This window comes from Fundulus heteroclitus, chromosome 5 (genome assembly GCF_011125445.2).
Source record: "Fundulus heteroclitus isolate FHET01 chromosome 5, MU-UCD_Fhet_4.1, whole genome shotgun sequence".
Classification (NCBI taxonomy): domain Eukaryota; kingdom Metazoa; phylum Chordata; class Actinopteri; order Cyprinodontiformes; family Fundulidae; genus Fundulus; species Fundulus heteroclitus.
In genome coordinates this window covers 39,388,115-39,676,472 of record NC_046365.1, presented here as the reverse complement: position 1 = coordinate 39,676,472, position 288,358 = coordinate 39,388,115, and the positions used below count along the sequence as shown (strand labels likewise).

Sequence of the window (288,358 nt, the reverse complement as noted above, 5' to 3'; positions counted from 1 at the left end):
TCTGGCCTCTCACTGATTTATTTGACGTAACAGGACGGGGTCTGCAGAGAAGACCGTCGAGCTGTCCTCCATCCAGGACCTCCTTACCTTCAGCTCGCTGCTACACTGCAAAAACTGAACTAGAAATAAGTAAAATGTTCTTAAAATGAGTGTATCTGTCCTTGATTTGACCAGGTAGATGAGATGATTTGCCAATGGAATATGATTTTTGCACTTAAAATAGGAACAATTCATTTCCATCAACTTATTTCAAGTGCAGGATGTCTAATTATCTTATTGTAGGGGTCGAAAAACTCATTCCATTGGCAGATAATCTCATTTACCTGCCCAAATCAAGGATATATACACTAACTCTAAGAACATTTTACTTATTTTTAGATCCTTTTTTGCAGTGAGCAAAATTCTGCTCGGTAGACCAAGAGCTGCACTCTTTCTGTAGGCTTTAAAAAAGCTTCTTGGCATAAATCTGCACTGCAAAAGGCGAACTAAAAGAGCATTTTCTTGAAAAGAACATATTTGCCCTTGATTTGAGCAGGTAAATAAGACTATTTGCCAATGGAATGAGTATTTCTACCCCTAAAATAAGATAATTAGATATACTGCACTTGAAATAAGATGATGGAGATGAATTGTTCCAATTTTAAGTGCAAAAATCTTATTCCATTGGCAAATAGTCCTATTTACCTGCTAAAATCAAGGAAAAAAATACTTGAATTTCAAGAAATATTTTCTCATTTTTAGCTCTATTTTTGCAGTGTGGTTGGATATACAAAATAGGGGACTTTATAGAAATCATCTGAGCTTCATGTAGGCTTTACTCTCCAGTAGCTGGATGGAAGGCCGACAAACACCGGTTTTGAATGGTATCCCGAATGTGTCCGTGTTTCATCCATCTGACCCAAACTCCCCTTTGGGAAATGGGCCGCCCACAGCGAGGCGTATTTTACATCACCGTGGCCTGAGAAGTCCTTATATAGGACATTTTTGACCAATCTGTATAATCTGACCCAATCTGTATAATATGATTGAACTTGATTTTGTAAAGTGCCTTGAGATGACATGTTTCATGATTTGGCGCTATATAAATAAAATTGAATTGAATTGAATTGAATAGAAGGTGCTCCAGAACTGCCACCCTCAGGCACACACAGTCAAACCTGGAGGGAAGTTTTCAAAGACACAAGAGGTGAGGGTTAGAAACCTGAGAAGAATTATCTGTCTGGCATGGTGGTGGCGGCATCATGCTGTGGGCTGCTTCCTCCTAATGCTTCAACTTTACCTCCAATCAAAAATAACTGCCTTTTCCCTCAGCCCCGCCTCAGCTTGGTTTAAAATAAGATGCCTTTGCCTAAAAAACCGGGTCTCTCCCAGGAAATCAGAAATGTGGATGTAATATTTGGTCAAATATCCGGAGAGAAAGTCAGGACGATGACACGGAGTGTGTGGTGGAGGCGCCGCCCGCCGAGAGGCATGTGTGCAAATACAAGCTGTACTTATAATTTTGACCCATCTGCTGAATGCAAAACTAAATTCCAGAAGAAATCCAAATGTGTGCTACATAACCGTCATTATGTAATGTTTCGTGTTTTCTTTAATGGTTTCAAACAAGCGTCAGAGCTCCAAGCTGCCATTAAACATGTAATAAAACACAACGGGGATGATTGGAGGACGTAATTGGTATGTTTTTTTTTTTTTTGTTGTTTTCCTGACAGGACTTAGAAACGCGGCACCCTCCGGTTCGCCGTGCCTGATAACTGTAAATGCTCTTGAAGGAAGACGCATGTGGCGCTGGATCTGGATGAAATGCCATCTGGTTCTCTTCTCTAACAAACATACATACAGATAGTGCAGCAGAAGACACATCTGATCCCTCTGGCCTGCCTTTCTTTCCACTCCCTCCCTCCCTCCCTCCCTCCCTCCTCGCCTCCCTCTTGAGGGGGCGCTGGGGAACATTCCTGGGCTCCAGCTTCTCCACTCTGGGCATTAATCCCCTACAGCTGTGCCCCTTACTCCCTGATTCCCTCCCACCTGGCCTCCCCCCCCCCCACCCCCCACCACCTCTTCTCTCTCTCTCACTCTCGTCCTCTGCTCCTTTCTTGTCCCAGCTGGTACTTCCAGAGTCTTAATACATTTTTCACCAGTGACACATGCAGAGCAAGCCAGCTGAGTTCCTCTAAATTCATCCCCCCCCCCCCCAATATGGTGACAAGCTCACATACATTCACAAACTCATAAAACCATTCGCTGTATGCATCAAATTATGCGGCGCTTAGCTCCGCGGGAGACAGAAACAGCGTGTCACACACCCACATAGCTGTAAATGTATACAGAAAATCCCTCCTGGCTCTGCCCCGAAGCGTCTTCTGTGAGACCGGGGCGAGGGCCCGAGGCAGCGGCATCACACACAACGACCTCAGGACTCGTCTCCCTTCGAGAGAGACAGGATCCCCTTCATATTTAATACTGAGATATAAGGAAAGCCCAGAGAACAATGTGCAGGTAGGGGGACTCATAAATACTGCAGGACACGGAGAGATAGAGATATACGGATGTCTGGATGGAAGCAGGTCCCTGCGAGGCTTTGTCGACTTAACCAAAATAAAAAGAGAAAAACTAAACAGCTTAATAGGGGGTCAAAAAGATATTTTTATAGGAAAGAGCAGTTGAAATATATAAAAAAATAAGCGCTTTTTTTTAAAACAATACTTTTAATCACACGTCCGTGAGGTTAATTAGTTGGTATTTGAGGCGTCCGACGTGTACATCGTGGCTTTTGGAAATATTTTCTTACTTTTTACAGTAGGATTTGTGTCAAATAGCTTAGACTAACAAAGATTTGTTTTTTGTTTAACAAAAGCAGCCCCTTAAATGCAGTTAATCAAGAATAAGAGGAGTAAACCTTTAATTTCCTACGTTTCATGAATGCAACAAGAGCGCTGCTGGCCAAGTTTCCACAATCCCAAAACATCGGAAGCCCCGCCCACATGCCAGATCAGAGCCTGAAGGCGTGAATCCGCATTAAAAAAAAAAAAAAACTCCTTGAAGGCATGAAAACAGAACTGGTCCTGCGAAAAAATAAATAAATAAATAAAATATCTTAACAAAAATAGATCTACATCTGGAAACATAAAATCTGAAACTAATGGATGAAAACAGACGAGAACTTGAAAACAGTGAAAGGATTAATTAAAAAGTGCAACTGAAAAGAAAAAAGCTACTTTACACATAAACTTTGTTTTAATACATTAAATGTTTTTTTCTTTTATTTTTGTCTTGTTTTTACTTTATGGCGCCTCTTTAGCTCCATCCTTTCAAGGTAAAGGCCGTCTTTAGGGCCAAGTTGTTTGCATGTAATACAAGACAAAAGTCTTGGCTCACCTCTCTTTATTTTTCCCTTTAGAGAGTCAGACTTTCTTTGAAATCTTTGAACGTGATCTAGATAAATAATCCTCCAGGCACCTTTTAAAGTTCTTCCTTGGCCTTTAGCTGCTTTTCCACCCATTTTAAGAACAACGCAAGACCATTTTGTGAGTGTTTCTCTTTTTCCTTTAGGTCCCTTTATTCTGAATTGTGCAACAGTCAGACATGGACGGGCTCCTAAACTAAATAGATGAACGAAAGTTGTGATGAAACATGACAGAAAACTTAACAATGAGGCTTTTTTTTATTTGAGCTTTGCTTAAAGCAGCCTGACAAAAAGAAAAAATGTGATCTTAATTTTGTTCTTTTGTTCTTGAAAGTGTGATTAAATCTGTGAAAATTAACAGACTGACAGGCAGAAAATACCATTTTAGCCCCAAAAAAAGGTTTACATACATCGAAGGACTGTGAAGGTTTGTGTGATCAGATTCAAACTTTTACAATCATTGTTATGTTTTAAGTCGTTTTTTTCTTTATCCAACCATGTTTTCCATGTTTTCCATGTTTTCTTAGTTTTTCTTTTTTTTTTTCAAGCGGTCAGACTTTCTTGGTCTTTCTGGTCTTGATCCAACTTCTCCAAGCTGGAGCATTTCTTTGGACGTTGGATGCTCTTCTCTAAAACTCAACGCATGAACCAGTGCTGTGCCTAACACCCTGTCAGAAAGACTTTTCTTTGTTACAGCTGATGGGAAACAACCGGGATAAGATATTTAGCCTTTAAAAAGCTAATTCTTTAAGAGCTATTAGCTGAAAACCTGGCAGCTGAAGGAGGATCCATCTCTCAGGTCCATTTCTTAAAGATATTACTGTTAGATGGCTGGAAACAGGTTTTAGACACGGCACTTTGTCTTCTGTCCCCCATTCATCCAGTTTCCTTACATTCTAGGCCAAACTGTCAACATTTAACAAGGTCTGGACTGAAAATGGCTGAAAAAGCGACCAAAGTTCAAAGAAGGCTTTGAAAGACTTAAAAAAAAACTCTTAATTTTTTTATCAAGACAGCAAGGAAGCAAAATCCTAATGGAAATAAGGAGTGGTGTAAAACTTAATATATAAAGGGAACGTACTTCCCACCAACAGACCTGGGCAGAGGAGCTAAACTGTGAATAGATGAAAGTAAGTGACATGATCTAAAAGGTGTCCAAACTTTTCATCACCAGGGCCAAAATCGTCACGCCAACATTACTTGAGGGCCAAAAAACTAGAAATAAAAATCAAATTAAATTGACCCAATATATATATATATATATATATATATATATATATATATATATATATATATATATATATATATATATATATATATATATATATATATAATTATTTTTACTTTTACCAACCTCCAACAAATTATGATCATGCACAATTTTAATTAAATAAATCAGTGAGATTTTATGTTCGAATCATTGCAGATCCAAAATTTAAAATGGTTTTGTATCTTTTGTCATATTAAAACATGGTTGTCCATTTTGCTAATTCTTTGACCCGGTTGAAATCTTTTGTCTATTCTCTGCAAGTCCAATTTTAAAAAATGAATTAAAAGCCGATTTTGGTGCACTAAAGTCGGCATTTGAGTAAAAGTCATTGAACAAATGTGGTCCTATTTATACTATGAAATTAAAGTTACTTTGTGTTGTACCTAACATCTTCAACTGTAAGAAAATGTTAACTTCTATGTAACGGTGTTTCTTTAATTAAGAATAAGTAGCCACCTAATAATTATTGAATTGCAGTTGAGCTTGTTACAGATGTTTAACACAGGCACATGGATCATTATTAAAAAAAAGATATTAGGATTGGTTTACCACTATTCCACAGTACTACATTATATATAAGTCCTGGTATTTAACCACTTATCACCTTGTTAATGGTTAGGTAACCAGGTGCAGCCCAGCTGCTGGGGCTCTGACCGCACAGCTCTGTGTGTCTCTGGCTTATGGATACCTGTAAATAATAAAATCAACCTTCGACGTCATGAAAAAGAGATCATAGAGAATAAAAAAACAGCTTAAATGATGTGTTTTTACAGGTCTAGCTGCTGCCATGCCGCCCCGACACTGTGACAGACAGCAGCGGAGTTAATAAGCCACGTCTCTGGAGAGGCTGCCTGAGTGTGTGTGCATCAGGATGCCGGGACCCGCAGGAGCTTACGAGTAAATTAAAACACGCTTTAATAAAGTGACCAGAGGCAAGGCCTGTGGGCCACCTCCTTCAGCACAGACACACACACACACACACACACAAAGAGAGGCGGACGCCCTGATCACGGACAGGATGGAGAGGTATCCTGGAGGGTGGAATGTGGACAGACGGGACGGAGGGGGGGGGACAAGGAGCAAAACAGTCCACTGAAGAGAGGTTGTGCAGAGGGAGAGGGGCAGGAGGAGGGGCAGGGAGGTCAGAAGCAGCAGGCTTATAGTATTTCAAGCTTCTCCTCTCTGGCCAGGTGTCTCTTGAGCAAATAAACCGTTCCAGCGCAGAGCTGTACCTCCCACCGGCTTCTGAAAGTTTGCTGTACGAGGAGCCAAACAAGCTTCTGCCTCCGTCTCTCTCCGTTACGGCCGCCCAAAGGGAGAGTGGCGTACCCCGAAGGATACGTTTCACTCTGTAAAAACGACCCGCCGGGCTTAAAGTGCAGGTTTAAAACCGACAAACTGTGCAGGGGAAACCTGGCCACCGGTATGAAACGTAAAGAAAAGGCGGCGAACGGATTGAATGTGACACCGAGATAAAACATGCAAAGATAACACGTGTAGCTACACAGGAGACAGTGTATGTGGACGTAAGCGTGTGATCACAAAATATACCTAAAAATAAGAATTTTGTTCTTCAAATGAAACAATTTTTCCTTGATTTGAGCAGGTAAATAGGACTATTTGCCAATGGAATAAGATTTTTTGCACTTAAAATAGGAATAATTCATCTCTGTCATCTTATTTCAAATGCAGTATATCTAATTATCTTATTTTAGGGGTAAAAATACTCATCCCATTGGCAAAAAATCTTATTTACCTGCTCAAATCAAGGGCAAATACATTAATTTCAAGAATATTTTACTTATTTTTAGTTCTCTTTTTGCAGTGCACTGGGAATTTAAACTGCACAAGCACAACAGAACAACTGGAAACATGCAGCTGTGACGCTGAACAATCATGCACTGCAAAAACGGAACTAAATTTAAGTGAAACTTTTCTGAAATGAGTGCATTTCTTCTTGATTTGAGCAGATAAGTTTAAATGACCTGCCAATGGAATGATATTTATGCACTTAAAAGAGGAACCACTCATCTACATCTTCATATTTCAAGTGCAGTTTATCTAAATATAATATTTTAGGGGTCAAAATACTCGTTCTTAATCTTATTTACCTGCTCAAATCAAGGACAAATGTACGCATTTCAAGAAGGTTTTACCTACTTTTAATTCTGTTTTTGCGGAATGGGTTCTATTTACAGCATTCACACACACGGCGTAACCAAAAACTTCCCTGGGTTTTGTTCACGTGATCGACAAATAAAGTGGAGCATTATTGTAAAGGAGAATGAAAACCATGCACCTTTCCATCTTTATGGCATGCATCGGTATCTAACCTCCCAGAGTTTCCCTGCAGTCACCACTGCAGAGGTTCTGGACTACCTACAAGCTTTTCACCTCCAAAGGCTGACAGTTTGCTCATTCCTCTTTTTTCAGCTCCCTCTAACTCAGCCAGACCGCATGAAGAAAACCTGCTAACGTCACTTTTCAATTCTGCCAAAGATTCTGAGCTGGATCGCTGCTGAAGTAAAAGCGTCGCCACAGCATGATGCTGCCAACGCGGGTACAGTGTGTTCAGTTTTAGCTTTCTGCATTTTCTATCCAGACCAGAAAGGTATAATTTATGTGTCGCCTGATCAAATCTGTTTCACATTTATCTTTTATCTTCTGACGGAAACTTTGAACGTCCAGCAACACGACGGGCTTCTTAGCTGCTTTCCTGACTAATGCTCAGTCTGGGCGGACGTCCGTGTCTTGGTGGGTCTGCAGGTGGTCCATCCTCCATGCTCAGATGATTGATTGAACAGAGCTGTGGGAGATGTCCAAAGCTTTGGGACATTGTTTAATGGACCCGACCCTGCTTTTAAACTGAACCAGAGCTTTCTCCCTGACCCGTCTGCTGGGTCCCTTGTGCTTCATGACGCTGTTCACCAACTTTCTCCTGCAAACGTCTGCACTGCAAAAACGGGTCTAAAAATAAGTAAAATGTTCTTAAAATTAGTGTATTTGTCCCTGATTTGAGCAGGTAAATAAGATGATTTGCCAATGGAATAAGATTTTTGTCCTTAAAATAGGAACAACTTATCTCCATCATCTTATTTTAAGTGCAGGATGTCTAATTAACTTATTTTAGGGGTTGAAATACTCATTCCATTGGTAGATAATCTTATTTACCTACTCAAATCAAGGGCAAATACACTAACTTTAAGAATATTTTACTTATTCTTAGATCCATTTTTGCAGTGTGAAGCCAGAAACAGAACAGTTGTATTCATGCTGAGAAGAAACTACGATCAGGTGAAGGATTACCTGGTTTACCAGCCAGTCAGTGGGTTATAGGGGAGCTGAATGTGAAAGCTCAACACACTGTTTCACCTTTTATGTAAAAACAAAAATGAAAACTCCATAATTTTCCTTTCCTCCTGAGAACGATTCTCTGCTTTGTGTTGGTCTGTAGCAAAAAAAAATTGAGAAATCCTCAATAACAGCCGGTTAGGGTTTGTTGTTGTAGCGTGACAAAATGTGAGGAGCTGAAGGTTCCTTGGCTGATGTCTCCGCTCATTAAAGCACGTTGGGATCTATATAAACAGACGTGTCAGCTAAGGTGAACCGGGGTGTTACGCCGTAAGCATCGTTGACTTTCAAAAGCATTTTAGTAAATGAGGGAGTAACGATCGGAACGACGAAAGACTTATAATTCTTATGTGAACCCTTTCTAAAAGGATCCAAATGATGTGTGAAGCTGATGTGAGACTGGAACAGACCCGGGTGAGTCGGGTCAAACATCGTCTGCTCCCTAATCATCTCCTTCTTGGTATATGAACAAAAATGCCTCCCACACACGGATCCCATCCCCTCCAGTACGTTTAAATGGGCCGTTTCCTATGTGAACGGACACACTCGTAAACACAAACATGCACACACTTGGCCCCGGCCCCCGGCTCTGCGGCCAAGTGCTGGGGACTTCCAGTGTCGCCGCTGCCAAGTTTTCCTTCCCGAGCAGGACTCCAGATAGGAGCGTCTCCGCCGCACGCATCCACATTTCTGCAGCGTTTAAAGGAGAAGCCAGGAAACACGCTGCACTGCCACCTCGACGAAAAGCCCCTCCGGCCATCAAATTACAATCTGCTGATCTAATGGAAATAAATGTCGCCCTGGCAGGGTACGAGGCGACTTATCTCTCCGCCGTAGTTTTTTCTTTTTCATCTGCTCAGATGAAGAGAGTTTTAATTTAAGCTGCTTTGCATTTGACTGTGGGGCGTCACAGCAGGTAGCTGCTGCAGCCTTTGATAAAAGCATCTGCCCTTGGTCATGCCGAGGGATGCAGAAACCATCTATCTATCTATCTATCTATCTATCTATCTATCTATCTATCTATCTATCTATCTATCTATCTATCTATCTATCTATCTATCTACCTATCTATCTACCTATCTAGATAGATAGATAGATAGATATCATTTACTTGTTTCTATTTCACAATCTAGCAATCCATCTTTTATCCATGCATCCACCCATACCTCAATCCCTTCATCCACCCGTCCATCCATCCATTCATCCGTCCATCCATCCATTCATCCCTCCCTCCATCCATCCATCCATCTGTCTATCCATCCATCCATCCACCCATCCGTCCATCCATCCGTCTGTCTGCCTATCCATCCATCCATCCATCCCTCCATCCATCCATCCCTCCCTCCGTCTGTTCATCCATCTATCTGTCTATCCATCCATCCATCCATCCACCCATCCGTCCATCCATCCGTCTGTCTGCCTATCCATCCATCCATCCATCCATCCCTCCATCCATCCATCCATCCATCCATCCCTCCCTCCGTCTGTTCATCCATCCATCCGTCCATCCATCCATTCATCCCTCCCTCCATCTATCCATCCATCCATCCATCCGTCCGTCCGTCCATCCACCATCCCTCTGTCTGTCCGTCCATCCTTTCATCCATCCATCCTTTCATCTATCCATCTGTCCGTTCATCCATCCATCCATCCGTCCATCCATCCCTCAGTCTGTCCATCCATCCATCCATCCGTCCATCCATCCATCCATCCGTCCATCCATCCATCAGTCTGTCCATCCATCCATCCATCCGTCCGTCCGTCCATCTATTCATCCGTCCATCCATCCATCCATCCATCCATCCATCCGTCCATTTATCCCTCCCTCCATCTATCCATCCATCCATCCATCCATCCATCCATCCATCCATCCATCCATCCATCCATCCATCCATCCCTCCTTCAGTCCATCCACCCATTGTTAGCAAGTAAACACAGTAGTAATGAAACTGTTTCTATTACCATTTTTATCATTACAGTAAAAGCAGCACTTTAATGGAAGTCTAGAAATCTCCTGACTTTCACCTTCATGTAAAATCAGTTCTGCGTAAACGTAGGTGATCTAGCTCCGGGTCAAAGCTCAAAAACACAAAAACCTTTATCGTTCAGCCAGAGCTTTGGTTGTCGGCGGTTTATGTCCTCAGATCCCGCCAGAGAAGAAAGGTGTTCACGCTCTTCTTAATCCGCTACAGATGGTCGGCCCAACAAGCTGCAAACCTTTACACTCACACAACTCAGACCGGGTCATAGCACCCGCTACTTTACAGCGAGTTCAACACTTAAAACTTTACTGCAGCAAAAGTTGTACGCTGTACTATTGCTTTAAAATCACCCCATGAAGTCTGTTGTTGGTCTGATATGGAGAAAGGTAAAGAAAGAGTCGGGCCTGTTCCTCTCTGCAGGGAACGGACCCCGCCGTGGGTCACGCGGTAGAGAAGCTCGGTCGCTGGAGCCGTGGAGGTTGACACAGAGTCCCACCCTGAGCCCAGTGGGTGTTTGTGAACAGTGGGCCTGTTTTGGAAGAGTGTGTCCACACCACAGCTGTTGCACAGTTCAAGGCGGAGAGTCCTTCTGGGCAGGGGACTGGGCGGTAATGAAAATTCTCCAGGAGAGAGGCAAGGGGAATTCTCCACTGTGTGTGTGTTTTTTTTTTTTTTTTTTTTGTTATGGGAAAAAGGAGAAGACAGGGACAGGAGGGGAGAGAAGCAGCAATGTCAGAGGAGGGGAAGGACTCAGAAGAGACGATTCACTGTCGGCGTGTCTGCTCAGGTGCTCGTGAGGCCCCGCCCAAAATAAGTCAAAGACCGCAAGAAGGGAGTGAGTCGGAAAAGGAGAACGGCGCTGAAAGACAAAGCCAAGCATGGGTATCGACAGCTGATTCATCTCACGGAGAGCATTTGAAACTTCAAGAGGAGTCACAGTTAGAACAATCCTCCCGACGCACACATTCCAAGTGTAGCTGTGTTTTCCTTAGATACGGGATATGCACAAGTCATGTTCTTGTTCCAGCGTTTTATCCCAGAGCTCCGCTGCTTTAGCTCCGTGTGGGCAGTTATAAGCTGGACACATGCACACTCAGGGGTACGGGCTTCTGCTTATAATGAGCGGGCTCCTTACTGTGGAGATATATATTCAGATGGGACTTGGCAATGCACTTCATGGTCAAATCTTTAGAGTCCAAAACACCCTCGCTAACAGCTCGCTCTAAACATAAAAACCACAGTTAAACCTTCAGATACACATGCCCGCACACGGACACGCTCAGGGACGTTGCCCCAGACTGACTGTAAAACCAAAGAACTGAGGTAAAGCGAGACAGAGAAACAACAGCAAGCTCAAAACGGCTAAATTATCAGCTAAACGTGTTTCTGCTTTTCTAATCGGCATCATACGCCATAAGGAAAACCTTAACAGGGAAGGTAGCCACTGTCAATATTATGTCTTGGGGCAGTGACCGTTCCTGGACACGGATGTATGCATGCTCACATACGTGCACAACAGCAGACTAATACTTGAACATTGAGATCTGTCCAGCGACTTACTACTAAATTATTGTCTTATTATTGGCTGTTATGTAAAAAGAGCCAGAATGTAGTAATTTTCACTTACCAAATGTAATTATGCAAGGCTGAAATGATTCATGTGCCACATTATTTTAGGAATAACAACGACCTGAAGAATTCAATGAGATGTTAGTAACAGTTCAGGAGGGTAAAATGTGAAAGCTGACAAAGTACCGTATTTTACGGACTATAAGTCACACTTTTTCTTTATAGTTTGGTTGATCCTGCGACTTATATTCAAGTGCGACTTATATATCAAATTTAAATGGCAATTCACATTAACAAGAAGTAAATATTACCATCTATAGCCACAAGAGGGAGCTCTAGGCTTGTAAAAACTACATTCTGCACTTAAAAATTTATTGAAAAATTAACTTATAGACAACAAAGACTGTTTGTGTGTTGTTTTGTTGTTTCAGTCTGCATTCATGCAGCGAAGCGTTGACCCAGACCGCGACAGAAAACTGTTGTTGGGCTGTGAAGCTAATAGCAGCTAGCGTTAGCTTACAGCTCCGTTGTCCGGGCGTTTTACAGCTTCGCTGATGAACGTGAGCTTTATGTTGCTCTGAAACATCCGTGTCGGTTTATTAGCTTAGCACGTAGCACCGTTACGCTCACGGTCTAATTTAGACATAATTTTGTCAACTTTCAGCGTAACGTTACGCTGAAATTCGCTGGATAAAACCCGCTCGTTGGAGTTGCTAATTTACCCCATTCATTCTCCCAGGTATGTAATACTTTATTTAGCCGCTTGTTATTCAGCTGGGTGATTTAATAAAGTGACATAGCAGATTAAATGTCCATTTTTATTCTTGGGTTGTGTGAAATAAATGTTTAAATAAATGTATATGGTCCAGTGCGACTTATATATGCTTTTTTCCTCTTTATGACGCACTTTTTTAATGACGCGACTTATATTCCAGAGCGACTTAAAGTCCGAAAAATATGGTAAACCATGCATACTATAAACAGAACTGTGCTAACGTTTAAACTGCTTTAAAATAATCAAACATGGTTCTTCAATCTTTCTCAAGTGTTTTTCTTTGGTATTTTTATTTGCTGATCATTTACTCTATATCAATACATCAGTAGGAATCCAAAGCAAAAGTTAATCTAACACTGAACATCTTTGACGGGTTAGAAAGTAGTTTAATTTTCTAGAAGCTGGTACATTTATGGCACGAGACAACATAGCCATCAGCATAAGTTACTGTAGGTTTTGACAGTCAGTCAAAGCGTGTATGGACAAAACGCTCCAAAGCTTGAGATGTGACATGTTTACATACGTAACAGTGTCCAGATGTTGGAACCAACGGGTCTGAAACGGCTCCCACACAAGATGTGCTTCACCATTCGATGTTGGAAAGACTGCGTCTCAAAGACTGGGCAACTGCATGATACCAATCATCTAGCCACAAATCATGACTCCTATCAAATTCCCTCTGGGACTAGAAACGTTGTGTGCCACCACTCATGGTCTCTCATTCCAGATCCTTTGAAATCAATCATTTACAGTAGCTATGTTTACGTGCACAGAATTTCACGATCAGATTGAAATGTGTTTGGATTAAAAACCAAAATAAAATTATTGGATTGTACCGTTTATATGGGCACACAATCAATTAATCCAGGTATTAGAGCTCCTGACTAAACTCCCCAAAACTCCCAAAGCCTGTTGTTGCCTCACTGTGAGTTTTTATCCAAGTCTAGTGTGCAAAACGCAAACCGGCTTGTTTCACACAAACGATTCACACAGAGAATTTGTAAAGCTGACAAAACTGTTTGTTAGTCCATGCCCATAGTTTTGTTGATCTAATGAGTTTGGGATTCTCCTCACAACCAAAGGTAGTAGTGAGTAAATGAATGTCAAATTTCTGAAGGAACAGAACAGGAAATGCTTTTATTTTTATAAACTAAAAGTGTTTCGGCTTTGGCGCACAGGTCTAAATTGATTTTGAAGTCTTTGTTTTCTGACTTAAATGAAATTCAAGTAGAAGTCTAAAACCTGAGTCACCATCTCTGCCATCTCGGTGCTGGACTGGTCCGTGAATAGGGATGTTCCACGAGATTATGAGAGTAATAGCAAACAGAAAAGCTTGTAAACACTGCAGGAACACCTCGACTAGCTAACCATTAGCAGCTAATGATGCTGAAGTTGGTTTCTGATTCACAGTTTCCTGTTGGTGTTAAACTGAGAGACTATTTCACTGATTCTTACAGCATCTGAATTTCATTTAACTATCTCTTGCTTAATATCCAAAGTACTCACACTAATCAAGCCTTAGCTGGTTATTTCTCAATTGAAGAGGGTTTCTTGAAAAGACATGTTTGGATTTCTGAATCCTTTATTCATGTCTTCTGGCTTTAGAACCATGTTAGAATAGGACGAGCATGAATGAACCAGTCCTGGCTGAATTGGATTATTCAATTTCATTGGATATTCTTTGAGAAACTGTTTCTGTTTTTTATTAAAGTACTTTATTTGCAAAGAAAAAAAGCAGATTCTCCAAACCTGATATGGTGTTATCTAGTGAGCTGGCCGTATCGTTACATGGTTCGTCCGTAACTGCATCATCTCCGTCAAAATGTATCATTTCTATTTTTTTTCATTGACTCAGCTAGAGGAACAAATGATGTCTTTGTGACAAGCCGCTGCCTGAAGACTCATTCAGAATTGGGTGTCTGCTAAGTTGCAAGCATGTGTAGACACAAAACTGATTCATCCCCTGAGTTTATGAGACTTTTTATGCCTGAAGGGATGTAAAGAAAAATTGTAAAAGACGGCCAAAGCTGGAGAACTATCGATCGGATGTCTTTAAAAGATTAGTGGAATGTTTGGTTACGCCACAGCAAGCGTCAGCGACATACACGATGACTTTAAACTTTGCATCTGTGCTGTATACAAATATAACAGATAACCTGAAAACAAGAGCACAGAATAAAAGAGAAGTTCCTTGCAGCCTGCGTACAGTATCAGACGGGCTGTTTAAGGCATCTGAGGTCTCTGAAGGATTAATGGTGGCAGGCCAGGCAGGGTAATCAGAACAGCGGATAAGTCCTGGTCATCCAGGCGTTGAGCTGAATAAACATGAGGGTCTGCTGATATCTTCTACACACATTTACACACACACACACACACACACGCGCTCAGAGAAATAATCACACACATGCAAAACACGTCAAGCGGATCTGAAAGAAGCCGGACTTGTTCCAGCCGATGATGACAATAAGGAGGCCGTGTCCCGCACACCTAAATGAAAACGTACGCCTTCCGCAGCGCCGTCGTGCACAGAGCACGCTCCCCTGGGTCATTGGCTGTGGCATGTTCCTGCGTGTAGTTAAGCCTCTGATAAGTCCGCACCACATGTAGACGGTAGAATATAAAACACGGCTGGACTGGGGGAAAGTCATTATATGTCCCTCTGTAAGCTAATGTCACATGTGTTTCATATTATACAATCTGCTCCGTTTGGAACTGGATCCTTGTTCGGGGGAAGAGAAAAAAAAAAAAAAACTTTCAACATATGTTGCACTTAGCCTGAAATCCTGCTCCCTGTTCTTTGTGAACAATACTACCTTGTGTTTTTTTTTTTTTGTGTGTGTGTTGCGACATTAAAAGTCATCATATTTTTAACACGGTTTCTTATCTGAGAAGTGAAATGGCTTCTTTTTTTTTTTAGATAAAACAACGTTTTTGCCCCCTTTCTACAGAAAAAGCCCCGCTGCACAGGGACTATCTGAGAGTGGCTGTGCTTGTTGTGGCCACACGCCAAGGGTAGGTATGCAGCCCAATGGACACCATCTGCATGAACACGTTTTTTTTTCTTCTTCTTCTTCTTCTTAAAAAGCTAGCGTTTCAAATGTGTGCCTGCCTGTGTGTGTGTGTGTGTGTGTGGGCGGGCGGCTGAGTGCGTGCATGCGTGCGTGTGTGCAGTCGGAAACCAGGAGCAAATGCTTCACGGCAAATCGGGGGGACGAGGTGGGAGAGCGGGACATTCCTGCGAGATGACAAGCCGTCACAGTCACACACCAGCAGAGGAATGTTGGGAAAACAGAGCGGGTGGGCGGGAAGGTGCTGCGCGGGGCGGAGAGGACGTCTTTGAAAGACGCAGAATCAAGAAAAGGTGACACTTCATTAGACCAGTAGTCATGGGTTTTCCGAAGAGGAGCCGAGGAGGGGAGCAGCTGTAATTAGTTTGCAGAGATACAGGCTGAGGGAGAAGGAAGCGGAGTGAGCGGGGAGTGGATGAGAGAAGTTTGACTTTTGCCCCGTCTGCATGGCTAACCCGCCCCACCACAAGTCCCACCAGCCCACCCCTGCCGTTCGTTAACTCCAACTTCTGTCATGCAACTGAAAAACCACTGGAGGGGTGAATGAAAAAGGGGGAAACGGACAAAAACAGATCTGTGCGTGTGCAGGAGTCGCTGCGCGCTGCGGGTTTGAGCCGGATCGCTCCGACGTCGACGTAGGGACCCTGGAAACGAGCTGCGCAGAAAGCCTCTGGTGGCAGCTCCAGGATATATAGGGCCGGCCACGACCGAGGTGGAAAAGGAGTGTGAACACCAGCCAATATGTGCTCCAGATGTGTCGGCCTGTCACGCTGCGAGTAAACACCCCGGCTGATGGACAGCTCGGGACTGGATGGCCTCACCGTCTTCCCCCTGGGGAGACCGCTGGAAAGGGAAAGAGGGGAGTTCGGGGAGCAGAGGGGAAGGGGAGGAAGGAGCTGGAGGGGAAGAGTTGAGAGAAGTGGTGGGTGAAGGAGAGGGCTCTGTGCTGAGGGACCCCAGCCAAAAGCAAGTCACCCTGAGGACCCGTGTAGCCTGGCAGGCTGGATGTGGAGAAGACAGAGGAAAGAAAACAACGGTAGAGAGGGAGAGAGGGGGGGGGGGAGAGGGAGGAAAAGTGCATGGGGGCAAAGACGACGGAGGGATAGCAGGAGAGGACTGGGCTTGATTGTTTCCCCCCTGTCCCACCTCTATGTGGCCTCCAAGGGGGCTCCTGCAGCCTCAGCAAATTTCCGTCTGGCACAGACCTGCGAGCTCCTGGGAGCAAACTGAAATATGAACTGCAAGACAGGAAAAGGGACAGCAAAGGGGGAAAAAAGAGAGGGAACAGGGAACAGATAGGTGGGACAGACAAAGGTCTCAGCTCAAACGGATCCTGATCCCTCGATTTGATTGGTTCTTGTGTTCGCGACCGTTTAAAAAGAGGTGCTGAGCAAAAATGAATGAGAGGAAAACAGGATCCCTGCAAGACGTGGCCACATTTTCAGAAATATCGCTCCGACACTTTAAAGTCCTTTTAATGAAATGCTTGAAAAAGCGGAAGAGCGGTGAATGAGTACCGCTTCGGCTGTATGGAGCGTCTCTGCCCCTGCCCCACCTGTTGCTGCACATGGCATATTCGCTGGCTACAAGAAAGCTACCATCTTTCACCACTTCAAAGAATGGTAGAACTAATAATGTGGACACTAAAAAAGCACCCCCCATGACTGACCATGACTAAATGGTTTAACTATATTAACAGGTAATAAGGCACTTCTCTGTTAAGCAGCTGATTGTAGGCACTAAAGCAACAGACAGCCCCACTAATTAATCAGCTAATATCATCTTATAAAACTTCTGATACTCTATATGTAGAAGAACAGAGTAGACGTTTAATAATCTGCTCAATAAGTGCTTGCAAAATGCTACAAAATGTGTTTTGTTTCTTCTGTATGTTGCTCAAATTTATACAGAAAACCCAGATTATGATAATCCTGCTGTCCTGGATCAATGATGAGCAACAAAAGCTTTTTAATTCAGAACATTTCAGGAGCAACTTTGGTTTCTTTCAACTTTGGAAAAGGTCAACTGAAACCATCCTCTGGCGGCGACACAACACAAGTGAGCGGACAGCGGCTCTATAATAGGCGCCACATTTTATTTTACAAATACGGGCTCTGAAAGACACGAAGGAAGCCCGGACCTGGTTCAGTTTTAGTAAACTCAGCTGATGCTGTGGTTTTGCGCCATTTGTGTACACGAGTCCTTCATTCATCCTTTAACAGCTTCAGGCTTTTGGGGAAAATCACGTCATCCGTGCACGGTTATGATCTAATTATTTAATTCCAGGCAGCATACATGGTATAAAACAGAGAAGTGTAAAAATATATCTTCTTTTTTTACATAGATAATAGAAAATATGTAATATTACAGGTTATGCAAAAAGACAAGGGTTGCTTAGTACTTTAAATGCTTTTTTGATTAAATTAGCTACTTAAAGAATCTTGCAAAAGTATTAACACCCATTTAACTTTTTAAAATTTTCTCACCTTACAGAATAAAACTTTGGTGCATTTTCTTGTATAATGCATATATTGTTAAACACCAGTGCATTACTTAGAAAAGTATGAAGAAGTACACATCGGGTCTAATGGAACCAAGTCACCTAATTGGTGAATAAAGTCCACATCGTGCAATTTAGTCTCAGAGTGAGGCTTGTTGGGGAACATTCGCTACATGAAGACCAAGGAACGCGTCAGACATGTCAGGGAGAAAGTTCTGGTCCAGTTTAAAACACAGTTTGGTTCCAGAGCTCAGCTCAATCCACAACCTGAACATGGAGAGAGGAGCATCGATCAGAGAAGCAGCCAAAAGGCTAGTGGGTAACTCTGGAGGAGCTGTGCAGAGCCACAGCTCAGGTGGAGCTGTTGACAAGACGACTTTTAAGAAAGAATGGCACGAAGAAGGTATAAGAAGTCCTATTTTCAGTTTCCCCTGAGCGATATAGAGACAAAGTAAATGTGTGGAAGAAGTTGCTCTGGTCAGGTGGCACCCAGTCGGTGAAACATGGTGAAGGTGATTGGGGTTAATTGTAGGACGGTTTGTTTGGAAATTGTCACAAAACTTGAAGCAAAGGGTGAAATACCAAAAAGGCCATAACTTCCAGTAAAAAAAGTTGATCTAAACCTTTAAATTATGTTCTTTTGCTTTCAATATCTTAAATTATTTCTGTTTTAATCCGAGTTAAAAATGTACGTCTCTGCCTAATTAAGAATATATTAACATCCCTGAAAGCTGCACCTCCAAACTTGACAGCGCCCTGAGCCGTGAAAAATGATAAGAACCTTGTCCGTAATCATATACAGCAAATGTGATCTGGCACACATCTAATACACCTTCGCCGAGGTGTTCCAAAAGCACATTAGTCGATCTGTGCGGGGGAGCAGATGCATTTGAGTCGCGTCAAGTGCAATGGAGCCGCTATCAGAAAGCAGCGCTGATGACACTGCTGCATTAAGCAGCTGTCCACTCCCATGATCATTAGTGCGATATGGATGCAGCGAAGCAGCGAGCAGGATGCCGGATTGCTACAAAGACAGCTCTCCTGGGGGGAGCGGGGAGGGAGAGGAGTCTAAACAACATCAAGTCGCCACAACCCTCAGAGACGCGGCCAGAACTTTTACAAGCACAAAACAAATATACAGATTGAATTCTCCCATCATCCTCCAGCAACAATCGAACATTTCTTCACCCGGCTGCATCGAATTCAGGGTCACGGCGGATGTTGTGGTGGAGGTGTTGCTTTTCGGTTCCTGCATTAAAAAGGCAAACTCATGTGCGAGCTTTCGTGTTGCTGCAGGAAAAAAAACAAATAAAGAAAAGATGGTCTGCACTACTTTTGGTTAGTTTTTGTCTTTTTTAGAATTTGACAGGTCCATCCATCCATCCATCCATCCATCCATCCATTCATCCATCCATCCCCCTCTGGGCCATGGGAATAAGAGGTCAGGACTGAAACCCAGACATTCCTCTACCCAGTGATAATCTCTGCTCCACACTCGGGATCCAAAGGCATAAACAGTCCCTGCAGGTTTTCCAAGAAGCTTTCCCCAAATTTGACAAATCTGCAGCCTCCAAAGGGAGGGGTGGGGTTAGCTTGAACCACCTGAGATGACTTGTTTTAATGCAGAGGACCAACTCCATCAGAGGAGCTCCCCATCCTGCCCCTCAGGTGGAAATTGATCACCTCACGCTCATTTCAGACGCGTTTATTTAGAATCTCATTGTTTCTGTAATTCATGGCTGTAGAGGAGAAAACAAGGAGGGGAATGCTACTTTGGGTGTGAAATATCGCTTATATTTTCTTTTTTACTCTGTACTCCAGTTACCAAATAATTTTTCACTGGCCTTCATTAGATAAAGTGATTGTTTTTTTTGCCTACACTTTAAATTGTTATTTAGCGTTATTATTCTGTTCATTCGTAAAAACCTACCGACAGTCTGTTTGCCAGTAAAACCGTGGTTCACCCTTAAAATCTCTAGAAAACCCATCATAATACCAATGGGCCACCATGCACCGTCTCATGCACAGTTCTGTATGTTAAGCTTTAAGAATGTTGCACATTAACTATCAGGAATGTTTATTGCACATTGTTTCAAATTTAAATAGGACTGACTTTCAGAACTCTGTGCAACTCCAAGCAGACCCTTAAAAACTGTTTTGTTTTGCATGCTTGAAAAAAAAAATTGCACAGTTGTTTATTACTTGTTTTTTGTTGTGTGTACCCTAAATCCCAGAAAAAAAATTCACCACACGCAGTGGTAATAAAAGACTGAATAAAACACCCTCACAAGAGCTGCATATTTGGAGAAGTCGTGTAACCATCACAATTTGGCACTTGTCAAACTTACCAAAAATCATAAGGCTGAAAATATCTCTGTCTTTTAATACACAAACTTTGAACCTGAAGCAATGACTTGCTGTCCAACATATCTGCTAAAAGTTACCATGATTAGGAGATAATGGGTCTTCTGTACTCCACTGGTCATAATGTTGTGACTAGTTGGTGTAAAACATGCTGGGAAAGTGAGATGTAGGTTTAAAGTTCCTCTCTTTCCTACACATCTGCAATTTGTTTCACCTTTAAATGTGAACAAATGATTAAAACAACCACACATATCTGCTAACTGTGCGTTGCTCTGATAATGTATGCTAATGTTACCTTGCTGCTTTGCAAGGTTAGCTAAAACGACCTTGTGCACGACATGTTCTGAAACCTCAAATGTAAAATGTGAATTTCAGGAAACCTTTAAGAACACACCCTCCTTTTCTTTAAATACCTGATATGAGATTGGAAGATTAAGAAAAAAAAAATCCATTCCCTGGAAATATTTAAAGTTTGAATGACTGCGTTAGCCTTTAGCATTCGGCAAACTGTAACTAGAAGATGTAACCTTGCTTCACGATTATTCTTGGCTTTAAAGATGTTCAGTCATATATTATGAAAGAGTGTCTAATTAGTGTTGAAATAAGTTTTGTACGGGGGGGGGGGGTAAATCAAAGTTTAGTGAAGATGAGACTCAGGAGAAAAAGCTTTCCTTTAAATGGTTACCATTAGCAATGAGCTACCCAGGCGAGGACCTGAGATGAAAAAGTCTGGAATCCAAATGTTTCCTACAACGAGTTCATGTTTAATCTGTGTTCGGTTGGATTGTTGTATGCGCCACTAACGACGATGAGGCTCTCCTGTGTTTTCCTGCTGTGCAAAGCGAAGCCACACTGGGGGTCATTATTTGTGACGTGAGGAAGGACAGACACGTCTTCCTGCCACACAGATATTCCTGCACACATCCCAACTTTTTGTGCACGGTCATTCTGTCCCTGCTGCACACATATATGTCTTCCACAATGTCTGCGCATGTGTGTGTGTCTCCGTGTTCGTGTTTACTGAGCTATGGAAAGAGGTTCACCTCTGAGCCATAGGGTAAGTGAAGAATCCTGGCGCAATGGGACAGCCCACAACCCAGTCCATCCCTGTAGACCCCTGCCATGACTGCCTGTACCCTCTGATTTGGACTGAGGGCAATCAAGCAGACCCAGTAAACAATACACAGCCAGGGCATTGAAAACCACAATAGCTCTTCAATGTATTCCTCTTAGATCACAAGGGACACCAGTGTTTGTCCGACTACTGTGGAAGCTGAGAGAGGAAGTATGGAGAGACTATTAAAACAATCAAAGATGCTATTTAATGCTAATGGAAGATGGGAAGACATGGTATACAGTTATCTCACAGAGCTTCTTAAGGAACATCCATTAGAGGCTTGGTTTACGGGAAAAGTTGTCCTTCCCTCCCTCTCTCTCTTTTGCTCTCTCATATATATATATATATATATATATATATATATATATATATATATATATATATATATATATATATATATATATATATATATATATATATATATATATATATATATATATATATATTCTGTGCAATAACCAACATGCAACACAAGCGTATCTATTATTTTCTGATCTGGCTGTAGTAAATAAACTGCACAGGGTCTAAAGTGCCACCTTTACCTGACAGAATTAAGACTTTTCTTTTCACATTTCCTGCATATTGTGTCTCCACACTCACAAGTCACCTGCTATCAGGCGTATAGGCGCAATCTGGAGGTATGTTCACTTTACAGCATTACTATCCCTATATGCTGAGAGCCTTAGCATGTTTTTTTTTCTGTTTGTGGAAAGCTTGGGTTGTTGGGTTAAGCTACTTTCAGCACCCGATGCAGAGCCTAGCCCAGGTAGACCTTCAGATTTTCTGGTGGCCAAGCCATGGCAGTGTGGGCCTCATGTTACTGATAATAAACCATTGCTCTAACCAGGCTCTAGTAGTCATCAACCAGGATGCAGATATGCCACCACTCAACCACACCGCTCTAATACTCTGCTACACTTAATGTAGATCCCAGGGTGTTCTTTTCTGTAGATTTCTCCAAGACGCTGCAGAGATCATTTATGTTCCAGCTAATTTCTGATGCTGTGCTGTGCTCTTAGTCCAGTGTTGGGGTTCATTAGCAGATTCTTCATGGAATGGGGAGAACACATTTTGGCGCTGGAGAGAACTTTTACCAACATTTGCTTCCAAACCACTCTACATGCCAACTTCCCTGTTTGGACGCTTTGACTTCAGGTACAAACTATCTTTACACTAATCATTTTCTTTCATCTTTCTGCCAAACCCAAGAGACCGAGATTTTTCATTAGTTTAGAAGTTGTTGCCTTGGGTGGGTGGTTGTGGGGGGGACGATGAGATATTTGACCAAACACAGAAAGCCAATAAGGGGCCATCGATTAGGATGGGATGAGCTCCATATTGGACACACAGGTGGCAAGAAGAAATTAAAAAGCTGCAACAAAGAAACGGAAGGAAACTAAACTGGACTGTGTTAAATCTCGTTGCATCTGCAGTGAAGTCCCAATAATAAACTTGCACGAGCAATGAATGAACAAAGTGTGCTTTAAGGTGACATTAGTCACTAACTGATGAGCTGATGTCATACAGGACGCTGATGCATCTTCTGCAATCAGATCGCTTTATGTTTGCAGTAAAACCGAGTGTGCAACCAGTCAGAATCTGAGTTTGCTTTCTTTCATTGATCTGATCAGAATTAACTTTTGCTTATTTATCATGTTTACAAATCACTGAGTTTAAGCTTCCTTCCTAAAGTTGTTGCTGCATGTGACGTCTCGTATGCATTAAGACTAACAGTTGCTCCAGATGTTTAACGTAAATGTCTGCTAGTTTTTTTGGGTTTTGTTTTTACACACACATTGCACAGAGAGTAAGAACATAACTGGAACTTCAGTGAGTGCGCCAACATCCGAATTCAACAGGAAACACACCAGAACATTTATGAGCAAAGAGTTTCCCCATTAATGACAGCAGCAGCATCACATATTTACATTTTTCTAACTGACTTGATGGTTTTCCCTCAACATTCTGCAGGGAACGTTCAAAATGTAACTGCATAACAAAATTGAGGACCTTCATCTGCCATTCACTCTGTACTAGAGCAAAAACAAAAAAAAAAAACGAAACAATTTCCTTTCATACCTTTTGCATCATGTCATGCATCTTCTGTGCACGACGCGCTTGTGTGAACAACTTTGGGCAAAGTCTGGACAGTATTGTCCACACATTCTCCAGGATGTCTCCAGGGTTTAACAAACTCAGCTGCACTGGCTGGGTTAATACATTTCATCTGGGTGGGTGTGAGAGAAGTCAATCGACACCTTGACTCAATGAGGTTCCAGCATTTCAGAACATTAAACATTCTTGTTTTGTTTTTTTCATTTCAATTCTATTTTTAAACCGTCTATTTGTGCTTGTCTTTTGGCTGTAGTTGGACTGTCATGTTCAAAATGAAAGCAGCGAGTCCTGGTTGCTCCTTTATTCAGGGCTCGCCACACCAACTTCTACACAGACTTGGCAGAGTTTTTATGCCAGATGCCCTTCCTGACCCAATCGGGATTTGAACCCAGGTAATCGCAATTGGCCCACAGTATGTTTAAAAAATGTGAGCAAAATTCTAAATTCTTTTAAAAGCTTTTATTTCCATACATTGAAAAATGTACAGGGGACACTACTCAATCTATTCCAAGGTAAAACATAAAAAAAAACCAATTATCTTTATTTTGTTATTTTATCTAGAGAAATTGAGGGAAAAGAATATTTCATAAAAATAGCAGCGTCAGCATTTTTCTTAAAGGAATCCACCATTAGTTGAACATGTTGGCCTAAATATGTTAGAATTTCCCTTTTAACTTAATAATAGCTGTTTGTAATACATAAAAACTCATTTATTTCAGAAATTGTATTTACTTTGTTGAATTGTTCACCCATGGAGAAAACATTTTTTTTCACCTGCACAATGCATGTTGGTTTAATGATGCGGTAAGGTCCGACAGGATTGGAAACTACTGAGTGTAAATTTAGACAATGCCGCACTGTGACGCTGTTAGCTGTAATTTAAAAACAAAAAATAACAGAAAACGTGAGGTCATCATACTGCTGTCTGAACGGTGATCCCCATGCAAAGATAACAGAAGGAGACGTCACAGAGCAGTGCACTGTTCCCGGAAGTAATGGTGAATGTGATTGTTTCAAAAAGTGTTCAATAAAGTTTAAATTAATTTTTTTTAAATTGGAAGAAAAATACGCAGGTACCAGCCGGTGCCCCTCCTTGTTATTATTGGAAAGCTGTTGAACAATGGGAGCCGACAATATTAAGACCACATGGTAGCGTGACGGCAGCACAGCTGTTAATGATCTTTTATGGAGCGCTAGCTGCTGCTACTGTGTGGATGAGTAATGAGAGCCAGGACAGTGACGTAAAAGACGGATAAAATGCAACATGACCGTTCAGACTCTGGACGCTTTATATGCCAAATATGAAAGTTGAACAAACGGGATTTGTTATTTATTTATTTATAAATTGATCTGAATAGAGCTGTTCCCCCTGCATGAAAAAGCCAGATGTGGGTCGCATACGATCAGATTTGTGTTGCATTTCCCTGCAATGTAAACGTAGTCATGGATACTGTTCCTTCATGAAGGGATGGTACATCCCTACGCTCTACCCAAACTCTTCATACTTCGGCAACACAATAATAAACAATCAAATGCTTGCAATGGGACTTTTGTGCGCGATTCAACGCTCCATGACCGATCACGTGTAATTGGGACCCAGGAGACGGCACACGTCACAGTCAGGTCTTCATAAATGGGGCCAAACTGGAATCCTTCAGATCATCAACCGACCTTTTGTTCCCTTAATCCCAACATGTTCACTCCTCCGTAAAACAACACGGTGATCAATTGTATCTAATGCAGCCCTGTGTGCAGACACAGATCCATTATCTCAGACCATAAGAATATTGTTAGTAACTTTCACCGGCGCGGTTTCCGCGCTATAACGAGCCTTTTTTTAATAACTGTTGATAGATGAGACATGCAGGGACAAACTGCAGTTGCTCCTCAAAGAGAAAATGTTGCTTTCTGACTATCGACTTTATTTAATGTTGACAAGAGGGAATGAGTATGTTTGTGTTGTAAATAGTAAGTATGCAGGGGCTATAATATGAATTGGCTGCAACTGGATACATCTGACTAGGGGGCAAATGGACGTAATGGTAGTCTTAATGCTGGCCTTGAATAATGAGGGCTTTGTCTAATAAAACTGGAAAGCCTCCAAATACCTATAGGGACCTCAGCTAGTTAGTGCAATAACAGTCTATCAAATGAGAAAGCAAAGTGATTACTTAGAGGGTAATAAATACAAGGTCCGTGCTGGGGAAGGACCAAAGCCTGGAGTGAGAGAAAGAAACAGAGGAACAAAAAGAAGATAGATGAAAAGAGAGAGCGATACCTCAGTAGGTTGATATAAATTAACACATCACAAAAGCTGTGAAGCTGCTGCAGGTAACTGCTTAACCTTGCAAATATTTCAGTGGCTACATTAAAATTGCCTCAGCTGTGAATAAAGAAGGGTGGAAATATTCTGTAAAAATGACTTCAGGCACAAGGACCTTGATTGCAACACGAGGGACAAATACAATTATTTAAAAGGGATAAAGAAAGTTGTTTTTTTTTGACAAAGAAATGTTTTTATTCTCACAGAACATATCAAAACTTCTCCATACTTTGCTTCAAGCTGTTTAACATTTCGGGTAAATCTTGCGAAAGAAAGAGGCAGCTCACGATGAATACAATCAAAGCCACCAAGGGCAAGAAAATTCCCTTGAAAAGTGAAATTCCAATAAAACTTTGTCGCTTATTTTAAATGACAAAGCAAATACCAGAATTTTTTTTTTTTTTTGAGTAACGACTAAAATCCAAGCCGGTACATTTTTCAAAGCTGAAGTTAACGGAAATAATTGTGGGTTTTGAGCTCTACAAAATCCTGCCATTTACAAACATGCACACACATAGCTCATAAAAATGCTTTGCACTGGGATTCCCAGAAGGTTTTACATGGACCTGCACACCTAACCCGAAGAAAGAGCTTCAGGGCTGGAGAACAGGGCACAATAACACCAACATCAATTACAGCCTTCAGAGAGACAGAGAGAGTCCAATCAGAGAGCCGGGGCTGGGGAGCAGACATGAGGATGGACAGCCTGGAGGGAGAAATGCAAGATTGGATGACAGTGGGATTCGTTCTCCACCAGGCTGGTTCCAGTGAAAGTTCAGAGCGTGGGCTTGTGTTGCTCCAGTTTGTTTTAAGGTTTTTATCTGTTTCATCGATCAAACCACCAGAACTGATACCAAAATAACCCCTTGCAGGGGACAGAGTGAAAATTAGGCCTTTGTAAGAGTCTGAGAGCAGTCGGCGACTAGATGAGGGGTTTGTGTCGTGTGGAGTTTGGGAGAGAGCGTGGTTTTCAGTTTGTTTAATAGAAGAAAGGAAAATAAAAACACAGGCCGTGATTATTATAAAGTCACTTCATCATTTTACATACATTCATTCAGTTCTCTTTAAAAATCAGTTGGTTGCAAGTTGTATTCCTGATAAACCTTTCATTCTAAGATATATTTTATAGTACAAGTTTTACCAAAGCATCAGAAGAAGAACAGAAAATAGGTTTTAATAATGTTGTATAATGTGAAGAAACAGGCTCATTTTAGTGTGGCCAAATATCTGGAATATCGTTTTCAAATAAAAACCAGAGCTACAAGTCACAGTGTTTTCTGTCTCTATGGAGCTTTGGAAAAGTTAAAGGTTCAGCTGTTTTGTTGTTTTGGGACAGGAGGAACATTCAGAGCCTCCATATCTGGACAGAAATGGTGAAAAGTTCCCCCGGACATCCGTCTGGGACAGGTTTAGATGAAATTTATCTGCTGCTTTAAAAGCAAATCATCAGGCCACGGCAGACAGAACACCTGATGTGTTGAAAATAAAAATTAGACAGTTGAGCATATGGATTTATGAAATTAAGGATTTTAACTACTTTTTAATTATTGTCACAATATTCAGGTGTTTGGGTTTCGATTTCTTTTGTGTTTATTTTCGACCAGTTCCTTGCTTTTTATTATATCTTAAGAGGTCTTGCCATACTCGTTAATTTTGCCATATAGGTTTCGCCATTAAGGTGTCCTCATTATTATTTCATCATGGTGCTTTCCATATAAAGCCATTGTTTTGTGTTTAACTTCCTAGTTTATTGTAGTGTTTTTTGTACATTTACAGTTTTTTGTGTTCTGTTAATACTTCTCTGGGTGTATTTGTGTCTCTGTTCTAGTTAATTTTATGAGACGCCAACTGTAAGGTCACTCCGGCCACGTGGACGTGTACCCAGGCTGCTTTAACCCGCGACAAACACAGACGTTGTAATGAAGGTGATAGTGCAACTCACAGTGTTAAAGAGGCACTTTTTACCTTATCTACTAACATTAAGGAAAAATGTCCAAACGAATGGCGAATCATGTCAGTAAAGTTATATCAGCGTAAGCACGGATAAATCGATGTTAAAGCCCAAGTTAAAATAGGAAACTCATACCCAACTTAAAACATAGAACTTAAAATACAGACAGCAGTACATGCTTTCATGCTTACATCGACCTATCCATAGCAAAACATTTACAGTGTGTTCTGATTTAGGAATGTGAATTTTACTTTACAGTAGTAACTGGTAACTGATCATAGCTGGCAACAAAAAAACAGAACTAGAGTAAGGCACTACACTTTAATTTAACCATTAGCCAGACAATGTTTATGAACAAACATTAACTTACTGTCATAGCGACGAACATGCGCTAGTTCCCTGTCCATCAGTGTTCAGCTGTTCATATCCATCTTTTAGGTTTCGGGAAGGGAATAAAAACCCCTAAACATTCGGAACAACACGCGTCTGAATTGTACTTTCCCTACTATCAAAGTTTAATCATATTTACCGATGTTTTTTAAACTAAATCACTCTGACCCAATGCATTCGTAATGTAACATCCTGGGATCTTGTTGGAGGCATAGAGGGAGCAGCTTCTGCAGGTAAGGCGCGTTTCACTTTGGGACTAATTGCATTCGCTGATTGGTTAGCTGCTGACGAGCCTCCAAGATATATTGACAGGCGACGTCACATCAAATAGTCTCCCTCCCTCAGCTGTGCTGCTGTCGCTCTGCCTCAGCTGCTCCTCATTTCATCTGATTAGCTCATTTGGTTTGCTGGCCAGATTTCCACCCCTGCTTCTGTATTTAAATCACACTGGTTCTCATTGTCCTCTGCTGGTTTCTTTTGCTCTGGATTTTTACCACCTGTTCATTATGCCAGTCGTTCCATGCCCTGTTACACCCGTGACTACTTTAGTAAGTTACTTTTTACTCATTAAAACATCATTCTTGCCGCACCACGTCCTGCACTATGGTTCTCGTTCCACCAGACCAGGAAAGTATATCGTCACACAGTAGCACTATCTTTGCTCTATTGTAGTTGTGCTAACTGCAGAAGATCAGTTCCTTGGCACAAAACAGGAGATCGGCAGCATGCACTACATTAAGCACAAATAACCTGGTAAAGAGGGAGATGCCACTACCAAACATTTAGAGAAGGATTATTTAATCTGGAACTATTTACTTAAGAATATTTGAATTGGGTAAAAAGCTCTCCATCCGTTGTCTAGACCTGCTTTTCCTGGACTGTCCACCCTGGACAGGTGACCAGTCCATCCCAGGGCAACACAGAGACACACAGGACAGACAAACAAGTATGCACTTACTGTCAGAACAATGCTGAAATGTGTCTTGCATTGCAGCACTATTGTTTACAGACATGGACACAGGCCCAGAGTCAAAAGGTACACATGGTAAGATGAGCAGACGACGGCACCCCATGCTGGTTAATGTTCCATGTTTAGTTTGAGGCTGACCGATGTACAAAAGCTTTTCTCAGTTTAACCTTAATTAACCATGGAACCCACATCTTCAACCGTCTGTATTCATTATTCAGACCATGGTCAGGGTTAGAGGTGCTGTCATTATCTAATCTCATCTTAATATCATGGTGGGAAGATTTATAAAGTTTTGTTTCTTTCGACTGGCTGTTCTACAATCTTAGAGTAAAAATTTGATTTCACGAAGCAGTCAAGATTTGTCGGCAGTGGACAGAGATTTTTGTCATGTGCAATTACAGTCCTGCTAAACACGTCGTTGTGACTGAGGTATAAAACTAAAGAACGTCCTTCCTTGCTCCAAAGGACCTCAAAGGAAATGCTTCCTTTGTTTGGTCTTGTTAGAGACCGGTTCAATGGGTTTTTCTTTCCATGTTAGGGCAATCCAGAGTAACCAATTAACCAAACAGTCAGATTTTAGATGGAGTACCCAGAGAGAACCATTGCATGCACATGGAGAACATGCAGAAAGACCTCTGGCTGGGATGTGAACCCAGGACCTTCTTGCTGCTAGGCAAGAGTGCTACTAACTGCTTCACCATGGAGCAATAAAGGTGTTACATTCACATTTCTGTTACCCTAATAATACGAAGAGGTTATATTGGGGAATATATTAAGGATAACAACAGAGAAAGAAAAGGTTAATCAAGTGTTTTATCTTCTCTAATTATTTAAAACAGTTTTTCAGTTGAAGATTTATTTATATAGAAAAGGTTCAGAATTATGGAAATTGACCCTGACAGAAAAACTAAGCAGAGACTCACATTCTATTCACACTAAACATGTCAACATGAACTGAGAGTTAAAGTCATTCAACCTTTTGGCTGTTTGGGGATCAAAAGGATCCAATCTATAAATAATAATGGGCCCAATATGGAGTAAAAGATATTCATGGGCTTTTTGAAAACTATTATTATTGTATTTTAGTCTTCCTGTGGGCTTTCCTTGGCCTGTTAACAAAGAAAATACTGTCCAACAACCATTCAGATGCTAAACCCAGCTGTTAAAAGCATCAATTCATAGCTATTACAGATGGAAACACAACACTGAAGTTAGCATCTGATCCATAGCTTCCAAGTCCTCTATCTATTATCTATACCTGCTTATCCTTGCACGGTTGCAGGGGGCTAGTAGCTATCTAAAGCATTCATTCGACACCCTGGACAGCTCGTTAGTCCATCACAGGGCAGCACAGAGACACACACACTCACAGCTAAGAGCAACATAGAGAGACCAATTTAACTGACATGCAGGTTCTCAGACTGTGGGAAGAAGCCGGAGGACCCAGAGAACCCATGTATGCACAAAGAGAACATGTCACCATGCAGAAGAGCTGGGATTGGAACCTGGGACCTTCTTGCTGCAAGGCAACAGTACCAGCCAGTGCTCCACCATGCAGCCCACCTACTAATACAACAGTTAATAAGTGAAATCACTCTTTCAGAAGCTACAAAAGATAAAACCTTATCTACTGACAACAACAGAAGCCGTCTGCTAAAGTCATTTAGCTAAACTGTAACTTGGGGAACGTGTTAGAAGGGTTTGCAAGCACTCTTAAATACTATTTAAAATATAAAAGTAAACTCATTTAAAAATTCATATTCTCAGTTTTATTCTATAGGAGGCTCTGTTTGTAACACATTTGATAGACAGCGATGGGAGAACTTTTATTTTCGCTAAAGAGCAAAAGCAAAAAGTGTCGTGCAGGACCCCATCACACATGTTTTTTTTATGTGTAACGTCGGTTCACACCGACCGCGAACAAGACCAATGGCGTGAGTGTTATTCATATGTAAAGGTGCATTCAGGAGCAAATTAACCGCATCCGTGACGCAAACCACACAATTTGGGCGAATAATGCGAAGCAACACTGCAAATAGAGCAAAGCGGAATTTTGCTTGAGTTCAAAAATGAGTTCAAAAATTTCTATCAATTTGCATCACATTAAAGGGGCTCCACATCCATTTATTTAAACAAGAAAAAATTATTTTATGTGTTACATATTTAGACAGTACATCCATCCATCCATCTTCTAACACGTTTATCCCTCATGGGATCGTGAGGGGTGCTGGTGTCTATCTCCAGCTGTCAGTGGGTGAGAGGCGGGGTCCATCCTGGACAGGTCGCCAGTCTGTCGCAGTAGACAGCACAATTAGGCTATATTTCTATTGAGCAATAATTAATTTGCTAACCGAAGACACCTGTAGTTCGTGTTCCGAAGGGAGAATCGGCCCTCGATGCGGGGCAGCAGCTCCTCATACTGGAAGGAATTACCGCTGGAAGCGATCATCATCCAGACGCAGCTACAGGTGGTGGTACTCGCTGAACTTGGTGCTTCCCTAGAGATCTGGTGGGACCCAGCGGCACCAATGCTGCTGTTCGGCTTTCTACATTAAATGCAGCGCCGTGACTCGCTCGGTGAAATCCATGTCCGCCACGGTGAGTTGAACGGACAAGAGGAACCAGCAAGCAAATAGATGCTCCTCCTGTTTGATGACGCGATGAAACGAGCTGGGGGGGGAAAGTCTGCGTTTTCAGTGCAGATTGTTTGCAAGAGAGAGGCTAAATGTCAAGTGACCAAAGGCAGGCCATTAACACGAAAAATTTGCCTCGTTGGCATTCGGTGTGAACGTACTTTAGGAGGGAACATTTCAGGCAATGTGAATATAGTCTCTCCAGGAACTGCATAGATATCTTTACATTCTTTTTCTTTTCAAACCATTCAGTTTTATCTGTTTTCTATTACATTTTTTAACTATTACGTCACAGTATTTGCTGCGAAGATGCTAAGCAAGGTCATGGACTTCCAGCTTGCCAGTCCTCCATGTTTATTTCTCAGAGCAAACATGTATTCCAAGCTGAAGTGGATAAATCATCGGTTGCTCTTCACACCGTCCCCAAGCTTTGAAGTGCCACCTTTAGATTTAAAGACACAGCACCAAAACGAGTTCTCCCAGACGCACCTCAGAACGGGGGTAAAAAGGGAGAATGGAGGTGGGGAATTAATGAGAAATTCAAACCTAAGCATTCTTGTTCCAATTTATATAGACCACAACTTAATTATTTAAATGTTCAAAGAAAGAACTGAAAATCATGATATATCCCCTTTAATTTATTGTGGCTGTCTTATTTTGCCTATGTCTCATTGTGAGATTCAGGGAAAATCTTTGTCAGCATAAAAGACGGATATATCTTACCTATTAACTTAACCCACAAACTGATATATCAAAGCTCAAAGACCCCACTTTTTCCCCAACCTACTTATACCGGAAGAGTTTTTCTAATTTTCCTGAGAGCTATATGCAAAACTTTAAATCAAATCAGTTTATTTAAATAGCGCCCAGCTCACAACACACGTTATCTCAAGGCATGTGTTGTCAATAAAATCTTACAGGTTTCTATCTCACTGACGCCTGCATTGTGTAGTTGACTTTACAGCAATCCCTCATATCAAGCATGCATGTTGCCACAGTGAAGAGGAAACCATTTAGCCATCTTTTGTTTGAATTACCTATATGATTTTTTTATACAGATTTTTAAAGTGTAATATAAAAACCCTCCTATTTTCTCCTTTTAAAACAATTTCACTACATTATTTATTTTATGTGTATGTAGCATTTTATTTGGTTTGATTTGACTGTGCAGTGGAATGGTATAATAATATGGGATTGTATTATTTGTTATGGTGTGGGACAATATGGCGTTGTGTGGTGTTATAAGGTATTATAAGATATGGTATGCTACGACATTGTTTGGTGTGCTTTGTAAAGCTTTATTGCATCGTGATGCCACTAGAGGGAAGACTTAAAGACATTGCTGCTCTGTACTCAATACAGCCATAAAAAGTCTCACAGAGCGAGTAGTAACAGAACTGAGGCGTGAGATTCTTCAGAACTACTGCATAATAGCTGCTAATGGCGCTCTTTCTACAGGCCGGGCTAAATCTCTCTCTTCGTATGTGTGTGTGTTTGTTTTTCTGCCCCTACTGGCTCAATTTCCAATGACAGGTGAGCAATTCCCATCAACCCCCACCGGAATGACCATTGCCTTTCCACCTCAGGCTCTGATCCATTTTAGCTGATTAATTACTGGAAGAAGATCACCGTTGACTGCTGACTGGGCTGGACTGGCCTGAACACCTTTCCTTTACGGGGCTGCACTGGCCTTTCCAAGAGAAGGAAAATGCCACGTGTAAGCAACAATAAACAGCTAAATAAAACTGGCTGGGGTTCCAGCTTCATGACGTTCAAAAATGGACTTTGATGGTTCTGTGGGTGATCCAACAGCAAGCTTCAGAAAAAAAAAAAACACAGCCCTGGTTCAGCCAGTCATTGTTAAGAAAAAAAACTGACCATAAACAGACCTAACGTTGAGTCTAATGTTTTAACAAGCTGTCCATCAACCAGGATTTCCTCCTTCAACAGACCTTAATAACAACTTCACTACAACAACATCCCCTCCTCTGCTCTGCTCATCATAATTATTATATTCAGATATATATTTACGTTTAGCTGCCCCAGAAGTGGCGACAGTGGCAGAGTTTAAACACCTGGGGCCAACCATTGAAAACAGTAGACAGGGTGAAATAGAGGAAGAGAAGAGAGCGCAGGCAGGGTAGAGTGGATGGAGACGACTGTCAGGAGTGATGTTTGACAGAGGTATAGCACCAAGACTGAAAGGGAAAGTGTATAAGACAGTACTGAGGCCGGGGTTGATATATGGGATGCAGAACTGGAGACCAGGATGGACATGATTAGAAATGAGCAGATCAGAGGCGGTTTGGAGATAAGGCTAGAAAGGCAAGGTAGAGCTGGTTTGGACATATTCTGAGAGGAGATGGTGGACACATTGGAAAGAGGACGTTGTAGATGGAGCTGCCGGGCAGGAAGATAAGAGGAAGACCCCCCAGAAAAGATTCACAGTTGAAGGAGGACACAGATGGTTGGTGTAAGAGTTCATGGTTAGGGCGAGACGGAGGTAGGAGATCTGCCTTAAAGAGCCCTGTGGGGGCCAACAAAAAAAAAGAAAAAGATCTGGCAAATCCTACATCACCTGTCGCTATGATGCATTAGGAGGAAATGAAATGCATACAGGGACTAGATCCCGTCAGGCCTGGGAACACCTTGAGTTCCTCCAGGATGAGGCCCTGTTTACAAGACAACAATCCACTGAGAACGATGCTTTTGTTACGTTTCTGTTAACATGTTCACACAACAAGGTTCTAATTACAATATCCGATTACACGGCAGCAGTAGAAACGGTGTAATTCCCACGCCGCGCCACTAGAGGTGCTATGCTCTTTGAAAGTAGTAAGATCAGAAGAGTGAGATGGTTTCCGTGGGGGGTATTTGGGTGGGTGGAGTGGTTGATCGGCGCATGTTTGCAGCGGCGGTGGGGGGGGGGGGGGGGGGGGGGGTAAATCGGCTTTATTCTGCTGACGACAACAGCAGTAGGAGAAGACATGCTTTGCACGGACGACCGGCGGAGCGGCGCACCTGTTATTTCACTATATGCACACGCGAAAGCAACAACAAAAAAACGGCTGTTACCGTCAAATAAACATGCAAGCATATCGACTTAGGGGTTTTTTTGGGGTTTTTTTTTGGAATGTTGGTGAGGCGGTAGCGTGAGTTTGACAGAGCGGCCGCCTCGGCAAGATAGCGCTGCGGGAAATACTGGTACAATTATTCAGCCTGTTGTTGCCTCCGTTTTATTTTTATTTAAAATTGCCTTTCGAGATGACATGTCTGTTCTTGATGTTGTATATTATCAAATAAATTTCCCCCCAAAATACGACTTATACTCCAGTGCGACTTAAATGTGTTTTTTCCTTCTTTATTATGCATTTAATGGCTGGTGCAACTTGTACTCCGGAGCGACTTATAGTCCGGAAAATACGGTAATAACTATAATATTAACTAAGAGGGCTAGAATGCAAAAGGAAGAAAAAACGCTATTCTATTGAACTTTTTATTGACCCTTTTTTTCTATAATCGATATAAGTCTGTCAATCGATATATATTGTTATTGGATTATTGTCCAGCCTTACGTTGTCATGCAAATGAACACTAAAAATGTGAGTAAACTGTTCCATTTGCACCAGAAGTTTGTCGTGTAAACAGGATCTGAGCTGGACTGACTATTATTTTAACTTTTAGTGACACTTTTTAAAAAAGCCCATCCAGGGACAAGTGCTACGAATTAGCATTAGCTATTGCACTATGACGGCAACATGGGACTGATGTCATGTTCAGTTTGTCTATGTCGATGTGTGTCTGTCCCTACCAAATAAACTTTGAAATTAAATTAAATTAAATTAAATGGAAGATGTTGCTGGGGAGAGCAATGTCTGGGGTTTCCTCCTAGACGTGTTGGCCCCAAAACCCAAAGAGGACGGATGGACGGACGGACGAACGATATTGTCTCAAGACTCTTTACAAGACAACCAGATCCAATTATGCTGAATTCCTTTTTTGTCCCAATTCGTTCCAATCCAGTTGGAAGGTTGATTTGGATCAAATTAGAAACAGTTCTGTTTAATCCAAATTGAACCTTATTGAAGCTAAATCCTTATTTCCATTTCTCAAACTGTTATCTAAAGAAAAAAAAAAAAAGCACATATTGCGTTTTTGTGACAGGCTCTGGCGACTGCCTACCTAAAGATCCCAAATGAAAGACTTTATTTTTTAAGTTTTCTGCCATTTGCTGATACAAAACTGATTCATCGCTTGATTTTAGGAGCCTTCTTTATGTCTGAATGATTTATAGGTCAGACATAATTGGCTGAACAAAGAGAAAAACATCTTCCTTTGAAAGTGGTAATGCACTGGATAGTAGATTCATGAGAAAAAAGCAGCCTAAACATGTATTGAAACTTCTTTAAAAGACTTTCGGAAAGTCATGAGAACTCTTAATCAAGATCGCCTTAAAAGTTTACAAAAAAAAAAGTCTGTCTGCTTGGAGTAAAACTAAACAAACTAATGAAGGCTTATCTTGTAAATTTGAGAAAAGTGAGGAGGTGGAACAAATGAAAGATTGATGGTGAACTCATTTTATTGAGACCGTTTTGTCATCCCATCTGCTCGTAAAAACTCAAAGTTTCACAGACACAGTTTTTTTTTCCTCCTCCTTTTTTTTTAAGCCAGAAATTGGTTGAGATACCGTTTGTGACTTTCAAAGCAAAGACGGAGGAACTGGTCTCTCCCCTCCTTCCTTGGACGCTCTGCCCCTCCTCGCGTGCCCATTAGAGCCTGAATTCCTCCACAGACTGTTTTCAGCTCAACTCCTCCAGGGTGCTGCTCGCCGCGGCACAAGATAACCCGGCACTCCTCTCGGTGCCTGTCTCCGGCCTCTCCGCTGTCGCTAACGTCCCCCTCCTCGTCCTGTTGGGAATCTGTCCACCATCAACATGTGGCACATGTCCTTGACAAGTAAAGAGGACCTCTCACCGCGGGAGTTGGGCTGCAGTGTCAACCAGGCAACCCCCCCACCTTCTCTTCTCCCGCTTTTTCCTCCACGCTTTCACTCTCCCTCTCTTAATATTGAGTTGCTGGGGTAAAAGGGGGCTGAAGGAATCTAATAACTGTGACAGTGGGGCTTTTTTTGGCTTTGTTCCTGACGCTGCGCAGACACACACAGGGCAGTCTGCTGGCTCTAATGAAAGGTTAAATGAATAGGACAATGTGACAGGAGGTACAATAAAGAAAGAAGAGGGGAGGGGAGAAAATGTGTGCGAGCATGTGTCCATGTCTGAGCGCCGTAGCGAGGAGGGCTGCAATATTTAAAACAGATTAGTTTGCGACTCTCTCTCTGTGTGTGTGTGTGTGTGTGTGTGTGTGTGTGTGTGTGTGTGTGTGTGTGTGTGTGTGTGTGTGTGTGTGTCCGATTGTCCCCCTAGGCCACAGATGATGAGGAGGAATTCCAGCGTGGGGTTCCTTGATAAACGTTAAGGTCAGCGGTGTGAGAGAGGGCGGGGGAACGGGTGCAAGGAGCAGGGGGAGTGACGGAGGGGAGTGTGGGTGTTAGGGGTGGGGGTGGTGGGGGGGGACGCATGTCTCGTCTTGTGCCTCTCTCTGCCTGTGCCTTGGTGGAATGCAAAGTCACATGAAAGAGGCCCTCTTTCTCTCTGAGACTCGTCTCTTGTGTCTGTCTCAAAAGCACCACTGTCCCCCTCCCTGACACATTACCTGTTAGCAGATTTCTCCCCAACTCCGAAAACAGCCTCGCCAAAGCATGCACACCCGCGATCGCACGCTCGCACGCACGCAGGCGTCTGCAAACATTACGCACAGATATTCCCTTAAAAAAACGCAGCCTATGGGTTTTGAGTTTCCCTCCAAAGGGGAAAGTTAACTGAGACAGAGGCAAACACACAAAGTCCTGTCATCATAAGGCTGCTTATTTACTGTGATTATCCCCACAACTGGCACTTTTTTAAACCAAAATCATACGCTTGGGTTTCAAAAACACATCATCTAAATTTTTGGTCGGAGCACTCAATTAAAACTGAAGGTGGTTTAGGAGAACCGGCGATTAATATAAAGGTAAGGCTTACGAGTTAATCAGCATGTCCGCCTTGAATCCAGCGATCAGGAACAATATGATCCACCCAAAAAAACTTTTGATAGGAGGTTCGGAAAGATTTGTTTCCTTGTTACGTCTGTCCAACCTGTGGATAATAATCACTACTCCTTAACCCTTTTAAGAATTCATCACATTACAACTGCAAACATATTATATTAAGACTTTATGAGTTAGACCAACACACATTTTGTGCATAATTGTGAATTAAAAGAAAAATTATGCATGGTTTTCTTTTTTCTTTTTTACCAATAGGATTCTGAGAAGTGTGGCACCCAGCTGTATCCTGCCCCCCTTTATTCTGAGAACCCCAAATAAAATCAAACACCTTCTTGAGTCATCTAATTGTCAAACTGAGCTGTTTCTAAAGGCCTCTGAGGTTTATTAGAGAACAATGGAGAACAAACAGCATCATAGGACAAAGGAACCCAGCAGACATGTCAGAGAGGAGGTTCTGGTCCAGTTTAAAGCAGGGTTAGGTCCTACAACAACATCTGATCAATCCATCATCTGGACCTGGAGAGAGGATGGACCACCTGCAGACCTACCAGGACATGGACGTCCACCTGGACTGACAGGCTGGACAAAGAAGTCCATGAAAACTTTTGGAGAGTTAAAGAGAGCTTCAGCTCCAATTGGTCAGTCACTTCACAAATCTGGCCTTTATGGAAGACCAGCAAGATGAGAACCATAAAAAGTCCCGTTTACACATCATCACAGGCCATGTAGGCTGCACATTAACAGGTGGTAGAAGGTATTTCACTCAGATTGGATCAAAACTGAACTTTCATCTAACAGGCAAAACACTACGACACAAAACTGTTGGCTCAGGTAGGCGTCTAAAAGTTGAAGGATATTGGCCCCTGAGAACCGGACGCCTGAATTAGACCATTTCACGTGTTAGAATGGCCTAGTCAAAGTCCAGACCTGATTTCAATTAAGAATCTGAGACTTCTACTTTGTGTTTGTCGACCACATAAATGGCAATAAAATATACTGAAGCTAATGAAGAAATTAAAATCATCATAACTAAAGATTTATAGTTCAGTTCTTTTTTTATTCTGTCTTATTTTTTTTAACAAACAGACAATAAATATATTGCATTTTGTTTGTCTCAGACGCCTGAGGTCACAGCCAACTTGTGTTTGTGTTCCAGTTACAACTTGGAAAACCAGGATTCTCTGCTGCTGACCTCAGTGATCTGGCTAACTAGTGTTAGCATTAAATAGCCAATTATGATATATTCATATAATGCATTTTATACATTCAGTGTCTCATGGTACTATGTGGGTCACTAATTTAATGGTGTACAAACTGTAATAAGCACGAAAATAATTACTGCATCTTTCACTTTGTTTCATGTTCTGATTTCAAGAGGCACTTAATTTTGTTTTGCCAACCTGGAAATCGGAAACTTAATCAGCTGAATATAAATCAAGTTCGTTACATGATTTTTCAAAATGAAGACACCAGAAGCTCACTCTGGTTGCATACAACGTTTTTCAGAGAAATTACGTCATCCTGTTGGTATATTTTTTGTTATTTCTGTCATGTACGCTAGTGCACTTTGTGTTTAGTTTAATCTTTTGTTTTGACTGTAGGGGTGAGTGAGGCTAAAAACCTTTTATGCAGTTGTTAATATTATACAGTTAATAAAATGTGGCTATATTAAACATTATAGCTGTTAGAAACCGTTGTTATAAAAAGAAAAACGTAACTGTACTATAAAATGGCTTCAGTGCATTAAGAGAAAAAACTAAAGTTACAATTCTGACACATTTTGTTGGGATGTGGGGGTGAAATTTCTCCATTCTTTAAAGGGCGGTGCAACATTTGAGAACCACCGGACCACTATGGATTATTTCTGGAAGAAAGCTTGAAAACTACACTCCTTTTTCACTTCATTTTCACTTCATTTTAAATAAATACTTAAAGTTTCTGTCGGGAGGAAGCATTTATGTGTTTTTAATGTTCTTAGACCTAGAATTCAGATGAACTGTGGATAAGTCAAACTCTTAACAGAATAAGTTCATATAGTAGGTATTTAATGGACCTGATAAGACGGGTTCTTGTCACCTAGATTTTGGTGGTTGAGGTGTATTTTATTTTGTAGGAGTGAGAACAAACGGCTCTTTAAGACCTTCAACTTAAACCGATCAAACCTCAATCTGGAGATTCTTTATAACACAGTTTGACAGCTTATGAAACCATTATTGTATTTCCTAAAGCACAAACAAGAATTTTCAATTCCTAAATTGAGTTAAGGTTATGTTTCAATTAGAAGAAATGTGATATATGAACTAGTCAAACTTGGAGTGAAATATTCTACACTGATTACAGGTGCTTTTAAACCGCTTACAACTCACACATCCTTCAAAAAAAAGGGGGTATTAAACATTTTATAGGACAAACAGCTAATTACAAATGTGAATTAGTAATTAATATGTTAAGCTAACAAAGTCAAGCAGGTCAACCCGAAAAAAAATTGTCTCCTGGAGATGAATAATCATCAATAACTGAAAGAATCTGCAAAGATTTAAGACAGTTTAACTCCTGGCAGTGATAGTTTCTCTGAAAGCTCACTGCAAAGAGACGACAGATAAACTTTATTTGTCATTTTAGGGAATATATCCTTGAACAAAATGTTCCACTGACCCCCTTTTGGGATTAATTTAACATTTCTGAATTGAATTGAATGATCTGTAGCATTAAAACGTTTTTTTTTTTTTTACAGTGAAAGAAGAAGAATACTTGAAAAATACTTGACAACTTTTGGAAATCCCTTCAATCCCGTCTGGCTTTTATTGTAGATGAAGAGAAAACTGTGCAGTGGAAAGAGAGGAATCAATTCAAAGAGTCTTCAGGTAGAACAACACTGTCAGGCACGGTTACGAACAAAGACCGAGACACATGGGCCAATAACGGCAAAGTCAACATGCTGCGTCTCAGTCCTCAGGAATTTTTCATGAGCCACCACTTATCTTGTCATATCAAATTTCTTCAGCCAGCCTTTTTAGGGAAAAGGGAAAAGACACCTTTAGGGCAAATTATTCTCTTTTAATCAAATCACTCTGTATGCCCCGAGGATATCTCTCCATACCTTTTGAGTCACCGGGGCAGGGCCATCGACGCACACGCCCCAAAAGAGAAAAAAGAAAGAAGAAAAAAACAAATATATCCTCATGTTCTCTGTCTATAGAAGTCATTTTGTGTGGAAGCCTGGAAAAGAAAACTATTAACCCAAAGAGGAAATGTATTAAAAATACAAGTTCAACCTGGAGTTTCAATCACGAGCAGAAATTCCTGATTTTGTCCCTGCCTGTTCGTGGAAATCAAGCGAACAACTTTATTCTGCACTGCAGTTCATGCAGGCAGCGGCCATAAAATATAAATTATATCACATAACCTTATACCTCCCAGCTGAGCCATTTGGTTACAACTCTCCTCCTGTTCGTTACAGCTCCAGCTTCTCTGGTATTTCTATACCGTCGACATGAGTTATATCCCACCGCCGCTCAACAACGTATGGATTACGGGGGAAATGGAACCTCCCCGCCGATTGGGCCGCTGCCAGGCCGTGACGCTCCAGTGTTTATTTTACGCCATTGCTGGTAATTAGTTTTGGACAGAATCAATTAAGGCCACCCTAAACTGGAGCTGAAAACACTGACAGATGCATTCATGTCCCAGAAGACAGGACAAAAAAAAAAAAAACAAATAAAACGTACTTAATGTGCTTTTTTTACGGACAGAGTTGTGCAAAACGTGACCTTAGGTAAAGACAATGAGACTCCTGCAGATGCTTGCCCATGTTTTCTTTTTTTTCTTTTTTTTCCTGGTTTCCTGAGTCCTACAGAGAGCATTTTGATGAACACGCAAAATGAAGCTTGAAGTGAAAAAAGAAGTGCATGTAGGGGCAAGTATCAGCTTTGCAGCTTTAGCACACCTTTTACCACAGAGACTGATTCTAATCTGATTAATTTGCCTTTTGCAAATGCGATCTCTCTTCTCGCCGCAGACAATACTACCATTTAGCAGATTAAAGCTTTTGTATAATATCAGCCTGTGTCATGGAACGATCAAACCCAAGGTACTAAGCTCATGTAACTACAACTACTGAGCGTGTTGTTTTACTTTGTAGCACTAAAACATTAAACAGGTTGGCACAAAACTATTTTATTTAGTCAGAAATTCAGCGTTCAGACTTTTCCTGGCCGACACAGATTTGCGGTTTTCTTTGAGGTGTGAGCCGTCGATTTTGATTTTGACCAATTCCATTTTTATGAAGACACATTAAAAAAAAAAAAAAAGAAAAGTGCTGCAGGCTGAAATTCTTTGAATCCAACAGATAATGAAGGATTTCGACACATTTTTATGTCACACTCACAGACTGGTTTCTATTCCTTGTATTCAATTTAAAATGTGAAAAACTAGAGTTCACAAAAAGTTATGATGCATATGTGTGTAAAACAGAAAGTATTAAAATAGAAAGTAGTCTAGGAAGGAAAAAAGAAAGAAAGAAAAAAAGAATAATAATTTCAGTTTTATTTTATATTCAGATTCTTTTTTGAGTCTGAATTAGGTTTTCTTTTGGAAAGAAATGGCCGGATTCTCTCCGTTACATCCGTCTATGACTAAACGTTTGACTCACGTCTCGGTCAGGTCAACAAACGCACTGATGGCGTCGTTCTTGGAGGTTAACCGTGTCACTAAGGCTAAGGAGACATTTAGTGTTGGTGAAAAATTGATGCTGCCCACCATTAAAGACATTTTGACGTGAACTTCTAGGACATGCTCTTTAATGGCGGTGGCCTTTCAAGTGCATGAGGATTGTCACAATGAGAAAAAGTTGAATTACAGAGTCCACTGGACATAAGCGACACAGTTTGGGTGTCACTGATTCAGCGTTTATATTATTATTATTATATTTAGAAAATACCACAGTTTTTATACCAGTCATATTCTGGCGATGGTTGTTTTTTTGTTTTGTTTTTTCTGCTGTTTCAAAATGGTAGGGAAATATACTGCATAATATCGGTAAACATCGATTATCGGCCATAAGAGCGATGTTTATATCAGATATCGATATTCGCCCAAAGCTTTCACAGCAGTGCGTCCCTAATTATAGCGTAGTTTTAAGACTTATATTTTTTTTAAGATACTTTATTCATTCTTTCATTCTTATTCATACTTTCTATTGACTGATTGGTTTAGTAGACTCATAAAATCTGACAGATTCCGACCTCTGATCAAACAAAATAACTCTATCTGTGGTTTTTGAGCAGATCATAGGGCTGGGCGATAAATCGATTTAATCGATTAATTCGAATTTACAATTCTTTAAGATTTCATTTTTGGAAAATCTGGATTTTATTTTGCCAATACACTCATTGGGTTTCCATGAAGAGAACAGCATGTGATGCTGAATATATGTTTAGGCAAATGTATTGTCAAAATATTGTTAAGTGGAAACTTTTTTTTACCATAATACGAGGTACTTCATTTACTTATTTACTTTCTTTTAACTTAGTTTGAAGTTCACAAGTGCAGTGAAGCCTGTTCTTAGCTCAATGTTTAATACCACTAGCAGCAAATGTTTTGTTATATTTTCATTGTTTATAATGGCACGGCTACCATCTTGTTTTATAAGCATGTTTCACAGCTTGTTTTTAGTTGCACTTTGAATTCAGGTCAACTCCCTGATGAAATGCTTGACATAAAAGCAAGGTTTTAAAATAATTTCTTTTTATGAAACAAAAAGGAGGGGAAAAATCGATTAATCGGATTTGGTATGATAAAATCGGAGATTTATTTTTTAATCCATATCGCCCAGCCCAAGCAGATCATAGATGACTTTAGATCTGGAGCTGTCAGCGCAGGTGGGAAACATCCAACCTGGAAGGTAAAACTTCAGGTATGAAACTGCAAAACATCTGAATTGATCAGCGGGCCCAATGAGCAGCACCCTTTCTGCATCCTTCGTTGGGACTTCCTCCAACTCCCTGCTGGCGGTTAACAGCCAACACCTTTTGCCACAGCCCAGGTTGATTTACCTTCTTAAGGGAGTTTTGGAAGCCTTTCCATTGCTTGTTGGAGATCTGTGTCCTTCAGCCAGCTGTAACAACTCATTTAGGCCAGCAGGCTCTGTCTTTGAACTGCAGACCCATTTGAAAAATTACAGTTGGGCAGGTGTTTGTTTAGAAATGCACATTACAGCATGTCTCCACCGCAGCAGAAATCCTCCAGAATCCTCCGCTGTTCAATATATTTTCTCAGGTCTGACTCGCTCAGGGTCTGAATTCATCACATTTTATCACATATCTCTAAGAATCACAAGAACACAGAGCAGATTTCCCAATGTTTTCATGAGAATAAGTCAGTTAAGATTAAGTTTCTTACTTTTTGGACCGAGGCAAAAAAGAAAAGTAATTATGCCTCTCACATGTATATTATTCGAAGCTAAGTCTTTTATTAAATTAGAAGTCCCGCAATCCAATTTGTTTTAACATTTCATCGTGTCTGTTTTGGTCACTAAAGTTCACGGTTTAGGTTACGCTGCTGTGCTCAAAGGTTTTTACACCGAGCCACCGCTGCATTTAGACGGCCCCCACTCCCACTTTCAAAATATTACCTTTTCTGTCACTGCCAAGACACACTATCAGTCGCACATGAGAGTACTGATAAAGCACAGCTGGGACGTATCGCTACAGCCAGGATCCACCCCTGGTTGAATTAAAATCGCTGCAAAAATGCTGCCCAGACATCATCAGGTGAGAGGGAAACAAATCTCGCCTAAAACCTGCACATATAAGTACAATGATAAAACAACGTTTAGTTTAAGATTAAATCAGTGGTTGTCTCTGTCCATGCAGAGGGTCTGCTCCCAGGTTTGGTGGGAGTCGCCCCAACCACCTCCATGGCTCTGTCCACAATACTCTTATATATATATATATATATATATATATATATATATATATATATATATATACACATACCATGCAGAAGCATTAGGCAGCTAATAAATTATGTATTATATGAGCTGCAGGTTGACTCTACATACAATATTTACTACTTTGTGTCCCCATGATACCATTGATACTAAAAATACTGCTAAAAATAAAATGGGCACTAAATCATTATCATTGTTACTATTAATTGTATTCTACTGTGTTTGTCTTTGATGGGGTAATTTCTTTGCCCCCCCCCCCTCCATTTGTTTGTCTTCTATACCTTTGCCAGCTTCATAATTGTCATCATCTGTGATATATTTTGCTGTACCAATACTTTAATCATGGGGAGTATGTCTCGCCCCCCCGCCCCTAATTTTACTATCAAATCTGCGCCTGACATTGCATGGCAGCCAGTCCCACCTCTCTAATCTAATGCTGCTAGGACAGGAGATACAGACAGAAAGTAAAAAATTCAATTACAGTTTTAGATGTTCCTCTTATTTTGAACCTTCTTTTAGCCTAGCGTCTATGAAAATTCAGTCACCACAAAGGAAACTAAGGGGTTATTTAATGAAAATGACTGCCAATCTGAAAGATATACGCAAATACATGAATATCAGTGAGAAAACGGATGTTTCTATTAAGTCACCAAATGTTTTATAGTAAAAAAAAAAACATATATGGAGGCGTCCTTTGGAGGCGGAGAGTGAGAGTTTAGGAGGAAGCAGAGTGGAGGGAAGAGTGTGTCGGTGAGCGGGAGAGTGGTGGTGTGGAGGGAAGGGGTGGGGGTGGGGGTGTGGGGGGGGTCACTATGTGAGCAGTAATCAGAGGAAGACAGCGGGGGGGACAGTGAGGGTTGGTGGGGTCAGAGCGGAGCACCACTAAGCAGCCCTTCTCTTCATTAGGAGCCTCTCTAAGTGCCTCTCTACCTGTCCACCAGATTATTGAACCAACTAACCAGCGGCTCACACCCCCCTCACCCTCACCCACACACATCTCTGATTCTCCCAGGCCCAGAGGAATCACGACCCAGCCGCCGCCTTGCTGACAACTTTAACTTTTCCTTTAACCCCACGGAGCAGCACCGTCGGCCATCTCTGGCTGCCGGTGACATTAATCGCCGCACAACCTTCTGTTGCTTTCACTTTAAATCGCCTTCAGATGTAGAAAACATCCAACTGTGTGGGGTGCATCTGATTCCTGAACTCACAAGCGCTTTATACAACGTGAATAGATGGAACAAGGGTTTAAGGGACATGGCCAAGTGAAACAGCCTTTCAGCGTGTGACTCCAGAAACGGCAGCATGAGGGAGACTGAAGCAGAAAGGAGGAGGGTGAGACTCCTCAGATAGACGCTGACAGACATGTTGCAGAGGTTTGAAGCGGCAACATTAATCTAAATTTCCTTGTCTCATCTTCAAAGCAAACGCAGAGGTGTCTAAAATACCTGAAAGTTCTCCTCTGCATGTCAGAATTTGGACAAAAACTTTCTGTGTGGAGGTAAACTCTCGACGAAGACTCTGCGGTGCAGAGGCACTTAAGATTTTGTGCCATGGAGCCGGATTTTTAAAAAAAAAGAAATTGCCTCGCATCGACATCTCAAATCAACCGTTCTTGTCTGTTTCTGTCTGTATCACAAAGAGAGCAAACATCCAAGCAGGAATATGTGAAATCGATGGGTCTAGTGAAAACAAGGCGCCGCAGCAGCAGCAGGAGCCGAGGGGCTTCAGGCCTGACACAAAACTTTGTTCCCAAATGAAATCACATCCCCCCCAAACATGGCACATGTGCATCAATCTCCTGTTTGCTGGCTGAGTCTGCACGGCACACAGTGGCACAATCAGTGATGTGTTCAGAGAAAATCCTCTCACGGTTTGTAAACTCCGCATCAGACGTTTTTATTTTAATTTTTCATATATAAATAATTTGAGTTGAGAAAAGAACCGTTGCTGCTGGATGAGGCTCCTCCTGTCAGCTCTGGTTGTTTTAAAGCAAAAAGAAAGAACAAATGAGCAGGAAGAGCAGAAGATGGAGGTAAGAGTTTCTCTTAAATTTAGTGATATTAACAACAAACGCTGAAGTAAAGAAATTATTTCAGTGAGATTTGGACAGTTTTTTTTTTTTTTTGTTTGTTTGTTTGTTTTTTGGTGAGTTTGTGTCGGATCAGTGTAATTTTATTCCAAATAAAGTTACAATTTACTCATTTTGTACTGCAGAGTTCAGTTCGATTAAATTCAGAAACCAGAGACATTAAAAAAATCATATTTACCATTGCTGCATGTTGTGTCAGACAGACCTCGGGGCTCCTGGCACTTTTGGAGACTTTGCGTCCTGAAAAAAGTCTGATTTCGCCCTCAAGTGGGGGAACTTTGTCCCTCTTTCGCCGCTGCTCCCTCTGATATCAGCACCCACGCTCGGTTGTTCTGGTTCACCAACAGCGCCTCGACGTTTCTGGCAGGTTTCATAAACCAGAAGCAGACGGCCAGTGTTCGGGGGGTCTTCTTCTGTCTGTGTTTGTTTGCCCAGGAGGGTCGCAGAGAGTCGCGGCCGCTTCGCGCGTCGACTGGATACGCGTCGGTGTCCCGGAGAGGAGCGCTGCGCCTGTGTCGCCTGAAAGCGGCAAAGTGAAGAAATCAGGAGAGAGTCACAGACAAGACAAGCCGGAGCTGGGCTGTTGCTGCTTGTCCTACCTTGATGAAAAACGGGAAAGAGGGAAGAGAGGGAAAAAACGCCTTCTTTACACTTCCCTGGTGATTTCCTTGTGCCGAGTCAGCAGAGTGTGCGCCGGGGAGCTGCGGACGGTCCGGGGCTGCAGGGGAAACTTGGCTGAATTCAGACCTTGTTTCTCTGGAGCCTCGGTGGCAGCGCATGGGGGTCCCGGTGAGCTGATTTACGACGCCGCGTCAGCTCCCAGATTCCCCCTCTTTTCACGGCAGATGTGCGTCAAAAAGCCGTAGCCCCGAGATAAGAGCGGCTTGCGCAACATTTGAAAAGTTTTCAGGGCAGTTTTTAGATGGTTAAACGTGGAAGGGAGAAAAGTCGCCTGAAAGCTTTAATTCGGTTCAAAATCCATTAAATTTAAACAGAGGGATTTTTTTAATTAGGTCTTCTCAGCTCAAAGTAACCTGAAGTGCAACACATTTCAGCTCCTCAAGGTGCCCGTTAACGTTACCGGAAAAATAAAGTTTGCATCATGTTTCATTTTAATCCCAATTGACACAAAACAGATCACAGGTGACTTGTTTGGTGATTTTTTTACACGTTTTCTTATCAATCCAGGTGTGCTGCTACACATAAACATGGGCTACCACAAAGTCCAGAATCCCACTCAGATTTTTATTTATTCATCTGTTTTATTAATAAAACCAATAGTTTGTCTTTATCATCGATGGGCACCAAACACATAGAAACTAATTTGCACAGAGAAGAGAGAATTAAGACAACTTTACTATCTTCTTTTCTGCTCAGCTCATGGTCTAAATCACAGTCATACTTTAAATTATATATATATATATATATATATATATATATATATATATATATATATGCTTAGACGTTTTGGCTCCATAACAGCTTCCAATTTGGGCATTTACTGGTGCTTCTCAATAAATTACATCATGAATAAGGTAATTTATTTCACTGATTCAGTTCAGGAACTGAAACTCATACATTCTTTATATTCTAAACACAAAGGCTGAAAATCAAATGTTTGTCAATGGTGATGAATTGGGCTTTCAGCTGCTAAATGCACTAAAACCAGTTTCTGGAAGAATACTACATTGCTGCAATAAAACAAAAACAAAAAGCACTTTTAATTCAGAAATGAGGGCCCACTTAACAGTATGTCCCCACTCAGTACTTGGTCTGGGCTCCTTACAGTCCCAGAGGAACCAGGAGAAACCAGCAACTCAGAGATGAAAACAGGCTGTTTTAAATACAGAGGAGGAGGGGAGAGAAGGCATGGAGAAGGTGATCAGGTGATTATTGAAAACAGGAATTAGGGGCCTGAAGTGATCCAGAGCAGATGATTGTTGTTGAGGACGGTGAGGGAAGGCAGCGTTGGCGGTGTTCCTTCGTTGTCTTTAGCAGGTTTAGCTCCGGGTGGTTCTGATGGCACCAATGGACCAGCCGACCCTCCTCCTGTCTCTCTTCAGACGTCCTGGACCAGACCAATGACAGTGGTGTCGTCTGCAAACGACAACATGATGCAGTGAGACAGAAAGAACTGGAGATTGTGGCAGCAAAGCACCAAGGGGCTGGTTAGGAGCTGAGGCAAAGAAGGGCAGAAAAGTCTCAAAAGTAGGCAATGAAGCAGAGCACACACATGCACGGGGGGGGGGGGGGGGGGGGCAAACGGGCACAAAGCTAAAGACTAAAAGCTAAAGACTAAAACTAAAATAAGGATCCAAACCAAGAGACAAAGACCTGAAAGCAAGAAAGAAGATAAGAGTCTGCAAAAATAGTTAACTGAGGAGGAACCTAACTAGATACAAAACAAAAAATTAACGCTTTTTATGTCCTGTCAGGCCATGTGGCATTAAGAATTGTTTTCATAATGCCAAAAACAGGTTTTACTTTCACAAGTGGAGCCTTACTGCTTTCACCATAGTGCTCTGCTTGATTTATATATGCAAAAAAAACTTTATTAGATTTTATTCTGGGACTATTTAATCCACAATGGACACTGAAACGGGAAGGTAGAAGAGGAAAAATGGAGAGAAACAGATGAGACAAAAATGCTAAAAGGAAGAAAAGGTGAAAGAGAAAGAGGAGAGGAAAGGGAGAGAGCAAGATAACAAGTCTTACTAAAAATGAAGACTAACCAAAATGATCCAAAACGAATGTAATAAAACAGACCATGGATCAGGAAACTAGTCCTTTTCCTTCTTAGACACCCCTGGTGTTGTTTTTTAGAGCTTATCACCCAATGAGACAGATGTAGCTTATGTCCACCTGATGTGCACACCACACTTTTTCCTGCTACTCACCTTTTCCTTATTATGTTCAGCGCTCTGTGAACAGAAGTTTCTTTAACAATTACTCTTATTGTGGAGGCAGTAAAAAAAAAAATTATTTAACTGTTCGTTTGCAGCTTTTTTTTAGGAACCCACAGCCGTCTGAGACTTCCCTTGAAAAGCTCTGATATTGTGGTAGATCTGTTTCACAACATGCGCTGCTGCTTTGAAGAAAGTTATCAGCCCTAGATTGTTCTCTAGTTCTCAGACTGCTAATTTAGTATTTTCTCTTGGAGCTAGTTCACTTTAATTCCCCTGTTATGTTATGTAGATTATGTAAAAATGTCCAGCTGAACACGATCACATTCGGCTCATGTGCGCTCACATGATGAGTGCCTTCTGATGGAAATAAAAACGTTCTTTTCAACAGTTGCATGAGTGACCCGCTCAAGAGAAAAGTTTCTGACCTGAAACGCCTCTCGCATGTGATGCTGCGTGTTTGCTCGACGCAGACCTGTAAACATATAAAGGATGATGAAAGGACATGACAGCAGGCAACGTACAGGTCATTCATTTAAAGTTATACAGGCCTATTTTAGATCCCGATAATCTGCTGCGACCGTAATCTGGGATCTGTTGCCTTTTTATACCTTTTATTTTAATGCGGTCATGGCAAAAAGAGTCTAAATCTCTGTGCAGGTCAAGGTTTTAAGGGGGCCTTAAGCAGAATTTGATTTGATTTTCCTTTTCAAAACTTCAACACCACTAATAGAGATTAAATACAAGAGGGGGCAATGTTTAATTGGCTGGGTTTAAAAAAAATCAGAGTTGTTTGATTAAAATCATAGCATCAGCTTGCAGCTATAGTAAAACATCCATTGAGCTGTAAAGATAACTCTTTGTCCTTTACAAAGTCAACTTCTAAGTTCTTTTGAATCTGAAACAACTGAAAATATTCTAATTTATCTGAGCTGAACGTATCAAAACAAATATAAAAATATTTGTCTTCCCAATAAACAAATAAATAAAATAAAAAGAGTTAGGTTGAAATTTCAGCATTTAAGGGAGGCGTCCCTGATGGTTTGTGGGCCCAAAGCAGCGGTTTAGTTTGCTTATCCCTTGGGCCGGCTTTTTGTTCCTGACACCTTGTTAAGTTTGTTCCAGGAATATTTAAGGCAGCGCTGAGGACTAGTAAGTGTTACCTAATAAAGAACCAATGAATGGGGATTTTTAGGCAGCGGTGACGCGCTTATTTGCCCCAGATTACCTGATGTCCCAACATACCTGAATTTAGTCTGCACAAAAAATAAATTTGCCTTCATTTAAACAAGGTTTGTTTTTTTTTGCTTTTATTTTTCCTGTCGAGCACGCACGTCACGTTGAAGCTGTTGGAAACAGTTTCCAGCTTCAGCGGGGATGTGTGACACTGATTTGCCAGATCCCACAGAACCGAGGCCTTCATTAAACTTTCATAGTGTGCTTGTTTTTACGAGGATTTGCTCAACATTTGACTGAGACATCTCCAGAGTGATGAGTTGAAGGGCTGTGCGGCTGTGCGAGTCTGCGTGCGTGGAACGTTCTGTGCTCCTTCCTCCGCCTCAGTCTGGCTCCTCCACTTGGGTGAGACAGGCAGCCGAGTCCCACGGCAGTCATTTCTATCAAGTCAAGCGTCTGGAAGCCCCACTTGCATGTTTGGTCAAGGGGTAAATAATAGATCAGGGATTAGGCTGGTGTAGAATTCATTCCAGAGTAACAAGCTACTGGAGGTCCCAGGATATGCATATTCATTTGTTGGCCAAGGCCGTGGGAGAGCGAGGACCATATGCCTGTTTGTCAGAGGGCTTAGGTTGCTAATTAAATGAGATATTACATACTTATGTGAGCAACAAACAAAATGCCTTTAAAGGATTATTAAAAAAAAAAAAGAAGCCTTTTTGTTGTTTTTTGCCCCTTCTAAACTGTTTCTGTTTAGCAGTGACGGTAAACCAGGAAGCAGCAGCTTTGACGCGAGGCTCTGATCACATTTACTGGGACGTGTAAAAAGCCTTAAAAAAAATGAATCTTTTATCAAAGTGGCATCATCTCACACCGAGCATTTCATTAAAATCCAACCTTTAATTTGAATGCATTTATTCAGCGAGGAAAAAATAAATCCCACATTGGTAACAGGTGCTACACTTACTAATAATTCTCTTTACAGCATTTGTTTGATTACTAATTTACCTTTTTCTTATTAATCAGAGCCTCTGAGTACTTTAGGTTAGTAATTAATGGCTTTCTGTTTCACTGGAGTAAACATAGGGCTGGACGATAAAAAAAAAAAAAAAACATATTGATAAAATACAAGTCATATTGATAGATATTGATAATTATAAACAAATTTTAAACCTATATTTTAAGTGCAGGCCTGGCCATTAATGCTGTTTTTAGGTACACAACACACAAATTGAATTCAAACTCAACCCTTTATTGAACCAACTTTTTACCAAAACTGCAAGTTTTTAAAAAGAAAATAGAAGATGTGCTTTTTGACCTCTTTGAAGGGGGCGGAGCTTGGTTCCTGGGTCTGCGTTGTGATTGGTTGGGAGGAAGTAATGACTGTAATATTAACTTATATTATAGGCTACATTGCAAAAGGAAGGAAAACTGTTATTCTATTGAACTTTTTATTTACCTTTTTTGTCCATTATGGATATGCATCTATCGATCTAGACTAGATATTGTTACTGAATTATCGTCCAGCCCTAGGTATACATATGATGTGACACAGTGAGATGTTACTTTTAACCACTCTTCAGTTTAGGAAAGACTAGAGAACATATCACACAGATAACACAGAAGTCTTTTGATTTCCATAAATGGTAAACGGCTTGCGCATTCACCCATTTACGCACGCATTCACATCCTGACGGCGGTGAGCTCTAAAGTCTGGAAATAGTGACTCAACTGGGGATCTTCAGCTCCAGTCCTCCGTGTCCTGCTGTTTTAGACGTGTCCCCGGTCCAACATGTCCTCAGTCCAAAACACCTGAACCAAATGGCTGAATTAGCTCTGCAGCATGCAGTCATGTTCTCCAGAGTCCTGCTAATGATCTGACTATTTGACTCGGGTGTTTTGGACCAGGGACACATATGCAAGCTGCAGGACCTCGAGGACTGGAGCTGAAGATCCCTGCTCTATTTCAACAGTCAGAGCAATAAATGAAAAATAGAAAACAACTGGAACTGTGGTGAGGACAGATTTCTTGCCACCACCCACGGCGATGGTAAGAGGGGAAAGGTTAGATAACTACAGCAAAGCGTGGCATATTTAGGTCAGCAGGTCCCCATGAGAACCGCTGGACGTGACCTCCCTGGTTATTCAGGAGGTATGTCAGGAAAAAGAGCCTTTTGTGTTCCACCATCGCTAATATAAACATGGAGGCTGCAAAGCCCTGCTGAGAGAAATCATTTTCTCTGGTTGGATGAGACTACGACTGAGTGCATAGAGAACATAGATTCTCCGGTGGTTTGGTGGTAATCAAGTGAAAAAACAGGCATTTGTGTTTGTAAGCATGGTGGAGGATCTGTGATGCTGTGGGACTCTTCCTCCTTGGTAAAAATAACTGCATATCCATCCATTTTCTGACCCGCTTATTCCCTCATGGGGTCGCGGGGGGTGCTGGTGCCTATCTCCAGTGTTCACTGGGCGAGGGGCGGGGTTCAGTCTGTCGCAGGGCAACACAGAGACAAACAACCATTCACGTACACACTCACACCTAAGGACAATTTTAGAGAAGCCAATCAACCTAACAGTCATGTTTTTGGACTGTGGGAGGAAGACGGAGTACCCGGAGAGAACCCACGCATGCACAGGGAGAACATGCAAACTCCATGCAGCATGCAGAAAGACCCAGGGTTGGATTTGAACCCAGAACCTTCTTGCTGCAAGAAGGTTCCACTGTGTATCCACTGTGCAGCCCCCCCCCCCCCACACACACACACACACACACACACACAAAAAAAAACTGCATAATGATCAGAAATATCATGGCTGAATCAGTGCCACTGGACATAAACTCTGGCTCCTTTCGGGACTGTTGGAGGGAAGTTGCTCCTGGAGAACGTCTTGTTCTCACTCTTTATTCGTGACAGAATCAGGAGGAAGCATAACAGCATTGCATCATGCACCACAGGACTATTATTATTGTTATTATTTATGAGGAACAAATGACTTTCAAGATCTGAGTGAGATTTTATGAGAGAAAACAGCTTAGAAATGCTGTCCATCCCTTCAACTGTTGGCAGAATTTCTCTGTTCTTGACTATATATTTATTTATTTAATTTATGTTCTTGTTTCTTAGTTGTTATTTTGTTTTAGGTGTTTTTTTGCACTGAAGCTGCTTTTTTATGCAATTGTCTTCTCCAAAAAGTCTTCACATCCCTGTACATGCAGATTTCAATTAAATTAAATAAAAAATTTATATAGCGCCAATTAAAGGCATACTATGCAACATTTTTCAGTTAATTAATATGTTCCATACCGTTTTGGATGATTAAATGAGTCATTTCAGGTTGAACTAAGGTTTTCTCGGCCGCCCTGGTGGTCTGTGGGGGAAATACCGCACTTGCAATTGCAGGAGCAGTCGGCCCGCAGTCACAGGCTCAGTAGTCTCGTGTGCATCGAGAGAGTGGGTCTTGCTTTACGGCGATAACTGCTACACGCCCGCAGTGAAAGGTGTGCTCGTTGGTAGCGCAGTGGCGATATTTGTGCAGTTATCATGGCGGAACCAGCGAGAAAACAGCGAAAGCCCATGTTGGAGCAGGCAAGAAAGAGGAAAAGGGCTCTGGACAGAGAGAGGAGTCGTACACGGGTGAACATAGAAGGCTGCAAGGCTGACGCGGACCTCGCGTTTCTGCTGATGCGATTGTAAGTAACATTGTAGGGTTTCCCTCACGCTACCGCCTCGCCGACATTCCAAAAAAATAATAATAAAAAAATAAAACTAACTCGATATGCGCGCCGCTCCGCTCAGCCGGTCAGCGGTGCAAAGTTTGTCTCTCTCCCCCCCCCCCCCCCCCCCCGCTCCGCTCCGCTCAGCGGTGCAAAGTTTAACGTCAAATAAACATGCAAGCATATCGAGTTTTATTATTATTATTATTATTATTATTATAATATAATAATTATAAATAATATAATTATAATAATCTTTTTTTATGTTGGCGAGACGCTACCGCGGCGGCGGCGGCTGCGGCTTGGCGAGGCGGTGGCGGTAGCGTCTCGCCAACATAAAAAAAAAAAATAATAATAATAATAAAACTGGCGAGGCGGCGGCGGTCGCGGCTTGGCGAGGCGGCGGCGACCGCCTCGCCAAGATAGCGCTGCGGTAAGCTTGATGTTCATACCTTCACTGTGTTAGTCATTGTTTGTACTGCCGTTTTTTCCACTTTTCGTTGCGTTCGCCTGTCTGCTAAGCTCAAAACAACCGCGCCTGGCTTGATGGAGGAACCAGAACAGCTGAGCATCTTTACGACAGTGCACTTTTACTTTAGCCCTCTTGGGGGAGCCTCGCTGGAAAATCAACCCCGGTTGCATAGTATACCTTTAACAACACATGTCATCTCAAGGCTCTTTCCAAAGTCAGACTCCATCAGATCCTCCAGGTTGGTGAGAAAGTTTCCTCTCTAAGGAAACCCAGCAGGTTGCATCAAGTCTCTCCAAGCAGCATTCACTCCTCCTGAAAGAGCGTAGAGCCACAGTGGACAGTCGTCTGCATTGTTGATGGCTTTGCAGCAATCCCTCATACTGAGCATGCATGAAGCGACAGTGGAGAGAAAAACTGATGCACTAACATGCATGTTTGCCTTTGCTTTCAGTAAAAGTATTTTCTGCAGAGAAAAGGCTTATGTTGTTCACTGACTGTGTCTTCAGATTCTTTATTTTAGACTTAGACTTAGACAACTTTATTTGTCATTTTGTTTGCACAGAGTGCGTACAGAACGAAATTGCGTTGCATACAGCTTGTAAATTGCAGTAAAATTACATTACAGTATAAGGTGCAGCAGTGATTTAAAAGTAAACAATTTCAATGTAGACAATGCAGGAGAAAGTCACAGTGTACAGGTGAGTATTTTTAAAACCATTTGTATGTGCAGAATTGATTGCGCAAAGGGCATTTGTGCAACAATACAGCTTGTAAATTACAGTAGATTTAAAATACAGTATAAGGTGCAGCAGTGATTTAAAAGTAAAACAGTTGTAATGTAAACAATGCAGGAGAAAAACTCTTTGACTCCTGGTCTTTGACTTTTCGCTGCATGTCTGCCCTTGGTTCTTGGTTCCTGTAAAAAAAAAAAAAAAAAAATAATAATAATAAAAAAAAGAACCACTGATGCCAGAAACTCTTTTTAAAAATAAGGAACTCTTAGAGCTTCGCTTTGTGACTGGAACCTCCAGGTATTAAGGAATCAAATATTACAATGCAAGACAATACAACTGACAGGCGTCTAAATTCTAGTAATATTTCAACGGTGAGTTTTAGCCTCATGCTGTCAGCATCGGTGACTTTTTCATGTCCTCATTAGCTGTAGAGCAAAAGCTTGACTTTAGAAATGAACAACAAAATATGTAATAGCGCTATTTTCACCTTATTAACCATAGGAATCAGGGCTCTTTAGCAGCCTGTTGCCAGCTTAATAGAGCAGCTGGGCTTGTAATTACACTGTATTGGCTTATTGCACACGTGTTGACTTATTAAGTGCACAGAAATTGCAGAAAGACCTGTCAGAGATGCTGTGTTTAAGGTCAACGACTATCTGTTTGTGCTGCTGTGTTGAGTCATCTGTCTTTTACCGAGCAGATGGGCTTCTGGGTTAATCGATACAGCAGTCGCACCATGAAATGGTTCTGATTTCACTCGTCTTTACACACAAAAACCACGAATCAAGGTTTATTTTTAGGCTTGAAGTCTATTCATTCTTTCTGTCTGACATCCTTTACTAACTTAATGCACCAATAAGATTCCTAGGGCTCCTAAAACAGGCAAATTATAAAACCGTGACTAGTTTCTCATATGCCATATCGTAAAGACATTATGTTTTTAGTTTTATTTTAGTAGTTTGACTCTCAGGCAGGAGAACTGAAAACTGAAAAATAATGTGAGTAATCATCAGATGTGGCCTTAATTCGCCGTTTGAAGCACCCTAAGCTGTGGATGAAGAGATCTCTGTTGAATATTGGTAGTTGCAAACTTCTGGTTTAAATTTTGTTTCTGAGAGCAAACCCCAAAAAACATAATCATTTCTGAATTAAAAATAAATAAACAACCGAAGCTTTATTTTGCTTTTAAGAAAACTACAGTATCCTGCGGGTTCTGTGGGGATTCTGGTGGTTGTGGTTGCTAATAAGGAATTTTTGTTTTTAAATAATTGACAAACACATTAATCTGTTACAATGAACCAGTTATTGGACTTTATACTAAATTCGCCCTTTTAGAGAGAATTCAGTCTACAGGAATATCATCAGTGAGTAATTGTACTATTCCACTCTGCCGTTACTGGTGTTTTTCTGTAAAGGCTACTAATCAGTGGAACACGCGTTGCCTGATGATGTGAGGAGCTGCAGTTCTCTGAGTTTTCAATTTTAACCTGAAAAAATAGTTGAAAACTGCTCAGATATGTAATCATTCATTGTATGACTGTGTGTGTGTGTGTGTGTGTGTGTTAGTGATTATGTCCGTGCATGTGTGCCTGCTTACGTAGTGTGATTAGAACATAATTTGTAGTGTTGCTTTATTTTATTATTGTATTATATATCAATTTTTGTGTAATCCGATAAGGGACTGCAGACGCGAATTAGCTTATGCTATAATCTGGTGCAGTGCATCAAATGGTGACATTAATGTTTGAATTGTACATTTTCCCCTTTAAATAACGTCTATTATTATTATTATTATTATTATTATTATTATTATTATTATTATTGTTGTTGTTGTTGTTGTTGTTATTATTATTATTATGACTAAACTACTGTTGAAAGGCTTCCTGCACAATTTTCCAACTCCATGTTTCCAGAGATCTTGTTCCATTTGAAGCAATAATAACAAATATGTCAGAAATATGTACGAGGTTGAAACAATAGACCTGTCAAACCCAGAGACTGGACTGATGACTTTCTGAATAACTTTAATTAGATCTGGATGTTACGTTTAGAAGACCTTCTGAAAGGCCCAGCATTAACCTGCAGCATGTGGTAATAATAACAGGTTAGACACAGGACGACGGTTTATGTTTATTTGTCACTGTGACCGGATCCCGCCGTGCGCTAATTACCCAGCGGGACCTCTGATGATGAGCCTGCTGTTTGATCACCGCTCCTCCTGGGACGACGAGAATCCATCAGATCTTCAGAGGTGCTCTCCTTCATTAAGTCCCAGCATCTACTGAAGCATAGAAGAAGGGTCAGCGGTTGTGAACCATGAAGAGAAAGTCAAAATGTTCTCCTCACGAGGCAGAAGGTGTCAGAGCTTAAAGGCTCTCTATACTGTGTTCTGTTATAATTCACATATCCTCCACATGTCACAGTCTTTCTCTGGCAGGAATAAAGCTGTACTTTTGAGACTTGTCAAGTTCTGCTAGGACTCCAAAATGTACCCGCTTTTTTTTTTAAGAAGTTAATTAAATCTGTAAGAAATATTTCGTTTTTAATCGACAAATTAGTTTGTTCCAATTGTACCACATCAGGAAAAATAGGAAACAGCTCTTCTTTTCATGCTATAGTATTCTGCCAAAAGGCCAGGCTGTGCTGCAATCTTTTAAATTATACGTGACTATTAGCGCTTCAGATTTTGGGAAGCTATTTTAATTAAATGTTTTCATTTAATAATAGAATGGTGGAGGGTAATCAGGCTATGACAGCATGTTGTGGACATTGCTTGAAAAAAATTTGAAAAGTTGAGGACCTGACTAACAGAACCTGAGGGATGCGTCATCCTGTTGACCATCTACTGTTGCTCCTGCCAAGTTTTATTAATTACCCGGTTGGTGCCAAAATATCGAAGCTGAAATAAAATCTTTGCCATTTTTCATATACAGATGCAGAGATAACGTTTTTTGTTTTTCGTTTGTTTTTGTGACAAACAGCAGGTAACAGAGTAACAAAAATATATACACTGAGAAATATCATTGTTTTCCTTTACAAAAAACAATACAATAACTATAACTGAAGAATGTTCATTAATACTTTAAGTTTTTAAGGTTAAAAATAGATTCAATCAGCTGTTAATTTTAGTCCATAACTTTTGTTATAAGTCCCCCCCAGTATAGAAAGTAAATGGATGGATGCAGAGGTGAGTAATAACTATTTACATTTACTAGAGTAACTTCTTGAACAAAATTTACTTTTAGGAGTATTTCTACTGCACTGTATTTGTTACTTTTACCTGAGTAAAATCTCTGGCTACTCTACCTACTGCGAGTAACTTCATGAATAAATAACATATTGTTTTAATTAAAAAAATGCACCAGAGAGACAAAAACCTGGAATTTATGTTAAAGTGAGACTTCTTATTACACAAGCTTTAATATTTTAATGTTATTTTCTGTCTGCTGAGCTAATTGAGCCATTTGGAGGTCTGATGAACGTACAGTAAACTGTAGATATTGTTATTGGAAGTACTTTGCACTGTTCTTACATGCTGTACATACAGTAACTGCTGTAAGTATTGGTTTCAAGTTTAATGTTAAAAAGATATTTAGATAAAATGTTTGTTCTGCCTGAACTTGATATTTCGAAATTATGTTATTCTTTGTGCATTTATTTTAATTTTTGTCTTTAAAATACCAGAATTCACACATAACACTATATTTTTGTCTGTCCGATTAAATCATTTTTAAATATTAAATCATCATTACTCAGTACTTGAGTAGTCTTCTTACTGAATACTTTTCTGCTCTTGAGTAATTTCATGCTTGACTACTTTTTACTTTTATTTGAGTAAAAATGTGTTGAAGTAGTGCTTGAGTACAATTTTTGGCTACTCTACCCACCTCTGGACGGATGGAAGGATGGATGGATGGATGGATGGATGGATGGATGGATGGATGGGTGGGTGGGTGGATGGATGGATGGATGGATGGATGGATGGGTGGGTGGATGTTAACTGACCTGGGAGTTGGCCTTTCATGTTAGGAAGATGTTTTATTGATCTTCATGCACCAGAAAATAACTGCAGTATTTTCTGCTGCAAGTTGCCCAAAACTACAGTCAGAGATAAAACGAAAGTTTAAAATGAAGAGAGCAGAGACAAACAAGACTGGACAAGGACCTAGTTTGTCTCGTCACCGCGTACATCGAGAAGGACGGTAAAGGAGAGAAAAACCTAACCTGACTCAAGCCAGACGCATGTCGCTCCGCCTAGCTTCACTCACATCACTCTGGGACACCGCCATAGGAATTGCCTTTATTGAAGGCTGGGCCTTATCAAAAATTCTTGCATATGATTGGATAAGCCACTTGTCTGTCATCTTTATCGACGTGCTATTTCAACCACTCACACCGAAGCTAACCCGTGACGCTGTGAGAGCGAGGACTAAAGGCCTCCTAACATGGTTCGCGCTAACCGCTAACCGCTAACCGCTAACTGCTAACCGCTCCGGGTAAACAAAACTTGCTAAATGCGGTCGGGAGAAGGGCGAAAACATGGTTTCCACCAACAAAAGCCTTCAGAGCCGTTCTCTGATGTTCTTTTAATGAAACAATATTAGGTAGATTGGACAACACGGAAGAAATAGCAACATTAATGTTAACGCTTGCTTCCTCGACGAGCCGCCATTGCTATCAAAACAGTCTCACGTCATGGTCGCATCTCCACTACATCACATCTATGAAACTCCAGCCCTGCGTCCTGATTGGCCAGACCATAAAATTGGTTGGAGAAATCACTCTCTATGGGCGATGTCCCAGATGTATGTGAGTGGAGCTAGGCGGAGCAACATACAGCTGGCACGAGTCAGGTTAAGAAAAACCTGCAGCAAAAAGCAAAAAGTGGCATCTCTTCCTTACTTTTCTTTCTTTTTTAAAAACCGGAGAAGATTTAAAGAAAATCCGGCCTGACTTAGCATAGTTGATCTTGGTAGCCAAGTTTTCATAACGACCATGAGACGTCAGCTGCACGCCGACTGGTTGCTTGTAGGCATGGCAAACACTGAGTTTGCTCAAACCTACTGAGACTTTTAATGGAACCACGTTACATGAGAGTAAGACTGAGTTTTTTGAGCAGCCGAATGTGTAGAAAGGCACTAAAGACCATTTTTGAGAACGGTGGAGGTTCTGTGATGCTGTGGGTCTTTGTCTGTACCAGAGAACGCTGGAACCTTGTGAGCATAAATGGCATCCGGAACATCACTAATGAAAATTCCTCAGGACTTTCAACAGGATAATGATGCAAAACTTGATCAACGCAGAAACCGTTCACCCGATACAAAATCAGACTTCTTCCATGATCATCTCAGCTCCCAGAGCTAAATCCTAAAGCACAGGTGTCAAACTCGAGGCCCGCGGGCCGAATCCGGCCCGTCAAGGTAAATTATCCGGCCCTCAAGAGCCAAAAAAAAAAAGGCATATCATGTCATAAAGTAGAGGTATATATCCTTTTAAAGTGTATAAAGTGGCTAAAACTGTGCCTCCTGTAAGTGTTTTCACCCCAATATCAACTTTTCTTGCAGATAAACTGTATAAACTGGGCCTAAGGTTGCTATTTTTATGTTACTGTGCATTTTTTATACTTCTATGTGAACTGGAATGAAATTATGAAATGAAAAGTATCATCTATACACGTGCTACCAGCCCTTTTAATGACTTCATGACGCCAAAGTGGCCCCATATAGAAATGAGTTTGACACCCCTGTCCTAAAGAAAGCCCGGGGGGCTGAGCTGAAGAGAAAAGAGGATGGGAGATGGTTCGGGACTGTGGACCATCTGGAGATCCTTCTCTCTGAAAGCTCCCACCTCGTAAAATGTTCTGAAAGTTAAGTATGAAGTAGTGAGTGAGGGATTTTAAACAATAAGAAGACAAAAGCAGAGTTTCTGGTCCCAGTGTTTGAGATAGAAGCAGAGGAGGTTCTCCGTGTCATTTTCTCTCTTTGATCCAGCCTAACCCTCGCTGAGGGAAGCCTGTGAGTAAGACAAATACCTTTCTCATCTAAAAGCTGTTTTTCCAAGTGGACAACATTTACTCAGGGCGATCAATGTCCCATGTCCTTGGTCTCCCCTCATACTCGGGGGAAATATGAACTTAAACACAACCTCCCCACCTTAATTTACCCTTTCACCAAGCAAAGGACAAGCGCTCCAGCCGGAGCCCGGGGGAAATAGTCGGACTCCTTGTTCCCACAGGCGCGGCAGGTGAGGGAACTGTTAGTCCGTGTGGCCCTGCGCTTCGTGGATAACGGAGACACAGTCACACAGACATCCACGTGACCTCGCGGAGGATCAATCCCTCCTTTATGAGGGCTCTGGTCTGTAGAGGATGGGACCAGAAGGTCATCAGATGGGAGTCAGAGAGAGGCCCGCGTCCTCCCGTCGGGGTTTGACACGAACAACGGGGCATGTGCGCGCAGCATGTGGGGAGAAGGGGGGGTTATTATCATCATGTGAAAACAGAAATGGCAATTGCAGAGCTTGAGCTTTGTAACGAGGGAGCGTTTTAAGCTCGAATGATCTGCAGATGTTGTGCGTTTAGAGGCTGGAACGGTGGAAGAGAAGGTAATCAATGGTCTCTCTGTCCCAGAGGGTTTTGCAAGGCAGTCTGAGGTCTCACAGGATTCAACATGAGGATGGTTCATTTCTGAGGTCAACAGTGGCTGACAATTCTCCCACAGATTCCACCGGGAGAAATCCTATTTCCTCCTGAGGGCAACAGGCAGATGGAAATCTGCACAGACACGGTTTATAATCTCAGCCCCTCGAACGCAAATTCGGTCTCTTTAAGGTCTGCGGGAGGCCGTTTCAGTTTCAAAAGACACCCAGTGTGACAACAGCTCATTATTTTCTAATCCTGCGCCGCGGCTCGACAAATAGAGCCGTCAGCCACGCTACAAAGTGACTCTCCTCAAAGCCTCGGCGTAGAAACGCTCACATGTTGGAGCCTGTCTCGTCTCCACGTAGGAGGACGGATGTTCTGCTAAACGCTGTGCAAGTTTGACATCCCAGCTGGCATTTGTACAATCAGTGTTCCTTTAAACCTGGGGACTTGTGACTCCTCGGCAGCTATTGTCATCTGCTGCATCTTTCAGGTACTTTCCTCCCCCAGCATCAAAGCTGCGGGCCGCATTAATGCAGATGATATCTCTGCTAACCTGAGGCAGCGGGCGGAGGCCGCGCTTTCCCAATCCTCCGCGGAGCGTCGTGTTTTTTCTTCCCCGGGATGTGCCTCTCTTCCTTCCTCTGTCAGCGTTGACACACCAAGGCTTGTCATCGGGTTCTTGAATTTTTCATGAAGGCGAATTTGCATGATCACAATCCTGTGTCACTTCTTCCCCCGGTAGATTAGATGCTGCACAGCACTTGAACTTCAGCCCGACTCCACTGAGGCAGAACAGGAGTGAGACAAGCATGTTTAGCGGGGTTGTCTGTGCAAGAGCCATCTTGTTTCAAGGCTCTTTGCAGATGCAAGAGGCCTGCAAGGAAGACTCGAAACGAGTCCCTGCACTCAGTTCTGTGGCTGTAAGGCTCATTTCACCGCATGCAGGACATTATTTAAGCAACAAAACAGAATAACACCCAATATATTATCTTAATGAAGGAATTGATTTACCATCAAGTAAAAGTCACTTAACTTAGTCATTTACCATTTCTTATGACTAACTTAGTCATTCTGAGTGGACTTTAACTCTTGATAAATTAAAACAAACTTCACTATAGAGTTTTACTACAATTACTTCTATCAGGAGGGTTTTGCTCATAGAAAACCACAAGTTGTTCACATAAAGAAATTATTCGGAGTGCATTTGAAATGAAAAGTCTCCACGACCTCACTGGTTGTTGGTGATTTAAACACAGAATATTCTGCATTTTCCAACAGAATAACAAACGTTACTCTCAGAAACACAAAAGCTGCAATAACCTGGTTGCAAGAGGGTTCGCACCCTTAAACTAAATACTTTGCAGAACAAGCTTTGAGTAAATTTCTCATTTCATTCAGTTCTGTTGAGTTCAAATCCACTGTAAATCAAATCAAATCAGTTCATTTATAAAGTGCTAATCAACAACAGATGTCATCTCAAGGCCTTTTACAGAGTTGAGTCAAACAAATCATGCATATCGGTCAAAAGTTTCCCATCTAAGGAAACCCAGCAGATTGTGTTATGTTGCAGACTAGCATCATTCACTCTTCCTGAAAACGTGCAGAGCCACAGTGGACGGTCGGCTTTGCAGCAATCTCCCATATGGAGCATGCAGGAGACGACAGTGGAGCAACTGCAGAGAATCTGATGCACGTTGTTAATAAAACTGAATGTTTCTTTAATACATGATAAAAAGACAAGTCAGAAACTGGTCAGGGAGGCTGCATTACTTATCATCCCCATTGTCTCATAATAGCAGAATATGAGGGAGGATGATCTGAGAGACTGTAGTTGAAAAGAGCTGGAAACTGCAGACTAATGTCTATCACCAAGGTCAAGGCTAGTAAACTAATAACTGGATAAAAATATTATTATCCATATGTCAGAGGTAGAGTCCAGCCCTGCAACAGAGAAGTCCTTTTTTCCCCAAACAAAACTTTTTCCCAAAACCTCACGGTGCAAAGACCAGAGATCTAAAAGGTACATTTGGCACAAAAAAGTGAGCTTCAACAAAACAATCCACAGTGTAACATGATGGTGGCAGTATCATGCTCTGGGGTTACATTCCTTCATATGGAGCTGGACTTTTTGTCAAAAAATTATGAACAGTTTTTAATAGGTCAAAATATGCATCCAACAACAGCAAAAAAAAAAAATGAATAAAAAAAAGAGAAAAGGCTTCAACAGAAGATAATAAATGTGCAGGAATGGAGAAGCCAGAGTCCAGAACTAAACCTGACAGAAAGTATCTGGGCTCATCTGAACGTGGCACGCATCAAACGTTGTTCAGCAAAGTTTTACTTCAGTTGTGTGCATCATTTCTGCCTTTAGTGTTTTGTTTTTCCGTCGCACTGTAAAGAATAAATGTCCACCATGGTGGAAAATGTTTTGAAGTAAAAAATCATTTCCACAACAATTTATGAGATCTATAGTGAATTCAAATTTTCAATTCAATTTTAGTTATATAGCTCCAATTCACAACAAATTACAGGTTGGTGAGAAAGTTTCCTCTCTAAGGAAACCCAGCAGGTTGCATCAAGTCTCTCCAAGCAGCATTCACTCCTCCTGAAAGAGCGTAGAGCCACAGTGGACAGTCGTCTGCATTGTTGATGGCTTTGCAGCAATCCCTCATACTGAGCATGCATGAAGCGACAGTGGAGAGAAAAACCAGAAGTACCTCAGGTTAGCTCAGGTTCTGAAACTTTGCTTATCCCAGATAAAATAAACACGCTTTATATTATGATTTCACTCAAAACATTTTTTTAAATTATTTTTATTAAGAGAATATTCTGCAGAGTAGAGCAATATTAGAGCTGAAATCCACGTGTAAAAACGTATCTTTTTACTACAGGAACCATGTTGATGGCGTGAAAGACTCCTCGGCTGAGACCTGACATTTACATGGGTTTGAAATGAGCTTATTTCTGGATTAATCTGTCATTAGTGGGACAGACAACAAACAACCGACACAAGTTAGTAATGCTGCTTCAGACAGAGAAGAGAGCAAAATGTGCTGTCAAAACATGGCGGAGCATGTCTGCTTCAGCAGCTCTAAGTGTCTAAGTGGTCCGATTACACAGACGTGATGTTGAAAGTGGGGATAGTCAGGGCGGGATTGCTTTATGCTTCCAGCTTTCCCAAGTCAGGAGTTTTAGCCATTTTACCTCCAGCTGCACTTTGTTTCTTCTAACACACTTTGTTCTGTTTTTGAGAAACAAATTTACCTTTCGCAGTATTTTAGTTTGGTCCTGCCGTATAGAAGCTGTAAATGTTCAGTTAGAGGCAGATCTGGACCGCAGGCTCACCAGGACTGCACACATTCTAAGCAATGCAGTTTGCTCCATTCGTTTCTTCTTGTCCATGTTTTCCAACGTCTGCTTAAAGTTTTCACCTGATTTATGAAGCAGATCGTAAAAAAAAACCGCACGTAAACACACGGCAGATGTGATCAGGTTGTTTTGCACTGGGTGACAGCCTGACTGGATCAGGGAGGAGTCGCATTCACAGCTGCATTTTAAACATCATTTGTTAAGTGGATGTTTGTAATTCAGCGCGGCAGAATATTAAAAAAACTTGTGCTCTCTGTTATCATGATTACATCCTATTATTGTTCCTTGATAAATGAGAGGGACTGTTTGGTTCTGGCCCTGCGATTTGTTTTCACCTCCTGCTTCCTTTCACTGGTACCACTGGATCCTCGCTGGCTCTCAGTGAAACAGGCCACAAGATAAAACCTGCTATAAGCCATTTTCCTGTGTTGCACACAGTCTAAGTTTAAAATTTATAATAATCATCTTTATTTGTCAGTGCAACACATTCCAATAAAACGCATCCTCTGCGTTTAACCCATCCCTTAGGGAGCTGCAGACAGCATACAGCAACCAGGGAGCATTCTGGGTCTTTTTCTTGGACCCAGAGTGGCAGACTGTGGGATTTGAACCTAGAACCTTACACAAACACCCTGCTCTCTAACTACCTGGCCATATCATCCATCCATCAGCTCTCATCCTCCACAGTATAATTCTGGGGGTTCCCAGAGTGTTCCCAGTCTGGACTGGATATAAAGTCCATTCAGCGAGTTTTGGATCCCCTCCCAGTGGGATCTGACAGGACACCTGCCGACCGGAGCCGTGCTGATCAGATGCCCTGATCGTCTAATTAATTGACTCGATGTGAAAGCTGCTTCACTCAGAGAACACACCGAATGACAAACCTCTTTACCCTACCTAGAAGATGGAGTCCTGCAGGGGAAGCTGGTTTTAACCGCTGGTATCCGGGATCTCACGACCGTAAGTGAGAGTCTGAATACGGAAGACCCAGTGAATTAAATTAAGAGGTTATTTTTCTATAGCTCAACTAAAATAGATCAGAGCAACATCCACTTTGCAGCAGATCAGAGTCGGTTCTACAAGAAAGTCCCAGTAGTAGATAATGTGTAATATAATGTAGAACAGATTCCTGGATCAATTTGAGCTTCTGTTCTTTCTGTGTCTCTGCTCTGTCTTCTCTAAGCCCAGTGGGTGGAGGCAGATGAGCGTTCACACAGAGCCTGGTTCTGGTTCTGCTGGAGGTTCTCCTCCCTGTTAAAGGGGAGTTTTCCTCTCCACTGTCGCTTCATGCATGCTCAGTATGAGGGATTGCTGCAAAGCCATCAACAATGCAGACGACTGTCCACTGTGGCTCTACGCTCTTTCAGGAGGAGTGAATGCTGCTTGGAGAGACTTGATGCAACCTGCTGGGTTTCCTTAGAGAGGAAACTTTCTCACCAACCTGGAGGATCTGATGGAGTCTGACTTTGGAAAGAGCCATAAGATGACATGAATTATGAATTGCTGCTATATAAATAAAATTTTATTAAATTGAATAGATCAGCAGGTTCTGAAATACTCAGATGAGTCCATCTGGCACCAATAACTATGCCACATTCAAAGTCACTTGATTTCCCTTTCTTAACTATTCTGATGCTCGGTTTCAACTTCGGCAATTTGTTTTCACAGCGTCTAGATATCTAAATGCTTTGAGCTGGGGTCTGTGTTCAGGAGCAGGTGAACAGGCGTACCCAATAAAGTGTTCAGTGACTGAATTTAAATGTTTGGTTTTTAATGAAATCTTTATGCAGGTTCAGGTTGGCCATACATTTGCAGATGAAGCACCTTTTTTTTTACTATGACAGACACTTGATGGTCTCCATGGTCTTCCACCTAGAAGCGGATGCACGTCTTCACCATATGAGCATCTGACACCAGATCAATAACGTCAGAGCTTTCCTTCGCACGTTGGGATTTTCCAGTTGACTTTTTCCACATCTTAGACTTGATAACAGGGAATTATAACTCAGATGGATTAGGGATGTATTCCATTCCCTGTGCATGCTTTTGACATGTGGGATGTTTAAAATCAGTAGCTCTGCCTATTGGAACGCACCCCACATCCGTTCAGTCCTGCTTGTTCAAAGCGAAGGACACCATCGTCGTTTTGGAAAAGCAGGAAATCGTAGGAATCTGATCCCAAAACTCTGAACGTATATATATTTTTTAATACATCTTTTCCTAAAAAAGTAGTGACGTTGTTTTGGTCGTTGGCAGAAGACACAAGGACCAGATCCTGCAGGTGCATGGGAGTCTTTTTCCCCCTCATGACGAGTGATAAAGGCTCATTCTGAGATTCCTTGGTTTGTGCATCTGAACAAGGCAGATGTTGTGCATTATGAGGCGGTGCACTGCCTCAAACATCGTCCTGCAAATGAGGATCCTAATGAAAGGGAGCCTAATCATGCTAAGAAGTCAATTGGATTTTGTCTCTTATTGTCCGTTTATGTGTGTGTTTGTGTAGCAGTGAGGCCAAAGCAGCATTTGTTAGGCTCAGTACCAGCGGCAGTCATCATATTTCTTCATTTTCCTCTCTAACCTCATGCTCCAAATCTGGATGGACAGTTAAATGCATTAGCCACACAATCAGGCGTTGTCGTGTCTCACCAGGAAAACAGACGTCAAACGGCTTCATTGTTTGCTCTTCAAAAGCCCAGTGTGTCATTAAAAAACTGATATGTGGGCCATATTCTACCAGTTTAAGGCCGGCGTAAGTACTGCAAAACTAAAAGGTCTAACCCAACATAAGGTGCAAAATAATTTTAGGAGGACTTTATTTTCACATAACTTCACAGCAATACATCAAAGATGCAATATTTTAGTTAAACAAAGAAAATAATAAGCTATTATAACTCAAAAAAGGGGGCTCAAATGTTTGCATTAATAAAAGAAAAGTGTGACAAACTTTCCTAACTATTTAGGTCGAATGTTTTCTATTTTATTGATATTAAATATGTTATTAGTCAATTCCCAGCAACAAAAAGTCCTTGCTATATTTAACCGAACTTAATGAATGGGTGTGGGCCAGTCTCTTTTTCAGTAACACTAGATGTTTCAGGCCCTACTTAATGAAATATTAAAATGAAAACACATAAACATTTCTATTCAATAAGACATGAATTTGTCATAGAAAATCTAATCTAATAAATTGCATAAAGTGTCAATATGCATCAACTGGAGGGCCAAATGTATACCACTCCTGAACTCTGTCTGGGCTGTAATAAAATCATTAGATGAGCAACAAATGGCCCTGGGGCCACATTTGGGACTTCCCTGATCGACGCCTTTTTATTTAATATATTAATTATCATCATAGTCTTAGAAATTATGTAGACACATAGCATTTATGTTAATATTATGTATGTATGTATGTATGTATGTATGTATGTATGTATGTATGTATGTATGTATGTATGTATGTATGTATGTATGTATGTATGTATCTATCTATCTATCTATCTATCTATCTATCTATCTATCTATCTATCTATCTATCTATCTATCTATCTATCTATCTATCTATCTATCTATCTATCTATCTATCTATCTATCTATCTATCTATCTATCTATCTATCTATCTATCTATCTATCTATCTAGCACACACACACACACATAGCTACACGATACACATGCATACCATCATCATCAACTTTCCACGCTCAGGTTTTTAACATAACTTCACATCACATCACAGATTGATACACACAGAATCTTTCCCTGGTGGGACGAACTCCTCTGTGCTTCACCCCCCTGTGATTTTATATATATATATATATATATAAATATATATATATATATATACCCCATGATGGACTAAGCGGGTAAGAAAATGGATGGATGGATATATATATATATATATATATATATATATATATATATATATATATATATATATATATATATATATATATATATATATACCCCATGATGGACTAAGCGGGTAAGAAAATGGATGGATGGATATATATATATATATATATATATATATATATATATATATATATATATATATATATATATATATATATATATACCTCGTTTTAAGGGTTTGCTCTTCAGTCTGTACTTTATTTCTTTTTTGCAATCTGCAGTTGTGACATCCTTCACAACAGTTTGTACCCCAGTATTTAATGTGTGTGTGTGTATGTGTGTGTGTTTTTCTGTATTTTGTGTTATCAACAATAAAACTGTGCAAACCCCGCCTTCACGGCGCGCCGTTGGCCGCGCTGGCGGTGAAATGGGGTGAACCGGAGGGTGCCGCCGCCGTGAGGGGAAACGGAAGCGGAAAACAGCGGGTTCGTTTGAAAGGAAGAGCCCGTCGCCGTGGTGACTGCCAGGGGCGTCTAGAAAAGTTTCATTCGCCTGTTTTTTTTTTTTCTTCTTTTTGGGAGAAGAGAGGAGACAAAGAGCAGTTAGAGGATAAACATATGGTCGTTTTAGTCGTGTTTTTAGCGTTAGCTGTCGCGATGACGTCACGCCGATAAACTAAACCTAACGGTTAAACGGCAGGAGGCTGTTGGTTAGCAGAGTTAGCCAACTTAGCATCCTGTGAGAGCGGCGCTTCTTCTGCTTTGACGGTTTTATTTCCCTGCGTTGTTGCTTCAGGATGTGCTCACACGACCACAGCCGCGTCCTGGCTCTGGAGGAGGAGGTGAAGAGTTTATCAGAGGAGTTAGTGCAGTGTCAGGTGTGTATGAATATGTCACAAGCTTTGTTTTTATTGCTGTTCTACAACAACAACAACAAGAAATCACACTTTCTTTCTGCTACTCGAAAATGGTGACGTATTATTTAAATAAATAATAATACTGGGTCATTTAAACACAACAGAACACAGCTGTGAATACACAGCTGTAGTATGTTGAGCTTAAAGGTGATTGAACCACATCTGACTCATTAATGATGCTCAGAAGACTAAAGGTCACAGCCGGAGGAGGCATCACAAGCACCCATTAAATATAGAGAAATGTTAATTTATTATTATTATTTATTAATTTATTATCAGGCTTAAGGAGGAGGTCCTGCAGCTAAACAAGGCCAAATAACCATGCCTCCACCCCCATGCTGAAAATCTGGTATGAGCCTGCTGGGCTAAATATGCTCCATTGTTTACAGCCCATATTCATTTAAGGATAGTATATATTAATAAATATGCAAACTAGGTCATGAAAAGTTGGATATATTAATGAACAATATTAATAGGGATCAGTTAATATATTATTAGAAATAGATAATTGATATTTACAAATACTTTATATAGATATTATGTATATTTCTCTTCCCTTTCAACATAAAAACATCACCACACAGCTGCTTCAGTTAAACCCTTTACTGGCATCCCCAAAATTCCCAAAAACGTCTAAACAAATATACCCAAATTAAATTAGATGGTGCTCTTGAACCCTTTGGAGTAGAGGCAAAATCTCGGTGTCTCTGTAATGGTAACACTTTCCATTTTTAAACTAAGAAGTCCAGTATGATGCTCTGGTGACCAGTTTTTAGTTATTGATGTTGGAACGAACTCAAATTGTCCGTTTTATTCCTGTTTCTTTCTTCTACATGCAGCTGCAGGCTGATGAATGGAGATTCTAGCTGAAAAATAAGCCAAAAGAAACGAGTCTGTTGTGTGACAGGTTCAAATTTGAATGCAATATAATAAAAAATGCCTATTCTAGAGCTGTTCTTCTGTTATGTCTATGTCTAATCAGAAAAAAAACATTGTCACTCCCGTAACAAACTCCGCTGCTTCTTCTGTTGCTGCCGGTCTTCCCAGAAGCTTTATGCATAGTTCCTGGTGAAAATGGACGTCTAACACCAAAAGCTGGCTTTTACACACAAGGATGCACCGAGAGCGCAGTGACCGGATGAGCTTTACGCAGCTGCTGCTCTGGAGCTTTAACTGTCCTGCTCTACGAGCGATACGTCCATGTGATGGTAATTTCACCGGCTACAGTCTCCACATGATCTCCAAACTGACCGGTCTGAGCCACAGTTTCTCCAGAGCTAATGTTTTCAGAGAAAACTGGAGAAACTGTGGATCAACACAGTCGGTCAAAAGATGTGTTAATAAAGGAGGAGGGCCTAGACGGCCATCTTGAAACAAGAGCTTTTCAAATAGAAGTCTACGGTAGGAGCTACATGGCTATGAAGTCAAAAATATGTTACGATGGGTCACAGGTGTCCCGTTGCAAGTTAAGGGGTTTTAAACACCCCACAATCTTTCGCTGGATCACTGTCACATGACCAAACAAATACTACACCCCCCCTCCACTAACAGAAACAATAAGGAAATAAACATTGGTTGCTAACATCGGCCCAGTGTCACTTATCTGACCGCTATGTTGACAAAAAACTAACATTGGCCAAAACCGATAATGCCGATATATCGTCCATCCCTAATCGCTTTGATTGATCGAGTTGTGGTGAAACGGCACGTTGCATTAAAAGTAACGTAGCGGCTTTCTTGAAACGAGAAAAGTAATTAGATTACTCCTTTACAGAACCCCCCCCCCCCCCCCCCAAATATAGCCGTTACTAACTCTGTTATTTTCTAACGCTGTTCCTCCCAACACAGGCTGTCATTTTTATGTCCCACATGTTGGGCATCTTCACAAAGTTTGACCCCCATCAGCCTTTATTAAATGCAGGTGATGCTCTGTTGTGACTGACTGCTGGATGCTCCAGAAATATAGATATAGAAAAAAAGCATATTCATAAAATAGAAATCATATTGTTTAATATTAATAATTATCAACAAATTCAAAATTAATATTTTAAGTGCAGCCCTGGCCGTTTTATGCCGTTGCTTAGCAACCTGTTTTTAGATACAGAACACAAAAACACTGAATTTAAACTCAACCCTTTATTTAACCAACTTTTTACCAAAACTGCAAGTTTTTAAAAAAAACAAAAAAGAACGCTCTGCTCTCTGAACTCTTTGAAGGGGGCGGAGCTTGGTTCCTGGTTCTGCGTTGTGATTGGCTGGGAGGATGTAATGACTTTAATATTAACCTACATGGCTAGAATGCAAAAGGAAGGAAAACTTTTTTTTCCATTGAACTTTTTATTGACCCTTTTTTCTAGCATGGTCACGATAACAAATTTTGCTGGATGGTAATTTTTTTTCTTAAACTTATTGCGATAAATCATGTTATTGTCATCCGGAGACCTTTTTCAGCTAATAAGATAGCGGCATAATACCGAGAGTTTATCCTCTCCACCTACCGGCTCAGACAAATTTAGGCGGGTGGCGTCATTAAGTTTAAATCCAAAAAACTTCCACCCTGCAGCTGTCGTGTTCGTGGCTTCACGCGACCACTGTCAGGGTTGCTCCATTTTCTGGGTGAAACCCTGACAAGGCTGAACTCCTCCTACGCCGAGAGGGGTGAGCAGACGCAGCGCGCTGAAACCTTTAGTGAACCCGTCCCAGAGAGAGGCGACGGAAACACAAGCGTAAAGTGCAAATTATCGCTTATTTTAATTAATGGTGATGCAAATTTATCGTGTGATTAATTGATGTATTGATTGTCGCAGCAGGCCTAATTGCAGGTTAGGATGCCAGAGCTTTACCTAAACTGCAATGACTTTTAAGTCTTTTATCCCCATAAAGACACGATGAGCCAAAGCCTGGCTGTGTTGTTTTTATATAGAACTGGTGACTGATGTTAAACAGATTATTTCCCTTTTTGCTTCTACAGTCAAATTCAATTCAATTCAATTCAATTTTTATTTATATAGCGCCAAATCATGAAACATGTCATCTCAAGGCACTTTACAAAGTCAAGTTCAATCATATTATACAGATTGGGTCAGATTATACAGATTGGTCAAAAATTTCCTATATAAGGAAACCAGTTGATTGCATCAAAGTCCCGACAAGCAGCATTCACTCCTGGGGAACCGTAGAGCCACAGGAAGAGTCATCTGCATTGTACATGGCTTTGCTGCAATCCCTCATACTGAGCAAGCATGAAGCGACAGTGGGAAGAAAAACCACCCATTAACGGGAAAAAAAACCTCCGGCAGAACCGGGCTCAGTATGAACGGTCATCTGCCTCGACCGACTGGGGTTACAGAAGACAGAACAGAGACACAACAAGAGAAACAAAAAAGCACAGAAGCACACATTGATCTAGTAATCTGCTCTACATCAGATGGTAGTAGCAGGTGAGTCGTCTTCTCTGGATGATGTCAAAGTTAACAGAACGCCAGACCAGGTGTACCTACTATGAAGAGAAAAGAGAGAGAACAGAAAGTTAAAGCAGAAATGACAACACATAATGCATAATTGAAGAACAGTAGAACTCAATATAGTGAGAAAATTAGATCCTGATATACTCCAGTAACCTAAGCCTATAGCAGTAAAACTATAAAGGTAGCTGAGAGTAACATGAGCCACTAGTTATAATTTTTGTCAAAAAGAAAAGTTTTAAGCCTAGTCTTAAAAGTAGACAGGGTGTCTGCCTCACGGACCAAAACTGGGAGTTGGTTCCACAGGAGAGGAGCCTGATAGCTAAAGGATCTGCCTCCCATTCTACTTTTAGAGACTCTAGGAACCACCAGCAGACCTGCAGTCTGAGAGCGAAGTGCTCTGTTAGGAACATACGGGGTAATCAGAGCTCTGATATATGATGGAGCTTGATTATTAAGGGCTTTATACGTTAGAAGAAGAATTTTAAATTCTATTCTTGATTTAACAGGAAGCCAATGAAGGGAAGCTAAAATTGGAGAAATATGATCCCTCTTGTTGATTTTCATCAGAACTCTTGCTGCAGCATTTTGGATCAGCTGAAGGCTTTGAACTGCATTTTGTGGACTTCCTGATAGTAAAGAATTACAATAGTCCAGCCTTGAAGTAACAAATGCATGGACCAGTTTTTCAGCATCACTCCTGGACAGAATGTTTCTAATTTTGGCGATATTCCGGAGGTGAAAAAAGGAAACTCTGGAAACCTGTTTAATATGGGATTTAAATGACATGTCTTGGTCAAAAATAACACCAAGATTTTTTACTTTATTACCAGAGGCCAGGTTAATGCCACCCAGATTAAGTGATTGGTTAAGAAGTTTATTTTTTGAGGACTCTGGCCCAAAGATTAAAACTTCGGTCTTGTCAGAATTTAGATGCAGGAAATTTAAAGTCATCCAGCTTTTGATGTCATCAAGACATGACTGCAGTCGAAGTAATTGATTGGATTCATCAGGATTTATGGATAAATATAGCTGAGTATCATCAGCATAACAGTGGAAATTAATCCCATGCTGTCTGATAATTTTGCCAATCGGAAGCATATATATAGTAAAGAGAATTGGTCCAAGGACTGAACCCTGTGGTACTCCACAGGTGACCCTAGAGTTTGAGGAAGATTTATTATTAACATGAACAAATTGGAATCTGTCTGACAGATAAGATTTAAACCAGCCTAATGCTTTCCCCTTAATCCCTACAGTATGTTCAAGTCTTTGTAGGAGAATATTGTGATCAACTGTATCAAACGCAGCACTGAGATCTAACAGGACAAGTATAGACACAAGTCCATTATCTGAGGCCATGAGAATATCATTAGTGACCTTCACCAGAGCTGTTTCAGTGCTATGATGAGCTCTGAAGCCTGACTGAAACTCCTCAAGTAGGTCATTACTTTGTAAATGTTCACAAAGTTGATTAGCAACTACTTTCTCAAGAATTTTAGATAAGAAAAGAAGATTAGATATAGGTCTGTAATTTACTAACTCATCTTGATCAAGAGAAGGTTTCTTAAGTAAAGGTTTAATAACAGCTACTTTCAAAACCTGTGGTACATATCCATTTACTAAGGATAGATTAATCATGTCTAAAATAGTGCCACTGATCAAAGGGAATATCTCCTTAAACAACTTGGTTGGGATTGGGTCTAACATACAGGTAGAAGGTTTAGATGAAGCTAAAATTTTAGATAGCTCAGAAAGCTCTACTGCTTCTAAACAGTTCAAACACTGCGCAGATTCTAAAGATTCCTCCAATGCTGCCTCACTTACTGAGGACGAGGTAATCATGTTTGGGAGGATGCCAATTATTTTATTTTTAATGGCATCAATTTTATTTATGAAGAATCCCAAAAAATCATTACTACTAAGAGCTAAGGGAATGGATGGATCAACAGAGCTGTGGCTCTGGGTAAGTTTGGCAACTGTACTAAAGAGAAATCTAGGATTATTTTTATTCTCTTCAATTAATGATGAAAAATATGCTACTCTAACTCTGCGGAGGGTCTTGTTATACAACAATAGTCTGTCCCTCCAGATTAAGTAGGATTCCTCTTGGTGTGTAGAGCGCCATTTTCTCTCCAATTTCCTAACATTGTGCTTCAAGGAACGCAGCTCTGAATTAAACCAAGGAGCCAGCTTCCTGTGAATAATCACCTTCTTTTTCAAGGGAGCTACATTGTCTAATGCAGAACGCAATGAGGAAGTCACATTGTTAGCAAAGGTATCGATTTGTGAATGGGAAGAAACAGCAATGCTGCCATCTACAGGGCATTTCTGCAATACTGAGGATATTAAGAAGGGGACAGACTCTTTAAGTTTTGATACAGCATTATCCGATAAAAATCTACTATAATGGAACCCTCTTTTGGGGGTGGAGAATTCAGTTAGATTAAACTCAAATGTTATTAAAAAATGATCAGACAGGACAGGGTTGTGAGAGAATACTGTTAATTCTTCACAATCAATGCCATATGTCAGAACAAGGTCTAAAGTATGGAGCCGAGAGTGCGTCGGTTTATGCACATTTTGAACAAAACCAATTGAATCTAGGATAGTTTTAAAGGCTACACTAAGGTTATCACATTCAGTGTCAACATGGATGTTAAAATCACCCACTATAATAACCTTATCAGTATTTAACACCAAATCAGATAAGAAATCTGACAACTCATCCAAAAACTGAGTGTAAGGGCCTGGTGGACGATACAAAACAACAAACAGAAGAGGTTTTATTGCTTTGCAGTTTGGATGAGGGAAACTGAGGGTTAAATGTTCAAAAGAACTGTAATTATTAGTTGGCCTGGGACTAATTAATAAATCAGACTGAAAGATAGTTGCCACTCCTCCTCCTCTTCCCACAGATCTGGGAATGTGGAAATTTGAATAACTGGAGGGGGTTGACTCATTTATACTAACGTAGTCCTCTTGTAGCCAGGTTTCTGTGAGACAAAACAAATCAATCTGATTATCAGAAATCAATTCATTAACTAACAAAGTCTTTGGAGGGAGAGACCTTATATTTAATAGACCACATTTTATTATTTTATTTTTAGGTTCAAGGTGAACCATATTGATTTTTATTAGGTTTTTATGATTTGTTCCTTTTAGATCAGTTTTTGATCTGTTAAGTTTTGGCCGTGGGAAAGACACCGTCTCAATAGGATAATGGGTGGGTAACAGTACAGAAGCTGCAGAGAGGTGTGTTAAACTACGGCTCTGCTTCCTGGTCTGGACCCTGGGTTGTCAGCATTTAGGAGAACTAATCAAGATCCTCTTTCAGTCCCAGGGGAGTGAGTGATGGATTTTACAAAAAGTAAAAGAGAAAAAGAGTAAAATGTTTACTTAAAAATGATGGAAATGTCTTTAACACAGTCGGATCCCTAGAGAAGCTGGATATTTTCAAATGTGCAGCTCTGAGGCGCTTTTCTTTCCCCTGTGTGAGTCGGTGACGTAAGGATTCCTGGCATTCTGGCCACCAGGTGGTGTCTACCGACAGGAGAGGGCCGAGCCGGCGCTGTGCTGTGCATCCTGCTCCAGGTACACAGGCGGGACCTCAGGATGGAGACAGTAGATGAGGCTCAATGCCATGCACAGCAGCACCTGTTGCTCTGCAGTTTGGTGGAATCTATCTGTGCCTTTAATTAGCTCATCAGGCCAAGTCCCCCACAGCAAAGACACTTTAGTTTAGAGATCAGTGCTGCAATGCATGCAGATAAATACAGATATGTGCTATTAGTAGTTTGCCGTGTATATAAACTTTAAATATACTCAATGACTTTTTTTCCTGTAAAAAGTAATTGTATTTACCACAATCTGAGTGGAGGAAAAAGTGGAGGAAGCATTTCTCTACCAGTCCTTGGTCAGGGAGCTGATAATTTGATCATTTAGTTAAAATAAAACAGACAATTCAGTTAAAATTAATTGTTTTTCTGAAATGGGACCAATTGTAACTAAAACACGTGTTGGACCGTGTTTTAATGGCTTCATTTACATCTCCTTTAAGTGCTCAAACATACAGTTGTGTAAACTTTGGTTCAGTTAAACGGTTAAATTAAACAAAAGTTGTGCCTCAAAGGAAATGTGTGACATGAGTAGTTTTTTGTCGTTGCTTTCCGCTGCCAGCAGTGCAACAAAACTGGGTTGTGACAGTTGTAAACGAGTTGTAGGGGAGAAAAGTGAACTATAGAGAACGTTAGAAACAGTCACAAAGGAGGGGTAAAAACAGGCACCAAATCTGCACAGATTAACAAATCAATAAACGTGGCAGAGATCGGTTTAAGAGTGAAATGGAAGTGACGCACGGTGAATAGAAATGAAGTGCGCTAACAAGCCGTGTGTGTCTCCCAGTCCATTTACACGGCGGTGGTTCTGAATTCAACACGGACAGCAGTGATTAGAGTATTATCCCCGTTTCCTTAGCCAGGCGTGTCTCCCTAACCTTGATCTGGTTCACGCTGCCCAGAAACACAACGAATCGCACAACATCGAGTCTGTTAACGTGTTTACCAACTAGAACATGTGGGAGGTTTCTGTTTTTAAGGGTCCAGTGATCACAAAAAAGACATTTCAAAATGTTTTTTTGGGGGGTTATTTCACCGGTTTATCACAGGCCAGAGCTGATCGCGGATAAAAAAGCTTATTTATGTGGCACTTTTCAACAATCCATATGGTGCACAAAGTGCTTTACAAGCTAAAATACAAACAAAAAGATGCTGAGACAAAATATCAAAAATAAAGATAAAAACAAAAAGTGCATAACTGCACAATTCAGAACACTTTTAAGAGCTATATAGAAAAATCAAACCACAAAATGAGCAAAAGTCATCCACAGTTGGAACAGCGTGGAGACACCAGTGATCGGTGCATTGCTGCTTAAAGCAACAGCTCCAGCCGTTGGTCCTGGGTCAGTAGCAGCAGATGCTGCACACACACAGCCAGGTTCTGCTGCAGGGTTCTTCCTTTTAAAACCTGCCAGTCGTCCCTGGTCACTCAGGACGGGGTATTGCTGCGACGCTAACGACTTGATGTAATCGACTTTCCAGGAGGAGGGATTGCTGCAAAGTTGTGGCTCAGAATTGTTTGGAACAGTTGGAATACTTAATAATTTTTTTTTTGTAATATAATAATAATAATAGTAATAATATTAGCATTGCAACTTTTTACAATCCAATGAAATATGTCTTGTGCATTTAACCGATCCCTCAGGGAGCATCCTGGGACTCAGGGTCTTGCTTTAGGGACCCAGGGTGGCAGACCTGGATTTGAACCAGGAAACCTGCGCCCTGCTCTAACCCCCATTAACCCATCTGTTCAGGAGCAGCGGGCTGAAACCTGACTGCATTGTTGTTGTTTTAACTAGAATCAAGTTGGAATGTGTGTAATTTACTCTGAGTCTGACAGAATCAACTGGATTAAATCTTTCTGGCCATAAATTTTTCTGTCTGGATTCTAAAGGCCGATGAGTCGATGCGTTTTGTGATTTGGTGCTGAGGTAGTTTTAGGGAGAAGCTTAGGTTACTGTTTTTTAGGATCTGTCATTATGTAGACGTTATCAGCGTTATGTAGACGTTATTGTCATTATTAAATGTTATTATCATTATGTAGACCTTATTGTCATTTAAACGTTATTATCATTATGTAGACGTTATTGTCATTATTTAAACTTTATTATCATTATGTAGACCTTATTGTCATTATTTAAACATTATTATTGTTATGTAGACGTTGTCAACATTTAAACATTATTATTGTTATGTAGACGTTATTGTCATTATTTAAACGTTATCATTATGTAGACGTTATTGTCACTTAAACGTTATCATTATGTAGACGTTATTGTCATTATTTAAACGTTATTATTATTATTATGTAGAAGTTATTGTCATTATTAAATGTTATTATCATTATGCAGACGTTATTGTCATTATTTAAACGTTATTATCATTATGTAGACGTTATTGTCATTATTCAAACGTTATTATCATTATGTAGACGTTATTGTCATTATTTAAACGTTATCATTATGTAGACGTTATTGTCACTTAAACGTTATCATTATGTAGACGTTATTGTCACTTAAACGTTATCATTATGTAGACGTTATTGTCACTTAAACGTTATCATTATGTAGACGTTATTGTCATTATTTAAACGTTATTATTATTATTATGTAGACGTTATTGTCATTATTTAAATGTTATTATCATTATGCAGACGTTATTGTCATTATTTAAACGTTATTATCATTATGTAGACGTTATTGTCATTATTCAAACGTTATTATCATTATGTAGACGTTATTGTCATTATTTAAACGTTATCATTATGTAGACGTTATTGTCACTTAAACGTTATCATTATGTAGACGTTATTGTCATTATTTAAATGTTATTATTATTATGTAGAAGTTATTGTCATTATTTAAACCTTATTATCATTATGTAGACGTTATTGTCATTATTTAAACGTTATTATCATTATGTAGGCGTTATTGTCATTATTTAAACGTTATTATCATTATGTAGACATTATTGTCATTATTTAAATGTTATTATCATTATGTAGACGTTATTATTATTTAAACGTATTATTATGTAGGCGTTATTGTCATTATTTAAACGTTATTGTCATTATTTAAACGTTATTATCATTATGTAGGCGTTATTGTCATTATTTAAACGTTATTATCATTATGTAGACATTATTGTCATTATTTAAATGTTATTATCATTATGTAGACGTTATTATTATTTAAATGTATTATTATGTAGGCGTTATTGTCATTATTTAAACTTTATTATCATTATGTAGACCTTATTGTCATTATTTAAACTTTATTATCATTATGTAGACCTTATTGTCATTATTTAAACGTTATTATCATTATGTAGACCTTATTGTCATTATTTAAACGTTATCATTATGTAGACCTTATTGTCATTATTTAAACTTTATTATCATTATATAGACGTTATTGTCAGTATTTAAACGTTATTATTGTTATGTAGACCTTATTGTCATTTAAACGTTATCATTATGTAGACCTTATTGTCATTATTTAAACTTTATTATCATTATATAGACGTTATTGTCATTATTTAAACGTTATTATTGTTATGTAGACCTTATTGTCATTTAAACTTTATTATCATTATATAGACGTTATTGTCATTATTTAAACGTTATTATTGTTATGTAGACCTTATTGTCATTTAAACGTTATTATCATTATGTAGACGTTATTGTCATTATTTAAACGTTATTATTGTTATGTAGACCTTATTGTCATTTAAACGTTATTATCATTATGTAGACGTTATTGTCATTATTTAAACGTTATTATCGTTATGTAGACGTTATGTTGAGGACGGAGGCTTTATTGTGACTGTAGTTGACGCATCTTGTCTGAAGCCCGTTGTGAGCATAACTCAAATCATCCATGTGTAGCTGCCCTCCTGCTCTGCACCGACCTGCCGCTGTTTGGGTTAAACCACGTATTAAAATCCGCGCTAACGAGGTTGCGATGCTAATTATTCCTCTGCGGCGCGCTTTGTTTACCTCAGAGCTGTGGCCTTTTTGTCGAGCGGGCATGGAGGCCCTCCTTGGTGGTCTTCTCCAGACAGAGCGGACCATCAGCCATTCTGTTTGTCTAATAAAGTCCTTAAGCTGTGCAGTGTACGTTTTTAAACCGTGACATTTGAATACCACTGATGTCTTAAGTCTCTGGCACGATGTGGTTCAGGACAGCCATTAACTACAAAGAGTCTGGCCTGTCAGCCAGCAAACGTTCCAGCCAGACCAGGCTAATTCTGCTAATATGCGCTCAACCTGCTATGTTTAGCCCATGGTGGTGCAGGATCCAGATCCCAAATGAATAATTCAGCCATCATCAAACAACTCGTTGAACGTATCTTTTAAGCAGGCGCGCAGCGGACGGGGAGCTCCTGATGAGGGTCCTCGCCGAACGCTCGTCAGCGGCAGCGGTTAATGGCAGCCAACGGCCAGGCAGACGGCGTAAACCGCGGCGCCTAATTTAATCATTAGCCGCGTTCCAGTGTTGACTTTTGTGAGTCGCTGTTACGTACCGAGGATCCACATCACAGTCCTTCCACTTCGCATGTTCGGCTCATGGCCGCTTCAAGGTCTGATGCTGCCATTTTACTAAATAATTGATTAGACACTTTTTGAGAAGGGGGCTTAAAATTCATGTACTAATTGGAGACCAGTGGATTCCAGTGGGAGGGATGGCTTTTATCTTATGATGATGTGAACATAATTTATCAGATAATTTTATATTAAGTCGATTTGGTATAATTCTGTCTTTTAATGTCAAATGTAGTTTTTAGATGTCCCTCATTAAATGTAATGTTGCCTAAAAATGTCACGACGGCGCCAACGAGACGGGCGGCGGCGGCGTGCGGGCGTCCTCAGAACTCTAGGAGGACTTTATTTATTTTATTTATTTATTTATTTTTCTTCCGCTGTCATCGGTATTGGCGGAAAACACGAGCGATTTGATTGAGAAGGGAAAAGACGAGGCCGGCCGCTGGGTTTTGATTTGGATGCCGCGCTCTCCCCGGTCATGAATAGTTCATAATGACAAGTGTCGGCTTCTCGCTCCCCCCGAGTCGAAGGTCACGTCTCAGCGAGGGAGACGGCGGCAGAGAGAGGCGCATGATTAGAGAGGGCAGCGCAGATGAAAAACTGTTTTGTACAAGCCGTTTAAATAATTGATCCACTTCCCTACTGTCGTATGCTAATGCCAATGAGCATCCTGATTAATCTTTTATTTATTTATTTTTTTTTTAGCCGAAGAGCTGTGATGTGTTGCTGCTTTTTTCTGTCTTTTTTCTTTTTTTTTTTTTTTACGAGCTGATTAAAGTCGTCGCTTTGCGTATGGCGATTCTAGAAACCTCAGTAAAGAAAATAAACTTTCGCTGTTTTGCAGGCGGACAAGGAGTTTGTGTGGTCTCTGTGGAAGCGGCTGCAGGTGGCGAATCCGGACGTGACCCAGGCCGTCAGCCTGGTGGTGGAGCGGTGAGTGCAGCCGTCCTCCACGCCGCCGCCTGACAAGCTCAACAGCTGAAACGTTGCTTTGGCTCGCCAAGCCAAGAGAAATGTGTGTGAAAGTTGTTCCAGACGGTTTTTTCTTCTTCTTTTTTTTTTTTTTAAAGCACCTACCACCACGGGTTATGATGGAATCAGGTGCAGATGCTGATTTAAGCCCTCTTATCCCCGCTCTCCCAGTTCAAACAACGGAAACCTCTTTAATGAAAACACTTCTCCGCCGCCGCTCTCATGCCGGACAGTTGAAACATTCCTGCCAAATACTCGTCTTTAGCGGATAAATGGTAAGATGGAGTAAGGCCTCTCGTGCCGGATGGTTAAGCCGAATGAAAAACTGCGGCATGGGAACTGTCAGAGAACACAGAGGCGCTTCCTTTATCCCGGTCATGCATATTCAGATAAATAAAATACACAGCACCAAGCAGCCGTAGATTCATACCCTCTGAACTTTTCACACTCTACCTGTTAAAATCACTAATCTTGATGTGTTTTTTTTTTTTTTTTTGCCTTTTTTTTTTTTGATAGACTAACATGAAGTTGCACATAATTTTGATGTGGAAGGAAAATTGTGCAGTCAGGGCTTTCAACACTGAAAATCTGCTAAACGTCACTGCTAAAAGGGAACTGAAAGTAAGGCAAATGTTCTTGAAATTTGTGTATTTTTCCTTGATGTGAGCAGCTAAATAAAGCTATTTGCCAATGGAATGAGTATTTTTACCCCTAAAATAAGATAATTAGATTTCCTGCACTTAAAATAAGATGATGGAGATGAATTGTTCTTATCTTAAGTGCAAAAATCTTATTCCATTGGCAAATAATCTTATTTACCTGCTCAAATCAAGGAAAAATACACATATTTCAAGAAATTTTTACTTACTTTTAGCTCCCTTTTGCAGTGTTTTGTTTCAGTTACAGCTGCAAATTCCACGAACTTCGTCTCTCCCAGCTTTGCAGACCCAGACACGGACATTTATGCCCAATTCTTTCTGCAAAACACATTGGATTAGTTGTCCTGCCACAGGTTCTGAGACGTATTTAGGTCGTGACTCTCCCGATGTATTCCTTTCTGTATAGAAAGCTCAACCTCCACCCCAGGCTCTAGTTATTTCAACCCTGCTATAGGTTGTCATCCAGGATTTTTCTGTATTTAGCTCCATCCATCTTACCAGCTTCCCTGCTGGAAAAAATCATGATGCTGCCACCACTGTGCGTCACACTGGAGATGATGTGGATCGTAGCGCCTCCTCCTGAGGAACCATGAGCCTCCTGGATGCCTGTCTGATTGACTCTCTCCTCGCCTTTGCGCCTCTGTTTGGACGGATTTCCATGTCTTGAAGCTCATTGAGGTGTTCAAGCTTAGGATGTCATTAAATAACCTAAACGTTCTCCCTGACCTGTCTGCTGTGTTCCTTAGTCTTCATGATGCTGTTTGTTCTCTGATGTTCTCTAAAGAGGCCTTCAATGAGCAGTCAGATTTAAAATGGGATCCAATTACACACAGATGGACTCTATAGACTAATTAGTTGAACTCTAAAGGCAATTGGTTGAACTAGATTTCATTAAGGGATATATATATATATATATATATATATATATATATATATATATATATATATATATATATATATATATATATATATATATATATATATATAGTTTCCCGTTTCCCATTCACTTCACAATTATATGTTGATTTGTGTTTGTCACATAATCGCAACAAAAACACATTGAGGTTCGTCGTTGTAATGTGACCTAATATGAAAAGGTTTAAGGGTCCAAAAAGCTTTATATAAGCAATTAGGAGGGCGAAGAGCAAAGAGGGGTGTGAATACTTTTGCGAGGTGGTGTATTACTTATCATCTGGGCCAGAATGTGACTTGAAGGTTGCCTGATGTAAACCCAGTTGTTTCTACTCCTCCTTTTGGGTGTCATTTCTGGTCGCCTGTGAGTGACTCCCTTTCTTATTGCAGACCCGGGTTCTCCAAACCCGGAGCTCAGAGCCGCCATCCCGTAACTTTTAGATCTCCTCCCCTCTGGATCGCTCCTGAATCAGAAATAACGCCCCGTCAGCGGGCCTCTGCAGAGCCTGATTTGACCCGGGCGCGTTGGAGAAGGGCAGAGCCGTGGCTCTGGAGGACCGGCGTTGTAGAAAGCGCTGCAGCATTCTGCACACTTCCTTCTCCACGCCCTCTTCAGTTTCCCGCCGCCCCATAGGAACCCCATCAAAGTGCGTTGGTGCGCTGCGGCTGCTGGGGGAACACGCACCTGGAGATGGTATGTGCATCGTATCACCTAATGCGCAGGAGGATATTGACATCGTAATTGTGTCGACTGCAGTGAAGCGCCGGTGCCCAGTGGGAGCTGCCATTCATCCCTCCTGCCTCTTACCGTGTGCAGCTTGTAGAGTGATTGGTTGGTTGCTCAGGACATGGCGAACACGGCCCCATATATGAGGAAACGCGGCTGGGCCTGCCTGTGTTCTCGTCCCTCACGGGACAGAAAAAAAAAAAAAAAAAGAGAGAACCTGTTGTTTCACCGCCGGCCGATGGAGAAGGCTGATCACAAGATGCAAAAAGACGATAGAAAAGGCCTTAGAGGTGGAGGGGCTGGAGGAACAACCGAGGCGGGAATTGGATATTTTGCTCCCATTGGTCCAAAGCAGTTGAAACAGATTGGTCCCAAACTGGAGGTGTTTTGATTCCCTCAAAACTCACATAAAGGTGCTGTTTGGATCATGGAAATTCACCAAGCAATGTCACCCAGTGGTTAGGGTTCAAACTTCAGAAAACTGGGTTACTCATATAACACATAGTGGTGCCTTTAAGGCTTGGGTTATAGCTGGTTTTTATTTATTTTTTACAGTCCTGTAATGTTTTTTTTTGTTTGTTTTTTTTGTACTTTTTTCACAGTGAGAAGCATAAAGCTGAGACGAAGGACAGGAAAGTGTTGGAGATCCTCCAGTCCAAAGACTACAAGATCCAGGAGCTAGAACAGGTACAGGACCGTCTAATGAAACCTGTGGGAACCGTTAAGGGGGAACAAATAATCCCGTTAGCATGAAACTGTAAACACGCTGGCCTCTTTATTACAGACGCGTAACCATTACTGGGCTAAACTCTTTCTTCCCTTCAGAACTGCCTTAAATATTCGTGCTGGTCTAAAACGTTCCTCTGGCGTGCAGATCTGACTAATTGGCTTCTTTCATTAAAATGCTGGGTTTAATTTACTCTTGAGCAGGTAAAAATGAATAATAGTCAAATAATTTAGCAACTTTTGTTGCCAATTACTTTCATTTGGACATGTTTGGCGCCCGTGGCAGAAGGTTTGGACACCGCCGTCTCGACTGCGTGGCTGAACGGGTTGAACATCAAGTCAAAGTATCGGCAGCTGTTTGTCTGCCTGCTGTCTTTCTCCCACTAACTAAGACTTCTTGATGGCATCATCTCCAGCAGTAATCTGCTCTACCATCACGCCTTCACTGAGACAGCTGTGTGTCTCCTTCATTAGCGTCCTTCATTGAGGAAAAAAAACATCCATTCTTAATGAGACTGGCTGTAATGGAGTCATCAGCCTGACGTTGTGCTCTTTAGCAACCGTAATGGTGGCTTAGGGGAGCGGGCGTTAAGACTTTACGTAGAAGTTTTGTGCTTTTAGATGCCGTTTTCTTCAGACTCTCTCTGATGCTGACGCGGCGCATGTATAAAAAAGGAAAGACGGACGATGGGATCCTGTGTCATTTTAGGTCTGCTGAGATTCGTCGTCTCATTTCCTCTCATACTGATTAATTAATGTTTTTTATGGGATCTTACATTTATTCCAAAAGCTTCAGCTCTCCCACTTTGATGTTTTACTGCTTCCTGGTCTCTGCGTTTCTGCGTTTTCTCTTGCTTTTGAATAAAAATTAGTTTAGATTTTTATTCTTCATCCAGAAATTTCCAGCTCTAATCTTTCTCTCCTAGATGTGTTGATTTTTGTGGTACCCGTTTTTCCTACCCAGCTAAGCTCTGCTAAGGTTGAAATTTTATCTCGCCAATCTCATTATCAGCATTTGAATGTATATCCTGCTCCGCAGCGTAAATCTCCATTAAAGCCCTCCTTCTCTGTAGCACGTCAAGCTAGGGCCAGCAAGAAACCGTAAGTCTACTTTCTCAATATACGGGAGCAGTTTCCCTCAAGATGGCAATTAATTGCATCCCAGAGCCCCGTGTTATTTAAGAAGATGTACCCAGAGAAGGCCACGGATTACCAGCCAGTGCTGAAGTTTGGATGGTGCAGCCAGGAGGCCGTCCTCCTCGTGCCGAGGCCACGGCGGCAGACCGACAGAAGGCAAGGGGAACGTTTAGCATCATCAAACCGCCTCTGATTTTTCTCCCGTTTCTTGGCTGCCTCTTGAGCTCTGCTAATTAAACTGACTGCTCTGTTCAGCTCTGCCCCGTGTCACAGTAGCGCAGCGACACCCAAGCGACGATTAACTATACAGTCGCTCTGATCCAGCTCTTAGGGGCCGACACTGGGTTTGATCCGCTGCTTCAGATTTTCTTAGTCCTACAACGGGCACAAAATCAATTGTATGCACTTTGTTTTGGGTTAAACAATTAAATGTCGCAAACACTAAGCATTAAAAGGAAAGAAAAACTGCCGCAGGTTCCATTTAATAGAGGTAGCATGTGTAAATCGAGCAAAAAAAAAAAAAGGAGCAATTATGATATTATCTCCATTTTTACATCAAAGGATTAAAGTAATTAAGACAAGATGCTTTTTTTTCAATCCAAAAAGGGGGAGTTTCCGCTTTGATGCATGAAAGTGTTTTTATTTTTCCAGTATTTGAGAATCGCTGGTCAGAGTTCATTAGGAGAAAGCTGGAATATTTTAATCAGTGATCACTAGTAAATCTGTATAAACGAGGAAACTACGTGAGCAAAGTCAGGTTGTACGATTGGAACATTTGCTTATATATGATCCAGTAAATATTTTAGGATTCTTTGATTTTACTTATTTTCATTATGGACTGGTATGCAACACTTGGGGGGAGGGGTGGTGTTCCCATTAGAAACACTTAATCAAGCTTAAAAGGGCTGTATAGCTTTTAAATCTTACCAAGTTTGTAGACCAATAAGTCAATAAAAACTATATATTTCAATAAGATGGTATAAAATCCCATTCTGCTAGAAACATTTTTTTTTGTTACAAATGTTTGTCTGGTAAACTGTCTGGTTTTATTGAAGTTATGTTATTTGCAGTGTTTTTTAAAACTGAATTGCGCCCTTTAAGTATTCATTTTCCCCTGAAAAGAAATACTTGTTGTGTGTGTCAATACATTTGTTACTTCAAGGCTGGACTATTGTAATTCTTTACTATCAGGAAGTCCACAAATGCAGCTCAAAGTCTTCAGCTGATCCAAAATGCTGCAGCAAGAGTTCTGATGAAAATCAACAAGAGGGATCATATTTCTCCAATTTTAGCTTTCCTTCATTGGCTTCCTGTTAAATCAAGATCAGAATTTTAAATTCTTCTTATAACATATAAAGCCCTTAATAATCAAGCTCCATCATATATCAGAGCTCTGATTACCCTGTATGTTCCTAACAGAGCACTTCGCTCTCAGACTGCAGGTCTGCTGGTGGTTCCTAGAGTCTCTAAAAGTAGAATGGGAGGCAGATCCTTTAGCTATCAGGCTCCTCTCCTGTGGAACCAACTCCCAGTTTTGGTCCGTGAGGCAGACACCCCGTCTACTTTTAAGACTAATCTTAAAACTTTCCCTTTTGACAAAGCTTCTGGTTAGAGTGGCTCATGTTACCCTGAGCTACCTCTATAGTTATGCTGCTATAGGCTTAGGCTGCTGGAGGACATCAGGGTCTATTTCTCTCACTCTACTGAGTTCTCCTACTGCTCTCCAATTTAAATTGTTTGTTGTTATTCCAGCTTTTCTCTCACTCTACTGATTTCTCCTACTGCTCTCCAATTTAAATTTGTTGTTATTCCAGCTTTTAACTTTGTTCTGTCATTTTTCTCTTCATAGAAGGTACACCTGATCTGGCGTTCTGTTAGCTGTGACATCATCCAGGGGAGGCAGATCATCCTCTATTACCATCTAACATAGAAAGTACTCCTGGATCAATGTGAGCTTCTGTGCTTTCTGTGTCTCTGCTCTGTCTTCTCTAAGCCCCAGTGGGTGGAGGCAGATGAGCGTTCACACTGAGCCTGGTTCTGGTTCTGCTGGAGGTTCTCCTCCCTGTTAAAGGGGAGTTTTCCTCTCCACTGTCGCTTCATGCATGCTCAGTATGAGGGATTGCTGCAAAGCCATCAACAATGCAGACGACTGTCCACTGTGGCTCTACGCTCTTTCAGGAGGAGTGAATGCTGCTTGGAGAGACTTGATGCAACCTGCTGGGTTTCCTTAGAGAGGAAACTTTCTGATCATAACGCGGTTATTATTAATTAATAAACACCTATATCTTCCGTGGTCTTGGTGGGGTCTCTTGGCGAGTGATGGTGCGGGACATCATCAACCTGGAAGATCTGATGGAGTCTGACTTTGTAAAGAGCCTTGAGATGAACTGTGTTGTGAATTTCCGTTATATAAATAAAATTGAATTGAATTGTTTCTGCATTTCTCCTTCTGCTGCAGGAAGTGACGGGGCGGCAGCAGGAGATTAACAGGCTGCTGCAGAACAAGACAACAGAGGAGGAGGGCAGCGCTTTAATGAAGGAGCTGGCAACTCTGCGTCAACAACTGGACGAGAGGAATCAGCAACTTGAGGTCTGTGGGACAGATTTACCGTGGCAGCGAGGACCCCCGGGACAAAGTCTCTGTTCAGAGTGTCACTGAATGCAACATGTCCCCTGAGCCTCAAGGCCCCTGAATCATTTAGAGGACAGTGAGGATCGTCTCAGCCTTCCTTCTGTCCACTGGCAGCACAGAATACTTAGCAGCAGCAGAAAGTCTCGCTGTGATCGGAAAAAAAGTAACCAAAGGAAAGCAGGATTTTAACTTGCGTATAAATATTTGATGCTTCCTTCAGTTGGGGAAATTGAAAAGCATGTGTGCTATGATGTGGCTTCTACCTAATTATGCTTCGACGGGACGCGGTTATGATTAATTAATAAAGACCTGGATCTTCCGTGGTCTTGGTGGGGTCTCTTGGCGAGCGATGGTGCGGGACATCATCAAAGGCTACCTGGGTTGAGTCTAATGGGTCTGGTTGCAAACACCTTTCTCATTATAAGCTGTCATTAAAGCTGACAGACTGGCCCTTGTACCCACATGAGCTGAGCTCCTGCAGCACGTCTCGGCCCATACCAACCCACACCTGGTCACGAGGGTCCAGTCATACAGCACGGATGACCTTGGCTAATCAGCAGCCCATGCAGGGGCCTCCTGCAGGAAAGCCGCTCGGCTGTTTATGTATTCATTTCAGCCTCAGCCCCATGGGCTGCTGCTCCTTTTCTACCTCTGCAGGGTTTCTTCTCTCAGCTTGAACTGCTACTTTTTTCCCCTCCTTTTTTGCTTTTGTCACTATTGTTTATTTGGCCCCGCTGACCCACTGCTCACCTGCACATACGCGCAAAAACCTAACACACACGTCCGTGTTTTTATGTAGGAAACGAAGACGGCGCTTGGAAAAAGGGAAGAGGAGGAGCGGCGGGTGGTGCGCGCTCTGGAGGAGGAGAAAGAGGGATTAGCGTCCCGCTGCGCTGCCCTGAGCGCTGACCTGCAGGAGAAGCAGAGGCAGGCCGACAGTCAGCGAGAGGAGAGGGAAGCCGCCCAGGCCAGATTAAAGGTCTGAAACGCGGGGACAAATCCTTTCAGAAACACGCAAACCTTGAACTCTGTGGTCCCGCAGACCCGTTGCTCCTCAGCTTGTGAATATAGCAGGATCCTTTTTATCAAAGTATAGACATAAATATGCAGGGAACACATTCAAATAGTAGAAAAATATTCATCAACATGGAGGAGACGGTTTCTCCTCAGTTTCAAGTAAAGAAAGAAAGAAAAGATTGAGTCAAACACAAAAAATCTCATGAAGTTTTAGGCCTGCTTTGAGTCTTTAGTTTTTACTAGTTATTTTTTTCTTCTTCATCCCAAATAATTCTATTCAATTAAATTTATTTATAAATTTTTTAAAAATAAAAATTATATACATTTTTATTTATATAGCGCCAATTCATGAAACATGTCATCTCAAGGCACTTTACAAAGTCAAGTTCAATCATATTATACAGATTGGGTCAGATTATACAGATTGGACAAAAATTTCCTATATAAGGGAACCAGTTGATTGCATCAAAGTCCCGACAAGCAGCATTCACTCCTGGGGAAGCGTAGAGCCACAGGGAGAGTCGTCTGCATTGTCTTTGCAGCAATCCCTCATACTGAGCAAGCATGAAGTGACAGTGGAAAGAAAAACTCCCCTTTATCGGGAAGGAAAAACCTCCAGCAGAACCAGAACCAGAACCAGGCTCAGTATGAACGGTCATCTGCCTCGACCGACTGGGGTTACAGAAGACAGAACAGAGACACAACAAGAGAGACAAAAAGGCACAGAAGCACACATTGATCTAGTAATCTGTTCTACATTAGATGGTAGTAGCCGGTGAGCCGTCTTCTCTGGATGATGTCACAGTTAACAGAACGCCAGACCAGGTGTACCTACTATGAAGAAAAAAGAGAGAGAGCAAAAAGTTAAAAGCTGAAATGATGACAGTCATTTCAATGTAATGCAATCCAAAACTGGAGAACAGTAGAAATCAGAAATCAATTTAAGTTATCTTAAATACTATTTACCTGGTAAAACCTAAACCAATTTAAAAGCACCACTGCACGTTGTTGGCTTTGGTGTAAGCTAACTCTTTTAACATAAAGTTCGATCTGGTCAAGAATTACAACTAAATCCACCGACTAATGGACATCCATCATAAACGGTTGAAACCAGACCAACAACGTATAAAATGACACAACCTGTCTGTTTCCCTCACTTTCTGAAATTAGATCAAAGTAATTTTTTCAGTTTTTGGTCTGTTAGAAATCAGAATAATGACAGAAAACTATATAGACATTTTTAAAGTCTGTGTTTGTGTCCACTGGGGTTACCATGGTGTTAAACAACTTTAAATAGCCCATGTGATGTCATAACATTGTAAGCTTCTGATTGGTTAATTTCCTCCATTTGCATTAAGTTTGGCACACCAGTGGATGTATACGTGCACACTGTGAAATGCACCATTCACCTGTTTTAACAACCTTTATGTGAGTATAAATAAACGTTTAGCCCTCATATCGTTCAGTAGATAACTTCCTTCACCTATAAAGAAATCTTTTTTTTGGAAAAACTTCCAACCAGCTGCAAAAAGTGTTTGAAGCTGGTTAGAGTGTTACTGTCTGCTGCCTCTACCGACATGGGCTAAAACGTCGCTTAGAAGGTGGGAGCTGAAGCCATTGACACAAAAGCAACCGAAAAAATTAGTTTAAAGTTTGCAAATGTGCTGAGGGACAAACTTTCTGGAGACGTGTCTCGTGGTCTGATAAAAGTTGAAGTGTTTGCCCATAATGATCATTCTTACATTTGGAGGAAAGACCCTCCCTGTTGTGAAGTACGGAGGTGGCAGCATCATGCTGAGGTGCTTTGCTGCAAGAGTCGCGGATGCACCTCACAAATTAGGTGGCAACATGAGAAAAGAGCATTGTTTGGATTATTGAAGTTGAATTTTGAATCTTCCTAATGAACAATGACCACAAGCCTGTCAGGAACTCAGCTACAACAGAGGGGACCCAAGTCCTAGAGAGCCTCTGTGCTGCAACGTTAAGATGCATCCCTGCTCCAACACCCATGAGTTCCCCTGTAGTTGACTTAAGGACAACAAAGTCAGAGTTTTGGATGTTTTGGAGTAACCACTCCGTCCGATATAGAAAATGTGTGTTCAGAGCAGAACGGGCTGTGAGCAAGATGGCCGTCCAGCCTGACCCAGTTCTACCAGTTCTGTCTGGAGGAACGGGCCAAAATCCAGGAAACTTTAGCTGGAAGCTTGATGAAGGATTCCCAAATCATTTGACCAATGTCATATGTTTTAAAAGGCAATTCTGCCAAATAATAAGAAAATTATAATATGATAATATGAATGTGAAGAAAGTGTAAAAAATAAATAAATAACAGTGTTGATATCTTGAATTTTGCCAGCATTAAATAATATTTTTATTAGTTTAATCATTCAGCAATAGTTCTGGCTTAGGACCAGAGGCACTAATATGGTTTGACAAAATATGATGTAAGACGATAAACAGTTATGCTTTTAATTCATAACCAACCAAAGAAATCTTTAATGTACCCTCCTGACACTCGCACGAACCCTGAATGCGGCGAGCTTATGTAATGGATCAAATTATTGGTTTTTAGTGAAACGATTAGATTACTAAATTGGAGAATAAAGTTTTTAAAAAATGACTTTTGATCCGTTCTGCCAGGATCTGGAGAAAGAGGTCCAAAACGCCTGGCAGGAGCTGCCTAAGCTGCAGGCGCACAGCGCTGCTCTGGCTGCACAGCTTTCCTCCAAACAGACGGAGTTTGCTGCACAACAAGAGCAACTCCATCAAATACGGTGAGTTCAATCAGCTGAAAAACTGTCCCTGATGTCGTGATCCGCAGCGCTGCTACAGACAGCTTAATGGGTAATTGTATCAGGTAAAGGAAGTGTGGAGTAAACAGAGGATATATGCCTCTCATTGCTGTGAGGTTTGGGGGGGGGGACACACATTTCTTCATGTCTGGCTCACCTAAAGCCATTTGATAAGCCCTGCATAGTGGATGTGCTTTAAAGGAGGGAAGAAGGGAAACAGGGCAGGCTTTCGCTAAGCTTTAGTCGATATTATAGAAACTGACAGAACTGTAGAAGCTTTAATGGTAATCTCTGTCTTTTTTTTTTTTCTTTTACTGCTTCTCAGTTTTAATGCCAGAGGCACCCTGACATGTCAGTCACCCCAGAACGGCAGATTTTGATCTTTGTATGTCTTTTGGTGACCTCATTAGCATCCAGAATGATTTTAATGCTCATCAGTGTTGCTGCTGTAGAAAAACAAAACAAAACAAAAAAACCAAGGATTGTTTATATAAAGCAGGAAGTATCTCCACTCATTGCCTCGTTTTTCCCAACAGGTCAAAACAATGCAGCCTCTGGGTAGTTAGTGTATTATAAAGTACGTCGTAGTTCAGTTAAAACCACGTCTGCTTATCAAATTTGTGTTGGTTTAGTCTGAAATATATTTCATATTGTTGATAGTTATTAAACAGGAAACCAATGTTGAGTATAAGTAAAAGCTTTTAACTCAATAAGATGGTTTAATTTAAAAAGCGTGATCTGTATTTCCAGCCTGAAGAAGGAAACAAAAATCAACAGAATCGTTTCAAAGACACGCCTGTCAGAGGTTTGACTGCCTGTAACGTCGTGTTCGTGTTTGCAGGCGGGACTTCGCTGAAGTGCAGACTCTCTACAGACAAAGCACGGAGCACGCAGCAGAGCAGAGCCGCCTGATCGAGCAGCTGGAGGGACTCAACCTGGACACTCAGAGAGTCCTGAGGAACCAGGAGGAGGCTCACACTGCCGACACCTCGTCCTATCAAAGGGTACTGCCACAACGCTCAGAGCGCCTTCAGAGCACATGTGGCTCTCTTTGAGCATTTCAGTGGAACCTCTAAATACCGATACATCTACACATGAATTATCCAGGTATAGTTTGTGCTTAAATGTCCTGAGCATCAACATTTCCCTGCATAATAACACGTGGGATCGCCGTGGCAAACTACGAGCCGTTTTGCTAGCGTTGGACATGGCCGATGCAAAACGATTAAAGATGGAGACCATCTTCTTCTTTACTGTCACAGATTTTACCCTACAGTGTAAACGTTTTCCACATCCTTCATCTCTCATTCTAACAGGCTGGTGTCTCAGAGAAGCACTTTTCTGTATTTTTTACAAGCAATGCCTCTAGCTAACGGGTATTGTAAAGCAATACTGCCTCTATTAAGCTGAAAATGACTGATTCTGAGTACTGTGCCTGTTTTGGGGGAAAGGTTCGAACAGGTTGGTCTTCTATCCTTTCATTTTGATGGCTAAATTGTTTCTACATATAAAATGTTTGTTAAACAGCCTGTTTAAAAACAAAAAAAAAGTATTCAGAGGCTCCACTGAATACCCACTCATTAAGTCAGCTTTGATGAATTCAGGTGCTGTTGTTGGGAGTATTCTGGAAAAAGCGAAGAGGCCAGAAATATAAATGAATTAGTGAATCAGTTAATACAAAGAATATTAAATACATATCTTTATGCAACCGTTTGACTCCATTGCTTTGATTTACCCAATTGGACTGTCGAAGGTTCAGCATGCTGGATTTTGGCTGCAGATTATTGTAATTGCAAACTGTCCAGCAGACAGGTCCTGTCCTCACTGCAAGAACAAAACTATCCATCCATCCATCCATCCATCCATCCATCCATCCATCCATCCATCCATCCATCCATCCATCCATCCATCCATCCATTTTCCAACACGTCTATCCCTTGTGGGGTCATGAGGGGTGCTGGTGCCTATCACCTTGTCGCCAGTCTGTCGCAGGAAAACAGAACTAAAAACGTGTAAAAAAAAAAAAAAAAAGTTTGAAATTAGTGTATTTGTCCTGTATTTGAGCAGGTAAATAAGATTTTCTGCCAATGGAATTAGTATTTTTACCCCTAAAATAAGCCAATTAGATATACTGCACTTGAAATAAGATCATAGAGATGAGTTGTTCCTATTTTAAGTGTAAAAATCTTTTAGATAATCTGATTTACCTGCTCAAATCAAGAACACATACACTACATACACTAATTTCAAGAAAATCTTTACCTACTTGAAGTCCGCAGTGCTGAAATCCACCTCTTAACCACTACACTTCAAAAAGGGAACTAACAGTAAGTACAATTTTCTTGGAATGAGTGTATTTTCCCTGATTTGAACAGCTAAATAAGACTATTTGCCAATCAGATGATTATTTTTACCCCTAAAATAAGATTATTAACTGTTCTGCACTTGAAATAAGATGATAAAGATGAATTGTTCCTACTTTAAGTGCAACAATCTTATTCTATTGGCAAATAGTCTTATTTACCTGCTCAAATCAAGGAAAAACTACAAACATTTCAAGGAAATTTTACTTACTTTGAGTTCCCTTTTTGCAGTGTAGCTGCCTGGCTGCCAACTTTAATCGACTTTTCTACACTGCATGAAAAGTGAGATTTTCGTCCCCGTAAACTACCGCAGATCTCCCTCATTTTCGGCAGTTAACGACAATTTGCAACCCGTGCTTGTCGCCGTTTTCAGTGCCACAAATTGTCGGAACCGGACTCTGACGTATGTGGAGAGCGATCAGCTGCACTAATGGCCCTAATTAGCATATGAATGCAGCGAACCCGCGCGGCTGGCCAGGTCTGGCTTGAATAACCTACTCAGTATTGGCTGAACCACTATTTTTAAATAAGTAAAATCGCTCCTGATTGGCAGCAAAAACCACACGTGGCCAGGGCAGGCCAGAATGTTCTTACTGAGTATTGGATGGAACCATTATTTTCAAACTAGTAAAATCACTCGTGATTGGTTGGTTGGTTGATTTAGTTATATATATATATATATATAGATATATATATATTATATATAGTATATATATATATATATATTATATATATCTACTCTATATATATATGATATATATATATATAATATCTATATATATTATATAGATAATATATATATATATATATACTATTATGCTGTATATTCATGTTATCTTATGTAGGCTACTACACTATCATTAGGCTACCTTCAAGGACATGAATGAATTTATACAGGAAAATTAACATTTGCCAGGAAGATGTTTTATGCAAAGAAAGAGCTTTATTAAAAAAAAAAAAACACACCACACACACAACTATATACAACGCGAGGATCTTCCCACACATGCGTATCCAAAAAACTACAACTCCGTGAACTGTCCGTTTGCCTCCTCGGGGTTGTAGGCAACTGCTGGCGGCGTTCTTTCCGAGGGAGGTCCGATGTGCAGACGCCTGCTGTGCGTGGCTCTGTACTTCGGCGTCGCCTCTAACCGGGACTGCAGCTTCACACAGGGTTCAGAGAGATCCGGCCTACGAAATGACGGCGGTACAATCCATCCAGAGACCCCGCCAACGACGCCATCTTCCTCGTCAGACATGAGGTCGACGGTGGCGGACATCCAGAGTTCCACTTCCTCATCAGCTAGCACGCTCTGCCTCGATTCCTGCAGCTGTAAAAAACAAAACAATGAATCAGTATTATGCGATGGGATGCACTGCGTATGGACACAACACATCTATCAATGCACCTGAAAAATAGTCACCAAATAAAGTCTTACCCTCTTTCTTCTCGCTCGACTCCGAGCTGAATTCTTGGCAGCTTCCGCCCGCATTGAGTTCTCTGGCTGCGTATATATGAAGCTCCTGCGTACCGTCTCGTAATACGTCTTACAGGCGGCTGGAAAACAAATAAATGAGAGTGGTATGAATAAAAACCAAACGCAAGTCACAGTAACATTAAAAACAAGGGAGAAACAGTAAAACAAGTCCCTTACACACAATGTCGTCTTTATCAATATAGTGTAAATCGAGGCTTGCAGTTATTGCTCCGAGCAGATAGGAGGTAACTGCCTCATTATGAGGCGTGCTTAGTCTGTGAAAACAAAATGTACAGTTATGATCGGTATCTATCCGTATCTATTTCCTTTTATCGCAGAATGAAAGCATATTCTTTAAATCTTACCCTTGCGCCGGTTCATAGCGCCTGCAATTTGTCTCCGAGTTGTGAAGACGGCGTACTGTAAATCACAAAAAATACACCCTTAGCTTTGGGTTATGGCTAGGCTACTTTTAGCTTAGCTAGCAGTCAAATATATTCTTACCGCAAGCTTTTGTGCATCCGTCTTCTCTTGATGGAGTTAGTCTCTCCAGCACAGTTCTTCGACTGCAGAGCCGCCATCTTGTCCTCTATGGACAGCAACCTGGAGTTTACCGAATTCTGCAGTTGAGTGAACCTCTCATTCATGTCGGCAGTATGTTGAGTAAGCTGACGAGACAGTCCACTGATAGCAATCAGCAGTTTCTTCTCGTCAGTCTGCGGACTGGCTGAAAGTTGTGGATCGCGTCCTAGAGGAGTTGAACGCGAGACGTTGTCCGGCATACCAGTAAAATCCAAACACAGTAAAGTCGTTGTCTTCTTCTTCTTCTTCTTCTTCTTCTTTTTCTTCTTCTTTAGGATTTAACGACAGCTTGCATCCATAGTTGTTGCATTACTGCCATCTATTGGATCCTAATATATATCCTTCAAATCCTTATGATCCCAGAATAAAAAAAAAAAACGAAAAATCTTTGTACATCCCTTTTCTATACTTAATAATGCAGATAATGAATCACTACAAATTATTATTTTATTTATATTTGTATCCTCCACCCATTCTAAAGCTAATATTATAGCACATAATTCTACCGCATATATACTAAAATAATTAGATGTTCTTTTTGAAATATTAATTTTTAATTCAGGAATCACTACAGCTACACTAGTTGCTTCATTTTTTGGATTTTTCGAACCATCAGTATAAATTTGCAAATAATCATTATATTTAATCTGTATTTGATTGTAAAATTCTTGGCAGATATCTATTATATTTCTTGTCTTAATATTTAATAATGATCTATCTATATTAATATATTTCCATATCCATGTAGGTCTCAAAGCCCACAATACTGTTGGACTGAATTCTTTGTTATATACATTAAATGTTTTTGCTCTATCATCCCCAATCCATCCAAAACTATTAAATTGACCCTTTCGTCTTTCCCAACAACTTTCTAATACTTTCATAACTGGATGATCTTCATTATGTCCTTTTAAATTTATCCAGTAATTAACCATTATCTGTTGCCTTCTGATACATAATGGCATTTCTCCTGATTCTATTTGTAAAGCACATACTGGAGTTGATTTAACTGCCCCTAAACAAATTCTCAATGCTCTAGCTTGAATAACGTAAAATTTTTTTAACCTACTTAGCCGCTGAACCATATACCACACTCCCATAATCTATTCTTGACCTAATTAGTGACACATACACATTTTTATGCGATTCAAAACTTGCACCCCATGTTAACCCTGCTTTCATTTGAGCGTTTTAATGGAATACTGGGAAAGTTTAATCACAACAATAGGACAATTGAAGTCCAGATTATGAGGCAATTTCAGCAGAGCCAACAGCTTCATATGCCATGGACATGTGAATATGGTGCAGAATTTGCCAGTATTTTAGGAAGACAAATGGTTGGGACTTTGTCATGCAATGACACAGCTGATATGCTTTATGTGAAGCACAGTGTTTTGGTGTCAGCAGAACGAAAGCCAATAGAAGTTTGGGGCTTGCAGGGAACAGACACGTCATACCCAGCATAATTTCTGCCAGTTGAGCGCATTGCTGGGAGATGTGTAGTTAATACATCCTCTGTGCATTTAAGTAAGACCAAAAAAAAGGTCACTGTAGTCATGCCACTATGCACAGTAGTTGAGCTCTAGGAGACTGTGATCTCTGCAGACCTCTCATTCTGATTCTAATGTTTGCATGGAATGCACATTTTACCTTGCTGATTCTGATTCACATTTTACCAACTGATTCTGATTAAAACAAATTTTTGAAATAAATTATTTTGTGTATTTTTTTTACATAACATTTGCCATTGCTAATGGCATACACAGTAATCTAGCATACTTTAATTAAATAAATCAATTCAAGGTAAAATGTAAGAGTCTATATTTAGGTTATATAGAGCCTGATCTATTTGTACCAGAGATTTTCTTACCTTTTAGAGAAATGTCACTTGGGGTAAACTCCCCCTGCAACCCTGATTTACATTTGTTTAGCTCACAGCATTTTCATTTACATGTTAAAGCCTCCCCTAGAATTAGGAGGAGGGGGGGTCATGGGGGGACAACTCCCAAGGTAGGCCCACGTCAATTTCTGACAATTCACGGCAGTTTTCGGTGTTGCCTGCAAATTGCCGTGAACAGCCGTTAACCTGAACTTCCACGACAATCTACAGTGCCGCATAGTGACGAAAATCTCACTTTTCATGCAGTGCTACGTCCTCCTTGAAATGCTGCGCTCGTTTAGCAGAAGATGTCATTTGTAGATTTTATCTTGTGTATCTGTTATTACCAGGAGTGAAATACAGCGCGGCTGTCTTCATGGCCCGTAATAAGTGTGTTTGCTGTGACTGGCTGACCTTCGTCTGCCATCTCCCTGTTTGTTGACAGCTGTACAAGGAGCTGAGTCAGTGCTACCAGGCCCTCGTGTCTAGTGAGACCAAACTCCGTCAGAGTCACCAGGAGCTCAGCGCCCAGACGGTGAAGAAAGACGAGCAGATCTCTGAACTCCAAGCTCAGCTGCAGAGACAACAGGAACAAATCCAGCTTCTGCAGCAGCCCGCTCAGCACGCAGCTCCCTCACCCAACAGACAGACCAACTTTAAGGTAAGCTTGCCGCAGGTCGTCGTCTCCCACGCAAACGTGGGATATTTTCAGTTTTATCTCCGTCTTTCTGTTTTTGCAGCGTTCTAAATGACCTGATAAACAGATTTTACTGTGATTTGCAGCCAGTTTAGCTCTGGCTGGTGCCTGAACGTCATCAGCTGCATGTAGGCGGATTTACACGCAGCAACTGACCCGGCCCACCGTGGCCTGTAGTGGTGGTCTGTAACTGTTTGATATTGCACTAGCTCACCCTTGATCTATCCGTTTCTCTTCGCGCTAGCTGCTGTCTTTTATGTCAGCTTTCTGATCCTCTCTCCCTCTCAGGCCTCGGCACGCGCGGACTCTCTGATTTACCTACTTTATCAATCTTCTTTATCTCCCACCACTCAAGCAACTTTAAGTCCGTCTAACACACTCAGGTCGGAAAAAGAGAGCCAGAAAAGGAGGTGAATGGAGCTGATTTAATTGGAGGCCAGTAATGTTCTTGAAGATGATGTTAGAGTTACAATTCTGCGTCTGTCAGTCAGCGGGAGTTTGACTTCAGTTCAGTGCCTTTGAACAGTCCCCCCAAGGCGATCGAGACCTTTAATAGCATTTAATGATGTGGTGATCGGTGTACTCGGACCACACACCTGGCTTAGAAAAGCAGCACTGGGGTTACGCTTTGACAGTTTGGGAGGGTTTCTTCTGCTCCAGCTGAAATGTCTGCAGAGCATTTCCAGCCCCACAAAGACGCCGCTTCCACCTGCGCTGTCATAGTGCACTGCAAAAACGGAGCTAAAAATAAGTTACATTTTCTTAAAATGAGCGTATCTGTCCTTGATTGGAGCAGCTAAATAAGATGATCTGCCAAAGGAATGAGATTTTTGCACTTAAAATAGGAACAAGTCATCTCTACCTTCTTATTTCAAGTGCAGTATATCTAATTATCTTATTTTAGGGGTCAAAATACTAATTTCATTGGCAAATAATATTATTTACCTGCTCAGATCAAGGACAAAAACACAAATTTTAAGAACATTTTACTTATTTTTAGATCTGTTTTTGCAGTGTGATAGATAGATAGATAGATAGATAGATAGATAGATATCTTTATTGTAATTTTGTATGCACAAAGTGCGTACAGAATGAAATTTCGTTTGCATACAGCTTGAAAAGAATCACTCTAGAAATCACTCTAAAAATCACAGTAGATTTCAGTATTTTTCAGGATAAAGCTGCAGCAGCGATTTATGTAAACAATTGAGATGAAAAACAATGTAACACTGTAAGCAATAGTCTATTTGTTGCTACTATCAGCTCAGTGATGAAGATCAGAATAGTGATATGTGTACACCTTATTTATTTATTGTTAATTTGGGTTTGAAGATTTGAACAAAAATGTAAAACGGGGATGTCAAGAATCTACAATTTCAAACCCGATGCCGACAGCCAGGAAATTATTCGATACTCGATACCATTTTAGATACTGCAGGCACAAAAAAAGTGAGATAATTAAAGGCATAAAAATATTATATTAACATTTAAAACCTTTTTCAATCTCAACATGGAATGTGTTTTCTTAGCAGAATCACTGATGCTAGTTTAATAAGTGTGCTAATAAATGCTAAATAAATAACCCAAATTAACACAGGCCTAGCAGCATGCTAGCCACAGCTAATCACAATATTAATGCGGATCACCGGTCACACTAATATCAGTAATATGTTTAATGTGTTAAATTAAATTATGAACGGGAACTTTAATTTATTAATCTGTTGGTTTTCATCGGGAAGGCCAGGGTGTGTCGCTCCTTGAGATGTTTGACCAAGTTTGTTGTGCTGCTTGACTTCGTTGACGCCACTTTAAAGCACTTTTGCACACAATCCGCTCAAGATCTTTGGGTTTTCCTTTTTTGTTTGCCTCATATGCAAAATATTTAGTATCGATACCATGAGAAAATAGTATTGTATCCGGATACAACGTTTGAGTATCGATACTTTTCATAGTATCGATATTTTAGACTACCCTAATATAAAATAAACACCACCATGTTTGAGAGTCTGGGTGTCTTGTTTTTTCTAAATGCTGTTAGTTTTTCACCTGTTGCAGCAGGTCGTACACCTTTTGTCTTGAGGATCATTAAAATTTTAGGAAATATAAGACGGTCTTGCATTTGTGAGAAATGGCACTCGCTGTAGTTCTTAACTTAAGTCTTTACTTCTCACCTATTTACTTCATGTGTATAACAAAGAAGCAAGCGGAAAAATATTAATGTTGGAATCAGGAATCCTTTTAAGAAAATTAGCCAAGAAACAACTGCAGCATTTAAACCATGGTCCCAGTGACAAACGGTGTGCTGGACTGCAGATTCTGATAGTTTACGTAATTTACAGAATTATAAGCAGGGTTATGGTAAAGGCTGCATAAATAGTTTATTAAACGCTGCAGGAAGCAGCAGTTTGCATAAAAAAGTCTCCTAATCTCCTCTAACTTGATTCAGTTTGAACAGCATCCTATCTCAGCTTAAGATAACATTTTCCAGGAGTCTTGCAATATCTCTTCCTCCACAGACAGTAATTATTTAATTTGATCATCGGTTGATATTTTCTGAAATTGCTGCCCCCAGACTGTGGAAGTCAAAAGATATCAGCTCAAATGTTAAGTGAGTTACAATCACCGTATCTCACTTAACCCGGTTAATTAAACCAGCAGTAAAGTCTAAATGCTTCATTTAGTCAGTAATTAAATACAGTTCTGCAGCGTTCCCTCAGTAATTAATACTACAGTACATTTAGAGCAGATGCAGATAGTGCTGTGTGTGTGGATGTGTGTTTGAGTGGTGGGTAAGTTTTATATGTATGTGGTTAATACTCCAGATATCCACTGTGGCTAATTCAGCGGTAGCCTTGAACTTAGCTTAATAACAGCTCAAACACTAAACTAAATATTTCACAGGAAACTTTGTTTTTTTTTTAGCAGTTAAAAGTAATTCAGCTTTAGCCCATATTCTTAAACATGAAGGGCTGCACAGTAATGAGCTGCTTTGAATTGCTTCACTGCTGTACCTTGGAAAAGTATTTATACCCTTTGGATGTTTTCAGATTTTGTCATTTCAAAACCACAAACTTCCGTGTCTTTTGCTGGGGTTTTATGTGACTGAGCAATTCCCAATTGTGATGTGGTTTCAAAGCTGACAAGTATGACGTGTATATACTATATTTATCCAGCCACCTTAATTTGATACCTCCAAATAAAGTCTAGTGCAACTGTTGGTCTTCAGAAAGCTTCAAAATGGCTTTAGATTCCTTATATATATAATTAAATCTCTGTGAAAATAGGCTGTTTATACCACAATGATGCATGGTGGTGGGAGCATCTTGCTGTGGGAATGCTTTTCTTCTTCGTGAATAAGGAAGTAATTTTTTCTCCCAGTGTCCTGTCTAGCAATGTGGCAATAGGAATTGATGTCTCAATGCCAAATAGAGCTCGACAGATTTTGCTTTTACAAGTGGAGCAAACAGCTTTCGCCATAGTGCTCCGCTTGATTTGTGCTTGTAAATAGCTTTATTATGATTCCTGCAAGGAGAATTTCAAATTATATGGACATGACAATGGGAGAGTAAAGGAAGAACAAAAAGTGAAAGAAAAGAAAAAAAAGAGTAGAGGTGAAAGAAAGAGGAGATAAAAGGGAGAGAATGATAAAACCTTCTTTGTCTGCTCCATCACCTGGAAAGAGACACAAAAAGAACAGCACAACCAACAGACATAAAGCAACAGATACACTCGAATAACACCTAGATGCCATTGCTAAATCATATACATTATTATGTAAGCTGACATGTGTAATGTGATATTTGAAAAAAGAAAGTGAAAGAACATAAATAAATAAATAAATAAATTATAAGATTACTGTATATAAGTGAACACTTAATACCTGGGACCCAGATAAGGCTTTTCCCTCTTGGAATCAGATATATTTTGCGGGGTTTTTTTGTTTGTTTTTTTGTTTTTTTTCACTCGCTCTTGGACCATTCGGCATTGTTTCACCTGGAGACGCTAATAGCCGTTAGTCACATCCTTGTTTTAACCCCTGCTGTGCATGTGCAGTACGTACTTCCGTTAAAATCATAAACACCAAAGGCTTTATTTACTAACAAACTGAGCAAAAACAAAACATAAAACACCAAAATAACAACTAATATGTCAGCACAATGTTAATCTTTCATAAAAACTTTGTATGGAACCAGAGTGACCTTCTGACGTTATAAATTTAAAAAGTCAAGTAACCTGGCTATGCAGCTTTAAAATGTTCACCATCCAACCTGTTTTCATTTATTTGGTCTTCAGTAATAATTTTCATCTCTACAGTTTTTATCATTTAGTAACAACAAATGCATAGTTTATAATTGTGGGCTAGAAATGAATAAAAGTGGTTTAGACATGTAGCTGTAACTGTTTTACTCACATTAAACGAGAACCCATCAGGTATGCCAGGGTAGAACATTCAGTCAGGAAGGCTTTCCGTCTCCCTCTCTGTAATTTCACTGACAGATTGTATGCATGCCGGTCTGGGTCTACACGGGCGCCTCTTTCACTAAAGGTGCGCCTGTCTGAGCACATAATCGCAGATTCTTTAACAACATGCCTGCGAACACCTGTTAAATTTCCAATGCTCAGGTTGTTAGGGCAGATTCCATTTTAATTTTAAATGTTTTTGGTGAGAGTTACATTGGAGGTGATCAAAGTGGTGATCACAACAGGAGCATAGACGGGAGACGCAGCGCTCATTTAAATACGCACCAGAGCGACTGCTTTGAACACCCCTCCCGCAGAAAAATGGGCTGAGGAGGAGGATGGGAGAGGGGAGAGACGCCCATTGTGGATCATATTTACATGCTCTTCACAGATACTAACTTTCTTTTGTTTTTATTTGTACTCTTTGCAGACTGTACCAACAGCTAAATGTACGTTACGACAAACGCCGATGTGTACACAGATTAGCGGGTCATGGCTACAAGTGGGAGTCACCAAAAATAGAAATGAACTTTTCCTAATTACAACTGTCTCTCGAACTGCTTCAAGGTATTAACAGTTTTCTGATGTTTGGCTGCTAACAGACCCGAGCACTGAGTAAAAACTAACATCAGAATCCATTACAGAACTTTTTGGATGTAACACCAGGCTGAATGGCGGGTGTGTTGGTAATCAGGCGGGCAGTGGTTCAGCTCTGTCTGATACGCTCATCATCTCTGGAACAGGAAAATGAAACCAGGCGTGTTCGCTCAGAAAACCGTATTTAAAGTAAACCGAAGAACTACATGAGCGTGTGAAACCATTAGTGAAACGTTAAAAATGTTATTATTGTTTTAACGAAAAATGAATGAAGCTGTACCATACTTTGATTTAGCGTTACACCATAACGATTTTGACCAGCATGTGCTAATTTAAAGGTTAAAACAGATTCATTATTATAAATATGTGCTAAAATATTTAAAGAATTGCCCTTTTAATAAATAAAAAAAAAAACAGGTTCCTTTTTTTAAAAGTACAATCAGTGGCGACTGGTGATGAAACATTTAGGGGAACCTACGAGAGGTCTGAAATTACCACACAGCAATAAACTACTTGAACATTGAAAATACATCCACAGTCACTTGGCTGCTGCTGGATTTTTAACTCTGGTCGGTCCGTTGTAAATTCCTTTCTCCGCTTTCTTTCCTCCAGCGAAAGCTTCGTGAAATGAAACATTCTTTATCAGCGCCATTCTCTCCTGTTTTGTTGTCGTTCTACTTTCTTCTTACCTTGCTTCATCTTGCTATGATGTGGTCTTCATATTGTCGGCTCCCATTGTGTAACAACTTTAATAACAAAACTTTATTGAACACTTTTGAACCATTTCTTCTGTAAACAGTGCGCTTTGTGGTCTTGAACCATTCAGACAGCTGCATGATGCCGGTCGCATTTAATATTAGCATCAACAGCCACCCCAAAAAATTTGGATTTCAGCAAAAAATCTGAATTGAGCTTCAATACCTACAGTGCGGACGTAACCTGAGTAACCAATTAGAGATCAGCATGAAGTCACATGGAAGCCAAAAGGTTACAAAGATACAAACACAGCCCACACAATTAAAAAATATGACTTGCACAAAGAAAAATAACCTCAGATAAACCAAAAATAGAATAGGGATGCTGAGAAATCAGGTCAGATAAATTTTATCAGAGACCAGATGTTCTGATTACTTTTTATTTCATAATTTTATTTTTACAGCATTTACAGTTTTTTGTAATTTTTTTATTTTGCTATTTTGATGAGCGTTGTGGCTGACGCCCCATATTTATGAGCTGAGTACCAGTCACATATACAGAAGAAAATCAGTGGAGTTTAAGAACATTTATGCATCCAAGCGTGTGCTACCATTTTCTGGTTTTTACTAAACTACACAAAGCGTCTCGGACAGCATCTCATTTGTTGATGTAGACAGAAAAAAATGTTAATTAATACCTTTAATTAACCAGCAGAAAGTCTAAATGACATGTACAGATCAAAGGTAACAGCTAATCCGGGGGAAATATGGCCGATTTCAGTCGCAGTTGAATGTTTCTTTATTGTTTTTGATCCCAAAAACACCTGACAAAATTGGTTCTTATTCCCGTTATACAGGTGAAACCAATATAAAAAGACAACCATTGTCTTTTATCTGCTCCTACCTTATATTATTATTGTTGTTGTTAATAATAATAATTCCTTCTCAGTAGTTATTTTATTATTTTTGGTGTAGGGTTAAAGGTACACCAGGTAAAAACAGGTTAAAAAAAATTCACAGTCCCCTCAGACAGGTCACCTACGTTTTTAGTGTTTGTTTTAATCATCATTAACATCATCCTTAGAATTTATGAAGCCTTGCTAAAAAGAATCAGCAAGTTGCTGTTTTAAACTTCTTACTTTTGCAAAAGGCTGGTTTGACATGCATTATTAATATCTCTCTGCAGTAGATGCCCACCACTGTGTTCAGTAGAGCTGCCTAACCGTGACCATCTGACTCCAGCTGCCTGTCGCCTCTTTATAGGAACCATCAGCGGATTTGCACTAGAGGATTTAAGGTTTTTAAATCGCTTATGTTGTCACAGTATCAAATGGGCTAAATAGTTATTTCACTGCTCAGACGCCACATTTGGTAGGGTGTATGTTTTAAGCGCCCATGCAGTCAATTTCTGCCTTCACCATTTGGACACATTCTCTCCACCTGTGATCTCCACACTTGATGTGGATTTTAGTGACCGAGATGGTGAAGCTTACAAAGTGGTGGGAAAATTGTGACGATGGGAAGCAAAGACGAGTATAGAAAATGGGGATTATTTGCAATCCATGTTGTCGTTATTGTAACTACATGCTTTCTGAATATTGTGCAGTCCTGGTTCCCACGATGCTAAAGGACACAGAGGCCATGGAAACCAAATGACAGAGAGGAGTGAGGAAAACCGATCTGCAGTGTTCAACAATATGACAAATAAAAGTTTCTAAAATTTAAAATAAGAATTTTATATGCCTTCAATTATGTTTAACGTCTTTTTAAACAAGTATTTCCCACTGGTCTATGAGTTTTTTTTAAGGTTTCTTTGTACCGTTTTATTTGTTTTATCCTGACTTTGAAATCTTTTTTTTTTAAATGAAGTTTTTAAATGAAGTGCAATCAACGTGTATTATTATGGAGAAACTAGAATCGCCAGCTCACACTGCAAAAACAAAACTAAAAATAAGTCAAATCTTCTTTAAATGGATGTATTTGTCCTTGATTTGAGCAAGTAAATAAGATGATTTGCCAATGGAATGAGATTTTTACACTTAAAATAGGAACAACTCATCTCCATCATCTTATTTACAGTGTACTATATATAATTATCTTATTTTAGGGGTCAAAAATACTCATTCCATTGGCAGATCATCTTATTTATGTGCTCAAATCAAGGACAAATGCACTAATTTCAAGAAAACTTGACTTATTTTTAGTTATTTTTAGTTCTTTTTTGCTGTGCAAAATAAATCGGAAATTTGGAGCAGCAAAGAAAAATGATCGGCTTGTTTCTACGCTTTTCAAAGAATATTATTGTCACTATCTCATTAATGTATTAATACCTGCTTTATTAACAGAAAATCTTAAAATACTTGTTGTTATAAAAGTTTAACTGGATACTGTGTTTTTAGTCTAGTGTGGACTCCCGTTTTCATCACATAACACCATCAACATTAGTTTAGGTGTGAGTGTGTGTGATTGAAGCCGGGCCTACCTCCAGAGTGAGAGCGGCACGGACGCCAGCGGTGTGTTTTACAAGCTCAACAGCTCTCATTAGATGAGAGCCTCCGTGTAGCACAGCCCGCCTCATTAATGAAGCACAGCCATGTGCCGCCGCCGCCGCCGCCGCTGCAGAGAGCCGCGCTCACTCGTTAGAGCAAAGCCGAGCGGGTCAAACTAACTGTGTGGGAGGACGCAGGGCAGCGAACACACGGAAAACATCCAACACCCCGCGTGCTGTCCCTTCCCACCGCACAACCGGGTAACACCGACGCTCATGCATATATTCACGCGCACATTCTTTGAAGACGCACCATCATGAATACAGAGTGCACCTGCCCTGGTTGGGAGCAGGCGCCCCGTCGCCCCTCGCTCCTCGGGTCGGTCCGATCTCTTCTGTCACTCCGCAGATTTCTGTGGCGGCGATTGAGTGAGCGTGTCTGCGTGTGTGTGTGTGTGTGTGTGTGTGTGGGGGAGCACCTCCTGATTATGGCTGCTCCATAATTAACAGTGATCAGATTTGTTTTGTGGCATAAATGGTGCATGTGTAGAACATTAGGCCTGGCAAGTCTCATTTCGGATTCAGCTCAAGGGCTCGGCAGCAGACGGGTCACGAGCTTCAGGGAGCACAATCACCAGCCTCGCTCCATATGGTCTCGCTTGCCGCATCCTCACCAGCGAGGGCCGCGAGTGCCAGACAAGATCCCCCAAGAACCTAATCGTGTTCAGTAATTACCGAGACCGGCTTTTTCTCTTTTGCTCCCCCCCACCACCACCACCCCTCCTCATCCTTTTCACAGTCCTTTTTTCCCTGCACCTGCATATTCTCCTCGTTCAATCACATCCTCTCCCCTGTCTGACGGTTGGGTTGTGTTTATATTTTCACTTTTCATGTCTTTCCTCCTCACTTCAGTTTCACTGTTTTTTAGATAATTAAAATCAGCATTTGGAGAAAGATTGAATGAGGAAAAGTCAGGCCCTCCCACATCAGTTAATTTCTAAATTGCTTTATGTGGCTGATGCTGAAAAAACCCACTTCGTCCTGCTGCCTGCCTGGAAATTATAAATAATTGTAACAGATGCGCCAATATGGCCGGCCTCCAATAAACGAGGCCCCAGATAATTTGACCAGCCCCCTTTGACAGGCCAATTTAATAAAACATGAACAAAATCTTCCTCACTAATAATTTATCATCCCCTCTCCTCCCATTTGGTTAAAGTTGATTACCCTGGCAGTTAACAAGGTCACGCCCAGATGCCAGGTTTCTGATAATGCAATCAGGACTTGTTGGAGAAAAAAGGTGATGACATCCTGCGACCTGGCCTCCAAGTATAGCACGCTGTTAATGCCTTTGTTTCTCTAAAAACTTTTACTTTGACGTGTTGCTGATAGCAGCTCACGTTTTCTTTTACGCTTCACACTTTTTTAAATCAAACACTTAAGAAAAAAAAAAACAGATGTGCATATTTCCAGGTGATATTAACGTAAAAATGCACCTGTGTAAACATTAATGTTGACGTATCTCTGTTCACGCTCCATCAAAACACAAAAAGGCTATAAAAAAAAATCAGTCATCAAACAATAAAATAAACTTTATAAAACTAACTTATTTTCAGCAGCTGAACTAAAGTGTGGGTTGGATGGTGGTGCAGATGTTGGCACTGTTGGCCTTACAGACTAAGCTCCTGGGTTCAAATCTCAGCCTGTGGTTGTGTTTTTATATATATATATATATATATATATATATATATATACATATATATATACATATGATGTTTAAAGCCCTGATGCCTTTACAGAGCAGATGCAATTTTGGAGAGACTAAGTCACAAAAACTTGGACTCTGTTTATAGCATCCACGTGTAGACCTGTATCTTTACCTAATATTGTAAAAATCACATCCTAAACAAAAATATAAACAACATCTCCTCATCTGGTAATGTTCCTCCTTAATTCTCATAATATGACGTTTTTCTCATAATATTACCACTTTTATCTTTTTTTTTTTACTTTATTCTTCTATGACTTTTTTCTCATATTAGTAATTTTATGTCTTTAATACTCCCCCAAAAAGTCTGTTTCTAATCTGTGTCTATACCAGACATTAAAAGGTTCACACGTTTTAGGAAATAATGAAGACCACAATGTTTAGATTAAACCAATTGACTTTTATATTCATGGATCACAGTCCAGGGAGACGAATATTTATCTGCACGAACCACATTATTTGACATGTTACAGATCTTCTGGTTTCCTGATTCAAACGTGATGTGGACAAACATCCTTTATGTGGTATTTCATAAATGTGCTGCAGACAGGACCGACTTGTTTTCTAGCAGGATCTTTAAACCGCCACCTGTTAATGTGACTAATATTAATGTGCAAATTTGCACATTTGTACATTTGCACATTTGTATCGTATCCTGCAAAATTGCTGCTGCACCTTACCCAGAAACGTACTGCAAAACTGTTTACAATGCAACTGTCTACTTTTAAATCACTGCTGCACCTTACTGCATATTTGTTTACATTTGTCTTACATTGTTTACATTTCAACTGCCTACTGTTCACTGCTGCACTTTATCCGGAAGTCAATTGAAACATATCCTGTAAGCGACTGAGATTTATCACTGCACTTTATCCTGTACTGTAATTCACTGCAAGGTATCCTGTAGAGTTACTGCAATCTTTCTGAGCTGTGTGAAAACAAAATTTCGTTCTGTATGCACTCTGTGTATACAAAATGACAATAAAGAAAGTCTAAGTCTAAGACTATAATGAAGATCGGTGTTTAAAATCAAACTTTACATCCTGAAAATAAATTCAGCTGGAAACAGTTGTGAACTTTGAATTCTGTTCTAGTCCTTATTTTTATTGACGTTGAGTCTCTTTTCCTGCGTGTTTTTTCCTACATTACCCAAATTGTAGTGTCCGTCACGCAGAGCCGGTGTTTTAGGAAATTAGGTTTATTGTGAACTGATCAAAGTGGAAAAAAAAAATCTGGATTTTGTCTAAGACAAACCACAGGACTTAAAGTATCTCTGTAGTGATAACAGTGATGATTTTCCCAACATCATATTTGGTTTCCTGAGCCTCTCTTCATCCTCTGCCAGTCATGGATCTGTTTTCTGGTCCAGTGAGGAGTCGGTGCTCGGATAGTGGCAGCTGTTAGGCGTTAGAGCCGCTTCTTTACTGGTGGAAACACCGATGCTAAAACAACCACAGGAGTGGGTTTGGTGAAAGCCTGATGTATGGTTCTTGTCTCTGAAAAACTGTTTTTTAACCTTAAATTTCATGGATTACTTTCACCATATGTAACTACAGTTACAAGGAGCTTCCAAATTCAGAATTGTCTACACATTTTATTGCGATAACCTGTAACTTTCACTATATAAGAGAATAAGTGTTAAGTATAGCTGCTGGCACATATTTCTTTTAGACTTTGTTTTATATTTATATTTTCTGTCCAGGTTCCAGTAAAATGTGGCACTAAATCTTTATTAGGAGAACACTGCAAAAGTGAGCTAAAAGTAATTAAAAGGTTCTTGAAATTAGTGCATTTTTCCTTGATTTGAGCAAGTAAATAAGATTATTTGCCAATGGAATAAGATTTTCGCACTTAAAATAAGAATAGTTCGTCTCCATCGTCTTATTTCAAGTGCAGGATATCTAAATATCTTATTTTAGGGGTACAAAAATACTCATTCCATCGGCAAATTGTCTTATTTAGCTGCTCAGATCAAGGAAAATACATTTATTTCAAGAAAATTTTACTTACTTTTAGTTCCCTTTTTGCAGTGTAAATGTCTGCCTATTTGTTTCTAATCTAAAATTGATCGTGTGTTTTCTTGCAGGTTGGAGCTTCAGAGCAAAACGGTGCAGCTCAGTCAGACCGGGCCTCCGCGCAGGGTTCATGTCCGAGGCCAGGGGACAGAAATTTCCATCAGCGATCCACCAGCAGTGTCAAAAGACTGCAGGTAGGCCAATGAACAGTGCCGGCAATTACAGCGAAAGACAGCACGTGGGTGAGCATGCCCACACAATTTGCTCAGATTAGATCAAAGCCGTAGAGGAGGGATACAAAGAAAGCGGTCTTTTGAGAACCTTGTGATTCATCCGATCCAGCTTCTGCCAACCTTTGTCCCGGTCTTCCCAACACACACACTCGCTCGCTGGCCCCTCCTACTGTGACCGGGCCGGCGTGTGCTGCTGGTTTCACGCATGCCTTGGGCTCAGACACCAGCTAATTTACCGCTTCAGCAGTACCTTATGAGCAAGAAAAGAAGCTTTTGATCTTCTCAGTATCCCTTTCATAAGTTTGGCAGGACAAGTTTCTAGATGGCCTCACTCGCTAAGGGATGGCCTCAAGGAACACTGCTTGATTTATTCACATGTCCTCATTATGTCTTAAATGAAGCACCTCTCCACTTGTTTTTACAGGCGTGATATAATGATACTGTCCGAGCCGTTACAATCCACCTGCGTCTCCAAAAACGGCTTCGTTTGGATTACGGATCTCAACTCCTCCGGTCTGGTTCATAAATATGTGGACAGAGACAACTTTTTTCTAACAGTGGATCTGTATATTACCGCAATGAATTTTAAATCAAACAACTCAGATGCAGCTGAAGTCCACTTCCAGCTTTATTTCACAGTTTAAAGGGGAAATGTACCCTCAGTGGGGTTGAGATCAGGCGACTGACTTGACCGTTGAAGAATATCCCACTTATCAGCTTTGATAAAATCCTGGGTTGCTTTGGCTGGACGTTTCGGCTCATTGTCCATCTGCATCATGAAACGTCACCTGATGGATCTGACTGCGTTTAGCAGATGTGAGGCGTCTGAACACGGCAGGATTGGTCAGGCTGCTCCTGCGTCACTTCATCCATAAACACAAGTGTCCAGGAGCCTCTGGCAGCCAGGCAGCCCCAAACCATCACACTGCCTCCGCCGTGTTTTACAGAGGATGTGCTATGCTTTGGACCAGGAGCTGCTCCACGCCTTATTCTTGACCTTTTTCCTGCTATCATTCTTGGTTTCATGTGTCAAAAAACGTGTTTCCAGAACTGTGCTGGCTTTCTTAGATTTTTGTTTTTATTTTTTTTAGCAGCTTTTCTGTTCCCTAGGCCTTTGTGTGGATTGCACTTTGTGGAGCCTCTATGCAGTCTGCGGTCACATCTGATTACTGGCAGGCCTGATTAATAGTGTTGCACTGATACAGATACCAGTATCTAAAATGGTGGTATCGGTATCGGCGAGTACCAACAAATAGGCACCGATACCATTTTGATGTTTCTATGTCACTTGAACGCAGCCTTCTCTCTCCCGACTAGTATTATACATATTATATAAGTTCATGAAAGTTGCACTATTTTGGCATTTGAGAGCCAAAACTCAGGGTTTAAAAGAGATTATTCAATTATTAATGTAATTTTACTGTCTTACTGTTGCACTACTATTATACATGTTATAATTTAACAAATGTTGCACTATTTTGGCCTTAGAGTGCCAAAAGTTTATTTAACTATTATCACCCATTCCAGGTAGGCAATAAAAAGTTCTACTACCCTAAGTAGTATGCAGTTCTTCATATATATACACAGATTAATTTCAAACAGATGGTATCGGATATCGGTATCGGGGCCAAAAACTGGCATCGGCGCAACACTACTGATTAATTTAGAAAATGACTTGAATTACAGCTTGAAGTACGGTACAAGATCAAAGAAAGTCGCTGACATCTATCAGTCTGAAAAGTGTCACAAAGCGGTTTCCAGTACTGCGTTCAGACCAAACCTGTTTTGATCGCCAGGGCATCTGGTTTACATGCAAAGTCTATGATGGACGCGCCACTAGGAACGTTTAACTGGTCAGGAGCGGCATATTTTGAGCTTTCAGCGTCTGGAGCGACCGGACGCTAGAGTTGGAAGATCTGAACTTTTGCAGCTGGAAGTGTCAACCAATCAGAGAGACCCTGCTGTACGGCGTAGTGGCGGATTTTCCAACGCGACGGAAAGGACTACGAAAAGCCGGGAAGTCGACAATAGGGGACAAGCTGATCGTTGCTGTTTGTGCCCCTCCTATTATTTATGATCAGTCGAGTTCTCACTAAAGTAAAGGACGCTATCTGGAGGAGGATTAGTGAGAATCTCGGGGAAGTTATCAAAACTTTTACCACGGTAACTATTTCCCTGCATTTGAGGAAAAGAACAGGGCAGCTCCTCCCACTGCGCATCAAACCAGCCTGTCCGCATTTCTTGTCGCGCTGCACACGTGTCCAAGTTGAGGCACTGGACGCCTTTTTGACTCTCAAATCGCGTTTGGTCTGAAAGCACCATAAAAGTGAGATCCGTTATCCATAAATGGAGAAAACCTGGAACAATGGTGAACCTTCCTAGGACTGCTTGGCCTTCCACGTTACTCCAAGAGCTCCTCAATAACTCATCCAGGAGGTCATAAATGATCCCAAAACATCTGAAGCCCTTCAGGGCCTCACTGCCTCAGTTAAGGTCAGACTTCAGGACTTATCAATAGGGTAATGACTAGTGAAAATGGCCTCCATGGGAAAACCAAAAGGTCAAAACCTGTGCTGATCAAAGATAAAAAAAAAAAAGAAGAGATATCTCAAATGTGCCAAAAAACATCTTAAACATCCCCAGAACAGAAGGTATTCTTTGCACTGAAGAGACAAAAGCTAAACTCACTGGAAGGTGTGTCAGACGTGGTGGTGGTGGTGGCCTGGTGTTGCTTTGCTTCTACAGGACCTGGATGACTTGTAATTGATGGAGTAAGAACTCTGCTGTCTACCATAAAGTGCTGAAGGACGCGGTCCAACCATCAGTTCATAGTCCTAAATTCATGAGCACGTGTGTTATGTAGCAGGACAGCGGTCAAAAGCTCGTCAACAAGTCCACCTCTGAATATCTCAATCATAACAAAATGAAGTGGCATAGTCTATGTCTTAAATTCTTTTTTCAAATGTTCTTTTTTGTTTATACACTATCCCTACTTGCTTTTATTCTGTTTTATTTTCCTATATTTTAATCATGTAAAGCACTTTGCATTGTCTCTGTACTGAATTGTGCTATACAAATAAATTTGCCTTGCCTTGCCTTGCCTTAAATGCGACTGAGATGCCGTGTCATCACTTTAAACAGGCCTTTCGTGTTTAAAACAAACTCAAATGTTGCGTAGTTAAAGATTAGCTCAGAATGTGAAAGACTTGTTGTCGGTTATAATTAACACAACAAAAGCAACAAAAGGTATTATTTTCAGTGGGGAATTACTATATACCTTTACTTAAAGTATCGTTTGAAAACCTGCTTTTTGTGTTAACTCTGAAAATAAATCGACTTATGTGATGTGAAAACAAAAAAGGCAAAAACAGAAGAAGGGGCCAAAGAGCGTGAAAACTTCTGGATGTAACTCAGTGTGAGCTAGACTTTATAATTGGTCATCTCTTCTTCAAAGATTAGCTTTGGATTCCCATTTTTGGCCTCCGTGTTTTCCCTGTTGTACGTCCAGGCTAAGCCAATTGGCCCGCCACTTGTCAGGAATATGCAGATCAATCTGCTAATTAGTTGCAAAAAGTCATTAAGGGTGAGTTAGAACACATGGTTGGTACCCATGCAGACAAGTCCGCAGAACCTGGCTCCCCAGGTCACTAGAGTCAGCTGTGGCCCCAAGGCCATTCCCAAGCAGACTTTTTATACACAAATCTGTGTTAGATAGATATAAAGAAATACTCTAAGAGTAAAATTGGATTTTAATAAATACAGTCTTGTTACTAACAAATAAGACTTTAATCCTAATAGAAGTGTTGAGCAGTTTTTATTTAAAATCCACTGCGTCCTTTGATTATTGATTCATAAACAAGGGATTCATAAGACATTTATTGCTCACAGATGTTTTACACAACAATTTAGTTGCATTTTAGTCTTTCGATCAGTTTGTAGCTTGTTTCATACCCGCATGTTGTAAGCGGGGGGGTGGCTTAGTGCAGCCCGAGGGGGGAGCCGGACAGGCTAATAACAGCTAGCGTTAGCGTATGTTGTCCGGGGGGTTTACAACTTCACCGATGCACGTTCAAGAGCCTTACTGGCCTTTCTATGTTGCTCTGAAACGTACTGTTAGCTTAGCACGTTGCACTGTTACCCTCAGCCTAATGGTGCTACATGCTAAGCTAACAGTGCGACTAATTTAAGCATCATTTTGACACCTCCACTTCACAACCACTCACCATCTTGGTTTTGTCACTGCCTTCCTCTGCCTTCCTCTTCACTTTGGTCCTCATGTGCTCATCTGTAACCCTTTAATATTTTTTTAGCTTAAACTACAACGTAGGTCAAGCACATGGAAAACACCTAGACCGATGAGGAAGACAATTGAGAAGTTTAAATGGAGGTCAAGTTATAAAACAACATCTCACAGAGCCAAAGAGCCTCTCTGGAACTGAAGGTTGCAGATGGAAACTGTGATCCGATCTCAATACGACTGAAGCTAAAAGTGCAACACCTTCATTTTTAAGCCATAATTAAAGTAAAACTCTAAAGGTGAAAAGTTAAATTGATTTAGTGTTATGTCTTCAGTGCAGGGGCCACAACACGAGGCCCCTGTCTAGAACCGCTGATGCCGTCCACATTCACTAAAAGGCCAAGCAAGGACAGCATTAATCGGAGAAGCAGACAAGGGTCCACGGTAAGTCTGGAGGAGCTGGAGCGTTCCTCAGCTCAGGTGGAAGACTGTTCACTAAGAGAGGATAACAATTAGTCGGACGATACACAGATCTGGCCTTTCTGGAAGGGTGGTGAGAAAAATGATCGTACAAAGGTACCGAAGAATCTGAGGCGCAGCTTGGAAAGTATCTGAAAGACGTTCTTTTTCTGTTCAGTAACTTTGTCAGGGAACCAACTTGGAAGCTTTGATTAAAACACAATTCTGGAGAATGTGTTGAACTTCTACGCAATCTCATCATTAACCTCCCCGCTTTACCCTCCTCCTCCCTCTCCTTTACTCCTCATGCACTTCTGCCCAAGGACTGTTGGGCGTTTAGTCGCATTGCATATTTTAGCCTGCCATCTGGTCAGCCCTCCTTGGCTCCGCATGGGGCCTCCCATCCTCTCATATTCATATTCCACCAGCATATTGTTCCCACTGCTTTTGTAGAGCGCGGCCCCAGCGCTTCTCCGTTTCTTTATTTATTTCCAGAGAAGAGACTGGCTAGTGAACTGCACCCCCTCCTAATCGGCAGCTCTTCCAGTTGTCCTATCAAGTGTAACCTGGAGGCCCCTCGTAGAGCAATTAGAGCGGCCTCCCTGCCCACCTCTTGTAATGAAGCCCAGCACATTCTGGAATCTATAGCCCCTTTAGTCTCCCCTAATGGGACATCATTATTGTCAAAGAAACAATGTAAATGGAAATGAACATACTCATTAGCCAGTTGCAGGGAGAAACCTTTGCTGCTCTCAGCTTGCAACTGCTGCCTCCAAACACACAGACACACACACACACACAGATGTGCGCCTCCTCCCTTCTGCTGCTGCCGACTCTCCTTATTCCTCTGGCAGCGTGTTTGTTTGTGCGTGTGCATATGTGCGCACCGGCCAGGGTGCGATGTTCACGTTTTACTCGAGGTGAGGTGGGAGCGGGATGAGCGCAGACGATTCCGTTATTGGCATTCACTCTGCGTTCCCGCAGATGTTAATTGCTGCATGGCTCTGTGAATGTCTTTTTTTTTTTTTGTAAGTGAAGTGCGCTCAAGTTTTCAGCTCGGTGCTTCTTTGCTCACCTCTCCCAGGGAACGCCCGTGCAGCGGTCCAGGTCTCTGTCCCCAGCCAGCAGCGCGGGGTTGGGAGGTGGGAGGAGGATCGAAGCAGAACAAAGAATTCAGGACCTGGAGGAGCTGCTGCAACTCAAGGTAACCACTAAAGCAACTAAATATTTTAGCATATGCAGCACTGTGCAAGAGTCCGGAGGCATTAAGACGCCCCTAAACCCAGGGGATGAACCAGGGCTGACACATAGCTGCAATTTTAGTGAAAAGGATTTTTGTTGCCAGCAACGACACCATTGGTTCCCCTTTATTAAAATACAATAAAAACACAACAACAACAGACAAATAGAAAACACCTCTCATCCAAAAGGCTTTTCAGTTCATGATTGGAAGCCCAAAAGCCTTTAAGTTCAGAGCAGTCACACAAAATGGGCCTTTAGGGTCACAAGTGGAGCTATTAGGATCACTGCAAAAAAAGGGAACGCAAAGTAAGTAAAATTTTCTTGAAATTTATGTATTTTTCCTTGATTTGAGCCGTTAAATAAGACTATTTGCCAATGGAATAAGAGTTTTGCACTTAAAATAAGAACAATTAATTTCCATCATCTTATTTCAAGTGCAGTATATCTAATTATCTTATTTTAGGGGTAAACATACTCATTCCACTGGTTAAATGGTCTTATTTAGCTGGTCAAATCAAGGTAAAATACACTCGTTTCAAGAAAATTGTACTTAGTTCCCTTTTTGCAGTGGACACGTGAGTTTCTGGCTCTACCTTCTATCCAGCCCAGTGTTTGGGTCCTTGTTGCCTAACGACCCAAACATGTCCTTAACATCACCATGTGAGTTGTTTTAGTCACAAGTCTCCAGGTGTTGCTGTGAAAAATGACCCGAATCTCGACACTTTGTCAACTTTTCACCCGTTAGCTTCAATTTAAGCCCAAACTACAGTGCCTGGAAAAGTATTCACAAAAAGTCTTCCTACCTTGAACTTTTTTCACGTTTTAGTCAAGTTACAAAATGTTTTCGTTGGGTTTTATGTGATGGACCAACACAAAGTAGCATAACCTGTGAGGTGGAAAGAAATTACTCCATTTGTCTCACATTTATTTTACTTACAGATCTGAAAGGTGTGGCATGCATTTATATCAAAATCAGAAATACTTTAATTATTATTCAGTCCCTTTTAATCTGAAACCCTGAAATAAAATCCAGTGCAACTTGTTGCCTTCAGAAGTCAATCAGGAAACTGAGTCAGTATCTTCTACCGTTCTTTGAAGTTCTCAGAGTTTTGTTAGAGAACAGTAGAGAACAACCAGCACCACCAAGACCAAGGAACCCAGCAGATGGGTCAGGGAGGAAGTTCTGGTCCAGTTTACAGCAGGGTCAGGTTCTACAACAACATGCCAGAGCTCTGATGGATCCATCATCTGGACCTGGAGAGAAGATGGACCTCCTGCAGACCTACCAGGACATGGACGTCTACCTGTAGCTCCGACAAGTAGAGCATTAATCAGAGAAGCAGGAGGACCATAGTAACTCTGGAGGAGCTGCAGAGATCCACAGCTCAGGTCAGGATGTGCCGACTGTTGGTCAGGCACTGCGCAGATCTGGAGAGTGACAGCAATGAAGCTGCTTTTCAGCAGAGAAATGGAAACTTGTTAAGAAAAAACAGCTGAAGCCTAAAGAGAAACTTTCCTTGAGAAAGTGAGAGAAATTAAAATGTAAATTTTTGGTATTGGAGACCGATAAAAGATGTCAAAAGAAATTCAAACTTTTCTGTTTACACAACAATGAATTCTGAACAGCATCAACTACTTGTCAGCAGCAGTGATAATGTAAATGTTGGTGTGTAACATATATTACTACAATTATTTCTGCAATGCTGTTGTGTTAACATCATTTTGTAAAGTATGTTTTAGGACTGAGGCTACCACACAATATTAGTGAATCAATTGTAAAACTGGGAATAACTGGATTTGAGTTGAAACCTTAAAATACTGCAAAAACGGAACTAGAAATAAGTAAAATGTTCTTAAAATGGTTGTATTTGTCCTTGATTTGAGCAGGTAAATAATTGCCAATGGAATTAGATTTTTACACTTAAAATAGGAACAATTCATCTCCATAATCTTATTTCAAGTGCAGAATATCTAATTATCTTATTTTAAGGGTCAAAATACTCATTCCAATCGCAGATCATCTTATTCACCTGCTCAAATCAAGGACATATACACATACTTTAATAACATTTTACCTATTTTTAGATCCGTTTTTGCAGTGAACTTATTTGCATCAATAATAGTAGTTATTTTCTATTTTACTTTATGTACATATCTGATATATTATCATTAATATAATTTTGTTTCCGTGTTTGTTGTGTCTGCATGTATGTGTGTGTGTGACTGTGTATGTAATTTTATTAAAGCATAGTCATAATGAAAAAGAAGTCAGAATAGCTCGTGTTTCCAGTCAGGAGCTGATGAAGCTCTCAGTCAAATCAAGTTAGAGATGAAAAATGATGATTATAAATGTCTTCTGTCTCTTTTGATCTTAATTTCTACAGCTCAAAGTTTTCTTTGCGTTTTAGAATTTCACATTCAGTCGGTTTGATGAGGTCTGGTCTTTCTACATTGAATTACTGAGATAATGAGGAAATTATCTGTATCGTTTATACTATAGGAACTCCAGGTTAGTGCTGATTATTCACACAGTTGACAAAGCGATTAACAAACGGTGTTTTTATGCAGGGAGATAACAAGAGAGGAGCTGCTTTACTCAAAGTACAACCAGCAATATGTTTTATCCTCCTTTACCAAATTACTGGTCTCTTCACCTTCACACAGTAGATGATGCCTTCTTCAGCTCACGCTTCTTCTCATCATCTCTTGGCAGAGACGTGCTCAGTTTTATGTCTTACAAGCTAACAATTAGATTCTCCCTGGTTTTTAGCGCAGCAGAGCACATTTCCTTGTTTTTATCTAAACTTTTACGCCCTCCTCTTCACTCTTCATCCCCTCCATCGTGGCAGCTGACCAGCGACTGAGCGATTAAACAAAGGTCGTCTCCCTTTGAGCACAATCCTCTGAAACACATCAGGCATCATTTCCTTGTCAGTTGCGAAGCACCTGAATTACATCACCAGCAGACGGTTAATGCTCGACATAAATCCAGACAACATGCTTGACTGTCTTGGTTAATGGCGCCATTTAGTTGTCAGCTGCCAGTTGACGAGCGTTTAGTGAAGGTATGCACAGAGAAAATGTAACAACATTAATGAGGGCATTAGTTCAGGGTGGGATTAAGAGGTTTTGTCCTTCCATCAGCGGCACTATCTCGTCCATTCCTCTCACATTTCTCATATCTCCTACAGAACGCCTTGCACATCGGATCTGGGTGTTGACGTGTTGACCCTAACTATTAACAGGAGACAAACAAACATTTCTCTTAACACCGGCTTCTCTTCTTCCTCAGCTCGCTTTAAAGTAAAAAAAAAAAGTGTTGTTTCAGTGTAATTATTTTTCGGCTTGATGGTCCACGGACGTGTACGCTGGCTGAGTCCGAGGTCGTATCGATCGGTGGGCGAGGGTGTGATGACCAGAGCTCAGCGGCCCGGGGGGAGTTCAGTTAGGAGCCTGGGAAGCCATGATGTGGCTAATGCCCTGCCACTCGCTTTCTTCCAGCCCTCCGCTCCTCCGTCAGTCAGCCACGACTCTCCGCCGTCTTCCCCCAGCTGCCGGTTTCTCCAGTTAACGCTGCTCCGCTCTGGCCCTCTTTCATTAGAGCCTTGTTTTTCAGAGGTCGGGGGTGGCTCGGAGGGGCCAAGGATGTCTCGCAGATGTCTTCTGTGAATAATCCACACTGGGCGAAAATCCATACTTGTCACATTGGCAGCGTAGATGCACAGGGCGTGTGTGTGTGCGCGCGCTTTTGTTGTGTGTCCGGCGCATGTTTGTGCGCTCGCTCTGTTCTCTTTGTCCTTGTTAATAATAACAGGGCTGAGGGCTTGCATTTCCCTCTCTGCAGGGTAGCCGTGTCATATCAGCAGTAAACAAGCTCCTTCCCTTCAGAAAGCTCTCGACAACTCTCGCCAGCCTTGGCCACTCAAGCAGAAACCTGTCCTGCACTCTTCCGTTCACTTTTCCTCTTCTCCCTCCTCTGTTTCTAATTTCTCTGTTTTCTGTCTTACTCTTTCCTCCACTTTTACGAGCCGACTTTCTCCGCTCCTTTACTCTCTCCTCGGCTCTGTCATGTAGGTTGGAAGTATTTTCTCCCGTTGCCCTCGTAGTTAAGGTCAGTGTGATGGGAGGAGGGGGAAGTGCTGACAAGAAAAATCTATACGTTGTCTTCTCCGTCTTCAGCGCAGGAGCCCAAACTTGGTGCATTTTAATAGCTGTCAACAACAATGTCAGCATCAAAACCACAAACAGAATCCATGCCCTTCCAAGTCATCAGCTACTTTTCACCGATTGGTTAAAAGTGTGCGTACCTGTTTGGTTTTAGTGCCGCTGCGTACCTATCATTAAAGCCCTCACACTAAGAATGTGTCTGTCAGGTTCTGAAAAGCTCAAATGTGCAAAGAAAATACATCCAGAACCTGAAGCTTCTTCTGACGTACTGAGAATATGTGGACAGGATATGATGGTGGCTAGATTTTTCCCTTAGAAGCTAATTTATCAACTTTATCTTTAACAGTTTTTAGTCCTGGGCTCTATTTGATGGTGGCATTGACCCCAGAGGCTGCAAGAGGCAAGTCTGTCCTCTCCTCAGCCAAAAAGTAGTCCAGTAATACCTGGAAATGATACTGACAGCATATTGCTTTACTGAAGTATTCAAACTACTGAACCTTTCAGTTCAATTGAAGTAGAATATTGATCAACAAACGTCATCTCAAGGCACTTTACAAAGTCCATTCCATTGAATCGTACAGACAGATTGGATGAAAAGTTTCCTGTCTAAGGAAACCCAGCAGATTGCATCGAGTCTTTGACTTGCAGCATTCACTCCCCTTGAAAGATCGTGTTGCTACGATCTGCATTGTTTCATTGACTTTGCACCAATCCCTCATACCAAGGATTCATGTAGCATGTATGACAGTGGAGAGGAAAACTACCCCAATAAGTGTGAAACCTTTCATTTGGTTGGTCGACCTCGCCAAGGACCTTTTAAAAATTAACAACAACAAGAAAAAGAGGGTCTGGAAGCAGAGACGTCTGTATGATGGGTCAAAGTTTCCAGGGCCAATCTTTTCCCCAGGGTGGAAAGTTTGATTTCATGATGAAAAGTATGGGCCTAAAAGCATGACATGACTGAAACATCATTAGTTCAACTTTGTAGTCCAAATGTTTTTAATATTAGCTTTTAATTTCTATTTTCTCATGTTTTATTTTGTTTCTACATTTTATTCAAGCCTGCTTTTATTCTGCTTTTATTTTCCTATGTTTTAATCATGTAAAGCACTTTGCATTGCCTTCGTGCTGAAATGTGCTATAGAAATAAATTTGCCTTGCCTTGCCTTTAACTGGAAGAAACCTGCAGCAGAACCAGGCGTAGTTGCAATGGCTGACTGAGGATTTGAGCTGACAGAGGACGGTATCACAGCTGAACAGAACAGCAGGCCGGATGTCACTTCTATGAGGAGAAAAAAACAGAACATAATGTTAAAAGCTGAAATAAAAGCAAATAATACAAAATTGGAGAGTTATAGGAAGATGTAGTTCGGTGAAGGAAAGTGGTCATTGTGTCCTCCAGCAGCCTAAGCCTATAGCAGCATAACTATAGAGGTAGCTCAGGGTAACATGAGCCACTCTAACTAGAAGCTTTATCAAGTTTTACGCCTAGTCTTAAAAGTAGACGGGGTGTCTGCCTCATGGACCAAAACTGGGTGTTGGTTCCACAAGAGAGGAGCCTGATAGCTAAAGGATCTGCCTCCCATTCTACTTTTAGAGACTCTAGGAACCACCAGTAGACCTTTTCTTTTTTATATATATATTTTTTTTCAATTTTAATACAAGATGTGAATAAACAAATAAAAAGCAGTACAAACAACAAACATGTTGACTGCCAGACCATGAGAAATAAAAAGAGGACAAGGTAGTAAAGAAACCCAAGTTGGTGACCTGACTTTGAGGAACATCAAATGGATGTTGTTTTAGATAATATACTGTTTTTTTCTGGAGTAACGTCACAGGAATATGATCTAGAAAACCACAGAATCAATCAATGTGAGCTTCTGTGCTTTCTGTGTCTCTGCTCTGTCTTCTCTAAGCCCCAGTGGGCCGAGGCAGATGAGCGTTCACACTGAGCCTGGTTCTGGTTCTGCTGGAGGTTCTCCTCCCTGTTAAAGGGGAGTTTTCCTCTCCACTGTCGCTTCATGCATGCTCAGTATGAGGGATTGCTGCAAAGCCATCAACAATGCAGACGACTGTCCACTGTGGCTCTACGCTCTTTCAGGAGGAGTGAATGCTGCTTGGAGAGACTTGATGCAACCTGCTGGGTTTCCTTAGAGAGGAAACTTTCTCACCAACCTGGAGGATCTGATGGAGTCTGACTTTGGAAAGAGACTTGATATGATCATGTTTCATGAATTGGTGCTATATAAATAAAATTGAATTCAATTGAATGATTGCAGAACAGAATAAGGTCGAGTAGGGCAAAACCAAAATAGGTGAGAAACATACCCCTCAGCCGATTGGCATCTGAAACAGACCGGGTATATTCAAGGAAATATTCAAGGTTTAGCTTAACCTTAGAGTAATGGAGCCGGTGCATAACTTTGGTCTGATTCAGCCTGTGCTGGATATTAACAGAGCAGGAGTGGATCCGGGACTTTGCTTCTCCTCAGAGCTCTTCGTAAACCTCTTTCTCTCCGAATCTTTTCACATTACAATCTGAAACTTTAGTGTGTTTTATTGGGATTTAATGTGGTAGATCATCTCAAAGTGTCGCATAATCTAAGAGGAAACTGTTGCGTAGTTTTCAACATTCTATTTTCAAAACTGAAATTGTGGTGTAGCGTTCTATTGAGTCCCCTTCATTGTGATACTGGTAAATGAAAGCCATGCAGATTTTTTCCTGCGTGTATCTCAGTCTAAATTCAGCCTATCTGTAAAGGCCTCACTCCTAAATCCACATCCTCCGTGACCGTTAGGTTCACATACGTGCACGTCCGCCTGACGGAGCAACTACGTTATTTTAATTAATGAGAACGGTTCCACATTCTCCGTGACTTCTCTAAACGTCACCGTCAGCGGACCCGCTATCCGTCGTTCACCGTCAAAATAAGCAACAACTCTATTTTCTGCTCCGTTCCGGTCCGTCGGGCTCCAGCCAGAGGGAAATAGCTCACTAATATCTACTGAAATCCCTATAAAATAATTGTTTGGTATGGCTTGAAATGTTTATTAACACAAGCTAAAACACAATTAAATTATTTTGCTGGCCAATGTCCCGTACTCATACTTGATGGAGGTAAAAAATACGCCGAGTCGATGTATAATCAGCAACAGAGAAGTTTTAGGACGCTGGATGAATGAAAATTTAGTTTTGTCCCCCTTTTTCCGGCTCCTTTATTTCCCCTTTTTTATGGCGTGAACTCGTACCTCTCGCACATGCTCTCCTCGAACTCCAAGGAACGGAGAGCAGAGCAGGATGGAGCAGGACTCACGGAGACGTTCTGGAACGAAGGATGTGGAATCTGGGGGTCAGACGACCGTTTCAGAACACAACAGAAAAGAGTATTATCGCTAGCTAGTAGGGCTGCACAATATGTCACAATATCTTTGTTTTCAATATTCATATCACAAAGGACTGTTCTGCAGTGCAATACTTGTTGGATATTATATTTTAGGAGTCCTGAACTTGCATTGTACTTTTAGCCAGTTGGACAGGGTCTCAGCAGAAGATGCTCACACAAGTATATTGCAACTGATATAACATTTATTATTATTATTATTATTATTATTATTATTATTATTATTATTATTATTGGCATGGCAAAGTTTACTTAGATCCCGTGTAGCCCTACTACCAAGACTTGGACGTCCATCTAAACAGACAAGGCCATGCAAGAAGAGCATTATTCAGGGAGGCTCATGGTGGCTATGGAGGAGCTGCAGAGATCCACAGCTTAGTTTCGCTCTCCACACGCTCCAAATCTGGCTTGTATGACGGAGCAGAAAGAGAAAGCAAGCCATAAAAGTTGAATGTTTGCTGCAAGTAATTTAGGAACCAAAGCAAATATGTAGAGGAAGGCGCTCTGGTCAGATGAGAGATGGAGGCTGGTGAGAGGAGATGGGTGGAGCTAAATACAGACGAGAAGAAAATAAATACTGATGCAAATGGGAAGTACAAAGACCACACCTTTTAGAGTTTGTTTTTTTGTTTGCAAAAAACACTGAGAACCATGTATCCTTTTGACCTGACAGTTATCTAGTTCTTGGGTTTTATCGACATGTAAAAAACTGTCAAAGGACTGTAAATTAAAAGCAAAGTCAACTTTGCTCTAATTGACTTAATTTCCCCGCTTTTTCTTTGCAGAGCGAAGAGAACGAGGAGCTGAGGAAGGCTCACGACAAACGGCGTGAACGTCTGTGCTCGATCCAGACCAACTACAAGACCATCCGCGATCAGATGAAGGAGATGGAGAAATCACACGGCTTGTGCGTACACCGTTTACCTCGCCGTCCGTAGCGTGTCGTCACCCAGAGGGGACAGAAACATTAACTCAGCCAGGCAATCCAAAACTGGATTGTCTTCTGGTTCCACCCAGATCGTTTAAAACACATAACTCGCCTTACCTCGTGTTGAAAGCCCCCTGAAACCCTTCACAAACTGTCTTAGGGCTCCGCTTCTCTCCACATGTTGTCTGACAAGACCTGAGTGCTGGATTTAGGAAAGGAGGAGGAATTCTTCCTTTTGCCTTTGAAAAGCTCAGAGGTTTTAAAGCCAGTCAATTTGGTACGTTTTGTGCCGAGCGTATGTGTGCTTCTGCGTCTCTTCTCCCTCAGCGTTCATTAAGATGTGAGAGCCAGAGGCTGAAGGTGTCTGGTCCTGGGGGTGCAAGGTGTTTGGGAAGGCCTGTGGAGGGCGGGGGTGGGAGCAGAGAGGGCCATTTCCTGCTTCTACCTGTTATCTTCAGCAGGAACCGCGGGGTTTTCTTACACAAAAGTGGAAAATCTAAAATGTCATTAACATACGGTTCCGTTTTCTCTCTCCTCTCCCTGTCTTTTATCACGTTTTCCTCTTCTTTTTTTTTTTTCCCCCCCGCCACCCGTCGTCACTGAGACCGCTTTAAAGTGTAGGTAAAGATGCGTGTATTCGGTGGCCACGGGGGAGCCAAGTGTGAACTTTGTCAGCTGTTTTCTCTCCGGGTTAATTAAAGAAAACAGCAGTGCAACGCGAGCCCGTGTGAAAGTGCAGCGAGCGAGAGAGCGCGCCCGTTCAGCCCTGGGCTCGACTCGGCTCACGGCGGCTCACTGCGGCTCGTAGCGTGAGTCTGAGACTGACTTAGCGGGTCATCAGAGAAATGTTTAAGAGTTTACTTTCATCAGTGTAATAAGCGATGTGAAAATAAAACATCCGTGTTCCCTCTGCGTTTTCTTCACATGTATGGAAGGCCGTGCGCTTAAATCTGCTGTCAGCGTGTCTGTGTTTCAGAAATGCTTTGACACGATATTGATATATTAGGCAGCTTTGCCCTTTTCACTCGGAGCCTTCCGTGGCAGCAGCCACTCACTCAGCGTTATGATCTTGGCATTCATTTGGCATTAAGCCACATTCTTAAACAGCCATTAAACCCACTGGGGTTATGCTAGCCTGAATGAGAGACAATAGAAGATGATTTAAAAACTCCCATTAGTGTGAGGAAATCAGGGCCCTAACAAGTCAGTGGGGATCAGCACACAGTCTCATTGCATTTTCAGCTTGTTAGGGATCCTCTTGTAGCCTTCCTGCTGTGTAGCAAAGACGCACAAGAGTGGATTTTGTTCCCCTTTTTTGTGTGCAGGAAAACTGTATCTCTGTCAGTTTTTGTGTCGACTGTTGCTGCAGCTTGTGGTAAGGTTTCTGTTTGCATCCTTTTTCAGGGCTCTAGTCCAAACAGCTGCACTCCTCACTCTCAGGCAGCCCTGATACGCCGACTTTGTGAGAACCAACCGTTGATACAGTGATAAATATTCAAGCCTGATACCGATGCTTAGAAGAATATATGATGGCATTTTATTTTCTACCCTGTTTAGTTTTGTTTTACCATCTGATGGAGTCACCTTTTACTGGACTTGTGATCTCACAAATTGACTGCTTTTTGTGCTTCTCTGTTCCTTTTTTATTTGTTGGGCATTTTCTGAATTTTATTTTAGCTTTCCTGAAGTTTTGATGTTTCACCTGGAAGTTTTGCTTTTTCAAACCTCCCATTTTCTGCGGACTTTCTCTAAATTTGGATCAGTTTGAGCTTCTGTTCTTTCTGTGTCTCTGCTCTGTCTTCTCTAAGCCCCAGTGGGTGGAGGCAGATGAGCGTTCACACTGAGCCTGGTTCTGGTTCTGCTGGAGGTTCTCCTCCCTGTTAAAGGGGAGTTTTCCTCTCCACTGTCGCTTCATGCATGCTCAGTATGAGGGATTGCTGCAAAGCCATCAACAATGCAGACGACTGTCCACTGTGGCTCTACGCTCTTTCAGGAGGAGTGAATGCTGCTTGGAGAGAAAGAGAGAAATTATTTCAAAAACTTGCTTTTATGTCAACATTTGATCTGAGAGTTCACCTGAATTCAAAGTGCAACTAAACACAACACTGCTGACTGCAGCACGCTGTGTCACGGCAGCACTCTGCTGCTCCCCCTCCCCTCTCGTACATGGCTCAGCTGCGCCAGCCAATCAGCACGCAGGCTCAGCCTGGCCCGCCCACTCAGCTCTCACACAAACTGCTGAGAGAGACCGCAGCAGCGAAAAAACATGAACAGGGGAAGTAGCACCGTTTGGCTTTATTTTAATACCGTAAATGAAATCAAGCTGTATGTTTTGTAAAATGCCGGTTCGGTTCAGTGGAAACACAACAAATTTATCTAAGCACGTGAAAAAACATGAAAACATCGAGCCACAGAAACGGAGAGAGGAGACGAAACTTCTCTCACTGCCCCGACAGACCCACAGACGTCTCTGACTGAGGTGTTTCAGTCCTCCATGGAACATCCAGGTAGATCAGTGTTCATCTTCAGCAGCAGTTTATGTTAACTTTCAAAGTAGATATTATCTATCATATGTTACTGGAGCCCACACATAACATGTAATTAAGACCTTGAAAGAACCCAGTACATATATTAAAAAGTGTTATTTAAGATAAGATAACATTAGCTAATCTTTTTTTTATCCCACGATGGGGAAATTTATAGGATTAAAGCAACAGGCAGGTGCACACAACACAGACAAAATTACATAAGGATTGAAATATATAAGAGGTGGATTAGCGAAAAAACACTGAACATAACATTATTGTTATTATTATTATTATTATTTAATTGTAATAATAAAATAAAAACCACAAAACCCAAAAGGTCAACAGTTTCATGATACATCAAGCTTAGGGACTGGCTAATATACAGCAGGTCAAAAAAGGCCATATTTTGGCTGCAGTGCTTGCTGTTCTCTTATGAAGAAAAGATCAACTAGTGCACTAAATTCAATAGATGGGTTGAAAATATCCAGTATAAAATAAGTGCTACAAATGTTACAACACTTTTGTTCATATGGCAGCAGAACATTAAAATAAAAGTGCTCTTTACACTACTTTTGAATTCATTCTTGGAGTTTGCGCATACAATGCGATTAATCATGATTAATCGGGCAAATTATGCGATTAATCGCGATTAAAAATTTGAATCGTTGCCCAGCCCTAAAAAAAATATAACAAAATGTTTGCTGCTAGTGGTATTACGCAATGAGCTAAGAACAGGCTTCAATTCACATGTGTAACTTCAAACTAACTTAAATAAAAGCAAATGAGTAAATTAAAGTGCCTGGAATTATGGTTACAATATTTTGACAATACATTTTCCTAAACATATATTGTAATAGAATAAAATTCAGATTTTTCCAAGAACTTAAATATTAAAAAACAGTAAATTTGAACTAATTAATTTATCGTCCAGCCCTAGTTTACATTGTTTGAGCTGAAAGTCTGTCCTGCTGGCGCCGTGCTTCCCGTCAGTCGTCCAGCTCCTTAAGCTCTGCAGACACTCTGTTAACTCTGGACTCATTGGCACTATTAAACCTGGGCAGGTATGTGTTTTTTGAAAATCTATGAACCTGGCTGATCTGGGCTGGGCGGTAAGTCAACAGCATGAGTAATCACTGGTAATCACGGAAACATATAGTTGGCAATCAAAAGTGATACCACACATCCATGTGCTTATCGACATGCAGGGAACGAGTGGCCAGACCCTCTAAAACCGAACCTGCCATTTACTATTACTGTACCGCCGTATTTCCCCAAAATAACACGAAGAAGAGAGAAAAATCAAGTTCTTATTTATATTAGAGAGGGGAGTTTTTTAAAATCAGACTGGGGATGATGGGGGTGAGCAAATAAAATTAAAGGTTATTAAAGCATCCGTACACCGATCAAAGTTGCGGCCATAAACAGATTCCCCCTGTTTCAGAGCAATTAGCCGCAGCAGCGTGGAAAAGTTCTTTCTATCGCCTCCTGCTTAATAATGGAAACTGGGAGGCCATGTGGGAACGAGCTCCCGGGCCAGAGAAAGATAGCTCTCTCCTGGCTCCATATTCAACAGCTTTTAGGCGCACTGTAAACAAATTACGGTTTATTCAAATTCACCATTAGCAAGGAACGCTTCACACACATTCCCTAATAACGGCGGCTGATACATTACACGCGGAGAAGTCACGCAGAAGGCATTAAAACAGAGCTGTGGATACATTATCATTGACTTTCACCACAGCAGGTGGTCCTAATACTTTTAAAGATCTGTTTACTGTGTGCCTGCTATAAAAGCCATTTCATTCTCAGCTGATAAGGTACACGGAGAATCCCCCATTCCCCATCAACGGGCTGCTCTGGAAATGTGTTTCTAATGAGGCTGTTCACATGAAATCTACACAAGATGCCCACTCCTATAATTAAATCCAAACAGGTACATAGTTTATGTGTAAAAAAAGAGGAACGACAAAGGCATTAAGCGTTGAACACACCTACTAACCTTCGATCATTACAGCTTGAAGACCTCTTCTGCGTTGCTAAGGCGTGATTCTTTCACACAAGCTGCCATCAGACCTTGAAGGTTGTCCGGGTCTTTTTCTTCGGTTCCTTCCATAGATTTTCTGTTGGATTCCAGTTTGGTCTTTTATTTGTCTCTGAGATCAGCCGAGGATTCATCTGTCAGTCATGAGAGGTCTGCCAGTAACAGATGCAGAAAAACTTCCCCGCATCATGATGTTCTCACCTTTAAACTTTAATGTTGCTATGCTGTTTTTGGGTCGATGCCCATACCACTACCCCCCCCCCCCCCCCCCCCCTTCCCCACCAAGCTGTGTGGAGCGACATCTGTTAGCAGCATTAGCAGTATTCTAGTATTTCATTTACATGTCAGAATGTTCTGCAGGAAACAAGCATTAGTGCGCTTTTTCTTCAGGTCTTGGGCAGCGAGAAAGCGTACGGGCTGTATTATTATTATTATTATTATTATTATTATTATTAAATAGAAATCCTCGGTCTTTATGAAAGTGCCATTATTTATTGGTTCTTGGGCATCTTCAGATTATTATTTTGACTCCTCATCCAGAAATCTATTGAGAAACACTTGGCTTTGGCTAGGGCTGGGCGATAATTCAGTAACGATAGATGTGTGGTGTGATAGAAAAAAAAAAGGTCAATAAAAAGTTCAGTAGAATAACACTTTTCCTTCTAGTCGTGTATATCACAGTCATTACATCCTTCCAACCAATCACAACGCAGACCCAGGAACGCCGTCACCAAGCTCCGCCCCCTTGTTCAGAGAGCACGCGTTCTTTTTTCCTTTTTAAAAACTTGCAGTTTTAGTAAAAAGTTGGTTGAATAAAAGGTTGAGTTTGAATTCAGTGTTTGTGTGTTTAGCTTCTAAAAATAGGTTGCTAAGCAACAGTATAAAATGGCCAGAGCTGCACTTAAAATATATGTTTTGAATTTGTTGATAATTATCGATATTGATCAAAATCATTTCTTTTTTATCGATATGCATTTTTTCCTATATCATCTTGCCTAAGCTGTGGCCGGTTTCTAGTGAAATTTAATATTTTTACTCTGGGATTGTGGCCTCAGCAGAGTTCAGTGGAACATTTAGAAGTTAAGGAATAGTTCTGTAACCGGATCCATCAGCGCGTCTTTCAACGGGAAGGTTCTAAAGTCCTGAAATGCATTGACAGGAAGCATTGATCGCTGTTTAAATGCTTATAGATTTCAGTTATTTTCGACTCTTCTAACCCTGCCTCTTGTCTTCAATTATGGATTTATTTGTTTTTCTTTAACTGTGTCAGTGGATCACTTGTGTTTTTACTGACATGTACGTCAATGTCGTCGGCCGCTCCACGGTTCTCCAACTTTCAACTCTGAAAAAGCAGCGCAAACGCAACATAATCACACTTTTACACTGCTGAGTCTGCGGCAGTCGCAGTATTAAATGAAAACATTTGCCTTTCCACTGCAGCCTCTGACTCCCAGGCACCAGGGTTTAACTGGTATTAGCGCATCGTGAGGGCGTCCTCATCGCCAATAATGACCGCAGGAGAAGGAGCTTTGTGACCCTCGCAATCCATTTCCACACCTCTATCACATTGATTGAGCATAAATGGGAGACTGTCGTTTGTGTCTGAGATGGAGAGGAACGTCTTCTCATCTGCTTCTTTTGCAATTTGGGGATTTCTCACTAAATCCTGTTTTCAGTTTGTAAGTGAAAGCCTAATTGGAATTGAATATGTTGCGCTTAGGCTGATTGATGAGTTGGATGCGTGCGTGGTTGCAGTTGGAGCTGTGTGTGTGTGTATGTGGGGTAGAAAGGGGGAATTCAGCAGAGGCAGCAGCCACTGAGCACAAAGTGTCATTAAGTATTCATAAGTAAGGTGTAGACATTCGAATGACCTCGTTTGTGAGTGTGTTTTTGCCACTATTTACATTTGCATAGTGCACAGGGAATGCTCCACTGCCCTGCCACACGGGCAGTGCCCTGAGCTTTAAACGAACACGCAGAAAATGTGTACATGAAGTGTCAAAGTCAAGGCTGCTCATTTGAATACCGCTAAATATGGCAGAATAACAAAAACAGAGGGAGCCTCATTACCCCCATGTGGGTTGCCAAAGGCAGCAAGGTGATGTACAGTACCAGCGATTTTTTTTCCCTTGTTATAGGTTTGCGTTCCACGTGTGTGCGCAAGTGGAGCTGTTTGTTCAGTTCTTATCTCAGCAGTTGTTTGTCTCTGGTTTTTCATGCATCCTCTTACATACTCTGTGTGTGTGTGTTTATGCAGGTCAGGTGGAAGGAGACAGCGCCCAGAGCCATGGCAGCTTCGTCAGGAGAACAGTGACGCTGTGTGGAACGAGCTGGCCTACTTGAAAAACCTCAACAGAAAGCTCACCACTGAAAAGCAAGTGACCTGCATTTAAAAATCGGCTGCCTGAAAAACCGCAGTACTGGGATGCGGTGCAGGGTCCCAAAATTGGATAAAACATTTGTTGCAATCGTTCTCATGCGTTATCAGTTGTCCTTTGTAGTGTCAAGTCATGCATCCCGTCCGTAACATCAGCACTAGGCAGCAGGAACAAAATCCTGATTTTTAGACTAAATTTTGGAGCTGGATCTCCAGAAGTCTGACTTGCAGTACATACTGTATACATTTTTTTAACTTTTTACCATTCTGTCAAGTTGCAGGGACAAACTTCAATTTGTTTTCTGGGAATTTATATGATAGAACAACAAGTGCCAATGTGAAACTGTGAAGGGGGAGGAAAAAGTTGGATAGTTTTAGAAAAGTTTTAGAAAAGTTTGTGAAATTTCAAAAAAAGCGTTGCAGGTCTTTTGTGTCTCCAGCTTATTCAGACTAGATGGACAGCGTCTGTCTGCATGATTGTTTGAGTTTTGCACAGATTTGAACTTTATGAATATGCTTTGATCTTCCTCTGGTGGTTGCTGCAAGACCTCAGGCTCAAGTCTTTGGCAGCAATTTGTTTTTTTTCACGATTGCCCTGAATTTTTCACCTTTTTTGCACAATTAACTCGTGGAATTCTTGTCCTTGCTGAAAAAAGAAACATCCTCACAGTACGATCCTGCTACCACCATGTTACATCGTGGGGATACTGAGTCTGGGTTGAAATGCAGTGTTAGTGTAGCTAGTTTACTGTGTCCCCCTACGTCAATGGTTCGTCCCTGGTCCTCAGGGACAACTAGGCATGTTTTATGGTTGTATCTGGTCCGGTACACCTCATCCAGATGATTGCGTAACCTCCTCACTTTGCCATAGTGCTGCAGATTAATTTAAAGCTACAGTTGGTAATCCTGTTCAGAAGCACTTTTTGTTATACTGGGTAAAATCGTCCTTCCATCTTGAAAGTAGTAAATACAGGAAAAGGAGTTAGATCTCTGAGAGCTGCAGGCCGGTAAAAACTCACTGCCGTTCGGTCCGAATGGCAGGGATTGGTCAGAGTTTTGTTCCTGATCTCACCTTCCTCTGTCCCTCTAGTTCTGGAGGATCTCCTTTTCTATTGGTTCTCCCACACGCCATCATTCTGACGCGTTCACATAACACCAGTGTTCGTGCTTGTTCCTTGTTAGTCTCCGCTTGCTAGCTGCTCATGCGCACTTCTAGTGTTTATGTATCCGGTTAGCTTAGCGGTTAGCATAGGGGTTAGCTTCGTTGTTAGCCGTTCGTTGTAGCTCCGCTGCTCTCACCGTGGAACGTTGAACATGGTCTTATTTGGGGCTTTCAAAGCAATAGGGCTGAATACAACAGCATGTTCATCTTTTTAGATTTTTTGTTTGTAAACAAGAAACTGAAATCCATGTTTCTGAACATTATAAACTACTTTGTGTTGGTCTGACATAAAGTTCCAATAAATACATGGACGTTGAGGTCGTACTATGACGTGGTGTAGATACTTCAAGGAACTTTATAATCTCACACTCACTGGCTGTGTAAATTCACAGTTTATTGTGTAAATTCACAGTTTATGTATGGACAGAATCTGTCGTTGTCTCTGGTGCTTTTTCTTTGTTTCGGGAGATTCTGTTTTATTCTGCCTTTACTCGTGTTTGTATCTTCACTCCGTCAGTAGACGTTTTTAGCCGTTGTGTTTTTGATCCAGAGACGAATCTCTAACTGTATCTCAGACACGGCCCTCTCCGGTGCTCCAAAAAGCTTCGCCTAAAGCTACCGTCTACTTCTCTCTTCTCCTTTTCACCTTCACCTCGCCTCGCTTCTTCCCGACCATCTTGTGTCTTTGTACCCTCCTCTTCCCCTCTTTCTTCTCGTCTTCCCAGTTGCCTCCCCCTGGCCCTCTGTGATGCTGCAGTCGGTTGAGGCCAGAACTCTGTTACTTGCCCCCCCCTCTTCCTCCTCCTCCTCCTCCTCCTCTGCTCACCCCACTGCCCTGTCCTCCTAATCCCAGCTGAGCTCATTATGATCTAGCCCGGCTGCCTCTCTCCAAGCCTGAGCTGTCCGAGCTAATTACAAGGCTAGCAGCCCTAGTGCCGCCAATGCTGCCTGTTAAGGGATGTCCATCCGCCTTCCTGCTTGGCCACGACTTGAACTGAGCAGAGCTGAGCTTTACACGCTCTGAGGGTGGGGTGCATATGGGTGAATAGACCACTATAGACCTGCAGGGTCCTTGGATCTGACCTGCAGAGAAATTGTCAAGGGGCCGGGGAGCGTCTGGCCTCTTTCCTAGCCGTGAAGCAGGGAAGTCCGTTGGGGTTAGTGTTGATTCCCTTTATGTGCCTCTGCCCAGCTCCACCTCATTTCCCCTATTCCTGGCCCGGGGACCTCTCCTTACCCGGGTGGCTGGTGCAAAGTAAACTTAGCTGAAATCTTTAAACTTGTGCTTTGGAAAACTCGTCATCCCAGGGCTTGTCTTTTCACACACATACAAACGCAGCTCAGAGTATTCCCAGAGTCTTTCCATCTCTTTTCTTCGCTGACATTTTTATCTGCTGTAACACTTAGCAGGAAGGTTGTGGGATATCCAAAAATCATTGTCCAACTAAACGTATTGGCCTGCTCCACACGATTAACCTTTTTATTTTTTTGTAAGTGAGATCCATGAGTCCAAACAGTGACTTTAAATATAGTGCAGAAAAAGCCAATAGTAGCTTACAGAAAACTCGCACTTCAAGCACTTAAGGCTTGTTTTTCCATCGACTGTTCTGCAATAATTGCTTGTGAAGGTTATGCTGGACAAATGTTAATGGCTAATGAAAGATTCAGGCCGTTTAATCAGCAGTGGCTTTCTTTTAGGAGTCTCTCTTTAAACTCTCATTTTTGTTCCTCATCATCACGTTATGATCCACAGATGTGTCCTTTCACCTTCTGCATAAACTGCACTTGTGAAGCGCTGATAGGATGCACAGACGACCCACCATGAATATAGCTCTGATAAATCCGGCTTCCCGCTGTGTTAAGAGAAAGTTGTCAAACTGAGACCCCCCAACCAGTTTACCTCTAAACCTGAAGTAAATACTGAGGAAGGTGAAACAGATCTGCGTTTTCTGATTTCATGGTTGATATGAACACCCCCCCCCCCCCGCAGCTTAATTTAACGACATAAAGCTGCCGTAGAGAAGGTAACATGCTTTTTGACTCATGTTGATGCCATATTTATATTCATATGAACGATCCAGGGCCTACAACAACTCTACAGTGATATTGGTCTTACTGATCTTCACGCTATCCTGGTAAAATGGCGTCATGCTTTATAGTACTTTTTCACACCACAGATAAAAAGATAAAGACGTGCTATTATTTTGGGTTTCAAGCATAAACTCAAACTGTCCTATTTCCTGTGTGCATGGCTTAAACCCCTTTTATTCCCTGGCTCTTAGTTTTAGTTGCACAAAAAATGTATTGTGCAAAGTTGTGATGTTTATTTTTACGTTTAAGTTATATTATCTGGTTATATTTAATTATTTCTATCTTTTTATTATAGTTTATATTTTCAGATTTTGTTTCTGTTGCTTTTAAAGTGTCTAGCGCTTTGGTCATTTGTTGTTTTAAATCTATAAAGATTAACTTTGACTGGACAACAGTGTTTTCTCTGTGGGAGTCTCTTAATAAGCCTAAGAACGCGACACGAATCAAGAATTCATGTTGCTAAAATTTAGACTTTAGTTTCAGCAGCTAATTTCTATTAACAGGTTGACCTAACATTTGATTAAGGATGTGTACCAAATTCGGTACCGACCGAATCGTGTCAGTACTACAGAGTACCGATTCACGTAAAATCGGTACTCTAGCGAGACATGCATCTGGCTGTTGTCAGGTTAGTGCTATGCTGCTGCAGCTGCTGTTTTAACTTTATGCTACACCGCATTCTTTCTGCAGTCTTACGAATCATTGTGGTTGTAGGTTTTTGAATACCTCCCAAGGTGGATAGGTGGATCAGATTTAACCCACCAATCAGTGTTGGGACCTTTGAGTTGATTGTAAGGCATAAGAAACACACATAGTTCATAGGTTGAAAGCATGATCTGCAATGGTCTTTTATTAGTTGACTATGTCAACAAAAAGGCAACTTGAGGACTGTTTACTTTAATTCTTCAAAATAACAGTTTCAAACATTGTCAGGGATGGCTAACCAGTTCTGCATCAAGAGCCAGAATAAAATCCAGATGATAGCAAATTTCTGCACAACAAAATGTCCACACGTTTTTTATTTACTCAGATGCCTTATAATATGAACCTAAGTTTTACACATTTTCATACCAAATTTTCTTATTCTTTAACTGATAACTTTTAAATAAAAATAGCTGAAGCCCCGACATGTCCTCAGAGACACAAAGAGCTTTGTTCCCTTTCTCAACTTGAAGCCATGACACGGCACCCACCAACCCTCCGGACCTCCAGTCGTAGATCTGTGTCAAACTGCAATAAAAAGGACTGCAGATGTCTGTAAAATGGCTGGATAAACATTTCATACGCAGGCAAACGATCATATTTTTTTACATTAAAAAAAAATAAAAAAATAACACAATAAACTTTTGTCAAACGAGAGTCTTGGCAGGTCAGCAAAGTCGGTCCTAGCCTTACAGTAAAGAGAAAAGAGCTGCTTGGGACTTTTTAGTCCATTGCTGGTTTATTCTTTGGGAGATCCCAAGGTTACCTTTCGTGACCAAAGACATTCAATTTGTGATGATGAGTTACTGTTCAGGTGTAATTCCCACAACTAGCTTTGAGAAACAAATTAAATGTTGTGCCACTTCACCGACAAGTCCAAACGGCAACACAAAATAAAATTGTTGAGAACAATAAAAGATTTATCTTTATATAGTCATAAATTACCCTTATTTGCCACGTTAGAAAAATCAAATAGCTACTGCTTGAATATTTCTTCCTTTTGCCCGCAACTTTAGAGAGTAAAAGCAAAAAAGCCAAAACAAAAAGTAGGATAATACCTGCAGTGAGTGTTTTTCTTGTGTGGCACTTATGGGCAGAGTGGGTGAGAAAAGTTGCAGGGGAATCATTTTATGCGCCTCATTATGCTTCTGTCTCTGGCACTCCATGTCCATGCTTGTTAATTGTTGTTAAAGGTCTGTTGGCGAAAAGAGGCAGGGATTATTTAGACTCCATAAACAGAATAAACACACGCAGCACACCCTCAGACTGAGAAGCTACTCTCAGACGACATCAAAGCGGGGGTTAGATAGCGATTACTGGGGAAAAAGCCTTTGAGATCATTTGCACTGCTCCTCTGCAGAGAGTGACCATTATGGATGTGAACCTCCCCAATAAGCGACGTTGACTCTAATTAAGTTTAATAAAGTTTGCCCTAATGTTCGCCGTATTCCACTATTTCGTTTCTTTTCATCTTGATTTGCTAAGAGGTATTAGAGGTAATGAGAGTCTTTTGCCCCTTTGGACCAGGGATTAGTTGGAGGAGGGACACATTTGTGCACATGCTAAAACACAAACAGAATGATTTATGCATGTTTCTTAATTAGTAAAGTGAGATTTTTTTTCCCCCTTATTAATTATTTTTCAAACAGTTGGCATGTCAAAGAAAAAATAACTTTATTCATAGAAAGTAATTATGATCTAAAGTTCAGTGGGCTTGAAAATTATATTAACAGGCTCAAAACCTAATTTTAAACCATTGTGCCCTGTATTCTCAGATTTAAAGAGCCACTGGCTGATTAAATGGTTAATTTGTGCAAATAAACCTCTATTTTATTGTGTTTAGTAAAGTAAACTGATACATGATTATTAGAGTTTATATTTCAATACTAGACCACAACATGATGCCACTTCGCACCAGTTGTTATGATTCAAATCAATGTTTAATGGTTGAACCTTTTGCTTTTAAGGCTGGTTCACGGGCAAGATTTTAAAATAGTCGGCCGATCTTTATAGCCTGAGAGACACCACAGGTAACAATACAGTGCGTGGTGTCCGGTCAGACGGCAAGCGCAACACGCCACACACAAACAGATTTCACTTGGGATCATTCAGATGTGAGACGGAAACATCTCAAGATCCAACGTGAGTTCAGAGTAAATAAACATGGACGACCAGGAAGAATAATGCCGATAGTTTGGGGACTAAAATATAACCAAAAGAAAAGTCGTTGATTAAAGGAGTGGAGACAGCACAAACATTTGCTGCAATAATACAGGGAGGTAAGTTGAATTTTTTTTTTGTCTAGGTTTCCCTCACCTCGCTGTCTGATTGGCTACACGTCGCCTTCAACAGGCTGCGTGCTCGTTTGTCCTCGGTGAACACCACACACGCTAGGATGTCGGGGTAAGTCAGTCCAACATCCCCGATTTGAGGTTGGAGCGGTCCCGACGTTCTACAGAGCGGACCAGATCAGTGTTGATACATCGCACACATCTGTTAAGATTGTTTTAAGAGACAAGCCGATAGTCATCGCCTCTCGGAAAAAGGAAGATCAGAGCAAATAAGCGTTTAAAAATCCTGCCGTGTGAACCAACCTTTAGAAACAAACCGGCAGCAGTGACCTATGCACCCTAAATGCCCATGAGGGACAGGCCTTGTATCTCTAGCTTAACTTTGAACTAGTGATGGAAATGCCAGTGGTGTTTCCCCTCATATTGCCTCGGACGTCTCTGTTTTTATCAGTATTAAACTCCTGAGGCCGACTTGGTGAAAGCTCAGGGGCTGCAGTGGATGGGTTGGACACCATCATGGATGACGGCGAGCAGTTTGTGCTTTCAGCTCTGATTGGCTGAGAACAGGTAGAGGCGGCATCAAATGACAAGGCGTGGATGGCTGAGGGCTGAAGTTGACTTTCTACACAACATTAAGATATTTATTGAAACATAGAAGCAACAGCAGGAGACAAAGACTACACAGTAATAGTTTCCGGGATTTGTTTTCACCATCATATTGAATATGAAGGGGCTGCACAGTGGTGCATTTGATAGCACTGTTGCCTGGCTTCCTCCCAGTCCTGCAGTCCAAAAAAGTTAGTTATATTCAGTTATTAGGTTAATTACTCTAACATTGTGTGAGTGCTTGGTTGTTTGTGTTGCCTAGCGACCTGTCTAGTGTGTACCTTGCTTCTCGCCCAATGAACGTTGCATAAGTGGGCTTAGAAACTATATTGATTGTGGATTGCAACACATAAAATAAAATGTAACACATTTTTATCACATGTTTATGTCCATGTTTTGTACAGTTCTGTATATACACTGGTTAATGGAGTGATTGGCCTGTGGCTCCACTCTAGGAAGCCCAGGTTGCTTTAATAACAGCCTTCAGCTTATCTGCTTTGTTGATTCTGGTGTTCCATCTTCCTCTTGACTACAGCCCATAATTTCTCTACAGAATTTAGACCAGTGAGTTAGGTGGCCAGTGGTACCAAGATCATTAGATTAAAGCAGGTATTCGTACCTTTGCCATTGCAAACAGGTACCAAGTCCAGCTGAAAAATAACATCAGCATCTTCATAATGCTTTTCAGCAGAGGGAAGCATGAAATGATTTAACATTTCCTGGTAGATGACTGCTGGTATTAGAAATATGTTGTGGGATCTGCACCCCATCACAAATACTCTGATTTCCAAACCTCCTGGTTGTAGCACCATTCCAATTGCAACTATGCCTGTTGTTGAAGCTCACCCAATAAACCCAAGGACACAGTGCTTTGTGGTGCAGAGTCTTGAAAAGAGTCACATTATTGAGACCGGATGTCGGGAGTAGATGCCACAAGGTTTTCTTGGCACTGGACGAAAAAACTTCAGTCTACCCCTGGTGTATTCTATATTAGAAGACCCAGACCTTCACTATATGTGTGGATTCTCTTAGAAACCCACCGGGCCAAGTTGACTTCTGCACATCCCAGATGACAGTTTGACCATACGACCAATCAGGTTTTTAGATCCTGTTAGAAAACTCCTCCAGAGCGTGTTTTCTGTCCAGAGCCTACAAGGTTTCCACTGTTTTAACTAACCGTCAGGTGCTCCAGCAACTACCTGAGGAGAACACGGTCATTCAACCCGCAATGCCACAACTTATCACCTCTGTTGGTCGATCTTTGTATGTTGGCTCCCTACAATCATTTAAATACTTTCTGTGAGCCTCCACGTGTAATAAACTGTTTGTGTCTGACTTTTTTCCGTCAGTCTGTGACACAACACACATAATGGTCACTGTAACTATTTCAGCCAACACATTTCTCAAGTTTGATAAACCGCTGAACCAAAGAAATTTAATTCTAATGTTTTTGTTTTTCGTTTTTAATTGTCTGTGTTGAATCTTAGGAATAGACCATCTCTGGCTTAATTAACTCCCCATCTTTCACAGACAAAGCAATCTTTGCTCCAACTAGGTGTTAGTAAATAAGGCTGCAGTGGTGCTCCATCTCCAAAATGTGATGTAGGGAAACGTGAGGACCCCGCGGCAATGAACTCCATCTGAAATCCAATCTTTTTTCTGTTTGGGAAGCTATACTTATCCTTCAGCAAAGCCGAATGTTTCACACATGAACTTGTGTTCAGCATCAATACTATCAGCATCTGAAAAGGCATAAAAGAGAAACATGAGATGGAACGGGCCCTTTCTACTTACTGCATATTTCAGCTCACTGGTCCCATTAACAGCCTGGACACATAAGGCAGTGCCCGCGTCTCATCGACTTGAGTTCATTTATGGAGGAAAATCTATAAAGAAGCGACACATATCCATCTGCCTCCTCATTTCTCTGGGGAGAGCCATTTGTGTACTTCTTTAAGCTGCAGCCAGAAGATCAGGACTCTGGACTGTGTGGGCTAAAATGTACTTATTACTCCTCTACCCTCTGCAATAGCAGTAACATCTCTGAGGTAATTTTCTGGACATATCCATATAAACAATTTTTTTAAGGAAAATAACTTGACTTAGCTTTTGTTGTCCAAAAGGATCATTACACGTCAATCAAAGGGAAGACCCACCATCTGCAACGAGGTTAGCTTCAGGGAGAATGCCACTAGAATGGTAGGAGTTTGATTCTTGTGTTTTTCTCCGACTCTCTGGAGCAGAGGGGAGGGAAATTAGGTGTGTGTTTCAGGTGTGGGTGTCTCATCGGGCCTGTGTGTATCCTCAAAAGACTACAGTTGGGGTCCTAATAATAACTTGAAAGTGCAAAGACAAGAGCATGGCTCCACATAATTAGCCTTTAGCAGAAATCAAGCTAATTGCACAGAGGTAATTGGGGTACACCTTACTTTTTTTTTTTCCTCCTTGTTAAAACTCACACACGTACACACGTATTCACACCGCACAGCGTACTTTGCTTCCTCACTGTTTCATGTTTCTTGTCACTTTGATTTCCAGATGAGTTAAAAAGCATTTTAATTAGATGATTTCCTCGTCGTTCCATTTTTTCCCTCATAAAGCCAGCATAAAAATGTGTAGAGAAGTTTCCACAGGAAAGGATTCCAAAGTGAAATTTGTGGAGATTTTGGTAGGGATAATAAAGTGTTTCTGCTTTATCTTGGCCTGTAGAGCACCACTTTTTTTACCAAACATAACCTGTTTTCAGTTTAATTTTAAAAACATTCACTAACCTAAGTGATTTCTGTTGTTTTAAAGTCAGTTTTTTAATGTTGACCTCACAACCCTATCATGAACACAGAGGTCAGCTGCATCGCTGTCTGGTCTGGGGCCTGCAATCAATGGCTCAAACGTGTAGAGAGAGGGGTGAGGACAGCGTTTCCCTCCGTCCATGACAGTGCTGGACGATGCTGTCTGGCCGGGGCTCAGAAAACCATAAAAGACCCTCCCATCCCCATCATGGTCTGTTAGCCCTTCTGTCCTCCTGCAAGAGGTTCAGCGGCTTCAAATGCCAAACAACCAGACATCCAGACTGCTAAACGTAATATACAAAGCTAGTCACTTTACATGGAGACTGTGAACTCTGTTGTATTGAGTAACTACACTATTCAATTCAATTCAATTTTATTTATATAGCGCCAATTCATGAAACATGTCATCTCAAGGCACTTTACAAAGTCAAGTTCAATCATATTATACAGATTGGTCAAAAATTTCCTATATAAGGGAACCAGTTGATTGCTTCAAAGTCCCGACAAGCAGCATTCACTCCTCCTGAAAGAGCGTAGAGCCACAGGGACAGTCGTCTGTAATGTTGATGGCTTTGCAGCAATCCCTCATACTGAGCAAGCATGAAGCGACAGTGGGAAGAAAAACTCCCCATTAATGGGAAGGAAAACCTCCACTATTCAAATTCTTACTCATAACTTGCAGATAAAATTTCTTTTTTGGTTTGCTGCTACAGTCAGGACAAATAACAAATCCTTGATAATGTGTCTCTTTTGACTTCTGTTTTTACTTGGAGCCTTGCAACGAAGTTTCAAATGTACGTTGTAAATGTGCAGTTAACTCTAAATAACTCTAAGGCCTTGCAGACACACGTAGCTGGGTATTTTTAAAACCAAATATCGCCCCCACATCAGTTTTAAAGATAATAATGTACACAGGATAGTTTTTTTGTAAAGTTTTCATCCACACAAACCCGTGTAAAATCACCACTGACCGTTGTTTTAAACATGCCAGACACATAAGGGGGCAGTGCACTGCAAAGCTAAACCCTATCAGTCAGTCTTTTAAAAATAAAAGCAATGTTATAACAATATAACAAAAGCTGCACATGTTACGTCAGCACCATGATGCGCCGGACCCTAAAACTACGTCTTGTCATGTACGCTCATCAATGGAGTTTTTAGAAATCTCCACTTTGGCCAACGTTTTCAGAATCATTGGTTTTTAGGATGTAAAACGCTGTTTACTTGTGAATTAAAGGCATTTAATTTCCCAGATATCCCGCTACATGTGGACTAGGCCTAAGTCTAAAAAGAGAATGGACGCAGTTCATACATTTCACTACATCTTTTTACAGTCTGAATTTAAGGATACGACGGTTAACACCAACACTTGCTCACTGTTTATTGTTGGAGAGATTTTTGCGATGTTTGAGAAGTGATTCTGGTTAAGATGGCTAAATGGTTAAACATTAAGCATCTATTAAAGCTAACGTTCTACTGTGTGATCAGAATGAAATGGTGGCCAGAACTCAATAAATTATTTAATTAAGATTTTATTCTTTTCCTCTTTTTTTTTTGGGAACCATAGAGTTTTTTTGTAAGTGAATTAAGGCCTCCGTAAATGGGTCGCGCGTTCTACCTCTGCAACAATGTAGCGCCCCGTTCTTCAGGTTCTTTAGAGAACTGTCTGAGTGAAGGTCTGATAAGAGATTTTATCAGTCGATTTTTAATGCTTATTTCTGGCTGTTCTTCTTTTGGTTCTGCCTACCAGCCACACTCCATTTTAGCCGTGATTTGACAAACAACTTTGTACATTACTGCCGTCTACTGGTAGGAGCGCAGCATTACAACCATTATTAAAAGCAACAGTTCTAACATTTAAGTATGTGTGACCATCACTGGCCTTACCTGAGGCTGAGTTACTCAAAATACAAAATTACTTCATAGTCTTTAACCTTTTTACCATTTCTAAAAACAAAACATTGTATTTTTAATTTAAATTTTTATTTCTCTCTCTAAACAATCCCATCAGAACCACTTTTCACCTAGTCACAAATTTATAATTTGTCACAAATTTATAATTTGTGACTAGGTTAAATTAAAGTAAGTCTAAAGTAAAAAACTATGTTATTTGCTGTGAAATGAAGAAACATTTTTAAATGTTTTTCTCTGCAGAGTCGGCCTAGAAGAGGAACTGGACATGCTGCGGGTTCAGTCTGCTATGGACCGAACCACAGTGAAGGAGCTCCACATGTGTCTGGAAAATGATCATCAAGGTGAAAATCTATTTTGTTTTTATATATATACATAATATCCCAATATTATGTTGAATTATTGTATCATATACTGTTAATTCATTTAAAACATTAACAGTGTGAGTAAAGACAAAAAGTAAGAATTAATGTGTCAAAATGTCACCCCTCATGGTGAAACCGCATGCTTGAAGCTATCTGTTCTCCTCTGGGAAATGTGTAATAATCAAGAGAATTAATAACACTCCCCCCTGTGAAACGAACAGAACAAGTTAATTAAGACTTGATCAACTCCTCGCACATTGACTGGAAGATCAAACCGCGTCAGTCTTGTCTTCATGCATCATTCTCGGCGTTAAAAGGCACATCACCTTTAATCCACTCAGTGACACTGTCAGATCCTGACCACTTCATCCTGTAGCCTTAATTAATTGGTTCAATAACAGATCTGTTCCAGATCACTTTTATTTTCTCCTCAACCAGTGACATTGGCTTACACTGCAATGATTTGATATAAGGGAGAACACTAATTAACTAATTAGCTTTTATTGATGGCCTTGTTGGGAAGTCGGGCAGAAAAACAAAAAGACACTTTAGTGTCTGTTCTTCTGACAGATGTAGCAGGTAAGACACATAGAACTTTATTAATTAACATAAATAATCTCTCTTAGTCTAACACAATAAAGCAGTCACATAATCTCTCAAAAATCAAAAGTGATTGATTTTTATCACAAATTTAAAGAAATAAACATTTTGTAAAGTTGTTAGACTGTAATTATGATCAGCAAAATTATTACATTCAACCAACAGTAATATAGAGGAAAAATACTGGGAATAAATAATCGATCTGGTCAATAATTCATTTTCTTATAAATGACCCTAATGTCTATTTCCAAAGATGCTCAAATTAATTCTACTACTAATACAAGAGAAGTTTTGCTAATAATAAATAAAAAATTCACAAATTTAAATCATCCAAATTGATTTAACTGTTTAAATTTTATCACAAGTCTAATAACAAAAGTTAAAGTTAGTGGATCGTAGACTACAGAGGGGGAGAAAAAAGAAAATCTTCTAATTTAAGTAAAAGAACCAGAATGCCTCACAGTAGCCTGGATCTTGTTGTGTCGCCTCCCGTAGAACCGCACCAGATCTCTGGACCTTTGGTTCTGACCAAAGGTGTGTAGTAACTAGTTACATTTACTCAGTTACAGTTACAGTTGAGTGACTTTTTGAACAAAATGTACTTTTATTAGTTTTACTGCACTGTACTTTTTACTTTTTCTTGAGTCATATTATTACTCAGGTATCGCTGCTCTTACTTGAGTAAAAGTTCGGGCTACTCTACCTACTGCGAGTAACTTCATAAATAAAGAACAAACTTGTTTTAACAAAAGATATGCACCAGAGAGACAAAAACATAGAATTCATGTTCTAGTGAGACTTTTTATTTTTACACAACACATTTTTAATCCTTAAATTTTCTTAAAAATTGATGGTGCGCCTTATAATCCGGTGTGCCTTATATATGATTAAAGATGTGCTTACTGGCCGATTTTATGTGGTCTTGGGAAGAATATGTAATGCGCCTTATAATCCGGTGTGTCTTATATGTAGACAAAGACATATACGTAAATTGACGGTGTGCTTCATAGTCCGAAAAATACGGTATTGTTATTTTCTATCTGCTGAGCTCTTTGAGCCATTTAGAAATCAAATGAACGTACAGTAAACAGTAGATAGTGTCACTGGAAGTACTTAAGTCCTGGTCTTAACCCGGAGGAGAAGTTCCACCTCGTCGCCAGTCTAAATAAAAGCTTGTTTTCTTACTCCAGCAGTGATCGCTGTCGCCATTCTCCTTCTTGCTCTTCCTACAGCACTTCTCCGTGGTACAGCTCCACCCACAGGCGTGGCATATGTATTACAACGCTTATCACGGCTTTTTCAGCTTCAGGTGGTTTGATCATTACACTCAAACTTTTCTGTGTGGCTATCTCAGTTTGGCTTTGTTCGGCTTCGCATGGATGTGGCCTGAAACAAGAACTAATTGACTTAAAAACAGCTTCTTTCCCAAAGCTGTGAGGCCTATCACGCACTGCTGAAACTGAAAAAAAAAAAACATCAGCCCTGTTCTCATGATGCTCTCCAGTGTCAGCTGCTGCTGCTGCCAGTCCTTCAGGAAGCTGGTGATCCGCTGACAGGCCAAGGCTTGTACTCTGAGCTTCTGGTGGAAGATTGATGGGGTTGAAGGCCGAGCTGAAGTCCACCATCAGGATCTTGGTCTACCTCTCTGGGTGGTTGGGGTGGTGCAAGATGAAGCGTTGTCCCAGTTTGACTGGGACATCTGCAGACTTGTTTGCACGGTAGGCAGACTGGAGGGTGTCCAGTAGGGGGCGCGTTATCTCCTTTGGATGCTTCACCACCAGATGCTCAAAGGATTTTATATCCACAGACATCAGGACGTCATTTAACCCCATGATGGTGTGTATCTTGGAGACCAGGAGGATGGAGAATCATTTGAAGCACAAGGGACCCTCACACAGAACCAAATGAACCAAATGAAGATGGGGGGGGCTATTTGGTCAGTGGAAGCACTCAAGCATCAGGGAGAAACAGCTTTCCTGGTCTTTTGACACTGAATTATTTTCAAAAAAAAGTAAAAAACTGGACTTGTTTTCCGTAGTTGAAGACGTTTCGCTTCCTCTCCAGGAAGTTTTCTCAATAGGGTGTTTTCACTGACGTCACTGGCCAACTTCCGGTCCGCCATATTGGGTGGCACACTTCCTTATCTCTAGTTGTCTTACACGTATTATCGTATCGCGAATGGATAAGTACGCCAGCACGCTAGAGCGACCAGATAAGGACGTATATCTGAGGAAATGTTCCGTGATCGACCATATGGACCCGTATGCCCTCCACGGTGCCTTGTTTAGCCGTAATCCAGATGATCGGCCAAATGTAGAGCACGGCGACATAGTGCATTACCTGGTGTTCGGTGAAAACCCTCTGCACACTCTTGAGGAAATGAGAGCTTACAAGGATCTAGAGGCTCACAACCAGTTCACATCTGGTTATGTACATCAAGGAAATCGCCATCATACGTGGACGGGTGAGTTTTAATAAGATGGTAAAAATGTAAACAATCCGACGCAAATGTGTTGGGCGGTGCGCGAAGGCGCTTGGCTGCAAGGCCGATCGACGCCGCTCGCGGCTTTAATTATTTAAGCAGAACAATGACCAGTGCAAAATTAAGTTGTATTTACCGTATTGGCGCCGGTAGGAGCTGCAGATCATAAAGCCAGCAAACAGTGGGAACACAGCAACTCGTTCAAAGGTAAGCTGCGTTCAGACGGGCTCTGGCCCATGCTAGTTTAGTAGCTGCTAACCGCCAGTGCTAACAACCACTCGCGCATGTAATGTACTTTTAACTTGCTGCTATGTGTTTCAAACGTTTAGAACACACTCTCATTGACATCGGGATACTGTGGAAAGTTATGTTCGGTCTTACAGCCGCGATCCAAGCGAGCCGACGATCTCTTTATCTCTGTAACTCGTTCAAAGGTAAGCTGCGCTCAGCCGGCTCTGGCTCATGCTAACCGTTAGCGCTAACAACCACTCGCGCATGTAATGTACTTTTAACTTGCTGCTATGTGTTTCAAACGTTTAGAACACACTCTCATTGACATCGGGATACTGTGGAAAGTTATGTTCGGTCGACTTACAGCCGCGATCCAAGCGAGCCGACGACTCTTTGTTATCGCTAACAGTTGTTCTCCGTGGTTGCGCCTCCAGGCAGGAAAGCGGTGGAAAATTAATCTGTTTCTATGTTTTTCCCATGGCGATCATGTGTTGCGCTGTTACAGCCCACAATACAGCAACGGTTTACCATGGTTGAAATCAAGTTAAGGTGAAATTAATCAAATTAAAACACGGCTGAGAGAGGGAGTACAGTATGCGGTAGTAATAGGCAGTAGAGGCGGCGGAGGCAGTCAACACGACAGCTGCGGAAAGTCATAACGCCCAAGCCCTATTATTAATATATTCTTCTTATATGTTTTAAATACTTAACAGTTAATTACCTGTGACAAAGTGAGCACCGCAGACTCTGGCGTATTCCAGCTTAACACCGTCCAAATCGGACCTGGATATCCGTGTCAGCCATAGGTGACAGCGTTGTTCAGACAGCTGTTTTTTTTTTTTTCACACTGATTCACTATTACGGCATAGTAGGCGATAGAAAGAGCGTTGTTCTCCACCTCCACGGGCCGTGCAACCAACCATTAAACACGTTTTCCCCATTGTTCACTTCCAATACTGCCTAAGGCGTCATACAATGCAGGTCAACGGTGCGAAACGACTGCCACCCAATATGGCGGACGCGCTGAGTAGTCACGTGAGCGTGACGTCAGCTGAAAACCCCCTATTCAAAAAGTCTGGAGTAATGTGGAGTAACAAGCTTTATACTACTGCCAAACAAAGGCCTTGCAATGGCTTAGATAACATGCAGATTCAACAGAAACAGGACCACCCCTTAGTAATGGGCGGTCGTTAAAGACATTAAGCCAGCAGATTGGACCGAAACTGGTCCACTCCTCTGTAACGAGGAGTCGTTAGGGTTGTTATTGCTTTGGCTTAAAGGAACGATGTTTTGATCACTCGTATGAGGGTGAGAATTGAGGTGATGATTGGCTGGAATTAATTCTATAGCTGTGTTGTAAGTTTACCACTGAAGGAGCCTATTCAGGTTCATAAAAACATCCAAGCAATAAAGATTCAAGACGCCATCATCATGGGCTAAGTGGTTATTCTTCCTTATTCCAACATATGAATCCAGCAAGGACACATTTAATGGCCTTGGCAAAAGCCATTAAATGTTGGGGAAGTCAGGTAAGGTCACATGTGCTGTTTTAAACGCAATTAATAATTATCTTGATTTGTCATTGCAACCCAGATTCCAATGAAATTCATCCAGCCTCTCCAGGATGGAAGTGCCCTGCTCTAACCACCAGGCCACCCCCCCCCCCCCCCCCCCACACTAATAGCCCAGTCTGTGTAACCTGAAGGCCTATGTATGTTTTTATTGTCTTTTTCTTTGCCTTCTTAGTTTTGGGGTTAGGTGACGCCTGTAGATCGGGAATCGGTGGGAATTCAACATTATTACAGAAACGGTAAAAGGCCACAGCGTTTTAGTGGAGAGGACCCAGTGTGACCCAATCCGAGTGATGTGGGGTTGAAACTCTCACTCTGAAATCACACTAACGAAAGGGGGCAGATGAAAGGAGCGGGGCCTTTGAGCTCCTTCCTATGAGGAGTCATGGGAGGGACGTTAATGTATGCGGCGGTGCCAGAACCTCCTTCAACTGCAGGTGACTAGGGAGCCACCACGTCTTCTTATCAAGGTAGTGCTGAGGTGCCAACTCCCATGCCACTAACGCAGGAGCTGGATAATTGTCTCTCAGCCTGGTTATGTACCCAACGAACACAGCAGCCCTCCTGTCCTATTTGGTGCTCCGTGTGATTTAATGTGACATGTAAGGAAGACAAAAGGCCAGGCTAATTCAATGTAACAAACTTCCCAGGGCAAGGCGTCAACGCAAAGCAAGGGAGCGGCACACTGTCCTCTTTCTTTCTGCTTCCCCTTCTGTAGCTTCGCTTTTTTCCTGTCCTCCTTTAAAAAAAATCCGACTGTCCTGAAATGTCAAGGTCCTGAATATTTAATGCTTGCTGCTCCTTGGACAAATTATTTTGGTCGTCTTGTCATGAATCCTTAAAAAACAGAGAAGGAAGTGCAGAAAGTTTTCTATTGTTTTGTTTTGCCCTCTGCAAATAGGTGAGCAGAGGTACTTCAACCTTGGCAGGCAGACAGTGACACAAAAGCTTAAACGTTGTGTTTGTGCATTAAAGCAGGAAGACTTTTGCATGCGTTCTGTTTTTTGGTTTTTTTTTGTTTTTTTTTATCATCTGAAATCAGATGTTTGCCATTGCTATCATTGATGTTTCCGGAGTAAGGCAGCATGTATGTCCGTGGAGAATAGAGGCGCTCTGAGGAAACACAGAGGAGTACAAAGGAACGCAGCCTGGGGCAATCTGCTCACCTGGGATTCAAGCACTTCTCCTGGTTTGTTTAAGATCCCCGGAGAAAAGCTGCCCATAGTCAGAACTACCGTGTGCCTTTGAAGACGTTTTTCACTTTCCTTACGGGCTCCCGAATAAAACAATTCTTCCTTTTAATCTGAAGTTAAAGGGGCTTTGGCTGATAAGGCTTTTCAAAACAGGAGGTGAGTCTAAGCTGGGAACATTTTTAAGGACCACTGAAAACAGCATTCAGGCTGTGATTGACTAGAGAAGAAGAAAACCCGAACCTCAGGAGGGAAATTAGACCTTACTAATGTTAATTGATTTAATTTGTCCCCTTTATTATAATTCTATTGATTGCCTCGCCAGGATTTGACACAACGTGTCACAATAACGAGCTTTGTTCCTCTTTGCAGAACTGCTGCAGAAAATGGCAGAGGAGCAGCGGGTCAAAAGCAGCACTCCGAGCAAGCCTTCTCTTTCTTCGAGCCGACTGAAACAGTCTTTTAAAAAGGTACGGCACCGTGCCATCTCTAAGTGCTCTGTGTCATTACCAATAAAAGAAACCCGACAGAGCCATCTCCCGCAACGTGTCTCCTGGAAAATTTGGCTTTGCTCTTTCAAGGAAGATTTAAAGGTCTTTTATCACTTTGTAGTTATTTCAAAGTCAAGTGTCAGCTGGTAAGTACTTTGTTTTTCTCAGCTTTACAAAGAAGAACTCTATAAATAGCCAGAAATATTACATGTTTCCCAGGAAATGGTGTTTTGCTATAAATTTCATAGTAGAGGTGTTAGCAGGTTGCATTTGTTTTAAAATCCTGCTTGCACGAGGTTCTAAGATGCTTCAGTTCTGCTCATCGTGACAGTGAATCATCACAACTGGTGATAGCTGTCTAATTTTGTTTGAAAGTTATCGGGCTTTACCAGCAGGAAGAGTGTGAGAACCAAATAAAAGGGGAAAAAATGCCTGGAGGCACAAACCCAGCAGGCAGCCCCTGTTCTCTTAAACAGTTTCCACTGAAGATCTAACAAAAAGAGTAAGAGTGCCTGCTTGGTGTCTATTTAACGCACATCAGGGTAAGGCTGCAGCAGTCAAATGTCCTCACCCCCCTCCCCCCCCACCCCACGCAGCAATCTAAAGAATTAAAGATTATTACCGTAATTAGTGTTGGCTGTCACTGTTTACATTAAATAATACTGCGTATTTTTCAGTGACTTTATAAAAGCCTTGGTTGTTTGTACCTGTAATACTTTATTGGCTGGTTTTGCTGTTCTTTTTATATCTCTCTCTGCAGGTGTAGAAGCAGACTCTAAGGATGTTATCTTGTACTCTGTTTTCCCTCTACTCTTTATTTTTGTCACCTTTTTTTCTCCCTTTTAGCATTTTATCTCATCCTTTCCTTCTCTTCTACCTTCCCATTTTTGTGTCCATTGAACATTAAAGGAGGCCCAGAATAATATCTAATAAAGTTTTTTTGTATTTATTATCGAGCGGAGCACTATAGCGAATGTAATGCTCCTCTTGTGAAAGTAAATCTGTTTGGCTCTTTTTGGCATTAAGACAGCAATTCTTAATGTTACACTACCAGACAGGACACATTAAAAAAAAGAAAAAAATTAAAGATTACAGCGTCTGTTGATAAGAGGGAAACCAGAGACATCCTTGGTTTAATGTCAAACTGCTTTTATTCATTCTGCAGGAAAACAATAACAAGGAATTGTAACCATGATTTGAATTCCCAGAGAGAGACATTTAAAATTTTTATATAAACGATGAAGGAATAAATAGATATATTAGGGTGTGTAATGGCTTAAGGTTTTCTGTACATTTGTAGAAACACACATCATAGTTGTACTGTTTAATATTTCAGTATGAAAATCAGTTTTCTCTCTGCACTCAACCTTCCTGTTGTCTGCTGACAGTCCTGCTCTCTTATAGCTTGCAGATAAGTCTCAGGTCAGAGAAAATAGAAACGACTTTGATTCTTCCTCACAACAACATCGATACCAAGAGCTTTGCATGGAGTTTATTTGAACCTGAGCAGTTTTTGGTAGAAAGAAATATGAAACCATAAGTTGGTGCGCTGAAATAACCTGTTGTACTCTCACTGCTTTCATGTAAAGCATTTAATGAACAGAAAAAAACATTTTTACTGCTGTGACAGCTCAGTGTTGTTTATTGGTACATAATCAGTAAGGGTTACTATCCTGATGCTTTTCCCCCTATAACCTTTACAACTGCTAACCACTTCAACATATTTCAGTGTTTAAAAAAGAAAACTTAATATGGAAACATTTTGAGTTATCTAAAGAATACAAATCTGAACAACAAAGCGAATTCTAACAGCAATCAGTATTTTGAGTTACTGCCCTATAACTCAGGTATAAATACAACCTTGGTAAATAAATTGAAAACAAGTTAACTTAAATTCTTTTATTAGAAACTTAACTCTCTAAGATCCAGATTTTAAACTGGGACTTTGATTCTCTACCTGGGTTGGATTTTAATGCTAAGCAAGGTGTTAAAAGCTGAAATAGTTGTTTTTGTTGTTTTATCCAAGAATCTGCTTTGAAAAATCTGCGTTTAGTCTAAAATAATCCGGTCCTGATTTCACCGTTTGAGACAGAGCTGATCAAATTTGAAAACAGCACAACGTTAATGAATCAGTAGCAAACTTTAGCTTTGTGCTTGATTTGTGAAATGGACAAATAACAGAAGCTCAATACGGCAGGAAATGTCCGGAATATTATAAAACCTGCTAGAAAAATACAGACTTAGACTTACACAACTTTATTTGTCATTTTGTATGCACAGAGTGCGTACAGAACGAAATTTTGTTGCATACGGCTTGTAAAATACAGTAAATTAAATTACAGTATGAGGTGCAGCAGTGATTTAAAAGTAAACAATTGAAATGTAAACAATGAAGGAGAAAGTCACAGTGTACATGTGAGTATTTTTAAAACCATTTGTATGTGCAGAATTGATTGTGCAAAAGAATGCATTTAGAAACTAAGAGTTTGGCAGCATTTGTAATGCTAGATAGAGATGCAGAAACTGCAGAAACAGAAACTTGGGTTTAGAAAAGCTGGAAGTGTTGACGTGGAAAATGGGGACGAACCATGTCGATATGTTTGGTGATTCTCTACCTGGGTTGGATTTAGATGCTAAGCAAGGTGTTAAAAGCTGAAATGGTGGTTTTTGCTGTTTTATCCAAGAATTTGCTTTGAAAAATCTACGTTTAGTCTAAAATAATCCAGTCCTGATTTCGCCATTTGAGACAGAGCTGATCAAATTTGAAAACAACACAACATTAATGAATCAGTATCAAACTTCAGCTTTGTGTTTGATTTGTGAAATGGACAAATAACAAAAGCTGAACACAGCAGGAAATGTCCAGAATATTATAAAACCTGCTAGAAAAATACAGAAACTTGGGTTTAGAAAAGCTGGAAGTGTTGACGTGGGAAATGGGGACAAACCGTCCTGATATGTTTGGTGATTTCAGGTGAAAGAGCTGGAGCAGAGGATGATGTCTTTGGAGGAGCAGACAAACGTGCTGAGAGAAGAGAAGGAGCAGATACTTCAGGCCAACGAAGACCTGGACCACAAGTGCCGAAGGCTCCAGGCCTTAATCGATCATTTGAGAAGGCAGGAAACCGAAAGAGAGGAGCAGGCCCGAAGCCGGTCTCTTGCCCAGGATGAGCAACACCGCGGTGAGATCACGGCTCTAGAAGCCCGGCTGGCAGCATCCCAGAAAGAGATCACCAGGCTCAATCATCAGCTGCTGAGGCTGAGGCAGGAACTGGGTATCGTGAGAGCAGCCAGGGACTTCTACAGGAGCCGAGCAGCAGGACCGGCACGGGCAGCTGGGACTGCGAACAGCATTAGCGGCAAGGTCAAACTCAAGACAAGCTGGCACAGAGGTCCTCCACGCAGGCGCACCCACCCAACAGTCAGCTCCAATCAAGCCATCAGCTGGCAAGGCCGCAGCCCCAGTCCCACTAAGGACGAGTGGGAGGACATGAGTGCTGCTAGGTAATGATGCACGGGCACACGCACAGACACTTATTCTCTGATCCAAACACCCCCCCCCCCACCCCCCTCATTATTTCTAGGCTGCTAGAGCCGAGAGGACGGGCTGGCTGAATTGTGGGGATACGGCATCAAGGGGGACAATGTGCATATGCAAAGCGTAAGCAAATGGCTGATTGAATTTCATTGTCTGTCTAGTTGGTATTCAGAAGCCAAAACAAGAATGTGAGCAAGAATGATAGAGAGAAGGAGAGAGGAGGGAGAATCTACTGTCAGATCCTTTGAAATATCCTGGGACGACTTGCTCGGAGCTTATTGACTGAAATTTGCATGCAAAATTAGCCACCTCTCTGCACAAAGTTGAACCGATGCCAGAAAAGCCCAGGGATAAGGGGGCTGCCAGAGCCTTGATACCTTCCAGTGATGCCATTTTCATGCACTAGTCACGCCACCCCGAAATTGACAGTTTGGCAGTTTGATTTAATTTACTGGTTCTTTGCATATTTACAAACCCCCCCTGACAGCACTAAGGATCCCCTTGCAAGGACCCCCCCCCCCCCTCCCTTCCCCCAGCCCCCTCCCATTCACACACACAACCAATGCTTGGAGGCTTACCCCACCTTGTGTCTAGTTATGCTGGTTATCTCCTGGCATGTCAGTTTGCAGATGCATGTGTGCGCGCTGTTCAGGTTTCCTCCAGCCGCCCCTTAACCACCTCCTAACGCACGGCCTCTACTCTCTGCTTGCCTTAATTCTGTTAGATAAATTTTGAATGACCCATCTCGGATCGGTACCAGATGTCTACAAGATGGTTAACGGCCTCTGAATTAACAACCATCGGCTGTAATTATTTCATGTGTGTTTTTTTATGCGAAAATAAGCCACTGAGCCATCTACTGAATGGCGGTTGGGTTGATTTTTAAACACATTCCTCCCCTTCCTTTATGCGCCCCTCATCCCTCAGCCCTGCTTACTCACCATCTCTTCCCCAACTAATTCATCACACCGTAATCCTCCCCAGCTCTATCCGCAGGAGGCCATTTAACAGGGACTGGGTGCACCGATGCCCAGCTTTCCTAATACGCCTCTATGTGGCTAATAAGCAGCAGTCTAATAAACGCTTTACCTGAGAGCAGGATCTAAGCGGATTTGTGAACAAGGGGGTTTAAACCGAGATGTTGTCTTATTCAAGGCACCTGTCAACCCATTTGATAACCTTCTCTGTTTCTGATGTTCCAGGAATCCTCTAAGTGCCGTCAGAAATTAAGTCCAAATAAAGATGTCACAGCTATTATAGATTTGAACAAATCCAAACAGCCTTGCAACAATTTGCATAAGTTTTTAACATTTTGTCACCTTAAATCCACAAACTATGATTGCATTTTATTCAGATCGGAACACAATGCAGTGCATAATTATGGTGTGGAGGGATTGTTTTATTTTATTTTTACTAATAAAAAGAAGAAAACTTTGGCCGTTAATTTTGTATTCAGGCCCCCTGAGTGAAAACTGTAGAAGCAGTTTTCGATGCAGCTACAGCTTTAAACCTTGTGGGCTGTGTTCCTGCCAGCCTTTCACACCTAGAGACTAAAGTTCTGCTTATTCTTCGCTGAAATTTCCAGATTCAGTTGAATTGGATTAGGAGAACCTCTGAACGTCGGTTTCTAATCAAGTCTTGATAGAGATGTTCTATTTAATTGTGGAATCTGGGCTTGTACCAAATAAACATGATTGCATCTAAACTCTCTCCAGAGCATGATGCTGCCTCCTCCATGCTTCAACATGGGGATGGTGTGTTACTGTTGTGTTTTCTGGATCACGTACACTTTACCATAGGATCCCTATATTCACTCGGTCACCTGCAGGGTTTGTGGCAAACTGCATACAGGACTTATAATGGTGGCTTCCTTTTAACGGTTACAGATGATTGCTGTCCTGCACACGTTCTCCCACCTGCGCTCTGGGCCTCCGGTCCTTCGGATTTACCGTGGGCCTCTTGGCTGCTTCTCTGATTAATGATCTTCTAGCTCAGCCCGTTATATTAAAGGATCTGAAATCCAACCAAATCCACCTCGGGGACGTCAAGAATTTAATCTTTGCTGTTCAAAGATGATGTGGATCTGTTGGCTTCTTCAGGCCACGACCTTCGACGGTTCGCTGCTGAGTGTGAAGCTGCCTGGATGAGAGTCGGCGATGGTGATCGATAGGAAACAGTTGGGCTGGCCCGTCTGCGTTGGGGGGGCGGGGGGGTATGTTAACTATTGTGGTAGAAATGTGGTTGCGGCAGCATCCAAAATGCAAGGATTCGATTTACAGGTGCGTCTTATGTTAGGACTCTCAACTAGGCTCCTGAGATATGTTTCAAGACCCAAAGAACTAGATTCCAGGTACAAACTGTCGAAATGAGCTTCATCTGCACGATGACTGGACGGAGCCTTAGAGGTAGAATGAGGGGGACATTTTTCAGATCTTATGGGAAATTATTACGTCCCATTGGGAGGAGACCCCAGGGAAGACCCAGAACTCCCTGGAGGGACTGTATTTAAATTCATTCTGGCCTGGGACGACTTTGGAATATAATATAATAAATGGATATGTACCACAGGCTTTTAAAAGTAGCTGTTATTAAACTTTTACTCAAGAAACCATCTCTTGATCACGATAACTTAAACTACAGACGTATATCTAATCTTCTTTTCCTATCTAAAATTCTCGAGAAAGTAGTTGCTAATCAACTTTGTGAACATTTACAAAGTAATGACCTACTTGAGGAGTTTCAGTCAGGCTTCAGAGCTCATCATAGCACTGAAACAGCTCTGGTGAAGGTCACTAATGATATTCTCATGGCCTCAGATAATGGACTTGTGTCTATACTTGTCCTGTTAGATCTCAGTGCTGCGTTTGATACAGTTGATCACAATATTCTCCCACAAAGACTTGAGCATACTGTAGGGATTAAGGGGAAAGCATTAGGCTGGTTTAAATCTTATCTGTCAGACAGATTCCAGTTTGTTCATGTTAATAATAAATCTTCTTCAAACTCTAGGGTCACTTGTGGAGTACCACAGGGTTCAGTCCTTGGACCAATTCTATTTACTATATATATTCTTCCGATTGGCAAAATTATCAGACAGCATGGGATTAATTTCCACTGTTATGCTGATGACACTCAGCTATATTTATCCATAAATCCTGATGAATCCAATCAGTTACTTCGACGGCAGTCATGTCTTGATGACATCAAAAGCTGGATGACTTTAAATTCCCTGCATTTAAATTCTGACAAAACAGAAGTTATAGTCTTTGGACCAGAGTCCTCAAAAAATAAAGTTCTTAATCAATCACTTAATCTGGATGGCATTAACTTGGCCTCTGATAATAAAATAAAAAATCTTGGTGTTCTTTTTGACCAAGACATGTCATTTAAATCCCATATTAAACAGGTTTCCAGAGTTTCCTTTTTTCACCTCCGGAATATTGCCAAAATTAGAAACATTCTGTCCAGGAGTGATGCTAAAAAACTAGTCCATGCATTTGTTACTTCAAGGCTGGACTATTGTAATTCTTCACTATCAGGAAGTCCAATAAATGCAGTTCAAAGTCTTCAGCTGATCCAAAATGCTCCAATTTTAGCTTCCCTTCATTGGCTTCCTGTTAAATCAAGAATAGAATTTAAAATTCTCCTTCTAACGTATAAAGCCCTTAATAATCAAGCTCCATCATATATCAGAGCTCTGATTACCCCGTATGTTCCTAACAGAGCACTTCGCTCTCAGACTGCAGGTCTGCTGGTGGTTCCTAGAGCCATCAACAATGCAGACGACTCTCCACTGTCGCTTCATGCATGCTCAGTATGAGGGATTGCTGCAAAGCCATCAACAATGCAGACGACTGTCCACTGTGGCTCTACGCTCTTTCAGGAGGAGTGAATGCTGCTTGGAGAGACTTGATGCAACCTGCTGGGTTTCCTTAGAGAGGAAACTTTCTCACCAACCTGGAGGATCTGATGGAGTCTGACTTTGGAAAGAGCCTTGAGATGACATGTTTCATGAATTGGCGCTATATAAATAAAATTTAATTGAATAGTGGATGGATGGATGGATTTATACTGAGATTGAATTATACACTGGCATACGCTAATTACTAATGTAACTTCTGAAAATAGTTTGCACTGGATTTTGTTTCAGTTAATTTACTTCTAGTTGTAAATAATGAAAAGGTTTGTGTATATATATATATATATATATATATATATATATATATATATATATATATATATATATATATATATATATATATATATATATTCTTACGACAAGTAGTGATATAAAATCATGGTGAGACTAATTTTGTGTGCAACTTTTCCAATTAATATAGAATTACTGTAGCTTTGAGTCAGCCCAGTCCTGTTGCTTAAAGTTGTTGTTTTTTTCTCAAATGAAAGCAACTGTGACTTCCCTGACAGTGATTAGTAATCCTCAGCAAGTCCCAGAGCCCCCACCAGGCTGGACTCTACCCAGCCTTGTCATCTTCCAGTTAGAGCCCCTTCTCAGTGGTCTTTACCTCTGCTGCTTCTCCCAGGCCCCACCTTAATAAACCCGCCAGCGTAAATGTCACTGGCTTCCACCTTCACGTCAAAGGTCACTGTCAATAGACCTGTGTGTGGGTGGGTGTGTGTCTCATGAAGCCCTCACCGTGCTTCTATCAGATGCAGGTTTGCTCCGCTCAGCCATGCCTCTCACACATGTCTGTCACACTCGGAGGGCTAATGAAGGCCACAGCCACTCTCATACATGTTGATGCATTCACCGACAGCATCAGACATCGCAGCTTTTCACTTAATTTACGCCCACATTTACACTTCCAGCTCAGAAATTGGACAGGACATTGATTTTCTGTTGGATGGAGGGGAGGGGGGGGTGCACATATTTTTGCTTGATGTCAACTAAATCAACCATAAAAGGTAAATTGGATTCTTCCTTTTTTTTTTCATCCAGGGGTGGTACTTTCAGAACCAGAGTGGCTGGTCCAACTTTTGGTAGTAATAAACTTTCCCTTTCTCTGCAGTGACAGTGGTGAGGAGTACTCGGATAGTCTGAGCAGAGCGTCCTCTGGGACAGAGCTTCACAGACGGGAAGCTATTAGAAAGGTTGGTCCTTAATAATTTGTTGTTTTTGTTTCAAAGTTCACATTTCCAATCAGATCGGACCAACTAGCAGCACTTTGAATCGTCTTGTTACTGAAAAGTGCCTAGATTTGTTTCCCATGCTGACTACATCTCCAGCTGTACGATTATGATTAGATTTATGTGCAATTAAATTAGAAAATAGTTTAAAAATGTATTTGGGTTTTGTTTTGTGAGATTTTTTTATTTATGTTGCTTACAACAACTGAAATGTCCCACAAAAATTAGCTTATGTAGAATATCGTGAAAAATATCATTCATTTAAAAACGTGAAACTCATATATTAGACTCCTCTCACCTGGAGAGAAATATGTCGTCCTTTTATTTTTTGTTATTTTGATTATTATGGCTTCAACGTTCAGTGTCTTTATTAGAGAACATTAAATAAGATCAATAAAAAAGGAAAAGCATTTTCATTTCTATGCTCTCAGTATTTGGTCTAGTCACGTTCACCCGACCACACTCCCAAACCCGGACACATTCAATTACAAAAACGGGAGTTTCATTGTCTTTCCTTGGAATATTTATTCCTGTGGCGGCTGTAAGCTGAAATTAAATTCACAACCTACTCATCACTAGCTGAGATCACAAAGCCTGAGAGACGCGGCGTAAAACTATATCTGCCTGAACTCGGTGCTGCAGTTTAGTTCAACAAACGGGTCCAATTCGTATTAAATTATCCAGAATGTGACTTTGTCATATCGCTGCATTAGGATCTAGTCACATGCAGTCATATTCAGTCCTGATTATAGGACAGTGCAATCAAATTCAGTTATTATAAAATGTCAGCCGGCAAAAACTTTTGTATGTACAGAAGTCCTCAACAAGGATGTGGCGACAGTGGGAAGGAATGACTCCCTCCAAATCCTCTTTGTGTCTGTCCAAATGGATTCAGTCCTTCTAAAACAAGCAAAGTCGTGATACGTGATTAACATTTTTCAGAGATTGCTAAACGACATGATTTGTTCTCTGTCCCACGATCCCAGCTCAACCTTTCATCTCATTTCTGCTGCAGCTCTGTAACGACCTCCCAAAGCGGCAGCAGCAGTTGATCAACTTCAGCCCCTCAATCTGTGTCAATGTTTTCAACAATCGAAGCGTGTAGAACGTGCGTTAATAACAGATCAAACCCACGGTCTGGTTCGGCGTGTTTTTCTTTCACTTTTTGATCCAACACAAAGCGGACAAAGTTGAAAAGTAGATAAGAAGAAACGGTTGTTGTCTGCAGTGCGTAACCTGCGAGTTGTCAGGACTCGTTTTTAGTTTCCTGCGCTGATCCCTTCCATATGCCCATCGACTCATTGCTTCGACAGCCCAGGTCCCCTCACAACACGCCGTGTCACAAACCAAAGAGCTCATTTCCCCTCTCCTGCTCTGCATGTGTGATCAAACCTGGCTCTGATTAAATCTTACCTGATGTCAGGAGGAGAGGGGGGGCTGTGCTTTGATGCCATTACAAACTGTTTTGCATCGGGAGGCGTCTCACACACACACACACACACACACACACACACACACACCCATCGTTGCTTGCAAATGACAACACACTCATAGCCTTGGTGCCATGAGTCGGAGCGCCCAGACAGTGATTGAACAAAGGCAGCGTTTGTAAGCAGCTGTCAGAAGCAATATCCACGCCGAGAGTCAACTACAGCAGGAGTTTGTTGAACATGTTCAGGTGAATTATTTAAGCGCGGGATGATTTGTCTCGTTGTGTTAAGCTGAGCCGAGTCTGTGATCACATCGTCACCGTGATCCCCGTCTCGGCGAGCGCAGCTTGTCAACTGTTGTGTTATATTATACGGAGTTTTGTCGCCACGCGCACTGACTTCCGTGTTCTTTTAGTCCCACAGACGTTCGCTGAAGCTCGGCGCAGAAGCACCGGCCGCTGAATCCAGCAGGAAACAAGGTAGCACAAGTTTTCACATCCATAACAGGCTGAAATAATCAAGGACCAGTGCCTAGCAAAAGTATTCAGATCCGATTTGTTACATAAGAGCCGCAAACCTGTGGCTAGACTAACACAAAGGCGTTAATAAGTGCAAAGAGGAAAGAAAAGGAAAACAGTTAGGCCTGCATTTGCATTCACACCCCTTGACTCTGATGCCTCTAAATAAAATCCAGTGCCAGACGTTGGCTCCAGAAATCATAAGTCGTAGATAAGAGTCCATCGGTGTGTAATTTCTCCGCTTAAATCCAGCTGTTAGACAACATCAGTGATAACCACATCCCAGGTGGGAGAATCTGTAAACAACACAACTATTAGTTATGACCTTTCACTGAGGAGTATAGGGACAAACGGCATTAAAGGTACCGTTTGCAGGACTAAAACTAACCTATAATTAACACAGCATATCCCCATGATGAAGCTCGGTAGTGGAGACGGCATGCTGTGGGGATTCTTTTCTTCTGCAGGGATTGGGAAACTGGTCAGAGTCGAGGGGAAGAAGCTAAACCCAGGATAATCCTGAAGGAAAACCTTGTTAAACTTGCCGGGTGTACTCTGAGATTTTAGCTATCTAAGACTACTCCATGGCACTACATGGCGTGGATCTAATAAACTTTGGTACAACGTCAAGCTTCATCTGTGCACATTGTACCACCTCCCACCACATCGGTTACGACGTACGGCAATAAGCAACTTCGTCATCATCCATCTACAGCACCGCGCTGTTCAGCCGCAAGCTCTACAATCTCAAATCCTTTCAAAACTAAACCACGAGTTTAATAAAAAAAATAGTCCAGTAATAAATAAAAGAGATCCCTATTGGATGAATCAAGCGTCAATGTCCTTTTGTAAATTATTTTTAAAAATGAGTTGGGCAAAATGTCCTTAGTTCAGCGAGCGTAGGTCATTCTAATTATCTGACACTGACAGTTATCAATCGCAGATTATCTTTGGTCGCAAGACGCTAACAATGGCTGTCCTAGAACCTGTATCACCGTGCGGCATAAGACCGCAGCTTTAAAGCCACGACCAAAGAGTTCTCCACCATTTTCCTACATTTGTCGTCTGCGACGGCCCAAAATCACACAGTGTGTACCGGTTATTTAGAGGAAACATTAGACATGAGACTGAGGTGGAGGTTCACTTCCAGCAGGAAACCACCCTAAGGCCAGAGCTGCATGGAGTGGTTTTGATGGAAGTATAATGGTGTGATAGAATGGCCTAGTCAAAGTCCAAACCTGAATCCAATTGAGAATCTGTGGCAAGACTTGAGAATGGGGGAAAAAAATAAACCAGGCTGATATATAATGTGGTAGACTTTCAACTGCAGTGAAAAATAATGTTTTATTGACTCAAAGGGACCGAATACAAATGCACGCCACACTTTTCAGATTTTTCTTTGTAAAATAAAAAAAGGTTTGAAAGTATTTTCTTTTCATTTTGCCATTGACCCGCGTTCTTTTCTGGACCATTGAACTAGTAACGAATGAAAACTCTGAATCATTCCAGCGGTTAAATATATCCCAGTCTTCACATGTACTCGTCTACGTGCGCCTGTTAACTCCCAGCTGCTGCTTCTAAAAACAGATTCTGAGTTTTCCTGCACACGTCACCTCTGAGGCAGCTGCCTGTTTCTCCTCCTGTCAGACGATAAACAGCATGAGCCCTGGGAGCGAGGGACAAGAGGGGAGAAACGGAGGTGGAGGAAGAAGAGGATGTTAATGAAGACCCAGCGCTGCTGCTCCTCCTCTTCTCTGCAGCAGCGCGTCGAGTCTCTCCAGCGCCACATTGACATCCTGCAAAGTGCCAGGAAAGATGCTCTCCTCGTAGCCAGAGAGCTGCGAGGGGCCAATGAAGCGATCAAGGCGCAGCTCAGCGCTCTCACGGAGCAGCTCCACAGCAGCAAGCAGCTCACACAGGTAGCACATGTAAACGGGAAGGACTCGTTTCAGGTGTTTGGGAATGTCTTAATTTTTGTGGTGGTGGGGAACATCGTTAATGAGCCACAGAGCAGGAGAGCAGAAAGCAAGACTAGTTTACTTGTGTAGCACCATTCATACTATTCGTATAGAGCCCAGTGCAGAAACCATTACATTAGGCAAGGCAAGTTTATCTGTATGGCACATTTCAGTACGGAGACAATGCAAAGTGCTTTAATGGTGGAGTTCCTATGTTTTATGGTTAAAACATAGGAAAATGAAAAAGAATAAAAGCAAGTTGGAATAAAATGTAGAAACAAAATAAAACATGGGAAAATAGAAATTAAAAGCAAATATTAAAACAGTTGGAACAGTCAAAGGAAATCCTAAACAAATTATTTTTTAAGCTTGATCTAAAGACAGTGATGCACTGTGGTCATGAGGACACACAGGGATATAAAACTGAATGTCATTAGCAACTGTTTGATAAGAAATGTAATACTCCACAACTTGAGTTGCCTGGTTCTGCTGGAGGTTCTCCTCCCTGTTAAAGGGGATTTTTCCTCTCCACTGTCGCCTCATGCATGCTCAGTATGAGGGATTGCTGCAAAGCCATCAACAATGCAGACGACTGTCCACTGTGGCTCTACGCTCTTTCAGGAGGAGTGAATGCTGCTTGGAGAGACTTGATGCAACCTGCTGGGTTTCCTTAGAGGGGAAACTTTCTCACCAACCTGGAGGATCTGATGGAAGCTGACTTTGGAAAGTGGCTTAAGATGACCTGTTTCATGAATTGGGGACTATATAAATACAATTGAATTGAATTGAGCTAGAGGGAATATAGAAAAGTTACAGGTCCTAGAAAGGAGCCTAGAGGAACTCATTCATTTCCCAGTCTAATTCATAAGATCTGAACCAATTTAACAGATCACCAGATGATCCCTTCCCATTTTCTAATCTATCAATCAGCACTTTGAGTCGATTGGAGAGCTGAGTCCCAGTAATACAAAGACAGAAGTTTCAGATAACTTGATAACTTCAAACCTTTCCTAATGCAGTCTCAGTGTCTTTCTACTGAGGTTAGTGTCTCAAAGCTTGTTGTACTTATAAAACTGTGTGCCCAGTTAAATTTATCCAACATGCTACCAGCACAGACAAGGTAACTCAGTAGAGTGTGAATTAAACACAAGACCGTTTTGTCCAGAAACCCTGTTCTTCCAGCCGGGCCTCCTTCTAAATCAGCGTATGTTCACAGCGCCAGACACCGACATGTTTAATCTGATGGGCAGCATATTGCTTTACTGTGAATATCCTGCCAGAGCAGCACCCAGAAAACACCAACTGGACACATAATTAGGTGTTTTTTTTTGTAAAGTTTTAAGTCTGTATACTCGTATAAACAAGTCAGAGTGCACCTTTCATTACGTTGCCACCCAGGAAGTGGCCTTAGTGCACCCACCGAGCTTCTGATTGCTGAAGCCCAATGAGACCTTAGACTCAAACACAGCAGTGGAGGCACGCATACACCCACACACACACACAGAGTGGAGTGAATGAGTGGACAGGGAGGGAATTGCTGTCTTCCTGTTTGTTTCCTCTCTCCTCCTGCAGTATTAATGCCACTCCACCAGAGAAAGTTGGAGCCGACTGACTGGTCAAAGCCAGGTCTTGTTGCCCTCTCTGGAAAGGCCAAGAGGTGATAGACTTTGGACTTGTTCCAGTCGGTCCTGGCCAACTCTCTAACTAAAACTCTGCTTGTAATTGGCTTAGGACAGGCTCCGCAGGGGCCATCATGTGATAGGTAGCATGGCAGGTTCCCAGAGACTTGTTTGTGTTGCTCTGTCTCCTGATCCTTCGGCCATTCTGTCCTCTTTGCTTCTTCTCCTGCCTCACTGCTTAATAAAGTCATTCGCCGCTGCCAGTGTTTCTTTCTTTACATGTTCTGCTGCCAATTAACACATTTAAAAACTTGGAAAACTGCATATAATCATGAGTATTTAAGTCGTAGTATTGCTCTGTGAAATGTGTGACATACAAAAGTAAAGCGTTGTTTAAGGAGTAATAATATCCTCTTAAGCAAAATAGAGGAACTAGTCGTGATTCGATGCTTTTAGTTTTCAGGGTTCCAGATTTTCATTTTCATAATTTCAGACTTTTCAATACTGAAATTTCCACATTTTTTTTCATATCTTTATTTATTTTGCCTATTTTGGAAAAACTCAGCTGAAGGGCGAACAAAATTGCTGCTTGTGTTCATAAACGGTTCTAAGCACATTGTCTTTTTTAAAAACAGGTTAATTTTATAAAGCTATTGAACCATGAAATAAGTGAAATTGTCCTCATTTAAAATACACATAGCCTACAATAAACATAAAACATGAATATATACATATATATACATACACACTGGGTCATTTATATTATCCAGTGTGTATGTAATAAAAAATAAACTTATTTTCTCACAAAAATAGAATAAGAAGCAAAGAAAGAAAAATATTTTGCCGTACTTGTATGTATATATATATATATATATATATATATATATATATATATATATATATATATATATATATATATATATATATATATATATTAGGGCTGGGCAACGATTAAAATATTTAATCGCGATTAATCGCGATTAATCGCATTGTATTTACAAACTCCAAGAATGAATTCAAAAGCAGTGTAAAGAGCACTTTTATTTTAATGTTCTGCTGCCATATGAACAAAAGTGTTGTAACATTTGTAGCACTTATTTTATACTGGATATTTTCAACCCATCTATTGAATTTAGTGCACTAGTTGATCTTTTCTTCATAAGAGAACAAGCACTGCAGCCAAAATATGGCCTTTTTTGACCTGCTGTATATTAGCCAGTCCCTAAGCTTGATGTATCATGAAACTGTTGACCTTTTGGGTTTTGTGGTTTTTATTTTATTATTACAATTTAATAATAATAATAATAATAATAATAATAATAATAATAATAATAATAATGTTATGTTCAGTGTTTTTTCGCTAATCCACCTCTTACATATTTCAATCCTTATGTAATTTTGTCTGTGTTGTGTGCACCTGCCTGTTGCTTTAATCCTATTAATTTCCCCGTCGTGGGATAAAAAAAGGATTAGCTAATGTTATCTTATCTTAAATAACACTTTTTAATATATGTACTGGGTTCTTTCAAGGTCTTAATTACATGTTATGTGTGGGCTCCAGTAACATCCATCCATCCATCCATCCATCCATCCATCCATCCATCCATCCATCCACTGATCTACCTGGATGTTCCCTGGAGGACTGAAACGCCTCAGTCAGAGACGTCTGTGGGTCTGTCGGGGCAGTGAGAGAAGTTTCGTCTCCTCTCTCCGTTTCTGTGGCTCGACGTTTTCATGTTTTTTCACGTGCTTAGATAAATTTGTTGTGTTTCCACTGAAATGAACCGGCTTTTTACAAAACATACAGCTTGATTTCATTTACGGTATTAAAATAAAGCCGAACGGTGCTACTTCCTCTGTTCATGTTTTTTCGCTGCTGCGTTCTCTCTCAGCTGTTTGTGTATTAAGTTTGTGTGAGAGCTGAGTGGGCGGGCCAGGCTGAGCCTGCGTGCTGATTGGCTGGCGCCGCTGAGCCATGTACGAGAGGGGAGGGGGAGCGAGAGGGCTGCCGTGACAGCGCGCTGCAGTCAGCGCGCCTGCAGACTGACACTGACTGAAAGCTGACATGCGTTAATGCGCGATAAAATAAATATCGCCGTTAATAGTCTAATGAATTAACGCGAAATTAACGCGTTAACTTGCCCAGCCCTAATATATATATATATATATGTGTGTATGTATGTATGTATGTATGTATGTATGTATGTATGTATGTGTGTGTGTGTGTGTGTTTTCTGAATACACTAAGATCTTTTTACCAGACTTTTTAAGCATTTGTAGGGACCTTACCATAGGTAGGTCCAAGATGCTTGGAAGCAACTTTTGTTACTTTAAAATACTTTAAACCTCCAAAAGTACTCTTTTAGCTTTTTTCGTTTACTTTTAACCTTTAAATGAATTAGTTTTTTTTGTCCTTATTTATAAAGCTTTCTCTGAGACACAAAGTCTCCTTTTCCAACAGGACCTTGTTTTAAATTAAATGGCACATAGCTTCGTAAACTGCTGCCTGTTTATCTTGATCAGCCTTTCTACACGTCTGCCGGCTCACATTTCACTACAGAACCTGGATCCAGAGATGTTTGCCTGTTCCTCAATGCCCTGCATCTTCATCTAAACTTTTTATCACGTGTTTACCTACAAATGCAATCTTTTGATCAACAGAAACATGGTGGATTAATTGTAATAAACATGTTTTTCGTTAAAATATTAATATTTCCATGTTTTAATATGATGATAAATGTTTACGGTGACAAATATTGAAGGAAAGACAAAATCAGGGTGAGTAGGACTGGAATTAGTTTCTAAGGTCCGTTCCAAGACGTGCCTGCCTTTTTTGATAGATAGATAGATAGATAGATAGATAGATAGATAGATAGATAGATAGATGATTAGTAAGGGTGAGCTCAATCAAACTTAATACAGAACATTAGGACATCGCTCAGTTTTTTTTCTTTTTTTCTTTTTTTTGATAAACATGTGGTTGTACCCATTTGTTTATGCTAATTTTCTTATTTATACTGCTGTCGTTAACTTATGTTACAGCTTATAAGACTGTGTGAAAGTGAGGAGTCCTCTCCTCCCTCCTAATGAGGCTACTCTAAGGAAGGAGCATATCCGTCTACGGCAGCGTCATTTCTCCCCAGTGCTGAAAATGTTCTGTGAAATCAAAGTTTTTCTTACAGGAAGTGTCATCAATGCCTCTCTTAATTCGGTCTCTGCTGCCACTGGGGCCATATCCCCACGTTTCACTCCCTGCGCCGCCCTCACGCTCTCCCCCACGCTCCCCGGGGAGGAGGCATGTGTGTCTTCAGCGGAGCAGAGGAAACGTAAAACAAGAGGGATTCTATTAAAAGGTGTCAGCCAGCAACCAGATATCAATAACCTCCATGTATGCAGAGCAGAGAGCAACCCATGGGAATCTGTGGTTTCACTCGTCTGTGTGTGTGTGTGTGTGTGTGTGTGTGTGTGTGTGTGTGTGTGTGTGTGTGTTGCTTCTCTCTGTTTTCCAGCTTTACTTTATACGCTCAGAGGTAATTCCATGTATCGTGTCTCCTATTTGTGCCATTAAGCATTTTTCATGTTTGACGCAACACCATATCGGTTAATCATTTCAATATTGAGCCAAAGTTGCAGTGATTATAGTTAGTATTTCCTTATAAGGAGGACAGGGCCTCACTTTAATATCTGTCACACAAGTTTTATCAAGATTTCAGTAGAACCATTGATGCAGTTTATGCAGAATAACACAGACGGCTTCATTATACGTGACGGTCAAAATGAGGAAGTGGCCTCCGGTGACCACCAGGCAGTGGCATCACCTGGATCCTCTTCATGCAGGCTCATCACAGCTAAGATAAGATGCTTTTATTTGTCATTATACGGACCTTCTTGTCTGTATAATGACAAAACCTGCACCTTTTTTCCTTTACAGCACACGCATCATTTCCACAATTCACATACATCTATTAGAATTATTTGGCATTATTTGAACTACAATTAAGCTACAATTTTCTTCATCCAAAAAGTTAAGATGTTTCTGTTTTATTTTCAATTATAAAAACCTAAAACGCAAAGAGAAGTCACAATATTACGGCAAAGAACGGTGTGATTAATAAATATTAACTTGAGGCTTTAGCGTGCCCTATGCTTAAAATTTTACTGACTTACATGCAGGTTTATATAAACCTACATCCTAAATTATGAGCTAATTAACTTATTTACCCACTAATTTATTTTATTAATGAATATTTCTTCTCTTCTCTTCTCACTTATTTTCACTTACCTAATAACTTGAGAATAACAGAGTTGGAAAAGACTCCTGGATAGGCGTTGAAACGTTTTCAGAAAGAACTAAGAAAAAGTCCGGATGACTCTGATTTAAGCTTGTTTGCTGTTACGATGATCCGGATAACTGAGAATTTGCACAGGCATGTCACTAGTATTTCCTAAATTACTAACATCATTATTAATTAACTTACTTTCTTACCTAATAATCAGCTTACTTACAAACGGACTTGGTTTATACTTGCTAATCTCAGTTCTTCCGCTGAATACTGAATACACCGTATTAAAATCTTTACATTTAAAGTCAACTGTTTTATTTATGCATGAAAAAACTGGCAAAATGACAGAGTTTGGGAAATCATGGATCTTTATAAATGAGACGTGTCAGAAAAACAGGAAAGATTACCCGGTTAACTTGCACTCAAACAGATATGTTATGGTCGTATCATAAATCATTTACGCACACATGATTTTCTTTAAAATGCTTATAGTTCTGTTTACCACAGACCTTTTAGAGCAGATAAATGTCGCCTTCGCCTTACTGTTGCTGTGAAGAACATCACTGCAGGTAATAGGATTCAGTTTCCTTCATTAGGACCGTCTGTAATCGGTCACACGGATTGTGTTGTAGCTCGTTATTGCATTTCAGTTCTCTATAAGAGAAATAAATATTTCTACGGTGTGCTCTGAGTAAACCCAGCTCGTGCTTTCAGTTGTCTTATCGCCGTCATGACTAGCTCACCAATCCTGCTGTGGCTAACTCTGCAGAAGCTGACCTCTGACCTGGCTGGCGTGGAGCAGCAGAAAAAAGTTTTGGAGATGGAGCTTGAGCAGTGGAAGCGGACCGCGTTCCCCCCTAAAGCCGCGCCTCCACCCGCGGCACCAGAGTGTTCCTGTCAGGGCAGAACCGCGGCTGCCCTCCAGTCCCTGGAGGCGGAGGTCAAACAACTGCAAGTCAAACTTAAGGTTAGTGCTCACAGCGTTAATCATCTACCCTCATGCTTTACCTTGCCGTGCATGCCTTTAAGGATAAATCTCTTAATAGGATAATGGTATTAAATAGTGTGTTCATTTCTAATTTTTTGCTCTGTGGAGCATGAATGAATAATGAAGCGTAAAAATTTCAGACCCGTCTGTGTGTTCATAAAGGACCTCTGAGTTATCTGCAATTTACATAAAAGAATAAACAAAAGTTAAATTATAAAGGAATACACTTTTTTTTTTAAATCAATCTTGAGGTCTTTTTCTTTTTGTTGCAAATCCTGTACATGCTGCACTGCGCCACAGCCCAGCAGGGCAGGATTAAACATGCATTTTTAGTTGGAAAAATGTCTTAGATTTCATCAAATATCAATTTCTTTAACATTTTTACTGAAAGTCTCAAAGTCCTTGAAGCTTCTGCAAGAAACCCTGTCGAGGTTTTACTTTTCAGATCATGTGAGGAGGGGAAAGAAAAAAAAAAAAGAAAACAAAATTTTCCAGCCTCTTCATTTACACCACCTGAAAATGCATGTGATTTCAACATGAATTAGCATTTCATAGCATTTGATCTTATTTCAGAGTAGCTGTCAGAGAGATGAGAAACATGGGGGGGGGCAACAGCAGCGATGCACCCTGCATGGCGGGGATGAGGTGCGAGCGGTGCCACAGCGTTATCGCCCTCTCAGCAGCTCGCTCATCAGTGTCACCGAGCAGATTGCCGCTGTCGGTACACACGTCTGAGGAAGTCATGGCAGGTGACACCTTAACGGAGGGGGGGGGCGCGGCGAGGGAGGGAAGGCGCGCACGCCTGACAAAAAGCTTTTGATGGTGTCTTCGCCAGCAAAGTGAACATGCTTGTTTAACCGCGCGGCATTTTTATAAGCTGCCGTCTCATCGTGACGTCCTTTTAAAGGCATTAAGTTGACACACGTGTTCGATACTCCTAAAGTAAAAAATAAATTGGGATATAAGGAGTTTTGTAAAAAAAATCAAGTCAAGGCAAATTTATTTGTGTAGCACATTTCGGCACGGAGACAACGCAAAGTGCTTTACATGATTAAAACGTAGGGAAATTAAACAGTTGGAATAAAATGTAGAAACAAAATAAAACATGGGAGAATAGAAACTAAAAGCAAATATTAAAAACAGTTGGACTACAAAGTTGAACTAATTATGTTTAAAACAGTTTAACGAGAACAGTCAAAGTCAATCCTAAACAAATGTGTTTTTAATCTTGATTTAAAGGAACTTTCAGCACTTTTACAGTTTTCTGGAAGTTTGTTCCAGATCAGTGGAGCGTAGGAACTAAATGCTGCTTCTCCATGTCTGGTTCTGGTTCTGGTTCTGGTTCTGCAGAGCAGGCTGGAGCCAGAAGACCTGAGTGGTCTGGAGGGTTGATGCCCTGATAACAAGTCTGTGATGTATTTAGTGTAAAATCAAGACATTTTTATCTTTATCTGGGTTATTTTTTTATCTTTAGCTTCTTTTTATGCTTGTCACTGTCTAATATATATATATATATATATATATATATATATATTATTCTCCTTAACCTCTTTTAGCACCTCCCTGCCTTCCAATGTAACTATAATGAGGCGGCATGCTGTGCTTGACCCGCCGTCAGCCGCGCTGTAACCCCCCCCCCCCCTCTAAACACGTTAGCAAACACTCGTACCGTGTGCCCTCTCCCCAGAGTTCGAGTGGCGAAGTCACAAAGCAGATGGCCGCTAACAAAGCCCTGCGAGGACAGCTGCAGGAGAAGGAGGACAAGCTCTGCCAGCTGCAGGACAAGTTAGTTCCACACCTTTGTCTTAATTAGTGCTGCTTGTCCTCTTCACCATCCCGTTTTTTTTTTTTTTTTTTTTCCTGTTGCTCTGCCATGTACCTTTTTCTTTCTGCACCTCTTTGTCTCTCTGTGTCTCGGTGCATTCTGTGCAGCTCTCATCTGCTGTGTTTGATCCCACCATGTGGCGGCCCGCTCTCTGCTGCAGCATGAAGCCTGAGCAGCTCAACGGGAGCAACTGAAGGAATATGTGTGTGACGTTAATGTGGGCAGCAAGGATAATGCTTCCCAAAAACATTAAACTTTGTTTTTTTTGTTTTTGTTTTTTTACATTACATCCCCAAACGTAGGTCTATTTTATCTGGCTTTTCTGGGATGGAGACACAAAGCTGTATGTGAAATGAAAGGAAAATGATGATTTATTTAGAAGTAGTTATACAAATAAGTACCCGGGTAAGTATGGTGTGGTTATTGTGCTCCACCTGGTCTTCTGCATACGGCGTCTAACAGGATGTATTCAGCCGCATCCATCCGGCCTCCAACCCTGAACAGCTTCTCTGTCATCCCCACAGCATGATGCTTTCACCACCATGTGTCACAGTGGATTATCTGCTTTATTCAGCCTTAGTATTTAAACGCACAAAGAGATCTGCAAAGAATTAAATCTTGTTCATGTCTGACCTGAGACTGCTTGGTCCCCCTAAAACAGGCATGTCCAAAGTGAGGCCCGGGGGCCATTTGTGGCCCCTGTACAGATTTTGGGTGGCCCCACAACTGTATTTCAAGAATGATTTGGTCCACCAACACAGGTGGCTGATGCAGATGGAAGATTTTAGTTTTAAATTTGGGCAAATTGTGACAGAAAATTTAAAAATCCTGCAATTTAAAATGTTGAGTACAACACAAAGTATTCATCTTTTAATAAACACACTTTTGACGTTCTCTTTCATTTCATAGTAACATCTATCCAATAACATTTAATTACTCAAATGCAGACTTTGGTGCATTAAAATCTGCTTTGAATTAAATTATTAAAACTGGCTAAGAACAGCAAGTGTTTTCAAAGAACAACTGACCAAAATACCGCTGTTATATTGCTAGACCTAAAAGAGTTCAGTTTATTGCTGTTAAAGAGTCAAATTCAATTATTCTAAATAATAAGCAAAGTGGATGACCATCTTTTAATACGACAAATGAGGAAAACCCCTTGTTCAACCTTTGGATCTACAATGATTTACACATTCATGTCCTGCAGAAATTCTGACTAATATATGTATTTAAAATGAAACTTAAAAAAATTGGTTAAAAAATTGTGTTCATCTTTTGGCCCTCAAGTTCCTTTGACTTGACAATTTTGGCCCATGTACTGAAAAGTTTGGACACCCCTGCCCTAAAACAACTGGACTTCCTGTGGCTGGATGTCAGCAACGGCTTTTTTTTCCCAGCAACTCTTTCATCAAGGCCAGATGTGTGGACTGCACGACGTCAGCGGATTCTCCCACCCGAGCCGTGGATCTCAGCAGCTCCCCCAGAGTGTCCATCGGCCTCTTGGCTGCTTCTCTGATCAATGCTCTCCTGGTCCAGCCTCAGTCCAGGTGGACGTCTGTATCCTGGTAGGTCTGCAGGCGCTCCATCCTCTCTCCAGGTCCAGATGATGGGCTGGTCAGAGCTCTGGGATGTCGATCAGAGCTGAAATTGTTGTTGTAGAACCCGACCCGGCTTTAAACAGGACCAGAACCGTCTGCTGGGCTCCTTGGTCAGGATGCTGTTTGTTTTTCTGATGTTCTCCAAACAAACCTGAATGCACTTACGCACCAAATTCTCCAGAGTTGAAGTTTTGAAATCTTTTGAAAAGCTTCAGTCTTTTGTTACTTTCCCCTCCTGATAACTATTCGCTGCTTCGTGTTGATCTGTCACATAAAATCGCACAGAAGGCTGTTTGTGGTCATGACAAAGTTCCAGAGGATGGTTGATCGGTCTTTCCTTCAGCTAATGAGACCTAATGGGACACTAAACAAAAAAACACACTTAGCAGCATCCTGGCCTACGGGCCACAGCCTCAGCTCCACTTTCACCGCATTATATAATCCCCATGCATAGCTGTAGACGATCCACAGAGGGAAACTGTTGAGATCTGAACTGCGTCTTGGATTTGCACTCAAAGAAAGGCACTAAGAACTACTTGGCTTTCCTCTGGTGGTGTTTGTCCGCTCTGTTCTGTCCTCTGCCTGACATTCTCAATAATACATCCAGGGCGTCTTGCGATCACAGCGGATGTGTGTGTTTGTGTGTGACCAAAGCGCGATGGATCACAGCCCAGCAGATCGAGCGTCCCTCACCTCACCTTCTGTTTTGTTTTTTGTTTTTTTGCCGACATCCGCCGCGTCTCCTTCAGCTTTTTGTCGCTCTCGCGCACACAGACGTAACTCTGGACATTTCTTGGCCTACCGCTCCGCGCGCCTCCACGGAGGGACTCCTTCTCAGAATGAAAGACATGTCTAGACGTCTCTGAAATATACATCTCAGCACACACACGGGGAGCAAGGCTGCTTCGCCTTAAAGAAGAGAAGAGGAGGGGGGGGGCGAAAAAAGAAATGAATTTCAAAGTACACCGGCATGTCCTCAGTCAATATCCGGCACTATGGCCCTGCCTTATTTATGAACCTGCTGCTTTCATCTTTAGCCCTGTTGTCTATCAGCCACATGAAACACCGACCTCTCCTCATTCCTAACAACATACACAGAAAAGTGCTCTCTCTCGCTCCCCATCTAACGCGCCTCAGACCACTGACTGTTGTTATTACAATACACGCATGTTTGATGAACAATATCGGCAACAAGCGCAGAACAAAGGGAACAAACGTGCGAGTGATGGTGGATGTAGTGCGAGGCTCCTCGTCTTCTCTTCCCACTAACGCTCATAAATAGAGATCACACGCTCCGGCAGAAGTTCCCCCCGTATCGCTCATTCTTTTTTATCCTCTATTCTTTTTGGGATGTGGGAGAGAAAGAAAAAAAAAAAAAGAACATCTAAAATAAATGTTGTCCATCTAATTGCCATTAGCAGCGGGGCAGAGGGAGCTGCCGGGGCGCTTATTGCTGCTCTCCGTCTTTAAGTCAACAGCAGACAGTCATCTGAAAGGTTCAATATGGGTTTTCTCATTAATGGCCAAATCCATGGGGTACCCAGCCAGCGCTACTTCCTCCACCCCCCCACCACCCCCCCAAGGTCCCCAGGCTAGACTCCCCTCTCATTTCATTTAATGTCACTCCAATAGGACAAGCTCACACTTATTTAACCAGCCCACCCTCCACCTCTCCTCCACCTAGAGAGACGGGGACATTTGCTCACACGGAGGCATTTGCCGTAGCGTTGCGTCATCTGTTTATTTAAAACACGCACGCACGCACGCAACACGCTGGGTGTGTGCGTCGGCTAAGAGAAGCCACTGCATCTTTGAAATAAAAAAAATAATAAAAAAAATCCACTTAATTAACTGCATCCTTATGATCTTTATTCTATTTGTTCCAGCTCCCCGAGGTACCGACAGCCATGAAAATGCCTTATGTCTGCCTTTTACGAAAACAGAATAAAACATGCTAACACACTCGGACCACTTAAAAGAAGGCCTCTCTGCAGAAATCGGCAACATTAAGCATGTAAATAGAGGAGATTATCGAAATGGGAAGTGACAAGTGCCGCGTGTTTTCAACAGTTGAGACATAAACAGTTTACGGCACACCGACATTGTTCCTCTTAAGGGAGCCCCTCTCAAACAAAGCAGCCTTTTTAGTGGCTGTCTCCTTTACAAACGCCCGTCCCCTGCACAACGCCTCCCTGTTGATGTGTTTATGTGACCGAGGCATCAAATAATAAACGTTTAAAGCGCTGCGTTACGGCCACTCACGCCGTGTCGCCGCTGATTTCAGACGCCGTTTGTCAAAAAAGGGCTCCCCAGTCACGCTTAAAGCGCCGGTCCCCGCCAGAGCATTTGTTCCAATACATGCCAGTTAGAATTATACATGCATCCCCGTTTTACGCCCCTCCACTTAGCCAAGCAGCATGCCAGTGTATTTAGTTGTCATAATGAGCTGTCATGCCTGATGCATCGCGCTGGGACTCTGCGCCTGCCAGCTCCGCTCGTGTGCCGGTGTTTGTGTGTCGTCTCCTCCGTTCAGTCGGCTGTGTGTAGACGGACGCTGCGACTGAGGCCGCGCCAGCTGGGGAATAACGTGGTTTTTTTTTTTTGCATCTCGTTTAAGGCTGAGCCACACGGAGCGAGACGTTGCCATGAAACGGCAGCTGGTGGAGGACCTGAGGACTCGGTTGAAGTTCCTGCAGGAGATGGAGAAAAGTTACCGGGCTCAGGTGGAGGAGCTCGAGAAGAAGGTGGGCGCAAACAATTATGGCGTGTCTGTTGCCATCAAACTGTTGAACTATAAACTGGAGTCTGCACCACATCTGTACATTTGCACATCTGCGTCACTACATCGCTATCTGACATTACCAATTCTGCCGAACTCTTAGTTTCCCTTTACTCAACGGAAATGCATTTTTGCACCATTATTTTGCACATTAAAAATGGTTTGTAAATTCTCCTGCATAATGTGACGGCACACTGTTTTTCTCCTGCACTGTTATATGTTAACATTTTGATCACTGCTGCACTTTATATTGTAATGTTGCCTTATTCCAGCTGGAAACTCCCTACACTCTTATAAGCTGTATGCAACAAAATTTCGTTCTGTATGCACTCATACGTACAAAATGACAAATAAAGTTGTCTAAGTCTAAGTATTACACAGCTCTGTATTAGTTCCACTTTCAATGAAGACATTTCAAGTATAAGTATGTAAAGAAGGAGAAACAGCAGTATATATATTACTTTTTCATGCATAAAGAGCTGTGAAATGCATGCCACACTTTTCAGATTGTTATTCAGAAAGTAATGCAAGAAGCATCTAAAATTTCTCTTAACCTTCAATATATTACCTTCCTGTGGTTGCTCTTTCACATAAAATAGCTAAAAGCATTAAAAAAAAACGTGTAGGGGTGTGAATACTTTTGCAAGCCCAAGCTTGTCGGGACTTTGTTGCAATCAACTGGTTTCCTTATATAGGAAATTTTTGACCAATTTGTATAATATGATTGAATTTGACTTTGTAAAGTGCCTCGAGATGACATGTTTCATGATGTGGCGCTATATAAATAAAATTGAATTGAATTGAATCATGTGAACTGAAACGCTGAAGCTGCTCACCTGTTGCCCTGCGTTCAGGCCAAGACGCTGACGGAGGAGGCCTCCAACAGGAAGGCGCTGATTGAATCGCTGAAGAGGAGGCTGAACGTTGCGACCGCGGAGAAAGGCCAGCGCGAGGCGTCCTGTGCAAAACTGACCGAGGACGTAGAGAAAAAGGTTCGACACAACCGACCAGCCGGCCAGCAGTTCTTTAGTGAAACACCCTGAAGTCTGTCTGCTGGTATCTTCTCCACGTTTCTGTGGACATGAGCTGAACTGAAGAAGCTGATCCTGTTTATTATCGGGCTGATGTGTTTCCTTTCTCTGTTATCCGCCAGATTAAAAAAGAGATTTTTTATCTGAATGCCTGGATAAATAAAGGTTGCATACGTTGTACTTACTCTGCTGTACCCATACATGTATACCGGTCTGTTAAAAGGAAATCACGTCTTCTGACTCTTTTAGCTTTAATTAAATTGTTCAGTTGAAGCTCGTTAAAAGGTGAATTAGGTGTACACACCTAATTCACACACAGGCATTAAGTAATGCATTAAGTAATGCTGAGCAGTAGTTTAATGTATTCTGCTTGTTTTCGGCTAAGATTACTGTTTTTATTAGCTAATTCATTCTTTAAAATAATAGTCGTATTGGAATCCTTTGTTTTAAAGGCTTTATTGTTGTGATGTTTTTGTATTCTGTGCTCATTCTGAAGTAAACGAGGCTCATTTTCTTCCTGCTGCGTTCTCGGCATTCTTCCTTCCAGGAGCAGCGGATCCACGCCCTGCAGGCCCGTGTTGGAGCCAGCGAGCGGGCCTTGGCTGCCCTGGAGCAGACGGCCACCGAGCAAATGGAGGGGTTGACCCAGCAGAGCTCGCAGGCCCTGGACAGGCTTCAGAGACAACTGGGCCAGGCGCGCTCGCAGCTGGAGCAGCTTCATTGTTTCATCCAGGTACGGCGCGGTGCTCAGTGTGCATCACCTCTGCTTTCATAACGAAGCCGTTTTAGAAGCAATTAAGCAACGGTTGACTCTGTTTGACACATACGGCGCTGCGCTCGCAACAACTTGTCCAAAAAAGCTGCACAGCAGTACTGATGAGCTGTTACGTCTCCGCTGAAAAACAGGATGTTGGATGAGAAGACGGGGGCCTAATGTTCTTAGAACCGGACTCAATCAGAGCTGGCTGCACGCTGCTAACGACTGGGTCGTTTATCACAAACAGATTCACTCATGAACTACATCATCTTCGTTTAAATCTGCTCTCTGTTGTGTCCGCGCTGCGCTTTCATGCATGACAGATGTTGTAAGTTTCTGTAATTTGACTCCTCAAAACTTCTCAGCTTCACACATTTATTCACAAAGTATTTTATCTGGAGTAGAGCTTGGCTCCAAGGTGCATGAATATTTATCGGCTTTCCTTCAAAGGGACTGTTTCTGATTTTGTTTACAGGACCTTCGTAGTGTTTTTGACCTCTGTGGTCACCAACAGGAATAAAGGTTTTTTTTTATGACAGATAAACACCAAGATGTAAAAACAACTGCAGATTTCTCTTTTCTCGCTGAGTCCAGGGGGAAAACGGACAGCTTCTTGTTTCTCTCTGGCTCGTTATTTGGGTTTGCTGGTGTCACTGACATTGCAGAGGTAAAGTCAGGGGGAAAATGACCGTTTTCATCTTATGTCGTTTATTCACTCAAACCAACGTCTGTCTATGTCTGTGTCGCTCTGTTTTTTTCATAGATGGGTCCATAATGAGCTTACATGATGGGAGACTTTGGGATTTCACGTCTTCTTTTATCTTAGATTAGAGTTGTTGAGAACTCAATAGACTGCACCCCAGAGTAGTCGTCCTGTTGAAACATCCAATTAACTGTAACACGACCTCTTCAGGAATTGGTGTATCCAAACTGATGCATCGTCCCTGATGAGAAACCTCCCACAGCATCACGCCTGACCCACCGTGCTTCACGTTGGACCGTGGCGTGAATGCTGGACCTTGCTTTCAGCCATTAAAACTGTTTTAAAGCCAGACTTTAAGCGGGCTTCCTGCTCATAGCTACATGTGAACAATCTTTAAACTCCTGGAGCTGATCACTGAGTAACATTTTAGATGTACTATGATCAGTTTGAGCCGTAGTTTTGAGCCAGCCCCCCACCCCCCTCCCCCACCTCTTTCTGCATTTGGTTTCAATTTCAAAGCATTCGAAACATTGTTCAATGAACAGACATTTCCTGCACTTCTTTACGTTTTCTTCTCCCCAATCAGCTTTTTCAGTAAAAGTACACTTCTGAATAATTTCTTGAATAATTTTGCTGACGTTTTCAGAAAGGATGCCCTATAGAGCAGGTAAAACTTTTACTGCCTCATGGTGCGTTCACACTGGATGTGATTGGCCATTAGGGGCGAAGCGGTCCGCGGTGCGATCCACGCGGGGCGGTGACCTCCGCAGCCGTTCACCTCAACCAATCAGCGACTGGTTGTTGTTGTGACATAAAGCTTTCTTTTAAAGAATTTCAAAAGAAAAATTTGTGTCGACGTAGGATCAATTAAGGAATGTTCTTCAGAGGTTTGTGGGTGGCTTTGGAAAAAGATGTTTAAATTTAGCTCTTAATAGGACTTAAATCATTGAGCATTCGTCCTCCTCTTGTAGCTCCAGAACCGACTCACCTAGCCGCGAGTCGGTTCCAGCCGTAGCTCCTGGACTCCCTGAACATCTCTGGAGGAGCTAGTGGAACTGCAGGGACGGCGGCGCCGCTGTTCGGCTTTCCCCGTTAAAATGTGTTGGCATCATGCTGCAGGAGGGACTGGTGCGCTGCACAAACATGGCATCACTGGGAAGAACATTTCCTACAAATATTAAGGCAGCATCACAGTAGCGTTTCCATTACAAATGTACGCAAAACATTGTCGATATTCTGCTAATTTTCACAATAGCGGTGTTTCCATTAAATAAGAAATGCAATTAAAACCGTAAGTTAATACGTTTATTCACTCGAGTATCTCGTCCATGAGGGAGAAGTATTTGAAACTAATCTTTTCCACTTTTTGCCGAGCTTTCTCTTCTCCACCAGGTATTTCTGCTTCTGAGTTTTCCATTTTGAACGTGAGATTTGCCACTTCCATCATGGCCGCTTCTAGATCTTAGCAAATGCTCGCAGTTTTTTACTGTTTTGAGTTGACTATGTTGGTAATACCCCCGTCACGAAATAAATGTAAGAAAAAAAAAAACACGCCGTCTCCTCATGAATCCAAACATGCAGCGCCATCATCCTGCTACTACTTCCTGTCGTCTTCTTTGCAAGATATACCAATTTCAAAATGGCCGAAAAACCGCCTCAACCTAGCGCCAAAACCTTTTATCGAAAAATAGGAGTATTTTCAAAATTGCCCTGTTTTCATTAAACAAATTTATTTTCGTAAATACAGTTTGCGCAGTTTGTTGGTGAATGGAAACGCGATTGTTGTGTGAATCTTGTGGAAGGATACCAGAATGTTTGATCGAGGCTATTCCCCACTAAACGTATGTAAGCCTCCCAGGTTGAAGAACTTGTTTTTCAAGCAAATAAAAATCTGAGATAATTTGGGTTATTCGGCCCAAAACAGGAAATGTTTCGTCTAGTTCAGCGGCAGACAGGGAGATATACGGCTGTGTGCTTTTCTACAGGGTGACCATCTGGTTTTAACTGTAAATTGAAACAGACCACCAACCAGAAAATCCTATTTGACCATCGGGAACAGCCGCCCCTCTCTTGCTGTGGACCTAATTCATCACCCCCTGCTGTGTTTGTGTCAATCTGTCTGAAAGTGATAAAGACTGTCCATCACCTGAGCTCAGCCACACCTGTCTGTCTACAGAGAAAATAGCTGACAGATAGATAACAACGGCAGAGATGTTGTGCTCACAGATGCATCAGGTGACTTCTCCCAGCTTTGCTGCGGTCAGTTCAGACGTAAAGGAACTACTGATCATTTATCTTAAAATGCCTTTTATATTTGAGATTTGTTTCAAATGAGCAAATGATCTAATGTTTTTGCCAATGTTGAGCAAACAGGTGGCATAGACATAATCAAACATATAGTTATGGCCACAGTTATGTATATTCCTGCTAGATTTGGGTTTAAAGTGATCTTTAAATTTTACCGACATGCTGCTTCTCACTTGAAGTAATAGTAATGTTTTAAAGGGTCCTGGTGTGGATCTAGCAGAGGATCTATGGATGAACACTGCAACAACGGAACTAGAAATAAGTAAAATGTTCTTAAAATCGGTGTATTTGTCCTTGATTTGAGCAGGTAAATAAGATGATTTGCCAATGGAATAATATTTTTGCACTTAAAATAGGAACAATTCATCTCCATCATCTTATTTCAAGTGCAGGATGTCTAACTATCTTATTTTAGGGGTAAAAATACTCGTTCCATTGGCAGATAGTTTTATTTACCTGCCCAAATCAAGGATAAATACACTAACTTTAAGAACATTTTACTTATTTTTAGATCCGTTTTTGCAGTGAAGCAAAAGATTAGGGTGATGGCGAGGAGACCATCCAAACTCAAAGACCTGGAGCTCATCGCTAAAGATAAATCATTGAAATACCAAAGAAAAATACAAGCAAAGAGAAAGTGAATTTATTTCAACATGCAATTTTTCTAATTAAATTAATGTAAAAACACTTTAAATTATTTATCTAGGAATTCATACCATATGTGTTTTACTGTCCTTTGAGAGATACCTGTCTCTATTCCTAAATACATTTCCTGACTGAATGAAGATGATCTTTAAACCTGCCAGGAGTAAGAATAGTTTTTGGGTTTGATCGAGTCACATGTTGTGAAAGACTCGCATCTGCAGTAATCTGCAGCCCTAGAATGACGGAAGAACTACACGTTGCTGCACACAGATGCGTGTCGTGCGGGTGTTACTCGTCTCCTCCATTCCCATAACCTGAGCTGCTGAGGCCATTGTGTTGTTGTTGAGGATTCACATCATTGTTTGTCTCCCCCTGGCTCCTGTGATCCCCTATAAGAACAGCGAGGCCTTTGATTGGACTGCCTGACGTCCGGAGGAGATTTACTCTTGTCATGTATTGATCAGGACCGCAGGGCTGCTTGTGTGCTTGTGTGTGCAGATATCGCAGTGTCTTTATGAGCTGATTTTTTGTTCTCACTCTGTGTGTGTGTGTGTGTGTGTTAAGATTTTTTTTATTTATTTTTTTTATTGTGTGCCAGCAAACCCTTTTGGCCCCTGCACACGCCCCGGGCTGTAAGCACCGCTCTTGAACTGCTAAACAGTGGCCCTGAGTATTGCGACCAATCCACACAGTGCACACACACACACACACACACACACACACACACACGCTGAGATTGTTCTCTTCCAAAGAAAGCTTTGAGTTTTTATCCTCACAGAAAAACACTCCATTGTGCTTAGTTTCTGCACTGCTCTGTGTTTTCTGGTGCAACATTGATCTGTTATCTATCAAAATGATTAGCCGTACGTTTACCGGTGAGAGACGCATCCAGAACAGAATGTATTCCATTCTGTGGGGTATTATGGTCTGCAGTTTTTGAATAATATATAATATAATTCAGCAATGTGTTGTGCTCGTTATGTTTATGAATGTCTTAGCTTATTTTTAACGTAACAACTATTCAAGGGGAAGCAAACGCTGATGCAGCAGTTAATCAGCTGGTGAGCATAACTGACCCGCTTTACCAGCAACTTAACCCAAAATATTTACTTGGCTAATTATGATCTCAGTTGTGTGTTTACTGTCAGAAGACGCACAAATGTGTCCGTCATCACATCGTCCGTCCCGGGGTCGGCAAACCTGCGGTCCCAGAGCCAAAAGTGGCTCTTTGTTTGGCTAAAAATGAAAAATACTGCAATAATAATGCAATAATAACAGGTGAAGGTTTTTGCTGTTTTTCAATTTGTCATGGAATGATCGCCTTAAATTTCCACAACAGAATGGCAATAAATAATAATATTTTCTTTCATTATCTATCTAAACTGGGAGATTGGTTAATTGATTGATTGATTGATTGATTGATTGATTGATTGATTGATTGATTGATTGACTGAAGACTTTTCGCTTTTTATTTTTTGCATCATTTTCCACATATATCTACATCCCATAGAAGATTGTGTATTTGTCGTGTTTTTGCAAAAGTTTTTTGTTTTAGTTGCGTTAAAGAATGGCGGTTCTTTATTGTGTTAGATGGTTATCAAAAATTAAAAGATGTCTTTTCTAAAAACAAAAGAAGAGACGTGTAAGATTCACATCCTCAAAGGAGTTTTATTCATCTGGCTTGAGAGCAGAAATGGCTCGTTAGATTGTAAAAGATGCAGAGCCCTCGTCTATCCACTCATTCGTCCATCTTTCTATCTTTCTGTCCGTCTCTCCATCCATTTATTCTTTCATTTAGCTCTTTCTTCTTTATTTACAGTTTTCTTGTCCAATCTATGTAAAAATATCTCAGCATTAAATTTATAGTGACTCTGTTTATGTGGGACAAAATTAGAAAACTGCGTAGGAACAGTGAAGTTGTAAGAAACTGTTATAAAGTGAATTATGTTCTGTAGATATATCCGCTGTTTGTGAAGGTTTCAACTTAAAAACTAATTAAATGTTATGCGTTTGAGATTTTAATACTCCAAATCAGGAAACATCGGAAAAGTTAATTCAAAGTGTTTATGACCTTTTAAAGGCACACAGGATCTGCTCTTACTATTGCAGGTCATTGTGCAGAGCTGCAATTTGCACAGTAATTAATTTTCTTTGTCAGGGTTTGTTTTGATCGGCATCAAACTAAAACGTCATGGAGCTGTTTTCTGATTTATAAAGACAATATTGCCATTATTCTTTGTCTTTACCTCTCCATTGACCTCTATATAATATCCTTAAGGATATTTATCATTTGTGAGGCAAAAGGCTGATGTTTTGTAGAAAACATTTTATTATGAACAATCAGATTTTTAATTTAGCCAAAAACTTAAAGTAAAATGGTTTAATGTTGGCTGTGTTAGTTTTTAGTGAGAAATCAAAGTCAGCCTCAGGCACTCAGACGGCTGCATTCATAGTGACAATTTCTGAATTAAGACGTGTTTTAGTCATCATCTTAAAGCGCTGATTTATATCCAGCATATTATCTTGGTCTGAATTTTTCTTAATTAAGTATTTATGGGAAGTGTATACAATTCTTGTTCAACGGGGGTGAATATCTTTTAAGCTGCAGCTAAAATAAAAGCATCTGCAGCCTTAGTTAATGAGCTGCGTCTTCCTTTGTGGTTTTCAGATCCAACAAAATAAACCAGAAGTTTTTACTTGTCCTTATGAAGCTCATCTAAAACCACCATCTTACTGTAAAGGAAAACAATCCCCTTTGTTTTTACTCAGTATGAAATTAAATTTGACCGCTTGTGAAATTAAAGTGATTTTTAGCCAGTTGGGCAGGCCCAATGTTTTACGTTTTTTTTTTTTTTTTCTTGTGAGTTATTCACATATGATGGTTATGAAGTTACACATACCTGAATATGTGAATTTCTGTCTATTTTCCAACAGAGCAATTGTTTTTTGCTGTTTACCCTGGGCCCTCGGTATCTCTGAGTGCTTCGTAATGGAAACCGTATCCAGTGCGTCCGTGAGAAATTCAAAGAAGTGGAGCTGTGTGCTGCATGTATGATTAGCCTTTTAGCTCCGGTCCCCCGACTGGACGTTGTGTTTTTAGGTTTAACAACACTTTAAACCGGCTGCCGTCTTTTTTTTTTTTTTTTATTGCTTCCTGTTCCAGATCGGGTGCTTTGCCTTCTTTGTTTTAGCGCGCTGACTTCTGTTGTCTCGAGCTTTCTCCCACCTGACAATCCACCCAAGGTCAGCTTTTCAGCCAGCTTGCAGGGGAATGATGCAGAAGATTATTGCCTCGATCAATAAGCTCAAAATGAAGCAAAGGGGAGTTTACTTTATTGACTTCCTCGTGTACAGTGGCAGATTTAACATTTAATTGTCTCTCTGTATTTAGAGCATCCTCCCATTCAGCGCCTGACAACTGTGCCACCCCAGGCCTTCCTCGTCTCGCTCGCCGCCCACTCGGGCACCATTTGAGACGGCCCCTCTTTAGCTTAATTATTAACAGTGTTATGCAGCCCTGTTGTACTGTAAGACGTTTCAGAAAGCAAATAAATAAATGAATGGCTGCATTTTCATAGCGCTCTGTCTTTCTCTCTCTGATGCGTGATTTTCTGCCCGTGGAGAGTTCAGAGAAACTCGGGGTGTGTTTAATATCAAAGCCCCCGCTCCCCCTGCTTTCATTCAACGGGGCAACAAACCCCGAGGTCCACTCTCCTGCAGGGGAGTGCGAGGCAAAACCGAGGAGAGTCTGAGTTTGTCAAACTCAATATTCCTCCATAATGTACCAGGCCTCTCCGGCGCATGCTTGATCAATTTCATTTATTCATCTGCCGGGCAGCGCTAGCCCTCTTGTTTTTCTACATCCATTTCATCATATTCTTCTCCTCCCCCTTTTTTCTCTTTTTTTTTTTTTTTCCTCCTCCCTTCCTAGACCCTGGCCGGTGAAATACTTTTAGACGTTCAAGAGGTCAAGCAGCAGTTGATGAGCAGGAGGAGGCAGAGGCAGGCCGGTTCTGTGGCGCCGAAGAGCAGCCTCTCGTCCAAGTCCATCATCAAAGCCAAGTCCATCGCTGCCTCCATCCTCAATATGTCAGAGAATGATCTGGCAGATATAATGGAAACGGATCAGGTAAGGCCAAAGGACAGCGTTTTTACTCTCAACAAGCAAACTTCAGGAGGATCTGTATCTTGTTTAGAAAACCTCCACAGCTTTCAACACATATCAGAGTTTTGTGCTATAAAAATTTGAAACATCCTGAAAGTTTCTGATTGACATTTGTACGCATCACTGGAAAGGAAAAAAAAACTACCATCAATATTGACTTACAGCTTATGGTATTTTGTGTGAATATTGGAATTAACTTATTGCCCTGACCTCAGGAAAGTCCATGTTAACGCCTGTATTTTAGGGGTATAGTAAGAAAAAGAAGCACTTTGTGGGTTTTTCAACATCTGGACTGATGTTTTACTTTGTTCCTTTTGTCACAGAAATAATGCAAAGCATCTATTTGATTTAACACCTTAACATACGTCAAAGAAAATAATGACATTTTATTAAAATAAAGTAGAGGGTTCAAAATGAGTTGTATTTCTAAAGCAAATACCTGCATATGTCAAAGTCTACAAGTTTCTTTTTTATTTAACCTTTATTTATCCAGGTTGTCTCCTTCGCCTCCAAGATCCCATTTACAAGAGACCTGGTTTTTTTTTTTTTTTTTTTTTTTTTTGCCCAGTGCCAAGAGACCTGTTTGGAGGAAAGATAAAACAACAGAAAAGTTACCAACACAGTAGCATTATGAGTAAATGAAAATGTTCAGTTCAGATTAAATAAGCTCAGAACGTGCTAAAATAAAAGGTTTCATAGGATGATTTCTCTTTTTTTCCTTAAAATAAATGTAAATTAAAGTAATCAAGGTAGATCATTTCTGACCCCGCTGCAGAGACGTCCAAGCTGACGGAGCCGAGTAAGAAAAGGCTTTTTTCCAGGTTCTGACGGAGCGTTGAAGGAGATTAAGTCCTGATAGCCAAGTTTGTGGCTGGACTGTCTAAGATTATGTTAAAACTGTGTGGAAATACGACCCATATCTGTCTTTTTCACGGCAGTGTGAACGGCTCAAGTCTGATCTTTTCACCCCCAAAAAATCTGATTTGTACCACTTCCATATGTGGAGCTAATTCAGATATGTATCGGATACTTTTCAAAGCACACGAAATCCGTCATGTTGCATTTTATCAGTTTTTCACGTCTCTCTCCTGTCTCTCACTACATCCACACACGGTAGCAGCAGCTAACGCTCCATAAAACTGTTGTTAACAGCTGTGCTGCTTTCTTCTTACCCTACGTCTTGCTATGATGTGGTCTTAATATTGTCAGCTCACGCTGCAGCTTTCTTATAATAACAAGGAGAGACGCCAGCCGGTCTCTGCGTTTTTTTTATTTGAGGTTTTTTTTCTAACAAAACTTTATTGAACACTTCTAGAAACATTTGCATTCACCATTACTTCCGTAAACAGCTTGCTGCTCTGTGACGTCTCCTTCAAAGCGCCTGCGGGTTGCTTTGTGTAATAGGAATCCAAACAATAACTAACTTCCCCGACTTATTGAATAAGGAAACGGTGAACTGATCAAGTTCCAGAACTTTTATTGAGAAACAGAGCAGAGATCACATAGATGGTTAAAGCAACACGCACTTACACTTTGGGAAGGTTGCAAGTAGCTGCTCACTGCTCCCTAACCAGATGGGTTGAATGTAGAAAACAGATTTCAGTGGAATGTACAATTGCGATGACAAAGAAAGATTTCTTCTAAAAAAAAATGTAGGAGGATAAATAAGGCGGGAACATCTTTAAAGATGAAAATGTGTCAGAGCTTTAGTCTAAGGGTTGACGATGATGGCCAGTTGACCAGAGAATATAAAACCCAGTGATGAGGGAGAGATTCACTCCGTTAGGAACCGTAATGCTCCATGATGGACGGCATCCAGCGTCTGCAGAGACATTTATAGAAACAGCATCAGGCAGGAAGGCTATTAAGACGAGATGCTTCCTGCTCTGAAGCCCTGGTTTGATCAACTTCTTTACGACATGTTCCGTATGTGACTGAAATCAAAGCTTATTTTGAATTTCTATCCCAAGAGCCAAGAAACGTTGTTGGTGTAGCTGTCATTCTTTTTAATCTGAGGGAGTTTGTGGAGCTTTCTGTTTGCTGGCGAACAGCGTAACCTTTGTCTTATTAGCATTAAGGTCTGGTCCAGACGAAGAAGTTTTAGTAAATGTTCAGGAAATTGTCAAAATAATGACCGGGATATGTAGGTAGCACTATAAAACATCCATATATGCAGTTTATTAGCAAAAAAAAAAAAATACATTTGGGGTTGAGTTACACTTTAACTAGTTGTTGAAGCTGGTGTATTGATGGGAAACATGAGCCCTATAAATGATGGAGAGGTTCCTAAAACTTCTGCAGGAAGCCAAAAGATGTTCCACATCAGCTGGGTCTGAAATGTGGAGCATGTAAAATCACAATATGAAGTATTTAAAGGGGAAACATCCAGTTAGACCAGGGGTCAGCAAACTTTACAACCCGAGGAGGCATATTTTTCCTTTGGTCCAGCTAATAAGAATTTGTTTAGAGCCACAAAGGCTAAGTGAGCCTCCAAAATCTAATTACCAGTTTTTACAATATTTTACTACAAGAAATATGTTTAGATTTTTAAATAAAAGAGAAAAAAATATTTTATAAGCTTATTAAATAAAGGAAATTCTTACATACACTGCAAAAAGGGAACTAAAAGTAAGTAAAATATTCTTGAAATGATTGTATTTGTCCTTGATTTGAGCAGGCCAGTTTAAATGATCTCCCACTGGAAATATAGTTTTGCACTTAAAACAACTCACCGCCATCATCTAATTTCAAGTGCAGATATCTAATTATGTTATTTTAGGGGTAAACTGCACATTCCATTGGCAGATAATCTTATTTACCTGCTAAGTGTGAAGGCAAATGCACTTATTTAAATAAAATATTATGTACTTTTAGTTCCCTTTTTGCAGTGTAAGAGAATGAATAAATTTTCTTTAATGCAACATTCAAGTTTCTTTTCATAGAAACAACACAGGAAAGCATGTAAACTCCCCTTTGACCAAAGACCAAAAAAAAATGTTCCCTACAAAACATATTCCTGACATAATTGGTGTAAAAAACAGCACTCGTTTATTACCTCCAGATTTTAAAAACATTGCTTAATCCTTAAGGGGATGGCTGGGTTAGAGTGGAGGTAGAGAGAGGAGGTGCTTGTCACACACCTTGTTTTGGTCTACAGGCAGAGCTCATCAGCCCACCTAGTGGTGAAATTTCACAAGAAAAATAGAAAACAAATAATTTAATGTCATTTTGTATGTATATCAAAAGTAAAAGTCAATTTCTCTTATTATTGGAGTAGTCTGTTTTTACAGATGTAGGATGCGCGGGTCCTTGTTCAGCAATGTCTCTTCTCCCACCTGTAACCAGCTGTTGTGCTGTCTGATGGGCAGCGGTAGTCTCCTCTGCCTTAGCTGCTGTATTTGGCTTTAAATCAAACATCACAATCACTGCAGCTCTTACGCGCCACGTAAACCGGACATGGCCCCATCCTACTGCATTTTAGCCAAGCTGCTGCGCAGATATCACTGCAATTACCCAATATTAACATTACTTAATCTCATGCAACATCGTGCAAACACTCTGTCTGCGCATTGAAGATTTGTTTAACTCAGACTCCAGGATGTGTGAAAATGAAATTATTTTTTGATTAAGCGAACTAATATTGTCTCATAAAGTATTGAACTTTCATACCCCGATTATCCTAAATATGAGAAATAAAGAAAAAACTACTTTCAGCAAAAGGAGTCAATCCCGTCTTCAGGCAGTTGATTAATGTGAATTTCACACCCTTGATCCCAGGTAACCCGACGTAACTGGACTTGTTGGACCACAAGAGTTGCTTTCGTCTCCCCACATTTAGACCTGCGTAACAGATGTTTTTCTAAACGTTGTGCCTGCAGCTTAAGAAGTTAGCTGAAGGGAATGGGATTTACGTCCTTCAAGCCATTAGAACCATTAACACCAGAACAGGAGCAAACAGGGTTCCAGTGGGCCAAAGAGAAGCAGCCATGACTTTTGGTTGACTGACTGAAGGAGATGAACCGTAAATCTGTATTAACCAAGGAGAACATGGAGTGTTTGTTTGGTGCAATGCCAGTGAAACGTATAAAGACTGGACCGATAGCAGTCAGTACCTCCACAGGAAGCACACCGGTGGACTCCACTGATCCAAAGTAGGTTTTCAGGATGAAGCCAAGACCAAGGATTGGTTAAATCCTTTAGAATAAGCAGATAAACTCAAGCACATGGCCAGCACAGAGTCCAGATCTCAAGCCAACTTGAAATTTAAGGAGGATTTTTTTAATGTAAGCAAAAAGGTGAATGGCCAGGCTCGATCCCGAAAGGCAGATCTGTGAGCTCCTGTACGAGAATGCTGGAAACAGCTTGATGAGGAATATTGTGTTTTAATGTAGATATCCTGTTTAAATTCAAGCTTTCAGAAAAACCAGAGGAGCTGCAACAATGTAGTTGTTTTTTGTTTCATAATTTAATATCTTTGTCCCGTTCTTGTGTTTTTTTTATATTTATTATTACATCACGCTTTGCAGCGACTGAGTTTTCAGGTTCTTCTATTAGTGATTTGTTGATTCATTTATTGATTTATAAATCATTTTAAAACATCCAAATTAGTTAATAGAGGGTGTAAATTTTAACTCTCTCGGTTATGTTTGTTTTTGTCTGAGCGTTAAGCTAGGAAACACCTTCAGTGTCCCACGATGGGGAGATCCGGGTGGGACAGTGCCAAAGAAAAAATGCGTAAACATAGACTTTTCACTGACATAGTTGATGTTGGTGAAATGTTTGCTATACACTGATGTGTGACAGTGATCAGGTTATGAGTTCAGGATCTGGTGCCGGGTTTACTGTTGCTGGGTTTCATCCTGGACTTGATTAATTTGACAAAACTATCAACACCTGCAGTTCCTGTCAACTCCAGGTTTCATTACGGTCCAACTCCTCAAACTGCAGCTCTTTGCCAGGCATCGAAGCAGTAACTGAACCGCAGTTCTTGTTATTGACTGCTGTAAGCTTGCTAAAGTGTTTCAAACTATTTTCCAACTTGGTGAGGCCTCCCTCCACCATAGATCATTCCCAGCAAATTCATCAATTAACAACCGTGTTACAATCAGCCCGGGATCTCTGGGGATTTCCTCTCATCTATCACAAGATTAGAAAGAGCGCACCAGGCACTTACTCACACTTGAAACCAATTTGAAGCCGTTGCCGAACAGCTCCACCCCTGTATGACAGAGAGCTGATTCTCACTGGAGAATAAGTCTCTCTTATCACCCTACAAGAGACTTGAATACGGGAACAATCATCCGCTCACCGGTCACAGCTGAGCACAGGTTTACCTCATTAGGGCTGCACTTTGTATTATTATTATTTGATTTCAAACATGATTGGAAATTAAGAGAAAAAAATGGAAAAATACATAATCAACAGAGATTTCAGGGTAGAAAGAAATAAAACGTATTAAGTCAGTACCTTAAAAGCAAAACTGCCCTTGTCTCAATGTGTTGATTTAACAAAATAAGATGAGAAATATCTTTATTGTCCTACACTGGAAAAGTTCTGCCGTAATAGTGCCGAGAACAGAGTTACACACTAGATGAGTAATGAAAAAACAAGTTTATCTATAGTTTAAGGCTGGTTCACACGGCAGGATTTTTAGCCCCATTTTCCCCCGATCTCCACCTTTCCGATAGGCAGCAATTATCGATTATTATTAAGATAATTTTACGAGATATTCCTGCTGTGTGTGGCGTGTTAAAAGCGATCGGGACCGCTCCGACCTCAAATTGGGAATATTTAACTTGATGGATTGTCTTGCCCTGATATCCTAGCGTGTACGGTGTCCCCCGAGGACAAACGAGCCGGCAGCCTGTTGAATGTGACCTGTAGCCAATCAGAAAGTGAGGTGTGGGAAACCCCGACAGAAAAAAAAAAAAACAACTCGTCTCCATTTCATAGTGCAGGAAGCGTAGAGCCGGTCGCGTTGTCTCCGCTTCTTTCACCAACACCTTTTCCTTTTTATGTTTTTTCCACAGACTGTCACCATTATTCTTCCTCGTCGTCCATGTTTAGTTACTCTGAACTCACGTTTGATCTTGAGAGGATTAATAAGATTTCCCATCTTAGATCTGAATGATCTTAAGTGAAATCTGTTGGTGTGTTGAGCTCGCCGTCTGACCGCACACCACGCACTGTACGAGCAAAACATGTTTTATCTACGAGTTTTTATCGTGACGTCATGTTGTCTCTCAGGCTTTGAAAATCGTCCGACTATTTTAAAATCCTGCCTTAAGTTCTACAGCGTCAGAGAGCAGAGAATTTGTTGGTAGCTGTTGGGCTTTATACTTTAAACATTTAACATTGTCTGTAAGTTATGACAAAATAGGTTGATTATATGAATTTAAGTGAGATTATATAATTTTCCACACATACATGCATGCCCATTAATGCATACACAGCAAAGCTAAACATTGTACATACACACCGTACAACAGATACAAACATATGACCTATGAATAATATAATGAATATATCTGCATTGTGCAATATTCATGTCGCTGAGGACTGTTTGGAGAAAAAAAACTTCATGGGTAATATATTACAAATGTTATGAACTTGCATCTTTCATGCTAATGTAACGTTTAGCCAGTCGGACAGAGGCTCGCTGCAGCAGATGTTCACACCGGCCACTAATGGCATTGCTCAAAATGCTAAAGGGCACAGAGGGAAGAAATCTCAACTAAAGGCGTCATCTTAATATTTACCAATAGCGTAGCCATCGCTAGGTTTTCTGACGTCGTTGAAATTAACAAACCTGTTCCTTCTCCATGTTGAAACAAGCTGTGCCTGGTGAACTCTCGTTGTATCTCAGTTGCCTACTTCCTGTCAGCTCTGCTGCCATTCGGGTGCCTCCAGTCGGTTGTTTTTAAATGTTCCCAGGGCTGGGAGCAGCCTTGGAATAACAACATAACACTCACATCCAGTATTGTTGTCATAAAACATGCAGTGAAGGCGTTATGTGGCGCGGGAGCTATGGGAGTTTGTCCTGTAACCGGTGGGGTTGCCGGTGCAAACGTTCAGTCTGGCCCAGGCTATAAATGTACCACCGTTGATAAAGCGCTAAACAAGTACTGGCCATTTATCATTGTTTTACTTTGGAGGTAACCGGGTTTAAATTACCGTGTCTTTTCGTTTTATCGATTGTCTGTTGGACATTTGTTTAGTATAGTTCTGATTTGTGAGACTGTTGTTTTGTCCTTATTTCAACTTTCTGGTTAAATAAAGGTTTATTAATAATAATGTTGTTGTTTTTTCAAAGAATTTGGGGGGATTTTCTCTACAGAAATATTACAGAAATCAGAATTATTCATACAGCTTTTATATGAACGTACAGCCTGTCTTATATGTTCTGTCATATTTTTAAGCACATATTGATATTTAGCTTTTTGCTCCCGTCTGTAATCAGAGAGAATAGCTTCACTTGTATCAAAACTTTCAGTTCCAGAAGAGATATTTCTCTTAAATCTAGTAACAGATTTGTTTTGAGGTGTTCATAATTTAGCATTTGTTTTGTCGTAGTGAATAAAGAGCATAAATTTTCTGTTTATCATTCTCTGCCGATCCTTAAGAGCTACAACACTTAGCTGCTCGTTTACTTGTTTTTATAAGAGTACTTTGCTAAATCAAGGTTCTGCTCCCAATGGTTTGCACTAAAAGGCTACCTTCCCTTCATTGTTACACTTATATAAATATTCAACATGCAAGATTTAAGCCCCAGACTGTAGAAGTGTCTTCCACCGATCCTGATATCTGTGGTCCCAATGATCACATGTTAAAAAGCAACTGAAACTCGTCTTTTTAAACTAAGTTTGTTCATTTGTTGTGCTATAATTTCTTTAATCTGCTTCTCTGTGGCGTTAGAGCACCCTTTGTAAAGTTTAGCTTTAAAGGTGCTGCGCAAAAAAAATATTATCCTCAAACTGAAGTGATATGTTTTAAATTGAACGGGTTTTTTGTCTTATTATAAAAAAAATGTTTAATAATCAGCACAGTCTTTATTTAAATCAAATATTTTCTTTGTTGCAGATCAGTAGTGTTTGTCTGTTTGTTCCTAGTAGGAATGAAGACTTTGTCACGGACATACAAGAAGGTTTTTTTTTCAATCTTTCCTAACCAGTACGCTCATTATTGCGCAACTCGTCAGCTGTGGACACTTTTGAGCACAAAGAGATGCATCTATTGACAGAAGCAGGAAAATATTAATGGAGATATACTCCATTAGATATACAGCACACTTTCTGCATGCATGCAGAAAGTGTGCTGAAAAATCGCCTCTCCGCACATATTTACCCTCCGACATCTTACTGCACTCGTGTTTTTCTTGGTTTGCACCGGAGCTGAGCGGCTCCAGACTCCCTGGGTAACTTGTTGTGGAGTTAATGATCCAGATGTAATAAGGTTGTAATTGTCAGGGCAGTTCGTTTTACACCCTTAATGTTAGATGAAGGGTCAGTTATTTCTTATATATATCTGCCAAGGGTGGACGACTATTGTTACTCAATTATTCCAAATGTGCTTTAAGATGCAGCAACAGACAATCGGCTTCGTCTGAGTTTTATTTTTACTTTTTACTCTTCCTTCAACCCACCTGTCTCCTGTTTTAATCAACCAGCACTTTTCCATTAGCACTGTTAAAAACGTTGGTACCACTTTACAATAAGGCTCCCTTTATAAATGCTTATAAACGGCTTGTAGCTATAATTAATCTGTAAACATGGTATGAATCATTAATAACAGTTTATTATGCATTAATAAATGGCGAGAAAGAGACACAAAAAAAGAGATAAAACTGGCAGGTTTCTTGCCAACCCAATTTGACTAAAATGCTTAAAATTAATGTAATCCATCCGTCCATGTAATATTCTGCTTTATTTCATAGTGTACACTTTACAATAAGGCTTTCTTTGGTAGTTGTTATAATGCAGAGATAAAGTGGAATATTACATGGTACAGAAATATGTTTAAAAATGCTTACTGAGCTTACAAGGCTACACTTTATACTGAAATATTTATTATAGCAACTCTAGAGGAAATATATAGGATTTGAAACGTTTTCGCCAAATATTGATTTTGCTCACTATTTGGCAAGAAACCGGTCAGTTTTGTCTCTTTCTCTGCCTTTATTAATGCATAATAAACAGTTATTAATAATTGATAAAGTGTTTACAGATTAGGTAAATTATAATATGTCGACAAGCCATTTATAAAGCTCTATAAAGGAAGCCTTATTGTAAAGTGGTAGCAAAACGTTTCCACTTTGTTGCAGAAATAGTCCAACTAGATCATCAGGAAACTACACGTGTGGATTTAATGTTAGAATAACTTGTTTTTGTTTGTGTTACCTGAAAAGGTAACAAGCAGCAATAATGAGGCATAAAACCAGCAGATTCCAGTATAGTTGAGCATCTTGTGAAAACAACCAAAGACTCTCAGTGGCAGGTAAAAACCTCTCAGATCCCAAAGTTAAACCCTCAGAGCTCCTGTGTCTAAACCCTGAGGAGTCAGCAGTGATGCAGCTGTTTGCTAAAGGAAATATCGTATCCATAGATGGTTTAATAAACTAGGAGGAAACTGGTGAAGCTCAGTCCTGAACCAAAGCTAATGTCCCATTAGGCGTTTCTAAAACAAAGTAATGCGTGTTATCATCGCGTGTTTATGGCTCTGCTTGTAGAGCAGAGGTTATAAGTCCTCGACACGGTTGTCCTGGGTTTGATTCCCGGTCTCGGTCCATTCGCTGCATATCTTCCCCGTTTTTCTTCACCCTCTTTTCTATCAAATCGTTGTTCAGTAAAGGCCACTTGTGACAAAAACATCTGGAAAAAAAAAATGTTTGTAACAGGTTCTTCCTTTGCCTTCTTCCAGCTTGTTACCAGGTTTCAGAAATGTTGGCTTTGCATAATTCCCCAGACAGAGCCAGAGACATTCCTCCACCTAGGAGCTAAAATGATACTGACAGCACTAATGAAATACTGGATGTCCAACTGGAGTCTTCTTTTCAGCTGAAACTGGACAGTTTTAGAAAAAAAAGGTCCAGTTTGACTTTTTTTTGTTGCACGTTTGTGTTGCTTTGCTTGAATTACTGTGTCGTCGTTGCAATTATGAAATTAGCTGAAACTTCTAAATAGATTAAAAAAATCTCAGTCCTTCTGCAACGGATGTCGTCCGGCCATAAACCTCAAAGGTGGAAGCAGTAAAATAGTCGTCACAACGTCTTCAGCAGTAACACATGAGGTCTGAAGCTAACAGTTTCCACGTTAGTGCTGACTTGTACATACAGGCGCCTTACTCTTCTTCACGCTGTTCATTAGCTGTAGCTGTTAGCGTGGTATGCAGATGTGGACTGGCACACTCTCCTTCAAGGTCCTCTGTGGGCTGATGCTACATTTGTGCCCTCAAGCATCAGGCCCGGAAAGGTTGACGTAAGATGCCGTAGTAATTTACCTCACCAACATCACTGCTTTACCCGCAAGGCCTTCACAACGGGCCAAAGATAAATCTAAAGCAGAATGATTTTGCCATTATGGAGATTTCTCGGCGATAACGTCTCTTTGCTGTTGTACTTTCAGAGGACAGCCACCTGCGCGGAGACTCCTGGAGACCAGCAGTGGTTGGAGCGCCTGAACTTCATCCTCCAGCAGAAGGTCAGGCTCAGACACACATGCAGTAAAATATGGGTGACCTGTTTCTGGCCGACGGGGTTAAACACGTCTCTGTAATGATTTCATACTGGAACGTCAACATTTGCTCACACAGCTGACAGCAGATATTGACGTAGGCTGTATAATTTGACATGTAGGCATTTTTTTTCACACTGCCAGAAAAGAGATTGAAGGATTCAAAAGTTTACCTACAAGTTCTTATTTAGTAGAATTGCCTTTTAGACTGTGTGACCCGGGTCCGTTCTGCGCACACATTTTCTATCAGGGGTTTGTGACGGCGACTCCAAAACTATGTTGTGGCCACTCTCTAACTCATTTGATGCTATGTTGTAGAGATCGACTGATAGAGGTTTTTAAGGCCGATACCGATTATTCTGACATCAGTCTAACCGATACCGATATGTGCTGCCGATTTATGTATGCTGTTTTACTTCCTCCATTTAAATGATAAAAAAAGACAATGATAACAAATGTTACATCATCAAGTATCAAAACTTGATTTTAAAAAATTTTAAAAATCAGTTTCCGACCGCAGTTTGAAAGGTATAGAGCAAGAATGGGCAACTTCCATGATAAAGAGGGCCAAATTTTTTTCAGCACGACCATTGGAAGGCCACATGACCACGCACTTCAAATAATTGGATATGAAAGACGCTACAAATGATTCTTGATAAGAATTTTTTTTATATGAATTTATATCTGTATGTTTACTGCACCAACATATTTTCACATTTTCTGCGTATAAATGCATTTTAAAATGTCTATAAGCAAAAGACATACCGTTTGCTTTAAAAAAAATGCAAAAAGGAATTTGAACTCCTTCATATCAAAGAACAAAAAGTTTGCTTAAAAAACTGATTGCAAATAGTTTCTGTGTATAAAATAAATGCATTTTAACATGTTCTTCATAAGCAACAAAGACAAAACATTTGCTTAAAAAAGTGCAAAAGGAATTTGAACTAATTCATGACAAAGAACAAAAAAGTTTCAAAAAACTGATTGCAAATAGCTCTACAGCGGCTCTGGCAGCTTCAGTGTACTTCTCATATTTAACCTTATGCAAGGTGTTGTGATGTCGACTTCAGTTGTAATCTTTCAGGGCTGATAATGTCTCCAAGCAAACATTGGTTTCCTTTGAATTCGGTGAAGAGATACTCTTCTTCCCATTTTGTCTGAAAAATGCAAGTCAAGTTTTCTGTTTATGCCACTGCTAGTGGCCATGGCTCTTGACTTTCTTCCTCGCTGTTGCAAAAGTTGCTTGTGCCCGCTATTGTTTGGGTATGACACGCCCTCTATCGGTCAAAAGTATAATTACAAGGTTTTTTTTGGGGGTTTTTTTTATTAAATTATTATTGATCTATTCGCGGGCCGCACTGAGTGATGACGAGGGCCGTGTGCGGCCCCCGGGCCGCCAGTTGCCCATCCCTGGTATAGAGAATAAAACATGCATCACGACTCTTATGGCAGCGCTTTATTTATAACGTCTCACAGTGAGAAAAGAGCTTATTTGGTTCGATGGAGAGAAGCAAGAGAAAAAAACACTGACCACCGCTGCAGTGTACGGGCATTTTATGTAAAGTTACATCCTGTACGCGTCGTGATTGGTAATTATTTTTATGTGGATGCATAATTCTCCATGGGAACGAACACAGGCGTAGCAGTGGCAGCTCGCCAGCTGGAGATCAGACGTGGGTTTTTAGATACAGAAACTAACAGATGCCACTGTTTCCTCCTGCTCACAATGAGAAAGACACACAGTTATACAGTTAAAACTACATTGAAAGTTGAAAACGTACTCTTGTTGTTGTTGTTGGCACCCAGTCTTTACCAGCCGCTCTCTGCCAGGGAGAGAATGGCAACGTATGCGCTTCATGTGATGTCAAGGCATGGCTGCTGAATACGCTAACGACTCGCTAACGGCCGATACGATACAGGAAAAAAAATGCAGATATCGGCCGGCCGATATATCGGTCAACCTCTAGTATGTTAACGGTCATTGTTCGTGTTAAAAACCCATTTGTGCCCAAACCTAAACTTCCCCGGCCTCAGGATAATGTTCTTTCCTCATGATGCCATTAGGGCTGAACGATTTTGGAAAATAATCTAATTGTGATTTTTTTATCTTAATATTGCGATTTAATTTAAAATAATTTATTTTCAGTTTAATTTATCATGTCTTTTTAAACATATTAGGGCTGTACGATTTTGGCAAAAATCTATACTGCGATATATTTCAACCCTAATTGCGCTTTATTTTTGACTTTTCTCTGCATTAACCACAAGCAACAAAAATGGCCTGTAGGTAAAGATGTTTGTAAACAAGGACTATTTAAAACAAGTAATTTAACAGTTTTTATTAATCTGACTATTCTCATTCAAGAGAATAGCTTGTTGAATTGGACATCAATCCTTGTGAAACCAACAAACAAGTCTGTATTAATCAGTTTCATCGTACCTGAAAGTTTCTGGTAAAACAGTATGATTATATAAACTCTAAAACAAATTAGATTATCTCACTGCTGCAACTCTCTTCCCTTCCATGTGGAGCCAAACCCACTTTAAACATATTAACAACAGCAAAAGGACGTGTCTGATCCATTAATTGTTACATTGCCAAAAATTGCAGACCTCTGCGATTTGAAAATTGCTTTCTTTAAAATTGCGATTAATTGTTCAGCCCTAGATGCCATTGATTTTGTGACGTGCACCAGTCCCTCCTGCAGCAAATCATCCTCACATCATGACGCTGCCACCCATGTTCTTCACAGTTATCATTACAGCCACTCATTAAGTTTCAGTTGCATCAAACCATAGGACATGTCTCCTAAATTAAGGGTCTTTGAGTGCATTTGAAAGCCGCATTCTGTTTTTTTATTTGTGTTTTTATGCTGGCACTGTTAGGTACTGTAGGTCCACAAAGTTATGGGGTGTCGGTGCCTAAACGCAGGAATAAAAAAGTTTAAATAGCAAAGGAATGAACAAAATCACGTTAAGAATCACTATAATATTTTGACTTTAGGTTGTAAAGTATCTGCTGTTTATTTTTATATCTTTCTCCACGAATATCAGCATCCCATAGAAGGTGCATCCAAACTCGGTTTGCTAAAATTTTGTTTTTATTTAGCATTCAAGGCCAAATCCTTACAAAAACGAGTTGACTTGTGTTTATTTTTAGACTGCTATCCACTTGAAATGCAGAATATCGTGCTATGAACAAAAAAAAGTGTAATTATTGATGAGCAGATGATGAGTGGGAAGATGCAGAAGATCCATTATTCCAGGACGGACTTGGAGAGTTGTGCAAAGCAGCAAGTTTTGAAAGATCTACAGTCATTTTTTTAAATGAGACAGAAATTCTTAATGAGAAGTGAGGAGATTCTCTGCAGGGCCACTAAAATATACGTCGACATACTGATCAGTGAGAGGACCTCCTGCGGGATTCACACCAAAATTAGGACAGAGGTGATCTTGATCCGTTTACTGGAAATCTATCTTGGACATGAAATCCCTGGTGGGACCGCGTATGGAGACCCGGTGCTATTCTCTGGCAAAATGAGATATTTTACACTGAACTTGGAAGTTAGAATCTTAATTTTTGCCTTATTTTTTCCTCTGATTATTGTTGCTATTAACGTTTTGTGTTGTTAGGCTTAAGTGCCATAGAAATGCGCTAATTGAACTTATTTAATGACAAGTTTAATTGCTCATTGCTTCAAAAACTGACCTCTTCATCACTTGAAGCTGAGGAGTTATTTGTCCCGGAGAATGTAGTAAGTTTGCATCGTAGGTTTCATAAAATATTCACTTTAGCCCAAAGACTGTTTTACTGTTGCTTCACGAATGATTTCAATTCTAAGGGGCTTGTTTGCTGTGAGTTACGAAGCCTCTATCTGAAGATGTTTGCATTTCTATAAATGTCAGCTTAGATTTGTAAATGCACTGCGTTGCCGGTGTTGCATTGAAAAAAATTGGGGCACCAGGTTCACGCAAATACAGTAAATAGCAGCAGAATTTGAGTTCCCACCCCAACGATCCTGCTCCGGGCTCAAAAACAATGATTCAAAAGATGAAACAAAGACGGGCGAGTACATCCTCACTGCTGGAGCCTTTGTGTGCTCACAGCCACTCATCTGTGAGCGCTCTGCTGGAGCTGTGCTTGAGCACTGTCAACGTCCGCTCGCTGTGATACGCGTATGATTGAGAGTGTCGAGCGTGTGCGCGCGCGTCTTGTCTGTGCTCATGTCAGCAGCTGCTGCAGGCACTCATGCGTCGCCTCCGCACCACGACACACAGCAGACACTGTTCTCTTGTTCCCCAGATCTTCTCCTGACCTTTCCACCTTCCTCTCCCCCTCCCACACTAACGCACACACAGCACTCCACCGAATCCATGTTTTTCCCTTCTAGCTGGACAGCTCTCAGTCCCTGCTCTGTCTCTCTGTGCCGTCCTCCTCTGTCCCGCACACCTCTCTTTCTCTCCCTCTCTCTCTGGCTCAGACCCCGAGGCAGCTTGTTAGTGGGGAACTAAATATTGATTTGGCGGGCCTGTCGATGCCGGGAGAATGAGCTAGTGTCCACCAGAGACCTCGGCACCGGCAGCCTGCTATCGACGTTTTCCGTGGGCAGAACAGGAGCGGTGGAGGAGCGGGGGGGTTGGGGGGGGGGGGGGGGGGACTTGAGCTGTTGTGCAGAGTGGAGGAGGAGAAGAGCCGAGTATGACAAGGCTGAGACTTGCCCCCAGGTCCCTGCAGGGACCTCTGGGACCACTGCAGTCATCCCCCCTCACTGAATCAGACTTTTTCTATCCCCTTTCAAGTCCATCTTGTTCTGGTTTTTGTTTGTTTCTTTTTCTAAATTTTTATTCTGCCTGTATTTCTGTCTTTTTCTCTCCCTGCTTTTTTTTAATCTGTCATATATCCACATCATGTGGATGTCAGACTCTGTCCTTATGCTTTTTGTCCTTTTTTTGATTTGTCAGTCGGTCCTTGTTATGTCATTTCTTCTGTGTCTTCTGTAATCTTAAAGGACGCTGATAAGATTTTACTTCCACCAAAGCGTTTTCAGTGCATAACCAGAGCCTTTTGTTTACTGGTTCTGTAAAAAGTACCGGTTTAGATTCCCACATCCAGAGGGCAAACTCAGAGGCATTCGTTCTGTCATTATGTTATTATAAAACTCTCATCAAGCAAATACTTCATCCTCCCGCTGGCATCTTCTGAGATTCTATGGAGAATTGCAGGAATCAGAGACAGATTAATGCTACAACCATCAGGATTTATCCCAAAATTACTGATTTCATTGATTTATTTGAAAGGGGGCAGTGCAATTTAATAAAACACAAGACAATTCATGAGTTAAAAAAGCCAGAATTAACCAAAAGGCTGTTTTTATCCTGTAGTTCCCTGTTCACGATGCTTTAAAAAAACAAATAAAATATAACAATACACGTACAACACTGGCACACACGTAAATCTGAAGTCCTCGTAGGTCCAGCTTAATTTATCAATGCTGTGTCCAAGTACAGCTAGACTCATACATACAATGCAATACATTTCAAGTGTCTATTTTTGTTATTTTTATTTTTTATTTTTATTTATTTTTTTGGCTTGAAGGTAATTAAAACTAATGTTCTGGCCTAACCAGTCGGTGGGAAGACGGCTGACATAATAGCAGTCCTCCCTCCCTAAGTCACAAAAGGTCTTTGCTAAAGAAGCTGGCTGTTCAAAACCTTCTGTATGCATCACATTATGCATTATGCTGCTGGAGGACATCAGGGTCTATTTTACTCTCTCTGCTGAGTTCTCCTACTGCTCTACAATTTGCATTGTTTGTTGTTATTTCAGCTTTTAACTTTTTGTTCTCTGTCTTTTTTCTCTTCATAGAAGGTACACCTGGTCTGGTGTTCTGTTAGCTGTGACATCATCAGGGGAGGCAGATCATCCTCTATTACCATCTAACATAGAAAGTACCCCTGGGTCAATGTGAGCTTCTGTGCTTTCTGTGTCTCTGCTCTGTCTTCTCTAAGCCCCAGTGGGTGGAGGCAGATGATCGTTCACACTGAGCCTGGTTCTGATTCTGCTGGAGGTTCTCCTCCCTGTTAAAGGGGAGTTTTCCTCTCCACTGTCGCTTCATGCATGCTCAGTATGAGGGATTGCTGCAAAGCCATCAACAATGCAGACGACTGTCCACTGTGGCTCTACGCTCTTTCAGGAGGAGTGAATGCTGCTTGGAGAGACTTGATGCAACCTGCTGGGTTTCCTTAGAGAGGAAACTTTCTCACCAACCTGGAGGATCTGATGGAGTCTGACTTTGGAAAGAGCCTTGAGATGATGTGTGTTGTGAATTGCCGCTTTATAAATAAAATTTTATTGAATTATAATAATGGAAAGTTGAGTGGAAGGAAAAATGTGGTAGAAAAGTTGCATAGTTGCAGCCTTGGAAGGGATGTGAAGCAAAGCCAGTTTAAGAGTTTGGTGTAGATTTTCTAGGTGTGGGGCTGCAGCTTGAGTCAGAACCTCCAGAGCCATCAGTCACAGGCATATCCAGAACATGGACCGGAACCTATGCCGTTTTTGTGTTAAGCCTCTGTCCCAAGACAGACAAGTCTTGTAAAGGTTGTGGTGGGAGCGTGTCATTTCCTACAGTAAAGTGAGGCCTGTACATCAAAAGGAAGAAGCCATTACTCCAAAGCAAAGTGAAAAAGTCAGTTCAGAGTTTATAAAGGTGCTCAGGGATGAAAGGCTTATTCTTTGTAGACACGTCCTATGTTTTGATGGTAGAAAAATGTGTTTGGCTATAATGTCCAATATTACATTTGGAAGGATTTCTGTGAAAACATGGGTGGCAGCCTCATGTTGGGGGCGTGTCTGGTGGTAGGAGGGACTGGTGCACTTAATAAAATACATCATAAGGGATAAAAACATTATGTCCAAACATTTTCAGTCCTCAGCCAAGAAGTTAAAGCTTTGCCACTATTGGGTCTTGTATATGGACATACCACCAAATTAGTTATAAAGTGCCAATTAGAAAGCCCTGATCTCAGTCCTGTAGCGCTGAGAAAAGCACCTGCAACCTGACCCGGTTACACCTGTTCTATCAAGTTGCCCAGAACTCCAGCAAACACCCAAACGTTTGACCTGAGCCATACAGTTTAAAAGGCAATTTTATCAAATACTAAGAAAATTTATTTTAAATAAGTGCAAAAACAAATAATTTCAATATTCTGCCATTGAGCAAATATAATATATATACTAAATATAGTAATCCTGATCTAAAACAGGAGCAGAAACTGTTGGCTCTTTTTATACAATGTGTATAAACGTGTGGATTAAACTGTAAATGCAAAGATGTTATAAAATCAAACAAGGTTCATTTCACAATTTTTTTAGGACTATATTTTCCCAGATCAAGGTTATAACTCGCCCAGTGGTTCCTTAAAATGTGTTGAATTTAGATGAATCAAGTCATTTACATACTTCTTTGCACTAGTGTGAGTAAAATCGCCTTTTACAACACTGCTGTGTTGGAAACTTAAAAATTCAAAATCTAGAACTTTGTTCTGGAATAGCGTATAATTTATGCATGAAAAAACTAAGAACCACTTAGGCTGTGTAACGACTGATATAAAAATAAACTGGGATAATACGAGACACTGAACTAATTAGGCCTTTTCTATTCACGTTGAAGCTCAGTGCTTTAACGGTTTATGTATCAGAGTTTGGGCCAATCGAAAAGTAACCCCAAGTTTTAATGCTGATTATTTTGATTTACGTCCTGGAAGCATAAAGAACTGGTGCTAGCGTTTGCTTAGCAGCAGTGGAGCACTATAATAATTTTTTATAAAGCCTTAAGAGAAGGTACCTCTAACAGTATCAGTGATCATTTACCTATCCTTGGAAAGTCTTTCACCCTACCCCTCCTGTGAGCTTCTTCGCTCTGTCATGGCTTATAAAAAGCTCAAGAAGCAGAACCTGGAGGAAGTTGAATTGTCCGGTCTGTCACCTTCCTAGTGACACTAATAACACACTTTCCTAACAGTGATATGATCATACCCAGAGGTGCACTCAAACAGCCTTGTTCTGATGAAAAGACACAGGCAGAAATAGACTCTGTGAAAGGAAAGATGAGGGATCCATGTCCCTAACTGGATGGGCTGTCACTGAAAGAGGATGAGGGTGTGTGCGTGTGTGTGTGTCTACATATTTGCACAAACTCGCAACAGCCTCAACTTGTCACTGTCAGCGGCTAATGGAGCTGCCAGGAGGACAGCACTTTATTATCTCAGTGGCCCTGTCAATAGCGAGTCCATCAGTCACTCTGTGTGTGGCTCCCAGTGTAGAAAAAAAGCTCCAGAGAGGTATCAGTGTGTGTTCAGGTTATTGTTCACAATCACTGTCAGGCTCTGCCACTGGTCAAAATAACATATTCTGCAATTAGGCTTTAAATATTGGCTTAAGCCGTAGATTTGAACCAGGTTAAGAATTCCTTTATTGTCCCGCAACGGGGAAATGCAGCTGTGACAGTTACACACAGTTGGTACCAATGAGAAAGGAACAAAATAGTCTAATCAAAATTAGCTCTAAAGAAGCACCAACAATCGGAGATAAAAGGTAAATGCCAGAGTAAATATTTAACAGTGGAGAAGACTCCAATCTATTTACATAGCATACGATAATATGACATGCAATTTGCATGATAGTGCAGCAGCATCCCGAAGTAGCTAAGGCGTGTGCAAGTTTACCTTAGCATCTGGGAAAGAGTGTAAATGATTAATGACCGGATGAGAACATTAGCATGATGTTAGCATGACGTAAAACGTCATTGAGTCTGTTGGGAGCAGCAGAGATTATAAATACCCCGTTTACACCAGCCTTTATTAACCGTGCCGAGAACGGTCTGAGCTCGGTAACTGAGATAACTATCGAGTGTAAATGGAAAGCAAACTGAACTGAACCGTGCCAGACACAACCGGACCGCGCTAAATCTAGACCAGTTCGATAGTAGGGCTGGGCCGCGTCATCTCCTCACAGTCAGCTGACATTTCAGACATCCATAAAAATACCAGCTTCCCTACCATGCCACACAGTTTCCAGTGATTTTTCTGCTTAGCAGTGTGATGAACCTCAACGTTAGTCGTCGTTTGCTGCGTCTGTAAATCCTGATTAGACGTTCGTTTGTCTTATCTACTTCCCAAAAGCCGACTCTGTCAAGTAAATTTACCAAAGGTTGCCTTCTTCGCCTGACTCTCCGCAAACAACAAAATATCACAATTATTACCAAGAATAACTTCCTGAATGTTACGGGCGCCGCCATTTTGATTTGCTTGATTCCCTCCTTCAACCCCAGAGGGCAGTAGTACCGCAGATCACACTAGAAGCCGAGGAACCGTGCTAGCGTGATGTGTAAACGGTCGTCAGAACCAAGCTCGGCACGGTTAACTGATCTAAGCTCGGTCCGTGCTCGGCATGGATCGGTTTAACAAGGGTAGCGTAAATGGGACTAAAGTCTGACAGACTGCTGCACCCCAGATGCTTTAAGGAGCGCTTCCACAGGTCCTTCCTCCTAGCTGCTGTAACTAAAAGAACTCTGCAGCTCTGCAGCAGCTCCATGCATGGAGGGGGAGACATTAGCCATCAGTGATGGGATTTTCCTTACAGTCCTCCCACCACCAGCACTCCTGTGTCAGTGAGGTGGGTCTGGTTCTGTTGGCACCAGTCTACAAAGCTCCAGATCCACTGTCTGTCCTCTGAGCCGTCCTAAACTGTGATGACGCCGACGATGGCAGTCATCAGAGATCTGCTGTAGGTGGCAGCCTGGTGAGCCGATGAAGAAACTGGTCCTTTTTATTCAGTTAAATCATTACATGTGTGCAGCTTTAAATATAAAAACAGCTCTGCCCAACTTATACCATGCTATCTACAATGGTACTTTATCACTTGGAGTGTCTGGCATGTCTAAAGAATGTGGTTTAAAGAAAAATGGTCTAATTATTTCTTGCCTTGCCCAAATATGGCCGATTCCTGGGTTTTGCTTACACTCTGGTATCTCGTTTGATAACTCATCCAATGCTACACGTGGTAAATCAACTAAACATCAACTCCTGGGTCAGAAACAAGTACAGGGGGAGGGGCTGACCCACAGTAGCCTGACCAGCCAGACTCAGTTTTGCTTTTGCTTTGCTTTACAGTGAACTGAACCACATCCGCATCGAAGAGAGGCAACAGTTAGTCTGGCTGGCCAGGCTAGACCCACAGTAGTTAGTGTTCAACCGGCTTTATAGTGATGGTTTTGGTGTGTGAAGCTGTCAGATGAGAGGTTGGTCTGCAGTTAGACAACATGGGGTCAGAATTTACATTTTAAAGCTGTCTTAAGCATCTCAGCTAGTAGTGCTGCTGTATTACCTTCATGTAAATGTTTTCTGCTAGGCAAGGCAAATTTATTTGTATAGCACATTTCAGTACAAAGACAATGCAAAGTGCTTTACATGATCAAAATATAGGGAAATAAAACAGAATAAAAGCAAGTTGGAATAAAATGTAGAAACAAAATAGAACATGGGAAAATAGAAACTAAAAGCAAAACAGTTGGACTAATGATGTTTCAGTAAAACAGTTTAACTAAAACAGTCGAAGGTAATCCTAAACAAATGTGTTTTTAATCTTGATTTAAAGGAACTTTCAGCACTTTTACAGTTTTCTGGGAGTTTGTTCCAGATCATTGGAGCATAGGAACTAAATGCTGCTTCTCCATGTCTGGTTCTGGTTCTGGTTCTGGTTCTGCAGAGCAGGCTGGAGCCAGAAGACCTGAGTGGTCTGGAGGGTTGATGACCTGATAACAAGTCTGTGATGTATTTAGGTGCTAATTCAGGGATTTATAGACTAACAGGAGGTTTCTGTATTATATACAGTCTATTCTCTGCTGAAGTGCAGCTGCCTGTTTTGGCACCTTGAAGGTAAATTCAGCATAAAAAAACAGAATAAAGTTTCTTGTTCTTCCTCTGAATTCATTTTCAAACAGCTCCCTAATACTAAAAATAGCTGGTAGTGTCTTCCCTCAGTAACCACTTTCACACAGAAGAGTGTTTTTGTCAGTGCGGTTGTTGCTACTCGTATCGGTAAAAGTTCAGATGATCTGCGAAGCGTGAAATGCTCAGGTTCCGGTCACCAGTCGATTTCTCCGTGTGATTTCTCTGCTGCCAAACTGAGTGCTGCCCCCCCCCCCCCCCCTTTCCTCCCACTGCCTCCCCACATGTCCATTCAAAACGAAATGAAACATTGCGTTCATTTCTTCTTCCCTCTCCTCCACCGGTGAGTTAATGAAATCAAAGCCAATGCCTCTCAGGAGAGAGCCACCGTGTGCAGCGCTGCCATAGCCAGGATCCAGGGACAGTGCTGCCTAATAATCATGAGCAGGCCGGAGGGTGCACTGCGTGGCTCCACTACAGCCCACCATGAATAAGGCCAGCCGTGAAGATGGAGTGTCCACGAGGGCCATGGGATCCAGGCATCGGCCCGAGGAAGCATTGATTTAATTGCCTTTGGTTTATTTGTGGAGTCCTAATTATTGACTCGAGGTAGAATTTAATGGGCCGGGTCTTTATGAAGACAGGGAAATGACTGGATTCTGCTGCCGGCCAGTAATGAACAGGACAAGCACACACACACACGCGCGCTCCCTCAAGATAATTTTTCACACTCATTTTGCACGTTCATGCCTGCCTCAAGCCTCATGACAGCATAATAACATTTAAAAAGTCATTGAGTCTGTTGATTCCTTTATGAGAGGACAGTGGTTTGTTTTAGTGGTGCAGGGTGGCGCTGAGGGCCCGCTAATATTTACCCCGCGATCGCGCCCTGGGGAGACGTACAGGCTTCACTTCTTATCAGCCTCCCAGCTATAACAAGCAGGTGAGCCTTACATTAAGAGAGCGGCGGAGACAGCTCGGTCCAATCTGGAGGCCCCCGTGATAAAACATCAACGGCATTTATCGATGGCGTGAAATGATTCCTGTAGTTTTCCAGGCCTTATCAAGCCGTAGCTGTTGCTCTCCTCCTTAATGGCTGTTCAACAGTAAACAGCGTCGGATGGCCGCCTGCGTTCACGTTCATCTCTCTGGGAAGCTCCTCGCCGTGTTGGCCGTTTCACGTCTCCGGCTGCTTCTCCCGACGTTTTGGGAAACTTCTCTTGCATTGTTGTTGCTGCTCTGAGGCTCTTATTGTGCTGTGTGGCTCATTATGTCGCCGTAATGACAGGGAGCCGCTCTGAGTGCTAAACTCCTCTCCGAAGGAAAGTGACTAATTAAGCCTCATTTAATGATTGAGATAATTAAATCAGCCACTCCTTTTATCTCTCTGCGTGCGTTTGTCTGTGTGTGAAGGGGACTCGAGTCGAGCCTTTGTACTGTAAATATGTCGCTGGATCAGAGGCGGCGACTCGGTGAGGGGGCTCCCTGGAGAGGGGCGCATAGAGTCTGTTGGTTTCACTGTGAGGCTTTTGGGGGGTTTTTTTCAGCTTAAGTTTGAAATTAAGTGAACAGAAGAGGTTGTGATGAGTGAGGCGCAGCTACTGACGCACTGTTTTACTGTGTTATAAAGGCCTTAAAGTTCCCCGGTACATCAGAGAACTTGTCATTTCAAAATGAATGTGTGGAAAGGAATAATTGGATGCAATATTTGTTAATATATTATAATTAATATAATGTTTAATATGGAGCGTTATCGCAGATTCGTCCTCCCTGCAGCTGTTAGACTTTAGAGCCATCACTGCTTCCAACCAACTCAATAACTTTACATCCCTGCTGTTAATTGCACACTTTTTTTTTAAGTCTGTTGCTATTTTTTTTTGCACATTTTGTACACTTCTGGGTCACCCTACTCAGTTTCACATTTCATTTATTCTAATTGGGCCATTTTTATTACAGTGTTTTCTCTTCTGTTGTGGACTTCTTCCATTTAATTGCTGCTGATACACATGAAGTTCCTCACTGTGAGACAATAAAGGATTTTCCTATTCTATTTAAAAAAATGCCACGCATTAATTCTGTCCCTGCAAATTTATATATATATATATATATATATATATATATATATAGCAATGTGAAAGTCAGAGTACAAAAGATGCCGAATGTATGGAAGCTCAGACTCGTTCAGCCAGATATTGAGTTCTGAGCTTTTCCAGCGTAAAACATGAGGATTGTGCTGTTTTTAAAGTGTTTTGTTTTTCTTATTTAAGGTCTAAAAACACAGCATTTTGGCTCCTTTAGCCATTTGTCTTTTTAGCAAGTAAATGCAGGCGGTTACATTTTTGCTGTAGAAGAAATGTCAATGTAGCTCAAAAATAGCTAGAACATGACATTAAATCATTGCGATATCAAAGTGTGCCTTCGCATAGCATTGCTTTCATGCAATATTTCTTTGGTTGTTTTATGTAAAATCCCAAGAAGTAAGAATCTAAATGTGCTGGTTAATGGTGTGTTTGCCCAGTAGGATGGACTTTCTCTGTCCAAACGTTCACACGTTGGGCTACGTTCACATTGAACCTGCAGCTAAGGAGCTAAAACCGGTCGGCATGCTGTTCTCTCTGAGCCGGTGATGCTATGTCTGGATCCATCACTGCTGTCCTGTTTGAAAGCACCATAACCTCGAGTGACAGGAAGTGAACAAGTAAAGAGACGCAGCTGAAACCTGCCACTCATAACATCCGTTTGTTTCATCCTTCATTTACGCTTAGCCTTGTCGCTTACCGCCTCCTTTGCTGTTAAATTTGTGCATTTGTCCAGAAAATGTAACATAAAAGTCGGCTGACCATTCAGACCGAGGTCTCTTTGGAAAGCAACAGATTCCCATCCCCTTCAGAACCACTGATAAAAGTGGCCTGTGTCTCATTTGAATAAAAAAAAACACTCTTTTATTGTTCAGACAGCCAGAAAAACTTAGAAAAGGTCTCATACGGCCACAAAAAAGCCCAATTTAAACCGCCTTTGCCTGTAGGGACAAGGTTTGGTTGGTGAACAGGATGTAGAGATGGAGATTGTGGTCACAATATTGAACAAACTGTCATGTTTTCCTGATATTGTGCAGGCCATATGGGGATATCTGCTTGGTAATTTACTAAAAGTGTCCATGTCGTTAAACCGTAGAGCCGACCGCATATGAAAGCGTCACCCTCGTGCTTCTCTGGCCAGCTAGGCTGCGCGGTTGTTAAGCTCTTGGCTGCTGGAATCCTCCCAAAGGTTGCATCTCGTTTGTATGGATATCACCTCTCCATATTTTTATCTCCGTCGTGGCTGAATCACCTCCTTTTCTCACCTAATGAGCAGGAACCCGAAACAAAGACCCGGTGCTTTTCTCTGTTTAATCTTGGCTTTATTTAGGTCAGATCCCTAACAAATACCATGTTGCACATTGAAATGATGTTTCCAAACAACGTATCAAGAAAAACGAGAGATTTTTAATTACAGTATTTGTGGCCCCAGGTGTCCAATTCCCTTTCATATCAGTCCCTGGTGGCCTAAAGGGGAGAAAAAGAGAGGGATCCGCGGCGCTGCTGGGGAAGGTAATTACGAAGAAGAGCAAGAGAATAGGCTTGTCGGCGCTTTCCTGATTTCCTTACCTGAGCCCCTCTTTGCTAATGTGACATATTCATTATTGGAGATAATCAAATGCACGGCTTTTCGTTGTGATGCCTTTGTGCTTTTTTTAATCTACTTATCATGCTGTTATTGTTGTTATTCCCCAGTTTAATAAATTTGATTTTCAAACAAAAGTGAGAGGACTAAAGATCAAAGAGCTGCTTTTTCCCCCCTCTGCGATTAAAACTACGGTAACTACTTCCTCACCTTGACTAGTGGCCTAGATCAGAGACCGCTCGCTAACAGCTGACAAGTGTTTATTGGCATCCTTTGACGCTTCAGACACATTTTTATAAATCTACAACGTCTGTAAAGGCTCTGCTGCTAGAGTTAAAGGTTTGTTTATGGCTTTAAAAGAACCGAAAAGTTAATGTTCTGGACTTCAGCGCCAGAATATATTGATTTAAGCAAAGGATAACAGCCGGTGTGTAACTGTAAGGACACGAGGCGTTACATTCAGAGGTAACGTCTCGCGTCTCTCCTACATCCCAAGATTTCCATTCCCTCCTCAGTCAGATCGCTTCAACGACGAGCAAATCGGTCCGTCGGAAATAATTGAGCTTCCCCGTTCAGAGGAAAAGCACAAAAGAGCTGGGATGATCGATCCTTTATGTAAAAAAAAAAAAAAAGAAGTTATTGTGCGTAATGCCACTATCACACAAAGGTCACTGGAGTGCTGCAACTTTGAGCTGCTCGCTGCCTACAGGTGCGCCCCAGGCTACAGGATGGTGGTGTCATTTAATTGGCTCATAAAAACCCACTTTGGCTTGCAGCTCCTGTTCTTGTCCTCGCAAAGACACTGTGGCTACAGCTAGGTGGTTTTGGTTTATGCTACACCCAAATACATTTAAAATGATCCGTGCCTAAGCAGTAAATGTCCACGGGTCCAGCTGGACCCTGGGGTTCTCTGTGGGTTCTCCTGCTGAGGCAGTTCCAGTGTTGAATCAAGGCCGGGGACCGAGCTGGTTTTGGTCAGTACGTCACTAAAAAAAGGTCTCTACAGGAAATGATGGCACTAAGTGTGCAAACTTTTCTGTCTTATTTAATTAGTTGAGTTTTAATTACTTGAGTTTTAAGCAACAGCCTGTCATGAGAGCACCCTCAGCTCTTTCCTCTGTTTCCAGCACAGACCTGATGCTGGAAACAGGAAATACTCCCCTGAGTCTGGATCCGGGAGCCCCACAGGACCGTAGCTCTGTCACCTCCATCCCATGTTTACCGTAGGTCGCTGGCTCCCAAACTTTTCTTGGTGGGCCAAAAAAAAAAAAATCCACACTCCACCACATTGCACTAATAATTTAGATATTAAAATCATACACCAAATAATATTCTAATGACATATTAAAATTATAGCCTAATGATATATATAAAAAAAGTCTTTTTCTCAATTTCCGAGTCAGAATGATCTGAATGTAGGAGTCCGAGTCCAAGTTCGAGTCATCAGTGCTCAAGTCCAAGTCAAGTCACGAGTCTCTAAATTTAGCTAATGACTCGAACTCGAGTACTACAACACTGGTTCACACTGAGCCTGGTTCTGGTTCTGCTGGAGGTTCTCCTCCCTGTTAAAGGGGAGTTTTCCTCTCCACTGTCGCTTCATGCATGCTCAGTATGAGGGATTGCTGCAAAGCCATCAACAATGCAGACGACTGTCCACTGTGGCTCTACGCTCTTTCAGGAGGAGTGAATGCTGCTTGGAGAGACTTGATGCAACCTGCTGGGTTTCCTTAGAGAGGAAACTTTCTCACCAACCTGGAGGATCTGATGGAGTCTGACTTTGGAAAGAGACTTGAGATGATGTGTTTCATGAATTGGCGCTATATAAATAACATTGAATTGAATTGAGCTACAGGGAATATAGAAAAGTTACAGGTCCTAGAAGGGATCCCTGAGGAACTCACTCATTTCCCAGTCTAATTTGTAAGATCTGAACCAATCTAGCACCAGATGATCCCTGCCCATTTTCTAATCTATCAATCAGCACTTTGAGTCGATTGGAACGCTGAGGTCCAGTAATACAAAGACAGAAGTTTCAGATAAATCACAGTTAAGATGTTTAGAACTTTAAACCTTTCCTAATGAAGTCTCAGTGTCTTTCTATTGCGGTTAGTTTCTTGAAGCTTGTTGTACTTATTAAAACTGGGTTTCTGTAGAGAGGAAACTTTCTGACCAATCTGTATAATCTGATTGAATTTGACTTTGAAAAGAGCCTTGAGACGACATGTTTCATAAATTGGCGCTATATAAATAAAATTTAATTGAATTAAAACAAATAATATAAACATATGTTTAACTGTCTATTTTACTGTGTAACTGAATTCAAAATTGTTTTTAACTACAATTACACTAAGCCCCCCCAACTTCGGGAATTGCAGCCATGGATGTTCTTGTTCATCATTTCAGCCACCTGGTAAAGGTCTTCCATGTAAACTTTGTCTACCAGTGTCTTACACCCTACCGCTGCTAGCCGGCACCGCCTGCATCTGGTTGGTGGGAGTAGCTGTAGTCTCTATCACTGGTGTCCCTCTCAGTGACCGTCAGCCAGCTCCTCAGCCCTCTGGTGTCGCCCTGTCCTTCCTGTGAAGCTCTTGAACCGAGTTTATTCTGCCCAACGCGTTGGCTCGACAGCAAATCATCAGCAGCCATCCTCCTGCATCTTGATGCAGATGTAGCTTTGACACCCACTTGTCCTTCGCCTCCAGTCGTCCGCTCAGCTTGCAGGACTTCAGGTGAAACACTCAGTCCGTCGCTGAGGCTTTCATTCCCTCTCTGTCCTCCGTTGGGCGTCTAACACACCAGCAGGGTGTCTGATGAGCGGCCGGGCTAAGGCGTCCACAGCTTAGGCTCAGCTGGCCTTCAGGGACTCCTTCACTCGCTTTAGTTACCTCGTCATGCCTCGCCGTTCTGTGGCCTTTCTATGGTTTCCATCCGCCTGAGGCTTCCCAGGGTATTCATAGCTGTCGTCAACATCAGCAATATTGCCTCATGTATAAATATATGTGTAACGCACACATACACGCGTATAGCTGTTTGTGGCTTTGTGTGTCGGTGTGCAGCAAAAGATGCTCATGAAATCACACCTAGAGAGAAGAAAAGGTCTCCTCTGCAGGGCCTGTTGAATAGTAATGGGTGTGAGTTAACATGGCTTAGTGCTACAGTAGCTGCTGTAGCATTGCCAAAGGGGACAGGGTCTCTTGCAAAACAGTGGTTGTGCTGCTCACCGCTGGTTCTGGTGTTAGTTCAGCCGAGGGGGACAAGGGCCCGGCTAAATCAACTGTAGCATAACATTAGTGGCAGGTCTTAACGCTGCCTTCAGCAGCCCAGGGGAGTCTGTAGAGCAGCTGCATCAGAGCTGACCTCCAACCATCCTGCAGGGCACCGGTCCCCAGCCAATGTGGCGCTTACATGAAAGCCGCTCGCAGTCCCTCCTGTCCCTTTCGGGGTCGGGAGGGTCCGTGTGGTAGGAACGATGGAAGAAATTACGAAATCAAATAAAAACCTGCAAACAAAACTAGAAACAAAGGTCTCACTCTTTGGACTGTTTAAAACTTTAAAGGGCTCGGATGCACAAATACAACAAGAGGCAGAAGAAGCATCTCCCCTACTGTGTGGCAGCATCTGGGGGGAAAATGCACCTAGAAAGAGTCAAAATTGACTTTAGCTTTTGCTTTTGATGCTCAAGCCACATTCTCCAAGAGGACAGGACTGTTTATCTGAAATAAGAGCTGGAGGAGCTCCTATATTACACAGAAAGAATGTTAGAAACATTGGAAACTTCTTTAATATCTGTTTTTACAGCTTAAATTCTCATGCTAGGTTTATCTAGATCATGTTTACCTGTTTGTGTTGTTTACCCATATTCCCTTCCTGGGACCTTTAATGATCCCGTCTCCCACTTTGGTGTCCCCCCCCCCGAGCCTTGTGCTGTGGCTGTGTCTCTATTTTAGTGGGTTTGTTTGCATAGTTAGTGGCTCTAAGTGCAATTAGTTGATTAGGAAATGTGCGCAGCAGACAGAGTGGATCCTCCCCGGAGGGCCGAAGGAGAAGGGAGACGTCTGAGCAGCTACGCCGGGCGCAGCGGCTCTCTGAGGAAGAGCAGCGCCGTGTTTTTGTTGCATCCTCTGCTGCCGGAGCGAACTCCCTGCAGCACATTAACGCACAAACTCTTTCCTCAAACTCTTTCCTCATCCTGCTACCTTTAATGAAGCAAAGGTGTCGAGACGCAGGAGGACCGACTGTCTAACCCAGGTGTTAATATCTGAGGTTCTCCCTCTCTTAGCCCATTAGGGATGAACTGATCTTATGTCTGGATGTTTCCCTGAAACACGTCACCAGCAGATCTACCGTCATGTAGAAGCCGGCGCCATTCAGGACGTCTCCATCCTCGGTCCTCCAGGTGAAGGTGTTACGTTTTCACAGATTTTAGCTCAAGCATCTGACTCTTTCAGAGCAGATCTTTAGTGTTTAAGCTGCTATGAAACGTTTTGACTGAGTTGATGAGGACAGAAAATACACTTTTCCTTTAACAAGGTCATTACTGATGAGCGTTTAGCTGGAAACCGGGCGATCAGCGCTTAGTTAAACTGAAATATAAATAATTGTTGTCGCTTTGCATGCAATATACGGGAGGAAAATTAGGATTCTAAAAATCACAAATAATATCCAAATAATAAACATTAAAGAAAGTTAAAATATGGAACACACTGCATACAATTTAACACCCACAATTTATTTTTAAGCTACTAATGCCCTCATTAGACAAATAAGTTAATGAATAAATAGTTTTTTATAGGACTTTGCACCAAGCCGTCTGGTTTAGAGACGCTGAGGAAGAGACCGGTGGCAGAGCTGGAGGAGGCAGAGATGAAGATGTTGAGGTTTTCTAAAGGAGTGATGAGGATGGAGAGGATCAGGAATGAGAACATCAGAGGAACGGCTGATGGTAGACGTGCTGGAGATAAAGTCTGAGATGGTTTGGACATCTTTAGTGGAGCGACAGGAGGAAGTTGAAGCTGACGCTGCCAGGCAGGAGGCCTGGAGGAAGACCAAAGAGGAGATTTATGGATGGATGACAGAAGACATGAAGGTAGTCGGTGTGAGAGAAGAAGATGCAGAAGATAAAGGTGAAAGGTGACTCACTGTGAAAGACAAAGATGGTGAACCAGATTTTGCAGCTTCCTGGTTTGGTCCCACAGCTTGTTGTCCGCTGCCTGGTGGAGTTTGGCTGCCATGTTGTACCCGGTTGTAAAGCAGCTTCTCGTTATTGACTCGGCTGCTTTGTGCTGCTGCTGGTGAACGGTGCTGAGGCTAGAATCCTGCGTCAGACCTTTACGCTCAGGCCTAGAGGAGCTTCTCAGTCGACTGCTGCAGGATTATGGCGTTAAAGGCTGGGTGTAAATCCAGAAGGAGCTTCCTAGCACAGATGTTTGTTTGGTGCAAGTGTTGCAGAGTGCGCCCCGTGATGAGTGAGGCAGCAGCATCTGAGGACCGGCTGACACCATGTGCAGCCAGGGAGAGATCAGCTGTGCTTTTTACAGCAGTCCAGTGCTTCAGATGCACCTGTGTTACCTTTTAGGTAGCACACACCTGTATAAAAACAGGGTGTTGTGAAGTAAATAAGTTATATGACGACTAATTTAAAAGTTTTTCTCCCATTTCAGTGTGAAAAACAAACATGTCTGCAGTGACCTGGTTGCATGGGTGTGCAAAGTGTAAAACTAATACTTTGTTTGAAACACCTTTTATTTCAGTTTTAGTTTTCAGTCTTCTGAATAACAGGAATAAAATTCAGTTACACTAAAAATTATTCATGACATTTCCTTATTTGCAAGATCACACTCAAAGCTGTGGTTTTCAGAGGCCTGCAGAAAGCAGAGAAATATGTTGTGACTATGATAAGTGTTTTTATGAACTCTATTCAGCCATCTGGAGTGCTGCACTGTGTGAACTGCTTGGTTTTATCTGGAAGGTCACAGTTATTTTGCTTATCCCTACCCCTTAGATTCAAAATGGAACCAGGGATTCCCTTTCCTAATAAATAGAGAGGGGGCGACGGATTTGCTTCAGATCGGATTTGGACATCTGTATTAAGCATCTCCGTTCGATCTCCTTACAAGATTATTTGAAAACCAATCTCATTGTTGTCTCTCCTTCTTGTGTTGTTAATGAATGTTTTAGGTGTTTGAACCTGACAGTATCAATCAGGAGAAGAGTGCAAACATTCCTCAGCACTATAATAATAATAATAATAATAATAATAATAATAATAATAATAATAATACATTTTATTTAAAAGGCACTTTTGTTGACACTCAAAGTCACTGTACAAAACAGATAAAAAACATATCAATGTTAATAACAAAATAGCATAAATAAAATAAAGAAATAAAGAAAATACGGGAAAGACTGAAGGAAAACTGGAAGAGGCGGACAGCAACGGCGAAGAAGCTGCAGGAATTGTTGTTAAAGGCTAAGTCTAAAAACAGTTTCCTCTTTTCTCCATGATTCTGGTCTAAGGAGTAGGGTTGCAAAACAAAACCTTTTTCTTATGATATGAAAACATTTGGGCCGTGGCTAAAATCAAAATGTTGTGGGAGATTTTCTTTTGGTCTGAGGAAACCAGATTTAAATTTCCACAGTTCCAAAAAAATTTATTTGGCACAAACGACACTGAGCATCACTAAAGGAACGCCTACCATACTATGTCCAACAACTTTATTTATAAAGCACCTTAAAACAGCAACAAGGCCAAACAAAGGGCCGTACCATAAAATGACAGAATAAAGGCCCCAGAGTAAAATACATGAAACAGCAAAAGCAGGAAAAGACGCTGCAACAGCAACTAGAATAATAAAAACACAATAATGTTAAGGAATAGAAGTGCTTTTAAACAGGATTTAATAACAGAGAGAGGGCGAGCCTGCCTGACATGCAGAGGTAAGTCGCTCCACAGTTTTGAACCAGCAACAGAGAAAGCTGTTTCAGAGAAAGACCTGATTCAGTTAAACACGGTAGTGGCTCCATCATGCTGTGGGGCTACATTCCTAGAGCTGGAATCTGGGTAATCAGTTGATTCCTAAATGTGCAGCTGTCTGCTGGAAAGCTGGAGGTAAAAAGCGTCAGGACCAAGGACTCTCAGATCAACCAAACAACCGCGTCGCCCTAAAGATAGGAAAGCTTTGAAATGACTAAATCCATCAGGAAATGTTTGTGGTCATGTCCTGAGAGTCTGATAGATTCTGGGAACCTCTGGAACGTAAACTGATCTGTTGATCGTTCAGGATGTCGGAAGCGGAACCATAAAGACCTTCATCACATCAGATTAAGGGTTAGTGCAGCTCCTTTAGATTCTTAATCTCAGCAGATTTGTTTGTTTTCCTGTGTGTCAGGTCGTGTGTTGCATTAAGGATGAGAAGTTTTCAAACTGTTTCCGATCCACTGTAAGGAACGTCCTTCTTCAGGCAGGTGAAGGACGATCAAATGAAGGACGACGCGTCTGCCAGGTCCTGATTTTTAAAATTCTGTCTGTCATTTACTTTTAAGAAGGAGGACAGGTCTAAATCAGAGTGAAAAAGCTGCCAAAGTCCAGAGAAAACCCCCTTAAAGACCGCTAGACGGTATGAAGGCCACTTTTAAAAAAAAATGGCTGCTTGAAAGCAAACAGCAGAGAATTTATGGGAGTTTATGATGTTTTATTTTCCCAGATGCCGTGTGACTGGGAATCGTCCATGAAAATGATCTGTTTACCTCGTTTAAAGGGGATTTTTATGAAGGGTGATTCAGTGCTTTGATCAAGTGATTTAATGACCATAAAATCCTTGCCAGTTAGGAAAAAAAAAACCTAAATCAGAGCTCCACAGAGAATACCAGCTCCCACTTCATTCACACGTTTCAGTGTTTTTACTCCCCCCGTGCGGACATGTTTAACTCCTGTAATGGTGTGTGGTTCAGTTGTCCTCCCTGCGTCCCGGTATTGACACCATCCAGTGATTCACGCAGCAAACAGTCCTGTAAATGTTCCAACAGATCCCAGTTCTGCCTTCAGGCGCCTCTGTTAAAAAGCAACGCGTCCTCAGTCATACGGAGGAACAGCGACCATTTCTCTAACGCTAAACGATTGATTTGATTCTGTTCCAAGTCCGCCTCGGGTCGGTGCCGTGGATATTTATATGTTTGTAGATCTGATCAACCGTCCCCAGGTTTCCTTTCCTTCTCACAATGAAGGGGTCATTTAAGATGAATAACTTTGCATATTCAGCCTAACTTGTGTCACACGGAGGGGAAAAAAGGGTAAAATCTCATTCTGGAGAATTACGCGTGGCTATGAATCAAAAAGCTGTAAAAAGTGAGACTGCTGTGAAGTTTGACTCGTCCTCAGGATGCGTCTGGGTTGCTCAGGTCTCACAGAAAGCCGAACCTGCCAGGTTTCACAAATTCCACGTTTAAAAAAAAAAAAAAAAAAAAAGGAGCGGTGAAATGATGTGTTTTCCTCATTTTGCTCTAACCTCGTCCCCTTTTTTTTTCTACCCTCCACCTCCCCTGCAGATCCCCTCTGCCGGCCAGCTAATGGAGGCTGTGCGCGTGAAGATGAAGGAGAGGAAAGTGCTGACGGAAGAGCTGGCCGCGCTCGCAGCGCCAGTCAGCGAAAAGAGCTGACTCCCCGGGCTGAGGCTGGGAAAACTGTCATCCTCTTCCCCGTTTCCCCTCCCTCCCCTCGTATTTTACCGCTCAGCGACGCTCGGCCAGAGCCACACGGACCCACGGTGGCAGAACCGATGTCTGAGAGACTCTGGGCCGCCGACATCTGGGCCAAACTACTTCACGCTGCAGTCCTGAACTCAGAGGGGAAACACGGCAGATGCTGACCTTTACAAACCTTTTCTTTTTCTCTCTCTTTTATGTTATTGGACCGCCCAAAGGCTTGATCTGAAGTTGCCAAAAGGACTCTTTGAGAGACTTGCAGATGTAGAATTTGATGCCAAACCTGGTAAAGATGTGTAAAACACCTTAAAAGAGATCATTTTTAAGCCAAAAGCGTAATTGCACTTGGAAAATTTTATCAAATCCAACCTCTGCTGTTAATTTAACCTCCTTTTATCAACAGGAACGCTCCCTGCCTTCTATTACACCGCTGGTCTTCTGCACCTTTTGCTTCTGGGCCACGAAAAAACGGTTGATTTGAGATTAATGAATGTTTTGGATCTTTATCCTGCTAAAGGACCAAGAGGGTTTTTTTTATTGCTCTGATATGTATTTACCTTCACATTCAGTAGAGGGAAAACTGGCCCACAGCATCGCCGCTCCTGCACCTAACTTAGCAATGACAGCGACATGCTTTTCCACATTTATCCCGCCGCCGTTTGAAACTAGAGCCGCCGAAAACGCTCAGTCTCATCTGAACCGAAGCTCAGTCTTCCAGTGCTGAGATGTTTGTGTGGTTAGCTGCACGTTTGTGTGGTTAGCTGCACGTTTGGGTGGTTAGCTGCACGTTTGTGTGGTTAGCTGCACGTTTGTGGTGGCAGGACAGAAAGTACTCCCCGGCATGGTGCGTCTGTTTCTGATGCTTTTTATGGAGCCTTTAAGACGCCTCTTACTGCTGCAGATTGTTTTCACCTCCGTCTTCCTCCCTGTGTGTCTTGGTCACTAAATAAATGTGCTCAGAATAAATGTTTTCCCATTTTTTATTAATTTTTGATTGGAATAAATGGCCAATTAACTTTCAGGTTTCTTACACATCTTTACAAAACGTGTAAAAAATGTGTCTTTAGAGGAACAGAAACGCACCATGAATGCGTCGGTTATCAAACTCTGTGCACGGAGGTGGCTTTGAAGGATATTCACTTTGTTTTTGGATTATTTAACTCTGTAATTATGCTAAATATCTAATTGTTTTGCACTCCAACACGTTGTGATTATTTGTGAATAAAAGCCCGTTCTGACGGCGTGTTGCTGCGTGTTTTCAGACTCTCGGTGTTCGGCGGTGACCCAGGGCGCTCTGCAGGCCTCCGTCATGATTGACAGCCGCCTGTCGGCACGGTTCCGGTCTGTAACAAGCACCCCCCCCCCCCCCCCCCCTGCTGACGACGTCATTAATAACCGCCTGGACGAGCTCTCACACACAGAGCAGGGCTTTGCTAAAGGGGGGGAGCTGCTTTAAATCTCTTTTATCTGCTCCTACTTTCCCTACCTCTCTTATTATTCCTTTTGAATATTAAATCACGACCCCGCTCTCCTCTGTCCTTCAGTTTCCTCAACAAGAGGCTCAACGCTGCCTACTTCCTTCGCTTCTCTCCTTTACCTTCCGTTTTCTTTTTCTTCTTCCACTGCCTCTGTTTGCGTTTGATTAAAATCCTCTGTTCAGGAATTAAAAAGAAATAATTCCGCTTTTTATTCCCACCCCCCACTTCTCTTCCCAAATATATGCTAATGATGTCGTTTTCCTTTATCTTTTTATAATAAAGGATTAGGCCAGGACTGTCTCCAGCTGCAACTCGGGGACCAATTTAGCCGGGATTCAGGAGAGACAAACCCTGGCGGTTAATTACCATTCATTAACATAGTTTGCATCTTTCCTTCTCCAATACCCAGGAGGCAGCTATTGTCAATATTTGTCCCATAAAAAAAAACTAAAATCTTCAGCCTGTTTTTCCAGTCGCTGTCCTCCAGCGCATCGCGTCTAACGACAAACATTAATAAGTCGGAGGAATCCAGCGGCACGGTGGGAAAAGACGAGCAAAACATCAGCGGCGCGCTGATGATCCTTCTGATGCTCGCTTCCTTCTGCTGCATCGTGCAAAGTCAACACATTTGCTCAGCGAGCAGCGCCATCCGGCCTCGGCTGACACACTCCTGCTATTTCTGTGACACGTTCAAATGCGCGGCCCCTCGGCTGCTTCTCCCCTGGGTTTAATTAACCTGGCCTCGCCTCCGACGCTCCCACGGTGAAGACGTTGCAGCGAACTTGAAAACACCCGTAGACCCACACGCAGCAGGCGACATGCCGGAGTCATCTTTTCTTCTTTTTTTTTCCTCCATGTAAGAATGGCATGTCATCTTCATCTCTTCTTCTCCTTGTCTTCCTCCTTTCTTTTCTTGCATCGCTCTCATTAAGGCAGATTTCCTGTGGGAACTACTTTGATCAGCAGCTCCAAATGCAAAGTTTTCCCTCCTTTCCACTTTAATTCATTCCAGCACAATCAACTCGCCGTCATTTTCTCCAGCGTCTTCCTCCCTTTCTGTATTTCTATGTTATTTATATCGTGATTTTTAATACTCTTCCTCCTCGGTTGTGATCAGGCTCTTAGTTTTATTATTGTTAGAAGACATTAGTGGGGGAGTTTGAGTGATTGTGGTTGGTGTCTGCAGTAATGTGGGCGCCGGTTTGGTTCATAGCGCTAAAGAAAAGATGCCCAGATGCCTGTGGCTTTGGGTGGGGGGTGGGGGTGGGGGGGGGGGGGGGGGGGGGTTAGAGGCAATGCTCTTCTACAGCGAAAAGAGTCCTGAGCACCTTCCTTTGGGACGGTCCCATGGTGAGGAAACCCAGAACCATAGAGCATGGGTTCCCAAGCTGAGGGTCTGGACCCCTAGGGAGGTCACAAGATGAGATGTTGGAGAATTTCCTAGTTTTCATGTAGCAAATGTATGCCTTTAATCATGGAAAATGTAAAGAAAAAAAAAAGTTCTTGAATTTTTACGACTTTTCGACATCCGAACATTTTTTTTTCCTCACAAATACGAGAAATTAATCACAAAATATCTTTGAGTTTTCTGTGGAAATTTAGACTACAATGGCCCTAAAACGATTTTTTTTTCCTCCTGGAAAATTCTAAGAATAAGGTGATAATATTGTGTACAAGAATAAATAATATTGCAAAAATGAAGTTGTAATATAGAGTAAAATTCTGAAAATAAAGTTGAAAAATCAGAAGAATAAAACTAGGGGAAAGTAGATACTGGCAGATACAAATAAAAGCATGATATAAGGTCAAGATGAGCGGCTGCCTTGCTGGCTGTGCATCATGGGATGAAATACTAAACTGATGCTACTACAGTTTACAGGCCAGTGGGGTGGCCAGGACATGGCATGGGGGGGCATGGCCACCCCCTGGTGGCGCCACTGAGTCGCAGAGAGATTTAAGGTTGTCTGAGGATGACGAGGACCAATCAAGGTTCAGATCCCCAACTAAACTCAACTCACCAGAGTTTAACCCTGAGACACAGAATGCCTCGCTGCAGGCTGGAAGAGGCCCAACAGCTCATGACTGTTTCTGTTCAGGTCAACAATCAACAATGCAAACTGATAATAGATGCAGAGGAGAGGGGGTTTGAATTATAACCTGACGCCGCCAGATAGATTTGCTTCGCATATCCATCTGGAAACCTTCTGTTGAAGTAATTTTGGGAAGGGGCGAAAATACTGGTTAGCTGATTGGCCTATGTTGGTGATAGACGGGCCAAATAAACCAATCAGATTCGTCGTCGCTCTGTTACGAGCGACGACGAAAACACAACCACAAGCCAAGCTACTCTTGCTGCTGCAGGTAAAGGCTCGTTAGCTCAGCGAAGAAATACTCTGTAATTCCGATAAAACTTACTCGATAGCCACGCTAACGCTAGTTTCATCGACTGAAGCCGCCATGTTCTTTAGACTGAACTGTCGCGCTTCCCGTTGCGTCACACTTCAGCCCGCCTCAAAGCCAACGCTGATTGGACGTTCATTTGGTGAACGGCTTCAAATTTTCTTTAACGGAGAGTAGCCAGACTGATCTGCGAGTGAAACCTTGAAAGCTCGCGAGATCAGGATGGTCTCACGAGGCTAGTTGAATTAACCCTGATGGTTCCACCTTCACCTTTCCCTGGAAAAACATTTAAACTGTTGATCCGACGCTGAGTTACACCACAAGGATGTCAGGTTCAGGTGTCTGCACCCAAAGTGTACCTGTATTAATCCCAGGAAGCATGATCCAGGCATTTAAGTGTGAGACGTCACAGCTGGATCTGTCACTGAATTTCTGACATATACCCCTCCAGCTCTCTGTTCTGTTCAGGCAGACTCCTGCAGGGAGAACAGGGCCGTGTTTGGGGTCCATCCCTTTCTGTGTGTCACCTAGGTGGGAAGGCGCCGCAGAGAGAACCAACCAAGGTTTGTTTTCAGCCCCGAACAGAAGAACAATCAGTCGCTGCGGGTTCCAGCAGCCAGATGTGGAGCGGAGAGAAAACAGCCGCTGGGGATTCGCCTTTACTTCCCTGACACAGTTTCACACTCCAGCTATTGCTGCCAATACATCGGCCGGCTTTGATTTTTCCAGGAGCAGACACTTGGCACTGCCTTAAACAACAAGGTACTTGTGACAAACAGCCAAACGGGTTTTTTGACAAATGTATAATGCATCATGTTTACTGGTGTTATTGTCTACCCTCTGAGAGGTGGCTCAGTAACAAAAGACCGGAGCTGTTTCCTCTGTGGACGGCACAGGTCTCAACGCACGCCGTGCTCTCCATTCTAGCAGTACTTATTAAAAACTACCACAGTTGGCTGCTCAACGTATCTATATGTTATGTTGTTTAATATTAGATCAGATGGCACCTCGAAGAGAAAAAAAGGAATCTGACTCTTCTGATGCACATATGCTGTGTACACAACCTCATTGATCTTCACTTGAACAAGTCCCTCATCCTCCTCTGCGCCGCTCCAGAGATGAAAAAGCAGTAGATTATAGGTGGATGCGGCCCACCGTGGGAAGCTAGGGAGCAGATAAAAAGGCTAGCCTCTCGTGGGAATAAAGCTATGTTTTGATGTTGTGTGATAAAGTAGAGGCACAGGGCCAGAACGGGGAAATGTAACAGGATGGCTGTGTATTCTTTATCATATTGAGCTTTTCCTCCTCTCTCTCACTCGCTCGTCTTATTGGAAGCAGCTAAGCTCGTCCTGCACCATTCTCAGGAACTGTCCCAAGTTATGCTCATGGCTGCCATTTCCCTAAAGCCGCATATTTAAAACTCCTGGGGAGGGGGGAAAAAGGGAACAAAGGTAGACTGAGTAAACGGTGGATGTGGTCTCTCATCTTTAGGAAGCACAGGAGGGAGTCCTTCAGTCCTCAATGTTCCCTCAACGAGACGCGGCGCGCTTCAGCCGGACGTCCGCTGGACTCTGCGTGATTTATCTCAGACTTTTGTTCTTAAATGGGGTTGAAAGTTCTCACATAAGTTACACAGCACCACTTGCCGTCATGCTTTAAAACCTACTGAGCACAGACCTTTTCACATCAAATGTCCTTAATTCAGTTTACAAGACAGACTGGTCAAGTTCAGATCCAAAAAAATGTATCTAGATGAATGAAATGCTTTTCAAAATATTCAGAAAATCTGATTCAGATCCGGTTTAATCCACAAAAACAATATTACAGAATCATACGGCGTTGACAGTTATCTGTCCAATTATGCCCTGATGATGACTTTGAGTCCCGACGCCATGAGACACAACGCAGAAGATCTGTCTAAGAGACACAGCTGGATACCGAAGCACTGGCCTAGGAGCATTTTCTATGGGAAGGTCAAAAGGGTAATGATCACTACTAAAGGCTTCATCCAGGAAAACAGTTTCACTGGATTTTTAAAAATCTAAACTCAGATCAGGTTGTACAGTTATTTCTAATGCTCAGATAGAAATGAACTAGTTGCTAAATTCAAATAGTATAACATTAATTTGATTTTGTCTATTTAAGAATCTGAGAACACTATATTAAGAGCTAAAAGACTACATGACTCAACAGAGCTAAGGCCCAAGATTAGTCTGGCTGCTGCTCTAAAAAGAGGATTGATCTCTGCTATTAATGAGTAATATGCTGTTCTAGCTTTACAAAGTTTTTTGGGTTTTTTTGTTTTGTTTTGCATGATAAAACCTCATTCCAGATTTAGTAGGACTTGTCTAAGTGTGCAGACTTTTGATTTTGGCTTCCAGTGGCCAAGAATGGCTGCTTTAAATTACAAAGGTCTGGATTAAATCAAGAAACCGACGTCCTCTGATGGCACACTTTCTCTTTCCAGGTTGGCTGCAGGAGAAGGAAAGTTTAGTTATATAGCACTTTTCAGTAGCAAGATGATTCCAAGTGCTGTACATGAACAGAAACGCATTACAGTGGGAAATATTACATTAACGAAGGAATAAGCTAAGTAAGACCTTGACTAGACCAGTTTCACTGGAACAAGCTTAATCACTAACATTCAAAGCTTAACTTAATAGTTTCTATTCATACATTAACAAACATACAGAAAGCATGATATCACAGTACTCAATTGTTTCTGTTCATAATAAGACATAAAATGGGTAAATCCTTGTTTTTTATCTGAAGTTGTTTTGTCAACTTTTTGTAAAGCTACAATTAGAATAACTTTTTTTAAATTGCAGTAAGTATAAGCTAAGTAAATCCTTGACCAGACTTCTTCAGTTTCACTGGAACAAGCTTCATCACTTATTGTTTCCAATAATAATAAGACATAAACTGGGTAAATCCTTGAGGGTTCTGATCCAAAGTACTTTTCTTCAAATTTTCTAAGAGCTACAATTAACTAGACTTCTTTTTGTTTCATTTCAATAAAAATAAGTAAGTAAATCCTTAAAGCTGCAGCTTAAAAAGAGGTAACAGCAACAATGTAGGTGTGAGGCTGCTGTCCTCTGCCCTACTGTTCTGTAACACAATAAAATATTAAGAAGTTATTACTATAGTCTCCCATAAAAACTATAGTAATAACCTTTAATGTAATGACATATTTCTCAGAGGCAGTGTATTTAATCAAATAAAACTAGATTAATTTATTGAGAAGACTTCAGACACGACTGCTTACGGTTTATGCCGTTGCTCAGCAGAAGATCAAGAGTATGAAGACAAAAGTGAGTAGCAGCATGAACATTTTGGGTAAAGCCTGTTTAGTCTAAGATAGCATTAAAAGCAACTTTTATGTGATTACTTTTTACAGGAATATTAAAATCTCTTACGAAAATCACATTAATGGTATTGAACTTCCAGTCAGAAACAAAATCTTAGAATTTAGCCAAGAATTCAGAGTAAGCACCTGGTGAATTTTCTGTTCGGCTATTGAACAAATAAACCATTTAAACCATATCAGTCTTCATTTGTTCTGTCTGTTACGTTGCAGGCAACCAGCCATTGTTTTCTGCTTTAGTATGTATAATTCCTCCATAGCCTGGGATGCGGAGCCCTCAAAGCACCTCCCCACCTTGACTAACTTTTCCAAGCGCTCATTAGCAGACTGGCTGAAGTTTGCAGGCTATGAAGCAGGTTGGCAGATTACCCCACCGTCCCCCCCGTAAAGTAGCACACCTCAGGTAATCACGCTAATGAATTCAAGAACCCACCATCGCCATTCATCCTCCATTTCCACTTTCCTTCTCCCTTTCTTCCACTGTGGCGGGGCCGGAGCTCAAAGTGCCAAACAACCAGAGTGTTTGTTTGCATAACATTAGAGCTGCATGTTCGCACACATTGGCAGGGGCCCTGACTGCAGGACTGACTGGAGGCTTCGGTGAACACAGGTGGGGCAGGCCGGGCTTCACTGGGACCAATTAGAGCAGAGCACAGGTATATTAGCATGTTTGAGTGGAGTGGGGTGGCGTGGGGATCCGTGGACCTTATGAAACACACACAAACACATTATCACAGCCTGGCGTGTGTTAGCTGTGCCTCTGGTGACACAACAAGCATATGCGTGACAAATGACCCCTCGATTGCTGTCAGGGTGAAGATTTTTTCCCTTTTTGTTTTCCTATTAGACCCTGCAAACATATAAATCCTCAGAAATGGATAGAAATAGAAAATGTGTTGATTTTACATATCTGGAAATGCAGCCACCAAATGAAGAAGAAAAAAATTGCCAGCTGGTTTTTAATTCAAAATTACTGAGGAAAACTTTAACTCTTCTCATTCTGGAAAACGGCCAAGAGAGGATTGTTTCACCATAAGATGCACCTTCACCTCTTTAATGACAGAAACCAAGCTGGTGGAGCTCCTCAGAGATCCAGGATGAAGGTAAGTATTTCTCAAGCTCATTTTCAGCAACAAAGGAAATGTCAGCCTGTTTTGTTGTTTTTTTTTAGATGATGGGGCTTTCTTTTCTCCTTCTTGAGAACAGAAATTACTTTTTTTGGTTCATATAAAGAGTCTCAACACTCCTAACTTCCACTGCTGACTATTAGGAACTAGACTGGGGAGGAAGCAGGTGAACTCTGACAGAAGTGACCGTGATCGTCAGATTTTGCTGCAGAAACATTTCAGGTTGCTAAGCTCAGTTGTGAAACTGTTTAAACCAGTTTCCCATCTTAGAAAATATTTTTGCTTTGCAGGTAAAACCGTTGTGTTTTGTATCAAACAGCAGATCCTGCTTCATTTTCCGCATCAATAAAGTGATTAAGAGGCACTTTACTCAACAAACAAGACCAGTTAAAATCAAGTGGCATAGAGCATTCAGCTGGTGAAGTTCAGTTTCACTCAAATATGAGTTTAAATCCAATTATAAACATGCATTTGGTTATAAAGCAACCAGATTTAGTCATTCAGGAGAAAGAACAAGGAAAACCAGCAGAAAACATCAAATCTTCACTTTGACCGCCTCCTCTGCTAGAGGCAAAAGTTTTAAACCCATTTTAGAAAAAAATTTTCATGCTTTCCTTCAAATCAGCCAGACTTTCTTCATTAACCTGGTTAAACTTGCCTTTTCTGACCATTACAGCAGATTCTGCTGTGTATATGTACTAAAATTAAAAAGTGTAGAATAAAAGAACAGCTGTCAGGCTTACACTTTACCTGCAGCAGATTAGAAGCATCTGAAAGTCACGCGTTGTCTTCACTTTCTCCACATCTAAAAAGACCCGTGCAGGGTAAAACATAGCGATGGTGAATGGAAGTAGCTGAAAGTCTCACTTTTCTACAGATTTCAGTGTATTTTCTAGTGGTGGGTCAACTGCAGCTGTTGTGCAGAGGAAACACCGTCCCGCCTCTCAAAGGTCTGTTTGACAAGTCTGTCTGCATTTAGCTTGTCATCTGGCCCTGAAAAGTCACTACACATGTAGTGGTTGGTAGGGAAGATATTTACTGAAATATGTACCATCAGACAGCAACCATTCTCAAATCTTCTCAGACACTGAAAAAAAAAATGGCCCCTGCAGCTTATTATCCTAAGTAAACGTGCACCAGGAGCACTTCAAGAGCTGGTGTTGATTCACTAAAAAGCAAATACCAGCAGATCTTAAGGCCACTTCACACGACAGGACAATTATCCCGGTTTTGCCCCGACCCCCCCCCCCCCCCCCCTTCCGACTGGCCCTGACCATATTGCCGTAAATGGTAAATGGACTGAACTTATATAGGGCTTTTCCGGTCATGCTGACCACCCAAAGCGCTGTGTGACCTATAGCCGTGGCTCTTCAGACAATCTTAAGAGTGTTAACAGTGATGGGACCACTCTGACCTAAAATCGGGGATATTCAACATTGTCTAGGCTTGATATCCCAGCATGAGTAGTGTTCCCCAAGGAAAAACGAGTTGAAAGTGACCTATAGCCAACCAGAAAGTGAGGTGAGAGAAACCCTCAGAGAAAAACCACATAACTATCTTATGGTGCAGCAAACGTCTCCACTCTTTTAACCAACTTATTTTCTTCGGTTAAAATGAGTCCATAAACCATCAACATTCTTCTTACTCGCCATCCTTGTTTATTTACTCTGGATTCTCGTTTAATCCCGAGTGAAATCTGCTCGTGTGTGGTGTGTTGTGCTTTCCGTTTGACCGGACACCCCACACCGTACGAGTAAACCTGCTATATCTACGATTTAAGGCTTTGAAAATCAGGCAGAAATTTTAAAATCTTGCCATGTGAACCAGTCTTAGGTCTGACCGAGGGAACTTCACAGGGAAAAGCTACGGCAATGCACAAAGAAAGTTAGTGATTTAGAAACGTTATGCTCCCAAACGACGCATACATCCATTTGACGTAGTTCCACGAGAAGTTTTTTTCTTTTTTCTTTTTTTTTTTTTTTGCTAAAAACAAGGATCTGGAGGACTTTTTTATGTTTTACAGCAATAGTGTTGCTCTGTCACCATATGTCCATATATGGTAAAGGTAATAATGTTTATTGGGGGCGTGGCTCCACTGTCTCTCTATTTTGTCTCTTTTGCTTTAGAAATTTATGGATATTTGGATTTTTTTTTTTGAAGAAAACTTAAGGATAAGCTCGGCTTTCCGCGTCGTACTGTTGGATAAAAGAAAAAGAAGCTGCTTTAGTTTGAGTTGATCGTAAAAAGCCAGACGTCCAGATCTCACCGCCTCTTCACCTGTAAAACATGATCAGATGTTTTTGCCAAAGGAACTGACACAAAGTCTTTTAATGATAATTTCCTCACTGACACATTCAACAGGATGAAGGAAGAGATCCACAGAAACGTTCTGCCTGTTCTGAATCCTGCAGATTGATCAAAACCCAAGTCAGCAGCACCTTCAGAAACAGGTCCTCCATCCAGCAAGGCTGTCCTCCAGCGACTCGGTCAGACCCGTCACCTCAGTGCAGCCCAGAAGGTCAGAGGTGGACCAGCACCGCTAAATCTGTGAGAAGGCAACAGAATCCCAGCGTGGAAAATATTTCTGCAGCTCCTGAGTTATGAGGCAATGTCACGATTTCTTGCTCGAAACCCTTGAAGGTTGTCGGGATTAATATTTGAACCAACACAGAGGATGGCTGTTTGTGCCTGAAGGTCCGCAGCAGGTCGGGCTGATGCAACACAGTTTATGCTGCTGAATGCAGAAGAGTCCGAGAATAAAGCCCATCAGAACCTTCATCAGCTGGAGATGGAGCGCAATGATCTCAAATGAGCTGTTTACATGCTGCTGCAGAAAGGTTTTAACCAAGAGTCTGTCTCTGATCTACGCTTGTTTGAACAAGCTCAGATTAAAGGTGGCGTAAAAGAGGCATTTTATTCTGCGTTTTGTTTTAACTGAGATAAAACCAGTTTTCACACCGTTAAAGAAAACCTTTTAGACGTGGAGGCCTCAGCTTGTCTTATGATGTTTCTACCTAAACAGGTTCAGAGACCATGAACGTTTTTGGGTGAAAGTCGGTGGATTTAGAGTCTGCTTCAGCATCTTTTGATCTGTTTTAAAGTTCAGGACTTTGAGTCAAAGACTTTCAATCTAAGACATGAAACAGCTACTGATAGTTAGTCAGCAAAGTAAGTAAAAACAAAAAGTAATGAAACTATAGCCTTCATGCCTCGGAGGATTTACTGGAGAGTAGTTTTCTGACAGAACCCATTGGTTCCTGAACATAAACCACTGACCCAAGCAGCTGAGCAGCAGAACCAGCAGCACTCAGCAGTTCAACTAAACTATTAATTTGTTTCACTGTGTTGCTTTGAGTTTAATGTAACAGTTTCTGGCTGTTTGGTTGTGTAGCTGAATATCTGAACGTTGTCTTTAATGCGTTTATGTGGCTCAGCTCTGCAGTATCATAATTCACCACTAGATGGAGGCAGAGCTAAACGACCTACTGGTCTGACTAGACTGAAAAGACGCGACAAATAAAAACATGTTTAAAGAAGAAAGTTTCTATTAAAACAGGAAGCTTAAGCTGGTGAGCTTTATTTTTCTGCTTATTCCAAAATTGTATAATTTTCTACCACTTTGTTTGTTTTTTGACGTCTATCATTTGTTGCTTAAACTCCCATGTGAGGTAAAATTTGTTTTATTTTACCACGTTTTTTATTTTCTTCTTCATTTTCCTTTGTCCCACAAGGTGGCGCAACTGAGGAGTGCGCCTTATTTCCCAGGTTATGTACTAAACTCTCTGATGCAGTTACACTGACTGGGTTAAAAATTGAGAAAGGCCTCGCAAGTCTACATGTTGGACTATGATGACGGAGAATAGTGTTCCATGCTATTATAATTTAGAAATTTATGTAATCACTCATTTGATTTCGATGTATTTGATTCAACCACCTGTTCAGAGATCATCGCTCTGAGTCTTTTTCTGGACAGCTTCCCTCACAGAGCAGCCGCCATACCTGTGTCCAGGTGGGTTTGAAAAGATGTAAATGTGATTTATTTTTTTTCAGTTTAATTGTTTCTTCTCAATTTCAGTTCGAGACAGATTATGTTTCATTTTTATAAATATCTTGTTGTAAATTCTTTGTCTTTCAACAAAACAGCAGGTTTAGGACTAAGGTGTGGAAAAGGGTTAGTCCTCAGTAAGTATGTTCAACACAGATGTGGGTGGTAAAGTTTTTGCATCTATTCTTTCCAAAACATGGTTTAATGTTTGTTTGTTTTTCTGACAATTTTTCTTATCAAGCTGCTTATAGCAAACGTCCAGCAGATGGCGCCACCATCGTTAGAAGTCCATGTTCTGATGTGCAGAAAATGTTCGGGAGGCAGTTCCAGTTTGTCACTGTTAGAGTTCAGGAATGAAAAATAGCATAACAATAATAATAATAATAATAATAATAATAATAATAATAATAATAATAATAATAATAATAATAATAATAATAATTTACACCTTAACTTACCCATATTAGACGGTGCAGGTCTAATGTTTTATAGTGTCTGTGTTTGGATAAACAAACCGCTGAAGCTTAGGTTCATGATCTGGGAGGAGTTTTCCTGATTAGGAACAGAATTTACTTTAATTTGCAGATAAAATTAATGACAACATTTCTAAAAAACAAAAAAAAACAAAAAAAACATGGACGTCTGGTTATTCCAAAACAAAAGCATACTAACTTTAAATTAAAATCAAATCATCCGATTAAAAGTATTCTAAATTCATCTTCTTGTTACTGGGTTTAGTGCATGTAACTGTTGATCTAAGAATAAATGTTAAGTTATAAATAAATGATCTCAACCAGGAGTTTATTCCTTATTTAAGGCGGTGCATGAAGCCTTTCTTCACTAAATGGCACAAAGCTTTGCTCTGGGTTGTTCTTCATCAACACAGGTCGTCTAACCAGACCGTGCAGAGGCTGTTTAAGGGCCAAAGACTCAAGAACCTGAGATGCACTCCCATCCCTCCTTAAGATGTGGAGTAGTATGTTCTGGTGGGGGAGGGATCCGAGCTCAGAAGCCAAACCTAAGTTATATTCCGTAAAAAGGCCGTATAAATGTCCCAGCCTGATGTTGTCCGTGTGGGCGCTGTCCCTGGCTCTCCTCTGCTGTCCTCTGGGTGGGTCGCCCTGCAGTTCTCTATCAACAGGAATGTTCCCTATTCTTGCCGCTGTTGTTGCTGCTGTCTACTTGTTGTTGGTTTTTTTTGTTAGTCTTTCACATTTGAGAAGTACATAAACAGCTTCTAAGCTCGGGAGGCTGGTATCCAACCAGATCTGGCCCTTTTTTCATGCACAAAAAGGATATTTAGACTAGACCATGACCCGAGTTCTCCTGGACAGGGAGGAATCCCGCAGCTGGGAACAGTTCTGAAACGTAGAGGCCCTGGACCAAGGTGGTGAGTCCGGCTTCGGGAAAGTAATTCCCTGCCTGGTTTTCCTTCATCCTGTTCCCTTTACCAGCTGGATTTAGTCTCTGCTGCAGAGCTGGAAAAAAATGCAGATAGTTGGAACTAATCTCTGGAGCAGCTTTCTACTCCCTGATCCTGGATTCCCCACCTCTGCGACCATAAACGTGTTCCGGTAAATATCTTTAAGTGTTTCTGAAATCTTTTGTTCAATTACCGTTTTCTCTCCCCTTCCTCGCTATGGGATGCCATATTTAAAATCTTTTCTGGTTACATTTAAAAGTTTTAATAATTGTTTGAACTTTTTTAGCTCTAAATAATGATAAACATCATAGTATAGAAGATAAAAAACTTTAGTATCGGGTCACTTTGACCCTGCTGTACAAATAAGAACGACATCAAAAGGGAAGTATGGCTAACTGTCTATTACATAGAGCGCCCCCCACTGGTAACGATGCAAAGGACTTCTTAGATAATTGATTATTTATTGCAGAAATAGTCTATACAGGAAGTAAAAGAAACGTTTCATTAAATTACCCAGTGACACTCCAGCTGTTAATATCTCATACAACCAAGGGTGTCTTTTTATGTTTTTATGTTTTGTTGGGTTTTTTTAGAACTCGTTTCATCCAGAGTCGTGGTCCTCCATCGTCTTCTACTCAGTCCACAGCGTTTTATGTGGCATTTTGTGGGATTTTGGCCTTTGAAGATGAGACCGGCCCACAGTATTACCGATTCTCCACCGTGCTTTACAGCAGCCATTAGATTGTTTTCCACACATAGTAGACGGTAAACGGTTTGTGCTTGTTTGGCGCTTCATCAAGTCCGACCACTCCAAAGCATTTTACACTATAATAATTTAACCGTTCACACCCAGACTGTGGTGAGCTGTTAGTAGCCACAGCTGCTCTAGCGCAGACTGACAGACATCCATCTTTTATTTACTAAACTTACCAAAGTCCAGTCATTCTTCGTGTTCTGAATTTGGAGAACCCATCTGCAGATCTCCAGATTCAAGGAATGAAAGAAGCCCATGAACTTGTTTTAACCCAGAAGGCAGCGAGGTTTTAATCCTTATTTTTAACGACACATATCTAATAGATCAATTTTACCCAGGCTAATACATTTCAAGTCCTGATTTTTGGTTATTTTGATGAGTTTGTCTGACTTATATCAGAATAAAATGTTTCTTAACACACAGATTCTATCCATCAACTGGACAGTCTCTGCATTCAGTGCTGGGTCTGGGCTCCATTGCTTGGATCACTGCACCAGTGCAGCGTGGCATAGAGTTCTGGTTCTCTCGCCTTCCTCTCGATAGAACTCCACATATTCTCCATGGAGTTCAGGTCCAGCCGGGTTGTTGGCCTCTCAAGCGCGACGTCACTATCCTCATTAAAGCGTTTGGTACCTTCAGCAGTGTGGGCTGGCTCCAAAACCTGCTGGAAACAAGAAATCAGCATCTCCATGAAGCTTGTCAGCAGAGGGAAGCAAGAAGAGCCCTAAAACGTCCTGGAAGAAGCTGTCCTGACTGTGGACTTCAGAAAACCCAGTGGACCAGAACCAGCTGATGCTATGCGTCCATGCTGCACTCTATGAACACTTTGTTCAGCAACGGCCTTTTGTTGCGTCCACGTCTTGTAAAAAGGTCTCCACGACTCTCTGCTGAAAACACATTTGTTTAAGGATCTTTATATTGGAGTTATGTAGGATTAAATCTTTCTGATAAACTGAATTTTGTTAAATAAGTACTTGAACTAAATTAGTCTGTGTGTAAAGAATCTACACACGGTTTGCTGTTTTTTAACAGGACTACTGAGCTACTGAGATGTGCCGCATCTCAAGGACCCCCAGTGGTGCTGAAGCACTTCTCATTTTGCCTTTGATGAGAAAAGTTTCCTTTCTGTTGGAACCAAATTTCCTCTTCATTCCTCAGTATTTAAAAAGTAAGAATTAACTCCCCCCTAAAAGGGGTTTTGATGTTTGTCTGCATTTATTTGGGTTCTTGGGAGAATTCTGCACCAGCTTGATCCACGGTGCACACAAATACCCACCTTGCCCTTCCCTCCTCCACAGGCCAAACCGCTGCAGCCGCCACATTTCTCTTCTGAGCCGTAGCATCAGACAGACAGGTAATTTCTGTGTTTGTGGAATCCCCAACGCTGTTTGGTGCAGAAATAACCACAATATGTGACATTATTAAAAAAAAAGTTAAAAAACAAAACAACTGGACTTTTTTTTCCAAACCTTGAAGACGTTTCGCTTCCCATCCAGAAATCTTTCCCAATTTAAATGTCTGGGGTAGTGAGGAGTTCCAAGCTTTATATTATTGCCCAAAAAGGCCTTGTTATGGCTTAGATAACATGCAAATTAACCCAAAACTGGTCCACCCTTTGCAATGGGGAGTGGTAGAGGGGTGGACCAGTTTCAGTTTAATTTGCATGTTATCTAATCCATAACAACCCTTTTTGGGCAATAATAGAAAGATTTCTGGATGGGAAGCAAAACGTCTTCAAGGTTGTTTTGTTTTTTAACTTTTTTTTTTTGGAATGATCATGACCTGGATGACTGAGAAGCTGAAAACCTTACGAGCCTTCAGGCCCGACGATGCCTTAAAAAAAGCAAGAAGGTGGAGTTTATGTGTCACGCCTGCTGAGAACATTCGCATCTTCATCCAAACAGCATCCGTGCAAACCCAGCCACCATGTGTTGGACTCATGAAATCCATCAATTCAAATCATTATTCAGCCGTTTACTGACTTTTGTGAGGTTTCATGAAGATGAAGAGAGAGACGGCTGCAGCAGACAGTTTTACTCTTTTAAAAACTATTTTTGTTGTTGTTTTATTTTTAATCTTCATTGTTTTGACGTGAGGGGAACAAAAACAGGACCTGTTTGACATGTTGAAGGAGAATGTTGATTAGCTCTCGCAACAATGTGCTAAAAAAAACAATGAAATATTAAAACAATAATAATAGAATGTTGAAGAATATTAGGTGAGGCGAGTCAAATTTATTTCTATAGCACAATTCAGTAAAAAAGACAATGCAAAGTGTTTTACATGATTAAAATATAGGAAAATAAAAACAGAATATTAGATACTTAGTTTTTATTTAATTTATACAGAGCAGAGTTTTGATATCTGTCAAGTTAAAAAATAGTTTCATGATTTTTTTGGGCCTGATTTTGGCCAATATTAATGGTTGAATGAATTTAATTTGATCATTTGAGTTGTGCTGTTTGATTGGACGTGTGTTTATTGTTGAATATATCCCACTGTGTTACTGTCCTATTTGTTTGTTTTGATTGCTTTTTTCACTTGAGCACCTGTCCTCACAGATGTCGGTTTAAAACTTTTGCACACAGCTGTGGGGCAGTGAAGTCTGACCCTGCAGGCCTTTCACCCACTCCAGTTTGATGGTGAAGTGGAAACTTCTCGCGGCGTGGGTTCATTCCGCGGAGAGCAGCTCTGCCGACTGTCGCTGTCCATGGTGCTGAAACCTCCCCAGGAGGAACCATGATGGTTCTCCTCCCTGACGCGTTGATGATGAGAGGTGGAGCAAAAGTTCTAGGCCTCCGGTTCTGGTTCTGATCGAACCCTCTGCTGCCGCTTTAACGTGAGCAGGCTCGACGTCAGCTCCGTGGGAAGACATGTGGCTCCAGCATCCAATGGGCTGACCGGGACTTTACTCAGCCTCTCCCACACAGGAGATCCCCGAGGAGAAGAGCAGCGTTGACCGCGTTAGCCACGACTCACAAACAGCCTGCCGCCAGATCCGGTTCCGAGCCAGATTTCTGTTTCCTCGAAGCCGCAGCGCAGCACCCGATCAGATCCCCGGTCAGAACCACCGTGTAGCAGTCATGTCTGTGGCGGGACTAAAGAAGCAATTCCACAAAGCCACTCAGGTAAGAGGACAAGACGTCCTGTGCTGCGGGTTCATCTGGGTGTGCAGCAGTGTCCTCTGCGGACCTGATCGGGTTTAGTAAACCTGCGGCAGAAAGCTGCGCTGATACTGGGGGGGTGGAAGCGCGCTGGCGTGGCGCAGCGTTGCGCCAAAACAACAATTCATTACTCGTGTTTCCTGCTGCCTCTGTCTAAATGCGTATTACCCGCCTCACGGGGCACATCGCAACGATCACGATCCAGGCTCGGTGCGTCAGTGCGGGACGCAGAAGGCTCTCTCCGCGGTTCGCTGCTGCTTTCTGGGGACGTCGGATCCTCCCGGTACCCTTCAGATGACATTCCGCCCAGAAACCCCCAGAGCCGCTGCTCCTGGCGGCGGCTCAGAAACGCCGTAAATCGGTGTTCCCTCCTGCCAAGCGCAGCGGGAACTCCGCTCATGTTACGCAACCAGAAAGTGCGGAAATCCGCCGCTGCGCCCTGCAGATGCGCGACGTGACCCCTGCGCCCTCTAAACGCGCAACCTCACGATGTCTTCCCCTGTCGTCTCCAGTTATTAGATGAAGCATCTCTGCAGCGAGGCTTCCTGGAGCCTCCCCTGCTCACCGTCGTCCTGTGAAACGGTGCCAAACCAACTCTGGCCCAGGTCTGTAGATCTATAGAGCTGGGCCTTCTCTACAGGGCTGGTTCTCTCTGGACTTTGGCTGCTTTTTTACTCATTTTGAGTCCAGGCCTTTTTCCTTGACAGTGTTTTCAGCACCACACCTTTAAATCAAATAAATAAATGTCCCCAGCTGAAACTATGAACATGAGGGGAAATCCAGCTTCACTTTATTTCCAGTCCCATTTTGTACAAATGAAAAATGTTACATTTGTCCAAAATTCACTCCAACCTAAGAATTTTTCTCGATAACTTTGGACACACATGCCACATGTAAAGGTTCCAGTTTCCACTTTTGCAGTATAGCTGTAGATGTTCTTAAAGAGCTGGTAACCTGCACAGTTCTCCAAAGACCAACAGATCTGAATCAGATGAATTGTTCATTAGCAGGCAGAACCTGATGCCATGCTGGGTATAAGTAATTCAGCCATTTGAATCAGCTGGTTGGGGCAGGGCTGCATCGCAAACATGGAGGACACCGGCTTCCACGTTTAGCCTCATTAGCAGCATTCTGTGAATTACTGCCGCTCCCTGCTTTTTATTTTAATTTAAATTTTTTTTATGTAAGCATTTACTTCCTGGTTTACTTATGGTTTGTCGTGGTGTTTGCAGCTCACATGTTCGAAGCGTAGCTCCTGTTTGCTGTATTTGTGGTAAAGCTTTGCAAGAAATTGGATGGAAATGTATAGAAATTTAGAGAATTCACGCAGGAACGAGGGATAGTTGATATAGACTCAACAAATATTTTTGTGGCACATACCGTTATGATGATAAAAGTGGAAAATGAAAGTATTTTTAAAGTTAACACTTTTTGGCTATAAATGGGTCATCCCTGGAGACAAAACAAATGCAACCTCAGTACCACAGTTTAAGTAAATTCTGCACCATTATTTCCATATTTTGACATTTTTTATCTTTTGATGTTCTCATCAAACCAACAGTTAAAAGAAGTACAAAAAAGACTAACATACCTAAACAGACTGACGTTTTTTTAAATTTAAAATAAACTTTTGTCATCATCATCATTGCAGGATGAAGTATTATTTTTCATCATACCCCCGGTTATGATGAAAGACATGAATACTGGTAAACAATTAACAGCAACCCCAGAATCAGCAGATTTCACATGCACGTTTGTCATTGACACATTAATGTTTTGGTGTCAAAATCGACTGATCTGGTTCCAGCTGCCAGTCTGCCTTTTTAATAATAATAATTATGATAATATGAAAAAGACAGTTTCCAAGTAAGAAGATGGAAAATCTTAAGATGTTGATGTTTTCTCTTCATTTTTATTATGATAAGTTTTTTTTGGGAGGATGAATGTGATCAGAGGCTGGCACTTAATTCAAATATATACATTAAATGTTTGAGAGAGATGGAAAATGGTAGCCTCGTGAGACCATCCTGATCTCGCGAGGTTGCGGAGCAAATCTATCTGGCGGAGTCAGGTAAGGAAAATGGATTAAAAAAACAAAAAAAAGTGAGGCAGATTAAGCAAATTTATGGAGGTAAAACGTGGGAAAGAACCCTGGATTCACCTGACTGGAGCTAAAATAGTTTTAATCTTTTAATCAAAACTGTTTAATCTTCGGGTGATTTCATGAAGTTAAACTAAAAGCGTAAAGAACTGTGGATTAGAACCATTTTAAGGCCGCACAGCCTGGCTGCTCGGAAAGGGAAACCAGACAATTGGAGGGGTGCCCCCCCCCCCTCCTCGTAGGAGATCTTAGTCAGAGTGACGGATCGACCCTCGCGGCTCCTCCCCAGCGTCCGGGCGCTGGTCCTTTTCTGGGGTTGTGAGGAGCTGCAGGGCGGTTCTGATTCTGTCCTGGTGAGTCAGAGCGACGCTGACGGTCGGCTTCAGGCCCGACACGAGCAAGACACCTCCAGGCTGAGTCACAGACACATGGCTCCTTCCTCTCTGCGCCATTCTGTGAGAGCGGCCGGACCGGGGATGCAAAGGAAGCCGGGAGACCAAGCGGCTGATAATCAACGCGCCATTTAAAGGCCTCTGCCTCCAGATTTTCTGCCTTTTCTCCGTTTCATCTGAATCTTCTGGGATTCGGTGCACCAGAGAAAGGGTTCATGGATCCAAACTGAGCTTGTGAAACATCTGAGGAGGTTTTGTTGTGCTGAAGCATTAAGTAAGAAGCGAAAAAAAAAAAGGTTTGCAAATTGCTGTCTAGTCATTTCTCACTCTGAACAAAGAGCTCCGGGTGGAAATAGCGGCACGCAGGAGGCGTCTGTTAGCAGCACAGATTGTGTTAATAGTCACCTACGAGGGTGTCCTGTCGGTCCCTGCAGATGTTTCCCTGCAGATGTTTCCCTGCAGCTTTGCGTGTGTTTAAGGGGGAAATGTCTTCATGGTTTGATGTTATCCGTTAGTTTTAGAGTTAAAGTAGAAAGCAGCAATCCGTGTTCTGACTTTAGGCTCACAGGGAGTTTTCTCTTTGGGTTCCTGCAATCTGCTCCTCGACATTAAAGCCCCCCCCCCCTCCAACACAGACACACACACACACACACACACACACACACACACACACACACACACACACACACACACACACACACACACACACCGCATCCTTCCCGACACTCCCAGCAGCAGCAGAAGGCTCTCTTCAGCGTCTTTGTTCTCATGGCTCAGCCTGGCAGTCCAAGGCCAGATTTATCTGCAGCACGCCTTCTTCCTCAAGCATAAATCCACTCGTGTTGTCCAGGCGTTCAACACGAAGCCAAACAGTGTCCAAAGTGGCTGATTTACGATGTTTCTAGTCTTACATTTAGATCCTCCAAAGGGATTTCTGCTGTAAATGTTTTCTGAACGGCACAGATGTGGAGGAGGAATGTATATTTTACCGCAGCAGGTGCTTTGCTCGTTGTGTTTGGCTTTGCTAAAGAATAATAATAACCTTTATTTGTCATTATGACATATGGGCCAATGAAACGTGTCCTCTGCCTTGAACGCATCCCTTTGGGAGCAGTGGGCTGCCACTGTGTGGCTCCTAGGGAGCAACCTGGGGCCCGGGGTCTTGCTCAAGGACCCAGAGAGGCAGTCTGTGGGATTTGTACCAGGAAACCTCTCTAGGATGGATGCACCCTTCTTTAAACGCTAGGCCACCACTCCATCTTCACATCTTGCCTGTCCTGTGGGTCTGCGTTGCCCTGTGACGGACAGGCAACCTGTGCATGGTGGACCCCGCCTCTCACCCAATGAAGGAATGGGTGGATGGTTGTTGTGAGAGCACCATCTCCTCTATTAAACCTTAAAAAGGTAGATCTCTTCTGCGCTAAGGTCTGTGCCTCGGGGATGTTGAGCTCAAAAAACGTCTGCAGAATAATTTGAACCAAGCACAATGCATCTCCTGTGTCCTGCTACTTAAAATTAGGATTAAAGTTGACTATATGACATGAATGTGTTCAAATTGTGTGAAATGACCGGAACTGAGATGGACTGGATTCATGTATCGGCTCTGTTTGTTTTATAAGGGGCTCTGAGGAGACATTTGTTGTGAATTGAATTAGTGTTTGGTTTCCTTCCATAGACAATTTATATCTAAATGACCAAAATCAGATTTGTAGGAATTTACATTGAACTGGTTAGAAAGGATCTGAGCATGACTGTAATGAACTGATTGAAACTGGATCTTTGTTTTAATGAAACGTTGCTTGACATGAATTTGCTGCAAACCCAAAGAAAGGCTTTTTATCTGCGGACGGTGGTTTATTAGAGGCAACAGTTTTCTTTGGTTTCCCCTATGTCCACACAGTTTAAGCCCAACACCATGTCCTGATCGAGTACAAGAACTGGACCAAAAATGGAATGAACAAGCAGCAAAAATCTAAAGAAAAACATTAAAAGACGGTCAGAATCTGAGGTGGGAGATCCAGGCCCGTACAGAGATGAGTTCCAGCCATTTACGTGTCCGCCGCCACAGCATCGACAGAGACTAATGTTTAGAGCGGTGGTATCAAACTCCATTCCTTAAGGGCTTTTGGATGCTCGTTACCAGAGCATGGCTGCATCTCAAACGGTCTAATTGCTAAGGACTCTTAAGCCAACACTGAATTGCTGTCAGTAAGGAAGGAGGCAGGAAAAGGAGCCTCTATGCTTCCTATCGTTGCTACTTTAGCATTGGGACCTCGCCATGTCCATTACTGGCCATGGGGAGCTATAAGGAATCCCACAATCCTTTGCGTGACATGATGTATAAGCTCAACTCACATAAATTAACAAGAATCAGAAAGCTGTAGGCCCTGATTGGACTCGCATCATCCACATTTCGAGTTTGAGACGACGGGTCAGAAATCCTGAAGAACTTTAGCATCTTGGAAGACAAATATAATTAGCCAAATGATGAAGAAAAATGTTTTTTACTGTTCCTTTGTTGTAAAAATGATTCCCAGCTATAAATCTTATTCCTAACCTTATGCTGGAAAGCCTTTTTGTTCACATTAATGAGGAAAATGCATTTGTGAACTGCAGCCATGAAAGGACTTGACTTATCGTCCCGGCTGGATGACAAACGTTTTTTTCTCTCGTCTCACGTTGTTTATTAGACAACTAACGTCTGACAAAGACGTGTCGGTAATTTAACGGCTAATTCGTTTAACCAATGAGGGTCTCAGCGGAGACAAGACAGTCCGACGAAAACGTACCTTTGTGTGATGCAAAAGTAGCGTCATGTAGGGGAGTTAAACCGCTATAATAATAGTTATTTCTCTGACCAAACAGGTTTCCTTTACTTTTATGCTGAGTATACAAAAAAAAGGTCTAATTTAAAACGTGTAATTAGTTGAAACAAATCTGCTAATTTTCAGAGCCAGTCACCTTTGTCTTCTTCAGCAGTTTAGCTGTTTTTTTATTAAACTCAGGGACACATAAGCTGTCAGAGCTGAGCTGCTACCTGTAGCAGCATGGCCGGTCGCTGGGACGCACACCTGTCTGCAGACTTAAAGCACCAAGGAGCAGTAAGCTGATTTTTATTTCCACAAGGAGCTCCTGCTGCAGTAATCTTATATTTTCCACTGAGCCTTGGTTTGACATGAGCTTCCCCATGATGTGCACCGAATACTAATACCAGAGCTAGAAAGCAGCTTTTTAATTCCTCAGATCCTTCGGCAGCTTCTTTTTCTCTCAACCTTAAAGGTAAATAAGCTGAAATCTTGATTTATTTTGCCTGTTTTCTCATTGATCTGTGGCAAAAAATTAGCTTTTCGTTGCAAGTGCTGATTTAAATGTGCCCGGATGCGTGTCCATGCGGGGTCAGCAGTGGGGGCCTCGGATGTGCCCGGTGCCCACAGGGCTTCAGGGGGGCAGCAGACGGCGAGTGGGTGCCTCCATCCTTACTGGGGCCACTGCAGTGCAGTATGGAGCGGGTCCAGCTGGGAGATAACAGATGGGAGGACGGCAAGGACCAAAGGAGAGGAGCTAGAATCCGAAAAGTGAGATAAGAAGAAGATGAGAAGCACTGAGAAGGAGGTAGGAAGAGGAAGACAGGAAGGATTTAAAGAGCGAGGGGATCAGAGGATCTCCAGGGATTTACTCTCCAGCAGAAGCTTCCAGAAATCTCTCTCCTGCTGTAAAATAAAAACCGAGCTCTTTTGATTTGTGTGAGGACTCTAACTAATGAATGCTTACATTACTCTGCAGCTGTAGGTCCTGAAATGTGCCTCAAAGTGTTGAAATAAATACCAACTTTTTGTTATCACGCTGCAGGACGTTTATAAATGATCTTATCAACATCTTTCCACCCCAAAATGGAAAAAGTTTGGAAAAAAAAAGGTCAAGCTGAGAAAAATGGGAGCACAGAACCACTTATGGGGTCCAGCTTGGAAAATGGAAAATGTTTGCAAACCTTTAAACCAGGCAGTCAAAGGACTGAATGCCTTTTCAGTAAACTGCAGCAGTCAGGATGAGTCTAAGTGCAGCAATGCAGTAAAACTGAACTGGATAGAGTCCAGCAGATTAGACGCACTGAGACACCCTTTATTTAATCAGGGAAACGATCCATCCATGGTTGCCGAGGTAGTTAAGCTCTCTTCTGTCTGGGTTATGGTCGTTGGAAAGCTGTCAGAACGTGGAGCTGGTCTTTGCTGGGCACTCTGACACAGATCAGAGTTTCCTATTACAAATGATAGAGCAGGAGGATGCCTCACCTCTTCTACAGACATACAAAGGTTCTGTAGGGAGGTCATTTTGGATTCTTTTCAGCATCTTTGGATCCTGGCTGAAGCCTGGAGAAGCACGGTGGGGCAAGCGCACATCTTTCTTATGCCGTTGATTATGAAACAATTAAAGCTTAACTGGCTGCACTAACTTCATGTCTAATCCTGGTTGGTAATTCATTGCAACGCTCTCTGCATTGCAGCTGCTATCACGCTGCATTCAACTGGTGCCCTGGCTCCAAGGGAAAAAAAGCATGAGACTGAGCTCCTCCAATCAATGAACTCCATGCCATTATCACCCCCCCCCCCCCCCCCCATCCTGAGGTCCCTCCACATATGAATCAATCTGTGCTGGGTTTCCCCCTGGAGTAGAGCTCCAAGCTGGGAGGCGGCGCCCACACCTCCAAATTGCACCCAGGCCTGACTGTGCTGGTTTCCATGGAGACTAGGGTTGTTCAGGCTGCAGCTTAGATGTTAAACATACTTTTCAGGCTATCATAGATAACGCCCCGGACACACAGCTAGCATTTAGAAGGAAAGAGGAGGAAAAAGTGCAAACTCTCAGGATTTGAATTTAATTTCATAACTCAGGCTCATGCTCTATAAATAACAGTGTCAGTTATGAGTGCCCCTGATATTCCTAGAGAGTGATCTGGACATGGGGCCAGAAATCTGCGACCCATGGCGCTGTTGTCGTGGGTTCAAGTCCCAACCTGGTGACTTTTGCCATTTGAGCCACAAAAAATAATGCAATATGACGGCACTCTCGGTGGTGCACCATCTTAGCTCCTGCTGAGAGGATGAAAATATAGATGATGCTTTCCCCTTTACAGCAAGACTGAAACTGACGGCGGAGAGAGGCAGAAACCGTGCATTTATGTCGAGTAATTCGCGGCATTACAATCCTATTGCAGACGTGTAGCAGTAACATTGTGGGGTATGACTAAAGCGGCGGCGAAAATGTACTAAGAGTCAATCGAGGCAGATGAGCGTTCACACTGAGCCTGGTTCTGGTTCTGCTGGAGGTTCTCCTTCCTGTTAAAGGGGAGTTTTCCTCTCCACTGTCGCTTCATGCATGCTCAGTATGAGGGATTGCTGCAAAGCCATCAACAATGCAGACGACTGTCCACTGTGGCTCTACGCTCTTTCAGGAGGAGTGAATGCTGCTTGGAGAGACTTGATGCAACCTGCTGGGTTCCCTTAGAGAGGAAACTTTCTCACCAACCTGGAGGATCTGATGGAGTCTGACTTTGTAAAGAGCCTTGATATGATGTGTTTCATGAATTGGTGCTATATAAATAAAATGGAATTGAATTGAATTCAGAGTGTAGCATCACAGGGATCAAATCTGGTTCTATGAATCCTTCTTTTAATGGTTGTGGCAGTCTAGGAGAGCTTAGAGATCTTAGAGTGGTCTTTGTCAGGTGTGAAGTGGGAATGAAAATCTTTTTAAAACAAACCAGTGAACCACTGATCTGAACCACTTCATCCAGAACATTTGTAAGCAAAATGCAAAGAATAAAGGGCGAATACAAACCTCATCATAGTATTGGGTAAGTGAATGTGGTTCTTACGTCGCCTCTATCAGCATATAAAGCGGTGATTTAATGAGACCAGGTTGAACATGATCAGGTTTTAAATTCTGTGGATCCGATAATAAAACAGGCGAGCCTGAGTGTGGAGGCCTCTGTGTTCTGATGCCAGCTTTGTTGTTGGGGGTTAATGACAGACGGAGCCCACGTTGGTCCTATTATTAGCTCCTCCCGTGGTTTCATGCTGCTGGCACGTTCTGAGCGAGAGCCCTGAAGAGATAAATTCATTACAAACATCGCATTCAGAGGACATGGGAACGAGCTGCGTTTACCCAGCGTCATGTTTAACGATCCGTCTTAGTTAACGAGCTGAGGAGGTGGTGTTGTTTGGTTTAACCACAGAACGTGAGCTGCTGTTCTCCACCGTCTGCCATTCCTCTGTCCTCTTCCTCTTCCTCTTCCTCTTCCTTCCTGTCTCCTAGCGCCTGCATTCAGGCCAGGGATGATGTTTTATTCACTACTTGTATCTTTCACATTCTGAGCATCAACCACTGCAGGAGAGATGAGCGATGACTCAAACGATCAGCAGGAGGTCGGCCATGAAACATGTCATTAAAGGGGAAACACCATCATCTGCCCGCTAAAAATAGACAATCGCTTAGAGTCTGCCGCAGCTCGGCGGTTTAGCTCCGTATTTTAATATGTTTGGCTTTTTTATGAAGACTTGATTTACTGTCGCGTGTTGTCAGTTTTGCTGAAGGTCATTTTCTGTTTAGAAATGGCAAAAACAAAGATGGGAGTAAATGAAATCACAGTAATCGCTCTCCCAGGCATGCATTTCTACCTCAGGGACATTCAGGCCATTTTATTATTTTATGCTTTTGATCTAGATTTAAAAACCAGAAGCCTCGTCTGCTTTTTATTATTCACCCCTACCGTCAGCCTTTCTGTTTTCCCGCCAGTGACGAAGAGGCATGCGGTGTAATTTGCAGATATGGGTGAACACCTTGCAGAGAGGTAATGTGTGTTTGCTGTGTCGTGCATTTGCAGGAGGTTAATAGAAGTGGTGGATAAAATCACTGCTGGGTCTGCCGATATTTAACATGCTGCTAAAATGAGCTGTTATACGGCCGCCTAACACTCGCTTACACCTCCCAGTGTGTGTGACGCCGTTACGTTTTTAATCCTCCTCTCCTTTTCAGGCGGTTTATCGGGGCAGTTCGTCTTTCCTCCGTCATCTCCACGGCCCTGGGGCCTACCGACGCCGTGCCGCCTGTGGTTCAGCGCATCCTTTGCATCCGTTATGACTCGATGGCAAAAACAGAGCCAGGGCTCAGCTCCAGCCAGAACAGGCAAACATTTTGCGGCAGCAGCTGGGACGGCTCACACACTCTGCCCAAGCTGCCCCAGCTGCGAGTACAATCGGCCGAATCAATCACCGATTCCATAACAGAGTCTGAATAGGAGTTTTATTGGCTAGTGGTTATATTAGCTACTGCAACTGAATGCCACACGTCACACTGACAGATATTATGGACAATTTTAGATACACAGTGGTCATAAAAAACATGACTATGATATAATTTCTTGTCTTTCACATTATATTTGGTCTGATAATCTTCATTTAAGCTGAATTCTTTGAGAATCTCTGTCGGTTCTTCTCGAACAAAGCCGCTTTAGCTTTGACTTTGGTAAATAAACTCTTAAAAACAGGCCCGTATGACAGTAGGATATTAGATTGGGATGTTATTGCTTGGCACCTCTCTCTGAAAGCTTTAGCATTTTGATTGCTGTCATCAGATTTGAGCAGCGACTGCAGTAAGACACCATCCAACAGGCTGAATATCTTATTGGCACCCAAAGTGTTTATTAATGGAGACTGGAAAGAGCAACCAACATACATCTCAGCCTTTGTAGTCTCATGAATGTGTTCAGTGACACATTCTGAATAAATCTCTCTTTCAGCGGGACCCTAGATTCAGGCAAACACAAAGGTGCTTACTTAGCTACCAGTACCTGCAGCTACTTCACAATAAGAGCCGTTTGTTTTTCAAAGTAAAAGCCGAGTGTCTGGATCTGCCTGCAGGATTAACACTTCATGCATGTTTATTTTTGGATTTTCTAATGACCACCACAGACCTGGACATTTAAAGGGCCGGGGCCCAGAAATAGTATGGGTCTGGTCTTTGCTTCCGTGCTGCTAAAGCAGTTATTTTCTCAATAATACAATCATGTTTTAAAAGCTGAACGATATTAGTTATTAAAAGAGCATCCTAGTGATTAAAGATAAAGGGATCCCTCATGAAAAATAAACCTTATGTCTTCTTTCTGGGTGTTGTAGCTTTAGAGAAGTATAGTGGTGGTATAGTGGTGAGCGCTTGATCCCATGGCCGCTGACCTTCTAAAAAAAATACTTTTTGAATTCAGTTTAATTCAGGTTTTATGCTAGCTACATTAGGGCTGGACGATATACAAAAGAAGCCTATTGATAAAATGGAAATCATATTAATCGGTATCGATAATTATCAACAAATTCAAAATATGGATATTTTAAGTGCAGCCCTGGCAATTTTAATGCTGTTGCTTAGCGACCTATTTTTAGATAAAGACACAAACACTGAATTCAAACTAAACCCTTTATTCAACCAAATTTTTACCAAAACTGCAAGTTTTTAAAAAAGTAAAAAGAACGTGTGCTCTCTGAACTCTTTGATAGGGGGCGGAGCTTGGTGACGGAGCGTTCCTGGGTCTGTGTTCTGATTGGTTGGGAGCATGTAATGATGTAATATTAACCTACATGGCTAGAATGCAAAAGGAAGGAAAACTGTTATTCTATTGAACTTTTTACCAACACTTTTTTCTATCATGGATATATATTGTTATTGAATTATTGTCACAATGTAGCCCATCTATTGCACCTGTATCTTTGGTCCCTTAATTAGTTTAGACGCCACTGTTTATACTATAAACACATTCTTTTAGCCCAGATTTGGACGTGTGTACCTTCAGCTTGAAATTCTGAAACTATATTTAAGACTCTTTCTTTGGAATGAAAATGCTTTTTTGTATCTTAGGAAGATTAATGACAGTCAACCATGAGAGGGGAAAGTGACTCAATTGAGGAATCGTAGACTTTGGTCATTCATTTGGACCCAAGCACCTTTAAAAACAGCTAAAAATGGCAGTCAGAGAAATGCATACATCTGTCGTCTATACTCTCTTATTGTTGCAGGGTAGAGGGGGGGCTGGGGCATTTCTCCATGGGTCATTGGGCGAGAGGCCAATCATAGAGACACGTAGAGCAAACAGCACAAACACTCACACCTAAAGGATATTTAGAGATTAACAGCTAACAGTTCTCTGACTGTGGGAGGAAGCCGGAGTACCTGGAGAGAACCCACGCACGCACAGGTAGAACATGCAGACTCAAAGCAGGAAGACGGCAGACATCTAGATCTTCTGTCTGCGAGGCAGCCAGCCGGTTAGAGAGAGAGGAGAATCATTTCTAACAGCGTTTCTGATAAAATATTGAGGTGGTCCTTATTCCATGTAGCGTCACATTACTTAGCAACAGAAGTGATATTTTTGAAGCTAATAAGAATGTACCTTGTTTGATCATCTGTGCAGCTTAATGGAAAATCGGCCTTAAGGAGAGTGGATGTTATTTAACCTCTGGATGAAAACCAGCGTGGTTTGTTATCTTAAAAAGCTTCATTCTGATTAAAGAACAGGAAAAAAAACAAGATTTTACTCCCATTTCTGATTATTCATTTACAAATTACAGAAATTATTCCTAAAACGTAAAGCAAGAAGTGCCGCAGGTTGCTTTTTTTCCCACCCTGTTTTTAAATTTGCGTCACCTTCACCAACAGCTCCCATGGCCAATATTTCCCTCTGTGAGTCACAAGCAGCGCTGGTCTTTAGGAATCTGATTTAAAAATGTCTGCAGGTTTTCCTCCACATTCATACACTGTTCCTCATTTTGAATGCGGGCACAAACTTCCAGCTTAGCAGTGCCGTTTGAGCTGCAACGCTCTGCTTTTCTGGCGCTCAGTGCATTTAATAAATGTGCAAGCTGTGGTTTGCAGCATTTTCTATGCAATCTACCTAATAAGCCATTTTTAGGATACTCCTTTCATATCATTTTTGTTCTCTATGTTTTTGTGAAGCAAAGACGTCCCTGGATGGAGATGGATTGTTTCTAGATTTAAAACCCAACTCGTATTTATAACCGTTGTGTTTTTGCTGCAGAAATAGGAGGGAATAGAAGTGAAGGAGGTGAAGTGGTGTAGAAACGAGAGGAGGAAGTGCTGGAGAGAAGTGGAGGAAAGGGCAGCAGGACAGGAAGAGGAGAAGAGGGATCGTGTGTTCAGTCTGACGTCTAGTTTGGCTCATATAGAGAGCGTGAGCAGCAGATTCATGTGAGGCGAGCAGACATGGCTGATTTTGCCGCTGTGGAACACTCCTGCTGTCTGATCCGAGCTCCACGGTGAACCCACCCGCCCTCGTGCTCAGACGCCGAGGCCAAACGGCTTGTCAGGGATTATACTCCGATTAATCCGAGCGCAGTGACTTTGCATCATTTTGAGTGTGAGTCAGAAAGGGAGAGATGCTGCTGTAATCTGTAAAACGTGCTGCATGTGCAGGACGAGGCCGACGGATGCAGCATGTGATGCAGTCAGAGAGGCGTCGGGTTTTCATTTTTAGCTCACCTCACTTGGGAACTGTGTGTGTTTTATCTCATGTAGATTAGCGGCACGTCGCCGTCTGCAAAAATGCACCATGTGTGTAACTAACTGTGGTGTAGCTCTGAGCAAAGATGCATGTCCATCGCCTTCATGACTTGTAATCTGTGCCTCAGGCCTGATGGGGAACAGATATTTTTATAATGCTCAGACTTAACCTCACAAACACCTCCCACAGACTGAAGCACGACTTGGACACCACCAATCCACGGCCACCAGAGAACCGCCTCTCACCGCCTCACAAGACTTCTGCATTTATTTTTCTTAGCAAACACATTTGGAGCCAAGTTGGCAGTGTGCAGAAGATAAGGATCGTTCTTCATAGATGGACATTTTAGGAGTGGGTCAGAAAAGAAAGACATTTTTTCACATGCTGACAGTTTAACTCTTTCTGAAAGGGTTACTGAAATGTTTCCATATGTGTATATATATATATATATATATATATATATATATATATATATATATATATATATATATATATATAGTCATATAAAGGTTCCTGCTGTGACTAAATTCGCATTTTGAATGTCCGTCTCTGACAACTGTTTGTTCCAAATCAAAAACAAATTGGAAATGATCATTGTTTTGCTAAAAATACTGAAAATATTTCTATTAAGAAATAAAAAAAGCAAAAGAATACAAACCCAAGGATATAAGACTCTTCAAACGCCTTGTGAAGAGTTTCATTAGGAGTCCCACTTCTTGTTAGGTAGGTGGAAGTCATAATTGAGAGGGTTGATTATGGCAGTATGGGGCCTGTGCAGCCGCTTGGTTTGATTATGCCTTTGGCCGGCTCTGATTTCTTCAAAGCACCGACCTGCTGATTATGATTTTGTTGGATTTCAGTTTTTCACAAAGAGCAAGAACTAAACGTCTGACTCATTCCTGGCTTGGTTGTTGACTACTGATTTAAATTTACTTTTAACATGATTTTGCGCAGTGCTTTGACAAATTAAGCTCCATTTAAGCAATGTCTTAGAGGTCTTTGATCATTTCTCTTAGTCTTTCCTCTGATGTCCTGTAAAGCACTTAGGATTGCCTCGGCACTCACCAAGCAGACTCACCGGAGGCCATTTAAGTTGGCTGGTTTCCTGACGCTGATTCAGCTTTTAGAGATGGTGGAGGTCAAAGCTTTGGGAAGGTCGTTGCAGATCTAGTCCAAAACCGGTTCTGATGGGCTTGGTGCCCGACTGTGCCCAAGTTTCTACCTTCCAGATGTTGATCTGAGAATCTGTGCCATGCCCCGGTGCCGCTGGCAGCAAAACTGCACGTCATCATGCTTCCACCACCATGCCGGACACTTTGTACATCGTTAGGTTTGAAATCCTCGCTTTGACTCATTCAGACAAACTTCTGAGGTTAAAGCCTCTTACTCACCCTCTCAGTCTTTTATAACGTTAAATTAGACTTCAGACAGTGGAATGCTGTTCCCGCTGTTTCCAGCTCATTGCAGATTTGCGTCTCGGTTCTTCCAGAACATCTGGACCCATTTCATGTCATCTGAGAGAGACGCTTTGGGTCTGCTTTTATACCTTAACAAAATGGAGACATGTCCAGATATGTGGGACGTACGGCTGTTTGAAGTGATGTTTAGAAATGCCTCCAAAGACTTTTGCGACTGCTGTATGTCTCTAGTTCTCCTGCGTTGAACCTGACTGGGTCCATTAGAGCTTCCCGTTCTGTTCTGGGGGCTGATTCGTCCAATAAGTTCAATCTAACAGGACCTTTGTATGTTGGCAAGCTGAAGCCACCTGCTGCTGCCAATAAAAAACACCAGTGAGACGTTACTGAGCCTTGGCCAATTTGAGTCTAGAGACTTTCTAGAAAATTCAGCTCCAACAATTAGAGGATGTGTGCTTTCAAGCCTGAATGTCTCATTTTCAGCATAAGAAGGGGAGAAAATCCCCCCAAAATACAAAATTTATCAGGACCCCCGATAAATGTATTAGTTTTTTACCTGATTGTTGTTTAGAGATTATTTAAAGTTGCTTTTTATGTTTTATTTCCAGAGTGGAAACAGGACGGTTTAAAGAAATCATTAAAAGCCTGAAAGTATTTACAATGTTTTCAATTTTTTTAATTTGTACAAAATAAAAAAAAAAACTCAGATTAACTCTTTGATGTCTGTGTGTTTCTTAAAACAAATACCAGATACAAGAGCAATGGCTGCATCATAGTACATCGTAATAAAAGCACGATATCCCCCTTTATCCTAAAAAGCTGTGTTCACTTTAAAACGGGACATGTGAGGTTGTAAATATCAGGGTTTGAATAAATCCTGTCACCAGGCGGTTTTATTCTTAACTTTGGCACAGAAACGTATCTTTATCCTAACCTGAAATCCTGCGAATAACAAATTTAGCCCGTCCTGCACACATTAAATGCATAAATCATGTTAAAACACTCACAGGGTGTGTGTTTCTTGACTGCAGTCTATAAATTATTGATTTGACCTACTTTGACTCGGCCCTGCTGATACAATCTCTGAAACGAAACCTCTCCAGCTAAATGAAAGGTGGATTTGCTGCAGCTGTGCAGCTGATAGAAGCAGATCTGTAGTCATTTACGCTCCTGATGCGCTCTCAGTTCAGAGGATTTAGGTGGTAAGGACGCTTTCTTTGTTGCTTTTCACCTGGTGATGGAGTCACAGACATGCTGAACTGCCTGTTTTTTTATAACATTAATATGTTTAATCCAGTTTGTATAAACTGATCCCTTCATTGGTGAAGTTTGGGAGTTAGCAGCTGTGAAACTGAAACCTTTAGTTGTTTTCAGAGATTTTAACCATGTGAACTACGTTAAATATGGGCTAGCTGGGGTTGTTGTTTTATGCTGGTTGCCCCCCCCCCCCCCCTCCGTATTACCGAGCCCGCTTCAGCACAGATGGACTCGACGGAGCCAAGTCGTTGTAAAAGTCTAAAACTATTCCAGCTTTGGGATTTATTTACTCCCGCTTGTTTAAATTGTCTCCATGGGGCGTCAGTAATCTGTAATTTGTTCCTCCTTTTGCCTCTTTTGTCAGTTCAAACGTTTTAGATCGTCAACAAATGTTTATTATCAAATGGAGTAAAGAATTCTGAGTAAAAACTAAAATGCAGATTTTAAATTTCACTTATTGAGGGAAAAGTGCGAGGCATGTCTGTTCCAACAACGAGTAAAAGAGTCTTTAACTTTTCTGTAGAGGAATTTTTTGCCCCTTCTTTGTTGCTGAGTTGTTTTATTCTGCCAAACTGGAGGTTTTCTCAGCATAAACAGCCCATTTGACATCGTGCAGCAGCATCGCAGTCGTATTTAAGTCCAGGCTTTGACTAGGCCGCTGACGAACCTTTGCTTTCCTGAGCATTTCAGAGGCGGATATCTGATAAGGTAAGGTAAGATAAGATAAGATAAGATAAGATAAGATACGCTTTATTGATCTCACATTGGAGAAATTCACATGTCACATCGGCTCAGCAATCAGTAGTCATAGGAAAGAGGAGTCAAGTAGGACGAGGTGCATCAAATATATACACAGTATGTCCTCGTTATACCATGGATCAAAAGGAGTAGGTAAGAAAAAAGCAAGAAGAAAGAAAAAAATACAAAAAGAAATAAGGCAGAATGTACTGTAGACCATCTGCAGATCTTGAGTGTTTGATCCAAAATGAAGAAACCTTTATCTCAAGGTTTAACTATCTGTTCTGACCCGAGTTGAGCAAGGCATCTTGACTGGTTGGTTAATTTTTTACTGCGCTGAAGTCGAAGTCACGGTTAATTTATCAAGTTTTAGTTTGTTTGTTTTTTTTGAGAGCTGGGGTAAATTTTTCTTCTTTCTATTCCTTTTCATTTATTTTTTGTCTTTCATGTTCATCTTAAAATGTGTTTTTTTTTTGTCTGTCACTGAATGAAATAGGAATTTAATGATTTTAACTCTCCAGCGGTCACTGGGCGAGCGTTGGGGTCCAGACTGGACAGGTCACCAGTCCATCACAGAGTGTTACACGTTCTTGAAAGTGTATTTATTTTGCAGGTGACGTTTAATGTTCAGCAGTAATAATCAGTATTCTGGGAGTCATTAGCTCCCTGGTTTGTCTGTCCCCTTCCTGGCGTGTCCCCCGTTATTGGCAGGATATCTAATCAAGGCAGACGCTGCCGAGGAGCAGGTAGTCGATATGAGATACAGAAGGTGTCCATCCGCCCGGCGCCTTTCAATTTTCTGCTTGTTTATTGGGTCTTTCCTGCTGGTGGTGGTATTCATTTTGTTTTTTGTTGTGCCGTGGGACTGAATGTTTGAGGAGATGTTTGGAGGGCGTTCATGTTTGTTTGTTTAAATCCACTATTGATTTTAGTGGAAGTGAGCCACCGGCTGCTTTTTTTTTTCCTTCCTCGGTTTTAGCTTGGAGCCTGAAGTCAGACATTAATCTCCATCAGTAACAGAGATAAATGAGTTTTAGGCAAACTGATTTAGGAAAATCTGCTTTCCACAGACTGCAGGCCAGCTGTGATGCTGCTAAATACCAGCAGTGTCTTTTTATTCTCCACTGGCTGACTCTACTTTACCTTTTCTCGTTGCTTTCTGTGTATTTTTCTCCTAAATTCTCTTTAATGACACACCTTCAGCTGTTAGCTGTGTGTAAATCACAGCTCTTTTCAGCATTGATCAGTCAGCCTACAAACACTTTGAGGATGTTTGTTTTGATTTCCTTTTCTGAAATTAACAAATCAAACTCATTTATTGAAAATCACGGCCTGGCCTGATAATTTAAGATCTAAAAGGCTATGAGTCCAAAATGAATTTCAATCATTTTCATTAACATATATTTTTTTTTAATTTGCAATTATTTGACCCACATTGACCTCCTGTTATTTCCTTGCATCTCCACACGTCTTCATCTTGGGCCTCTGCTATTTTAATTGGACGTAAAACTTGCATTGAAGCTAAATTTTTAACCATTTGCTGAGTTTGTCCTTTCCAGCACTCCATACCACTAACTGTGACATGAAAACTTACATCCAGACACTAGGCTTGGTTTGTATTAGTGTGCTTAAGCATTTACCCACTTAGACTTTAATGACACAAAAATTGGGTTATTGGTAAAAGGAATAAGAAAACTTTATTTAGAGGTTCATATCTCTGCTGTATTTAACAGTAAAAACAACTTTTAAGCTTAAACAGGTCACTGAATGTTGGCCCTGTCTGAACTAATTTGCATTTAATTACTTAGAATACCCCACTATAATGATAATTGATATTAATATTTATTATTATACATTCTCAGTGTAGTTTTCTAAAATGTAAATCTTCATTTAAAAATAGCTTATTGCATTTACTCAGTGTCTATCTGTAGTCAGAATTTCCTTTTTAATCTGAAACATTTAAGTGTGACAAAAGATCTGCTGCAAAAAGTATTCTCAACATAGTAAAATAAAAAAACAAATTATCAGTGTATTTATAAACCACACATTTTGCGTTCTCTTTCCATTTATAGGAACCACATCTTTTCACTGACTTTTACTTTTATTGTTGATCTCAGAGAAAAAAAAGGGGTTATATATTTTTTTTCAATCCAGTCCAAAAGACTTTGCAAACTCGTTGACTTCATTTAAATTAGGCCAACATGTGGAAAGACTTGGATCTACTCTGATTGACACATTCTTTTTTTGCGCAAAACCTGATTATTTTATTGGTTCGATTAAACGGCAGAATGCTTAGAAAGCCATGGAAATGGCAACAATAACGAACAGAAACATGTGCTACTGTAATAAAAAAAAATTCAATGCATCTTAAACATCATTACCAGGGGGATAATAAGGTGGACCCACAGTCCCTGCAGGGAAAACCCGTCTCTTGGTATGTCTGGGATAACTGTTGGTTGGAGAGTTGGATTACCCCTGGTGGCTTTGAGTCACCAGCATCAGGATTTGTTCTCTCCTTCCAAATAATCACGGTGTAAAAATAGCAGATATAGCAGTCGATCAGGTACCGGGGAAAAGGTTGAGTTTGAGTTATTTTAAATTTCTATCTGATGCCTCAGTGGGGATCCCTTGCTATTTAAACTTTGATCACTCTGACAGCTTACAACTACTCCACAGAACCCCGCCTTGAAATATCACAAACTCCCTGGATGGCATGGATTATTGGGTTGGTATTTTTAGCGCCTTTAACAGTGAGCATATCTTAAATGGTGGTGTGCACATCACTGATTGGTCTGAAAGGTCCTCAGTCTCCACTGAGACTGAAACGATGCACAGGATGCTGCAGACACTGTGGTTAAAAAAAACACTAATCTTCCTCTTTAGAGTGAACGCTGTAATCTGAATTACATCTGAGCGGCTCCATTTAAAGCAGAGATTGCTTTAATGTTGTTGTTTTTTTTATTCCTGATCATCTGACCATGGCAGCTCATCAGTGTAATCTGATAGTTTCTCTCATCGAACGGATGAGAGCAGACACGCTGTGTTCGTGAAGCGGCAGGCGGCAGTGTGAAACTGAGCTGTAATAACTGCCATCAATACTGATTTCCAGAGCTTGACACCGCCATCATTACGCCGACGCAGCGTCCACTCGAGCGGCGCCGAGTAAACACTGATAACGCATTTATTCTGCTCAGGTATGTTTCAGGAAAAGTCCAGTCTGGTGCCGACGTGGAGACTCGTTGTCTTCTCTGAGAAGAAACCTCATAATCAGGCAGAAATGAGAAAAAATGGTGCGTGTTCTTCTACTTGCAGTGAGCGAGAACACAAGCGAGGACATTTTGTTGGTTCTCTCTTTTATTCTGGCGGAGGGATTAAGTTTAGCACCTCCTGGTCTCCTGGTTCTGGTCTACTCTGCATACGCAGAACCAGAACCAAACATGGAGAATTCCAAAAAACAAGGCCAATTACAAGCCCTTTGTTGGGCAGTAGTATAAAGCTTGCAACTCCACACTGCTCCAGACATTTTGAATTGAGAAAGCTTTCTGGATAAGAAGCGAAACGTCTTCAAACTTCGGAGAAAAAAAAGTCCAGTGGTTTTGGGTTTTTTTTAACTTTTTTTGGAGTGACCATGACCTGGATGACTGAGAATCTTCACCAGCAAACATGGAGAAGCAGCATTTAGTTCCTATGCTCCACAAATCTGGAACAAACTTCCAGAAAACACAGAGTTCCTTTAAATCCAGATTAAAAAAACCTCCTGTTTAGAGCATCTTGCAGCCATAATAACAGGAACACTGACCAACATATGTGATGTTTTTTTTTACCTGATACAATTTAATGTTTATTACTGGTCTCACAACAAGTGACCGTTTCAATGTGGTTATGATGGTTTTATGTTTTCAGGAAGTAAAACTCTTTGAACCGCCTTGCCGCTGAAGTGTGCTACACATAAACCTGACTTAGCTCAGGAGTGAGCTTAAGTTTAATTGAGTGAGTTTAATTGAGAGAATCTCTCAATTAAAGTGATATATCACTTATTTTTCAAGGGTTAGGGTTCCTCACTTTCAGATTCAGTGTTCTTACCTGAATAAACGTGACGCTGATTTTGCCTAGAAATGCAATGCTCAGTTTTTAATACACACAGAATAAAGTCGAACTAAAAGGTAAAAAATTGGCTTTTTGTGTCCGCTTTAAACCTGCGCTGGAGAATCCACCTTGTGCCCTGTTTTGTTTTATTAAACAACCGAAGTGGAAAAAGCAGATGAAGCCGACTGGCAGACGGTCCGGCTCTCTGAGTCCGTAACAGAGGTAGCTCCAGGGTAAAGCAGTCTCTGTAAGAGAGGCAGTGACGCGACGCTGATGTATATTTACTAACCCAAATGATCAACAACAGCATTTTGCATCTACACGCGTGACCTTAGCATGAGTTTGAAGCATGATCTGCATTTAAATGACAAGGAAAACGTCATGAAGATGTCTAATTCCTGATTGGTTAAACTGTACAAGACACCTTCTGTTGAGTCTACAGCCAAAATTGCCATGTTTGAATTACCCTGGGAACTTTTTATTATTATTATTTTTATTATTAAAAAGGTAAATAGTTTTACAGCAAATAATTCCTGTTTTACCTACACAGATATAAATGAATGAAGCAAAGCAGAAATTGGCTAATTATTATAGGACCTTTAAAGGATCTCTGAGGTTCACTTTAATAAAGGAAATGTAAACAGGCTCAAAAGTTGGCCAACTTATTTGTTGGTCCAGAAAATGTTTGTTCTCTGCTACAAAAACAAGAACTTTCCTTAAAAAAACCTCCTTTTTTTTTAATTCAGCCAAAAGAATTGAATGACTAGAAATCTGCTTTCAGGTAGAAAGTTGCTGGATTGTGTGGCTCTACTCACCATTAAATTAAAATTGAAAACATAAATAGCAAGACAAATACTTTGTGTTGTACCTAACATCTTCCATTTAAGAGGAAGATGTACTTGAAAATATTTCAAGGGTCGCAAATGGTTAAAATTATTTAGTTTCATCACTGCAAAAACAGAACATAAAATAAGCAACATTTTCTTGAAATGAATGTATCTGTCCTTGATTTGAGAAGGTAAATAAGATGATCTGCCAAGATTTTTGCACTTAAAATAGAAACAACTCATCTCCATCTTATTTCAAATGCAGTATATCTAATAATAATATATAATATTTTAGGGGTAAAAATACTCCTTGGATTGGCAGATCATCTTATTTACCTGCTCAAATCTAGGACAAATACACTAATTTTACCTAAATGTAAGTATTTTACCTTGATTTGAGAAGATGAATAAAGCTATTTGCCAATAGAATGAGTATTCTTACCCGTAAAATAGAAACAATTCATCTCCATCATCTTATTGCAGGGGCAGGATATCTAATTATCTTATTTAAAATACTCATTCCATTGGCAAATAGTCTTATCTACCTGCTCAAATCAAGGAAAAATACAGTCATTTAAAGAACATTTTACTTATTGATGGTTTCTTTTTTTTGCAGTGTGTGTGATTTTTACTCCTACCATAAGGAGTCATCAACATTTGCAAACTATTTTAATAACTGAAAACGCTGCGGTCTTCTTTTAGGGAACATTTTCTCCCTTTATTCTGCAGAACGTCTGGCTGCAAATAGCACAGATATGAAATATGAGTATATAGAAATGCAGAAATCTGATATTTAGCCACATGGGTATATTTCAGCCTGTGTGTAAAAAATTCAGAATGAATTCAGACTTTTCAGTCCATAGTGACTGTGAACCTCTCAGGTGAATTGTAGGGCTGCAGGGACACATCTGGACGGGGGAGAAAACACTTAATAATTTTATTTTTTCTTCATGTCTTATGAGGAGCGATAAGTCAATGTGACGCTCTGGAGTTTATCTTCCTCGCCGTTTTTTCGTATCGTGTGTGCAGTCGCTCCATCTTTGCCTCCTCGCAGCGCGTTCACATTGCGGCACGTTTTCCTCACCATGCCAGCTGGTCCTCCCCCATCGCTCCTCCTCCTCCTCCCCCCGTTTACCGAGCTCTACAACGAAGGATGCGAGTTAAGGCGTACAGACTCATCCCCGCTGTTACATAAGAAGCATGCAGAGGCTTACAAATCAGATTATAATCGCCACAAGCCACACACTCAAAGAGGATAGAGGTTAGTGAAGCAGCGAGTGGAGAGATGCTGTTTGGACCCCGGGGTTTGGGTCCAGTCCGCCTGAACCTCTGCCTACCGTTCTCAGACATTATGCAGAAACGCCTAAACTAAGCATCTGGATCATTGTTTATATTATTTTTTTGTTTTTTTTTTATCTCTGATGCCTGGATGTTCAGCTGTAGTTAGAAGCAACCACCCCCACGTTGGCTCTGAGCGGCCACATTCAACAGTGACAATGAGATGTTCCCTCATTCCTCCAGTGGACGGATCTGTTCTCAGGTCAGCCAGCACGATTACAGGTCTGCTGCTAATTACAGGCTTAATATGCAGGACCTCCTGGTGTCCTGTCCCTGGATAGCCTGGGTATCCGAGGTCGCCTCTGAACCCCGGCAGCCTTAATGCAGTCAGACCTGTGGTTGAGTCACAGGCCCAGCAGCAGGAAACATGGGGATGGGGGGGGCTTGGATGGGCAGTGGTGCAAAAGTATTTCCCCCCTTCACATTTTGCACATTTTGCACATCACAACCACAAACATTAACGTGTTTTGTTGGGTTTTCATGTGATCAACATGCAGTTGTGCATGAATTTGAAGAGGAGTCAATTTTCTAAAGACCAACATTTTGCTGCAATTCAAGCTGCAACTTTTTTGGAGTAAGTCTCCCTACCAGCCACTCATCTACAAACTAATTTTTTTTGCCTGTTCCTATTTGCATATTTGCGTAGAAGCTGAAGCAAACTCAGCTTGGATGGGTCCTCTGTTTGATTTTGGTCTGGACCTTGACTGGGCCGCTCTGTCTGTACGCTTGGCCTTGTTGTCATGGTGGAAGGGGAGCCTTCACCCCATTTTAAATCATATAATAAAATGTATGCTTTCATTCAACTTGACTTGCAAATTAGGACATAATGCAGTTAACAGCAGTGCTAACAATAAGCTACTTACAAGGAATCAACAAGTGAGGTTCTGTCGGGGTGTGAAAGGGTAGAAATTAGAGCACAGGCACAGAGAGAAGCGCACAAAAAGATACTTTTTGCTGCCCCTAACAGGCTTTCTGACAGGATTGTCCTGTATTTAGCTCCATCCATTTTCTTGAAGCCATTTGTTCTCTAATGTTCTCCAATAAACTTCTACAGCAGGGATCACCAACCAATTTTAAACTGAGAGCTACTGGAGTGGTGTTGTGTCTTACGAAGAGCTACCAGTACTGACCTTAACTTTATGCAAAATAAACACATTTTCCATGCTTTGTTATAGATATTATAATTTTTGAATATATATAAATGCAAGTGTGTATAAACAGGAAGAGTGACAGAGTAAAATTAGTTTTAGATGCAGCTCACTGGCGCCACATGTGGTCCTCATGTTGGTGACCCTGCTCTAAAGCCTTAAGACAACAGCTGGATTAACAGAGTAAAAAACACACTTTTAAAGCTACTAACCATTTAGGCGAATTCAGATTGTTTGCATCGGCTTTCATGGAGGGGTTTTCAGAGTAAAGAGGGGCTGTAAAGGCAATCCCTGGACATTACGGATTGTTATTGTAAGGCTCAAAAACTATGAAACAGTGCATTTCTATCAACATGATGAAACAGGACAGGTTGGCTCTGTTGAGAGGAGGGTATTTTATTGCTCCCGGGAAGCATCAGGTCCTCCTGGTTATTGCCAAACGGCTGGAGCTGTCCTCCTGACAGCCGCACTAATCGCTCCTGTCATTTTTTAATCTCCCTCCTCCACCGTGAGCGTATTTAAGGCAGGGACCTCCATGTGCCCGGCCAGGATTAGACGGGTTAGCAGGAACGAGGGGGCGGGGGGGTTGCGGGCGTGGTTGGCAGCAGCGGCTACACACTCACTGGGAATCATGTGACTACCTGCTTGTGCTAAAAGGGCCGTTTTTGATAGAAAATGTTGATTTAGTGGAACCATGGCGAACCAGAAAGTATGCAGAAATTATGCTCATTACCTAGCATTAGCTAGTTCACGTGGGCAACTGTGGCCCAGTGGGCAGAGTGGTCATTTTACAAGTCGTTGGTTCAATTCCAGCTTCCTCCTGCAGAACATCAATGTGCCCCTGGGCAAGGCATTTAACCCCAGGTTGCCAACTAATCTGTGGATGGTTGTGTGCGTGTTTGTAAATGTTGCTCTGGTGTGACATGCTTTCAGGTGTCAGTGTGATTTTGGAAAGTGCCATAATTCAGTCCTTTCACCAATTTACCACAGCTGATGTTGCATTTTTATATTTATTGAGCATTAGAAGTGTGGCCCAGATAATTAATGTACAGTTTTTAGTGGCGTCTCTGGCATGATAAGTTAAGTGGGGCATAAAAACTCAGCACCTATTAGCAGCAACAATTTTTTTTTTTGTGAATTAGCATAAACCAACACAGTAGAAATGCAATTTTATATCTAATTTATATCCAATTTAGATCTAATTTTTATACATAAATCTCCGCATAAAGTCACTCATATTGTTCATTTATTGACCAGAAAAGATTCACATCAATCCTTCAATGAGGTAGCAAGGACAACCAACTGGATGGCTGCACACTATCCGGCAGAACATAAATGTAACACATTTCCAGTGTTTTTATTGGACGATCCGAGCTTGAAGTCGTAGGATTTGTGCCCCACGGCTGTCTACTGAGAAAGTGTTGGGCATGAGCACCGCAATTTCAGATGTTTGTTATTTAAAGCTAGAGTCAACGATTTTTTTCAGAAGTTTCCTCAAGTCCGTTTTTGAATAACTGCGCATGCACACGACCTTCTTACCCGCTCTTCTGCTCTTCAGGGAAATCATGTGAAAAAAACATCTCCCAAATCCACTCTGGTCTTATTTCTTTCTTTGAGGCCTTTCTGTTCCTCTCATAAACCTAAACGCGGTTCACTTCTTGCGATTCTCAGCCATGTTCAATGTCTAAAGTAAGAACAGCGGAGCTACAATGAACGGCTAATACCGAAGCTAACCGCAAAGCTAAGCGCTATGCTAACCGCTAAGCTAAGCGCTATGCACAGCCAGCAAGCGGTTACTCAGAAGGAACGAGCACGCACACTGGCGCTACGTGAGCGCGTTAGAATGATTGGCACGTGGGACGACCACATTGTTTCAACACCTGTCCAGGAGACGGTTCTAGCGGCTCACATTTGAGCAGCGTTTAGTTGGAGCACTGCTGTTTTTAAGAACTTGGAGGCCCATCCTCCATCATTTAAGCCTATTTGCCAATGCATTAGAGTTCACAATGTCCATTTAAATGGATTAGTTTTGTATGTAAGGGAGTTTAGTTTGTAAATGGAGGGTCAGGGTTAAGACATATGTGTCGCTACTGAAGTTTATGATAAGACACTAAATTACACTTGTGAGAAAGGTTTTGTAGCAACCATTCCTCCTTTTAGCCAGAATTCATCTTTTTGTGTTTTTAACAGCTCTCAAGGCTATCTGAATGTCTTTTAAAGGTATATGTGGGATTTAAAGAGATTTCTCTGCTGGGCCCAATGGATCCCAGGGGTGTTTTTCAACCAGCTGAGGTCATCAGAGATCTTTACGACAACAAATTCAATGCAGTGTCCTTCAGTAGATTGTCTACTGTTTTTTTTACAGTTTTGTTCTTTGTGAATCATCTTTTTGGTTCTTAGATAATATTTTCTGTCCGTCCAGCTGTGCTCTAAGCATTCATTCAAATAAAGAGGTTTAAATAATTCTTTGTTTTATTTCAAGGTCATCTGTTATGGTTCATCCAACAAGTTTAAGAGCATTTAAATGCAGCTTAGCAAAAGAAAACAGCACATAACTTTGGAAAGGTTTAGGTATTAAACTGACTATGAGTCAATAAACATTCAAAGCCCAAAGCAAACATCTGAAAGAGCTTCAGAAAACCCAGAGAACTATTGATCAAGTTCACTTCTAAAGATTACAAGAAACCATGGCTGCTTGGAAGCAGAACATAAAGGGGACGAGGGATGACTTTTACACAGTCCTACTTCATGCTGATGTAAGCCCAATCTTTGATATTCAAATTTGCTGCTAAAAGCCCAAGTAAATACCAGCCTTTCATTTTAAACTGTATACTAATATTTGTGAAAAAAATGTGTCTGTTGCGCTCATTAGTGTGAGCTATTTGCTCCCCAACGATTAGCTGTCATTCAAGGGCTGCGCTGAATAAATCAATTTTAAAACATTGGCAACAAAGGTGATAAGATAAGGTTCAGTGATGCAGTCATGCACTTTGACTTTGGCTCCATTTTGCAGGACTTTGAAGATGTTTTAAATACAAATTATATGGAAAGAATTGTTTCGTAAACATGTATATTCACAGTGTTTATACAAAAGAGGAAGACAAGGTTGAACAAGTGGCAAAGGTTTGCGTCCAGGATGTGTGGCCTCTGCAGAGATGTTAGCTGCCTCTTTTCCTCACCCAACACCTGGATGACGGGAAGCTCAGCCCTGATGATCCTCTCTGCAGACCTGATTGGTCGTTGCAGTCTGGACCGCTCCTTGAGGACGATCCAAACCACACAGTGATGGATGAACACAGGACAGAGTGACTGGTGGGAGTGGAGAAGATGACCAGCAGCTCCTGTGGAGGGTTGTGCTTCCTGGGTTTGCAGCAGGACGTCCAGTCTCTGGTGGACCTTCTTCCTAAACGAACCATCTCAAGTCCAGAGAAAGTGTGGGTAATAGAACCTGAAAGTGATCCACAGCAGACAGTGTTGTTGAGGATGGTGAGGGAAGTTAGTGTAGGATGTTCTCTGGAAGTCAGTCACCATCTCCACCGTCTTAAGCAGGGTTAAGTGGACCAACTTCTCCACTTCTTGTCTGTACGCAGTCCTGGATCAGACTGATGATGGTGGTGAGAGAACACACCGCCGAGGGGCGCCGGTGCCGATGGTTCCTTAGCAGCAGAAGATGCTCCCCAGTCTCACCTGCTGCTGGTGGTACAGTGAGCTGGGTGAGCTACTGGTGGAGGACGTCTGGGTTGATGGCGTTGAAAGCCGAGCTGAAGTCCACCAACGGCGTCTCTCTGTGTTTGAAATGATGCAGGATGAAGTGTAGTCCCAGACTGACTGCATCATCTGCAGACCTGTTTGCCCGGTAAGCAAACTGCAGGGGGTCCAGCAGGAGGTCTTGTCCTTCAGATGCTTGAACACATGTCTGTCAAAGGATTTCATGACTATGGACATCAGGGCGACAGGTCTGCAGCCTTTTCTTCCTTTAATGGTGCATTGCATGGAGAAAAGGTGCTGGTGGTATTCTGTTTATTAGGTTTTAAGCTCTGTCCCTTATAGAGTTTGGGTATGTATGATTTTTAAAGGCTTTCAAATTATGTTTACCGTCTTTTTACCATAACTGTGGAAGTCCCCTTTCTGTTTTCCACCGTCTCTAATATTTGCTGTTTTTCTATCATCCAAGATCAAATTAAGAGAATAAAACCAAAGAGAACAAACAATAAAGCTGAAAGTATTAAGCTGCACTCAGCTTCCCTTTATTCAAGTGATTCAGAGAAATGCCTAAGCAGATGCAGAAATAGATTACACCAAGCCTTGGCCTTTATCGGGCATGTGCAGCACAGATATGATGTCGTAATATTGATTGCATCATGTTCTGTGAACTGCGTGATCTATTCCTGGACCTGAGCTTAAGACCAACTGCAGATACTCCCTGAGTAACACTGCGCCTCAGCCTTTTAATAGCATTAGGAGAGCGTGTCTTACGCAGGTGTGAAGGTGCTGCGCTTTAAACTCTTCTGCTGTGTTTGCCAAGAGTGTTTCCGTTAATCTGCGTGGGCAGATCTCTGTTTACAACGAGAAAATACCAACGGTCTTCAGGTGAACTGGCCCTGTTGAATAAATACCGCCGTCCGAGAGCCCATAACCACTCAGCGCTGTTTTGTTGAAGGTTTTTATGTGAAAAAACGAGTTAATTACCATACAGTAATTTGGATAAAATATAGCTGAAAACTAACATGTTTTCATAAATAGTCAAACTGCTTTGATCTCAGTGACCTTTAGCAACACTACTTGTTGATCCGATTACAGTCAGGCAGGGACGTAAGTATAAAATATAATTTGTCTAAAATAAATGAGCACACTGCTGTTATCTCATTTTTACGGAAGAGGATTAGGGCCATTAAAAAAAAGTCTATTCATTTCTGACTTTTTTCTCAGAATTCTGAGAAAAAAAGTCAGAATTGAATAGACTTTTTTTTTAATGGCCCTAATCCTCTTCCGTACATTTTAGTCCATTTATATTGTGGACAAAAGGTTGAAAATGCTTAAACAATGTGAAAAAACAAACCATACTAAAAAAAACAACAAAATAAATATAAATATATATACATAGACAATTTAAGGAAAATGTGGGTAGCTCCACTAGAGACTCTGTTTGCTTTGCAAGACAAACCAGGAGGGTTGGTTTTGTGGCCTAAAGGAAAATAATTAATTGATAAATTAATAAAGAATAGGTCATTTCAAAGCAGATGCTAACTAGGGGCGTACATCACCAACTTTAGCGCGTTACGATTTCATATCGATTTGTTTGGATGACGATATGATATTTGCAGATATCACAAAGTCTTTTACGATTTCTGATCAATGCAATCGATATGATGTAATATCATCTGCCCATCTGACACTATTATTTACATTGATATCAACTCACACACACAAAAAACAGATTTAATTTGACCATTTTATTTCTAAGCTCCTACATGTATCAGGCATTTAAGTCAAAAACAGTATTCTTCTCATCTTAAAATATTAGCTCATCTGTTCACCACAGTTTCAAGCCTGAATTTCAAAATGAAGGTGCATCTAAAAAAAAAATTCCGATATTGATTGACATTTTAATTTTGCATTTAAGTAATTGGATCCCTAGTCATTTAATCGATATATCGATGTGGTCCATGTATTGTTTCACCACAATGCTAACTGCAGCGTGTCTGGCAAGTTTAAATATTTCTGCTGAGTCTCAATTTACTGTTTTCTTAACAAACAACAAAGAAAATACATTGGAAATAAAAAATTGTGGGTAAATTCTGGTCCCATCCTCCATCACTTTTAAGGTGGGGCGAGTTGGACTGAATTTGAATTTGCAAATAAAAGGTGGCTTCGTCTCAGCTGATCTTTTTACCCGGAAAGTTTACAGCTGTGGACAGCAAAGTAAAAACTACCTGATTCTGGATCCGGTTTTCAAGCCTTATAACAGTGCCGGAGCTCTTTCACTCACCTTGAATCCGATAAAATAGGAGAAAACGTTGCACGGCGTCGCAGGAGCAGCCTTCTAACCGTGAGCAGCCTGCAACAAACGCCTGTAGCATCACAAACACACAAAGGTGTCTGTTGCTCCCCATCGCTCAGAAACAGCCTCCTAGGGACTATTTTCCAGCTAAATTTAGCTGTGAACTTTAAATCAGCACATAACCAATAGGTCTCTACCATATTTTTTTCCAGATCTGTATTTAACAACACGCTCACAGTGTTTGTTAACTCTTTTATCTCATCTGTCACCATGTCTTTCTCTACCGAAAACACCCAAAAATGCTGCGGCTTAGTTGACCAAACTGGAAAGGACTGTTTATTATCCAACTCTGTCAACGCAACCGGTTCACCACTCAGTTATCTTTTTTTTTTTTTTTTACCTCTCAAATACAAACACAGGGTGTCAAGAAGGAAAAAAAACACTCTCCTTCACATGAGGAGCATACTCTTATTTCACCAGACAAACACGCTATCTGCTGTTTTACGAGGCTGACCTCGCTTTGATTAGAAATATTGTCGTCTCATGGCAGCATAGAGCTAACCCATTTATGGCATCCAATTAATTTTTATTCAGTTTATTTACGTTGTGCCAATTAACAACACGTGTCCTCTCAGAGCACGTTATTCATGTCACTGTTACAACTCTGCTGATTGTATCTGTCCACCCAGGCAGCCTGTAACTCCACGTCTCAAGCTGAGCCAATTTGCAGCTCAAGCCCCTGCCGTTTTTAATGTTGTCAAATGCTTAGATGTAACTTTTTAACGGTAAATACAGCTTATTCTGGAAAAAAAAAAAAGAATGCAAAATAGCCTGGTTTTGTGCCGTTAGAGACTTTTTTTCATTTCATTTAGAGCAAACTATTTGTAGACAAATTAAAATCTACTTAAAATTGAAAATGTTAGGTACAACACAAAGTATTAGTTTTTTTTATAAATGAACCGTTCACCAAATGACTTTCACTCAAATCTAGACTTTGGTGCACCAAAATCTCATTTTAATCTATTTATTGAAATTGGCTAAAAATAAAAAACGCAAGCATTTTCAAACATAAAACCGCCCAAATCCTGTTTTTAATCCTCAGAATAGACAAAACATATTTTTCTTTCAATATGAATAAACTGGATTATCATCTTTTAAAAAGCCACATGTACAGAGCCCTTTTGTAAGTTTTGGAATCTACCTTCCCACAGAAAATCACATGAATTTGTTTGATTAAAATATTGCATCCAACATGCTCCTATGTTGTGGAGCAGGTAAAACAAATCACAGTACAATTTTTGGCAATTTCATTTTTTTAATGGTGTTTTTGGGTGTTGAGTATCTTTGACTCTACAGTTTTGTTCTAGATGACAAAAAGTTAGGCCACCCTGCCTTAGGTGCTCTCTCATGGCAGCTAATGCATTAGAGCTCAACAGAAACTTTACAGGAGAAACAAAACCAAACTTTAATTGTTTAATGTTAGAAGCTGCTAAAACATATTCTAGTCAGAAGTTTGTTATAAATTAGCAGAGAAATTAAATTCACGGTGGAAGCAGAATTTCCACTTTCAGTTCATGCCCAGATTAGCGTTAGCACTGCAGCTAAAAGCTAGGCCAGGGTAGCAGCTAAAAGCTCTTTGGACATTTTGTATGAAAAAAAGGCCAAAGACTCAACTTTTTGTTCATGCTTGTTGATTAGGTTTGTTTTTTTTTTTCAAACATAAAGCAAATAATTTCAGGGGAATACCTCAATGCAGATTCCCTCAGTGAAATATTCAACTACAGTAAACAGAAATCTAATTTAGATGCGACCGAATAGGTAAAAGTGAATTGATGCGACAGACATATTCAATTCCCATCAAAAAACAAAACTAGAAAATGTCATGAAATATCAAAAATGTTGATACTTCATGAAAAAGGGCATCTCCTCTTCCTCAGCTTACTGCTTTCTGCCTTTTACGGTCCAAACGCAGAACAAACACTTGTTCTATTTATTATGGAGAAACGTCTCAGTCAGGTCTTCTGTGTACAGTATGTTATCTGTGAGTAGCGGAAGGCATTTCCAGATTTTTGATATTTGAAGCTTACACATTTATTAGAGTGCTGTACTATTATAAAATTACTTACTAAGCGTCAGGCTTTGGCCCATTTAGTGCAGCTGAAGATGTTGCTTTAGAAATGTCACTGTGACAAAAGTCTGCAGCAGTGACTCATATCCTTTTTATTTATCATAATGAATTCGTCTCATCCTAAAAACAAAATAAAACATCAAAAACTATTAGATAAAACAGAAAATATAGACAGTCATATTCAATAAAATAGAAAATGGGCTCCAATGAGTCTCATTTGTCAGATTAAAAGTACCTTTTGAAAATAAATATTAAACATACTATTCATTTAGCAAATGGTTCTGTATTAAAATGTTTTATATCTGTTTGATGTAATTTTTTTTATCTTAAATGTCATGTTTTCATTATGTGTATGCAAAAAAATATTAAAAGCAATAATAGCTTTAAAACATCTGCTGTGAATAATTAATTAATATTTTTTTGAATATGACTGTATTGCTCTAGTCAGTGTGTGGCCATTTGGTTAAATATGAGGCTTGTTTAAATTGCTTATTGCTTCACTGGCAATTATTTCAAACCACAAAAAGGTACATTAGCTCTACCAGGTTGCTGTGACGTAAACACAAAGACCATGATGCATCATTTCAAAAAGAATTTCCTCCTTTTTAACTGTGTTTTTTTTTTTTTTTTTTTTTTACAGTTGGTCTGAAAAACTAATTGGTTGAGGGTGGAATGTAAAAAGTCATAAACCTGCAATAAGCTGGTAGCATAAGTATAAATTAAATTAATAGTTTGTTGAAAGGTGGTAAGGGTACACACTCTTTAAAGTCCTAGTGTGTAAGATTTGCTGGTTAATTACAAACGACATCACCGTTAAGCGTTACGTTATATTGAATGAACTTACCTGTCCAGCAGAGAGCCTGCTACCTCTGCATCCGTATCGAGTCCCTGCTCCCTCAGAATTTTCTCAACTCCACCTGGTAATAATAGCTACGCTGATATAGACTCTTGTTTTCTCCCGGTTATCACTTATTTTTCTTCTTTGTGACTTTCCCTTCCTTCTCGCTGGGCAAAGAGTATGGCTGGTCCTCCATTTTGACAGAAAACAGCAAATGAAGGGGATTTTGTGGAACAGAAATGTCATGTCTCTGAAGCATGTGTGTTGCTTTTGGTGTCGCCTACTCCTTTGCAGAGTAGTGCATCTATACGGGAAGCGACGGAGTGGAATTCAGTGTTTTGTTGCCTCATTACCGGTACATTACGTTTCTGGGAAGTCACCATCTCATTACATTTTCTTTAATGATATTAAAGGATCGACGGATAATCTGGGGAGAAAATGTTATTGTTCTATGAGTGCTCCCAAGTGGTCATATAATTAGTAACTGATTTTTTATTTTATTTCAGAAACTTTGACAGCTTAAGCATTCAGCATACTGAGGGGAGTGAACAATTTCCATAATGTTGCATTAGGTTAAATAATTAAATTACAATTAAATGTTATTTATATAGTGCCAATGCACAACACGTCATCTCAAGGTCAGTCGTCTTCATTGTCGTTGGCATTGCAGCAATCCCTCATAGTATGTAGCGACATTTGCCCCCAGAATCATCATCCTCCAGGTTGTCACACTAAATAGTGTAAGTTGACATCGTTAACCACAAATTAAAGACATGTTTTTAATATTTGCCATAGAATTAACTGTTTGTTTTTTTAAAATGTAGGATGCAAACCACTGTTTTTGCACCAAATGAGGAAGCCGATTAGTCTTTTCAACATTTAATTTGAAACGTGCTAATCTATTCCAAATAGATTTGCATCCTGCTTGTAAAGACGATGGGCGCACATGCTCTCCTCGGGCTCCAAGAGACTTTGGAGTGGAGGTAGAGGGCGTAATTGTGGCTCTGCTTTTTCACGGACTCGGACACGGAGCGGACACGTAGGCCTACAGGAGTGGAGAATGTGGAAATATGGGGTTATTCTTGGGTCTGTGCTGCAACATTTGAGTGGCAGTTGTGTTGATTGTGTTGCAGCGGTGTATAAAATCTCCGAAAAGCAACGCTGGACTGCCTTTTTCTGATGGCAGCACATCTTCTTGGACATTGGTTCAGACACACGGTGGCGTGATGGCGGAGGGTTTTAGTGTTCCCCTGTAGTAGAGTAAGATAGATATTTTTAGGACTGTTAATATTTTTATTCTTCATAATTTTGCTGTTTGTTTCCTTTGGTGGATTTGTGATGTTTGCATTTCTTTCACTCTCTGATTGTTGAGCATACCCATCATTTTTGTTCAAACGAGTTGAGGAGATGATTCTACCAAGCATTGTTTAACGCGGTGTCTGCAGTGCAATCAGAAAATCTTAATTTAAGCAGCTGGCCTGTCCTCTCGCTCTATCAGCACTGATTGTCCCCGTCTTCGTCAAACAGGGAGCTGTGACGTCTCTTGCACATCTACCGTTATTTCCCTTCAGCCAGCGGATCTGTTTAAGGTTCAGTCGACTCTGCCAGCTCTGCTACACACTTCACCTTGTTGTCTCCTTCCGTTGAAAGTGTTTTCAGGCATGTGAACGTGGGCATCATGGCTGCACAACAGTGAAAGGGTCTGTTGCTGATTGAGACACATTAACAGAGGAGGTTGTCATGCGTTACATTTCTGCGGTCCCTTTAAGGGACTGAATGTGTCACTAACCTGCCTGGTTTATTGGTGGTGACGTTGTGTATATACAGAGTTCATCTCGCATCTTCCCTCCATCTCGGTCGTAAATTGCTGTCTCCTCAAATCTCTGCAGCGACTGACTTGGCTCCTCACTTCAGCTGTGTCTGCGGGTTGAATGTGCGCTGACAGCAGCAGTGGGCAACACCATGCAACGCCGCCATGCATTTAATCAGAGCAGCCACCAGCTCCTTATTCATATTCATTCAGAGGCTCTTCCTCTGTAAACCAACAGTAGGAGCAGGTCCCCACAGATGCTCTTGGGTTATTATTCTTTCATTCATCTGGAGGAATAACCACGTCTCAGCTGGTTAAAGGACACACCGCTGACACGAGACGTAGATTTTAGCACAGCTCCTTCATAGGTCCTTGTTGTGTTTTTAAATTTTGCTTTAATTTTAGTTATAGTGCTGCACAAAGTCTTCAATAGTTGCTGATTTCTTCCTATTTTGCCTCCAAATTTCCTTTTTTAAAAGGATTTTGCATTTTTCTTGAAACGTTCTTCATCGGTTCAGGACCATTTCTGGACATGTGAACAATAAAGGCATGAAAATACTCCTCAATTTAATGGATCAACTCAAAGTGTGTTTCAAATGCAGCAGCAAACCAGTATCCTTTGATAAATTAATTGTTTGTTTCTATTCCTTAAGCTGCAAATGTGAAAGGTACCAAAGCTAAGACAGAAAACAGGACTTAAGCAGCAACAAGGTGATTCCTGGAGAGCTGTTGGTTGAAGACATGGCAAACAGTAGATGATCGACTGAATGGTGATTCATCTCTCACATCCTCCTCCATTTCTTTCCTGAGTATTTTTTTTTTCTCTGTTGTTTAAACACGTTAGTTTAAGATGCTGTTCCTCTGCTACATATTGGCTGTTGCTTCATCTTTTGTCCTTCAACTCTGCACTTTTGGTGAGTACATAGTTCACAATAGGCTGTCATGGTCAGGCACCTTCCTGTCAGAAAATCAGTAAAAATAATCAACCAAAAGGCAAAGAAAGACTAAGAGCTTCAGAAAACATGAAGAGCTAAAATAACTTTGGATTACAAGTAAGTCTGACTGCACTGAGGGCGAAACAATATGCGCAGGTTTAGAAAAAAACGGTAATGTGAAACCCTTTTGTGTGTCTTCTGTGGTTTAGGGATCCTTTGTGTTCATGCAACCAAACATTATGCAAAATGGTCAGATATTAATGCAATAAAAGAATAAAACAATCGAAACTACTGGAAACTACTAAGAATGCAAAAATCAAAGAACACAAATGATTTCAAAATGTTATAGATTTGTTTATCTCTTGTTTGCATCTAAAACCCGATGAATTAAAGGCTGAAACATTTAGCAAAAGCAAATACTGGACAATGTCTTGCAAAAAAAATAAAATAATTCACATCCCTCGAACCTTTCTGCGTTGTCTCCTGCTAGAAACACAAACTTTAATGTATTTTAATCCAGCTTCTAATATAGCCATGACAGAAGAATCGGTCTAAACACGACTTTCCATCCAGTGTCATTGAGTTCAAGACATTTTACGAAGAATTATCAAAATTTCTGTTTTTAGACGGATAAAGGTGGTGCTGCTATAACTGTAGCTGAAGGTGATTCAATGATGTTTTGACTGGGAGGGACTGAATGTACATTCATGTAACACTTTAAATACTTTTATTTTTGTAAAATATTGCCAGAAACCAAGTTTTATTCTACTTTCCAATTCACAATCATGCACTACGGTCTCTTTCACATAAAATCCCAATTAAGAACACGGACGTTTGCATGTGTCGTGGCAAAATGGGAAAAAGTTTTAAGTGTATGAATGCTAAGACTCGCTCCGAGTGGAAAAAATGGATTTCCTGCTCTGTGCTGAGTGTGTCCACTGGAGGGAGCGATGAATGTGTGACGAAGAAGGATTTCAGTCACAGCTCACGAATGTGAGACTTACAGGGAGAGAAAATGTGTTGTTTTTTTCCTTCGTGTTTCCAGAGGACGTGATTTAAAGACTAAAGAATAGCTGCTTCGTCTGTCAGAGAAATGTAAAACAACAGTTGGTGTCCCTATGCAGAGTTAAATATTCAAAGATTTGAGTGAGATTAAAACAAAAGCTCACCCACTCTCTTCCCAGTGCTGTTCCCCTCCTCTTCTGCTCCCAGTATCATCAGCTCAGATGTCTTATTAATATCTGTGAGCGCTGAGGGTGAGGCTTCGGCCTGAGAGTCCTAATTTCCATAGAAATCATAAACTCTTTCCATCCATGCATGCAAATCATTAATGCTCCTGTAACCAGATAGCATTACATGCTGCGTCCTCCATGATGAATCCAGGCGGTGGAGGACTTTCGCCGACTGATTAGGAGAAATGTTTGAGCCCCAGCTGTGTGTGTGACGCATGTCTGCTTTATCAACGCTGCATATTTGACCAGAACACCTCCGCTCAGGTCGCCTCTGGCTGCTGTCCAGAGGGGTTTCAGTCATGAAACCTCGCCTCCCTGTTGGTGTTTGTTCCTCAGGTCTGACTGAAAGAAGCAGGAGAGCGCACCTTCACCTGTTTCCATGGCAAACATGTGCTGGCACTGTGGGGAGAATAATGACAGGATGTGCAGCTTCCTTCTGTGCCTGTGGATGTGTGTGTGCTCTGCATGGCTGCCAGGCCATTAGGCTGTTTTTTTTTTTCACATGCCGGATCAGAAGAGACTCCGATGAGTCACTGAAAACCTTACGAAGCACAAACTGCTGCTGCAAGCTTAGTCCTAAAAAGAAACCCCAACGCTCTCTGCCACGGATCATCCCTCTGCCACCTCAACACCATCAGCCCGTGCTGTTGTTTTTTTTCTTCTTCTTCGCTCGACTTAGGATCTTCAGTTCATTTTTAGACACATTTAGGACTGTGAATGTCCTTCATTTAAGGAACGACAACCTCTGCTGTCCAGGATCTCACCATCTCTTCTGTCATGCAGTGTGACATCTCCCTGCAAGCCACTGTGCGGCCTTGTTGTGTCTCTCTGCTGCCCCCTTAAGGCATGGGGCCGCACCACACCCAGCAGCAGCACCGGGAATATTTTCAGATGACATTGAAAAGACAGGAGGAGATATTTCTATGCTTGTGTTTTCTGTAACGACATAAATTCAGTTTGATGATGTGTTGGTCTGTCAGTCTGTTGAGCAGCAAAACACACTGAACTGTCAAAGTGTAAATAGTTTAATTTAATAGATTAGTATGAAGGAAAGGTTGCATTTTCTTGAATACTTTTTTATTTTGCCTAAATGGACCTGTTCATCCCTCTTGAGTGTTTCCTGCAGCTTTCAAGAATGTTAAATAAATCTTTACTTTGGTTTATCTATTAAATGCTTTTCTATGTTTGTTTTGCAGAGAGTGAGTGAGAAGGTCGGAGGAGCAGAAGGAACGAAGCTCGATGTGGACTTTACTGAAATGGAAAAGGCATGTGCAAACTCCTTTATTAATATTAGAATTATTTGTTGATGTGCTTATTATTATTATTAATAACAATAATAATAATAATCAGAATCAGATATAATCCCAGAGGGAAATTGCTGTGTCAGTACCAACACCATAACATAAATATCACAAACATTTCAGGGGGGGAGACGGTTAATAATAATAATAATAATAATAATAATAATAATAATAATAATAATATTATTAATAATAATAATAATGTGTATTGTAGTGAATATTTAAAAATATTTTAATCTATTCTTAATTTTTTAAACCTTAAATCGACAAATGCTTATTCTGATTTACACAAAAACATTTTTATAACAATTACACATGTTGAACATTTTCAACATAAATTTCACTTTATGCAGTATGGAAAAAAAATCTACCCAATTAAAGATTCACTAAATTGTATTTATTATTTGAGTTCTTCAGTGTTTCAGATGTTCAAACGTATTTTAGTATAAATTTCAGTATGACGTTTAAAATGAGTTAAACCATTATAATTTAATTTCTTAAGGTAAAAAAAAGCTATCTAAGCCAACTTGGCCCTATGTGAAACATCTTATCACAGTTGTGTGACTTAAATAGGTCCTTTATATCGCTGTGGAGGAGGTTTGACCTACTGCTCTAAGCTTAATTAGTGCCACTAGGACTTTATTTGGATACTGTTTAGAGGTGAACTTGCTGGTTTCCTTCAGTTAATTGTTCCAGTGCATAATCCAATTGTGTTTGAGCTTAAGGTCACAGACTGACAGAAGACATCCTCCTTCAGGATCATTATATTAGTTTCATCCATTGCAGCAGGATCAATCAGGTCCTGATCACATCACCTACACCACAATCCTAAACAGTTAGACGTTCTCTTTCTGTCGCTGCATCTTTCCTTTTGTTCAGCTGAGACCCCGTCATGGAGGGAAAAATTGCTGCTCTTGGGCCTGTCCCGCTGTGGTTAACTCTGTCTCCCTCATACTGTGACTGACTGTGTGTGCTGCCTTTTGTCTTTGCCACTTGAATACTGACCTCAGAGTTTATTGGAGTGGCTGTGTCTCTCTCCAAGATGAAGCCACTTCAGGAGCTAATTTTGCAACTAAACTTTAACTTTTCTACCCCAGTGCTCCTTCTGTGTCTCTGCTCTGTCTTCTCTAAGCCCCAGTGGGTGGAGGCAGATGAGCGTTCACACTGAGCCTGGTTCTGGTTCTGCTGGAGGTTCTCCTCCCTGTTAAAGGGGAGTTTTCCTCTCCACTGTCGCTTCATGCATGCTCAGTATGAGGGATTGCTGCAAAGCCATCAACAATGCAGACGACTGTCCACTGTGGCTCTACGCTCTTTCAGGAGGAGTGAATGCTGCTTGGAGAGACTTGATGCAACCTGCAAAGTTTCCTTAGAGAGAAAACTTTTGATCAGATCAGTCTGTCTGGAGGATCTGATTGGAAAGCAGAGGTTCTCCTTCAAAGAACCAGTGATCTTTCATTCTGATCGGACTAAAACTGGCAGAGTTTTGAAGCTTCAAACCTGAGAAGTTTTTATTTAATTTATTTCCAAAGCTGCGTTTGGTTTTTTGTTCCCATTTTGGTTCATATCTCAGGAATTATAAGTGATAGAAAGCTGAGTCTGGTATCGTTGGAAAGCAGACGTTCTTATTCAAAGAACCATGGGTCTTCCATTCTGATTGGACTAAAAGTGAAAGAGTTTTCAAGCTGACTCTGTAAAGTGCCTTGAGATGATATGTGTTGTGAAATAGAGCTATATAAATAAAATGTTTTTCTAGGTTTTACTCCAATTACTCCAAGAGGTCAGAGGACCTCTTGGAGTAATTTTTGTAAGCAGGCTGACTTTTCATCGTTTTCTACATTTGTAGATAATGTTTCTTACTGCAGTTCTGTGGAGCCCAAAAGCCTTGGAAATGGCCATGTAACCCTTTCCAGGCTGATAAATGTCACAGGCTCTGTTTTTCATCTGTTGTTGGATTTATTTATATCAGAGGATAATGTGTTGCTCTTTGAGATTTTTTTGTTTTTTGCTTACTTCTTGTGGTCAGACTGATTCGGTTGAAGCCACATTTTGGTTCTACAGGTCGTAATCTGGCCTGGGAATTGCAAATGAGATGTTAATTTGGGTTTTCCCAAAACATTTTGTTGATAGTTAGTTCATGATTGATGATTAGGTATTTATATTTTCTCTGGTTATCTTTGTTTGATCATTGTTAATCATCTAACAGTAATTGGTGACAAAAACAGTAAATCCGTTTTTATTTCACAGGACTGCACTGTTTTGCAGTATTTTAGGGCTTTGTGTTTCAGAATTGAAGCATTTTTAAGTCAGCTGAAAGCTGCTCTGGTAGAAAAGGTTGCAGACCAAAAGCAGCAATGTCTTTTAACCCAGCCTGTTTCATCTGCGTCTGCCTTGTTTCATCTGTTGTTTCTGTGCTTGGGTTTACAGAGGGTGGACACCACCGCTCGAGCTGTGCTGGACATCATGACAAAAACCACTGAGTATCTGCAGCCAAACCCGGGTAACTTAGTGCATCTGGGCTCACCTGGTGTTGTTTTTTTGTTTTGTTTTCTTAATTGAGAGAATTTCTTCGGACCGAAAATACATAAATTATAGGGGGGAAAAAAATATATATTTTTTTTTTATTATTCGTGCACATACCTATACAGGCACATTTATTTCTCTTTTCAAGCCAGTTTGTGCAACAGGAAGCCAAACTAAGAATTTCTACTGTTTAAACAATCAGATAATTAATGTTGGAGTCCCGCAAGTTGGTTCAGTATTTGGACCACAGATTTTTGTTCTTGTAAATAAGCATATTTTCTCAAGAAAATAAACTTGTAGCCTGTTTGTATATGATATAGAATATTCAAAAACGATGTATTTATTTATTTCAATAATTTATTTTAATAAGTTATTTAGAAATTAAAAGATTATAATTCTTTGATTTTAATAAATTATTTTGAAATTAGAACATTATGAAGAATTAGACAGACAGACAGACAGACAGACAGACAGACAGACAGACAGACAGACAGACAGATAGATAGATAGATAGATAGATAGATAGATAGATAGATTTATTGATAGAATATTTATTGTGTTTCATAATTAGGGAACAATGGTCATTAGATTTTTTTTTCTTTCAGCTCTGAGTTTTAGGTCATGTATTGTTTGTGGGACTGTAGATAAAATGATCACCATAAAACAATAATAATTGGGAAAGTAATAAATACATTTTCAAAGATGTGATACTTATTTCTTTTATTAATTCTATGTTTTTATATTTTGAATAATAACAACCTCTTCATAACTCTAGAACATGTAAAAGACTACTGTACAATAAAGTATTCCTGTTTTACAGATAGACCGCAACAATGAAGGTTAAAATCAAAAACTAAGCATACTATCAGACGCCATTTTTCTTTCTAGAGTTCATCTAAATGATCCTGAATGTCTAATCTACTCTTACATTCCGGCTGTTTAACTCTATAAACAGTCTAAACTGGACAATAATAACTACAAATACTTGTAAATAGTTTAGGAAACGTTAGGGCTGGACTTGTAAAAGTTGGTCAAACAACCTACAGGATTTGGATTTTTTGCTGTTCAGCCACCAGAGCCAAGATGAGCATGATGAACTCCATGTCCCGCATGCGAGGGCAGGAGAAGGGGCCGGGCTACACTCAGACCGAGGCCATCCTGGGAGAGTCCATGCAGAGGTTTGGCAGGGAGCTCGGAGAGGACTCCAACTTTGGTGAGTCTATGAAACACAAACAGAGACACAGGAACAAACTGCCACCATTTTATGCCCCTGAAGGACAGAAACTATAAAGCATTCATCTAAACTTGAAAGCCGTTATTTCCGCGTTTTTAACTGTGACGTTTGCGGCTCTAGGCCTGGCTCTGATCGACGTCGGAGAGGCCATGCGTGAGCTGGGTGAGGTCAAGGACGCTCTGGACATGGAGGTGAAGCAGAACTTCATCGATCCGATGCAGAACCTTCACGAAAAAGACCTCAAGGAGATTCAGGTTGAGTCTCCCGTTAAGAAACGTGATTAAATCAGTATGCGGCGGAGGCTGTGTGCTCACGCTCAGTTTGACTTTGCAGCATCACCTGAAGAAGCTGGAGGGTCGGCGTCTGGACTTTGACTATAAGAAGAAACGTCAGGCCAAAGTGACGGAGGACGAGCTCAAGCAGGCGCTGGAGAAATTCGATGACTCCAGGGAGATTGCTGAGCAGAGCATGTTCAACTTGTTGGAGAGTGATGTGAGTCTCACACATCCACAGAGTTCAGTTCGCTGTTTGAAACGCTCAGCTCTCAATGCAAAGTCTCCAGGGCCGGCAAAAAGTCGTATGAGGCCCTGGGCAGTATTTGATTGTGGGACCCCTCTTCCTATTTAAAGCACCACCTTCAGCATCACCTCTAACAGTGTTTTAATGCAGATTTGGTGGAATCTGGGGGACAGCAGCCATGTTTAATTGGCTGAACTTGTAAACAGTCATTGGTTATTATTTGCTGAGAGGTTTTTGTGAACAAAATGAGCTCAAACAAAAAGAAAAGATTAAACTTGTAGCATCAGATTGTTGCTACAGTGATGCAGCCATCAAACAATGAAGATCATTCTTTGCACTTGTAAACAGTAATCTCACCAATTCCTTCAAAGCTTGAATTAAAAATGTAAACAGTTCGATATTTCCTCGCTAAAACCATCAAATCAGATAATATTCTCATTCTTTAAAAACTCAATTTACGGTCTGTGTTTGCTTGTCCCTTGGGCGGCATGTGTGTTGTTGACCAGATCGAACAGGTGAGCCAGCTGGCGGCGTTGGTCCACGCTCAGGTGCAGTACCACACCCGGTCCGCTGAGATCCTCACACAGCTCTCCAGCAAGATCGACGAACGGTCAGTGACCCCGCCTCGACGCTTCATCCTGTGTGACAGAAACGAGGGCTAAAGGCTGACGCTTGAACCGAACTTTGGCTCAACAGGATGTGTTTGCTTCATGACAGGATAAGAGACACCTCCAACAAACCGAGGAAAGAGTTCGCACCGAAGCCTCGTACGTCTCTGGACTTCAGCATCATTGAGAACCACAACGGAGGCATCCACGGCGCTCGCTCTCCAGGTGAGACGCGGCTGTTTGCGTTTACCAGTAACGTGTCACAATCAGTCTTTCACTCCTTTGTTTATATATTTTATTATAAATTCTTTATAAATAAAGTAAAAACAAATATCAATATTCCCTCAGCTTCTTTTAAGACCTTACATGAATAAAAATATTCTCCTTTCATGCATTAACAGTAAATTAAAGCCACATCAGCGAGAATAAGTGAAACTATTTCTGTCTTTTGTACTATTGCAATATTATTACTATTAATCTACTTAGACAATTTTATTGTCATTTTGTATGTACAGAGTGCATACAGAACAAAATTTCAACAATGTAGTGGGAGTTCAAGTGGAATAACATTAAAATACAATATAAAGTGCAGCAGTGATCAAATGTAACAGTGCGGGAGAAAAACAGTGTGCAATAACAGTGTGCAGAGAATTGTTCAACCATTGTTTATGTGCAAAAATAATGGTGCAAAAAGGCATTTGCATGCAAAAGTATTGTGCAGTGCAAATAATATGTGCAAAAATGCAGTAAACGTTGAGTTCTGTGCTATTTAAATGGATAATAAGTTTGGCAACGTTGGTAGTGCCAAATAAAGATGCAAATGTGATGCAGAGTCCATAACATTTTATAGTTTTACAAACATAACAAACCGTCAAAACCATGTATACATTTTATTATATTTTGGTTTTTAGTAAAATAACTGTGCTGCTGCCTTCTTTCTCTACTGTAAAAGAGATATCTTATCTCAATGGGACCAAATTTGTTAAATAAATAAAACAGGACTTCGCTACGTTCCTAGTCTCAGTGGAAGGACTTCAGAACCGGGTCCATGTTCTCTATGTTCTTAGTCTTAGTGAGGATGCGGGCAGCAGCGTTCTGGATCAGCAGCAGCGTTCTGATCCACTTTTTAGGCAGACCTGTGAAAACACTGACCTGTAAGCCTCTAATTATTAAAACAAAAACATTTGATTTGATTTGAGGTAAAACTGTGGATGCATTTTAACTGAGCACCTCTTCCTCCCACTTTTGGCATTTAACAAACCAAAATCAGCAAAAGTTTAGTAAGACAGTAAGGAATAAAAGGCGACATGCCTGTTAAAACGGTGCATATTAATATCTGCTTTCGGCTGTGGCTGATGGTGGCAGTAGACGTTAATTTTATCCACCAAAAGTCATTTGGCTGTACCGTTTGTGCCGCTAACAGGATGCAAACTGGCGGAGGAGCAGATGTACGTTTAGTTTCTGCAGCCATCGCTGATTTTATGTGTGCAGCAGCCATTTTGGATTTGGTTCTTCTGGCACGGCTCCAACGTTTCAAGTTGGGATTTTGGTTTCAGAGAGGCTCAGACTCCGACTTTTGAGTTTAAATGAATTAGAATATTTGGGTCCTTAAATCAGGATAATCAAATATTGATGATCCGCCACAGGAGCATGTTTAGTAAGACGTTCATATTAGATGCAAGTTAGATCAGTATAACTATCACCTAAATTGCTATTAATGTTTCTTTTCTGTCATATTTTAGTCTATCTAATCATAATTTTATTGTATTTTAGTTTCTCTATTCCTTTTAGACATGTTGTTTTCCTCCTAATTCTGGAGCTTTGTGGCAAAGTTGATTATAAAACTAATTTCCGCTTCTGATAGCCCTGAGGCACCAGATAAATGGCATGAGAGACTGAAATTATAAACATGAACATGTTTAATTAATAGCAACTATAGTTTTTATCATCTTCCATTTGGTTGTTTTATTGTAAACAGTTGATGTGGCGATAAAATATGTGCAGATGATGATATAATATGAACACATTGAAAAGACGTAGATGTAAGCAGCATAGGAATATCTGCATTAAACCAACACATTTCCTGTGTCTGCAGCATTTACCCAACAGTAGAAAAAAATAAACACATTTTTCTCTCTCTCCCTTTATGGTTTCTGTTCTGTCCTGTAGGTGCCAGGTCTCCAGGTGAGCCAGGTCAAACTTGTTCCCACCTCTCTGTTCTAATCGGTTCATTTTCTTCACACCTTTCCATTTAACCCTGAAAACTCATCAGTGCGTCTGCCTCTTTCGTTCCCCGGCTCCTTTTACTCCCTCGTGCTGTTTCTGCTCTTTCCCCTGTTGCAGCAAGGTCTCCAGGTGAGACAGTTTTCTGAGAAAATTGTTGCTCTGTGTTCTGAACAAACAGAAATTCAGGTGCCGTCTGCTCGCCCCTGCAAAGGAAAACCGATTGGCTTAAGACCATTACGGCTCCACCAGCAGACGACCATTTGGTGTTTCTGTTTCCCCATGTCGACACGTTTCTGATTCACCTTTTCATCCCTTTTTTCTGTTTGTGAACTTATCTGTCGGTTCGCTGTGCGGCCTCAGTTTCTCCCCATGTTTTCGTCAAATTAAACGCACCATCACTGCGTCTTTTTCCACCAGTTCATCGTTTCTCCACTAAAAGTTTGATTGCTTAAAATATTTTTTCTCCTCTCCTCTTTGCAGCAAGATCTCCAGGTGAGAAAGGGTGACTCGGGAAGAGACGCAAAGTTTCTCGATCACTCTTAGTTTTTTTCCTCTTTGTGTCTTTGGGAAATAAATGTTTTTCTTTCTGTTTTGTTTTATTATTATTTTTGTTTTTTGTTGCAGTGAAGTGCTGTTTCTTTCTAAACCCTCTTTTCCCCCCAATCTTTCTTTTATTGTCTAATTTGTAATTGGAAATTTTGGGAAATGTGCTTATTTTCTCCCAGTTAAATAAACAGTGTAACTCCTGCGTTTGCATGCCGCTAGAAAGTTTCCCTTCACAAAGCCGAGAAGAGACCCGGGGACATGAACCATTTGGTCATGTTGTCACAACAAGCTTTCAAGTTTAAAAAAAAAAAAATTTAAGTGATGGACTAAGAAAAACATCGAAACAGTAAAGTAGAATGACACGGTTAAAGAGTTTTCAGATCAAAATCTGAAAAGTGCGGCTTGGATTTGCAGCTTCTGGCATGTTTCTTTCCAGGATTCTCTTCTTTCTTTTAACTTCCCTCCATCTTCTCATCATCTCTGACCAGCTTTTCTATTACCCATGAAGAAAAACATCCTCACATCATGACGCTGCCAGCTCCAAGTTTCACAGCGACACACGATATCACGCCAGAGTTAAAACGGGCCTCATGGCAGCTTCTCTGATTATTGCTCTCCTGGACCAGCCTCAGTCCAGGTGGACGTCCATGTCCTGGTAGGTCTGCAGGAGGTCCATCCTCTCTCCAGGTCCAGATGATGGACTAATCAGAACTCTGGGGTGTTGATTTAGAATCTAACCCTGCTTTGAACTGAACCAGAACTTTCTCCCTGATCCGTCTGCTTTGGTTCTTTGGTCTTCATGATGCTGGTTGTTCTCTGATCTTCCACAGCTTTGTTTGTCCTCAGATTAATTTACACATGAAATAGACTCTTGTATCTGAAGGCAGTTGGTAGCACCAGATTTTATCAATCAATTAATCAATCAATCAATCAATCAATCAATCAATCAACCAATCAACCAATCAGCTTTATTTCTAGAGCACATTTTAAAAGCCACATGGGTGACCACAGTGCTGTCCATTAAAACTAGAAAAGGTTTAAAAAAACAAGTTAAAAACATACGAAACATACACATATTTAGGGTTATCAGGATAAAGAGCAACAAACTCAAGTCCCAGCCACACTTTTCACTTTTCTTGGTGGAAAATGTTGAAAATCGTTGTTCTTTTCCATCCAGTTCACTATTCTGCTGTACTGTGTTGGTCTGTGACAACAAATCTGAATAAAAAACAGCTGCATTTGTGGTTGTAACGTCACAAAATGTGGAAAGCTTTAAGAGGTCTGAACAGTTTTGCCAGACACGGTACCAACTCAGCAGACTTTATACTTTCTGTGAGCAGAAGCTGCTCGTTGAAGGACTATTAAACCAGCCTAAAATCTTCTATTTTCAAGGGCTTCCATCTTCCTGCTAATCTCTAAAAGTCATCTTGATAAACAGCTCTTCTGGCTTTCTGAAGGTCTTTCAAAGCTTTTTTTTTTTTTTTTTTTTTTGCTCTTTCAGCCAGGAGAGGTTTAAAACACGTGCACGTTTATTTTTAAATCTCTTTTGCTGCTGCAATAATTTTCCAAAGCTTAGCAGAGTCACAACTTTTGCCAACTCGTCGTAGCGAAGATGCCGTAGGAGAAATAAATGCGTGCATCTTCTCATCGAACTTCTAAAAGCACATTTCCCAAAACGTTGAAGCGTCGATTCATTGCCAGTAAATCAGATCCTAATTTCTCAGAAAAGAAATATTATGTTTGCTGAATTTCTTCCTCTTTTCCTCTCTTACAGCCAGGTCTCCAGGTAAGTTCTTGAGTGTGATTTTTCTCATGCGGCTCCTCGACGCCATGAGCCTCTCCTGACTCGGCGTTTTTTCTTCCAGCCCCCTTGGACCAGCCCTGCTGTCGCGCTCTGTATGACTTCGACCCCGAGAACGAGGGGGAGCTAGGCTTCAAGGAGGGAGACATCATCACCCTGACCAATAAGATCGACGACAATTGGTACGAGGGGATGCTGCACGGCAACTCGGGCTTTTTCCCCATCAACTACGTGGATATCCTGGTGCCGTTGCCCCAGTAAGACGTGGAGACCGCCACCTGTGTCTGCTTATGAACCCTGGCCTCCACTTCCAGTATTTCCACTAACCCTTTCCCCAAACATTCCTACTAACACAACCTTCACTTTTCTGTTAAGGCGTCAAAAAAAAAAAGCAATGACCCAAAATAAATAAATATGTACGAGATTTACCGAAAGTGCAGGGATGCACCAAATAAAGCGAAGAAACTTTTTCCGAACACGGGGTTTGGGCGGGGTGTCGGCGTTGACCTAACTTCTCCTCCGTCTCACTTTAAAGGTACTTTCAAGCATCTATAGTCATTTTTGCATTTTGTCTCTGTTGTAGTCAGCTGTCAGTCCATCATTAGTTCACTAGAACAGCTTTAATAATTCACGCTTTCTCTCAGTCTTTGTATTCTTTGTGGAGATGCAGTAGATAG

General features: G+C 41.3%; 3 protein-coding genes and 1 long non-coding RNA gene across 10 annotated transcripts in view; 2 read left to right on the top strand and 2 right to left on the bottom strand.

The window, feature by feature from the left end:
* The window catches only part of bnc2 (basonuclin 2), a 210,839-nt gene extending 163,125 nt beyond the window's left edge, over positions 1–47,714 (bottom strand). Inside the window, exons 1-2 of one of the 2 annotated variants that reach the window (XM_036137581.1) lie at positions 47,531–47,714; positions 47,110–47,450 (exon numbers count right to left, since the gene is read on the bottom strand). In XM_036137581.1, coding sequence (XP_035993474.1) covers positions 47,110–47,112 — 3 coding nt within the window. In that variant the 5' untranslated portion in view covers positions 47,113–47,450; positions 47,531–47,714. Of the gene's footprint in view, positions 1–47,109; positions 47,501–47,530 lie in introns of those variants that run through there. The other variant, XM_036137582.1, reaches the window with a different exon arrangement.
* Positions 47,715–70,263: 22,549 nt separating this feature from the next.
* cntln (centlein, centrosomal protein) lies at positions 70,264–222,673 on the top strand. The gene is made up of 26 exons (XM_036137579.1): positions 70,264–70,674; positions 83,182–83,270; positions 86,210–86,294; positions 89,929–90,060; positions 90,902–91,081; positions 93,760–93,893; positions 94,753–94,915; positions 100,659–100,874; positions 113,006–113,128; positions 118,948–119,067; positions 127,462–127,583; positions 134,431–134,547; positions 146,346–146,446; positions 152,914–153,011; positions 156,007–156,536; positions 161,601–161,682; positions 163,564–163,627; positions 165,314–165,585; positions 172,296–172,493; positions 174,202–174,299; positions 178,555–178,681; positions 179,571–179,708; positions 180,295–180,480; positions 188,091–188,288; positions 198,944–199,018; positions 222,206–222,673. Exons 1-26 carry the CDS (start codon positions 70,594–70,596, stop codon positions 222,314–222,316), a joined length of 3,840 nt encoding a protein of 1,279 aa, XP_035993472.1. The 5' UTR covers positions 70,264–70,593; the 3' UTR covers positions 222,317–222,673.
* Positions 97,499–98,765, bottom strand: LOC110367398. Of its 2 annotated transcripts, none has more exons than XR_004931122.1 (5): positions 98,257–98,765; positions 98,118–98,172; positions 97,930–98,027; positions 97,714–97,821; positions 97,499–97,605 (listed from the first exon to the last, which is right to left on the bottom strand). It is a non-coding gene; the product is annotated as an uncharacterized LOC110367398 (long non-coding RNA). The 2 variants fall into 2 exon arrangements; XR_004931121.1 differs by having other exon boundaries at positions 97,714–97,832; positions 98,257–98,763.
* Positions 222,674–239,678: 17,005 nt separating the features above from the next.
* Positions 239,679–288,072, top strand: sh3gl2a (SH3 domain containing GRB2 like 2a, endophilin A1). 5 transcript variants are annotated; one of them, XM_036137577.1, is made up of 12 exons: positions 239,679–240,080; positions 278,123–278,191; positions 280,652–280,724; positions 281,817–281,960; positions 282,102–282,235; positions 282,315–282,473; positions 283,007–283,110; positions 283,218–283,333; positions 285,278–285,292; positions 285,815–285,826; positions 287,655–287,661; positions 287,741–288,072. In XM_036137577.1, exons 1-12 carry the CDS (start codon positions 240,036–240,038, stop codon positions 287,940–287,942), a joined length of 1,080 nt encoding a protein of 359 aa, XP_035993470.1. In that variant the 5' UTR covers positions 239,679–240,035; the 3' UTR covers positions 287,943–288,072. The 5 variants fall into 5 exon arrangements, with proteins under 5 accessions (XP_035993470.1, XP_012737730.2, XP_012737721.2 ...); XM_012882267.3 differs by having other exon boundaries at positions 239,681–240,080; positions 287,655–287,666; positions 287,746–288,072; XM_012882276.3 differs by lacking the exon at positions 285,815–285,826 and having other exon boundaries at positions 239,680–240,080; positions 287,655–287,666; positions 287,746–288,072.
* Positions 288,073–288,358: the final 286 nt, after the last annotated feature.

Coding starts and splice junctions, on each gene's coding strand:
- cntln (XM_036137579.1), top strand. CDS start 70,594: ATGTGCTCACACGACCACAGCCGCGTCCTGGCTCTGGAGGAGGAGGTG. Junction 93,894..94,752: donor GAGCAACTCCATCAAATACG/GTGAGTTCAATC, acceptor TCGTGTTTGCAG/GCGGGACTTCGCTGAAGTGC. Junction 113,129..118,947: donor GCAGTGTCAAAAGACTGCAG/GTAGGCCAATGA, acceptor CACCTCTCCCAG/GGAACGCCCGTGCAGCGGTC.
- sh3gl2a (XM_036137577.1), top strand. CDS start 240,036: ATGTCTGTGGCGGGACTAAAGAAGCAATTCCACAAAGCCACTCAG. Junction 240,081..278,122: donor AATTCCACAAAGCCACTCAG/GTAAGAGGACAA, acceptor TTTGTTTTGCAG/AGAGTGAGTGAGAAGGTCGG. Junction 281,961..282,101: donor CGGAGAGGACTCCAACTTTG/GTGAGTCTATGA, acceptor TTGCGGCTCTAG/GCCTGGCTCTGATCGACGTC.